This window comes from Scyliorhinus torazame, chromosome 12 (assembly GCF_047496885.1).
Source record: "Scyliorhinus torazame isolate Kashiwa2021f chromosome 12, sScyTor2.1, whole genome shotgun sequence".
Taxonomy (NCBI): Eukaryota; Metazoa; Chordata; class Chondrichthyes; order Carcharhiniformes; family Scyliorhinidae; genus Scyliorhinus; species Scyliorhinus torazame.
The window spans coordinates 172,847,984-173,091,776 of NC_092718.1; the positions used below are offsets into that span (position 1 = coordinate 172,847,984).

Here is a 243,793-nt window from a genome sequence, read left to right on the forward strand (position 1 = left end):
TTACCTTGTAGACGTTATTTGAATATGTAGCGCTCGAAGATTTCATTGGTGTCCACTTCACAGTGACTGTCAAACGTGTCCAGGATGGTCTGAAACTTTCTCTTGTCCTGGCCTTCGGTGAAGTGAAAAGAGTTGAAGAGTTCAATGGCTTGATCACCCGCTGTTGAGAGGAGAAGCACGATCTTCCTTGCAGCAGACGCACCCACGAAGTCTGAAGCTTCAATGTACAGCAGAAACTTTTGCTTGAATGTCCGCCAGTTGGCACTGAGATTGCCGGAGGTCCTGAGCTGGTGAGGAGCCTGAATCTTCTCCATGGTGCCGGGATACATTCGCTGGTCGTCACGGAACGGACTGAGGTAAACCACCTAGATTAAACAGTCTCCTGGTAGCATGTCGTGTTATGTACTTTGGGATAACACAGGCTGCAACTGGATGCAGCTTTAACCAAAAGATACTCCAGACCTTGAAGTTAGTTCAATCAGATTTATTGAACCAGTAGCACAGTTAGCACAGTTCTCTAGGAGTTCGACTATCTGCTAACCTAAGTATGGTTACTCTGTCTGACTGAACCAGACTAGCTCTTAGCCACGTGCTGGAGGTGTGATACTGTAAATACACCCTGACTCACTCTGTAGATGTTCATCAGTGGAACGAGGCGGAGTGTGAGTGCCTCGTGCCTTTTATAGTGAGATACCACCCCTGAGTGTCCTGCCTGCTCATTGGTCATGTCCTGTTCTCTGTGTTCATTAGCTGCCTGTCTGTGCCTGTCTGTATATCATTATTTGCATGTCTGAATATCATGACAAGCAGGACATCCAAGCAAGAAAGTAGTTTTACAGACAAAGCAAGGTTCCGCCTTTAACAAGGTACGGCACAAAACACTTGTAACAATTACAGAGAGGTGACAAGGTCTAGGTTAAGTACCGAGAGAGAGAGAGACAGGGCAAGGTCCAATCTTGCTCCCACAGAAGGCACAGTCAGGAGAAACAGGAGTCTTCTTCCCATTCCTAGACTAATCATCCCCACTGTTCAATGTAGAGATATCAAGGAACGTTCCCAGATGTCAGAACAACCTCCAAAGCTACAGGAAGAACCAGGTGTGACCGAGCCTAGCACTTCTCTGACAGTAATGCCAATTAGAAATGAGAGGGTTATAAAGGCCTCTAAGCCACTTGATCCATTGGAGAAAATGGGGTAGTGATAATATAGTAATGACATTGTAAGTGTGTTATCGTAATAACAACATAAGACATGAGGTAAACTATAATCACTTAACATCAATGGACAAATGTACAAGGGGGTGGGGTGAGGTATAGTAAGAATCCGTCACATATAATGTCAATGTGAATCTGAGTACAGTATTGTCCATTCAGTAATGTAAGAGAGCACATGACCTACACCCAGAGACAGTCTGGTGTTCGATATGGCATTCACCCTGTGTACCAGCAGCATGGAGACAGCTCTTAGCTTATAAATAGTTGGAAGAGTCAATGGCTAGGATTTTACCGCCCGGCCATGATGTTCCATGACAAATCTGCCAGAGGGTGACCTACCTGTGCTGCAATATTTTCTGAATTGGTTGTAGACAAACGTCTGTTCAGCATGGAACAAAACAGAACATATTCATGCCTGAGTTACACATGCCTACTCTCCCACCCACATTACTTGCGAGACAAAAAACTGAAGTATATTCAATCAAAAATACTAAATGGAATAATCCTTCTCTCACTCCCGAAGGTGGATGCGCTGTCAATTACCACAAAGACGTGAGTAGTGGAATAATCAAAGCTTTATTGAGCAAAGATGTTGTGCCTCCTGTAGCTGGAACCAGAATGGCTGCAGCACCGGCGAGCACACACATTTATACACCGCCCACTGGGCGGAGCCAGCAGGCAGGAATTTACCTATGTACCTCTACTACACGGGCAGTGCCGTAATATATGAAATATACTACTAGTGGTGACTATCACATTCACCCCTGTTTAAAAAAAAGAGTCCGGCGGGGGTGGCGGAAAACATTACAAGTTAAGTCTGTCGGGGGCCTTGACCCTTCTCTGCGATCGCCTCAGTCCTGGTGGGTATATGGGCGCCGGCTTGGTCACCTGTGACTCCGGGAGCATGTTGTGCTCATCTTCGTCACCCCTGAGTGGAATAAGTGGGAGGACAGATCCTACTGGGGTGGGGGCTGCGGTGAGGTTTGCTGGAGGGAGGGTGAGTGGCACAGGGGTGAATGAGGCATCCGGGGGGGAGGGGTGTCATGTCGGGGGCCGTGGGTGGGGATCCAGCAGGCGCCAGGTCCTGGAGGGGGACTGTGTCCTGGCGCCCGTCGGGGTGTGCCACGTAGGCGTACTGCGGGATCGCATGTAGGAGGTGGACTTTTTCGACCAAGGGGTCCGACTTATGGGTCCGCGCATGCTTCCGAAGGAGGACGGGGCCAGGATCTGTCAGCCATGTTGGGAGCGAGACCCCGGAGCTGGACTTCCTGGGGAAGGTAAACACGTTCATGAGGGGTCTCGTTAGTCGCGGTGCAGAGGAGCGACCGGATGGAGTGGAGCGCGTCAGGGAGGGCCTCCTGCCAGCGGGAGACTGGGAGATTTTTAGACCTCAGGGCCATCAGGACGGCCTTCCAGACCGTCCCGTTCTCCCTCTCCACCTGCCCGTTCCCCCGGGGGTTGTAGCTGGTCATCCTGCTCGAGGCAATGCCCTTGCTGAGCAGGAACTGACGCAGCTCATCGCTCATAAAAGAGGATCCCCGATCACTGTGGATGTAGGTGGGGAAACTGAACAGAGTGAAGATGCTGTGGGGGGCTTTACCGTGGCAGAAGTCATATCGGGGCAGGGGAAAGGGAACCGGGAGTACTCATCAATCACGTTCAGAAGTACGTGTTGTGGTCGGTGAAGGAGAGGGGCCCTATGAAGTCCATGCTGAGGTGCTCAAAGGGGCGGGAGGCCTTCCCCAGGTGCGCTCGATCTGGCCGGTAGAAGTGCGGTTTGCACTCTGCGCAGACCTGGCAGTCTCTGGTGACGGTCCTGACCTCCTCAATGGAGTAGGGCAGGTCGTGGGCCTTGATGAAATGGAAGAACTGGGTGGCCCCCCGGTGACAGAGGTCATAGTGGAGAGCCCGGAGTCGGTCCACTTGTGCGCTGGCACATGTACCGCGGGATAGGGCATCAGGGGGCTCGTTGAGCTCCTCCCGGCGATACAAGATCTCATTATTATAGGTGGAGAGCTCGATCCTCCACCTCAAGATCTTGTCATTTTTGATGTTGCCCCGTTGCGTATTATTAAACATAAAGGTGACCGGCCATTAGTCAGTGAGGAGAGTGAATCTCCTGCCGGCTAGTTAATGCCTCCAATGTCGCACAACTTCCACTATGGCTTGGGCCTCCTTTTCGACAGAGGAGTGCCAAATTTCGGAGGCATGGAGGGTGCGGGAAAAGGCCATGGACCTGCCCGCCTGGTTGAGGGTGTCGGCCAGAACTACGTCCGATGCATCACTCTCCACCTGGAAGGGGAGGGACTCGTCGACCGCGTGCATCGCGGCCTTGGTGATGTCTGCCTTGCTATGGTGAAGGCCTGGCGGGCCTCAGCCGTCAGGGGAAAAACTGTGGACTGAATGAGTGGGCGGGCCTTGTCCGCATAATTAGGGACCCACTGGGCATAGTAAGAGAAAAACCTCAGGCATCGTTTGAGGGCCTTGGGGCAGTGGGAGTTCCATGAGGGGGCGCATGTGGTCGGGGTCAGGCCCTAGGACTCCATTTTCCATGACATAGCCAAGGATGGCTAAGCGGTTGGTGCAGAACACGCATTTCTCCTTATTGTATGTGAGATTAAGGAGTTTGGAGATCTGGAGGAATTTTGAGGTTCGCGTAGTGGTCCTGTTGATCATGGCCGCAGATGGTGACGTTATCTAGGTACGGGAAGGTGGCCCGCAGTCCGTACCGGTCAACCATTCGGTCCATCTCTCGCTGGAAGACCGAGACCCCATTAGTGACGCCGAAGGGAACCCTAAGGAAATGATAGAGGCGGCCATCTGCTTTGAACGCAATGTATTGGCAGTCCTCCAGGCGGATGGGGTGCTGGTGGTAGGCGGGCTTCAGGTCCACTGTGGAAAAGACTCGATACTGCGCAATCTGATTGACCATGTCAGATATGTGCGGGAGGGGGTACGCGTCGAGCTGCAGGTACCGATTGATGGTATGACTGTAGTCAATGACCATCCTGTGCTTCTCCCCAGTCTTTACTACTACCACTTTCCAGGGGCTGTTGCTGGCCTCAATGACCCCTTCCCGCAGAAGCCGTTGGACCTCCGACCTGATGAAGGTCCTGTCCTGGGCACTGTACCGTTTGCTCCTAGAGGCGACGGGTTTGCAGTCCGGGGTGAGGTTTGCAAATAGGGAAGGTGGATCGACCTTAAGGGTCGTGAGGCCGCATAAGGTGAGCGGGGGTAGGGGTCCGCCGAATTTTAAGGTTTGGCTTTGGAGATGGCACTGAAAGTCCAGGCCGAGTAACAGGGCAGCGCAGAGGTGGGGGAGGACGTAGAGCTGGAAGTTGCTGAACTCTACGCCTTGGACGGTGAGAGTTGTGATGCAGTACCCCCGGATTTCCACGGAATGGGAACCGGAGGGCAGGGAGATTTTCTGGGTGATGGGGTGTCCGGGAGGGAGCAGCGCCTTACCGTAGTGGGGTGGATGAAGCTCTCTGTGCTCCCGGAGTCAAAAAGGCAGGCCGTCTCGTGCTCATCGATCTTCACCGTCGTTGTCGCAGTCGCGAGGCCGAGACTGATCCAGGGTGATAGAGGCGAGCTGCGGCAGATGCTGGGAGGTCCCGGGCTGGTCAGCGGTGGTGGAGGTAGCGGCAGGCGATGAACGGCCAGGCGAGCAGGGGTCCGGAGACGCCGTCCAAAATGGCGCCGAAGATTGCGGATGCCCACGGGGTGCACATGGCAGGTGACATCAAAGATGGCGGCACCCACGGGCCGCACGTGGCTTGTGGTGAAGAAGATGGCGGCGCCCATGAGCCGCATGTGGTTTGCGAAGGGGAAAACGACAGCGTCCCTGGGGAGTGTAGGAACGCCGGGCCTGGAAACAGCGGCGACCGACCAGGCATGGCAAACAGAAACAAAGTGTCCCTTCTTCCCACAGCCGTTGCAGGTCGCGCTCCGCGCCGGGCAGCGCTGCCTAGGGTGTTTGTTTTGCCCGCAAAAATAGCACTTTGGCCCCCCAGAGTTGGCTGGCTGCCGCGCGGCGCAGGCTTGCAGTGAGCTGGAGTCAGCAGCTGGTGGGGCCCACGATGGTGCCGCGCGGTTGGGGGCGTAGGACAGGACATTACAGGAGGCCACTTCTAATGAATTAGCGAGCTGCCTAGTTCCCGCAAGCTCAAGCGTGGCCCCTTCCAGTAGCCGCTGGCGGACGTACGCAGACTTCATGCCCGTAACGTAAGCATCTCGAATTAAAAGTTTGGTGTGCTGGACTGCCGAAACTGCCTGGCAGTCACTGTACCTACCTAGGATGTGCAGGGCACGCCAGAAATCGTCCAGAGACTCCCTGGGGAGTTGCTGCCTCATGGCCTATGAGGTGCCTGGCTTATACTTGATTGACTGGTCGAACGTAGTGTCCCTTCAGGAGCTTCATAGCTTCGGAGTAAGTGAGCGCATCCCGGATGAGAGGAAAAATGCCAGGGCTTACCAATAGAGGACTTGGAGCTTCTGCGAGTCCGAGGGTTCCTCAGCGGATGTTCGGAGGTAGCTTTCGAAGCAGGCTAGCCAGTGGTCAAAGACGGACGTAGCGTTGGCTGCTTGAGGGCTCAGCTGCAGGTGATCAGGCTTGATGCGGAGATCCATCGTTTAAAAAAAAATCTTTGCTCAATAAATTGATGCACTATCAATTACCACAAAGACGAGAAGAGTGGAATAATCAACACTTTATTGAGCAAAGGTGTTGTGCCTCCTGTAGCTGGAACCAGAATGGCTGCAGCACCGGCGAGCACACACATTTATACGCCGCCTACTGGGCGGAGCCAGCAGGCAGGGATTTACCCATGTACCTCTACTATACGGGCAGCGTCATAATACATGTAATAAACTACTAGTGGTGAATACCACAAAGGTCTCCATCACAGATGCCGATATCCAGCACAGCCCCAAGTGTTACGAAAAATTGAATCCACCGGACAGAGAGGGCCGTGGGCCCCTACAATATTGCGCTGTAGTACTCCAGCACTGTGGATCAGAACCATCCTCCTAGTCAAGCTACAATAGTGCAGCCAATTGTTTAGAATTTACATAAATCAGGAGAATTAGGGCAACTGGTCAATGCCATTTTACATATGCTTTGCATAAGGTACCTCCCACCTTTTCATTTTTTATATTCTTTCAGGGAAGTGAGCATTGCTGGCAAGAGCAGCATACCGCTGAAGAAGGTGGAGCGGCACCTCTTGGTGTAGGCACACCCAGAGTGCTGCTGGGAAGGGAGTGGCATGATTTTGACCCAGGGGCAGTGAAGGAACAGCGATATAGTTCCAAGTCAGGACATTGTCATAGAATTTACAATGCAGAAGGAGGCCATTTGGGCCAATGAGTCTACACCAGCCCTTGAAACAGCACCACACCTCCACCTTATCCCCGTAACCCAGCAACCCCACCTAACTACGGGGCAATTTAGCGTGACAAATCCACCTAACCTGCACATCTTTGGACTGTGGGAGGAAACTGGAGCACCCGGAGGAAACCGGTTTGGATGTGTTGCTTTCTTTGGTTGTTTCTAAATATGGCGGTCAATATGGTCGCCTTCCTTAATTCTAATTACGTTTGCTTTAGAGTCGCCAGGTATCTTTTGATACCGCCACAAGGTTCAAACCCAAATACCGATCAAAGAGGCTTAAAACTGTGAGCTTCACTTGCTCCTTTTCATCCAGGCCGTACATGGTCGCCTGCTGATTTACTCCAGCAAAGAACTGGTGGGGGTCCGATGTGGGTAGGAACGGTGTAATTTTATCACACGCGCCTCTTAATTGGGTGATGGTTAACGGGGTAGTGTATAGGAAATCTGAGTTTCCTTCTGCTGCGGCCCTGCGATGTGTGGTTACAGGGTTCATAGGGGTGTCTTCTGCTTGTGCAGTCGGGGGTTGGGGTGCTTTTCGTTTCTGGGGTTTTTCCTGTGCACATGTCCCATGTACATATCTATGGGCTGTCTCATTTAACTCCTGCCAATTGGGGCCGTTTTCCTGGTCTAACTGAGGTCCAAACGTACTCTGAAACCCATCCTGAACAGAAAGCAGAGATTGCAATTCTGCAATTTGCTTCCGGCACTTTGCGTGATCTACCGAGCTCTGCCTTTGTTCCGTTGTGGAAGTGTGGAGTGTTCGTAGGGCTGCTTTTAAATCGCTGCACTGTTGCTGCAACTGCTCAATCTGTTCGGTTTCCTGTCTTACCAACACCGCGTTGCGTGTCCTGGCAGGCTTTGTCATATTGGGACTGAAAGCTGCTCAAATGGGCGAGACAAGACTGGTGTGCCTGCTTGGCATCCTCCACCTCCTTGTCCCTCGCCGTTAACTGCTCTCTCAGTTCCTTGTTCTCTCTCTCATATCCGTTCACATCTCCTTCACTACTCTGGTCTCTCTCCTCAATCTCTCTACAGAGCGTCCTCACGACCTCCTCTGTGCCTCGCAATTGTGCCAAGCAGGACACGATTGCCATCGGCTTGCGAGCTTTCCCTAAGCTCTTCTTATGGATCTCTGTCAGGTTCTCCCACCAAGTATACCCTATACTCCCGGGACCTGTTTCATCATTGGCGCAGAATTCACTCCAAAGGGGCCATCCTTTCCCTTTTGAGATATTTTCTGATCTCTTCTTCCCATACAGGACACTGTCCTACTCTACTGGTCGCTGCGACCTCGAATTCTTGGGGGTTCATAAGGCGTTCCATTGCCTTCATTGCCATTTTTCTCTATCTCTGTGGTCTCTACCGAATTTGGAACAGGGGGTGATAAAGTGGTGATGTAAACACGGGTACGGCTTACGCTAATTTCCGGCCTACAAAACTCCCGACAGTTTTAAGCAACAAAATCTCTCAGGTTTACCTTATATCCCTGTTAGTACGCATGCATTAACACACTTGCGAATCTTGGAGATTTGATCAGTATCGTTCTTACACTTGTGGATTTTCTGTTTCCAATTGGATTCAAATTCAAATTTGGGTTCTTTTGGAGTGACTAGGCCACTTCTAGGTCGAGTCCCGTCAGAGGTCACCAGTAAATGTTGCTCTCATTGGTTGTTTCTAAATATGGCGGTCAATATGGTCGCCTTCCTTAATTCTAATTACTTTTGCTTTAGAGTCGCCAGGTATCCCTCGATACCGCCACAAGGTTCAAACCCGAATACTGATCAAAGAGCCGGTACACCAGTTAGTTAGTTCAAAGTCAATACTATTTATTTACACACACGGCAATAGCTACTCATGCACGAAATACTACAGACTAAACTATCACTACTGCTAAAGCCCATACTTAGCTTTGTACGCCCACTCAGTCAGAGGAACAATGGCCGTTGTTCGGTTCTGAGGCTGCTGGGGTCGAAGTGGTAGAGGGGAAACAGCTAAGGTCGTCCACCTGGTAGCGAGCGTTGACCTTGGTCTTACTTGCTTCTGGTGTAGCTGGTGAAAGGGTCTCTCCGCTGTGAGAGCCAAGTCCAAGAGAGCGATTCTCTCTTGGGGCTTTGCTTGCTTTTGGGCGGGCTTGAACTTCCAATCAATTGGGCCATTTCTTGATCATTCGCATTGATCCTGACCAACAAAAGGGTGGGTGCCCTGACGGCTGGGTGTGTCCGTTGACCTGCTTTGTTTTCTGCTTTCGGTTTGGGGAACTGGCGCCGCGAGGTCTGGGGCCAGATCGGTTACTTAAGTATCTTCCTTTGTTCCCGGAGATGGGCCATCCATATGCTAATGGGCCTACAGTTTCGGTCTCGTCTCGGAGCTGTTTCTCCAATATGCAGACAGGCTCTGTGCCTGCCTGCTTGCTTAGCATTGTCCATATTTCCCTGCAATCTTTGCAAATGTCCATTGTGTATTCTGGAAGTGGCCATCCCAGATGGCTACAGATGGGAACTTACAAGAGTTGCTCCCATGCATCTGATGCCCTTGTCCTTCATGTTTCAAAAGTGCAGTCGAAGGAGGTTGGCAAGTTGTTACGTTACCACCACTGAGAGCCAGGGGTAGAGAGAGGGAATGTTCAAGTTGGTGGATGCATTGCTAACCAAGTGAGGTACTTAAAAAATATATATTTTTATTAGTAGTTCCAGTTTTTACAGAGTAACAGCTCAAGTGTATCTGATATTTAAAAACAAGTTTGTGTCTTATTTGACATGGTTTTTACATAAGGTCCCCCCTCCATTCCAACGCCCCCTCCCCTCCCCCGTTGGTAGTTTAGTTCCCCTCGTAGTTTTGCTGTCTGTCCTGGGTGCCACGTATAGAGTTCTGCTTCTTTCTACTGGGGCTTTTATTTTTTATTGATTAGTGTTGGAGGGGGCGGAGGAGGGGGAGCTGAGTGGCCCTTCCCCTCCTCCTCTTCCCTCTGTGCTTCGTTTTGTCCTTCCTTCCCTCCTCTCCCCCCCTCCCTCTTGTGCGTGCCTTCCATTGTCTTCCCCCCCCCCCCCCCCCCCTCCCCCCCTCCCTAGTTACTGTTGACCTCGAACAAGTCTTGGAACAGGCTGATGAATGGCCCCCATGCTTTGTGGAAGCCCTCGTCCGACCCCCAGATGATGTACTCGAGGTGGAGAAATTCCGATAGCTCAGCCAGCCAGTCTGCAGCTGTGGGTAGTGCTGCTAATCGTCAGCCGAGCAGGATTCTCCAGCGTGCAATTAGGGTTGCAAAAGCCAGGGCATCAGCCCTCTTCCCCATATGAAGATCTGGCTGGTCTGATATCCTAAAGACTGCCACTCTCGGGCACGGCTCCTCACCCCTCCACAACCTTGGACATCACCTTGAAGAAGGTCGTCCAGAACCCGACAAGTCTAGGGCAGGACCAGAACATGTGGGCGTGGTTGGCAGGGCCTCCCTGGCACCGTTCACATTTATCCTCCAATTCCAGGAAGAACCTGCTCATTCGGGTTCTAGTCAGGTGGGCTCTGTGCACCACTTCAAACTGCATGAGGCTTAGCCTAGCGCAGGAGGAAGTGGAGCTGGCCCTGCTCAGTGCTTCGCGCCAGAGTTCCCATCCCATTTCCGTCCTCCCATTTCTGTCTAGATTCATCCAGTGGTAGTCTTGCCCTGTCCAGCAACTGTCCATATATGTTCCCACAGTTCCCTCCCTCCTTACTGTCTGTTTTGATTAGTTCCTCTAGTAGAGTGTCTCTTGGGACATTTTGCAGAAGGGGTCATTATTACATTCAGCCGCCTGATGTTCGCAGTTAGCTGCCTACCCTTGACAAAGCCCGTTTGGTGCACTGCGACCACCTCCGGTCAGCAGGATTCCAGTCTCTTGGCCAGGTCTTATGCAAGTATCTTCGTGTCTACATTAAGCTGTGAAATGGGTCGATATGATCCGCATTCCATCGGGTCCTTGTCTTTTTTTGGGTATCAGCAATATCGTGGCCTGTGTTAGCCTAGGAGGCAGGGTACCCCTCGCCAATGAGTCTTCGAACATGTCCCGTAAGTGTGGGGCCAGGGTTGGTGAAAATGTTTCATAGAAGTCCGCCGGGAACCTGTTGGGTCCCGGTGCCTAGGATCTCTCCCAGTCCTACTGGTGCTTCCAGGTCCCCCCTGCTATCGTCGCCCACGACTGGCATGTCCAATCCATCGAGGAACCGTTTAATTTCCGCATGCCCGTCGGGGGTTTTGGAGGTGTATAGCCCTAAGTAGAAGATCTCAAACGCTTAGTTGACCTCTTTTTGCTCGATTACCAGTCTGCCTCTGCTATCCTTCATGTGCACTATCTCCCTCGTTGCTGCCTGCTTTCTCAGCTGGTGAGCCAGTAGGTGGCCAGCCTTTCCCCATGTTCGTAAAAGGTCCCCCGTGTCTGGCAGAGTTGGTGCACTGCCTTCCCCGTGAATAGCAGGTTAAAGTACACCTGTAGCTTTTTCCTCTCTGCCAGAGGTTGGGGCCTTGGAGTATTTTCTGTCGACCTCCAGAATGGAGCCTGTGGTGATATGCCTGTAAACAATATCATAGATAGATGGTGTGCGACCTCCAACCAGCAGGTGGTGGTGAAGAGACACCATGCGGTCTCAAGACCCTGGTCATGTGACCAGGGACTCCCATATAAAGGGAGACACACCCGGCCATCACCGGATGGATGTAGGAGATGGTAGTAAGAAATACAGGTGAACAGTCGTGCTAGGTGTAGTTCCAGAGGAGTACAAAACAACTCCATGATGACATCACTATCTTACCACGTGTGTTTCAATAAAGATCCTGGTTTGGACAAATCTAGGTGTTTGGTGGATTTCTTTGCAATGTTTAGACGACCAAACACAACAGAGTCGATCAGTTGTTGCCTGGCCACCCTCTCTTCCCTATCTCTTCGTGCCTTGTCGGCTATAATCTCTCCCTTAATCACTGCCTTCAGTGCCTCCCAGAACTTTGTCCTCTTACTAATCAATATGACTACTCCCCTAGCCCTGGTCCTGTAGCATGAACGGTACGTCTGTCCCACACAGCCCTTTCTTAACCGCAGTCGGTCCTGCTCTCTCAGGTGTGTTTCCTGCAGGAAGACTATGTTGGCTTTCAGGCTTCTGAGATGGGCGAAGACTCTGGATCTTTTCACTGGGCCGTTAAGTCCCCTGACATTCCAGGTGATAATCCTGGTGGGGGATTTTTGTCCCTCCGTTCCTGCAGGATCAACCATACTTACCTGGTGGACGCGCCCCTGCACTCCGGGGTTCCCTTTGTTAGGGGGGCTGCCCAAAATGGCCACGGTCGCCGTTCTTACCATGAGGTCGGGCCCCTGCGCTCCGGGGTTTCCCTTTGTCCAGGGGGCACCCAACATGGCCACCAACTGTGTGTGTGCCAAGTAGGTGGGCCCCTGCACTCCAGCGTTTCCCTTTGTTTAGGGACCCTCCAAAGTGGCAGCATGCGGTGGCATCTTGTTTCTTTAACCTGTTCCTCCCTTGCCGAAGCCCGGGGAGGAGGGCCACCACTAGAGGGCCACAAGACCCAGCTCATTTTTCCTGCTCTGTTCCTTTTGTGTTGCTTCCCCCCACCACCTCCCCTTCCCTGCGTCGCCCTTCACCCGTCGCAGCCTATGCACCCCACCCCTGGGAGGCGCGCTGCAGCCCTCCTTGCTTTCTGTCTTCCCGTGCTAGCTATTTCTGCTAGTGGTGGCCCTCCTCCCCGGGCTGGTCTACCTTATGCCCGCTGACTGCCCGTTTCCCCTGTTTAAACCCTCACCTGCCTTCTGCTGTCCTCGCTTCTTTCTAACGCCCAATCTTCCCTTTATGATCGGCACGAGGCAGCACAGGCCCACCTAAGCATGCTCACTGTCAAATGAGTCCTTTGCTCTTTCAGTCTTTCCCTGCACAACTCTCACCGTTGTCGTGTCTGTCCCTCGTCCAGGCCGTTGGTTCTGACGAACTCACTTGCTTCCTCCGGGGAGTTAAAGTAATGTTCCTTTTTTTGATATGTGACCCAGAGCCTAGCTGGGAACAGCATGCCGAAATCTACCCCATAACTTGGCCCTGCGCTTTGCTGGATCTACCCCAATGCCCTGGTAGATTCTGATTTTGTGTCCTTCCCAAGTGCTCGCTTTTGTTTGGCGTGCCCACTGCAGGATCCTCTCACGGTCCTGATATCGATGGAGCTTTGCGATAATCGCCCTCGGCTGCTCCCTGGCTTTAGGTTTCGGTCTGAGTGACCTGTGCGCTCTGTCGAGTTCTAGGGGTTTGGGGAAGCTGTCTCTCCCGACTAAGTTGCCCAGTATTTGGACAATGTAGTCTGTCGGGCTTTTGGCCTCGATAACTTCTGGCAGGCCCACAATCCTGATATTTTGTTGTCGGGACTGTTCTCCTGGTCCTCGACTTTCTCCCTTCAGTTCCCCTGGACCGAAGTTGTTCAGGTGCGGAACAGGGCACGGAAGTTGGTGGTGGCTCCGGATCTGATTAACAAGGTCTTTGAAAGGGCAACACGGTGGCCGAGTGGTTAGCACAGCAGCCTCACGGCGCTGAGGTCCCAGGTTCGATCTCGGCTCTGGGTCACTGTCCGTGTGGAGTTTGCACATTCTCCCCGTGTCTGCGTGGGTTTTGCCCCCACAACCCAAAAATGTGCAGAGTAGGTGGATTGGCCACACTAAATTGCCCCTTAATTGGAAAAAATAATTGGGTAATCTAAAAAACAAGGTCTTTGAGGAACTCTATGAGAGGCTGTACAGGTCAGAGCCACCTGGGGAGGCTGGGAGATGCAGGAATTTCTAGATGGACTGGAGTACCTGAGGTTAGGGGCGGGGACAGGGCTACGTTAGAAGGAGCGATAGTGGAGCAGGAGATAAAAGATGCAATTGGGAGGATGCAGTCGGGGATGGCAGGGCCGGATGCGTTTCTGGTGGAATATTATAAAAAATGTCAGTGTAAGCCGGGGCCCTGATGATGGGGATGTTTGAAGAAGCGATAGGGAAGGGGGTGCTACCACAAACTTTGGGGCAGGCGTCGGATTTCCCTGTTGCTTTAAAAAGATAAGGATCCGACGGATTGTGGGTCGTATAGGCCCATATCACTTTTAAATGTGGATGCAAAAGAATTGGCGAAGGTACTGGCAGGTAGGCTGGAGGAGTGCCTCCCGAAGGTGGTAGGTGAAGATCAGATGGGGTTTGTGAGAGGGAGGCAGCTCTTTTTGAATATTAAGGGGTATTGAACATGGTTATGGCACCGGCGGAGGGGAAGGAAACAGAGGTGGTTGTGGCATTGGATGCCGAGAAAGCGTTTGACCGGGTAGAATGGGTGTACTTGATGGCGTTCTGGAGCGGTTTGGGATTTGACCAAGATATGTGGACTGGGTAAAGCTACTACATAAGGAGCCGAGGGAGAGTATCCGCACAAAAAACATCAGCTCGAGATACTTTCCTCTCCACTGTGGAACTAGGCAGGGATGTTCTCTGTTCCCCCGGCTGTTTGCTCTCACGATTGAGCCATTGGCCATCACGTTAAGAAGTTCGGGGTATGGAAAGGGATAATGCGGGGGATAGAGCAAAGGTTGTTCTTATATGCCGATGACTTGTTGCTATACATGTCGGAACAGAGTGTGTCAATAGGGAGAATATTGGAGCTGCTTCGGGTGTTTGGGTCTTTCTCGGGGTACAAATTAAATCTAGACAAGAGTGAGTATTTTGTGGTGTCTCGGCCGGGTGTGAGGGCAGAGGTGGGAGTGCTGCCATTCCGTACGGCAGGGACTCACTTTAAGTACCTGGGGGTGCAGGTTGCCCGGGAGTTGGGGGGGGCGGAGTGCTCTGCAGGTACAACATTTCCAGTTTGCTGGGGAGAACGAAAGCTGATCTGGCAAGGTGGGATGATCTCCCTCTGTCACTGGCGGGTCTGGTACAGGCGGTTAAAATAAACGTGTTGCCGCGATTTCTGTTTATTTTCCAATGCCTGCCGATTTTCCTGCCAAAGGCATTTATTAGAGTGATTAAAGGAATGAGGGAGGGAAAGTGGCCAGAGTTAGAAAGGTGCTGCTACAAAGGGGAAGGCATGCAATGTGTTTGGGTCTTCCGAACCTGATGTATTATTACTGGGTGGCGAATGTGGAGAAGGTGCGGAGTTGGGTCAGAGGGGTTGGTTCCCAGTGGGTCAGAATGGAGGAGAGTTTGGGTAGGGGGTCGGGATTGAAGGCGTTAGCAACAGCGTCGCTCCCGATAGCCCCGGGGAAATATTCAGGGAGTCCAGTAATAATAGCTTCATTGAAAATTTGGAGGCAGTTTCGTCAACACTTCGGGTTGGGGGCAGGGTCAAGGGAAATGCCGATTCGGGGGAACCAGATTTGAGCCAGGGAAGTGAGACGGAAATTTTTGGAAATGGGAGGAGAAGGGGATGAAGACGCTAAAAGATTTGTTTCTTGGAGGTCGGTTTGCAGGATTGAAGGAGCTGGGAGCGAAGTATGGGCTGGAGCAGGGGGAATGTTTAGATACATGCAGGTTTGAGATTTTGCCAGGAAGGAATACAGAGCTTCCCAGAGGAACCGGCCTCCACATTGCTGGAGGAGGTGCTGATGACAGGGGGCCTGGAGAAGGGTAGTGGTAATGTTGGTGTTTTACAGAGCTATTTTGGAAGAGGAGAAGGCACCACTGGAAGGGATCAAAGCAAAGTAGGAGGAAGCGTTGGGAGAGGATATGGAGGAGGGGTTCTGGTGCGAGGTGCTCTGGAGAGTGAACGCCTCCACCTCGTGCGCGAGGTTGTGGATGATACAGCTGAAGGTGGTATATAGGGCACACCTCAGAAGGGCGAGGATGAGCCGGCTCTTTGAGGGGGTAGAAGATGTGTGAGAACATTGCCGCGGGGGGGGGGGGGGCAAAATCACTGTCATATGTTTTGGTCCTGTCCAAAGCTGGAGGATTACTGGAAGGAGGTTTTTAGGGTAATCTCTAAAGTGGTGCACGTGAAACTGGATCCGGGCCCTCGGGAGGCCATATTCTGGGTGTCGACCAGCCGGGGTTGGAAATGGATGCGGAGGCAGATGTTGTAGCCTTTGCCTCGTTGATCACCCGAAGGCGGATCCTGTTGGGATGGAGAGCAACCGCTCCACCCTGTGCCCTGGTGCGGTGGGGGGACCTGTTGGAATTCTTGACTCTTGAGAAGGTTAAGTATGAACTGAGGGAAGGATGGAGGGGTTCTGCAATTCACAGGCATTATTCATTATGCACTTTCAAGAATTGGATAACATCGAACATTAGTGGGAGGGTTGGGGTCTGTATGGGTTAATGGTGACTATGGGTGATTCCTGATTCCTTTTTGTTATTTGTTTGTGTTAACATGCGGGCAGTTGTTTGGGGGTTGGTGGGAGGATGGGATTGTTGTTGATGATTGACATTATATTCGTTTATTGTTTATAGGTGCAAAGTTGGGAGAAAATGTGAAAAAGGAGAATAAAAATATATATTTTTTTAAGTTCCCCTGGACCATCACCAACCTTTATACTTCGGCCTCCAGGGCGACGATTCTATCACTCTGGTCCGTCGAGGCCTTCTCCAGGTTGAGGATTGTTCTCTCCTGAGCTGCCACTTTCTTCCCAGCCCATCGATTGCCTTCTGCATGGTGGCCATCGCTTCTGTCACCGCCACCTTGACCGCCACCTGGATTTCTATCCTGATCGCCTCCTTCACGGCTGTCAGCTCCTTCATCCATCTCCAGGTGGTGGTTGGGGGAGGTTGATGCTCAAGTCGCTGAACGTCGTCTCTCCTGGGTGGCCGGGGCCCCTTTGCCTCGTGGTCTGCCGACTCATCTGCCTGGCGATCGTGGCTCTTTCCACTGCTTCTGCTGTCTCTTTGGCCCCTCGAGCTCCCGTTCGCTGGCATCTTTTCTTGGTTGACCTCCTTCATATGGGGCTGGTTTAGCACAGTGGGCTAAACAGCTGGCTTGCAATGCAAAACAAGGCCAGCAGCGTGGGTTCAATTCCCATATCGGCCTCCCTGAACAGGTGCCGGAATGTGGCGACTAGGGACTTTTCACATTAACTTAATTGAAGCCTACTTGTGACAATAAGTGATTATTATTATTTTGCTGTTGAGGCATTTTTTCCCTTTGAAGTTGGTACAAAATTCAACCAAAAGTGCCCTTTTTTGTCCTGGTTTGTAGGAAAGTCATCTGATGTGCCCAGCACATCACCGTCACATGCAAGTCCCAAGTGAGGTACTTTGGCCTGGATGGTTTCAAGTTTCTCGAGTGTAGTTGTACCCCTGCACATCCAGACAAGTGGTGAGTATTCCATTACATGCCTGACATTTTGTCGATGGTGGACAGGATTTTGAGAGTCAGGAGATGAGTTAATTGCAACAGAATTCCCAGCTTTTCTTTTTTTCCCATAAATTTAGAGTATCCAAATAATTTTTTCCAATTAAGGGGCAATTTAGTGTGATCAATCCACCTAGCCTGCACATCTTTGGGTTGTGGGGGCGAAACCCACGCAAACACGGGGAGAATGTGCAAACTCCACACGGACAGTGACCCAGAGCTGGGATCGAACCTGGGACCTCGGCACCGTGAGGCTGCAGGGCTAACCCACTGCACCACCATGCTGCCCTTTAATTCCAGTTATAATTAAGTGCATTTAAATTCCTTCAGATGCAGTGGTGAGATCTGAACTCATGTCTCCATAGCATTACCTTGGCCTCTGGATATTTTTCCAGTAATTGTACGACTACACCACTATCCCCAAATCAAACCCTATCAGCATATCCTTCTATTTCTTTCGCCCTCATGTACGTATCAAGCATCTATGCCATTAGTGTCTAAAGTGGCATTCAACCACAATCTGTAACCTCAAAGCTTTGTCCTTCACTTTGTCATTACCATTAAGCCAAAAACCCAGCCCTGGTTCAATGAGGAGTGAAGGAGAACATGCTCGGAGCAGCACCAGATATCCAGAAAACAGAAATGCCAGCCTGGTGAAGTTACAACACAGGAGTACAAGCATGCTAGAAAGCCAAAGCAGCATGTTAAACACAGCTTAGTGATCCCACATCCAATGGAACGTAATTAAATGGAGAAGGCAGCTTAAAAACATCCCCATCCTCAATGATGGCACAGCCACCATCTTCAGCATCTTGGCCTCCTCCCGAAGTCCCTACTGTCAGACAATTCAGTTCACTCCATGTGACATTAAGAAACAGGTGAAGTCACTGGATACAGCTAAGGTTATGTTGCCTGTGACGTTCTTTGCTTTCTGAATGAGGATGGCTTTGAAGTGTTGTGTCTCACAAAGAACATCAAGCTATGTTTTGAAGAAAGCTAATTTATTTACACTACAACTAGATTTGACTTGCTTGCTAAGATATGAAAGATTACAGATTGATTAAACTATGATTTTAACTACAGGACTCCTGATAACACGACTATTCTCTACCTCACCTAACAACCTTCTCCCTGAATCAAGATTATCATGTGATCCATATGTATGCGCTTGATCGCCATCTGGTGGTTGGATGCAGTTACAATAATTTTTACTCCTTCATTATTCTTACAATATACATATTGTCATACTGCCTTGACAACATCCCTGCTGCTCCACATCGTGCTGCACCTTCCAAACCCATAACTTTCATCACCGACAGGAAAACGGGCAGTGGGTGTATTTACATGCCAATACCTCCAAGTCACATACCATCCTGAATTGGAACTTTATCGTCAATCCTTCATTGTTACTGGCTCAAAATCCTGGGAACACCTGGAATTTGTTTCCCTGGATCCCTTTGTGCCTTTACCCCAGTAAGACTACTTAGTGACATGAAGAATTGCTCCGTTGCGTCCAATCCATCCCTTATTTTTTAATGTCATGTTCTTAAAATAAATAAATTTGTTATCAGACTTTAATACTGAGTTCCAATTACTATGCAGTATCTATGGTTATATGCTACTTCGTGGGATCATGTTGTTTAAGCCCGTAGATCTCAAAGTCAGTCCTGTTCTTGAATATTAGCTCAGAAATCTTGCATTCCAACTACAATCATGGTATACAAAATAGTTCAACAACCGCTGTAATTGAAAATAATTTATTTGAGCATAATCTGAATAGGGCCAGACCATCAGGTTAGTGACAGCACTGATCATTTATAAGGCACTTTACGTTACACACCCTGGCAGAGGATAAATATATTAGTAAATAAATATATTAAGAACATATTACCATAATGAAATGTCTTTCTATACAAATATAATACAACACTTTAAAAAGTTTTTCTCTTAATTCAGAGTACCCAAAATATACTGAGGAGCCCTGGTAAATACAAGGTCCTGTAAGGCTACATTTATTTTTAAGTGCTTCTACTATCTGACAGTCAGGGTCTGGTCACAAGTGCTGGAAATCTGCTGTACCTTGGGCTATTCTGGAAGACAAAGACAACCTGGAATAGACCCTTCAAAAAGCCCTTCAATAATCCAAATTAATGGAAGGCTACGTTTTCCCCCCCCATGTCTCTGGTGAAGTAGATAGTTGGCAATGAATAACAAGCACCAATGCACGAAGAGCTGCTTCTGAAGATTCATGCTCCTGGATTGAGTATTTCAAACTTTGAAATAATTTGTTCTTTGCCTTGTTGCTACAACCTCCTTTAAACCTCATTCTGCCATCCAAACCTCTTCACACTTCCCGCTCATCCTATCAGCTGCATGGTTGCTTCACACATGCCCCCTTATCCCACCGGCTTCACGGCTTCCTCACACCAATGTCCATGTAGCTTCATGGTTTCTTCACTCCCGTGTGCCCGTCATCCTGCCAGCTATACAGTTTCTTCAGATTTGCTTTCTTTGTCCAGTTAGCTACACGACTTCTTCACATATCTCTGCCACGTTTGATTCCGAGCCTGGTTGGGCAGAAAAACATTTTCAGGCATTTTGAAAAACCTTTCGCATATTACAGGAATGATTCTGTTCAGCTGAGTCGAGGCCCTGGGTAACATGGTGGATACTGTATGACCTGAGTTCAGGAGTCACTGACTACAATCACAGAGGAGAACGTACAGAATAAACACAGACCCACCTATTAAAACACAGTTGAGGGTGTATTCCGCACATAGACACCTTACTTGACATGGAGTGTAATTGCCAAGCTAAAACAAAAATGTTTAAATTACATTTTATGACTAAAAGATTAAAATGAAGTATATAAGATCTAGGGAATGGATAACCCTCCATTTCTATTGTACAATGTTATCACCAAGTGCTCCAGGTAAGGTATAGCATATTTAGCATTTCGTTCCTTGTAGCACATTAGGTACACCCACACCAAATGGGCTACAATGGATAAGAAAGTAGTTCATTGCCACCACCTTCTTGAGGGAAATTAGGATGGGCAATAAATGTTGGCCTTGCCAGTGACACAATCAACCCATGAAAAGAATAAAAATATAGTTAGATATAAAGTAAAGATCCCCAGTGAAAGAGCACTCTGCCTACAACAGTTGTCATGTTTCCATTTTCTACACTAGCCACATTCTTGTAAGTGAGGGCATTTTGTGCTGTGGGCTCGTATACACCAGGAATTGGACTGAGACTGCCAAAGCTCCCTTCGTGCAGGGTTCTAATAACCAGTGGACTGAAAACAGTTGCTCATCCCGTCTCACAAGCTCTGGAATTCCCTCCCTAAAAATCATCCCTCATGCTCCCTCTCCTCCTTTAAAACCTGCCTCCGACCATGCTTTTGATCATCTGCTCTAACTCCTTACATGGTTTGATGTTGCATTTTGTCAATGCAAGTTCTTGTCAATTTGAACTCAGGCTCCAGAGACGCAGCGCAAATGCCCGAGGGGGTTTGAGATGTTATTTTTGACTGGCAGTTCAGTAAGACAATCTTTGACAGAATTAGGAGAAGGACAACACTTTTCACTTGCTCTCTCTTGCTGAGTTAAGTTTGAACCATTTGCAGCCGCTTTGAATGGGAAATAAATCAGCCAGAGGGTTAGAGTGCTCATCAGTCTGCCTTGTGGGAGATGAGATAAACCAAGCAGAGATTTTGTACAACAATGCTCTTTCACACCTGCGTCATATAACTAGATGTTGAGACGGTGGAAGTATATTCCTTATCCATGTTGGTGCAGTGTGGGCTTATTGAAGCAGTGAACAGTGATTAATATCCAGTACAGATCTAAAATTTGAAACACAGACATATTCCTCAATGGTGCTGGGACGCGAGGTGCTTACTGATTTTTAAAGAAGCACTACCTTTAGGAAAGGTGGAATTTAATTTTCTGGAAGCTGCATGGCAGCATGGATCACTCACTGCACACTCCAACAGGGTGTCAGTGCTCCTACTGTTAAAGCACCTGCTCTACATGCCGAGGTGGGACACCACAATCATCTGAGATTAATAAACAGACAAATTAATCATTTGCAACAAGGCAATATTTACATGGCAGTGATAATTTCACTGGTCCCAACTCATACCCTCAAAGCCAGGAGCCAAAACCTTGCTCCCTGCTGCATCCCCTCCCCAAGGCAATGACTAACAGGAGTACAGTCCCAGGTGACAGAAACTCTTCAGTACTTCCCCAAGTGGACTTTAAATCAGGTGTGATTCCAGACAGTGAGTGTCAATTGCCCATTTCAACATGTGGGGTACCAGGAGGTGTAATGAAAGCAGGAGCAGTTTCCCTACCTCCATCAGTTCTCTGAGGCAAACTGTAGCACTGAAATAGGCCAGAAGGCAGAAGTTATCCCCGCAATGATCAAGAAGCAAATCGGTAACTTTCTGGTCTGCATGGCTATGTTAAACTCTGACCCGATTTCATGGGATCTCCAATCATGGCAGCCACGCCAGCAAACATACCCACGCGCCCACCAATGTGCTTTACAGAATTGAAATACTTTTTAAAAAAAATCTCTTTATTGGCATTTACCATATTTATAAACAGTTGTATATATGCACATCATATTTTTCTCACCCATGCTAATTTTCCTTACTATACAGAGAGGTTTAGTTTGTCCTTCGTTTAACTGACCCTACGTGCATTTCATTGCCCTCTGGATCGGTCTATGGTTCCTCCCCCTTCCCCGTTGTCCCCCCCCCATAGTTTCGGCTGTGCTTTTCTTTTCTTTTCCTGACAGAATGGAATCATCTCTCGTGGTTTCCCTGCCTTCCTTCCGCCTCTTCCCCCCCTCTCCCCCACACCCCACCCCGGGCTGCGCAGTCTTTTGGTACCTCATCTATCTTGGTGTTCTTTAAAAAAAATCTTATTAGGTTATTCCTTGTTGCTGGCCTCGAACAGGTTTTGGAGCAGACCGACAAACTGACCCCAAGTTTCCAGGAAGCCTCCTCTGACCCTCGGGTGGCGTACTTAATCTTCTCCAGGTGGAGAAATTCCGAAAGGTCTGCGAGCCAGTCTGCAGCTGTGGGTGGTGCTGCCGATCGTCAGCCGAGCAGGATTCTCCGGCGTGCGATTAGGGAAGCGAAAGCGAGGGCGTTGGCCCCCTTCCCCTTGTGTAACTCTGGCTGCTCCGATACCCCGAAGATTGCCACTATTGGGCATGGCTTCACCCTCACCCCCACAACCTTGGACATTGCCTCGGAGAAGGCTGTCCAGAACCCAGCAAGCTTGGGGCAAGCCCAAAACATGTGGATGTTGGTTGGCCGGCTCCCTCTGGCACCGCTCACATTTGTCCTCCACCTCCGGGAAGAACCTGCTCATTCGGGTTCTAGTCAGGTGCGCTCTGTGCACCACTTTGAGCTGCATTAGGCTTAGCCTTGCGCAGGAGGAGGTGGAGTTCACCCTGCTCAGTACTTCGCTCCAGAGTCCCATCCTACCTCTGTCCCCAGTTCGTCCTCCCATTTTTGTCTGGTCTCGTCCAGTGGAGTCCGGGCTCTGTCCAGTAGCTGTCCGTATATTTTCCCACATAGCCCCCTCTTCTCGTTGCTTGTGCCTATCAGGTCCTCTAGTAGTGTGGTTTCTGGAGCCCCGGGGTACCCCACTGTCTCTTTGCGGAGGAAGTGTTTTATTTGGAGGTGTCTCATTTCCTGTCCATTTGCTAGCCTCCACTTCCTCATCAGTTCGTCTAGTGTCGCCAGTCTGTGCCCTACGTAGAAGTCCCCGACCGTCAATGTGCCCCCGTCCCGCCTCCATCTTTTGAAGGTGGTATCCAGCATGGCTGGGGGGAATCTGTAATTGCCGCAGATGGGGGCCATAAGGGACATTTTGGTTATCCCGAAGTGCTGTCTCAACTGGGTCCACGTTCTCAGCGTGGCCGCTACCACTGGGCTCGTTGTGTATCTTGTTGAGGAGGATGTGAGTGCTGCTGTGGCCAGGGCCCGGAGGGTCGTTCCTTTACAGGATGCCGCCTCAATTTGTATTCAATCTGTGTCAGGTTCTTGTACCCATCCCCTCACTCTTTCTGCCGTTGCTGCCCAGTGGTAGTATTGTAGGTTTGGTAAGGCCAAGCCCCCTTTGATTTTCCTTCTTTGCAGTGTCTGTTTGGGAATTCTCGGGTTCCTACCCGCCCCACACAAACGCCATAATTGGACTGTCTACCTTTTGGAAAAAGGCTTTGGGGATGAAGATCGGAATGGATCTAAACAGGAAGAGGAACCTTGGTAGTACGTTCATCTTGATCGTCTGCACTCTCCCCGCCAGAGAGAGTGGGAGTGAGCCCCACCTTTGAAGGTCTCTTCTTACTTCCTCCGCCAGGCTGGTCAGGTTCCACTTGTGGATCTGTGTCCAGTCTCTGGCTATCTGGATCCCCAGGTAACGGAATCTGTTCTGGGCTGTTTTGAACGGGAGCCCCTCCAGCTCTCTCCCTCTCCCGTTTGGGTTCACTGGGAATGCCTTGCTTTTGCCCAGGTTAAGTTTGTAGCCTGAGAAGGTTCCAAACTCTTTCAGTATTTGTAGTATTGCCTCCAGTCCCTCCTGTGGCTTCAAGACATAGAGGAGCAGGTCATCTGCATAGAGTGAGACTCTGTGCTCTCTGTCTCCTCTCCGGATTCCCTTCCAGATTTTCACGTCCCGCAGGGCTATCGCCAGGGGTTCGATCGCTAGCACGAACAAGAGTGGGGGCAGGGGGCAGCCCTGTCTTGTTCCTCTCTGTAGCTGGAAGTATTTAGAGCTGGTGGTGTTAGTTCGGACGCTCGCTTTGGGAGCGTTGTACAGGAGCCTCACCCAGGCGGTGAATCCCGCTCCTAGCCCAAACCGTTCCAGTACATCGAGGAAGTATTTCCATTCGACTCTGTCGAAGGTCTTTTCTGCGTCCAGAGAGACGATCACCTCTGGTGTTCTCTCCCCCTGAGGGGGTCATTATTAGTTCAGCAGCCGCCTGCTGTTCGCTGTGAGCTGCCTACCCTTGAAAAAGCCCGTTTGATCCTCTGCGACCACCTCTGGTACACAGCCCTCCAACCTTTTGGCCAGGACCTTTGCGAGTATTTTCGCATCCATGTTCAGCAGTGAAATGGGCCTGTATGATCCGCATTCCGTCAGCGTGGGGGGCAGGGTGTCCCTTGCCAGTGAGTCCGCGAACATGTCCATTAAGTGTGGGACCAGGACTGGTGCAAATATTTTGTGGAAGTCCGCCGGGAACCCGTCGGGTCCCGGTGCCTTCCCCGCCTTCATGGAGCTGATGCTCTCCATGATTTCTCCCAGGTCTATTGGTGCTTCCAGCTTCCCTCCGTCTGTCTTCCCCCACAACTGGTAGTTCCAGTCCGTCAAGGAACTGTTTCATCCCCGCGCCCCCGTTGTGGGGCTCAGATGTGTACAGTCCCCGGTAGAAGGTCTCAAATGCCCGATTGACCTCCTTTGGTTCTGTTACCAGTCTGCCTCTGCTATCCTTAACCTGCGCTATTTCCCTCGTAGCTGCCTGCTTTCTCAGCTGGTGAGCCAACAGGTGGCCAGCCTTGTCTCCGTGTTCGTAGAAGTTCCCCCGTGTCTGGCGGAGTTGGTATACTGCTTTCCTAGTGGATAGCAGGTTAAAGTCCATTTTCAGCTTTTTCCTCTCCGCCAGCAGCTCTAAGGTCGGGGCCTCGGAATATTTTCTTCTGACTTCCAGGATGGAGTCCACCAGTTATTGCCCGGCCACCCTCTTTTCCCTATCTCTGCTTGCCTTGTAGGCTATGATCTCTCCTCTAATCATGGCCTTCAGTGCCTCCCAGAACGTGGAGGGTGAGACCTCCCCGTTTTGGTTGTTACTCACGTAGTCGCCTATGGCCTGCGGTGTTTTCTGACAGAAGGCCTTGTCGGCCAGGAGGTCCGTGTCCAGTCTCCATGTGGGGCGCTGGGCACGGCCTGTCTCCAACCACACATCCATATAGTGTGGAGCGTGGTCAGAGATAACAATCGCGGAGTACTCTGTTCCCGTGATCCCTGGAAGCACCGATTTCCCCACTGCAAAGAAGTCGATACGGGTGTATACCTTGTGTACTTGTGAGAAGTATGAAAATACCTCTCGGGTGCAGGAACCTCCATGGGTCCACCGCCCCATCTGCTCCATAAATGCTCCTAGTTCCCTAGCCATGCCAGTCTTTTTCCCTGCTCTGTGGTTTGATCGGTCGGTCAGTGGGTCCTGTACACAGTTGAAGTCGCCCCCCATGATCAGTCGGTGTGTGTCAAGGTCGGCGATTTCTGCCATTGTCTTCTTTATGAATTCTGTGTCGTCCCAGTTGGGAGCATACACATTTACCAGTACGACCGGTGCCCCTTCCAGGATATCGCTGACCATGACGTACCGTCCCCCTGGGTCCGTAACTGTCTTGGTTTCCGTAAACCTCGTCCTCTTGCTAATTAATATTGCTACCCCGCTAGCCCTCGTCCTGTAGCATGAGTGGTATGTCTGTCCCAAACAGCCCTTCCTTAACAGCAGTCGGTCCTTCTCCCTCAGGTGCGTCTCTTGTAGGTAGATTATGTCTGCTTTTAGGCTTCTTAGGTGGGTGAAGACTCTGGATCTTTTGACCGGGCCGTTGAGTCCCCTTACGATCCAGGTAACAATCCTGGTGAAGTTTTTTTGACGCCCCCGGTCCTGAGGGGCCACCTATACTTACCTGGTGGACACGCCCCTGGACTCCGGGGTTTCCCTTCGTTAGGGGGCCGTCCAAAATGGACGCGGTCGCCGCTCTTGCCATGAGGTCGGACCCCAGGGTTTCCTTTTGTCCAGGGGCTACCCAACATGGCCGCCAGCTGTGTGTACGCCACGTGGCTGCGCCCCTACACTCCAGGGTCTCCCTTTGCCCTTCTGAGTGGCTGTTTGTGGCACCATCTTGGTTCCTCGCCCTGCTCCATCCTGCCGAGGCCTGTATTTGTGCTGCTTATTTACCTCACCCTTCTCTTTGTTTCTCTTTTGTTCTGCGCTCTCCCCCGACTCTTCTTCCCCCACCCCCCCCCAGTCCCGGTTCCTCTGTCCAGTAGTTTTGAACAGTCGTCACTGCTATAGTGTAGGAAAATGTATCGCAAGAGAGAGTGCAATTAATTATTTTTGTCACGTGCTTTGTGTGAATTTTCTGGTCATTATGGTGAGGGGCTCTAGTGCTGGGAAGTTAAACACTTTGCATTTCAAAGATGCAGTGTCAGCATAAATAAGGTGCTCCCAGGTCAGCTGCAGCACAAGGTAAATACAGAGGAAAGCTCCCTAACCATCCCAGAAGATACTTTGAGATCAGCCGCTGCATAAACAGATTAAAACTCCATCTGTATTCACTTGCCAAGCACTCCCGGAGTTGGTTCAGCATTCCCGCAGTGTTCCCGCCGGCAGCGACCAGCAGTGGACGGCACCGGTGGGAACCTGTCGTGTCATCGCGGCCACTCGGCCCATCCGGGCCAGAGAATCGTTGCTCGCCGTTTGCGGCAATTCCCCGAGTGGCCCGGCACGATTCGCGTGGCACTGGTTTCGGGGGGGTGGGAGAATCGCGTGCGGGGGTTGGGGCGGCGTGGCGCGATTTGCGCGCCGCCCCGCCGATTTTCCCACCCGGTGTTGGGGGGGGGGGGAAGAGAGAGAATCGCGCCCCAAATATTTCGATTTCCCATATTGGTAGCGGTGTAGGATCAATTTATATCAAATGCTACAGAAGATGCCCATTTTTCTGCCCCCTGGGCCTGTGCACACCAGTTGCCTGCAGCTGCCAAGGTACAAGACTCTGGAATTCCCTCCTTATACCTCCTTTAAGGTAGTTTTTAAAACCTACCTCTTATACCAAGCTTTAGGTCACCTGACCTGACGTGTGTGGCTCAGTGCCCTGTGAAGCACTTTGTGAGCTGTATGAGTTATTGGAAATGATGAAATCCAGTTACAAAAGGCTGCATTTCCCTGGTCAATATTGAATGCACAGCCAATCACTGACAAGCACGTAGGATGCTTCCCAGGTAACCGGAAATCTCCCAGAGCCATTTAATGCAATAACCAGCGAAACTCCCAACTGCATTTTCCTTAACGCCTCACACCACATGGAAACTGTCACAGCCTCTCAATTGAGAAATAACCTGCATCACCGGATTTCATTACCCTTTCCATGCTTTTGGCACAAGTAAAAAAAATACAAGTTAAAAATTCAGCACAGGCAAAAAAACAAACATTTTGGGCACATCTAAAGGGTGTGTGCACTCCTACCCACCTGGACTTTTGGGGATTTCCTGGCAGTAGAAGGATTCATCTTGTACTGGACCTCCATCACAGTATCCTTCAGTACAGCTATCTTGAAATGGATGGCCTGGATCCATGTTGTTTCTGTGCTGCTCTCCAGCCAACTGCGGCTCAGAACCAACCTGATACCGTTGTTGCTGGCAGAGGGGGTCAGGGCACTCACAGAATGGGAAACCCCATTCATTAGAGGCTCCATTGTTGAGGATTAAAGGGATTGGCACTGACGGCTGAATATGTGGAAGGTGGCACTGCCTCCCACTGTTTCCATAGTGAATATGCACTCCACAGTCCTCCAGGGTATCACAGTCCTGATGGAAGTAAACCACTGGTTGATCCATCTGGAAACTCCTTTTCCTTCTCTTCCTCCTCCTCCTGTTGCTGGTCCGATTGGGTTTATTTTCTGAAGGCACTTGGTCCGGTTTGGCACAGACGTCCCTGCTCTCACCCCTTTCTACGTCCACATTTTGCAGTGAGGTTTCAGGAAGGCAGAGTCCAGAGGGAAGCAACAAGTGCCGCTCCAAGCAGTGACATTGGACAGGGTGAGGGGTGTACTGGGATTGACAGCTGAACTCTACCTGCTGCTGGCAGTGTTTAATGTCACTCAGAAGTTCCTCTAACTGCTCATTTTCCTGCTTTTGCGATGGGCTCCTGCCAGGACTCATACAGTGTTCTTCAGGACTTGGGTGAGCATCACTGTAGTGATGGTGCCGATGATGGTGGTAGTGGGTGTGGCTAAGCACCTGTTCTTCCTGAGGACCACTAACCGAGTCCAGTGACTTGGGTCTCTGTTCTTCAAAGGACGAACATTGTATACTCTCTCCACCTGCCCCACAGTATACAAGGGGATCATATTCACTGCTCAGAGAGCTACGGAATGTGGATTGGCTCCCATAAGTACAATGATTACTGATGTCCGTACAATCCAGTGTTGAATCACTGGAGGAGCAGTGGCAGGGACCTGAACTGGAGTCACTACCTGGGCTGTCAGCCAGGTATCCACTGCGCACTGAACAATTGATACCAAAACTGTCCCCTGAGCAGCTATGGTTGTCATGGTTGCTGGTGATCTGTGAATGAGCAGGAGCACAGTTGGGCTTTAAATTATGTGAAGATAGTGGTGCACTACATGCAGAAAGTTGCTGCGGCCTGCAGGGAGGTTTATGTAGACATGGTCGATGAAGAGCTTGGTCTGGCCAAGGTGGACCTTTTCGAATAGTAAAGGGTCTATGGTGTCTGTAGAAAACTCCTTGGCCATCAGCATGCTGATAGTTGCACCTGTGCAAGGCTGAAGATTGTTGTGGCCTTGTGGCCACATATCTCATTGTGTTAAACCCCACGCGGTAGACTTCTGGAGTAACAAAGTAATGGCCAGGGGGTGCAATTTGCATTCCTGGAGTTCTGGGATTGTTCAAATGCGGAGCCCTGGAAGGAATGGCAGTGTTCGGTCTGTGAAGGTGCGCATGTCCAGGGTATCGTCTGAGCAAATGGATACGCTGGTTTAGTTGAGCAGCTGGATTGGCTTGGTCATGGACTTCATGTTGTGCAACTGATGAATTACCTTCTGAAAATAAGATAGAACAATGAACCATTAGTGATCACCAACGCCAAATGTTTCCGTTGATCTTTAATTACATCCCCAAGACTCATGGGCCATCACAGCTTTACAGAGACCAGCACACAGCTGAATATGATCAGTCTTCAAAGCAATGTGTAGAATGTAGGCCTTCGATTCAAACTCTAATTGACACTCGCTTCCCGTTACAGCTAGACAAGACATTCTAGACTTGTTTGTGCTCACAGATGACTTGGCTTGGCTCCTCGGAGATGGGATTGTGCAGCTTGCAACCAACCAGAGCTGTAAACCTGGGCTTGTTTGACGCTTATTCATTTGTACTTTTAATCACAATCCCCCAGCAGGAAGAACGGGGTTTTCAATGTTGCTGCTTTTGTTCTGTATTCACTCAAGTTTCATTCGAGAGTGGGGTGAATTTGAACACTGATCTCAGCATTAGGGAGTGTAGTTAAAGATTAGAAAGAAAGGTAAATTTTAATCAATTCAGATGTTTGAAAAATCATCATGATTTCAGATCTGTGCTGGTGTCATGGATAGGTCCCTGAGAATCACATTCACTGCCTGAGTGCAGCCAGAATGAAATAACATCTTTAGCGGGAACATATATTTACATTTACCGGCACAAGTGCTTTTCCAAATGAACCCCCTCTGTAGATGGTGGTCATGCCTTCAGAGGCATAGAGTCATAGAATGCCTACAGTGCAGAAGGAAGCCATTCAGCCCATCAAGTCTGCACCGACCCCCTGAAAGAGCACTCTACCAAGGCCCACTCTCCCACCCTATCCCGACCCCGGTTACCCCAGCCATTCCTGGCCTCACCATTTAATAAACCACAGCATTAAATCCAAATCCGGATTTACTTCCTTCAAAGATTCCTACATGTGAACTCCAAACTTTCACCTACCGATGATGTTGTACATGCAGAGGGGGCAGGTGCGATGCTGGAGAAGCCAGGGATCCACACATTCCTTGTGGAATTCATGGAAACAAGAAATTATCCGTACATCCTACAAAGACAAATCAGCCATAGGATAAGCAATACATTCTAGCGAGTGCGCAGCACTAAACGCAAGTCAGTCACTTAAAAGAACAGCACAAACATATTTAATAATGAGGGAGAATCTTTTACCAAAATGCCAGGATCAGCTTCAGGATGGCTTGGCATCAAGTAACAGGTGAAACCAGAATTCAGGAAATGGAATGACCCAAGGGATTATTGAGTCTTTCACCCAAGGCCCAGGCAGATGACATCAAGATCTCCTCACTCTCTGTTGGGCAAACTAGCTCTCAATACTAGAACACTGTCCTTTAACCGGAGTGACTAACCCAGAAAACTGTCCCTTTCAAAAGGATGGAAGTTTGCACAGGCTCAACTCATAACTGAATATGTTTGGACGGATTGAATAAAAAAAGACAACATAAATAAGAATCAAAAACCAATTGGGAGAAAAACTATTCATTGAAGGACATCAGGATGAGGGATCAAGTCCATTTATTCTTGTGGCAATGAAGAGTCCTAGGTCATCTACCCTGTCTGACTAAAGGAAGAATAAAGAAATTCACAAGAGCGCGACTTCTTAAAAAACAAAATTCAGTCTGCTACCAATTCTTCTCACCTGTCCTTCAGCAAACTCCTCCAGACAGATAGCACACACTGGCTCCGATATGCTGCTACTCTGAGAATCTAGGCTGCTTTGACGCTCATGAGTTTGAGACCGGCATCGGGATTGGTAACGTCGTGTAGCTAGCCGGCTGATTGCATTGATAGTCTGCTGCTGCAAGGAATTCTGAGAAAAAAGGAGGACATTAAGAGTCAGTGTGCAAAGTTCATTAAGAATTTAATTGATTCTGCCAGGCTGCAAGAAGCAGAACAACAAATTGCATTTAACATCGAAAAATGAGTCATTGATCCCGGCAATAATAATTGGTTCTGGTATAGGGGAGAAGGCCTAGTGACACTTGATGTAGTCTAACTCGATCTAGTGAGGGGTGGCTAAGCCAACAGGCAGCAGTTATGCTCAAGTCTGTACCCTTTGGATATGAGGGCATAAAAATGGGTGCCATTTGGTGGCAGAATCATAGATTTCATAGAACTTACAGTGCAGGAGGCCATTTGGCCCATCAAGTCTGCACCGGCCCTTGGAAAGGGCACCCTACCCAAGCCCACACCTCTACCCAGAATCCAGTAACCCACCTAACCTTTTTGGGACACTAAGGGCAATTTAGCATGGTCAATCCACCGAACCTGCACATCTTTGGCCAGTGGGAGGAAACCGCAGTTTGGCCCATTTCCTTCAATATCTTTGCTAAACAAAAATCTATCTATCTCAGATTTAAAATTCACAACTGTTCTAGCTCAAACTGTTGTTTGTGGGAGAGTTCCAAACCTCTACCACCCTTTGAGTGAAGATGTGTTTCCGAACATCTCTCCTGAATGGTCTAACCGTAATTTTTAGACTATGCCCCCTGGTTTTAGAATCTTCAACCAGTGAAAATAGTTTGTTTATCTACCCTGTCTTTTCCTGTTAATATCTGGGAAGACTTCGATCAGATCACCCCCATAACCTTCTAAATTCTCTCCTGATAACCTAACCCCTGTAGTCAAGGTACCGTTTTTGTAAACCTACGTTGCACTCTTCATTAGGTGTGGTGCCCAAAACTGCTCACAGTACTCCAAGTGGGAGACCCTAGATGCGTATGAGCACCACTCATACCCCTGAGATTTTAAGACGTTTGCAATCATGCGGTGTCTCCATGGTAACTCTCAGCCCTAAATCCAAGCAAATTTTAAATTCTGCAACGCAACCAGTAATTAAGTCCAAAGCCTTTGTAGCCAGGATGCAGACAGTTACCAGCTGATTTTAGATTGGTAGATTTATCTCAAAAGAGACATGTATAGTGCAATTATAACAGAATACACCAGTGTTAATTAAACATAATTCAAAACCAAGCTGACACTGCCACTAGCAACATAGAAAAGCTGGGCTGTTATAGGTGCAGGAACGCAAGCACTCATTGATGAAAATCATAGTACGATTACATTATTGGGCAAAAGTTTAACAGAAATCTAATAGCCAAGACAGTTACATATTGGGAGGCCGCACTGCTCTTACCCGAGTCCGATTCTGCTTGCACTTGATTCTCACCGCCAGGATCATGACAACAACTGAGAAAGCAACAATCAGAGTCATTAGGATCCCCACGTCGTAGGCTGGCTGGAGAGAGAGAGAGAAAAAAATATTATTACCGATTAAATGTGGTTGACTCTTAACTGTCCTCTGAAATGGCCTAGCAAGCCACTCAAATCAAGGGCAATTATGGATGGGCAACAAATTGTTGGCCTTGCCAGCGATGCCCACATCTCACAAAATAATTAATAAAAAGACATACTGGTGCTTTTCCATCAAACATCAAAACACTGGCTGAGCAACAATAACACACACCCCAGACAGCTAGTAGCTTCACTCGAAATCATCTTTGAATCTCACTCTCAGAACACTGTCAAACCACCTCTTGCAGAAATCACACTCACGACATCCAATTAAGTGAACACAATATTAAGGGTGGTGTTAAACCTCAAGAACAAAGCCTTTGATTTAAGTAATGCAATCAGGAGTGACAGGTTGGAAGAGGTGGGGGTGAACTCAGTATTGCGTACCACAGGAATGTGAAGTAAAGCTGGTGTGTAAAGCTAGTGCTGAGGAAACTCTTGTAGGATCCACAGCGCCTTGTAATTTTCTCCCACTGGATGAGCTGCCTGTTTTTTGGGTAGGTGAGTGGATGGCAAATATTGGAGGAAAAATTCAGAAAGCTGTGATAGCAAATCGTCACTGTTACATTACATGTGCAGGCAGCCACATAGTCAGGGCTCCATTTTCAGGAACACTGTGCAGACTGGATATGCCATACGAATATCAAAGATAATTCCCAGCAGTTACTAGCTGTCTGTGACTCATTCCCTCACCTGTACATCTGCATTTTGTTGAAGGATTTGCCTTGTAAGAGAAACAAAACAAAGGAATAGTTGTGTTTCAATCCCTGTTGAGACTTGCAGAACCTATTGCATATAATAGAAGGCAGTGCACAGTAACCAACCTTACACTGCACTGCCTGAAGGCTGATCACACAGGAGAGAGAGAGGATAGCTATTCAAGTTTGCTGCAGTTAAAGCCTAGCATCTGTACAGGTTTATTGCAATGTGACCCTCAACTTACTACAATATAGTTTTCAATGGTCAGAATTTGGACACATGTTTCTGTGCTCCAGCCTTTAATTCCCGACCAGAGCCCCATTTGGCAAACACACTAAACTAGAAGGAGATTGTTGCCTTTAAGAGGGAAAATAGGGTCAACATAAATGATTCTGGATATCTTAAGTTACAAGGGAAGGTTATAGAAGTTGTGCTGGTTTTCTTTGGGGAAAGGTACTTTCCAGACAACCTAATTGCAGTGTGGTGAATGGTTTAGATACCAGGCGGCCCAGATTGAAAATAATGAGCATTTATACGGTGCTTCACAATAGGTAAGAAGGAAGGGAACAACCGTGATGCACGATTTAGGGGAAGTGATTGAAGATAATCACTTCAGGGCGGCACTGTGGCTAGCACTGCTGCCTCACAGCACCTGGGACCCAGGTTCAATTTTGGCCTTAGGTGACTGTGTGTGTGGAGTTTGCACATTCTGCCTACGTCTGCGTGGGTTTCCTCCGGGTGCTCCGGTTTTCTCCCACAGTCCAAAAATGTGCAGGTTAGGTGGGGTTACGTGGACAGGGCGGGAGAGTGAGCCTAGGTGGGGAGCTCTTTCGGAGGGTCTGTGCAGACTCGATGGGACAAATGGCGTCCTTCTGCATTGTAGGAATTCTATGTCTCGCAATTCTTTTGATGGTGGTGGGAAAAAGATGGCAGAACGGGAAGGGTTTTCAGAAAAGAACTTCAGAGTGCAGGTCCAAGGATGCTGAAGGAGGAACTTAAGGACCCAGAGAACAATTGGGGAACAAGTTGGTAAGAAAAAGGGCATTCGAGCATGAAATGGTTAGACAGACAATGAGATACATTGCTGGATAGAGAAGGAACTGAGGGGCATAGAGAGGTGTTTGCTGAGATTGATCTTTGAAAAAGTGGCATGCTTTATTTCTGAAAATCTCTACAGATTATCAGTCAGTCCAGGATTACTCTTTACCATGACTGACTGGAGTACCATGGGAAGTTATAGATTTTTAGATGTCCCACATATGTTTCAGACGCCTTGTGAGAATGTGTTGTGCGGTGTCCCACAGCTGTGGCTTTTAGTCACTGATCCTGGAGGCTACAAATGTAGCAATGCACAATGCAGCACTGCTCCCACTTTCCCAAAACCAGGCCATACTGGAAAGCGTTATCAGATGCTTAAATGCCAGGGAAGTGGGATGGAAATTTTCGGAGATGGGAGGAGGAAGGAATTACAACACTAAAAGATTTATTTCTTGGGGGTCGTTTTGCGGGATTGAAGTAGCTGGGAGCGAAGTATGGGCTGGAGCAGGGGGAAATATTTAGATACATACAGGTTTGAGGCTTTGCCAGAAAGGAGATACAGAGCTTCCCAGTAGCGCCGGCTTCCACGTTGCTGGAGGAGGTGCTGACGACAGGGGGACTGGAGATGGGGGTAGTATCGACGGTTTATGGAGCTATTTTGGAGGAGGAGGAGAAGGCGCCATTAGAAGGGATCAAAGCAAAGTGGGAGGAAGAGTTTGGAGATGGTATGGAGGAGGGGTTCTGGTGTGAGGTGCTCCGGAGGGTGAATGCCTCCACCTCGTGTGCGAGGTTGGGGCTGATACAGCTGAAGGTGGTGTACAGAGTGCACCTTACAAGAGCGAGGATGAGCCGGCTCTTTGAGGGGGTAGAAGATGTGTGTGAACGTTGCGGGGGAGGCCCCGCAAACCACGTTCATATGTTTTGGTCCTGTCCAAAGCTGGAGGATTATTGGAAGGAGGTGTTTAGGGTAATCTCTAAAGTGGTGCACGTGAAACTGGACCCGGGCCCTCGGGAGGCCATATTCGGGGTGTTGGACCAGCCGGGGTTGGAAACGGGCGCGGAGGCAGATGTCGAAGCCTTCGCCTCGTTGATTGCCCGAAGGCGGATCCTGTTAGGGTGGAGATCAACCTCTTCACCCTGTGCCCTGGCGTGGCTGGGGGACCAGCTGGAATTCTTAATGCCTGAAAAGGTCAAATTTGAACGGAGGGGAAGGATGGAGGGGTTCTACAATTCATGGGCGTTATTCATTATGTACTTTCGGGAATTGGATCACATCGAACATTAGGGGGGTTGGGGGCTGGGAGGGTTGTGGAGAGGGGGGCTGTGTGTGTTAATGGTGACTATGGGTGATTCCTGATTCCTTTTTGTCATTTTTTATGTTAACATGCCGGCTAATGTCTGGGGTTTGGTGGGAGGATGGGATCGCTGTTATTGATATGGGGATTGACATTACATTCGTTATTGATTACTGTTGGATGTAAATTTGGGAGAAAATGTGAAAAAGGAGAATTTTAAAAAAATAACACGCTTAAATAAAAATTGTAAAGGTTTGACAAACAGTGGATGGATTAACGGAATATGTTATCAAATCACACCACCACAGTTCTGTCAGCACTTTCCCCACCTACTTAACATGCTACCCAACCTGTACAACATAATGAGGATAGTTGGGATCTGAATTTGCTCGAATAATCCTAAATTTGGGATATTTTAACCTGACAAAGCTCTGACAGGGTGAGAGTGGAATTGTAGGCTCAGTATTATTTTCCTCATTAAGTGGATAAGGCTTCAGGAAATGCTCTTAGCTGAATGAATAGAGAAGGCTTTTTGTTTACCTTAAAACTGCTTTCAGCCTGTCACCACATTTCCTACCTCAGACTCACTCACAGATTTATTTAGAAGGTTTTAAACTTTCTATTGAAAAATGTAATTAACGGGAATTATTTTGAGGCCGTGTGTACAGACAGACCCCAGGAAATGTCCATCCACAAGTCGGCTGCCCTATAATTAACTCCGCAAGGCCACAACTCTCTCAGACTCTTCCAAAACCAAGACTTTCACAAAAGGTCAATAAACAACTTAGATAGAGAGCCTGACTCCCACCTGCTCACTTTGTCAGCCAATCTTTAAAAATTTTTATGAAAATAGCTGGAAATTAATTGTAAGTTACCTAGAGATGTTTTACATACAGCTTTGAAACAACTACGGTGTTACTTGATTACTGAAAAGGCAAATGTAGACAGCTAGGCCATTTGATGAGGAACCTATTCTCGGTTCGACAATGCACCAAAAATAGCTAAATAGCAAGAGGCCGAATGGGAACCAAATCTTTAGACAACTCTGTGCTAGTTTAAGGTTGCATGTGAATGACCTGCACAAATCCATAGTTGATCAGAATCCCACTCCCTCATTCTGCTAAACACGCCCTTCAAGTGTTTAGCTGAGATTTAGGTTCTGGTATAAGACTTACCCGACCCAGTGTGTCGCTCTTGACGTGAATCTTGACAATTGCTTCACCATTAATGTTGATGACCTTCATCAGCAGGGCAGCATCCTGGCCTTGGATCAGGATAACTGGACGAAGCAAAGGATCGTCTTGATTCTGCTTTAGCTACAGGCAGGAGAAGAAGCACCGTAAAGGAGTGACTCGTTGGAAAGGCGTTTAATTCTCTTGTGCCCAACAACAATTGTAAGTATGTAACTTATCGTTTAAAAACCTTTTCAAACAAGAATTAACAGCTGATCTCTACAAATTAGGGCTTGGCAGTTATTGAAGTGTTCACCACACAGGACACAAAATAAAAGAAACGTCGAGTTTACAAATTGTGAAGGGTTTCAACACTCAGGGCTAAATGGTATAAAAACAGAGATGGATTACAAATTGGCATAGACTCACTTTCACAGTATTGGAGGCAGAATTTACCTGCCTACCTTAACTGCAAACACAAGACAATAGAGGTTACAAGGTTTCTACTTAGTGGACACTCTGGATAAACTCTGCCTCTGAACCCATGAACTGACACACAACCTGTGAAGACAGCAAAAGAGAAATTGGGCACCGCAGTCCATATGTAACACTGGTTACAGGTCATCAGATGCTCCACAATTAACCACATCACACACTTTCCTCATTACCAGTGCGACACTATAGTTCTTCATTCATCTCACATTTCCTTTTGAATAGTAAGATTAGATGAAGAGCCATCCTCTTAAATAGCTCCTGTTTGTATAAAACTCCGATCAGCTCTGCCCAGTTGGTCATTCTCTCACTTGTTTCACTGACGTTTGCATGATGCTTTGTAGCTGCTCTGATTCTTCAAGGGATGGATGGGTTTCCCTCACCTGCATAATTAACTTCAGCACCAGTGTGACTAGCTTTGAAGGTTGCCCAGCGAAAGAAGAACAGTCATAATTTCCTGACCCACTCCCTTGTAACTAATTTACTCAACAGAAGCATCCACGGGGACTTGAATGTCCATCTGCTACTTACAATCTCTCGTTTCCCCCTCACTATCAATTTCCTTGCTTCCCTTTCACATTCTCACTCACTTTAAATATCTGCAAGGAGATTTCTGGCGGCGGCAATGGTGTGAGCGGTCACACACAGGGCAGCTCCTGCTTGAAGCCGTAGAAAACAGCTTTTTTTTTTTTACCCCAAATTGGGTGCAACTTCGACGGAAAAGTGTAACTAAAGGTTGGAGGAGGAGTTCCCCCTGGAGTGGTATGTCTGCTGGTTACTAAAACCGGCAGAAGGTGACAGACCTGGCCAAGGGATTGGAAGAGACCTGTGGCGCAGCAGCCAGTGGAAGGATGGCGGAGGGGGAAGGGTCAGTGCAAGTAGCTAAGCCCCAGATGGAGCAGCTGATGGCCTTAATCAAGGAAGAGTTCCGCCAGCAGAGGAAGTAGATGCAGGAGGATCGCTCAAAGGCCATCGCAGGGGCTGTGGCACCCCTGAAGGGCTCAATGGAGAGGATGGAGAAATGCTTGGAGGCACAGGGGTCGTAGATCCGAGAGATTGAGAAGGCTCACCACAGCGATCGGGTGGTGGCATTGGAGGCGGAGGTGGGGCTCTGAGGAGTACTTTGCAAGACGTTGACAGCAACGTTAGACGAGAAGGAAAATAGATCGAGAAAGCAGAATCTGCAGATAGTGGGCCTGCCTGAAGGAATGGAAGTTGTGAGTGCCACAAGGTACGTTTCGAGGATGCTGGCAGGGTTGGTGACGGAGGAGGTGCTGGATAAGGCCCCTGAGGTGGACAGAGCGCATAGGTCTTTGTGGCAGAAGCCTTGAGCGGGAGAGCCACCGCGGGCGGTGATCGTGAGGCTCCACAAGTTTGTGGAGAAGGATAAGACTCTGCAGTGGGCCAGGGGAAAGCGCAGCTATGACTGGGAGGGTAACAAGGTCCGGTTATACCAGGATATTTGAGCTGAAGTGGCAAAACAGTGTGAGGGTTCAACAGAGACAAGGCAGTGCTATATCGGCGGCAGATCAGGTTGGGGTGCTCTACCCGGCGAAACTACGAAGGCTGGGAATACTATTTTGTGAAGCGGGCAATGACTTTATCAGGAAACATAAACTGGGGGGAACAGAACTGAACAATTTTGGGAGACTGAGGTGCTGGCACTTTGAAGTAATTGGGAATATGGGTAGAATGGGGGTTGGAAGGGGGGGGGTTCTTTTCTTCCAATGTTGAGGTTTTTCTTCTTCTTTCTACTGTTGGGCGACAAAGGGGTAGCAGGGTTGAAAAGTTTGTAAGGGGACGGCTGTCCCCATCCCCCCTCCTGCTGCCTGGGTCTGTGTGTTTTCTTTTTGTTTGTTCTTGGGGAAGGTGACCTGTGGTGCGAGATGAGTCTTTGTTTGGGTGCGGGAGGGGGAGGGCAGTGGGGAGCCTTCTTCACAGAACAGAGAGGTGAGGGCGGGGCAGGGGTGGGGTACAAGTATGAGGAACCGTTGAGCAGGAGTTGCCATGCTGGCAGGTAATGCTGGTGAACGAAAATGAGGTGGGGAGAAGGCCGAGAGAGGTGGCTGTAGGGGAAAGGGAGGGTGATGCGACGAGGCGAGGTTGGAGAAGAAACATGGTCATGGGCAGAGACAGAGGCCATCTTGGATGGGCCAGGTATTGGGTGAAATTAACAGGGGTAGAGCCAAAAGGGGAGGGTCGCAGATGGTGGAGGGGAATGGAGGCGTAAGCCCCTGTTAGGATAACGCGGAATGTGCGAGGGCTCAATGGGCTGGTCAAAAGATCTTGGGTCCTTGCGCACCTTAAAAGCTTGAAAGTGGAGATGGTCTTTCTGCAGGAGATGCACCTCCACGTGAAGGACCAGGTTAGGCTAAGGGAGGGGTGGGTGGGTCAGGTTTTCCACTCGGGGTTTGATTCAAAGTCGCGGGGGGTGGCAATTTTGATGAGTAAGAAAACAAGGTTTGTGAGCGAGAAGGAAGTGAAGAACCCGGTTAGGAGATTTGTGATTGTGAGTGGGGTATTGGAAGGGGCATTGGTGGTGTTGGTGAATGTATATGCACTGAATTGGGATGATGTAGGTTTTATGAGGGGGTTGCTGGCAGCAATCCCGGACTTGGCCATGCACCAGTTGATTATGGGAGATGATTTTAATTGTGTCCTAGAGCTGAGGGTAGATAGATTGAGCCCCAGGTCAATGGGCAGGATATGTATGGCAAAGGAGCTGGGTGGATTTATGGAAATGGTGGGTATAGTGGACCCATGACGCTTCAAGAACCCATGGGGAAGGGGGTATTCTTTTTTTTTGCATGTGTACAGGGTGTATTCTAGAATTGCCATTTTTGTGGTGAGCCGAGGGGTTTTGGTCGGGGTTGTAGCCACTTAAAATGGCCAACCCCCGATTCAAAATGGCGAACGGCAAAGGCTGATGGGAAAGTCAGCCAACAAGACAAAAACGAGCAGCTGCAGGTTGGCTGTGTATTTACCTCTGGAAAGGCCAGACACTATCGATACCAGCAACCATCAGCATAACAAAACACCAGCCATCTGCATTCTAATGAGCAATCCCCGGGAACAATAAGCAACATTCAGACACATAAAGCAAAATCAGACTCTTCGGCGCCAGCAGAAGCCTACACAAAAGGAGGTGAACGAGCACCTCAAGACCGCCCATCGATCAGGGAACCGCTCCAGCATTGGAGAAAATCGAACCAAGCGATTGGGACAAAGTCCAATCACTTGGGACCAGGTACAGGGTCCGCCCCGAAAGGCGGGAAGCCCCTGAGGACTATAAGAATTGAGCCCCAAGTTCAAATCGCTCTCTTCTCTTCCTCTCCACCTCTTCAGCAGCTCTTCTTCCTGCCCGGGTCACCCAGCAACAACGAACCAACATTGACCGTGACCGGAGCAGTGAAGATCGAACCTGTAAGTCTTAATTCAACGCTCGCTACAAGATAGGCGCTCCTAGCTACCAATCTGTACCAACTTCGAATCCCGCAGGCTCAGAACCCGAACGAAAGGCCATTTGTTTCCCTGACCTGGTGGGCCAGTTCCAAGTTAAGTATAGGCCTGTTAGTTGTAGAAGTAGCTTAAACGTAGAATTTGTGCATGAGTAATGATTGCTGTGTATAATAAATGTGCTTTGATTTAAACCTTACTAATCGGTGTATTGGATTATTGATCATTACTCGGACTTGAACCACGTGGCGACTCGAGAGCAAAGGTAATAAAACAGAGGAATTGAACTAAGGCAAAGTTAGCAACAGGGTGGAGGGGGCAGAGTACGCGGTAATAGTAATCTCGGATCATAACCCCATTGGCTGGAGATTCAGCTTAGATCGGGGCAGGATCAGAGGTCCGGTGGAGGCTTGATTCTGTTGTTGGCAGATAGAGGGTTTTGTGACAAAGTGTGGGCTGTGATGAAAGATTATGTAGAATTGAACCAAAATGGGGAGGTGTCGGTGGCCACTTTTTGGTGGATGAAGGGAGACCCGTTCAAGGCACATGCAGATAGGGAAAGGTGGGAGGAATATGCAAGGCTAATGAGTGAGATAGTGGAGGTAGATAGGGAGTAATCGAGGGTGCCCACAACGGAGGGATTGGAGAGGAGGAAAAAATTGCAGGGGCAATTTGACAGACTGACGAGGAGGAGGTAGGACAGCTGCGTAGGGCAAGTGGGGCGCAGTACGAATACGGGGAGAAGGAGAGTTAAGTGTTAGCACATCAACTACGCAGGCAGGCCGCGTCCAGGGAAATACTGAAGATACGGACTGGGGCAGGGGATATGGTGTCGGAGCCGGGGAAGATAAACGAGGGGTTTAGAAATTATTATTGGGAGCAGTACGGGCGGACCCAGGGGGTGAGGAGGGGGACCTGGGAGGGTTCTTAGACAAACTGGAGATTTCACAGTTGGAGGAAAAGAGGCAGGCACTAGAAGAGCCCCTGGGCTGAGCAAAACATTGGACAGTATAAGGGGTATAAAGTCAGGGTAGGACCCTGGGTCCGATGGTTACCCGGCAAAATTTTATAAGGAGTTTGTGACGGACCTGGCATCACATCTGTTGGGGGCGTTGGAGAAGGGGGAGCTGCCGGGGACAACGGTCACATTATTACCAAAAATTGAGAAGGACCCATTGGAATGTGGGTCGTATAGGCCCATATCGTTGTTAAAAACAGACGTGAAAGTGCTGGCTAAGTTGGTGGCGGGAAGGTTGTGTCCCGGGGGTAGTTGCGGAGGACCAAACAGGCTTCATAAAGGGCAGGCAGCTTGCTAGAAATATAAGGCGGCTGTTAAGCATGATTATGACCCTGTCGAGAGCTCAGGTCCATTTTTAATATATTTTTTAATATCTGCAACCAATTTACAAAGGATTCTCAGCTCTGTTTTGCAATCTTTTATGATCTCTTCAGTCACTTTGGTCTCACTCTCCACATTTTTCTGTTTCCTTTCCCATCACAAAAAAATTGAATTTTTCCACTGTCAATAATAACTTCATCCTCCATAGCATCCCCCTGCCCTTAGCTTCAACAATCACTCTGCTAAACCTAATATACTATCAGTGACTAACTCCAGTCCCATTCTCTTTGTGGTATCTTTACAATCCTCGACACTAGTCTGATCCCAGTTGATTATTCAGTCCAACTGTTGTTGTTGTTCACTCGTTGTCAAAATCTTAGAGAACATTGACCCAAGCATTCCTAGTGGGGAGGAGGAGTTAGAAAGACCATTAATGTTGAACTTCTGCTGCAATGAAATGCTTGCTTTAAGTTTGTGATTAAGCACAGGTGTCCCCAATTGGGGAAGATTTAGGTGATCACTGTAAGAGTGTAGAAACCAGTTAATTCAAGAGTGCCTGGATGGAACTGGGAAAGTGTGTGACTTTACCTTGCTGTCTTGGGAATAAACCTGTTTTCAGGATGGGATGGGGGAATTTGAAACACAAACAGATCAACCATGATCTTACTGATGACGGAGTAGGCTCGAGGAGCAGAATGGCCTACTTTGGTTTCTATTTTGCACGTTCTCAAGGTACTGGCTAACTTCAGACTCAATCTTCCTCAAAATACAATTATTGGAATTAACAAGATATAGAAATTCTTCTATTCTTTTGTGTTGTCTTACCATTTATACTATTACATTACTGGGTGCTGCTGCCTGAAGTCTTGAAGTCAGATTAATTTTAACCTTTCATCTGAAAGGCAAACTCTCAGACGTTTGAACCAAACCTACCAGCAACTGCCTCAGCTGCAGAATTTAGCACATGGGCTCTCAGCCCAGGCCAATAAGTTAGTTCTTCCAAATAGAAAATTATTTGTCTAAAGTTTTTTTGTGAAATTTAAATTATGTATGAAGTATGTCTCTTTGTTTTAAATTCTTGGCACAACACAAGCTAATGAATAGTGCCAACATTTAATCTAAAATTCTAATCCTGTTCACCTCCCATGTCTGGGTATATAATGTGCCTTACTTTGACTGAATCACATTTCCTTGTACACTCAAACAAACCCTCATGATTCTAAAGCCACAGAACGAAGAAACTTGTCCAGGTATCTTTATTCATACAACTAATCCTCTTCATTATTCCCCACATGCCATCCCATTACCTGGCCTATTTCCAGAATTACCTTCTTCAGAATAGAATCCAACCTTGAGCATTGAGATTCTCTAATAATCCCCACGCCATCGTAAAAACCGCAGTCAACGACTCCCGCGTCAATGGCCCCCGAAAGTGAGCAATCTCCTTTCTATCGGGCTAGGTTGGCGCTGGAGTGGTCCCCGCAGCTCCAGCCAGCGCGGAACGGCCTGTGCGAGTTCGCGCATGCCCGGAACGGCCGGCGTATTTCCGTCCATGCGCGGGGGTTCCCTTCTCCGCGGCGGCCCTCGGGCAATATGGCGGAGTCCTGTAGGGGCCCCTGTGCGGAATAAAGTAGGCCCCCAAGAACCAGCCCTCCCGCCGATCGGTAGGCCCCGACCACGGGCCAGGCCACCGTGGCCACCACCCCCCCCCCCCCCCCCCCCCCCCCCCCCAACCCCCTCCATGACGGCCCTCGCACACTCACCTTCCAGGTTCCGCCTTGTGGGACCCGAGTAATCCACGCCGGCGGGACCGGGTCAAACTCGGCGGCCACTCGGCCCACCGGGTTGGACAATCCCGGCCCTTACTATTCTTATTTCTTATCTCTGGAGAGTGGTGGACAAGTTGTCAGTATTATTGAATTACTGGTAGTAAACGCCTCTGTCATTAATGTCAATGATGCTGTGCTTCATGGAGAGTTTCAGAGCGTCTCAGAGCTTGAGGAAGTGTTACTGCTTTGTCAAAGGTATTGTTGTTCAGATATTTTAATTTATTTATTCACGGGATATGGACGATACTGGCTAGGTCAGCATTTATTTCCCATTCCTAATTGCCCCTGAGAAGGTGGTGAGCTACTTTACGAACACCTGCATCCCAAGAGTGAAGTTATTCCCACAGTGCTGTTGGGTACAAATTTCCAGGATTTTGACCCAATTACAATGAAGGAACAGCAAACAATTTGCCAGTCAGGGCAGTGTGGGACTTGGTTTGGAGCTCGCAGGTGTGTCCGCTGCCCATGTCCTACTACTTGTAGAGACAAGATTTGGAAGGTGCTGCTTAAGAAACCTTGGTGAGTTTTGCAGTGCATCTTGTACATGGTACACACTGCAGCCAAGGTGCCTTGGCAATGGATGGAGTAACCATTTAAGGTGGTGGGCAGGTTGCAGATCAAGCAGGCAAGCTTTGTCCTGGATGGTGTCAAGTTTCTTGAGTGTTGTTGGAGCTGCATTCATCCAGGCAAGTGGAGTGTATTCCATCACACTCATTGTAAACAGTGGAGAAGCTTTGGAGAGTCAGATGATGAGTCACTTGTGGAATACTCAGCCTCTGACCATAGTAGATGTACATCTCACTGCTGTTGGTGGGATATTTACACTTTGAAAAATGACAATTGTGCTTGCTTATTAACAAATACAAAGTAATTAATTGTCCTCGGCAATTTGATCAGGCACTGTATAAATACAAACCTTTATTTTTGACACGTGATGAATTCCCACCAAAAGCAGTTGATGTGGGATTTAACTCCTTTGAAAATAAGTGGGATAAATATCTGGTTAAGAACATGACTAAAGATTGTAACGGTAAATATATTTGAAGAGATGATGAAATCATCCATACTGTGGCACCATGAAAAGTCGTTCATGTAAATGCATTTAGGCAGGGTATATGATGATTGATAAATCAGCAGTTTGGTTGGTTTTGCTTTGGGGTGTTAATGGATTGTTTTTGTCTTGGGATTGCTATGATTATTCACATTCCTCAGTAGACTCTGTAGGATCCATAATGCACTGAGACTCTGCCTTCCCTATTCTGGCGGTTCAGAGGGACCCTTTAGAACCTGGCACAATATCTGCAGAATAGCTGAGAGGTTTGCACCTGGATTAGAAAACTTTCTCCCCCCCCAGTCAATACAACAGATTAACACGTAATTTATTTCGCCTGCTGTAAATTTTAGGATCTTGCTGTTATAAGCTAGCTGCTGCTGATCTCCACCCCCACCGAAGACATTAAATGCTCTCCGGGAGGATGAATGGGGTTTGAATAAAACCTCCTGAAGAATCCAAGATTGCCTCTGTACAAGGATGGGAACTTCCTACTGATGACAATTTGGAGAACTATGAATTATGTCCGGTAAGGTGTGCATTTGCAGCAGGGTGCTGGGGGGAGGTGACGATATGTTGCTTTAGGTGAGCTGCAGGAAAATGGGCTTTAATGAAAGATCATCTCTGTGCTGAACTGTTCCTGAATTGTGCAGACTGATGGTTACTGTTAATGATGGAGACATTGAGTGCTCGTCTTACCTGACCCACAGCACTTGCATCGTCTGTTACATCAAAGATCACTGCCGAGGCACCTCTCTGAATGGCAAACTTGGCCTGGTAGGGAGAAAAGGCAAAAGTTATGAAAGGATGAATAGCACATTCCAAGTACATCGACTCTACAAAATCATATCAAATCAAATCACTAATCAAAAGTTTCCATATTTATGATTGTGAGATGACGTTAGAAAGCTCCAGATTTCTCTCTGGATAAAGATGGGAATGTGAAGAGATATAACTGGACCGCTCTGCCATGCTCTCTTCAGAAGTGAAAGAGTACAGTGCAGAAAGCTATCTGTGTTAGAGAATAGGTGCTACAATAATAGAGGCACGAAAATCCAATCAGATTGGATTTCTCTGCAGAAACAAGAGAGACAGCAGAATGTAGGGCATTTGGGCAATGTGGTTTTGCAGAAAATTAGGTCACCAAGGGGATCAAACCATCAATGTTAATGTCAGCAGTTTCTATAACGGAGTTCCAAATAAAAATAAAAACTTCTAAATTTCCACTCAAGTATATTTTGTCTGAGGTTTGAACTTTGTTAGGCTCATGTGATTCTGATCTTAATTTATTTTACACAGCTTCCACTCGAAGTCTGTTAAATGTTCAAGGTACCATACCATGTTAAGTATACGAACAGATAGCGCTTGCAGGTGTTTTTACTAAGATCCTTCTGACCAAAAGTTTCTAAAGTTAACACACGCCACACCATTGCTGAAATCCACACCGAGACCTGCAGATGACAGAGCACCTGTCAAACTGCAGGGGGCGCCGAATATCCATCCAATCTTTATCAGTACTATGAGTGAGATTCTGCAATCCTGTCATGTCTAGTTATACCCAGCACTCCACAATCCAACACGGAGACACAGTTACACACAGCACTCCACAATCCAACACGGAGACAGTTACACACAGCACTCCACAATCCAACACAGAGACAGTTACACCCAGCACTCCACAATCCAACACAGAGACACAGTTACACACAGCACTCCACAATCCAACACAGAGACAGTTACACACAGCACTCCACAATCCAACATGGAGACAGTTACACACAGCACTCCACAATCCAACATGGAGACAGTTACACACAGCACTCCACAATCCAACACGGAGACAGTTGCACCCAGCACTCCACAATCCAACACGGAGGCAAATTACACACAGCACTCCACAATCCAACACGGAGACACAGTTACACACAGCACTCCACAATCCAACACTGAGGCAGAGTTACACACAGCACTCCACAATCCAACACGGAGACACAGTTACACACAGCACTCCACAATCCAACACGGAGACACAGTTACACACAGCACTCCACAATCCAACACGGAGACACAGTTACACACAGCACTCCACAATCCAACACGGAGACACAGTTACACACAGCACTCCACAATCCAACACGGAGACAGTTACACACAGCACTCCACAATCCAACACGGAGACAGTTACACACAGCACTCCACAATCCAACACGGAGACAGTTACACACAGCACTCCACAATCCAACACAGAGACAGTTACACACAGCACTCCACAATCCAACACAGAGACAGTTACACACAGCATTTCACAATCCAACACGGAGACAGTTACACACAGCACTCCACAATCCAACATGGAGACACAGTTACACACAGCACTCCACAATCCAACACAGAGACAGTTACACACAGCACTCCACAATCCAACACGGAGGCAGAGTTACACACAGCATTCCACAATCCAACACAGAGACAGTTACACACAGCACTCCACAATCCAACACGGAGACAGTTACACACAGCATTTCACAATCCAACACGGAGACAGTTACACACAGCACTCCACAATCCAACACGGAGACACAGTCACACACAGCACTCCACAATCCAACACGGAGACACAGTCACACACACCACTCCACAATCCAACACGGAGACAGTCACACACAGCACTCCACAATCCAACACGGAGACACAGTTACACACAGCACTCCACAATCCAACATGGAGACACAGTTACACACAGCACTCCACAATCCAACACAGAGACAGTTACACACAGCACTCCACAATCCAACACGGAGACAGTCACACACACAGCACTCCACAATCCAACACGGAGACAGTTACACACAGCACTCCACAATCCAACACGGAGACACAGTTACACACAGCACTCCACAATCCAACACAGAGACAGTTACACACAGCACTCCACAATCCAACACGGAGACAGTTACACACAGCACTCCACAATCCAACACGGAGACAGTTACACACAGCACTCCACAATCCAACACGGAGACACAGTTACACACAGCACTCCACAATCCAACACGGAGACAGTTACACACAGCACTCCACAATCCAACACGGAGACACAGTTACACACAGCACTCCACAATCCAACACGGAGACAGTTACACACAGCACTCCACAATCCAACACGGAGACACAGTTACACACAGCACTCCACAATCCAACACGGAGACAGTTACACACAGCACTCCACAATCCAACACAGAGACAGTTACACACAGCACTCCACAATCCAACACGGAGACACAGTCACACACACCACTCCACAATCCAACACGGAGACAGTTACACACAGCACTCCACAATCCAACACGGAGACAGTTACACACAGCACTCCACAATCCAACACGGAGACAGTTACACACAGCACTCCACAATCCAACACGGAGACAGTTACACACAGCACTCCACAATCCAACACGGAGACAGTTACACACAGCACTCCACAATCCAACACGGAGACACAGTTACACACAGCACTCCACAATCCAACACGGAGACAGTTACACACAGCACTCCACAATCCAACACGGAGACAGTTACACACAGCACTCCACAATCCAACACGGAGACAGTTACACACAGCACTCCACAATCCAACACGGAGACAGTTACACACAGCACTCCACAATCCAACACGGAGACAGTTACACACAGCACTCCACAATCCAACACGGAGACAGTTACACACAGCACTCCACAATCCAACACGGAGACACAGTTACACACAGCACTCCACAATCCAACACAGAGACAGTTACACACAGCACTCCACAATCCAACACGGAGGCAGAGTTACACACAGCACTCCACAATCCAACACGGAGACACAGTTACACACAGCACTCCACAATCCAACACGGAGACAGTTACACACAGCACTCCACAATCCAACATGGAGACACAGTTACACACAGCACTCCACAATCCAACACGGAGACACAGTTACACACAGCACTCCACAATCCAACACAGAGACAGTTACACACAGCACTCCACAATCCAACATGGAGACACAGTTACACACAGCACTCCACAATCCAACACGGAGACAGTTACACACAGCACTCCACAATCCAACACGGAGACAGTTACACCCAGCACTCCACAATCCAACACGGAGACACAGTTACACACAGCACTCCACAATCCAACACGGAGACACAGTTACACACAGCACTCCACAATCCAACACGGAGACACAGTTACACACAGCACTCCACAATCCAACACAGAGACAGTTACACACAGCACTCCACAATCCAACACGGAGACAGTTACACACAGCACTCCACAATCCAACACGGAGACAGTTACACACAGCACTCCACAATCCAACACGGAGACAGTTACACACAGCACTCCACAATCCAACACGGAGACAGTTACACACAGCACTCCACAATCCAACACGGAGGCAGAGTTACACACAGCACTCCACAATCCAACACAGAGACAGTTACACACAGCACTCCACAATCCAACACGGAGACAGTTACACACAGCACTCCACAATCCAACACGGAGACACAGTTACACACAGCACTCCACAATCCAACACGGAGACAGTTACACCCAGCACTCCACAATCCAACACGGAGGCAGAGTTACACACAGCACTCCACAATCCAACACAGAGACAGTTACACACAGCACTCCACAATCCAACACGGAGACAGTTACACACAGCACTCCACAATCCAACACAGAGACAGTTACACACAGCACTCCACAATCCAACACAGAGACAGTTACACACAGCACTCCACAATCCAACACGGAGACAGTTACACACAGCATTCCACAATCCAACACAGAGACAGTTACACACAGCACTCCACAATCCAACACAGAGACAGTTACACACAGCACTCCACAATCCAACACGGAGACAGTTACACACAGCACTCCACAATCCAACACAGAGACAGTTACACACAGCACTCCACAATCCAACACGGAGACACAGTTACGCACAGCACTCCACAATCCAACACGGAGGCAGAGTTACACACAGCACTCCACAATCCAACACAGAGACAGTTACACACACCACTCCACAATCCAACACGGAGACAGTTACACACAGCACTCCACAATCCAACACGGAGACAGTTACACACAGCACTCCACAATCCAACACGGAGACACAGTCACACACACCACTTCACAATCCAACACGGAGACAGTTACACACAGCACTCCACAATCCAACACGGAGACAGTTACACACAGCACTCCACAATCCAACACGGAGACACAGTCACACACACCACTTCACAATCCAACACGGAGACAGTTACACACACCACTCCACAATCCAACACAGAGACAGTTACACACAGCACTCCACAATCCAACATGGAGACAGTTACACACAGCACTCCACAATCCAACATGGAGACAGTTACACACAGCACTCCACAATCCAACACGGAGACAGTTACACACAGCACTCCACAATCCAACACGGAGGCAGAGTTACACACAGCACTCCACAATCCAACACGGAGACAGTTGCACACAGCACTCCACAATCCAACACAGAGACAGTTACACACAGCACTCCACAATCCAACACAGAGACAGTTACACACAGCACTCCACAATCCAACACGGAGACACAGTTACACACAGCACTCCACAATCCAACACGGAGACACAGTTACACACAGCACTCCACAATCCAACACGGAGACAGTTACACACAGCACTCCACAATCCAACACGGAGACAGTTACACCCAGCACTCCACAATCCAACACAGAGACAGTTACACACAGCACTCCACAATCCAACATGGAGACAGTTACACACAGCACTCCACAATCCAACACGGAGACAGTTACACCCAGCACTCCACAATCCAACACAGAGACAGTTACACACAGCACTCCACAATCCAACACGGAGACAGTTACACACAGCACTCCACAATCCAACACGGAGACAGTTACACACAGCACTCCACAATCCAACATGGAGACAGTTACACACAGCACTCCACAATCCAACACAGAGACAGTTACACCCAGCACTCCACAATCCAACACAGAGACAGTTACACACAGCACTCCACAATCCAACATGGAGACAGTTACACACAGCACTCCACAATCCAACACGGAGACAGTTACACCCAGCACTCCACAATCCAACACAGAGACAGTTACACACAGCACTCCACAATCCAACACGGAGACAGTTACACACAGCACTCCACAATCCAACACGGAGACAGTTACACACAGCACTCCACAATCCAACATGGAGACAGTTACACACAGCACTCCACAATCCAACACAGAGACAGTTACACACAGCACTCCACAATCCAACACAGAGACAGTTACACACAGCACTCCACAATCCAACATGGAGACAGTTACACACAGCACTCCACAATCCAACACGGAGACACAGTCACACACACCACTCCACAATCCAACACGGAGACAGTTACACACACCACTCCACAATCCAACACGGAGGCAGAGTTACACACAGCACTCCACAATCCAACATGGAGACACAGTTACACACAGCACTCCACAATCCAACACGGAGGCAGAGTTACACACAGCACTGCACAATCCAACACGGAGACAGTTACACACAGCACTCCACACTCCAACATGGAGGCAAATTATACACAGCACTCCACAATCCAACACGGAGACAGTTACACACAGAATTCCACAATCCAACATGGGAGGCAAATTATACACAGCACTCCACAATTCAACACGGAGACACAGTTACACACAGCACTCCACAATCCAACACGGAGACACAGTTACACACAGCACTCCACAATCCAAATCGGAGACAGTTGCACACTGCACTCCACAATCCAACACGGAGACACAGTTACACACAGCACTCCACAATCCAACACGGAGGCAGAGTTACACACAGCACTCCACAATCCAACATGGAGACAGTTACACACAGCACTCCACAATCCAACACGGAGGCAGAGTTACACACAGCACTCCACAATCCAACACGGAGACAGTTACACACAGCATTTCACAATCCAACACGGAGGCAGAGTTACACACAGCACTCCACAATCCAACACGGAGACACAGTCACACACACCACTCCACAATCCAACACGGAGACAGTCACACACACCACTCCACAATCCAACACGGAGACAGTTACACACAGCATTTCACAATCCAACACGGAGACAGTTACGCACAGCACTCCACAATCCAACACGGAGACACAGTTGCACACTGCACTCCACAATCCAACATGGAGGCAAATTATACACAGCACTCCACAATCCAACACGGAGACACAGTTACACACAGCACTCCACAATCCAACACGGAGACACAGTCACACACACCACTCCACAATCCAACACAGAGACAGTCACACACACCACTCCACAATCCAACACGGAGACAGTTACACACAGCACTCCACAATCCAACACGGAGACACAGTCACACACACCACTCCACAATCCAACACAGAGACAGTCACACACACCACTCCACAATCCAACACGGAGACAGTTACACACAGCACTCCACAATCCAACACGGAGACACAGTTACACACTGCACTCCACAATCCAACATGGAGGCAAATTATACACAGCACTCCACAATCCAACACGGAGACACACAGTTAGACACAGCACTCCATAACCCAACATTGAGACATAGTTACACACAAGCATTATTATTATTACAATCCAACATTGAGACACAGTTACACACAGAACTCCACAATCCATCACTGAGACACGCAGTTACACACAGCACACCGCAATCCAATACTGACACACACTTATGATGTGGAGATGCCGGCGTTGGACTGGGGTGAGCACAGTAAGAAGTCTTACAACACCAGGTTAAAGTCCAACAGGTTTGTTTCAATGTCACTAGCTTTCGGAGCGCTGAGGAAGGAGCAGCGCTCCGAAAGCTAGTGATATCGAAACAAACCAGTTGGACTTTAACCTGGTGTTGTAAGACTTCTTACTGTGACACACACTTACACACAGCACTCCGCAATCCAATACTGAGACACAGCACTCCACAATCCAACATTGAGACACTGGGCGGGATTTTCCCGCAATTGTCGGGATGGCCCGACGCCAGTGCCAAGAACGGCGCGGACCACTCCGGCGTCGGGCCGACTGGAAGCTGGGGAATCCTCCGGCGCCAGAGTGGTGGCGTCGCGCCAACCGCCGTCGAAGGGCGGGCGTGGTCCCGCGCATGCGCAGAACCGGCGGCATGGTCCCACGCACGCACAGGCCGGTCGGCGTGTTCTTGCGCGTGCGCAGAGGGGTGTCTTCTCCACGCCGGCCATGGTGGAGCCCTACAGAGGCCGGCGCAGAAGGAAGGAGTGCCCTCACGGCACAGGCCCGCCCGCATGTCGGTGGGCCCCGATCGCAGGCCAGGCCACCATGGGGGCAGCCCCCGGGGCCGGATCCCCCGGTGCCCCCGCCCCCCTCCCCTCTCCCAAGGACCACACCAGCCGGCCTACCAGCCACGTCCCGCCATATGGGACCATGACCAATCAACGTCTGTAGGACTGGCCAGTAACCAATGGCCGCACCGCCCATCGGGGCCCGGAGAATTGCCAGGGGGGCCACTGCAAAATGCCCCGAAACGGCAGGGCGTGATCCCCGCCCCCGCCCGAAAACTGCCGCCGGAGAATACGGCAGCCGGCGGCGGAGCGGGATTCACGCCACCCCCCGGGGATTCTCCGACCCGGCGGGGTGATCGGAGAATCCCGCCCACAGTTACACACAGCACTCCACAATCCAACACTGAGACACAAGTTACACACAGCACTCCACAATCCAACGCGGAGACACAGTTACACACAGCACTCCACAATCCAACACGGAGATAGTTACACACAGCACTCCACAATCCAACATTGAGACACAATTACACACAGCATTCCACAATCCAACACGGAGATAGTTACACACAGCACTCCACAATCCAACATTGAGACAGAATTACACACAGCACTCCACAATCCAACAGTGAGACACAGTTACGCACAGCACTCCACAATCCAACAGTGAGACCAAATTACACACAGCACTCCACAATCCAACAGTGAGACCAAATTACACACAGCACTCCACAATCCAACAGTGAGACACAGTTACGCACAGCACTCCATAATCCAACATTGAGACACAATTACACACGGCACTCCACAATCCAACACTGAGACACACAATTACACACAGTAGCCCACAATTCAACAGAAACACATAGTTACGCACAGCACTCCACAATCCAACATTGAGACACAGTTACATACAGCACTCCACAATCCAACACGGAGATACAGTTACACACAGCACTCCACAATCCAACATTGAGACACAATTACACACAGCACTCCACAATCCAACAGTGAGACACAATTACGCACAGCACTCCACAATCCAACATTGAGACACAATTACACACAGCACTCCACAATCGAACAGTGAGACACACAATTACACACAGTAGCCCACAATTCAACAGAAACACACAGTTACACACAGTACTCCATAATCCAACATTGAGACACTCAATAACCCACAAACCAACAGAAACACACAGCACTGCACAATCCAACATTGAGACAGTTACACACAGCACTCCACAATCCAACACGGAGACACAGTTACACACAGCACTCCACAATCCAACACGGAGACACAGTTACACACAGTACCCCATAATCCAACACGGAGACACAGTAACACACAGCACTCCACAATCCAACACGGAGACACAGTTACACACAGCACCCCATAATCCAACACGGAGACACAGTAACACACAGCACACCACAATCCAACACGGAAATACAGTTACACAGAGCACTCAACAAAACAACATTGAGACACAATTACACGCAGCACTCCACAATCAAACACTGAGACACGCAGTTACACACAGCACTCCACAATCCAATATTGAGACACAGTTACACACAACACTCCACAATCCAACACGGAGACACACAGTTACACACAACACTCCACAATCCAACACTGCGACACACAGTTTCACATAGCACTCTGCAATCCATCATGGAGACAGAGTTACACACAACACTCCACAATCCAACACGGAGACACACAGTGACACATAGCACTCCACAATCCAACACGGAGTCTCCACAATCCAACACGGAGACACACAGTTACACACAACCCAACATGTAGACACACAGTTACACACAACACTCCACAATCCAACACGGAGACACACTGTTACACACAGCACTCCACAATCCAACACGGTGACACACAGTTACACACAACACTCCACAATCCAACACGGAGACACACTGTTACACACAGCACTCCACAATCCAACACGGTGACACACAGTTACACATGGCACTCCACAATCCAACACGGAGACTCACAGTTACACACAACACTCCACAATCCAACATGGAGACACACTTACACACAACACTCCAAAATCCAACACGGTGACACACAGTTACACATGGCACTCCACAATCCAACACGGAGATACAGAGTTACACACAACACTCAACAATCCAACACGGTGACACACAGTTACACATGGCACTCCACAATCCAACACGGTGACACACAGTTACACATGGCACTCCACAATCCAACACGGAGACTCACAGTTACACACAACACTCCACAATCCAACACGGTGACACACAGTTACACATGGCACTCCACAATCCAACACGGTGACACACAGCACTCCACAATCCAGCACTGCAACGCAATTACTGACAGGTAAACATAGCGGTCACTTGGCATACATGTTCAGTTACCCAGGAATTAGCTTTTTTTTGTATTTTTAGGCATACCTTTTAATTTGTTTATTGCTTTTTCTAACCAAATGCAATCTTTCAGTGCGGAGGCTCAGTAGATTGAGGACAGAACTTCAGAAAATCTCCAATTCTATTGTAGGTTCAATTGTATTACAGTACGAAGTCTTACAACACCAGGTTAAAGTCCAACAGGTTTGTTTCGATGTCACTAGCTTTCGGAGCGCTGCTCCTTCCTCAGGTGAATTGTATTACAGTTGTATTCAATTATAGGTTCTCATCTTCACAGAACACCTCTTTGCGGCAGCAAAATAATTCCTCTGAAGTGGGATGGTTTTGAACTATTCCAAGTATTAGAGGATGATCCTTATTGCTAGTTAGTTGAGAAATGTAAACAAGTTTAATAATTTTTTCGCCAATATTAGAATGAATCGAGTAAAGTCTTTTCAGTTTTTCTAATTCTTCTGGCGGGTGGTTCATTTGGAGAGCTTGGGGTTAGCTGCCCCCAAGAGGAATTCCTGGGATAGTTTCCATGTCTTGATGCCATTTTAAGAGACATTCCACAGCCTTTCAACTACCTAAGTTTCCCCGAGGAAGATTGTTAATGTACATCCTGAGGAACGAGATACTCTAAACAGCGGAAATCAATCCCGCTCCAATGGTGCATAAAGGTTTCAAAGGCTGCACAGTACGTGCCCAGCATAATGCTGCTCTCACAGGGCTGGAATGGTACCAGCAGCAGCCATTTGCAATTTCACCTAGCGTGTTCAAGGTAGCACATCCTCACCTGCAGCAAAGCCTGGAATTGTGTTCTCCTGCTTCAAGAACCTGACTTTGTTGGAGTCCTTCCCCTGGAAGGTCATTGGTTGGAGCTATCAAAGGCAGTTCAAGGCCTTTCAAACAGAATTTGACAGACAGCAAAGACAGTGAACGGAGAAAGGCAGGAACTAGTAGTGTGCATGTGATAACTAACAACAGGTTCAGCCAAGTGTACCCTCCAAACTGATGCTGTCAGCCATTACATTAAGTGCGCACTGTTCAGGACGTACTGAGGTCAAAACTCCAGAGGCAGCTTCTCTATCAGAAGGCCTTAAAGGCTTACCTGAGTAATTGATGTTCCCACATTGTAGATGACCAGTGCCATTCACATGTACCATCAGAGCACCAGCCAAAACTGAAAGCAATGATCCAACCAATGATCAAACAGCAATGTCGGATATAGAATTCGATAGTTATCAACTCTTAGGTGAATCCTTCCATGGTGGCGGACTTCATTTCAGGGGCAGAGGAAGGAGGTTATTCTCACTGTAGGATTTCATGAAGTTAAATTTGAGCTCCTTGTGATCCGAGAGCTTCAGCTGAGACCAATGCTTAGAGACCACAGTGACCTGTACTAGTACTTCTGGCTCATGCATGTCAGAAGAGGTATTCTTTTTTTAAAAAAAACTTACGGAGAACTTGCTCAGAACCATGAATATTAGTAAGAGCAACTGTAAGTCTCAAGACGAATAGACACAGTTCTCGATAAAGAGTTTTCACAAACAATTTTGTCAGAGGAGTTTGATTGACAACATTGGTTGAGACACAGATTAAATTCAGTTCTCCTTTGTGGGGCATCCCAGAAGCATTTTAGAATTTTTACTCTACTAGTAATCCCCCCCCCCCCCCCCCCCATCACTTCTGTCCACCCACCACCCCACCTCCAATCCTTCAAAGTTGACCCCACTGAACTTGGAAATGTGCAAATTGTGCAGTAATGGCTAATGACTCAACACCTGTCAAATAAATACTGATCGGTTTGGCCGGTTTGTGTGAGAGTCCTTTGGCCGCGGCGGATGAAAGGGGTGTTAACTGGAACCACCTCACCCAGCCAAGTGCTCATTCACAGCGAGTAAAAGGGGTTGCTTCAGGCACAAACCATGATGGTTGGAAAGGTAATATTTAAAAAAGAAAATTGCATTGCAAGGCATTAATCATCCAAAAGAAAAAAAATAAAGCATTAATATTTCAGGTGGTGGCCACTTCTTATGAACTTAGTGAATTCTGGTGAAGGGCTTCCATGAAATTGTATCATACCCTTTGTCTTTTGGGTGTTGATGACCTATGTTATGTCCTTATCTTTTATTTTTAAACCCACGTCCTCTGCATCTTGACCTTTGTTGCTGGGGCAGTCACACACGTTTTGCTTAAAGGTCACGATCTTTCCATTAGCTGAAAGCCATGCATCTCAAGGGAGGTGATCACCTGAAGCACTGCTCCGCTGCAAACAAGCTATAGCGCATCTCATCCTTTCATCCCACAGCTTAATCTTCTCCTTTCACATTAAACATTTATTTACATTGAACACCTGACCCTTGGGGCCTTTCTCAAATTATTGTGTTTGCTGGCTTCCTTTGGAAAGCAGTTCAGCTAGAAATCAGTGGAAATGCTTCACAGAAATCAGTCTGCTGAAAGGGGTCACAGCTCACAAGCAGAGGGTATCAGGAACAGATTAAAGTCAATCCCTGGACACCGGTGTCCATTGCCGAGTGAGAATTACCATAGCAATGGAGGCTTTTATTTTGTGTGAATTTGTGATCCAGATGTGAGGGTTGAGTGTGCAAGGATCAGAAGAACACTTTACATTTCAGACACCCAGTGTCGTCCTCAAGCACTCCAACTCGGATACAACAGTTTCAGGTCCAAACTCGAGCGCAAGGATATACATCGTCATGTTCTGGTGCTCGAATCCCATGCAAATTCGTCCCATTTGTTTTTTGTTTCTCCTTTTTTGCTATTGTATTTTGTGGATCTTCTCAAGTTTGGAAAATTTGTTTTTGGCTGCTACCTTATTGGATTGGATTGGATTTGTTTATTGTCACGTGTACCGAGGTACAGTGAAAAGTATTTTTCTGCGAGCAGCTCAACAGATCATTAAGTACATGAGAAGAAAAGGGAATAAAAGAAAATACATAATAGGGCAACACAACATATACAATGTAACTACAAAAGCACTGGCATCGGATGAAGCATACAGGGTGTAGTGTTAATGAAATCAGTCCATAAGAGGGTCATTTAGGAGTCTGGTGACAGTGGGGAAGAAGCTGTTTTTGAGTCTGTTCATGCGTGTTCTCAGATTTCTGTATCTCCTGCCCGATGGAAGAAGTTGGAAGAGTGAGTAAGTCGGGTGGGAAGGGTCTTTGATTATACTGCCCGCTTTCCCCAGGCAGCGGGAGGTGTAGATGGAGTCAATGGATGGGAGACAGGTTCGTGTGATGGACTGGGCGGTGTTCACGACTCTCTGAAGTTTCTTGCGGTCCTGGGCCGAGCAGTTGCCATACCAGGTTGTGATGCAGCCTGATAGGATGCTTTCTATGGTGCATCTGTAAAAGTTGGTAAGAGTCAATGTGGACATGCCGAATTTCCTTAGTTTCCTGAGGAAGTATAGGCGCTGTTGTGCTTTCTTGGTGGTAGCGTCGACGTGGGTGGACCAGGACAGATTTTTGGAGATGTGCACCCCTAGGAATTTGAAACTGCTAACCATCTCCACCTCGGCCCCGTTGATGTTGACAGGGGTGTGTACAGTACTTTGCTTCCTGAAGTCAATTACCAGCTCTTTAGTTTTGCTGGCATTGAGGGAGAAATTGTTGTTGCTACACCACTCCACTAGGTCCTCTATCTGCCTCCTGTATTCGGACACGTCGTTATTCGAGATCAGGCTCACTATGGTCGTATCGTCAGCAAACTTGTAGATGGAGTTGGAACCAAGTTTTGCCACGCAGTCGTGTGTGTACAGGGAGTAGAGTAGGGGGCTAAGTACGCAGCCTTCCGGGGCGCTGGTGTTGAGGACTATTGTGGAGGAGGTGTTGTTCATTCTTACTGATTGTGGTCTGTTGATCAGAAAATCGAGGATCCAGTTATTAGCCAATAAACTCGATGTAGTTACAAATTCATGTGAATGTGGATTTAAATGCTATATGTTACCCTCATGACTCCATGAAATGCACCTGAAAATATCATCTTGAACATCCTGCGCTGTTCCATCAATGTGACTTCCCAGTTTCCCCACAATGGTCATCCTGTGGCCTCAGTGAGCTTTCCGGTTGATATCATGTTCGATCCAGTTTTATGCTTCAGGTCCATTCCCAGTGTGTTGAATTAGACTGCCCAAACTCATCGCATCAAAAAAAAAAAACAGACTTTCATCCCATCAGTCAAGGCTGGAACTGAACATGGGTCCCAAAGGGGAAACACACAGCACCATTTAGTTTCTCTCTACTCCCATGACAAAAGTAGTCTCGGTCCAGCTCGACAACAAAGGCACGAGAATGGTGGACAACAATTAACTTGCCTTTTCCTTCAGCTAGTGGCCAGGTGCTAACAGGCCATGGGAGCAAATATCTCATTGAGAAATGCAGAAGTTGTAGAAGGTTAGGCACAGTTGGTGAGGAGCCTCCGACCAGCTGAGCCACTGAAGCAGTGGAAATGCTTGTGTAGCTGGAAGCCAGTTGATAATGTATCTGAGGATAAGGAATCCAATTCGGATGAAGCCGTATGGTGACAATCCTGATAAGGTGGATCAGTGGAAGTGAATTTTATTATAGCCACCACTCCCAGCCCGCCCCGAAAAATATTTAACTTTTGCCCTTTGCTTGTAATGATCCAGCTTAGATTACTTTGGTTTATGTTTAATTCACGATGACAAGAAAGGATCATAGTCTCTGTTGACCTCGCGTTATTGCTTGTTATGGATTACCCGTGACTGCAGATTGTAATTAACATTTACATGGCTGAGGCCACAGGCAACCCCAGCTAACTAGCAACACAAGCGAGTGGTGTAGGGAGACCCAACTGCAAGAAAAGACTTCTACCATTGTTAAAACTATTTTTTATTAAGTGGGAAAGAGTCATGAAGTGAAACATGCTTCGAGGGTAGCATGGATGCTTGGTTTTAAAATAGGGATGGGGCCTATCTACAGTATTTAAAGTAGCTGGAACGTAGCCAGTGCCGATCCTCTTGGCTTCTCATCAAAGGTTTCTTGCAGCTCTGCTACAAGTTGAACTATGTTCGCTCAGTGCAGCCAACTCTCAGTTGCCTCGTGGTGAAGCAAAGGGATTAGGAGGGAGTGAAATGCAGTTAATGAGAGTGGTAGCGGGGGAGTAGAAAATAGTGGTGTAGAGAATTTTGGGCAGTAGTGGCAGCCAGTGACCGACAGTGTGCAGTGACTGATTTGAGCAGCATGCAGAAGAAGACAATGGGAAGTTAACCAAAGGAGCAGGTAGAGGCCATTCAGTGCTTCGAGCCTATTCAGCCAGTCAATTAAATCACCTTGCTTCTATAGCTCTTACCACCCTTGCTAACAATAATTGAGCAAATCCAGTTTTGAATTTTTAAAATTCATTTATCTCCGATAGATTTCCCCGAAATTTGGGGAAATTATCCAAATTTCCACTGTCTTGTGTGTGCAGAAGTGCTTCCTGAAATCACCCCTGAACAGTCCAGCTCTGATTAAAGTTATGAAGAGGAACAACAAAGAAGGACTTTCAATGAAACACATGGGGCCCCGGGCAATGGGGCTGGCCCCATACAGAGAAGTGACTGCTGTGGTGGGAACACCATGGGAACACCAATCAGAGACCTCGTAGCTCTAAATTTGCTGAAAAGCAGAACAACATTGGGCTCTGATTGTTGGATCTTTCTTTAAGTGGGAAAATAGTTGGCCAGACATTGAGAGGTGGTGGAGACATAGAGCAGTGCAGACATGGATCTCCTGAATTGGTGTGAAGTTTCTGAACTTTCATTAATTAAAGGTACGAAGCAGCAGTCAGATTTTTGGGAGGGAGAAGGAGATGGGCCAGATAGCCAGTAGAAGCAGCCAGCCAGGAGCACGCATGCTGGTCGAGGCTCTCGGCCCGGCACCTGAGTGACAGCTGAGAGGTGAGCAGAGCAGCAGCTGGGAGGGACGAAGAAGGCCAGGCAAGCGCCTGCGTCATGTCTTGGGGAATCGGGGAACAGCAGCTAGTGGGAGTGGATGACTCGACCAGGGCCAGAAGTCACCAAGGCAGGACTGTGCGGTAGGCATCAACAACATCTGCTTTCTTCTTGTTGATTTTCCATGTTAAATTTACTGCCATTTTTGGTGTCAGTCATTTCTCTCTCTCTCTGGTTCATTGCGGTATCTTCTATGATACTCGTGTTGCCTAGCCTTATAGGAAGACTCAATGTCATTGGGGCGGGGCTCAACGTCATTGGGGGCGGGCTTTGCGTGTGGGAAAGTGGGGTTCCATTTCAAGGGGCACTGGCATCAAGAGCAGGAGAGAACTGTACCATTGGGACGGACTCCACTTGAACCAATCGGGGACCAGGATAAGTAGGGTGGTCACATGGACTTTAAACTAGCAAATGGGGAGGGGGGAAACCTCAGGGGAAATCAATACAGTTCCAATAACAAGTAGCAGGGTAGGGAGTAAAGGAATAGTCAGGAACTGCAGCTAATGGCAAAACTACAAGTAGTATACTGGTTAAACCAAAAGAGAAAAATAATAAACAAGTGAATAAAGCATCAGTGTTGAGGGACAGGTTAGGGGTATAACCCAATGAAGAGTTCTATATACTAAAGCATGGAGTGTAAGGAATAAACTAGATAAGCTGCAGACGCAAATGCAAAATGAAGATTATGCTGTAGTAGCTATTACAGAGACATGGCTGCAGGATGGTGGGACTGGGAACTAAATGAACCTGGTTATAATGTTTACAGCAGGGGCAGGGAAGATGGCATAGGGGTGGAGTAGCCTTACTGATTAGAAATACTACCACCTTAATGGTGAGGTGGGATATAATGAGGGGAAAACTTCCAGTGGAGACCATATGGGTGGAACTGAGGAACAAAAAAGGATCTAAAACTGTAATGGGTGTTGTGTAGCGACCCCCTGATAGCGGTTCTGAGGTGTTAGATGTATAACTGCAGAAATTAGGCAAGTGTGCAACAAAGGCAGAGTGGTATTAATGGGAGATTTTAACTTACACATAGATTGGGAGGCAGACAAGCACCTGTCAGAAAGGTAGTGAATTTCTGGAATGTGTCCAGGATAGTTTCCTGCAGCAATATGTGCTAGGTGCAAGAAGTGGACAGGCAATATGTGCTAGATGCAACAAGGGGACAGGCAATATTAGATTTAGTTATGAGTAATGAGCCAAATTTATTAAGTCGTCTAACTGTGCGCAAACATTTATCAAATAATGCTCACAACATTATTGAATTCAGTGTAGCGTTTGAAAGTGAAAAGCACGATTTAGATACTATAATTTTAGGCTTGGGTCAGGCTGACTTCAACGGATGAGATAGAGACTGTCCACGATAAACTGGGAAGATCTGTTAATGGGTCAAACAACCCACTAAAGAAACATTTAATGAGACACAGAGGGTGTATATACCCAAGAGGAAAAGACTCCACTTCACACAAAATCAGGAACTGGATAACTGAACACTTCGACAATTTTCGGTCTATCAGGGAGAGTCAGCATGGATTCATGAAGGGAAGGTCATGCCTGAATAATCTTATTGAATTTTTTGAAGAGGTGACTAAGGTAGAGGACAGGGGAATATCTATGGATGGTATTTATATGGTCTTCCAGAAGGCATTTGATAAAGTCCCACATAAGAGACTGTTAACGAAGGTTGAAGTCCATGGAGTTGAGGGCAAATTATTGACATGGTTAGGAAATCGGTTGAGTGGCAGGCGACAAAGAGTGGGATAATGGGTAATTACTCTAATTGGCAGGATGTGACTCGTGGTGGACCAGACAGGAATCTGTGTTGGAGCCTTAATTATTCACATTAATCAGTAATGACTTGGATATTGGCATAGAAAGTCGTATATCCAAATTTGCTGATGATACAAAGTTAGGTGGCACTGTAAAGAGCCTAGATGATGGCATAAAATTGTAAGGAGATATTGACAGACTAGGTGAATGGGCAAAATTGTGACAGATAGAATTCAATGTCGACAAGTGTGAGATTATCCATTTTGGAGCAAAAAAGATTAGAGCAGAGTACTTTCGAAATAGAAAGAGGTTAGGTACAGTGGATGTCCAAAGACACTTGGAGGTTCATGTGCATAGATCCTTAAAATGCCACAAACATGTGCAGAAAATAATCGAAAATATGGAATGCTAGCCTTTATATCTAAAGGATTGGAGTATAAAGACACAGAAGTTATGCAGCAGTTCTATAAAACTCTGGTTAGACCCCACTTGGAGTACTGTGAGCTGTTCAGAACACTACGCCTTAGGAAGGATATTTTGGCTTTGGAGGGAGTGCAACGTAGGTTTACAAAAATGTGCCTGAACTACAAGGTGGGATTAGACAAATTCGGCCTGTTTTCACTAGAATTTAGAAGGTTAAGGGGTGATCTGATCGAAGTCTTCCAGATAGTGGGCACAATTTACCAGCTGTTCAGGCTAGAGGGATATTCCGGTCCCACCAATGGCGCATGGGGTTTCCAGCCAGCGGCACACCCGTCAGTAGACTATGCCAATTTTGGGACACTTTCCGTACCCCTCCTCTCTGCCTCAGCATCCATGATGCAGGTTTCACAATTTTTAAAAGCACAAGTGAACGGGGCCGTTGGAAACTCGGCCCATCAGAGGCGGAGCATCACGGAGGACCCGGAAAAAATCAGGTCGGGCCAGCGAATGACATGTAAACGGTGTTTATTGTACGTGCATTCCGGACTGCATTGGCGTTGCTGTCGAGCTAACGGAGAATTGCGATTTTGCACAAAATCGGCGCCTGCCCAATCGCTTTCCGCGATTTCATGTCAGCCATGGTCGAAACCCGTCCATTGCCTCTAACCACCAAGAGCCTTTATCTTGTGTGCGCCTTATTGAATGTCCTTTGGAAATCTAAGTATACTACATCTACTGGCTTCCTTTTAATGATGGTATAAAGTTATATATGCAGAAAAACAAAATGCTAATAAATCTGTCAAACATGGCTTCCCTTTCATAAATCAATACCTGCATATCTTTGGGTGGTGGTGGTGAGATCATTTGGACTTCAGTGCCATGAGGCAGCAGTGCTAACCACTGTGCCACCCTTAATCAAGTTGGCCCTGCAACACAACCCTGAGGAACTCCTTCAGTGATATTCTGGGGTTGAGATGACTGCAATGGTCTTTGTACTAAGTATGACTGCAGCCAGTGGAGAGTTTTCCAACTGATTTCCATGGTCTTCAATTTTACTATGGATGCTTAGATAGAGGCATAGATGTTTACAGCATGGAAACAGGCCCTTTGGCCCAGCTTGTCCATGCCGCCCAGTTTCTATCACTAAGCTAGTCCCACTTGCCCGCATTTGGCCCATATCCCTCTATACCCACCCTGCCCATGTAACTGTCTATTTTTTTTTAAAAGGAAAAAATTGTACCCGCCTCTACCACTGCCTCTGGCAGCTCATTCCAGATGCTCACTACCCTCTGTGTGAAGAAATCTTTCCCTCTGGTCTCTTTTATATCTCTCCCCTCTCACCTTAAACCTATCGTCTCTAGTTCTAGACTCCTCTACATTTGGGAAAATATGTTGACTATCTACCTCATCTATGCCCCTCATTATTTGATAGACCTCGATAAGATCATCCTTAAACCTCCTAAGCTCCAGGGAAAAAAGTCCCAGCCTATCCAGCCTCTCCTTATAGCTCAGACCAATCAAGTTCTGGTAGCATCCTCGTAAATCTCTTCTGCACTCTTACTAGTTTAACAATATCTTTCCTACAATAGGGTGACCAGAACTGAACACAGATGCTTGATGGCACACTTGAGAAAATGTTTCCTTGATGTCAAGGATAGCTCTGGAATTCAGCTCTTTCATCCATATTTGGACCAAAGCTGTGATGCGGTCTGGAAAAAAGTGGCCCTGGTGGAAGCTAAACTGAGCATCGGGGAGCAGGTTATTATTAAGTGCCGCTGGTTTGCACTGTTGATGTTTCTTTCCATCACTTTGCCAGTGATGATGTAGGCAATAATTGAGCATTTTGGAATTGTCAAGCTTTTTGAGGACAGGGTATCGCTGGGCCAATTTCCACATTGTAGATGCCAGTGTTTTAACAGCTAGAGGAATAGCAGGAGGTGCGGCTAGTTCCAAAGTGAAAGTCTTCAGCATTGCAATTGAACTGTTGTTGTGAACCATAGCCTTTGTTGTATTTACCACAGTCAGTCTTATCTTGATTTTATACACAGTGGATTGTTTTGCATGAACAGTGGTATATGTGATCATAAGAACCTTAGGAGGGGGAGATTGATCATCACTTCGGGCTGAAGATGGTTGTAAACAGTTCAGCAACCGTGACTTTTTGCATTGCTTCTCCCCTGTTAAACTGTTTAATTGTCCACCACCATTCACAAGTGGACATGGAAGAACTGCACAGCCTTGCTCTGGATCTGTTGGTAATGGATCGTTTAATTCGGAATATAGCATACTGACTCTGCTGTTTAACATGTAGGCAGTCCTATGTTGCAGCTTCGCTCATTGGTACCTCATTTTTAGGATGCCTGGTGCTGCTCCTGACGTGCTCTACTACATTCCTCTTTGAACCAGGATTGCTCCTTCTTTCTCAATGACAACAGTGAAGCGAGGAATATGCCGGTCCGTGAGGTTACAGATTGTGCTAGTTTACAATTATGCTGGTGCTGATGGCCCACTGCATCTTATGGATGCCCAGTTTTGAGCTGATAGATCTGTTCTGAATCTATCCCCTTGAGTGTGGTCATAATGCACACAATGTCCTCAGTACGAAACAATACGCCATCTCAACATGGATCATGCAGTGGTTCCAACATAACTATTAATCTGACATTGTGAAAAAGTGTTAATGTGTCGATCATCCCACTAAAGTACCACCCCACCCAGCTACAGAGTAGATATACCATCAATGACTAATATAGATTAAAAAACAAATTATTGTGGATGCTGGAATCTGAAACAGAAAATGCTGGACAATCTCAGCAGGTCTGACAGCATCTGTGGAAAGAGAAGGGAGCTAACATTTTGAACCTGGATGACTCTTTGTCAAAGCACTACAAGCACCAGTTCACCCATCTCAACCCATCACCCCAGAACAGAGACCACACCCTCACCAGGCTTACTGTTTGTAAGCAATTATGTACATTGTCCCGGACTGCACCCTTTTTTTGCTTTACCAGAACATCAACGAGGTGCAAGCCGAATATTTTTCCCTAATACATTTCCCTTTGCCATTAGTAGCAGGTCAGTGTGCCTGCTATAGCTGTGGAATGCAGCAAACATAGGCTGTAGCAGTTGGAAAAAGAGGTGGAGGAGCTGCAATTATTATATTTTACATACTACTTGGCTGCAGTTTGTTTGATCTCAGCCTCTCCCTCGGGCTCGAATGGAGTGTTAACAAATTTCTACAGACGAATGGGTCCTTTGTTTCTGATGATACTCCAATGTGACAGAATATAGTTTAACCGAATCAGGTTCCTGCTGATTGTAGCAAACCTTACCAAGGTCTAGAGGCTAACGGAGATTTGAAGTAAATCCAATTAGCTTTCGGTGAGCTAAAATGGCACAGTGAATTCCGGCAGACCATTCCCTTCTTCCTTCCAATTTTTCTGCTCTTGTCCTGAAGGGGTTGACTCATTGCTGGGATATAATTGTGAGGGACATCCAAAACCTCATTCTTTATCTGCGAGTCTAGTCACTGAGTGTTAGCAGGCCTTTCAACTGTATAATGGGAAAGGACTGCCAGCTGGTTTGTGATGCAGAGCGAGGCCAGAAGCGCCAGTTCAATTCCTGTACTGACGGAGGTTACTCATCCTTCTCAACCTTGGGGGGGCACGGTGGTTAGCACTGCTGCTTCATAACTCCAGGGACCTGGGTTCAATTCCGGCCTTGGGTGACTGTCTGTGTGGAGTTTGCATGGGTGGGTTCCCCAGATGATTATAGGCTGCTTCCCCCTTTGAGGGGGGAGAGCTGACTGATGGTGGGTTTCCTCCAGGTGCTCCGGTTTCCTCCCACAGTCCAAAGATGTGCAGGTTAGGTGGATTGGTTGCTAAGTTGCTGCTTAATGTCCAAAAGGTTAGGTGGGGTTACTGGGTTTGTGGATAGGGTGGAAGCATGGTCCTAAGTAGGGTGATCTTTCCAAGGGCCAGTGCAGACTCGATGGGCCAAATGGCCTCCCTCCGCACTGTAAATTCTATGATTCTATTCGATGATTCTTGCCCTTCGCCTGAAGGTGTGGTGATCCTCAGGTTAAACCACCAACAGTCAGCTCTGCCCCCTCAAAGGGGAAGCAACCTATTGTCATCTGGGACTATGGGGACTTTAACTATAACTCTGCCTTCAACACCATAATCCCAGCCAAGCTCATATCATTGCTCCAAAACATAGGACTTGGCTCCTCACTCTGCAACTGGATCCTCGACTTTCTGACCCTCAGACCGCAATCAGTAATAATAAACAACAACACCTCCTCCACAATAGTCAATACCAGGGCCTCACAAGGCTGGGTACTTAGCCCCCTACTATACTCCCTGTACACACACGACTGTGGCAAAATTTGGTTCCAACTCCATCTGCAAGGTTGCTGACGATACGACCATATTGGGCCGGATCTCGAATAACGATGAATCAGAATACAGGAGGGAGATGGAGAACCTAGTGGAGTGGTACAGCGACAACAATCTATCCCTCAATGCCAGCAAAACTAAAGAGCTGGTCATTGACTTCAGGAAGCAAAGTACTGTACACCACCCTGTCAGCATCAATGGGGCCGAGGTGGAGATGATTAGCAGTTTCAAATTCCTAGGGGTTCACAACTCCAAAAATCTGTCCTGGTCCACTCACGCCGATGCTACCACCAAGAAAGCACAACAGCGCGTTTACTTCCTCAGGAAACTAAGAAAATCCGGCATGTCCACATTAACTCTTACCAACTTTTACAGATGCAGGTTGCATCACAGCCTGGTATGGCAACTGCTCAGCCCAAGACAGCAAGAAACTTCAGAGAGTCGTGAACACAGCCCAGTCCATCACACAAACGCGCCTCCCATCCATTGACTCTATCTGCACCTCCCGCTGCCTTGGGAAAGTGGGCAACATAATCAAAAACCCCCTCCCATCCGGCTTACTCACTCTTCCAACTTCTTCCATCGGGCAGGACATACAAAAGTCTGAGAACACGCACGAACAGACTCAAAAACAGCTTCTTTCCCGCTGGTACCAGACTCCTAAACGGCCCTCTTATGGACTGACCTAGATTAACCTGCATGCTTCACCCGGTGTTGGTGTTTATGTAGTTACACGGTGTACCTCATGTTGCCCTATTTTGTATTTTCATGTATTTAATGATCTGTTCAGCTTCGCAGAAAAATACTTTTCACTGTACCTCGGTACATGTGACAATAAACAAAATCCAATCCAATCCTTGCTTTGAGTAAACGTGCCGCCAGCACACAAATAGATTACCCTGCCAATTCTGTGTGAGCCATCTCAGCTGCAAACAAGCCAGCTCCACCTAATGGAATGCAAGCTGAGTGCAGGTTTTCTCCTATTGGGACTCTTCATTACGGAGCCTGTGTGATTTGTGACACTTGATTGTAAGTAACTGAGGCTCAAGACAAAACAGCAGCTGTGCATTGTTCTTCTCACACTTTCCCAAGTGGCTGAAAAGAATGGCAGTGATTGCCTGGCACGATTGACCCTGACCTGAGGAGGCTGCAGCTGACATGCTCAAGACCTGAATCACAGCTCGATGGAATTGCGGTAATTGTATTAAAATATCAAACGTTTCCTGCATGCCGGAACTATGGAAACTACCTGTTCAGCAGAAAGAGGAGAACCTTCAATGTTATTATTTATTGTGTCCTTTTCTCCACCTGCCAATACAGTACCATCTCAAAGGAACAGTTACAGCACCAATTGCTTTTAATAACTTCACAGTGTTATGAGCCAGGGTATAGAGAACCCCAAAGTGTATCATGGAGTCCACCTGACCCACAACTTTTAATAGATTGTGGTATGGAGAGCACACGGCCCAATCTACAGGTGTGATACAGCAGAAATGGAAAAGTATTCTTTAAAGCAAAACAATGTTTATTCTATGAACTCAAGTTAACCTTTTTAAAACATACAGTGGACATCTTAGCAACCATCAATTCAAATACAACCCCCAAAGAATACAATACTAAATAATCCTTAATAACTTCCCTTTTATCATCCATAAGACTTAAAACGCCTTTTACCAGAAGCACATCAGGTTTACATTCACTACTGAAAACATTTATAATTCTGAATTCACCAAATGATCAAGAGATAGTCTTTTTATGGCAGAGAGATCAACAGTACACCTGCTGTGTCTGGTTTCAGCTCCAACACTGAAAACGAAACTAAAACACACCCTGCAGCAAACAGCCTAAAATGAAAGTAAAAAACTGACAGACAGCCCAGCTCCACCCACACTCTGACATCACTGATAAACACCCATTTCTTAAAGGCACTCTCACATGACAACAGTTTGCACTTGAGCTTAGAAAGGAACAGGAGAAGGCCATTCAGTCCCTCAAGGCCTGTTCCACCAGTCAGCTGGACCATGGCTGATCTGAACATCAAAATGTTTCTTTCTGGTATCGCACCGAGCAGCCTAGCTCCATTTAAAGGTTATGTTCCATTGTTCTGTATCTCACATCCCTCCCCCCACTATCCAGTGAGAATAGTTTATTTCTATCAAATCCTTTAATCATCTTAAACACCTCAATTATATCTCCCCTTAATCTGCTATACTCAAGTGAATACAGGACTGGTCTATGCAACCAGAACTCAGAATTTAACCCTTTTAGTGTCAGAGCTTTTTGCTTTCCCTATGGTTCCTAGCTGGAGGAGAGGGAGGCATTTAAACCAAACTCCTTTCAAAATCACTAATGCTAGCTGTTTGCAAAGGAAGACCAGAGGCCAATTATCTGTTAAAACACTGCACTGTTTTGTGAGGCATGTGCAAAGTTCAGTCTGACAGTGACTCTGGTCAACAACAACTTGCACTTTAATTTAAAACATCATCTGTGGAGATATATGGCTGACCAGGACAGGCTGCATGCGCTGTGGTCCGTGCAAAGGTAACTCCATACATGGGCAGAGGCTATACTTTCAGGAGCAGCAGACTGCTCCAACAACTAGAATTAAACAAACATTACAAATTAATCAGCAGCCTGGAAATTAAAGTAGAACGGAAAAGCTATTCCCCCTGCGCCAACCCCACCACAGTTCATCCCTGGCTTCACGTTCCTTCCATCTGTACCTAGGGTATCTTACCCTGCTTCTTGCACACAGGAGCAGGGTGCCTAGTCCGCCTAATCCTGTCCCATATGCACAGGGAGTGTGCGTCTGGCCTACCTAATACTCCTCTTTATGCACAAGACAGTGGCTGGTCTTTTGAATCCCACTCCTTACACATAGGAACAGGGATCTCGTCACATTTTAAAAAACGTATTTTAAACTTGTCCTGCCACCTTCAAAGTTTTGTGTGCATACACCCTCAGGTCTCTGAGTTTCTCCCCAACATTTAAGATTGAATAATTTAGTTTGTATTACCCCCCCCCCCCCTCCTCATTCTTCGCATCAAAATGTATCATTTCACACTCCTCTGCATTAAATTTAACATTCAATTTGTCAGTCCATTTCAGTCCTCCTAGTTATTATATTTCCCAATGCCATCCGTCAACTTTGAAAGTATTCTGTGTAGCTAAGCATAGATTAATGTATATCAAACATCGCATTGGTCCCAATACCAATCAACCCAAGGGAACACAACTACACTCTTCTCTCCAGTCTTAAACAACTGTTTACCATCACTCTATGCTTTTAGTCCCTTAGCCAATTTCATACCCAGGCTACCACTGTCCCTGTTGTACAAATCAGCTTCAACTTTGCTGACATGTCTATTTTGTGGTACTTGACCATGGCCTTTTTAAAGTTCATGTACACAACCAACACAATACTCCCATCAAACTTCACTGTTACCTCAAAAGACTCAATCAAATTAATTGAACACAATTTTAATTTAACATTTTGGGCGGGTTTCTCCGTCCTGCCGTGTAGATTACTGGTGCGGCAGGCCCCTGGGATTCTCTGTTTCGCCGGCTGGTCAATGGGGTTTCCCATTGTGGGGCAGCCCCACGCCGCCGGGAAACCCCCGGGCTGCCAGCAAAACGGAGCATCCCGACGGCGGAGAATTCAGCCCACTGTCTTTCATTTATTAACCCACATCTCTCCAAAAATGCCAATTTATTTTGTTCCTGATTGTCTCAACGGTTCCCCCCACCACTGATGAAAAGGGGAAGGATTGGAAGATTGTGGCCAAAACTTCTGTAATTTCCACTCATGCTTCGCTCAGTAACCTAGAGAACATCTCATCCAGACCAAGTGAATATCCCGCTTTCAACACTGCCAACTTTTTAACTACTACCTCTTTATCCTATTCAATTCGCAAAGATAGATCCAAAGCACTAACTTCATTCATCCCTTGTAGCTCCGTGAGATATAATTTTTCGTCCCCAATTTGCCCCATCCTTCCTCTGACCATTTATTGTCAGTACAATGTCAACAAGTTATTGTTGTGATGTATACCTGAAGAAAAATATCAAGCTAGAAATGTAGATGGACAATTTTAGGTGGAAGGGCAATTAATGTGTTTAAAGACAATTGGCAAATCAGCTAGATCCTAAAGGAAAGTATGTGTATGAAATGAAGCAAGAGAGTGGCTACAGAAATAAAATTTTAAGGGATATGGTGAAATGGCAGATCTGGTGGGATTGAGATCTGTCTGAAGCAGAAGAGCCCTTTTGGGTGGAATAGCGGTAGCTATTAACTCAAATGCTGCACATGAATGTGAGACCAGACAGCATGCTATGAATTACTCCCGTTACGGAAGAATTTTGCCGAATCTCAAGTGTCCTTGGGCTGTATGAAATGCTGCACAAATAATTTGAGTGCACTATGCAGGATTCCCATTTAATAGTGACATATGTCTCAAGTTGGGCAAATACACTTCCTCACCCCAGAGTTCTTACGTTGTACTGTCTGAACACCAGTTTGAAAGCATCTAGACTGTGCCTGCATCACCTCAGACAATACTGAGCAAATCCATCATGAGAGTGGGAGGATTATGGAGCATGCCTGCACTTTCCTCTCCGTGCCAGTTCTCAGTTGTAAGTCGCTTGCAGGGAGCTCACCTCAGTTCTTCCCTGTATGTTCTTCCCAGGGATGACACTCTAAATACAGCTTGATAACGGATCTTGGCTGCAGTATGGAATCTTTTGGAGACAAGGTAAAAGGAAGGTAAATACTTCAAACAAAACCTTTTTCACAATTGCACACTACGCCCTTCAGAAGTGAACTGGAGATTCTACATCACGTGATGTGCCAATGGATAAGCACTGAAGGGGACCAGGCTGCATGTTACCCCAAAGCAGATATGTTAAAAGAACAGCTTTGGAATAAATTCCTGAATTGTTACAGAAATAAGAAAAGGACAGGATCAGGCAAGTCAGGGAGTGGAAAAAAAACACATACAAAAGAATTCTTTGTAAGGATTTCAAAAGTGATGTGATTTAACGGTACTGATTGAAGCTGAATGAAAGGACATACAGCCTTAAAAAACTGCATAAAAACCATGTTCACAGGGGCTGCTAGGAAAACCAGAAGAATTTGGTTTAATACTATAAAACTTTATTCTAATAAAGAAAGATATTTTAAATCTGTAAGAACTAATTAGCAAAATAGTCTGCAATAATTTCTACTAAGCATGTAATCAAAAGTTTCCATTCTTCTTCCATCTCTCTTCTTCATTATACTGAATCTCTTTGAAAAAGGAGATGAGACATTTAACTGTCCTGTGCCTGACCACATTGACTTATATCTCAGTGACTTGTGTACACATGGTCTGGTGCCTTCTAAAAATGGTCTGGGAAACAGTAATGGTGCATACAGGACCCATTAACCCAACTTTTTTTTTTAAAAACATGGCTTCCTGCTAGATTCAATTGGGTTTTCAGTAAGCGCAAGCTTCACTCAACACATTAACTGCAGCAGTGTTTCCTGTGGTGAAGTTTAAAGCATTGTGACATAATACAGGGTTTCCCACTAGGTATCTGCTGCCGCCCCATGGCCTCTCCCAACACCATCAATCCAGCCCTGGGATTTTCTTGGTTCTTACTAACGGCTGGTTTGGCAGACATTACAGTGAGCATCAAACCAGTCATGTGACCCATCTGATCTTGCATGAGTCCATTAATTTACAACGGTTAACAATAAACTGACAATAAATCTTCAATATATTTTTCACTGCTTAGGCCCAATAATAAAATGTTAACCCATGACTGCGTAATGTTTGCTTTATGATCATTCTCTCCCAATGCCTCTCGATTGTGCAAGATGACTATTCTGTTTGAATTATCGGTGCAAAAGGAAACCACGAAACACACCCAGGGCTTGAAGTCAAATTAAACTTTCAGATGGGAACTTTTTCAGCACCTAGCCCGAGGTCGCAGAAATCCCCACAGGGAGGAAAGCAGGTGGTGGGAAGAGCCTGCAGAATCAATCCCTCACAAGAGAAAAATCTGTCAAAAGAAGGACCCCAAAACAGTTAGAAAAGTAAAGATGGCTGGAGACTATGGGCCCTGTTAATTGTGCGTGTCAAGCCTACTTGCGACTGAAGTTGCTTTAAATTGACAGAAAGATGTAGAGGGGAAATGGCAGGAAGACTCTGCAGAATCAATCTTTGAGAAAAGCACTGATCATTTCCTTAAACATAGAAAGGGAGGAAAGTGAAACAAGGGAAGGAAAATGGTGGCTCGTTGTTCCAAACCAATTGTGCTGGGGAAAGGTTAGGAATATCGGTGGAGCCCCAGAGGTGGGAGGCTGTTTGAATAGTGCTGCTGGAAACACAAGTATGGAGATCTGAAGTTTATGGTATTCTAACTGGTGATATGTAACTTCATAATGCCTCATCGGGTGGTGAAAATAGATTCAATCATAGGTTGCAAAATAGAATCAGATGAATACTTCAAGCAGAAAATGTTGCAGGAATGAGGGAAGAACTGAGGAGGGGGATTTAATGGAATACTTTTGCAAGAGTTGCAAACTCAATGGTGTCAGAACCTGTTTCATTCCAGAAAGCCAGATGGTAAAGGATAAAACTGGAGCCAATCTTTACACATTTTAACTTTTATTAACAAAGATATACACTACACACATACACCTCCTAAATCTAACCAGCATAGTTTTAGCATGTTCCTATTGATAGCCAGATGGTGAAGGATAGAACTGGAGTCAATCTTTATAATGTTTAATGGGAGGCAGTGGCGTAGTGGTATTGTCACTGGACTAGTAAACCAGGCACCCAGAATAGTGCTCTGGGGACCCAGGTTCAAATCCCGCCTCTGTAGATGGTGAAATTTGAATTCATTAAAAATCTGGGGCTGGATTCTCCGCACCCCGCCGTTGAATTTGCAGCCGGCGCCGGAGCAGAGAATCCATTTTCCCGCATGGATTTGGGACCGGCGCTGGTTCCCCGATTCTCCGGACCCTGAAATATCCTCTACTTGTGGCCACTGCTGGAGGCCCACCCCACCATTCTCTGCCCCCGACTGGCCGAAGTCCCAACGGCGTGGACCACTCATGTTGCTGCTGGTCGGGATACTAGTGTGGTGGCTGCGGACTCAGTCCGCGGCTGCCAGGGTTGGGGGCAAGCCGATCGGAGGGCAGGGCGCGGGGTATTTTTGAGCGGGCGGTCAGAGTCGGACGCACGGCCGATCGGGGGCACTATGTTTAAGATCCAGCTCCGTGGTCTGAGTCCGCCATGGATCACGGCGAGACAGCTGGAGGCTGCCGCCGTGCGCATGCGCGGCCTCGGACCCAGAATTGCGGGGACCTGTATCTGCAGCAAAAGCTGCTAGTTTTATGATGCTTCCCTGCTAGGCCCCTGAAGGGCTATAAATATGTGGCTCTTTCACGCCAGTTTTTCTGGCGTGGGGACGTAGTCCCCAAAAACAGAGAATCCAGCCCTTGGAATTAAAAGTCAAATGATGACCATGAAACCATTATTGATTGTCCTAAAACCCATTTGGTTCACTAATGTCCGTTAGGGAAGGAAATCTGCCATCCTTACCTGGTCTGCCTACATGTGACTCCAGACCCACAGAATGTGGTTGACTGTCAAATGCCACCTCAAGGCTGCGATGCCCACGTCCCATGAACGAATAACATTTTTTTTTTAACACAAAGATATACATTGCAAAGATGCACCTCACAACCCAAACACCATGATTTCAGTCTGTTCCTGTTAATAGCAACAGAACTAAACCCACCGTAACACTTGCACCTGCTTACAATTAAATATTATCAACATAGCTTCCTTTTGTGCTGGACTGTTCGATTGTTTGATTTAACTGGAGGAGGTGAGAGTTCTGGGTACTGGAGGGGGTGAGGGTTCCAATCACTGGAGGAGGTGAGGGTTCCGTTTGTGATTTCACTAATGAATACAGCACTGATTCTTCTGTAGCTCTGAAAGCATTTGCCCCATGTAAGTCAACCTACTTATGTGAAGCTGGATGTTCAGCATACATCAATGAAAGTGAAGTTCCCAAGCCAGGATGAACAACCACTCCAACATGAATATATGCTTGTTGAAGATGCCTCCATGCCTTGACAGAACTGTTGCTCAACACTAGCAGCAGGTTTCACAATAACCACCTGCAGAGAAGCGCTCAATGCTCCCAACAACCCTTACCATATAGAAATTTCTTCTAATCTCTCTCCTCAACTCACTGACTGATCATTTTAAATTGATGAACTCTCATCACCGACTCCTCAACCAGAGAAAATTACCATTTCCCAATCACTTTCAAAACTTAACCTTAATAACTGTGATCAGTTCTCCACTTGAGACTTTTTTCTTGATACAGTGTTTCAGGTCTCAGGCCTAACTTTACTCATCTATTCCTGGCATTATTTTGGTGAATTCATGCTGTACGTTCTCTGGTTTTGTTTCATGTTCAGAACTGTTCACAGTATTCTAACTTTGGGGTTTGCACAAATTTAGCATTAATTCTTTTCTCTGTTCCCATGAATAAAATCCTAAATGCTGTCGGCATTTTATGATTTTATCTACTGCATTGTTACTTCCAGGAAATTATGCATTTGAACCCCTAGATCTCGGTTCATCCACACCCTTCAGCGTCTTTCCATCGAGTTCATAATCCCAAAGGTATTACCTCATACATATACACAATGAATGAGTTGCATCATTCACCTGTTTGCTCATTATCCTATGCCTTTCTGAAGTTTTCTACAACCCTATCTGCTGTTTATCAAACATTATACTTTGATATCGTCAGCAAATGCTGAGATTTTGTTCACACTCAATTAAAATCACCTGCAGCTATTGAAAACAAAAGCAGAGCCAGCCCTGGAGCATCCCACTCCCAGCCCTTCTCCAATCTGGGCAACAACCAGTTGACTTGTTTTTTCACATTGCTATGTTTACTCTTACCACATACACATTTTTTAAAAGGTGTTTTTAGAGATAAACTATTGGTGGAATTCAATCAAAGATTTCGAAGTTCATTTGTGGCGGGATTTTCAGAGACTTTCCCATCGGCTCTGCCGGCAAGTTCCCCACTGCTATTCAGTGACACTTAGTCACATTTTTGGACTCTGGGGAGTTTGTCACCAGTTTAATCCACACTTAGATTTTTTTCAACATTGGGGAGCTGAATTCCGAGATTGGACTGCCATTTTGAAAGTGAGCTTGTGGGTCCCCCACACCCATGGGAAGTGTCACCACCCACACACACATGGGCACCACACCACATCCCCCAAGTGAGAACATCCTGTTATGGGGTGCCGGGGGTCCCCTAATTTCAGCCCCCCCCCCTCCCCAAGCCCCCTTACAGCACCCCGTCCCTTCTAGGACCCCACCCATCACATATCCCCAACCTCCCGGAGGCCCCTACTTACCTGCCCTGCACTCCCCCACCCTTCAACCCCCCCCCTCCCCACCCCCAATCTCCTTTCATGGGCATTGCCACTTGGGGTTGGCCCTTGGCAGTGCCATCTTGGCACCCTTGCACAGCCACCCAGATAGTGCTCCAGCCAACTTGGCAGTGCCAGGGTGGCAATGTCAAAGCGCCAGCTCGGCAGTGCCAAGGTGCTCTGGGTCCTGGGAGAGGGCCAGGAGGCCACCCGGCACTATCCCTGAACACACAGGGATGCCTGATAACCCGGGGGAGCCCCCAGGTGCCGATTCCACCTGGTCCACGTTCTTGTGGATCAGTACTGATCGGTGCCCGGCTGTAATCTCCCTGGGGAGGTCGTTGGATCGAGGAAGGCCGGTAGACCCTGGTAGGTAGGCCTTAAGTAGGTTTAAGACCGACTTTGGCGAGCGCCATTTGGCCCCGCCCCTTTTGGGATTTCCGATTCTGACGCCTCGCGGGATTGGGTGCATCCCGCAAGATGCTGAAGCTGCCGGGAGGCCCACGGGAAGCCTCTCCTGGGATTTACTGCCCACATTGTGCTCTCGCCCGAGTGCAACATGGCCACTGGATCGTGCCCCACATCTATTCGATTGGTCACTTCTACAAAAACTCTGGTAAATTTGCTAAACAGTTTTATTTTAACAAATCTGTCCTTTATTAATCCATATGTTTCTAATTGCTTGTTCATATTATTTCAAATTACGGATTTCCAATGTTTGCCTACAAGTGCTATTTGTAGTTTTCTGACTGATTCTTCTCTCTTCTAATTTGTCACCTAACTACTCACCAGATCCACAAATTGTACTGTAGATTTAATGAGGATTGTAAAATTGTGGCCAGAGACATTGCTTCTTTCTCTTCTTTTGATTTCTTTCAAAAGCCAAGACCGCATGTCATCAAGAGTCTGGTGGCTTTACCATCCTGAGGATCTGCTAATTGTTTCTGAATCAAGCCCTTTTCCACAGCTTCCCTCCATTAAATGTTCACATCCTCTTCGAATGCATCAACATTCTGATTTCTACCACTATTTTTAAACAAATGCAAATTACTCCTCTCAATCAGATTCCCTGTCAAGTGAGCTCTTATTTTAGTTTATAATGCTTGTACAAGTCTTACCATCTTGTTTTATTTTTAATCTTCCCTTAACCTTTCTAAGATTTCCTTTCATCTCCCTATTATAATTTCTATATTCCTCATGATAATCTTAATATTGTTAGTGATACTTCTATCATATGCATCTCTTTTAAGTTTCACTTTAACTGCAATTTATTTATCCCATAACCCCATAATTTGATGCAGGCCTTTTTTTGCTTTAATGGGATGAATTTATATTTTATGCTCCTCAAATTTGAAGAATTTTTACTGCTAATCTATCAACTTTGCTAATTTTTCAATCCAGTTCATTCAGGCCAGTTCCCGGTCACCTCATTGCGCTTTGACATTTTCCCAGTTCAGCATCCTTATTGTTGGTTGTTGCTGTCTTTTTCTATTTTTTTGTTGAACCTGTCACAATGCAGATACTATTTCCTAATTGTTCTCCTAAACTCACATCAATTATTTGACTCAGCATTTTCCTGAAGGAAATAGAGGATGGTTTCCTTCCTTGTTGAACCAGAAGTAGGAAGCGGTCTTGAATGCATTCTGTGGAGCATTTCCTCGTTAAGACTGAAGCAAAAGTAGTTTGTGATATCAATTGTGGGATGGTTAATATCCAGCAATATTCCTTCCCAGATCTTACATCGACCTCTGAACTATCCACAGATCACCCTTCCCCCATCTTAAGTATTTGATGGCCTGTAATGCTCACCAAGAATTGTATCAATTCTCCATTATGCTTCTTAACATTTTCTACATATGTTCAGTCTTAATTCAATTGCCTGGAACCTCCATTATTGTTAGAGTCCTCTACTGCCACACAGCCATCTCTCCTGGAAATATTACAATCAGGAATATGACCATTCATATCCTTTCTAATATAAACCACATCTCCATTAAGATCCCACCATAATTATTAAAGTTTCTACCGTTTCAATTAAGCTTTGAAAGCTCTTTGTAGTATATACATACACCACTCAATCGTGAAAAAACATGACCTTTATTCTTTTTCCTGATGTACAAATCCTTGGTGATGGCTAGCAAAATTTGGCCCCAGCTTCTGAACACAGCATCTGGGGCAGCACATAGCAGTCTTGTAAATAACCAACCTCTTTCTTCACGGGCAGTAACACCATTGTCCATGTGCAGGAACCTGAATGTCATTATTTTGGGGCGGCACGGTAGCACAGTGGTTAGCACTGCTGCTTCACAGTATTAGGGACCCGGGTTCAATTCCCGGCTTGGGTCACTGTCTGCGCAGTCTACACGTTCTCCCCGTGTCCGCATGGGTTTCCTCTGGGGTCTCCAGTTTCCTCCCACAGTCCCGGAAGACGAGCGTCAGATGAATTGGACATTCTGAATTCTCCCTCAGTGTACCCGAACAGGCGCCGGAGTGTGGCATCCAGGGGATTTTCACAGTAACTTCATTGCAGTGTCAATGTAAGCCTATTTGTGACACTATTAAAGATTATATTTGTACAGAAGATGAATAATGAGGAGGGATGTTTTGAGATTTCAATTTATAATAGTTTAGTAATTTAGTAATATCACTCACTGTATCAGTTAAACAAATTTACCAATGTTAAGTACTATTCTTCTTGTGGTAGAATTAATTCATCCTTCAAGCTGGTCCAACTATCCATGGGATTGATCCATTCCCAATAGCATTTTAATGGCAACAAAGATGATCACCACTTGTACACTGCTTCAATGAGTTCTCCCTGCACCTCCCCTTCCTCCAGCACCATGTGCTACTTTCCTGGATTATGCAGTGCAAGGAGTGTGGATGGCACAGTGGTTAGCATTGCTGCCCCACAGCGCCAGGGACCTAGGTTAATTCTGGCCTCGGGTAACTATCTGTGTGGAGTTTGCACATTCTCCCCATGTCTGCATGGGTTTCCTCCCACGGTCCAAAGATGTGCAGGTTAGGTGGATTGACCATGCTAAATTGCCCCTTAGTGTCTAGGGCTGTGTCGGTTAGGTACTAGGATAGGGCGGGGAAGCGGGCTTGGGTGGTACTCTTTCAGAGGCTCGGTGCAGGCTCGATGGGCTAAATGGTCTCCTTCTGCACTGTAGGGATTCTATGAGAAGGACATTGCATCCTGCTGGAAGCTGCCCAGTTACTACAAGCTGCTGTTCTCACTCTCCTACCTGTTGGTCCACGAGACAGATCTGACACACTGTATGTCTTTGGATTCTTCACTAACACTGCTTTAAATCAACAGCAATTTGTAGGGATTTTCATTAAAGTGGTTCAATTTCTGAGTCTCTAGCCGCCACCATCAAAAACTAACATCGGCTGCTTTTGTCTCCCTCGGAAACACATTGCCTGCAATCTGTACTTCAAATCTCCTTTGTTTAAATCATTGGGCCTTCTCCCCGGCATCTTGATCCACCTGAGACATGTAAACTTTCCTAAGTAGAATTAAAGTCTCATTCCTAGGTGTGCAAGGAAGGATGGAAAAGGAGAACTTTCATGGCAAGTAATAAACTAAATAGCATATTCCAAATCAAAGAGGACCACTCTCGAAAAGAGAGCTTACATGGGAGAGACACAAATTACATTTGTATAGTGCTTTTAACACAGTAAAACTTTCAAAAGTACTCAAGACAATGAGAGGAGAGAAAGACAAACAAATGGGGGTGGGGATGGAAATGGAAATAAAATGAGGTAGCTTTACATGTGGCCTAGAGAATACAGGAACTCTTGGGTACAGGTGTGGTACGTAACCATAGAGACCGGAAAAGTGCGCACGGGGACTCCTAATTTGTGTTGAATTAATGGATCACATCTGGGGGAATAGATGAGGCACTCAGTGAAAATAAATCAGTTAGGTTTCTTGCTCCTGCTCTCCCATTTAATGCAGTACACAGGGAGTGTCGCACTGTCAGAGGTGCTGTCTTTCAGATAAGATGTTAAATCAAAGTCCCTGTCTGCCCTTTCATGTGGACGTAAAAGATCCCATGGCAATTTGCAGATATGAGCATTTGAGTTCTTCAGGTGCCCTAGCTAGTGTCTGTCACTCTATTCGCACCTAGAACAAATGATCTGGTCATTGTCACATTGCTGTTTATGATAGCTTGCTGTGCATAAATAGGTTCCTCATTACAACAGCGCCTACACTTCAAAAGTATAATTGGCTGGAGAGTGCTCTGGGATATGCCGAGGTTGTGAAAGACACAAAATAAGTGCAAGAATTTATTTATTTTGGTGATTTAAGAGGATGCCATAGCTTCCAGTGCGAGATGCCATCCAAAGTGGTTAGCACTGCTGCCTCACAGTGCCAGGGACCTAGGTTCAATTCCGGCCTCGGTGACTGTGTGGAGATTATACATTCTCCCCGTGTCTGCTTGGGTTTCCTCCGGATGCTCCGATTTTCTCCCACCAAAGGGTTAGGCGAATTGGCCATATTAAAATTGCCCCTTACTGTCCAGGGATGTGCAGGTTAGGTTATGTGATTTAGGGGATAGGTAGGGGTGGAGACTTGTAAATGGGCAGAATGCTCATTCGAAGGTTAGTGCTCATTCGAAGGGTCAGTACAGACCCAACGGGCCGAATGGCCTCCTTCTGCACTGTAGGGATTCTATGGTTATTCTATGAAGGAGGGATAGGAAAAGCTCAATTTAAAATAGATCTAAAACTTTGATTTAGGTTAAAGGAAATTTGAATCACAAACCAACATAGTGCTGAGGCTGCATTTGCTGTTGTCTGTCACGTGCATCCAGGCAACAGAAAATGAACTAAGCAAAATCCTGCCAGTCACTGTAGCACACCTACATGGGACAGTGCTACTATGGAAACAAAGCAAAGCTGGCTACAAATGACAAGGAGGTAGAATCCATAGAAACTCCTCCATGCAACTCACCGTCAGCCTTAACTTTCACTAGCTGGCTGCTGAACTACACTGGGACTCATGAAGAGGAATGCAGCACGCTGAAAGCTGAAATACTTTCCCTCGCAAATAACAAATCTCACACAGTTTAGAACATGTCCCATTCGGCTCTTGAAAGCACTCAGATGCAGCTGTTGCTGCCTATTCTTGAACTATGTGAGAAATTTTGTGTAATATAGACTATTGTATGGCCCCGAGTCTGGGTGGGGCCTGCTGAGGTTTCTTTAATCTTCACCACTGTGACACATTTGCAGTCAGAGTTGTGCTTCACAGTCAGCGCCAGGGCTGCAAGTGTGGGGGGGGGGGGGGGTTTGAGTGTCACTGTGACAGCTGCTGAGTTTTCTAGCTTCTTTAAATGGAGACCTATGGCCTTCCTGTACCCCTACGTGACCTGCCTAGTAAACAGAGGGACTGTTTTCTTTGGCAGCACATCAGTCACTGCTTTCCCGCTCACTTGCTCGCTCTGCAGGCTTCCCTGGCACTGTTTAGATAGTCGCTGAAGCGACCTGCTGCTTTCTTGTGCTAGCTAATCTAATGGACTATAGGCCCTCTGAAGATGGGTGGGGTGGTAGATGTGCCTGCTGTAAATACTCTCCGGAATGTTCTGTATTTAGAAATCCCCCCCCCCCCCCCCCCCCCCCCCCCCCATATCCCTCCCCGGCACCTGTTTAGGGAAATAGATTGCAATGTAATGACTTGGAATTCCTGAGGAAACTTTATTGCTTGGACCCGGTTTTTTTGGGGGGGGGGGGTGGGGGGGTGGATTGTTGGGAGTCAGGTGGAGAAAAAAGGTGCAAGGTTTATTTTGCCCACACATGACTGTGTGCAGTGACCTTGCAGCTGACAGACGCTACATTTGGTGAACAAATAACAAAATAGAAAAATTAATTGTAAAATGACTGATCTGACTCCAGCATGTGATGGACAAACTGGTTCTGGGCAAAGTTTGCTGCCTGTTCCTGTTTGCATTAGCGATGGGTCAGGAGCTAGATTTTCCTTCAGTGGCAAAAGTGGCCCACAATCCTCTGGAGAAACATGGCAAGCAATAAGACACAAGGTAGGTTGGATTTCTGCTGCAGGAGCAACATTAGGGCAAAGACAAATGTAATAAATGGGGGAAAACTTGCGGCCACAGACAGACAGAATATTACAACAACTGAGCAGCGATTGTGAACCCACTCCACTGCAAGCAGCTCTGTTACAGGAGTATTGGGAAGACACAATGAGAGACGAAGTGATGTCGCTAGGACTGAATCGTGAGTGTTCCATGGCCCCAAAAACAGCTCTGGCCCCAGAGCAATTCAGGCCACTTTAATGGGCTGGCACCAGCGCCACGTGGAGCTACTGCAATTCCACTGCATGCCAGCGTGTGATACGGCAGGGTCGGGATCGTCACTAGGGGGCACCCATACGATCAATGACTCTAAAAGGTTCACAGTGGTCAGCCAGTGGCATGCACAGCTGCATGGCTGTGGCAATGGTGGTCCGTGCCCGGCCACACCAACGCCATGGCTCACCTCCTCGCCACTCCTCTGCTACTCCCCCCGACCCTGGCAGATGCCCTCCAGCCAACAGCACAACTGGCAGCCCACTATAAAGATGTTGGACACTTTTCGTACCCCCTCTCTCTCCCTTAGCAACCACAGCGCCTGGTTCCCGATTTTCAATGCACAAGTGAACCTCGTCATCAGTAATTCTGTCTGGCGGAGGTGGAGCATTGCGGGAGGCCTGGAGAATGCTTGGTTGGGCCTGTTAATGATATGCCAACAGCCTTTACTGTACAACATGCCTGCCCACACCAGCATGGAATGCATTCACACCGCTGTTGCGCCACCGGAGCATGGCATTCCGTTGGGCAGCCGGCGACGGCCTTCATTTTCGGCCGACAAGCGATCCCCCACCAGATTGCTTTTCACGATTCCAGCATCGCTGGGCGCCGAATCCCACCCATAGTACCTTTTATTGCAGAAACTGGATGTTAGTGACCTCACTCACTCAGAATGCTACTCATGAGCTGCCATCAAAAGAAAAACTAGTAGGAATAAGAGCAGTGGCTCCCAAGTTTGTACCCCATCAAAATGTTCTCCTGTACATTCACATCCCCAAAATGATGACATTTATCATAACTGAGGATGATACTAGCAAAGAATGCCAACTGTTTGAATGTATTTTTGCTCACTGGGCAATAGTTTGAAATGGTCAGGAAATTCCACCTAACAGCAAATGACTTGTTACAGATGTTGGGAAAGGTGAATCAGGCAAATCAACGAACCTGACCTTTCATGACTCAAACCATTTTATGGAGAACAGGGATGGAGGGGGGAAAAGAATTTGTTTTAAAACACAATTTTCCCATTGCCATCAATACCATATTTTCCCTGCTTCTTTCTGTCCTCTTCATTCCCACTCCTTAATGTCTCAACAAGTACATCCCATCTCCAATCTCACCACCTCCTCCATTATTATGCTCCTTCTTTATTGAGTGACGGTCCGATTTGTTTATATGACACATCCAACTGCATCTATAAACTGTGCTCATCATCTACACACCTCCATACAAATGCAGCCCAAACACCTGGGGCGGGATTCTCCGAAATGGAGGCAGAGTGTTTGCGCCGTCGTGAACGCCGTCGAGTTTCACGACGGTGCGAAACCGCCCCTATCCCGGCCGATTCAGGGCCCGATAATGGGCTAGGCTAGGAGCGTCACCGCGTCATTTACACGCGCCAGGCCATGGCGCCGCCGCATACATGCCAGCCGCATAACTGGCGTCACCCGCGCATGCGTGGTTGCCGTCCTCTCCGAGTCCGCCCCGCAAGAAGATGTCAGACGGATCTTGCGGGGCTGCGGAAGAAAGGAGGTCCTCCTTCAGAGAGGACGGCCCGACGATTGGTGAGCACCGATCGCGGGCCACACCTCATTTGAGGCCCCCCCCGGTGCAGGATCTCCCCCCGCAAGCCCCCCCCCCCCCCCAGCGTTCCCGCGCTGTTCCCGCCGGCAGCGACCAGGTGTGGACGGCGCCGGGGGGAACCCGCCGTTTTGGGCTGGCCGCTCAGCCCATCCGGGCCTGAGAATAGCAGGGGTGCCGGAGAATCGCCATTTTGGGTGTCTCGGGCAATTCTCCGGCCTGCGCCGCGCGGAACTGAACGGGGCCGTTCTCGCCGCTTGGGAGAATCGCGGGAGGGCGTCGGACCGGCGTCGCGGGAAAATTTGGCGACCCAGGCGATTCTCCCAACCGGCACGGGAGCGGAGAATCGCGCCCATGATATATCATCCACAACTAGAAAACTGCCTAAAAAACAGGTTCTTAATTGCACTGATCTGGGGTGCTCACCTTCCCGAACTGAACAGACCTCCTGTCCCATCCCTGTTTCAAATCTAGCGGATTAAAAGGAGTCAATAAGTAATGAGGAGAACTTGAAACAAAGATTGCTTTGTATTGGTTCAATGTCGGCACAAGCTGCTATTTGGCTTCTCTAGTTAACGGAGCCTTGTCCTGTGGAATAGCCCTAGGACAAAGATTGCAAATCCTATATCGCTGTTAATCTGATCTGAATCACGTTGAAACGCGCCTCCAGGAGCAGCAATTCTGAAAGGTTGTGTAACTTGTATCGAGTAAAGTTTGGCTGAAAGGTTGACAACATCTGCTCTCAATGATGTCTCATTAACTCAATTGAGGTGCAATACATAAGCCATTCCAAAAATGCTGTTCAACACCAGGAAGGAGCCACATGTCCATTACTGAAGTGAACAGCCAGCGGAAAGAATGGGTAGAAAAGAAAAGAGATGGAGAAGGAAGAGAACCAAGGAAGTGAAGGAAAGGAGTTGCAGCAGGAAGGGATAGTTGGAAAGGATAAGGGCAGGATGGAGTTGGTGGAAAAGGGTTAGAAGCAGGAGAGGGGCATTGTTGCTCTGTTTTGAGAACTTCCAGCCATAAAGCAAATCAATTGCTGCTGGTCACTCCCTGGAGATCACTCCAGGGGAAAAACTGAACAGAATAGGACGAAGGAAACAGATCAAAACACTTTCAACACAGCCTAACATAGGAAACACGGCCTGCCTCAGAGCCCATGTTGAACAAAGATGAGTTAGGAATCACTGTTCAGATATTCTTTAAATAACCACCGCATGCACCTCAAAGCAAACAGACTATGGTAGCTAGGAAGGACCTAATCGTATGCACAAAGTTTTAATCTCTACCGTAAATCGATGCTAGTATGCCAAGACTCTGTGCTCCAGTAGAGCTGCAATCTTTCAGCAATGTTTTCCCAGTTCTAATTAGACTAACAGGAGTGCAAAAGGAAAGATCCCTTGAGTTTCCCTCCTCTATCTTGATAGTGCAGTCTGTAGCAGGCATTTGCTACTCTCGTTGGGCCAATCAAGAGTATAAATAGAAAAACACCTTTAAAAGATCACATCGCTGGGGCTCATTCTTCACTGACTTTGGGTAAATTCAATCAAAGCTGCAAGGTAACTGAAAGAGCAGCAATTATTCTGCTCAATTGTTTCCTAAGCTGACAGCTTCTCAGTAGGAGGATCCCGGTTAGGTAGCTCTGGCACAAACTCTCAATGCTGTGCGTGGGAGGCAGGTGTTCCTAATGCTTATGGCACCAGACTATCCTCTGTAGAACTTGGCAGTTAATTGCTTTGCCTGGAAGCACTAGCTCTTAAAAAAAGGATCTTGAGTATGAAAATATCAACCAAGAAACAATCATTTTGTCACAACTCAGTTGAAGTAAATGACAGGTTTTTGTTTTTGACATTTCATTCCTCTCTAATTTACTGCTCCAAAGAGTCGAGTACGAATTAAGGCAAGTGACCCAAGTGCAGGCAGATCTTCATCTATCAGCTATACAGCTGGCATACTTGTATCCTTTCAGTTGTTTGTGGGACTGAATTTTACAACTGGAATACCACCAACCTTCTAGCGTTCCATAAGGTCCTTCCTCGACTGAATTTCTAACACCTGTAATTATTACCCTTGGCTCTGAAAGTGAAATTAGGAGCCAAGTTCTCCCAGACAAGCAATTAATGGCTGAGATCAAGTTGGATTCAAACACTTGCTTCTGAAAATTTGGGCAGGAATATTTGCTGGAACAGCCCACTGGGATCCTCCTGCATGGAATGTCCGTCCCTAACCTGCCAGTGGTGTGCATCTGTAAGAAGACTGAAGTTCTCTGTTGGCTGGTCATCAGTCTGGTTTCTACATTCCCATGTTTTCAGTGGGCCACCTTGTAATTTTGATAAATGTGAAGTGGACAGCTGGTGTCCATATTCAATGGCAGCCTTTTCCGAATGTTGCCCGTGTGCAGAAGTGGACCATTTCCTCCTCTGGGAAATGTTCCATTCCCATCCAGTTTCGGTCTGGGCAAGAAATGAACATCTCACCTTTAATCTGATTTCACCAAACCTGCTTCTATCCACAACAGCACATCCAGTCAGAATTTAAACAGATTTAACTCTGTATTAAGATTCCAGGTAATGCACTATGAGGAGGATAAAAGCTAGAAGTACTGGAATCCTAAATTAAAAACAGAAGTGTGAGCAAGTGAAAGAGATCAGATCCTGACCGAAACACTAAACCTGTCAGGCTCCGACCTATTTCACTTGGATTCCAACTGAAGTGTCATCCTTCATGTTTCGATCGCACCCAGGATTACAGGTGACAAACAAAATGCATTAGACTGCTGTCTCTGCCACATCCTGAGATCCACACCCAGAGCAGTGTGCCGCCACACATACACACTCGACCTCTCTCTCTCTCTCTCTCTCTCTCGAGCAGCACCGATTATTTCAAAGCTGTCCTCCTGGTCCAGTTTCATTTTATCCTTTATCTGATCTGACGATTTCGCAAAAATCCTGTTCTCTACCGTTCAGGTGTTAAGGAGTGTAAGCACTAACAACTCATACAAGTCCCCTCCAGGTCTTTGTTCATTTTCATTTTTCTCGGAGTTCATCCCGACTTCTAATTTCACTTCTTGCCATGTGTTCACAACGCTCTCCAACCTTTCCTTCTGACACAGAACGATCTGTCCTGAGTGAAGGATTCAGTTTTATTCCTTTATGCCCCCCACCTCAAATGTATTTCAAGCACCACTTGACGTTGAGTTCTTCTTCCATTGCCTTCACACTCACTTCTTTCGTCGGCAGTTCCGCTCCCAAACAGCGGACCCCTTCACCCATCTCCAGCATTCGCCCTTACCTCTGGTCTCTTATTTTCTCTTAATCTTTTCACTGAGAATTCTCAGCATGACATCAGCTATGTCAATTTCTCTGTTCCTCTCACTGACTTTAACCTGCCTCCCTCTGAATTTGCTGCACTCTGCTGGGATCACACGGAGCAAACATTGTTGTCAAACCTGCTGGCAAGGGGGGGGGGGGGTTGTTTGGTGTACTGACTTTTAACTCTGACATTTCTTCCTAACTCCCCCTGCACCATGACCCCATGACCAAACATCATTGTTTCCAAGACGGTCACTGATCTGGGAATTTTTCCTCCAAAGCCTCTCACCCTATAGTCCCCAAGACCACACAAGCTGTTTCTGCCTCCTTCCCAAATTGGACTGTCCTGGCAGACCCATTGTTTCAGCCTGTTCCTGCCCAATGAACTAATTTCTTCCTATCTTGACCCAATTTTTTCTCCCCTTATCCAGTCTCTCCCACTTATAAATAGGGATCTTCCGAAGCCAACATCATTTTAACAATTCCAGTTTCCTGGCCTGACGTGTCCCCTTCTTACTATGAAGGTCCAATCCCTCTACATCTCTAACCCCACCAGGGTAGTCGGAGATCTCTCAGCTTCTTCCTTGAACAGAGGCCTGAACAGTCCCCAACCACCATCCTCCTCCTTTGCCTGGCAGAACCTATTCTCTCATTGAACAATTTCTCCTTTAACTTCTATGAGACAAGTTACAGTGCAGAAGGAGTCCATTCGGCCCATAGAGTGTGCACCGACCCTTGGAAAGAGCACCCTACTTATTAAACCCATGCCTCCACCCTATTCCCATAATCCAGTAACGCCCCACAACCTTTTGTACAATTTGGCATGGTCAATCTACCTAACCTGCACATCTTTGGACTGTCTCACATCCTCCAAATATGGATGGCATATGGGTCCCCTAGTGATATGTAGAACATTCCCTGCTCCACCCATACTCAGGCCTCTTCCTCAAATTAATTTCCCAGCACATCGATGACTCTATCTGTGCTATTTCCCGCTCTCATTCGGAACGGGAAAACTTAATCAACTTTGCTTCCAATTTCCATCTCTGACACTTCCCTTCCTCGACATCACTGTCTCCATGTCTAGGAATGAGCTGTCTACTAATATTGAATATAAGCCCACTGACCTCTACAGCTACTTAGGCTACACTTCCCCGCACACTGCCTCCTGAAAGGACTTCATTGCATTCTCCCAGTTCCTTCATCTTATCTCCACTTCATCTTATCTGTTCATAGGATGCAACCTTCCACAACAGTGCTTCTAACTGGTCTCCCTTTTTCCTCAACCGAGGATTCCCCACCCTACTGTGGTTAACAGGGCTCTCAACCACGTCTAACCTATTTCCCACATTTCTGCTCTCATGCCTTCCCCACCCTCCCAGGTCCGCAATAGCATTCCCCTCGTCCTCAAACTTCCATCACACCTGCCTCTACAGTCAAAAGGAGCAACCTCCTTTGTTCCGCCACCTCTAAACACGTTCAGCATTCAGACAGTCAGCATTCTCCCTCTCAGAAGGGACTATTCCCTCCATGACACCCTGATTCAGTCCTCCATCACCCCAACGCCATGTTCCCTTCCCGTGGCACTGTCCTATGCTATCACAGGAGATGTAACAATCTACCCATTTAACTTCTCTCTCCCTTCATCACACAAGGCCCCAGACATACTTTCCAGATGAAGCAGCGATGCACTTGCACAGCTTCCAATTTAGTATATTGCACTCACTGCTCACAATGCCATCTCCTTTACCTTGAGAGGACTGAAAACAGATTGGGTGATTGTTTTGTGGAACACTTCCATTCAGCCTACAAGCATGGCCCCGAGCTTCCTGTCACTTGACATTTTAATTTAAAATCCTGTTCTCACACTCACATCTATGTCCTCAGCCTACTGCACAGTGCCAGTGAAGCTCAACATGAGTTTGAGGACAGCATCTCAGCTTTTGATTCGGCACTTTACAGTGAAGCAGTAGGGCTAACCCACTGTGCTGCCAGCGCTTTCTATTTTAATTTTGCACCTTGCTTTTCAATTACCAAACCTGTACTTCTCGGTCAGATACTCAGCAATTTGCTGCAGACTTCCAGATATTCTGTATTTTAAACTTCATCCTTTCTCAATTTAACAATCACTCAATTGCCTGTTGTTGGCAGGCAGCACGATGGCACAATGGTTAGCACTGCTGCCTCACGGCGCTGAGGACCAGTGTTCAATCCCCCCCCCCCCGGGTCACTGTGTGGAGCTTGCACATGCTCCCAGTGTCTGTGTGGGTCCCACCCCCACATCCCAAAAATATGTGCAGGGTAGGTGGATTGGCCACGATAAATTGCACCTTAATCGGAAAGAAAATTATTGGTTACTTTAAATTTATAAAAAATTAAAATAAATAAATTGCCTGTTGTTGGAACATAGCTCTGAGGTGGATAAAAATAGAAGAAAAGGCCTTTGACTTTTCCCAGATTTGGTACAATGAATGAGCTCATTTATTTTCCAAAGAGTATTTTTTAGAAAGAAAGATTTTACCTGCCTTCCAAAATAATACCCCAAAATTCACAGGTTAGCTTCCCTTGACACGGCACCTTGCTAATCACAGCAATATAGCAATCTTGTTCTTCAAAACATTTGCCAATCATGATCTGTACTCTTGCTGATTCACAATGCTGTATTCACCCAAAGTCAAAAATAATGATCACTCCCACTTGTAGAAATGCCTCAGTTCACCATCTACATAGGAAGACTCCGCATCCCTCAGCTACAGTTTAGGGCAACCGTTAAGCATGACATCAGTTTCCATGTGTATGTCAATTTCATATCCTCACTGTTACCCTTAGTTGCTAAAGTGGCACCATTCCATTTAACTTTGTCTGTCAGCCCTTCCTGAATCAAGAACATTTTGCAGCTCAATATTAACATGAAAGAAGCAATCTCGTGTTCAACAGAAATCTTCAAAACCCATAAACCCCACACACAATCAAGCCCACCTATATTCACCTCTCTGACACTTCCCTTTCTATCTCAATGTGGCTGAATTTCATCATCATCCCCGTTAAAGACATTCCAAGCTCCACTCTAAACACAGAATTTCTTGGATTCTATCTGGAAAGCCATCGCTCTTTTTCTCACCTACCACAATTGGCTCCCTGTCTCATTCCTGCCCATGAAACAAATTTGGATTGTTATCCCCTTCATAGCGTGCCTCACGCTCCCTCAGAACCTTATTCCAGCCTAGGTCCTGGCTTCCAGCTGCTGTTCTTCAGATTAAAGTCTATTTCAGCCCACATGCGCCCCAACTCCCCACAAATTCCTCTAAAATTCCACAGAAATGCCACCCAACATCTTTCACTCTGTAACTCTTCAACCTTAGCTTTAATTTCACAAGTTTCTGGATCCATCTTCATGCAATTTCATTCATATCATTATCAGGATCATTCTTGGGGCAGCGCAGTGAAAGATAATGGTGACAGTTACTGTTTGGATCGGCAGTGTTGATCACATCTTCTACTCAACTCTTTTGTTTCATAGATGACCTAACCCTGGATGTTTTAAAGTTCAAGCATGCAACCTTCAGTATCAGTTACTGGTCCCAGATGGGGCGTTTTAATACATTACCAAAATCTCCTACTGTGGTTAAGAATTGACGGCGAAAAGAATAAGTGAGGGCCACTTTGTGGTCAGCACAGTGAAGGTTAATGGTGATAGCTATTCTTGGGGCCAACGCAGTAAAGGTCAATTAAAATGGTCTAGGGATAAAGAGCACAGCCTAAGAAAACCAGGTACTCACTCACTCAACCAGTCGAGCATAACATTCGGCACATCCTGTACTTCTTACACTTCATTCCACTCCAATACAAAAAATTCACAAAGTGGGTTAATGAAGTCAAAACCCACCAGGACACTAACTTTGTAGCAGCCAACACTACTGCTACTGACCAAGGCTAGAGTCAGGAACCGGAATTGCCTGTAAACCACAAAACAAGATTCATATGCTATTCTTTTGCATCACTTAACTTTAGAACATACGATCAGGAGTAGCCCATATATAGCCCTGAGCCTGTTCCACCCCACTCAATGAGGCCATGGCTGATATGTGACCTAAGTCATAAACCTGCCTCTGTCCATGTCCCTTGACAATTTTCGCGAACAAAATCGATCAATTTTAGTTTGATGGAACGGGCACCTACAAGGTAATATAGAATAGCTTGCTGTGACAGAGGAATACTGGAATGTTGAAAATTTAAAGAATAAACATCTCAAAAGAATAGTGGATGTTATGCTGGAGTGATGGCCCTGAGGCTGCTCAGCTACACAGTAAAAAGGTGAGCCATAAAGGGAGCCGCATGGCGCACCCTTATTATTCAGTACAGGCCAAGTCTCTGGAGGCTGTACCTGGAGGAGTTGGAAGTTTCCATTTCCTCGAAATCTGCGGTGTTTCATTAAATGTCATTAAGACAAGCGGAAAGTAGAAACTTAGGACTGCAGATCTAGAAAATTAGCATTTGGGTAAGGGATGAAGGAGAATGCAAAATGACCCAGATTGGGTCTACCACTAATGTATTACATGTACTTACTTGTATGGATTCAGTGCTAGGAGAGGCAGAGAACTATTCAGGCAAAATAGAGGAGTCAAGGAAAATGGGACTATCGGAACCAGCCGTGCTGGTTTTAGGGGAGTGGTCACTTTACGTGATGCTGTCAATGTGTTAGTATGCTTTGTGTTGTCAAATGTTCACTCGCCTGGTGCTGCTCTCACTTCCACCATCACTGGATTTTCAAAAGTTCAGCAACAAGCACAGGAAAGCTCCAGCTCAGACCTGGACATCAAATAATTGGCCTCAGTTGTAACGCGGCACCAGGTTCAATGTCTGGCTGGTACAGACTGCTAAAGTTCATACATCAACAGCGTATTGGACAAGGAACATCTGACTTCATAGATCCATTTTCAATCTGAGACAAGACAAGGGTTTAAAAGGTTTCTGGTCCCCTGAAACTATACGTAGCCTGAGTCAGTGTGAGACTGGAAGAATTTTGCATTAGTGGAACCAGACCCAGCCTGGCAACGTCTTCAGAACAGAAAATTGGAAACATTGAAGCTGCCTGAAATTCACTGATGTATAAAGACACTTATCTTTGAACTTAAACCTTTCTGAGACTTGGATCAGTTTTATATACATGTTTTTAAAAAAAAATCAAACTTGTGTGTCACTTGTCAGGTATCATCTTCAAGTGATCAAACACTAAAATGTATATGCGTGTGTGTGTGTAAGTTCCCTACCTTGTTGAAGAGGGAGAGACAGGGATGTGGGTCCCGGTCAGGACGCTCCAGTTTGACCATACTGACAAAGTCATATTCTTGTTGTTCATCTTCACTGGTGTTACACAGCCACAGAGGATGAAACTGCCAAACAAAGCAATAAAAACTTTCTATTAAACTGTGAGAATCATATACATAGAGAGAGTTCAACAAGAAAGAGGCTGCTGATTACAACTATATCATGTTCTTCTCTACTTTCTAATTCACAAAACGGCTTGCCTACAACTGAGGTTAGGAATGGGTCCACGTGTCCATATAATTGGTGAGATTTGGGGATCAGCCAGTCTTCCAGCCATCCTGCTCTGTTGTTCTCGTCTAATTTGGGATGCAGATTTACCTACATTGAAGTTCACCTTCCTGCAGAAACCTTGGGTGTTCCCAGGTACACTGGTTTGTCTTATACCCTGGAGTGGTACAGATTGATGGTTGATGCAGTTTTAAATTGCATGGTTATTGTTGGAAATCATGTCCCTTACTGGATGCAATGTTGTTATTATACACCAAAGAGTGAGATGGCTTTTGCTGCTTGTGGCTGTGCATGTGAGGAAGTCAAATGCAATGTTTGTATTCATGTCGAGAGGGCTAGAATACAAGAACAGGGATGTACTGTTGAGGCTGTATAAGGCTATGGTCAGACCCCATTTGGAATATTGTGAGCAGTTCTGGGCCCTATATCTAAGGAAGGATGTGCTGGCCTTGGAGAGGGTCCAGAGAAGGTTCACAAGAATGATCCCTGAAATGAAGGACGTGTCATATGAGGAGCAGTTGAGGACTCTGGATTAGTACTTGATGGAGTTTAGAAGGATGAGGGGAGATCTCACTGAAACTTACAGAATACTGCGAGGCCTGGATAGAGTGAACGTGAAGAGAATGTTTCCGCTAGTAGGAGAAACTAGAACCTATGGGCACAGCCTCAGACTGAAGGGTCAATCCTTTAAAACAGAAATGAGGAGGAATTTCTTCAGCCAGAGGGTGGTGAATCTGTGGAACTCATTGCCACAGAAGGCTGTGGTGGCCAAGTTACTGAGTGTATTTAAGACAGAGATAGTTAGGTTCTTGATAATAAGGAGATTAGGGGTTATGGGGAGAAGGCAGGAGAATGGGGATGAGAAACATATCAGCCATGATTGAATGGCGGAGCAGACAGGATGTCCCAAATGGCCTAATTTTGCTCCTATGTGTTATGGTCTTATGCCCCATTCCAATTTCCTAACAGTTTCCTAATTTTGCTGCTTATTCTAGAGTTAAAGATCTTTTGGTATTTCTGGTTATACAGATTAACTTGTTATACGGTTTACATCTTAAACTTGCCTCGAGCTCAGCGTTCCTGCTTTGGAATATTTGTAGCAGAGTTAGGGGTACTACAGATTCTCGATTACAGTGCAGGATAAAGGAGCACTATGGAGAATTCCACTTTGTAGTGGGTACCACACACAGCGGTATAAAATACAAAACAAATTGTGGTTAAATGGTCAGTACTGGCACCCAGCTTTGCAAATTCAGTAACTCCAGCTGGCCTCAACTTTCTTAAGAATAAGCTGCCAATTGCTGAGAAGTCCCCCCTCATCCTGGGTTCACATGGCGGTCAGCTGGGAACTACTGCGGACAGTTTTAATTTTTTCTTTTGGTTGTTTGGTTGTTAAAGCCAAAGCGCTTTTTGCATTGGTTAAGACATGGATGTGTTCACAGTATTGTAATCAGTGTTACACGTCCTCGGTACAGCCCCCAGCAGTGTGGAGGCCGGAAATTCTTTTACTTCCCTTGTTCAATATTCCTCCCCATTGGTGGACCGCATGGTACTCTAAAGCCCAGCTGCCACCCTATCCATCTCCAGTCATAGGGCAGCTTGAAGCCCTGTGGGTAAGACCCTTCTCAGGTCGTTGTGGAGCCATGAACGGCCAGGAACTTGCATTTTTAAAATCCTCCCCATTTAAATTTGAGCTGCAGCTTTTTTCGTGAGGTGTCTCACAAATAGTAAGTTGGAAATCTTTCTTTGATCTTCTTGAAGTAATATTAAGGAGAGTTGCCTGGCTGGAATAGGGATAGCAGTATCCGTCATCCAAAGAAAACTATGGATATTAATCTTGTTGCATGTCATTCAATGTGGGAGAAATGGACTCTTAGTTCATTTAAACACACATTAGTTTCATCTTTAGCTGCATCAAAGTAAGCTGATATTTTGAATTGAAAATGTAAGCTTCCGCCCAAATTAGTGACAAACGATTGGTCTAAACTGACTCAAAGTAATGGGAGGTGTTATCCGTGTGTGATCTGGCTAGAACTGCGGCATCCATTTCTTCCAAATGGTGACCGTTGCGTTTTTAAATTGCTCATGCTTGCGGCAAACATAATTCATACTAATTGGAAGAGGAGTTGGGTTGTTTGTGCCATCTGCTCCCATTTCATGCATGCATATAGGCTTTTATTTTCAGTGTCCTGCCTGGTTAAGAGCCCCAAAACTTTCTAATTGGTTCCTACTGTACTACATATTATTCATTCCAGTAACAGTAACAAGTTATAAATGTTTTTCAGGTTATTATCCGTCTGTGCTCACACACACTGCTAACAGATACCAGTGCTAAAGAGTGCAGATGATTCCCCATTGTCTTGGGGCTGGTTTAGCACACTGGGCTAAATCGCTGGCTTTTAAAGCAGACCAAGGCAGGCCAGTAGCATGGTTCAATTCCCGTACCAGCCTCCCCGAACAGGCGCCGGAATGTGGCGACTAGGGGCTTTTCACAGTAACTTCGTTTGAAGCCTACTTGTGACAATAAGCGATTTTCATTCTTGTGTCCCTGGGGCAAAGCTATTGCTAATTATTAAAAATGACGTATGGGCAATCAAATTGGAGATTCAAGTGCAATGTTGTTTATCTACTGTCCTCAACAAGGTGACAATGTCACATTTACCCAGACTACATCTTGGGAATGAATCCATTAAGTGGGATAAGGAAGGGCTGATATTCCACTTTCTGATTTCAAGACACAGTGGACTCAGAACTTGGGGTTCAAGGAGATTTTCACAGTAACTTAATTGCAGTGTTAATGTCAGCCTACATGTGAGATTATTATTATAATAAACAGCATTCTTACTCCTTCAGGAAAAGAAATGCAGAGAGAACGATCTGCAAACAGCACACATTATGCAAACAAGTTGGATAAGTAGGAAAGAAGCAATGGGGTTGCTCCAACGGTCATATTCTTAGTTTGCGCAAAGTTACAAGTGAGGATCATGAGTGAGTGATGAACTGCACATTTGCTTTATTCCTTGTCCAGTTGTCTCTTGCAGCACATTTGGAATCTCGGTTTCCGATAATGCATGAAGACTGGAATACACTGCAACCTACATGCTCGGTTTATCAATGGTTACATGAGTCAATACAATCCCAAATTAAATCACTCATCAAAATTTATGCAACCAAACAGGGAAAAGCAAATCATTATTACCGTCCAAAATGGAATCCTGTCAACAGCAACATACAGTGCACCCAGAGTAAATGAAAGGACGGTGCGACCTCTGTCAAAGTAGTCACACCTTTCAGCATGAGGCTGCACCAGCAGGAAGGGCATAGAGCAGGGCTGGTCTCCTGGAGAGTGACTCAGTGATAAATGGATGGAGATAAGATCCAAGAAAAAAAATAAGACCATAAAAATGTTTTTAATACGGAAATGGAATAAGGGAAAATGTAACTAAATGAAGGACCAATTTCGTTATTTCCTGCCCTGAGTACCAGCGCCATGATGTGGAGATGCCGGCGTTGGACTGGGGTGGGCACACTAAGAGGTCTTACAACACCATGATGAAGGAGCTGCGCTCCGAAAGTTAGTGATTCCAACAAACCTGTTGGACTTTAACCTGGTGTTGTAAGACTTCTTACTGAGTATAACAGGGTACACGCACCAAGCTGCCATTTTCACCAAATGATTCACACACAATCTCGTTCATGTGGCATCACATCTTCCATTACACATTTTATGTGATTCCCCCTTGCATATTGGATCTATTGTTTTCACAATACTTATTCATGAAGAGAGGCTTGGAGAACATGCAGCCCACTTGTCAGTCCCCTGCACATTTTTCCGGCAGGATGAACATAGCTTGGTGAGCTCCAATCAGAAAAGCACAATTTTGTCATAAAGCATTCATTACATGACTCACTTGAGGCTACACCGGTGTGTCCATTGATAACGATTCACTCCTATCATGGCCTAACACCCACCCTGATCAGGACACCAGCATTCGCCATCAAACTCTCCAATCCTTCATCCTTCTGGTGGAGCTCCCAATCTCTCTAATCGATCACACTCTCCTGCTGGAGTTACCAACCACTTTGGCAGCGGGTCCATCACGATCCTTTTGGAACGATGCCACGCTGCCTATAAGTTTCTTTTTTCACATTCAGCCAGCTGTTACTTCAGTAACGCAGGAAACGTGTTTCAGGCGATGATGAAACTTCTGAAGTTTTATTGACTGTGAAATCCAAACTCCTTTTTTGTTCCCACCAGTCTTGCACTTCATTGAATTTCATCTGCGGAGACGTGATGTTCCAGCTGGCATCTGTTTCAGTAGCAGAATTATATACAAATGGGGTATTGTACCCTGTCCTTTCCGGTCTTACCAAAAGGCAATCTTTAAACACCACAGCACCGAGAGTGCACTGCTGTAACATGAGCTTTTCTGCAAATACTGTACATGATAAGCAAGTCATACAAGCAATATGGTAACTTGATTAAAAATTAAACTGCACTTGGAATCAAATCAAAGGAAAAGTGTAATTGAAATGTAACTTGCATCTTCCTGTTTGTGCACAGGAGTCATTACTGTGGTGCGTGATTTCACTTTTCCTTTTCATCTCTGCTCATCTACTGCCAGCTGGACACAGGCCGATGCGCGAGCTCATTCTTAGCCAGTATCGTAAACATGGTTTGCAGAAACCCCGCCTGCATGGTGTACTCTGCCCATCTCCAGGGATATATCTCAACCCCCTGGGGGGTCAGAGAATGCTTCAATGAATATTTGGCAATGCACACGGTGGGTGTGCCTTTGGGCTGTGCCAGTGATACTTCAATTACAAGTAAGAGAGGTCAGTGTCTGTGTCACTCACCTTAATGAACCAATAGGAGGTGTCACTGTCTGAAGTGCTGTCCTTATACACTACCAGCAGAGTGTCATACTCTCGCTGTACTCCAATTTTGACTTTGCATGATCCTGATTTTATTGTTCCACCATAGGGAAGAATTGGGGATATATATAAGTGGCTGGGGGAGCAGGGAGGTGAGCGGGTGGTGAAGATCAAGGAGAAATGGGAAGCGGAGTTGGGAATGGAGATCAATTGGGGAGTATGGAGTGAGGCACTGTGAAGGGTAAACGGGACCTCCTCTCGAGCCTGATACGGTTTAAGGTGGTGCACAGGGTGCATATGATTCGGGCGAGAATGAGTGGGTTCTTTCAGGGGTTGGAGATGAGTGTGAGAGGTGTGGGCAGGGGCCAGTGAATCAGGCGCACATGTTTTGGGGTTGTGAAAAATTGGGAAGATTCTGGGCGGGAGCGTTCGCAGTCTTAACTAGGATAGTGGAGGAGGGAGTGGACCCGGAACCTTTGGAGGCGATATTTGGGGTTTCAGAGAAGCCGGAGCTCATGGAGAGGAGGAAGGCCGATGTACAAACTGTATAGTCGATTGTTGGGAAGAATGTTTCCCGGGGTGTTTATTTGCAGTAACCTACTTTGATACAAGTTTGAATGAAATGCGTTTATTGTTCCACCATTAGTGGCCATGCCTTCAGCTACCTCGGTACTAAATTCTTACCCAAAAACCTTGCCACCTCTCTGTCCTCTTATAGATGCTTCTTAAAATTTACCCCTTCTGCCAAGCTTATGGTCATCTGTCCCAATATCTCCTTGAGTGGCACAATGTCAAATTTTGCTTCAAATGCTTTTTAAAAATTCGTCCATGGGATGTGAGCATTAAGCCCAGCATATATTGCCCATCTCCATTGCCCTCTAGGTGGTGATGAGCTTGAACCACTGCAGTCCAGTGATGTAGCTACACCCAAAATGCTATTAGGAAGGGAGTTCCAGGATTTTGGCCTAATGACAGTGAAGGAACAGAGATATAGTTCCAAGTCAACAAGGTGTGGGCTTGGAGGGGAACGTACAGATGATGGTGTTCCCATGCGTCTGCTGTCCTTGCCTTTCTAGGTGGTAATGTCACGGGTTTGGAAGGTGAAGCACAATAAATGCAAATTTTTGTTGCACTGCACGAACGTCACTCTCTCATCATGCTATACCAAGGGAAGAATCTATTCACTACACCAGCATGATTTTTCACTGCCTGTTATTGTACCTCCCAGAGGAGTCTGTGGCCCACTCAGTTTGTACAAGAAGGGTGTCCATGTCACCCTTCATGGTACTATGCCAGAAGTTGGCAGTTTATCGTCTCTCTCATTGTGGTGTATCAGTATGTCGCATCTGTTCTGTTAATGATGCTGCCAGCACAGAGATCTTCGAAGCTACCAAACAGCTGTTTTTTTGAATTGTGTCAGTCTTGGCAGGGAGGTAACACTATCACCTCCAAGTCAGAAGATCTTGGATTAAAGTCTCACTTGAGACTCAAGAGAACGTAAACAATACGGTGCGCGATTCAGCCATCGCGTTAAACAGGTGAATCCCGCGAGAGTCGCAAATTGGGCTCTGTGCCTGGCACGATCTGGATCTCACCCTCGCTGGGCATAATCCAGAACTGCATATCATTTACCAGTGCCCGTGAGTCAACAGTCGCGCCTGCGAGACCCTGACCGGACACCGTTTAGCACTGGTTTCCACCAACATGGACCTGGCATGATGGCACCTGGGGGCCTCGAAGGGCATTAGAGACCCCTGGGTGGTCGGGGACATGGCAGGGTTGTACCCTGACACTCCCCTGGCACCTGGACACCATGGCATTGCCAACCTGACAGTCAGAGTGGCACTGTCAGTAAGCTAGGAGCACCCCCAGGGTGCCAGGCTGGCAGTGCCAAGATGCCCAGGTACAAGGTTGACACTGCCAGGGGTCAGGCCTGGGAGCCGATATAGCAAATGGGGAGGAGGGAGGTTCCAGGGGCTTCGACAAGGTTGAAGGGGGTGGAGGGTGAATGGGTCCAGAAAACATGGGGGGGGGGGGGGGAAATCACAGAGATTGGGATTGTCAGTCAAACTGGCGCCCTGATCTGTGAGGAGCTGTATATTGGACCATAGCAACAAGAGAGCCATTCTGCCTCTCGAGTCTGTCCCGCCGCCATTCAATGAGATCATGGCTGTCTGTGACCTAACTCTAATATACCTACTTGCCTTTGGCCATATCCCTTCACATCTTTGCTTAACAAAAACCTATCTATCTCAGATTTAAAATTAACAACTGATCTAGCATTAGCTGATGTGTGGGAGAGTTCCAAACCTCTACCACACTTTGAGTGAAGAAGTTCTTGAGTGAAGAAGTTCTTGAGTGAAGAACATCTCTCCTGAATGGTCTAGCCCTAATTTTTACACTATGCCCTCTAGTTTTAGAATCTCCAACCAGTGGAAATAATTCATCTTTATCTACCCTGTCTTTCCCTGTTAATATCCTAGATAGTTTGATCAGGCCACTCCTTAGCCTTCTAAATTCTAGCAAAAACAGGTCCATTTTGAGTAATCTCTCCTTTTAACTCAACCCCTGTAATCCAGGTGTCATTTTTGTAAACCTACGTTGCACTCCCTCCAAGGCTAAAATATCCTTCCTTTTGTTAAAATAACAGTACGAAGTCTTACAACACCAGGTTAAAGTCCAACAGGTTTGTTTCGATGTCACTAGCTTTCGGAGCGCTGCTCCTTCCTCACCTGAGGAAGGAGCAGCGCTCCGAAAGCTAGTGACATCGAAACAAACCTGTTGGACTTTAACCTGGTGTTGTAAGACTTCGTACTGTGCTCACCCCAGTCCAACGCCGGCATCTCCACATCACTGTTAAAATTAATTTAGAGTACCAATTCTTTTTTTCCAATTAAGGGGCAATTTAGCATGGCCAATTCACCCACCCTGCACATCTTTTTAATAAGTCCCATGCAGTCATAGGGAGAATGTGCCAACTCCACAAGGGGCCGGGATCGAACCCGGTTCCTCAGTGCCGTGAGGCAACAGTGCTAACTATTGTGCCACCATGCTGCCCGCCAAGAGGTGTGGTGCCCAGAACTGCTCACAGTACTCCAAGTGGGGTCTAACCCCTGTGTCTTTGAATTCCAAACCTGTGGATAAAAAGACGAGCCTTCCATTAGCCTTTGGTTATTTTCTGCATTTCCTGGTATTTTAAGGACCTATGCACTTGAACCTACAAATCGTGTTGGACATCCACTATACCTAACCTCTATCCATTTAGAAAGTACTCTGCTCTATCCTTCTTTTGGTCCAAAATGAATAACCTCACACTTGCTTACATTATAGTCCACCATCCACAATTTTGCCCATTCACCTAGTCTGCAATATCTCTCTGAAATGTTATGCTATTATCTCGATGCCACCTACAATGCCACCTAACTTTGCATCATCTGTTCCTGAAAATCTAACGATTGTAGTCTTGAAAAAACTCAATAACGGAGCATCTACAACCCTCTGGGGAAGAGAATGATCTAAACTGACATTTCAGTGCACCACAGAGAGAATGATGCATTGTCAGAAAGTGCCTTTTAGAGGAGAGATTATTTGCCCTCAGGTGGATACAAATGATTTGAAGAGCACATGACAGGGAGGCCTACTCATTTTCTCTCCTGCTCTGCAAGAAAGGCCTAAGCCTTTTATCTTCAATTCCAAAACTAAGCCACAAATTAGAATTCACCACTCTGAAGAGGCACGATGGTTAGCACTGCTGCCTCACAACGCCAGGCATCCGGGTTCAATTGCGGCCTTGGGTGACTGTCTGCGTGGAGTTTGCACTTTCTCCCCGTGTCTGCATGGGTTTCCTCAGGGTGCTCTGGTTTCCTCCTACAGTCCAAAGATGTGCAAGTTAGGTGGATTGGTCATCCAAAATTGACCCTTCGTGTCCAGGGATGTGCAGGTTAGGTGGAGTTATGGGAAAAGGGCGAGTGTGGGTAGGGTGCTGATTCAGAGGGTCGGTGCAGACTCAATGGGCCGAATGGCCTCCTTCTGCACTATAGGGATTCTATGAACCTGAGAGGAACGTCAACTAGCCCAATAAATAGCATGGCAGTATCCATTTTGATTTATTTCCTGCCACTTCTGCAGTCTGAGAAATCAGTTGACTTCCATGTGGGGTGGAATGTAGGTATAAGACACTGAAATCTGATGCATCAAGAAAGAGTGTCACGAATGGCCAATCGCTACTCCCAGTGAACAACATTGGAGCATAGCCGGAGCTGGAATTTAGGGTTGATGACTAGGGTTGAGTGAGTAACCGACTCCTTTTACAAAAACAGAGTGATGGGTCCAAAAGTGAGTGAGGAAATGGCTGAGGTCGGCATTCACAATGATTGGGTTTAAGTGCATGAAGAGCATCATCAGCCAACTGGGAGAAGGGTTGCATTCTGATTTGTCATAAGGAACCGAAGTTTAGTTGGCAGCATGCTGAAGCAGATGTAATACACGTCTTCACACTATTTGCATTGACACCACACAAATAAATACCTGACAGCTGCAACAGCTGACTCAAATTCACAAGAAAAATAAGACTGTGTTGTTCTGAATGCAGAATGGCCATTGTCCCAGCTCTTGCCCAGAGCTGTCCATGGATTGATTACACTCAGCTTTAAAGAATAAAGAACAAAGCAAAGTACAGTTTAGGAGCAGGTCCAGCGTCCCTCCAAGCCTGCACCAATCATGATGCCCTAACATTTAAAAAAAACTTCTGCCCTTACTCGGTCAGTATCCCTCTATTTCCACCCTATTCATGTACCCATCCAGATGCCTCTTAAATGTTGCAAATGTGCCTGCTTCCACCACATCCTCTGGCAGCGCATTTCAGGCACCCACCACTCTTGTGTGTGGAAAAACTTACCCCACACATCTCCCTTAAACTTTCCCCCTCTCACCTTGAACCTGTGCCCCATTGTAATTGACACTTCCACCCTTGGAAAAAGCCTCTGACTATCCACTCTGTCTATGCCTCTCATAATTTTGTGGACCTCCATCAGGTCTCCCTTCAGCCTCTGCCTTTCCAGTAAAAGCAATCCTAGTTTATTCAACCTTTCCTCATAGCCAACACCCTGGAGACCAGGCAACATCCTGATGAACCTTCTTTGCACTCTCTCCAAAGCTTCCACGTCCTTCTGATAATATCGTGATCAGAACTGCCTGCAATACTCCAAAGGCGGCCTAACCAAGGTTTTATATAGCTGCAACACGATTTCCTAACTCGTGTACTCAATGCCCCGACTGATGAATGCAAGCATGCCATATGCCTCAAGACTGGTCACTCCTGGTTCTCAAGTTGCAATTGTCACAGGGGTAAAATAAAAAGCAACAAACAAACACTTTTATGACACTTATCACATCCTGATTGACATTTCAAAGCAAATTAATAACTTTGGTTATACCCAGAGGGTAGTGGGAATCTGGAACTTACTGCCTGAAAGGCGGTAGAGGCGGTAAGCCTCACAAAGTTTAAGAAGCATTTATCACCATAGCATACAAAAATAGGATTAGAATAGATAGGTGTTTGATGGCTGGTGTAGACATGATGGGCCAAGGAGCTTCTTTTTATGCTGTAACATTCAAGGACTATAGTAGAATGTGATGGCCAATCTATTCTCAGGTACATCACAGAAACAGCACATGAAATGACTGACCAGCTAATTGGCATCATGCTCTGGGACTTTCTTGATCACGTTTCTCTTGGAAGGATTTGAAAACTTTTAAGCATTATGGTTATAATGCCAAGTTCAAAAAGGGACTGAGATGGCTAAATTACTAACGAGATAAGCTTTGATATTGTTTCCCCACTGATTGCAAATAATAAGAAATTTGCTAGCATGTCTCACAAATAGTTACGACATCCTCACTGTGTTGGAAAGTTTCTGATACAATGTAGCCTGCAGGAGCATTGGAAGATCTTCATTCCTGTCAGTCAACCGAGAGAGAGATAACAATAGTGGAAAACACATGGACAGGCAACTTCAGGAAAGGCTAAAAATTAGTCACATTTTTAAATGAACTAAATCACTAAAGGCAGATTATCTACTCATTATCGCATTGCTCTGATTGTGAGGCCTTGCTGTACCCAATCCGACTTCATTACATTAGCAACTACATTCCAAAAGCATTTCATTAGCTGGAAAGCACCTGGGATGTTCTGAGGTCATGAAAAGTGCTTAATGCAGTAAATGTGTTGTTCTTCAAACAAATTGTGAAGTCAAGCTTCAGCAAGACACAAGAATACAGAATTAAAGCAAATTACTGCGGATGCTGGAATCTGAAATGAAAGAGAAAATGCTGGAAAATCTCAGCAGGTCTGGCAGCATCCGTAGGGAGAAAAGAGCTAACGTTTCGAGTCCGATGACTCTTTGTCAAAGCTAACAGACAGAGAAAGTGGGAAATATTTATACTGTGGAGTGAGAATGATAGATGAGTGATAGCCACAGAAACCCAGGGAAATTGGGTGCGAGTGCTAATGGCAGTCCCCAGAGAGAACAAAAGATGTGAAAGGTCAAACAGCAGGGAAACTAACATCAGAGGGAAACTAACATCAACTAATAACAAGAATACAGAAAGGTGGTTGGGAATTATCTTAAGTCAAAAAGTATGGGGCTGGATTCTCCACCCCGCCGTGCCACATTTCTGTCTCGACCCGCCAGCAGGATTCTCTGTTACGCCAGCCGGTCAATGGGGTTTCCCATTGTGGGGCAGCCCACGCCGTCGGAAAACCCCCGGGCGCCGACAAAATGGAGAATCCCGCCCCGGTTCACTGATTTGGGGATACATCATGAATTCTTTATTTTTGTATTAGTTTGAGAAGGCAAATTACAGTTTTTGAACTAAGTGAGTCTGGTCTGAACTCTTGCTTGGTATATTTTCTGTGAAATAAAGGCGCTTATTAATTTATATTTAGGCAAGTCTCACCAGCTGTTAGTCTGCCTTTGAAAAAATGCTAACACATGATAAAGGCGGACATATGTCCAAATGGAAGATGTTCAGACTACTTATCATCATTGTATCCAAGACTCCAAATTTGTAACAATTTAGTGGTGTCTGAAGAGGGTGGAATCTTTCTCCCAGCTCATGGGTTTCTCCCAGTCAGATAACCAAAACTTTGGGCTACGAAAGGCTGGTATTCCCTTCCAATCATGGGGCCAGCAGTCTAAATCTGCAATGTCTCAAAAGATGGGCTCGGATGTTGGGATCACTTCACTGCACTCAGATCCACAGGTTAAAAGGTTACCATCGCACACCAAGTTAGAATGTTAGAAAAATAAACATGCATCTTATTTAAGAGACATTTTATACAGTTCATCACTTTTCACAAACAGTATCAATCATTATCCACTGGTCCTCCATGGCTGACTTGGGGATTAACCATTAAGTCAAACAGAGGCCGAGTGAGAATGAACACTGAAGCATTATTGATGCATTAACTCCCTGTACTCCATTGAAGTTAGTCAGAAAACTGAAATATTACACTGATGCTTCCAATATAAGGAAGTGGAGTCTGTGCTGCTACACCGCAGACAGCTCATCAATAACCTGCATTTGCATAGCACCTTTAAGTTGTAAAACATCACAAGGTGCTTCATAGCAACATTATCAAACAACATTTGATACCAAGTCACTTAAGGAGCTATTAGGACAGATGACCAAAAGCTTTGTCAAAGAGGCAGGTTTTAAGGAACGTCATGAAGGAGAGAGAGTTGTGGGGAGGTTTAGGAGGGAAATTCTAAACTTCAGGGGCTAGGCAGCTGAGGGCATAGTCACCAATTGTAGAGTGATTAAACTTGACATGCAAGGGGCCAGAAATTGAGATGAGCAGAGATCTTGGCGGGTTGAGAGTTGCAGGAACTTCCAGGAGGTGAGGACATGCAAAGAATCTGAATACAAGGACGAGAATTTTAATCGAGACACTGCTGGCCCGGGAGCCAATCTTAGTCATGAGCTGGGAGGCAACAGGTGGGACTTGATGCGTGTTAGGATCCGAGTAGCAGATGTTGGATGAGCTCAAGTTTATAGAAGGTTCAAAAAGTCTGCCAGGAGCACATTGAAACAGTTGAGTCTGCCTTCAAGGGCCTAAACCCAAAGCTCTGGAATTCCCTTCTTCAACCACTCTTTGCACCTTCAAGGACATCTTTAAATACCATCTTTTTGACGAAGCATTTGGTCCCTGTCCAAAAATATTAAGTAGTTTTGTAAGAAATATTACTCTTGTGAATCCCCTTGGGATGTTTTAATAAAGTAAGGGTACTATACATAAATGCAAGCTGTTGCTGTCTGGAAACATCAATGGCATGGATAAAGATTTCAGTAGTAATCGGGCTGAGGCAAGGACAGAGACAATTATAACGGTGGAAGTAATAATAATAATATTTATTATTGTCACGTAGGCTTACATTAACACTACAATGAAGTTCCTGTGAACATCCCCTAGTCGCCATACTCCGTCGTCTGTTCGGGTACACTGGGGGAGAATTCAGAATGTCCAAATTACCTAACAGCACATCTTTCAGGACTTGTGGGATGAAACCGGAGCACCCGGAGGAAACCCACGCAGACACAGGGAGAACGTGCGGACTCCGCACAGACAGTGACCCAAGCCGGGAATCGAACCTGGGACCCTGCCGCTGTGAAACAACAGTGCTAACCACTGTGCTACCGTGCCACCCATTGAATCAGTCAAAAATACTTCAGCCCAAATTCAAGAATAAAAAGATCAGGATGTACATTCCAGCAGAAAGGAACAGAGTTTAAAAAGTCAATCAATCTTATTTAGCATATTGTTACTAATGCCTTTCAATACTGAAGGATACTCATCATTTCAGTTACTTCACACCATCAGTAACAGAACTGCCTCCCAGTGTTATGCAGATGAAGATATTCTCTCCAGACACAATCCAAGTTAAGAAGAGCAAACTGTAGAAGAATATTACCTGGTGGACTCAGCATGAACTTTTCATTCAGCTCCTAATATACTTTACCATAGTCCCAGTGAGAACCCTCCAGTTTAACATGCATCTTTGTGCACTGAACAGAATTCTTCACGATGCTAATACAAAACATTTCATCTTTCTATCATTCTTAATAATCCTGTGTGTAGGATTGTACACATATATATAAGCACATCTCAACTGCCCAAAACTGGGCATCTGCCCAGTGAGACCAGTGAAAATGACACCCACTGTACTAGCGCAAGGATTTCCTTACTCTGCAGATATTAGGGAACCCAAGAGTCCCCTAGTGCACACACTGGCCAGTGTAACAGATATCATAGAAGTTTACAGCATGGAAACAGGCCCTTCGGTCCAACCAGTCCATGCCGCCCAGTTTTTACCATTAAGCTAGTCCCAGTTGCCCGCACTTGGCCCATAACCTTCTATACCCATCTTACCCATGTAACTATCTAAATGTTTTTTAAAAGGCACAATTGTACCCGCCTCTACTACTACCTCTGGCAGCCCATTCCAGACACTCACTACCCTCGGAGTGAAGAAATTGCCCCTCTGGGCCCTTCTGAATCTCTCCCCTCTCACCTTAAACCTATGCCCTCAAGTTTTAGACTCCCCTACCTTTGGGAAAAGATGTTGACTATCTACCTTACCTATGCCCCTCATTATTTTATAGACCTCTATAAGATCACCCCTAAGCCTCCTACCCTCCAAGGAAAAAAGTCCCAGTCTATGCAGCTAAGGACACTAAATCTTTTCTGCACTCTTTCCAGTTTAATAATATCCTTTCTATAATAGGGTGACCAGAACTGCACACAGTATTCCAAGTGTGGCCGTACCAATGTCTTGTACAACTTCAACAAGACGTCCCAACTCCTGTATTCAATGTTCTGACCAAGCATGCCGAATGAAACCAAGCATGCCGAATGCCTTCTTCACCACCCTGTCCACCTGCAACTCCACCTTCAAGGAGCTATGAACCTGTACTCCTAGATCTCTTTGTTCTATAACTCTCCCCAACGCCATACCATTAACTGAGTAGGTCCTGGCCTGATTCGATCTGCCAAAATGCATCACCTCACATTTATCTAAATTAAACTCCATCTGCCATTCGTCGGCCCACTGGCCTAATTGATCAAGATCCCGTTGCAATCCTAGATAACCTTCTTCACTATCCACTGTGCCACGAATCTTGGTGTCATCTGCAAACTTACTAACCATGCCTCCTTAATTCTCATCCAAATCATTCATATAAATCACAAATAACAGTGGACCCAGCACCGATCCCTGAGGCACACCACTGGTCACAGGCCTCCAGTTTGGAAAAACAACCCTCTACAACCACCCTCTGTCTTCTGTCGTCCAGCCAATTTTGAATCCAATTGGCAACCTCACCCTGGATCCCGTGAGCTTTAACCTTCTGCAACAACCTACCATGCGGTACCTTGTCAAAGGCTTTGCTAAAGTCCATGTAGACAACGTCTACTGCACTACCTTCTTGGTCACCCCCTCAAAAAACTCAATCAAATTTGTGAGACATGATTTTCCACGCACATCATAGTTGGCTGCCATGCTGCTTCCTACATCAGCCTCCAGGGGCAGAGTAAGTTCAATGAATATAATGATATTTGTTAGGCCTCAGAGGCAACTGAGAAAAAAATGGGGCAACTGGCTGACTCTGAGCCAACAATCCCTTTTAGCCACCATCCTGTTTACATCATTAATTTTGTCTGTATCTGTGTTGGGGATTAGGAGACAGTAAACAGGCTCTAATGGACTCTTAACAGGACATCACTTTTTCAGAGAATGTTCCAGTAATCCAAACAAATACTTGAAGTGTAGGATTACTAACTGTAGAAGAGCAGAGGTTCGGAAACTCGATCGTCCACTTATGCCTCACGTTAAACTACCTGTGTTGAAGTGTAAACACACGTTGCTTTCCCTGTGACAGAGATGAGCAGATATGAAAGTGTATCAGCACAAACACATCCGGCTCTTCGAGGACGCGTTTCTTTTCTGGAAGATCCTGCCTGGACAAGTTACTTTGTTCCAAAATGCACTTTAAAACTACAGCTACCCAAGTGTACCCGAATGTGGCCCAGAATGAGCACTCGCCAGCCCTAGTTAGAGAGAAGCCAGGAAGGCTGTGGTTCAGTCTTTGGCAGCCATGGTTCAGTGCGCAACAATCTCACCTGAATCAGAAGGTTGCCGGTTCAAGACCCGTTCAAGAAACTTAAGCTCAAAAGTCTAGGCTGAATATCCAGTGCATTACTAAGGGAGTGCTTTCAGTATTAGAAGTAATAAACATAGGGAGAGAGGAAGTACTGCAGGGATTGGCACCCTCGAAAGTGGATAAATCACCAGACTGCATGAAATGTACCCCGAGCAGTTAAAAGAAGCCAGGGAGGAAATTGTGGAGAGTTTGACCATCATTTTCCAATCCTCACTGGATACAGGTGAGGTGCAAGAGGATTGGAGGCCTGCTAATGTTGTACCTTTGTTTAAAAAGTGAGTAAGGGATAGACTGAATAATTACAGGTCAGTCAGTTTGATTTCAGTAGTGGGCAAATTAGTGGAATCAATTCTGATGGACAAGATACGTGTTTCCTCTCACCAACACTTAAAGATCTGATACAGCAGCCAGGGAGAGCTCTAGGCCTGCTGAAGGTGCTAGTTTCCTGGCCTGCTGCTGGGTTCCCGCCTCAAGGGAGTTAAACTGCACCCCTGTTTGTTCAGGAACATTCCCGTCTGTTTTCTATAAGTGGGTTTAACAAGGCTCAACAGGCGCCACTGGCTGCCCACATTATGGAAGCATGCAGCCCTGTTGGCCTGGAACATGACTTGGCTAACAACGCTCACCAGTATTTGAGTAATCGGAAAGCAAGTTCCAGCAATTTTTCTGAAAAATTCATTTATGGGATGTGGGTGTCGCTGGCTGGGCCAGCATCATTGCTCATCCCGGAGAGCATTTAAGAGTCAAGCACATTGCTGTGGAACTGGAGTCACATGTAGGCCAGATCAGGTAAGGATGACAGATTTCCTTCCCTAAAGGGCATTAGTGAACCAGATGGGTATTTAAGACAATTGATAATGGGTTCATGGTTAATTCCAGATTTTTTACTGAATTCAAATTTCACTGTCGAGATTCGAACCCAGATCCTCAAAGAGCACGACTGTGGGCCTCTGGATTACTAGTCCAGCGACAATACCATTACGCCACTGCCTTCCCAATGCACATGCAAAGTGGAAATTCAGAGGTTGCTGTCAGAGATGCCCGTCCCCTTCAGAAACTGTGCGAAAACAACATTGTGTCATCTGACTTACCACTTAAAATAGGCTGAATGGCCAAAAGATCCTATTACTTACTTCTTAGATATAGACTAAGCGCACTAGAGAGAGGGTCAGGGCTTCTAATTTCCAATATACCTGTTTAAACCTGTGGTAAGCCTTAATTATTCCAATGATGCTCCACCCATTTTAATATTGATCCTGAAAGTTTAATTCAATTGCAGTGGTTCATGTGTCGAGTTGACAGTGTGTGGTTGCCCAGGGCACTGAACAGAGATGGTTACGTTGATGGTATGCAGAAAATTATTCCAATAGTTGATGCTGTTTATCAGTGACTCCTTGTGTGCAGATTAAGGAGAGGTAATGTCTTCTTCATCATTGCTTTAAGCTGTTCTACTTAGGCAAATCTCCATTACCTGACAAAGGTACATTGGCAACCAACTCAAATCGAGTCTGACTCATTTTGAAACACATTCAATCACCAAATCGTATAAATCAGAAGTATCCAGGCATTCTGTACTTGTGAGCTGCTTGGTTGGGTATCATGGGGCCAAATTTTACAGCAAAGAAATGGCACCAGACATTTGTTAGGTTTGCAACTCCCCTTGGATTTTCTATGGGATTCAGCATAGCTAGTTCCGGTCAGCCAGCCAACCAGTCAAAATGTACATGCCCTCCACTGAGCATCTGGGATCTATCTGAACAGAGCATGCAACTGTGTATTCTCTTAAAATATTAGATTGAAGAATCATTACTTCCTCCCTCCCTATGTTTAAGAACTCTGGCGCTAAAAAATAAAATTTAACATGAATTGTTCTTTCAGCTTTTAATTGTTTGATTTTTTTTTTTTTTAATTATCTTTTTTTATTTTTTATTTGTCTTTTATCCCTTTAAATGCAGTGTTTCTTTCTCTTTACTTCACTTTGTCTGCCTGATTTGACATTGAATTCACTATTCTAAATGCTACTTTCTGGTTCAGACTCTATGCTGCTCAGCAATGATTCTTCAATCTCATTTTAAAACAAGGTAAAATCCAAGCTCATAATATAGAATACCTGGATATTGTAAGATTTTGTATTTGAATTGTTATGGGCCAGGGCTCAGAAACACCAAAGTGTATTATGAAGTTCACCTGGCCTACAACCTTTATGTTGAATTTAATATATATTACACAGCAAGACTTTTTATCAATTACAAACATAAAGACACCACACAGCTACAGTAATCTATGTACAACACTTGATGAATTCCCCCTTAGATGTTCCAATTCAAAAACAAAATCCAATTAAATCAAAATCCCTTTTTAAGGCGTGGCCCAGCTGTATTCGCACTTGAATGGGACTGTCCTTTTCCTGAAATTCTGATCCAGTTCCAAACAGCAGATTCAAACTCAAACTCCTTCCCAAAAACAAGTATATCTTTAAAGTTACCAAGGCAGTTAGCACAACCAATGTGCTTTTTACTGGAGCAGCTTTTTAAAATGAAAACAGAGAAAGACACTTCTTTCCCCTTCTGCAGTCCAAAGCAGTCAAGCTGAAATTAAACCCCCTCTCACCTCACAGCCATAGCCCAATGTGCTACAAGTCACATGATGAGACCAAACCTTTCTTAAAGGGACAGAATGTATTTCAATAATGAGTCAGACTCACTTTGTGATGGTTACCAACTCACCGTTGCCAGTTAATAGTGATAAAACAGTTGATAAAGATGATGAAAACACTACCTTTCCCTGATCTGCACATGGGTGGTGGGGGGGGGGTCACTGACAAATAGCATTAATTACTGGAATAAACTTCGTCAAACCAGTAACACAGCCACCTCTGTTTGACCTTCTGCTCCACCAGTGGCAATGGATACTCACGAACAATTCATCCACTAGAGTTGGATTAAGGTTTCAGATGCCAAAGCTAAAACTATGTTAAGCATCACCTTCCTAAAATTTGCTGTTGTGGCAAGTTGGCCAGCTCCAAAACATCGATCTTTCCAATTTTTTCTCCTCTATTACTGAAAGTGCTGATCCTCAACTAAGCTGCAGTTCCAGAGACACATGCAGCCCTTCAGATGCTCGTCTAACTGGGCAGTCTTCACACGTAGTATTGCACAAGCATGTAATTCAGGGCAGATGGCGAACTGGCATCACAACTGAGTCTAACACACATTTATACCCATATTCACACTTCTCAGTAAGGGATGCAATGAAGAACAGATTAATTTATGATGGTTAATTTACCCCTCACTAACCCAGGGATATGGAAACCCAACTGAAGCATCCCTACAGCTGCCCAGCTAAGAGCTGGAAATAGAGTTGTCTGGGGATCAAGCCCAGTTGGACTGTATGGATCCAATCCCGGACGAGCGGCTTCCGGGAACACTTGAATCCATTCTTCCCCTTTTGCTGTATTTGCTTGTGTCGAATTGATTGTTGGAATATGATTGGTCCGATATGTTGACCACACACTGGACCAATCAGCAGTGATGATATGTGGTCTATTGCTGATGTTAGCATGCAAAATGTTTTAGGTCACTGCACAAGAGGAATACTGGATGATGTTAATGTCAACCTGGCAGATTATCAGCCCGCTCAACATCTCCATAAGTAAAATGACAAGAATTGAACTGGCTCACCACCCATTCAGACTCTGATTGTAGAAGCTTTGGACAAAGTTTCCTTCTGCATAAAAACAAGCAACAGTAACATAAACCTCAACACCAAGATGAAACAGCAGTGTGTGTCATGAGGATGATGACTAGAAGAGCAGCTTCTTAATACTCCATTACCCCCCCAACCCTTCTCAAAAGGAGCTGACAATTGAAGTCTCTATTCTGGGGAAATGTTTATAACCGAACTAGCAGCTATCCAGCAGCATAAAATCTCAGATCAAAGAGTTTTGAGAAGATCAAAGGGCTTCTGGACACAGTGCCAAAAGTAGCCCAAAGACTTCTGTGCAAATGTTGATTTCTGTATCGCTGCTTTCAGCTGAATAGAGCATGAAATATAGTCACACTAAAATGCAAGGCTGCCCAATGCTCTTCATCTCCAGTGCACCCATTGCACTTTTGGAGTTGGCTAGTTCTATATATTCACATTGGAGCAATCCAGGTCCGCAGAAGAATATATATACCTGTCTTACACAGTAAGCCTAGTGTATGCAAACACAGTGTGGTATGATACTGAGCAAACAGGCCACACCTTTGATTCTTTGCTTGTGCTGACTTAGTTGGGACAGAAATGCGATTGATGAAAACAGGCATTTCCACCCTCAGACATATTTGGGCATAAAAACCTCACAAACAAATGCGTTTATAAGGATAAAAACACATGCATACATATACATGCAAACATACACACTTGGAGACTCATACACCCTTGTTCACAGTACACACAGCCAAACTATACATTTTCGGATGCACTGCACAATATCTGATTTTCAAATTCTGACCAGTATCTCATGGCAATAGAATAGTAGCCCCTATACACAGTAAAATTGGGGTTAGAAACGCTATCCAGCCTCAGCATAATGTGCAGGATTAATATTGTCAGTCCCCTTCACTCAGATTCTAACAGATAAAGAAAACACACACGTTAATCCATCGCTACTTTAATTGTCCCAAGTTTCTCGTGCCTTTTCCTGTTGTCATCCATTTTATTGCATCACTCACTCAAATGTCTAGCACCCTTCCCCTCTGATCACACCCTGAAGTGCAGCACCACAGTCCAGATTTCAAACCTGCCTCCTTAAATTATATACACACACAAGGAAAAAATACCAAGAATCGGGCAGCACTGTGGTTAGCACTGCTGCCTCACAGCACCAAGGACCCAGGTTCGATCCCGGCCCCAGGTCATTGTCTGTGTGGAGTTTGCACATTCTCCCCGTGTCTGCATGCGTCTCAGCCCCACAACCCAAAGATGTGCAGGATAGGTGGACTGGCCATGCTAAATTGCACCTTAATTTGAATTTTTATTTTTAAAATACCAAAAATCAGCACCGACACTTCATTTTGAACTCCCTACAATACAGCAGGCTTAATATGAAGCCATCATGCACGGACAGTAAAATCCAATTGATGCACTGCACTAATATTACAGTGAGAAACACAAATATTACAGTGCCCAGTTCGGATTCCATCGCGTTCACAGCAGCAGCCACCAGGGATGCATTAGGAATGAAAAGGGGTATTTACAGAGGTAAGGAAAACTATGTACACGGGTCGAAGAAGGCTCACACTGGGGCCGGGCTTTTATAGTCTGGTTACGCTTCCCGCTGATGAGGGGGCTCTGCCCCTGAGCGGGGGAGCTCGTACTCAACAATGCTCACGGAGAACCTGATCGTCTTGTGTAGGTCATAACATTCCTTCCCCACCCAAAGTTTGAAAATGTGTCCCACAAAGGAGGAGCAGCTCCGTGTCGAACCCTGGCCACCACACGTAACTTTGTGTCATCTTAAGACATGGCGGGGTGTCCATTATGGAGATCCGCCAAGTTGGGGCTTTGTCCCTTGAGGGACCACCACGATCATCCCCAAAGGAGCATAACATCCTCCACGCTGAACTCAGAAATCTTCGAGGTAAAAGCTTTCAGTTTATTGATTTCCCTCCCGCTGATGAGGGACTTTGTCCCCTAGCGGGGAGCTGGTACTCCACGAGACTCACGGCGAACCTAATCGACCTGGCCTAGTGGGTCCCGTGAAGGGATCAACAGATTCCACCAAGGAACTCAGTCCCTAACCTCATTAAAACCTTAGCCCAAATATGGACGAAAGAGCTGAATTCACCAGGTGAGATATGAGAAAGCTCTGGCTGGAAAATCCCAAGATATTCTAGAAGTATATCAATGGGAAGAGGATCACCAGGGAAAGGTTAGGGCCCATTAACGACCATGGTGGAAATCTGTGGGTGGAGCCAGAGGACATTTGTCGGGTGTTCAACGAATATTTCACATCTGTCGTCACCTAAGCGAATGAGAAGGTAGTTATAGTCAGGGAGAGAAATTGCGTGGTTCTTGAGCAAATTATCATCGGGAGTGACAAGGTATTGGAGCATTGGCGGACTTAAAAATGGACAAATCTCCAGGTCCAGGTGAATTGTGTCCCAAGCTGCTGTGGAGGCGAGGGAGGAGATTGCTGGGGCTCTGACCCAAATTTTTAATTCCTCTCTAGCCACGGGGCAGGTGCCAGAGGACTAGAGAACAGCTAATGTGGCCCCACTATTTAAGAAAGTTCTTAGAGACAAGCCATGGAACTACAGACCAGTGAGTCACACGTCAGTGTTTGGGAAAGTACTGGAGAAGATTCTGAAGGAAAGAATCTATCTCCACTTGGAGAGGCAAGGTTTGATCAGGGATAGTCAGCATGACTTTGTCAGAGGGAGGTCATGCCTAACAAATTTGATTGAATTTTTTGAGCATGTAACCAAGTCTATAGATGAGGGTAGTGCAGTTGATGTAGTTTACATGGATTTCAGCAAAGCCTTTGACAAGGTCCCACATGGGAGTCTTATTAAGAAGGCAAATGCACATGGGTAATTTGATAAGATGGATTCATAATTGGCTTAGCGGTAGGCGAAAGAAGGTGAAGATAGATGGCTGCTTTAGTGTCTGTAAGCCAGTGACTAGTGACGTACACAGGGATCCGTTTTGGCCCCCTATTGTTTGTCATTTATATAAATGACATAGATGACTATGTAGGGGGGGGGGTATGATCAGTAAGTTTGCTGATGACACAAATATTTTCCGGGTGTTAACAGTGGGGTTGAGTGTCTTGGGTTACAGGAAGATATCGACGGGATGGTCAAATGGGCGGATAAGAGGCATATGAAACTTAACCCTGAAAAGTGTGAGGTATTACACTTTGGAAGGAGTCATTTAACAAGGAAGTATACTATGAAAAGTCTGAAACTGGGAAGTTCTGAAGAGCAAAGGGACCGTGTCATGTTTGTTTATAGATCCCTGAAGGCAGAAGGGCAGGTTAATAGGTTGGTGACAAAGGCATTTGGGGCACTCGCTTTTATCAATCAGGGCATAGATTACAAAAGCAAGGAGGTCATGATGGAGCTGTATAGACATTTGGTGAGGCCACAGCTGGAGTATTGTGTGCAATTCTGGTCTCCACATTATAGGAAGGATGTAATTGCACTGGAAGGGGTGCAGAGAAGATTCACCAGAATGTTGCCTAGGATGGAACATTTAAGTTCTAAAGAGAGGTTGGATAGGCTTGGGTTGTTTTCTCTGGAGCAGAGAAGACTGAGGGGCGACCTGATTGAGATGTACAGGATTATGAAGGGCATCGACAGGGTGAATAGGGAGCAGCTGTTCCTCTTAGTTGAAGGGTCAGTTACAAGAGTACATTGTGAGGAGTGGGAGGTTTGGGGGAGATTGAGGAAATTCTTTTTTACCCAGAGAGTGGCGACGGTCTGGAATGCACTGCCTGGGAGGGTGTAGAAGCGGGATGCCTCTCATCCTTTAAAAAGCACACCATAACATGCGAGTACTGGCACGTGGAATTAGGTCAGGGCCTTTCAAGTGTCAGTGTAGACTCGATAGAACATAGAACATTACAGCGCCGTACAGGCCCTTCGGCCCTCAATGTTGCGCCGACCTGTGAAACCACTCTAAAGCCCATCTACACTATTACCTTATCGTCCATATGTCTATCCAATGACCATTTGAATGCCCTTAGTGTTGGCGAGTCCACTACTGTTGCAGGCAGGGCATTCCACGCCCTTACTACTCTTCGAGTAAAGAACCTACATCTGACATCTGTCTTATATCTATCTCCCCTCAACTTAAAGCAATGTCCCCTCGTGCTAGACATCACCATCCGAGGAAGAAGGCTCTCACTGTCCACCCTATCCAATCCTCTGATCATCTTGTATGCCTCAATAAGTCACCTCTTAACCTTCTTATCTCTAACGAAAACAGCCTCAAGTCCCTCAGCCTTTCCTCATAAGATCTTCCCTCCATACCAGGCAACATTCTGGTAAATCTCTTCTGCACCCTTTCCAATGCTTCCACATCCTTCCTATAATGCGGCAACTAGAATTGCACGCAATACTCCAAATGCGGCCGCACCAGAGTTTTGTACAGCTGCAACATGATCTCATGGCTCCGAAACTCAATCCCTCTACCAATAAAAGCTAACACACTGTACGCCTTCTTAACAACCCTCTCAACCTGGGTGGCAACTTTCAGGGATCTATGTACATGGACACCGAGATCTCTCTGCTCATCCACACTGCCAAGAATCTTACCATTAGCTCAGTACTCTGTCTTCCTGTTACTCCTTCCAAAATGAATCACCTCACACTTTTCTGCATTAAACTCCATTTGCCACCTCTCAGCCCAGCGCTGCAGCTTATCTATGTCCCTCTGCAACTTGTAACATCCTTCCGCACTGTCCATAACTTTAGTGTCATCTGCAAATTTACTCACCCATCCTTCTACGGGTCTCTTCTGCACTGTATATTCTGATTCTGTAAGATGTGAGTCACTGCCCTTGACATCAATGTAGCATTCGACTGGATGTGGCATCAAGGAGCCCTAGAAAAACTGGTGCCAATGGAAACTCCTCGCAAAAAAAATTGTCATCTTTGTTGATGATGTCTCAGAACATCACTGCAGGAGTTCCTCAGGGTGGCGTCCTCAGCCCAGCTACCTTCAGCCACTTCACCTTCCCTCTTTCATAAGGTCAGAAGTGGGGAAGTTCGCTGATGATTGCACAATGTTCAGCACCATTCATGGCTCCTTAGATACTGAAGCAGTCTGTGTCCATATGTAGCAAGACGTGGACAATATTCAGGCTTGGGCTGAAAAATGACAAGTGACATTTGAGCCACACAGGTGCCAGGTGTGATGAGAAGTGTATCTTTTTATGTTAATGTATATATGCTGTGTAGGTAAGGGTGAAATTATGTCAATGTGTGCCCAGGGTTAATCAAAGGAAAGATTGTTGGCGTCAGGTTGTCTGTGGAATCTAACGGAAGCAAAATGAAAGGTATTATCATCTTCCATTTTATAATGAGGCCTTATGGTGGGTCCAGCTTACAAGTTAAAAGAAATTTGCATTTGGGGATAAGTGTTGAAATTAATGTGCAGTTGTTACATTTCAAAGGAGTCTCAAAGGTGACAAAGAACATTTATATTTTACATGAGATTTGTGAGTAAGCAGGGGTGGGCGTTAAAAAATGTTACTGACCCAAAACAGAGATAAATAGGAACGTGAAAGCTTTTAATGTTTGGGAATCTGAGTTTTCAAAGGGACATTTGAAGATAATAGAAAGCCAAGATGAAAGGGGTGGAAAGTTCCACATCCTGTGCTTTGGAGTGTGTTTGAAAGGCTATGAAAGCATTTTAAATGAAGAAAAGCAACTCTATTTTGGACCAGGAAAATAATTGTCCTGAGAAACTATATTGGATGTCTCTGGAAAAGCGACATCAGCATAGATTCATTCTGGGAAGTTATGGATTGTACTTCTGTTTAAAGTGAAATCAATTTCTCAGTTTGGGAAATACTTCCTGGATTTTAGGGTCATGCATATATAAGGGTTATTGCAAAAATATCATTTTATTGTACCTTTAATAAATCATTGTTGGATTATTTCATTAGATTCATTTCTAATGGTGCAACCTTTATCTTGTGCATTGAAAGTTTATATTTATCCCCTTTTGAATAAACATTTTATTCTTCAAGTTTTAAGTTTTCCCTTATCTACGATAGAAAAAAAATTACAATCAGATAAGATGGATTTCAATCTAAGGCCTGGCTTGTTCAGCATGAACATCAGCTGGGGGTATAGCACAGGTAATGACCATCTCCAACAAGAGAGAATTCAACCATCTCCCCTTGACATTCAATGCATCACCATTGCTGAATCCCCTATTATCATCATCCTGGGAGTTACCACTGACCAATAAATGAACTGGACCAGTGATATAAATAGTGTGGCTACAAGAGCAGGTCAGAGGTTGGTCTCCTGACTTGCCAAAGTTTGTCCACCATCTTCAAGCAACATGTCAGGGGTTTGATGGAATACTCTCCATTTGCCTGGATAAGTGTTGGTCCAACTACACTCAAGAAGCTTGACACCATCCAGGACAAAGTAGCCTGCTAGATTGGCACCCCATCCACCACCTTCAACATCCATTCCCTCCACCATCATTGCATAGTGGAAGCAGTGTGTACCATCTGCAAGGTGCACTGAAGCAAAGGTCTTCAACAGCGCCTTCCAAACCCGTGACCTCTACCACCTAGAAGGACAAGGACACAGATGTATGGATGACCACCACCTTCAAGCCCCTCTCCAAGCCACACACCATCCTCAACTGGAACAGTATCACCATTCCTTCACTGTTGCTGGGTCAAAATCTTGTAACTCCCTCACTATCAGCACTCTGGGTGTACCTACGCCATATTGACTACAGCGGTTCAAGACGGCAGCTCACTACGATCTGAAGGGCAATTAGGGATAGATAATAAATGCTGACCTTGCCAGTGATGCCTACATCCTATGAGAGATATATATTTTTAAATTCTCCATCTTGTATTCTGTACCCTACCATGTACCACTTTTCTGTAAACAGCTCATTTCTGCACCCGGGGTGGGCAGTTCACTTTCTTCCCTTGCCAGTGAGTCTCCTAGTGACAGTGTCTTGTCAAGAATCACAGACCCAATTGTTGGGCCAAACTGAGTGATGGAACATTGATCTGTGTCTCCCAATTGCCAAGTGAAGGCTCTGACACTGACCAAAGGAAAGACGGTTAAAAAAAAAAGTCACAAGATGAATTGTTCTAATAAATAGTTGGATTTCAATGGGACCTCTTGCTTGTGTTTGGGAACTGGGATAGCCCTGCCTCCTCGTAATACTCCTTCCAACTTTACTGATAAGCAACCAAACCCCCAAAAACCTGAATTCCAACTTAGTCAGCATCCTACAGGCTGGGCAGAAAATGGCAGGAAAGCCCAGAGGTTTATAAAGCAGAGAGCTTGCTGGGGCCAGAGTGAATTTGTACCAATGCATTGGCCTACAAAATTACAAGAGCCAGGTTATTGACTGCTAGGAGCCCATTCAATTTACTAGAAACTACCACACTATTGCCTTTAATCACAGGTTCCAATCTACACCCTAAACCTGCCCTCCTTCTGAATAGGATACACCGTGATGCTTATTGTTCCACAGGGAGCTGCTGTCTCCCATTACCTCTCCAAGCAGTCAGCATTTCCATGTGGATTTCAATGGTGAGTGACCTTGTCGCGAATCGCAGGAGGATGCACCATAGGGATTTTCCACAAGGGTTCAATGAACAACGATCAGGAGCGGCTAAATATTCCTCTCCCTTACATAAGGACACCAAGGTTATTTTGAGTTGTTTAATAAGACTTGCACTTCTATAGCTCATCCTGCTGATGTATGTTGGGTAGCCACCTTTATGGCAAGGAGCGGTTGCTGGATTCTAAGATCCGAAAGTATAATCGCTCCATGTGAAGACGTTTTCTTTCAGTCAGACCATATAAAATAACCTTTGGTGAATGAAGCAATGTTGTACTCCCCGTGTCACAGGTCTAATTTTCCAAGAGGATAGAGGAGCATATGGAGGTGATGGTGTCATAAACAGGTCACACAGTGCCTGACTGCAGAAATAATTCGGGATGGAATGCAGAGTGTATCTTGTTTTTCAAATATAATGGAAATGTTGCAGTTCTCTTACATTTCTATTATACAAATCTTGCAAATTTGTTTCAGATAAGATAGATTTCTTTAGACAAACTTTGTTATACAGGCACCAGCAGTCACTCAAACACATGCCAGGACTGTATCCAAGATACTTGTTTCTATTTCATAGAATCCCCAGTGCAGAAGGAGGCCATTTGGCCCACCGCGTCTGTCTCAACCCTCCGAAAGAGCACCCTACCTAGGCCCACTCTTCCGCCCTATCCCCATAACCCCACCTAACCGTTTGACATTAAGGGGAAATTTAGCATGACCAATCCACATCTTTAGACAGTGGGAGGAAGCCCCACACATAAACACGTCCTCAACTCTTTAGGGTATTGTGATTGAGGTATCCTCAGTTACAGCTCCAGTGCCCATCCAGTACAGTTTATGTTGAAGATCAGTGCATTCTTACTGGATCTTTCAGTTTAATCAGAATAAGTCATGCCATCAGCCGTGGCACCGTGTACAATTCCGGGGGCCGGCTTAGCTCAGCTGACTGTACAGCTGGTTCGTGATGCAGAGTGAGTCCAACTGTGCAAGTTTAATTCCCGTACTGGCCGAAGTTATTCATGAAGGCCCTGCCTTCTCAACCTTGCCCGCTCACCTGTGGTGTGGTAATCCTCAGGTTAAAGCACCAATCAGCTCTCCACTTCAAAGGGGAAAATAGCCTATGGTCATCTGGGACTATGACGACTTTACACTTACACTTACCTTACAATTAGGGTGTATAGTTACTGCACCCAATCTGGGTCAGTGTGTATTCTCTCTCCACCTCCCTCACCAGCTCATAGCATTCCTCACAGTTCACTTGAATCATGTACATTGTTGGATGAAGCTCAACTCAAAGCTGTTTTACTTTTTTGTTTGGTCACAGGTCTCCTATTGCTGGTGGCCACATCACGGTGAGCCTGCACTTTCTTCTGTTAAACGGACAGTGAGGCAAAGATGAGTAGGAAAGTAGCTGATAGAAGACATACAAAGTTTGCAAAGGGTTAAGCGAGTAGGCAAAAATTTGGCAGGCGGTGTATAATGAGGTAAAATGTGAACTTGTCCACTTTGGCAGAATGAACAGAAAAGCAGAAGATTGTTTCAATGTTGAGAGGTTGCAGAGCCCTGTGGTGCCCTGGCACATGAATCATAAAAGTTGGCACGTAGATACAGCAAGGAATTGGGAATAGAGTGTAAATGTAGAGATGTTTTATTACAATTGTACAAGCAAATCACATCTAGAGTACCATATATATTTTGGTCTCCTTATTCAAGAAAGGATATAACTATATTGGAATCCGGTTCAGCCAAATGATTCCTGCGATGAAGGGGTTATCTTATGAGGAAAGGGTGGGCTTGTTTCCATTGAGGTTTAGAAGAATGAGAACGGCCTTACTAAAACATTGTCAAGAGGATGTTTCCCCTTATGGGAAAGTCTAGAACTAGAGGACACACTATAAAGATAAAGGGTTTCTAATTTAAGATGGAGATGAGGAGAATTATTTTCTCTAAGAGGGACATTAGTATGTGGAACTATGTTCCCCAGAGTGTGGTGGAAGAAGGGTCATGGAATATTTTTAAGGCTGAGTTAGATAGATTCTTGATTGACAAGGGAGACAAAGATAATAATAATAATAATAATCTTTATTATTGACACAGGTAGGCTTGCATTAACACTGCAATGAAGTTACTGTGAAAAGTCCCGAGTCGCCACACTCCGGCGCCTGTTTGGGTGCACTGAGGGAGAATTCAGGATGTCCAATTCACCTAACAAGCACGTCTTTTGGGACTTGTGGGAGGAAGCTGGAGCACCCGGAGGAAACCCACGCAGACAAGGCATGCAGACTCAGCACAGACAGTAACCCAAGCAGGAATCGAACCTGGGACCCTGGCGCTGTGAAGCAACAGTGCCGACCGCTGAGCTGCCAGTAAAGGGGGTAGAGTTGAGGCAACAATCAGATCAGCCATGATCTTATCAAACGACACAGCAGGCTCCCAATTCCTATGTTGGTATTTTCTTTCAAACTATAGCCTGGCTTAATGAGGGCTAGTGGTTCTGGTGATGTTACTTTGCTGCATCATGGCATTATATCGCACAAAATGTTCCTCTATTAATTCATAATGGTGTAATATAGTGTCGTTCCTCCAAGCCAGAGTGCTGGCTAAATGTCACGGCTAGCCTAAGAACGCACACAATCACAGCACCCAGTGTTCCCGTTACCAGACTGCAAGTGTTGAGTATATAAATCTAGGCTGACACTCCAGTGGAGTACTCAGGGTGTGCTGCACAGTCAGAGATGCGGTCTTCTGGTTGGGACATTAAACACAAAGTCCTCTCTGTCATGATATCCATATTAACATATCATGGTGCAATCACACACACACACCGATGGACAGGTCGACGGACCAATCAACACACACGCAACATCACAGCCAATCACCAGTGAGAGCACACACACTACAAAACAGGGAACGCCACAGTACCCGCTCATTCCACCAGGAGATAGCTCAGAGCACAGAGCTCACAGCGTGCCATTCAGATATACACCATGTGCTGAGTGCCCCTCCAAGATAGTGCTAGGGCTGGGTCCACAGGTTAACTGGTGAAGTACGAACCACAGCCAGAAGTTATCAATTGTTATTATACAGAATGATAAAACAGAGTTGTACCATCTACAACCGTGTTGGTTCGTTTGTATATCGGAACACCCAACATGACATTATACCAGGATTGGAAACTCGCAAGCAACTGTGAGACCTACCTGCACATCTTCAGAGATCTTCAGAATGTCCCAACCAGAAGACCGCATCTCTGACTGTGCAGCTCTCCCTCAGTACTCCACTGGAGTGTCAACCTAGATTTATATACTCAACACTTGCAGTCTGGTAACTGGGAACACTGGGTGCTGTGATTGTGTGCATTCTTAGGCTGGCCGTGACATTTAACCATCCTGCGCCATGGACACCATCAGCCCGCAGCAGCCGCTCCAAATCGCTGGAAATCTCTGTGTCAACTGGAAGCTGTTTAAACAGCGCTTCCAGCTCTTCCTAGAAGCCACAGACAGGGAGAATGCATCCGACACCAGGAAGATCGCCCTCCTCCTCTCCACAGCGGGGCAGCACGCCATCCACATCTACAACTCCCTGGCATTCGCAGAAGGCGAGGACAAGACGAAGTACAAGACGGTCCTTCTAAAACTTGAGCGACACTTTGGGCAGCACGGTAGCATTGTGAATAGCACAATTGCTTCACAGCTCCAGGGTCCCAGGTTCGATTCCGGCTTGGGTCACTGTCTGTGCGGAGTCTGCACATCCTCCCCGTGTGTGCGTGGGTTTCCTCCGGGTGCTCCGGTTTCCTCCCACAGTCCAAAGATGTGCGGGTTAGGTGGATTGGTCATGATAAATTGCCCTTAGTGTCCAAAATTGCCCTTAGTGTTGGGTGGGGTTACTGGGTTATGGGGATAGGGTGGAGGTGCTGAACTTGGGTAGGGTGCTCTTTCCAAGAGCCGGTGCAGACTCGATGGGCCGAATGGCCTCCTTCGGCACTGTAGATTCTATGAAATGTCAGACTTCAGCGTCGAAGTGAATGAGAGCTTCGAGAGGTACCTCTTCCAGCAGCGCCTGCAGGGTAAGGATGAGCCTTTTCAATCCTTTTTGACACACCTCCGTATCCTCGCGCAGTCCTGCGGCTATGAGGCCACCTCCGATTCCATGATACGGGACCAGATAGTTTTTGGGGTCACCTCGGACACCCTACGCCAGCAGCTCCTCAAAATCAAGAGCCTCACCCTGTGTCCTCCACGAACACGCAACCAGCCGGTACTCCCAATTCCAGGCGGCCGAATCGGCTTGGCAGGGGTCCTATGAGGCCGAGCGGGTCCAGTCGATCGACTTCCTCCCGGTTTGCGGCCTGGACGAGGGTGGCCATTTCGCGCGCATTCCGAGGCCTCCCGCGCTTGTGCGTGCCAAAAGAGGGGACGTCAGCGCAGAGGGACGTGACGCGCATGCGCGCTCTACGCAGGACCGAACTGCGCATGCGCGGTGGCGCAACGAATGCCATGACGTCACGACGTGCGGCAACTGTGGATCCGCACACTTAAAGCAGCAATGTCCAGCCAAAACTCGACAATGCTTCCGCTGTGGCAAGATGGGCCACTACGCTGCCTGCTGTCGAGCAGCTCAACCTGCCAACGCTCCGCAATTCCGCCAGCCTCGCAGGGTCGTGCGGGTCATTCAGCCTCCATACACCGAGTCATACCCTGACGACGTACAGACCGGTGATACCGACGACCGGGAAGCCTTCCGCGTTGTGGTAATAGACAGAAATCAGATGTCCCAAGTAGGACCCACCAGCCGATGCCAGTGCACAGCGTTAATCCGGGCAACGAATGGTGTGCCACCCTAACGGTCAACCGATCACCAATCACATTCCGTTTAGACACTGGTGCCTCCGCCAATCTCACTGCATGGTCAGCCTTCTACACCTTGAAGGTCAAACCACCGATTCAGCCATCCTGCTGTCAGTTGGTCGATTACAACGGTAATGTTATCCCGGCCATGGGGCCTTGCCAGCTCGAGGTTGCACACACATACTCAGCTGCACTCCGTACACACCAATATTTATTACCATGTAGGCACATATTCTTGTGAAAAGGGGGGATGTCATGATTATGTCAATAATAAAACAGAGTTGTACCATCTACAACCGTGTTGGTTCGTTTGTATATCGGAACACCCAACACGACACTCTCTATCCTCTCAGTTGGATACAACAAATCCCGGTGCACTAATTTCGAAGGAGGAGAATTCTCCTCTTCCCCTACCCTATAGTAATCCCTCAACAAACTTCACTAAACAGTTCTGGGATTTTGCTGTGTACAAAATTGGTTGTTGCCTTCCTACATTACAATAGTACAACCTCAAAAGTACTCTAATGGCTGTAAAGCACTTTGGGGTGTCCTGGGGTCATGAAAGGGGCTGAATGGCCTACTCCTGTTCCTATTAAAAGGCACTATATAAATTCACATTTTTCAATAATAAAGTAAGCCTGGGAGAAGAGAGCAGAGCTCTCCTGAGTCCATGGTCGCAGTGCAAGAGCAGCTTGAATTTCTGGTTTCAATTACTTAAAAGATCAAAGCAGCTCATTTCCCTGATTTAATCAACTCACTGTCCCTTTGATGTGAAAGATCAGTTTAGCTCTATTGTTTGGACATTATAATTGACAGACATGTGCGAGTGTTGTTATCGTCAGGGTATTCAATATTGTATCCTGTTCACCAGCATCAAGATGTGTAATAGGCATTACTATGGGAAAGAACAGTTATAAGAAAGATACAAGTCTTGTTCCTTGTCTGTATTTCTGATGCCACTGCTCAATATTAGCCTCTTGCTCACCGTGCGTCTGGTTTCACTATATGTGCGGTCAGTGAGAATGGCTCTTTATCTTCATCTAAAAGCAGGAACGAAACAGAGCTGCGGTCTGGCAATGAAGTGTCATTCTGGTCAGCAAATATCTCGCTATTAGGAACCACATTTGATGCCTCAACCATTGGGTGCAGCTAGACTAAAGTGTATGCAAAAAGCATTACTGAAAGTGCCAAGAGATCAGAATTAACTGGTTTTGATAGATTAGAAGCCAATGGAATAGCATCACGCTGCAGCGCAATGTGGCTGGTGAAAGCCGGGAGACCCTGCTCCCAGGATCCACCTGGCTCGCAACGCCTCGCGAGATTCAACGCAATCTCAGGAGACGTTGCCCTTTTTGGCAAATCTGCATATTAGAGCGAGGCAGTAAGCCTTACTCTAATGTGTAGATTTCCAAGGTCCCTTCACTTCGGGGACCTCGGGCGAACGCCGTTTAGCACTTAGTCTGCCCGAAACTTGCTGATCTTCCAGTGCAAAGAGCTATCCTCGACCGAGTGTTGCAGACTGGCACATTCCAAGGTCCAGGACTACGTGCTGAGGGACGCACTCAAGCTTGGGGCAGCTGCCGCCAAGGCGCAATGGGGAAAGACCACTGTGTAAGGTCTTACCAGCAAATGTACACTGAGGGGCGGGTAGCAGTGTAAACCCCCCTCGGTCTGGGTCATTAACACTCCAATGTATAAAAGAAACATGACAATGTAAATATTTAAGAAAGAATTGTAACGTAAAGAGGGATATGTGGGTAATGTCATCCCAATTGAATGGAAGAAAGTCAAGGGAATGTGTAACTTTGATGGAAATGTACAGTCAAGACAATTCAAAATGTTCCGTATGGTTTATTATAGATTTTATGAATAAAGTATACTTTTAGTTAAAAAAAACTAGTCCATACAAACTAGGACCAGATGGAATGGCACTCGTGGGGTCTCCAAGGGGATTATAGGCCCCCTACTGCATGCCCTTTGGGCAGGGTGGTGCCCTGACACTGCTGATGCCACCTGGGTAACCTGGCAGTGGAACCTGGGTGCCATCCTGGCACTGCCAGCTGATGGGGCACTGCCAGGTTGATGGTGCCAAAATGGCATTTTTATGCACGCGCGATCGGGCCGGGGTTGTCCACCGTGGGTGTGGGTGGACCCTCCCATATTGTGTTCCGACTGGGGGGAGGTTGCGGTTTTTTTTGTGGGCCTTGGAGATCTCTCGCTACAACAGCCCGTTGTACAGTTCCAGCCCGTTGTATAATGATGAATTTACAATGATCCCCGTTGTAAAAAGTGGGGCCATGTGTGGCCTCAGCCGCGTGTTTCCCCTTTAGGCCCCTTATTCAACACAAGTAACATTGAATAGCCACGTGTTTCTCGGCACTGCGAGTGCCGGGAACCAGGCGGCTAATCGCGCTCGTAAGGGAACTTTGTTCCTTTTTCGGGAGATCGCACCCAGAGTTTAAAATAAAACAAATGCTCAATTTTTCTTCGGTACAACAGGCGAGATGAAACTTTTTGAATTTATTCAAAGTCCGGCATTCCATTTAGAGATTCATATTTAATTCAAAGGTTAGGGTAATTAAACCATTAAGGACCGTCTCACCATTTTTTTTTACAGCATATACCAATTTCTGTGATTTATATTATTCTTCAATTCTAAATAAATATAACGTTTGTTTTAATTTATGAATTTCTATAGTTGTCGCAAAACATTTTACAGATAAGTAAATTATGCAAAATTGACAAATCAATTTTTCAAATAACTAACTAATGACTGATCTCAAGCTGCGCTGGAAGGGTAGGGAGAGTTTTAATAGCTCAAAGAGGAGCTGCCTGGTGATAAAATTAGGTCAATGTTCTGTGACAGACTTGTTAATCTGATACCTGAACCAGTCAGGTCCACAGTACTCAGAACATTGTTGATGATTGACCAGCCACTCTTGTTCACTAAGGAACCTGGAAGGATTTGACCTGTCATTGGAGACTGCAACTCTCACAGGTCAAAGTCCCAAGATGTAGTATGCTTCAGGTTGAACAAGAAATAGGAAGCCAAGCAATGCTCCGTGCCAGTAAGCTGCATAGGTTCAGCTGGTTAAACACCAGCAGTATCCTGTTCACACGGTGGGGTCGCTAAGCCTTACATCTACCAACCTGTACTTCTGCTCTCTGCATGTGGATGTGTCCTATTGTCCCTGTGAGGAAAGTTCATGCAATTCCATCAGGGGAACAAATTTTGCATGCAGATTTCTCACTAGCTTGGCCCAGAGGCTTTAATATGTTGACGGACCTTTGTATATGTCAGACCAAGAAACAACCAAGTAAATGGATTGCCATAATCTGGCTAATTGTTAGTGCCTTGGGTAAAGAAAATATGTCTACAAAATAACAGTTAACGGTGATTTGTGTTTATAAAGAAACAAAATTGGAGCAGCTTTTCTGAAATACAAGCAACAAGAGTTCTGTGAAGGAAAGGTTTCTTCATGTTTACGCAAAATGAGATATGCGAAGCAAACTAGAATACAGAAGAGACACTTCATATATCAGAGATGCTGATCGGCGGCACAACAGCTAACACCAAGTAGGCCCTTGCACAGCATGCCACCAATAACAATAGCAAGGGGAAACTAGGTGAGGGTCACCTGGTGGAAGTTTCACTCAGGACACTTGAAGGGGGGGGGGGTTCACGTGGGTTGGAGTCAATTGGTGAAAGACACATGCGTCTGATTTCATGGTCATGTAACAAAAATCAAAGCTTAATATTGTAAATACAAAAATAAAGTCAAGATACAATCTTAGCTTCAGAAGAAAACCACAGAACACTGTTGTGCATGGCTAATAGGCAAAAAAAAAAATTCAGGAACACAGTCTGCTTTGAACAAATAACAATCTTCTTCAAAGACTTCAAATGATTTTGGGACTTTGCTCTTTTATTTTCAAAGTATTGGTCAATATTTTTTAAAAGATAAATGCCTTGCATTTTCAGCTGTATGTTTTAAACATTTGCGGTTTTTTTCTTTACATCTCAACGTTCCGGTACACTAAAAATGTATTGCTACTTTGTCCAGTAATTCTACTTTCAGAACATATTTCTAGGTTGCTCAGTATAGTTGCTGGTTACGGAGTGTAAGGCAATGATAACTAAACAGAAGGAAATCATTTTCAAAGTTAAATGTCAGCTTGGCTTACTTAGTATCAGCTAAGGTCAGAGGCACAAGTCCCAGTCTACGACTTGAACACATTATCTAGATTGATACTCCAGTCCAATAGCAAGGGGCACTTTAAACTGTGGTCCTACTGGCCAGTTCAACTGGACATGAAAAAATATCGGGCGGGATTCTCCCCGAACCGGCGGGGCAGGCCGTACTGGCGCCGAGGAGTGGTGTGAACCACTCTGGCATCGATCTGCTGGAAGGTGCGGAATCCTCCGCACCTTCAGGGGCTAGGCCGGCGACGTTGGCACCGTGCCAACCGCCGCCGGAGGGCCTCCGTTGTCCAGCACGAGTTGCCGCATGCGCGGGAGCGCCAGAGTGTGCTGGCGTCATCCCAGTGCATGCGGAGGGGAGTTCTTCTCTGCGCTGGCCATGGCGGACCGTTACACCGGCCGGCGCGGAGGGAAAGACCACTGTGTAAGGTCTGACCAGCAAATGTACACCGAGGGGCGGGTAACAGTGTAAACCCCCCTCGGTCTGGGTCATTAACACTCCAATGTATAAAAGAAACATGACAATGTAAATGTTTAAGAATTGTAACGTAACGAGGGATATGTGGGTAATGTCATCCCAATTGAATGGAAGAAAGTCAAGGGAATGTGTAACTTTGATGGAAATGTACAGTCAAGACAATTCGAAATGTTCCGTATGGTTTATTATAGATTTTATGAATAAAGTATACTTTTAGTTAAAAAAAACTAGTCCATACAAACTGGGACCAGATGGAATGGCACTCGTGGGGTCTCCAAGGGGATTGTAGGCCCCCTACTGCATGCCCTTTGGGCAGGGTGGTGCCCTGGTACTGCTGGTGCCACCTGAGTAACCTGGCAGTGGAACCTGGGTGCCATCCTGGCACTGCCAGCTGATGGGGCACTGCCAGGTTGGTGGTGCCAAAATGGCATTTTTGTGCACGCGCAATTGGGCCGGGGTTGTCCACCGTGGGTGTGGGCGGACCCTCCCATATTGTGTTCCGACTGGGGGGAGGTTGCGGTTTTTTTTGTGGGCCTTGGAGATCTCTCGCTACAACGGGCAGTTCCAGCCCGTTGTACAATGATGAATTAGCCCACCTTCAGGGGCTAGGCCGGCGACGTTGGCACCGTGCCAACCGCCGCCGGAGGGCCTCCGTTGTCCAGCACGAGTTGCCGCATGCGCGGGAGCGCCAGAGTGTGCTGGCGTCATCCCAGTGCATGCGGAGGGGAGTTCTTCTCTGCGCTGGCCATGGCGGACCGTTACACCGGCCGGCGCGGAGGGAAAGAGTGCCCCCACGGCACAGGCCTGCCCGTGGATCGGTGGGCCCCGATTGCGGGCCAGGCTACTGTGGGGGACCCCCCCACCCCCACCCCCACCGCCCCCCCACCCGCACCCCCACCCCCACCCCCCCCCACCACCCCCCCCCCCCACCAGGTCCAGAACCCCTCCCAGAGGACTCCGCAGACCGCCCGCAGAGCCACGTCCCGCCGGGACGGACCGGGTGTAATATATGCCAGCCGGACGCGCCAAAAACGGGCGGCCACTCGGCCCGTCGCGGGCCGGAGATTCGCCGGGGGGGTCCGCTGCCAACGGCCCCTGAACGGCGCGGCACGATTCCCACCCCCGCTGAAAAACCGGAGAATCCGGCAGCCATCGTCGTGGTGGGATTTACACCGCCCCCTGGCAATTCTCCGACCTGGCAGGAGGGCGGAGAATCCCACCCATCACCTTCCAAACCATTCCCTTAATGTACTGACCAATATTCCTGCCTCAAACATCACTATCAAAAACAAATTTTCTGGTTATTCATCTTATTTGCTCATTCTGGGATCTTCTGGTACACAAAATAAATAGTAACTACTCAAAGATAATTTATTATGTCCAAAGTCTTTTAAGATGTGGCGACGAGGTGCCACAGTGGTTAGCACTGCTACCTCACAGCACCAGGGACCCAGTTTTGATTCCTAACTTGAGAGGAATTTGCATTTTCTCTCCCAGTGTCTTGCTTGGGTTTCCTCCCGGTGCTCCAGTTTCCTCCCACAGTACAAGGATGTGCAGGTTAGGTGGATTGGCCATGCTAAATTGCCCCAGTAGGTTAAGTTGGGTTACGGGGATAGGGTGGAGGTAGGGTGCTCTTTCAGAGGGTCGGTGCAGACTCGAAGGGCCAAATAGCCTCCTTCTGCACAACAGGGGTTCTATGATTCTATTCTATGTCCTGAGAAATATAAGGCACTATATAAATGTAAGCTTTTATGCCCAAATGGCCAAATTACATGATTATGAGAAAATTCCAAATGGGTGTTCAAATAAAGCAGTATTTTCCAATAATGGTTGTTTTTCACAAGTGTTAAAAGAGAAAATGCATCACTTTAGTTTTACTGACACTAAAGAACTCATGGCCGTAAGTTAGTTATCGCGGAAAAAGATTACTTTACCAGTCACTCCAAAAACACCAAAATATATTAATCTGGGGGTCACGTGGTATATGCACGGGAGCTGCTGCGTTTTTGCGAGCTCTTACACTACTCGCCTTTTAATTTTTTAAATCCTGATGCACAGCCCATAATTATTTGTTTCTGATGTGTATAATCTGTGATATGGTCCTGGAAGATCCTGGTTAGATTTTGGCGATGGGGAGCCGAGTTAAGTCAAGAAGATCCTTGTTTGATTGAGCTGGTTTTAGCTGACCAGGTGGGGTCCAGCTCACAGTGGCGGTTTTGCTGGGAGTGGGCCTACACTTTGGTGATGCAATTGGCGTTTAGATGATGGCTGCCATTGTGAGTGAACGTATGCACCATGGTCTTGGCACAACATGGCGGAGGTGCAAGGGCTTCAGTGAAACTCTGGATGGATCTTGGGTTGTTGCTCAATGATCCTGGCATGGCTTTGCCTTTCCAAGCTCCATGGATGGTTGTATAATCCTGCAGTCCATCACTAATTCTGAACTTTGTTCCCTTATAATTATACTTCTGATTTTGTGTCATTACCTTTTACCCTGACACAGGTGTATGATATACAAGCACAGAGGCTTTGCCGCTTGTTATCCTGTTATACTGTGACAATCATGCTGAAATGATTGTATGACATGAGGGATGTGCAGTATTTAACTGTTTTTTTAATGTGCTGTAATCCTTGCTTTTACACTGAGGTCGTACATTTTTGATACCCTTCACTTTACTTATAGAGGAGTAGCGCCACAGCAGGTTAACGGGTAGGTGATTTGGTATGGAGGTGATTGGTATGGCCTTATAAGTCCTCATTATGGGTTAGGAAGACCCCGGTTAGAATTATTGGTGCTGTGTTTTTCTTTTGTACTTCTGCTATTTTGGGATTAAGGAATCCTTGCTCGTCTCCTGTGAAGGTACAGACAGATCATGTATCCTGAAAAAGACTGGGTTCCTTTTTTGTTTCTGGCACTGGCGCCTCCGATGTGGTAGGAGCTGGGGAAAATATGTACTGGTGCAAGCCCGTGCTTGGTTGGTTAATCCTTGGATATCTAGCCTTTGTTGGGTCGGTCTTTTACATTTACTTGGCTGCGCGGGTAGTGACAGTGATTACTTGACTCATGGAATGCACGGTAGGCATATCATCCTGCTTAGTGTTGCTGTGATGAGGGGAAACGGGTGGAATCCCGTTGATGGCGGGCCTATGTTGCGCTCCTGGGGTGCCTAGAGATAGGGGGGTAGTTTTCTTTATTCAATGTACAAGAGTATGATAAAGTAAACCATCAGGGATATCGGCACAGAACAGGGATCAATGCCTTTACCAAGTAAACCACCAGGGAATCAAATGGATGATGGGTACTTCTATTCACACAACCCACAGAAGGAGACTCACAAATGAACATGGGTCGTGTTTTGTGCAGTGCTTTAGTGGTTGGTGAACTTGTTGATGTCATGAAAAGAATTCCACCTGTACTCCGCCAATTGACTAAACTGATGCTGTAATATTTTCTTGTAACATTAACATTGTAAACAGGTACCGAGAATAACAAGCGTTCTCCAAGGCGGCCTTCAGGACGCGCAACAACGCAAAATCGCCGAGCAGAAACTTATAGCCAAGTTTCACACACATGAGTACGGCCTTAACCGGGACCTTGGATTCATGTCGCATTAATTCATCCCCCACCATCTGGCCTGGGCTTGCGAAATCCTACCAACTGTCCTGGCTTGAGACAATTCACACCTCTTTAACCTGGGGTTACCCCTATGTCTGGATCTGTAAAGATTTAATTACCTGCAAATGCTCGCATTCAAAGTATTGTCTGGCATCTTTGACTTTGTCTATATATATATATATATATATATATGTTTCTGGAACATACCTCTTCATTCACCCGAGGAAGGAGCAGCGCTCCAAAAGCTAGTGATTTGAAACAAACCTGTTGGACTTTTAACCTGGTGTTGTAAGACTTCTCACTGTGCTCACCCCAGTCCAACGCCGGCATCTCCACACCATAAGAAACGGAAGGCATAGCCACCATGGTGGAGTAATTGGGAATGCACAAGAGGCTAGAATTAGAGCAGCGCACATATCTCAGAGGGAGGTGGAGTTAGAAACGGTGACAGAGATAGGGGTGGGCAAGGCCACGGGGTGGTTTAAAAACAAATTGGAATTTTGATATCAAAACATTGAACGGGAGCTAATAGAACCATAGAACAGTAACGGTGCAGAAAGAGGCCATTCAGCCCATTGTCATCTGTGCTGGCCAAAAAAAGAGGAAAAATGAAACTAGCCGTTCATTTTAACCCCACTTTCCAGCACCTGGTCCGCAGCCTTGCAGGTTACAGTACTGCAGGTGAGATCTAAGTCCCTTTTAAATGGGTTGAGCATTTCAGACTTATCCATCAATTCAGGCAGTGAATTGCAGACACTACCACCCTCTGTGTGTATGTCAGCGAGCACAGGGATGATAAGGAACCAGGACTTGGGGCAGCATGGTGGCACAGTGGTTAGCCTTGCTGCCCGACGGCACTGAGGATCCAGGTTCGGGTCCCGGCCCTGGGTCGCTGTTCGTGTAGAGTTTGCACATTCTCCCCGTGATTGCGTGGGTTTCACCCCCACAACCCAAAGATGGGCAGCACGGTAGCATTGTGGATAGCACAATTGCTTCACAGCTTCAGGGTCCCAAGTTCGATTCCGGCTTGGGTCACTGTCTGTGTGGAGTTTGCACGTTCTCCCCGTGTGTGCGTGGGTTTCCTCCGGGTGCTCCGGTTTCCTCCCACAATCCAAAGATGTGCAGGTTAGGTGGATTGGCCATGCTAAATTGCCCTTAGTGTCCAAAATTGCCTTTAGTGTTGGGTGGGGTTACTGGGTTATGGGAATCGGGTGGAGGTGTTGACCTTGGGTCGGCTGCTATTTCCAAGAGCCGGTGCGGTCTCGATGGGCCGAATGGCCTCCTTCTGCACTGTAAATTCTATGTTAACCTATGTGCAGGATAGGTGGATTGGCCATGCTAAATTGCCCCTTAATTGGAAAAAATAATTGGGTACTCTAAATTTATTTTAAAATAAGGAAACGGGACTTGCCGTGAGTTATGACACAGGCAGCAGAGTTTTGGATGACCTAAGTTTACAGAGGGTAAAATGTGCAAGACCAAGCCAGGGGTTCATTGGAATAGTCAACTCAGAGGTAACAATGGCATGGATGAGGGTTTCAGCACCAGATGAGCTGGGACAAAGGACAAAGTCAGGCAGTGGTAAGGTGGCAGAAATAGGCAGTCTTTGAATGGCACAATTAAAAGGTCAGAGCTTCTCTTGGGGTCATATCTGAGACCAAAGGTTCGAAACAAGCTGCCTGACCATTGCCAGGCAGAGGGGTGGAGTCAGCAGTTAGGGAATGGAGCTTGGAACAGGGACATCAGTCAACAGCTTTGGTCTTCCTCCATTTAATTGGAAGAAACTTCTGCTAACCTAGTACTCGATATTTGATAAACAGTCTTATAGTTTAGCAACAGAGAATGAGTCAAGAGAGATGGCAGCAACATTGAGCAGAGAAATGGGCCTCAAGTTCCACAGCCTGCTGAAAGGCTTCATAAAAGCAGATTAAACAATGGAAGGAGGTTTCCAATGTTCTTGTACAGAGATTAACAAAATATTTTCAATGTCTGACACCCAATAGCTCAAGGATGCAGATAACAGATTAACTGTGCATCTCTCTTCAAACATCCCAGCTTCATTCACACACTTTAACACGTGAACTTGTACTGTGTAGTTTTGTGTACTTTGCACATTAGCAACTGGGTTACCAAAATTCCTTTTACTAAATTATAGCAATAAAGAAACTTGGTTCCACACATTGTGTTATCGAACAAACCTCAACGGTAGAGTCTAAACAGCGGTGAAACGTGACAACGTCAACATTAGATTGGCGAACATTTTGAAAAAAATCAATCCCACCCACCTCAATCTCTCCAGATATGAAACTGCTACGTGGCAAAATACTCTTAAATCAAAGGGACCTGGAATGTAATTCCAGTTAAATCACTTGAGCCAGACCAGAATCTGGTCAAGCCAAAGGCAGAAAACTGTCCACAACTCGAAAGAGGTTCTCATTTAAGATCCAATGATGGCTGGTGTTAAGATTGAAAATATCACATTGGTTTAGTGGGTACGCAATGAGGCTGAGAAAGGCATTTCTCAAGTGCTATATCTGACCTGCATGTGCACAATACCAACAGAAGGATTAACAAAACAACTGATCTGGTCTCCTCCACCATACAAGTGTGGATGAAAAAAATATATATATACATTTTAAAAACAGAGCAGCAAGATATACAGCACACCTTCCTGTCTTGGCTCATCTTTTGTTGTTCCTGTTACACTGCGCGCTTGTCCCTGCTTGCCAAGTTCTTTCATGTTCCAGTATAAACATGCCTGGTGACAGACTTCAGTTTTAAACAGTGGGATCCCAGTGAGATTGTTGACACGGCAGCTACATCAGGGGCCAGCTGAATTCACAGCCATAAAAGCAACAGTACAATTTTACCTGCAGTTGTGATCTCAAGTTGGGAGATTTCCCAGTGTCTTAGTCAACAGTCCTCCTTCGACAAATTAAAAAAGCCAGGTTTAACTTCGTTGTTCATTCCATTTTTCTTTGCAGTGAACTGCTGCCACAGAATGGCTACCAGGTTTGTTTACATTATCGCCTGTGTTTCAAAGGGAATTCTTTACATGAATTATTGAGATGGTTCAATGTCCTATATAAAGGCAAGTATCCATGCAATCATTAATGCTGCCTATTTGCACATGCATCACATGACCAGACCATGTTGCTGTCAAAGAGCAACTGTTGCTGAAACCCTCGCTCATGTCTTTGTTACCTCAACACTTGACTATCCCAAGGCACTGCTAGCTGCTCTCTCCATGTTCTACCCTCCACAAACTTCAGTTAAAAAAATCTGCCGCCCTAGTCCTTGCACCAAGACTTGTTCACCTGTCACACTTGGCCTCGCTAATCACCGCGGACTCTCCACATCCACATCTGGATTTTAAAATTCTCATCCAAGCTTTCCTATCTCTGTAATTTCCTCGAAGCCTCAGAAATATCCACCCTCATTGAATTCTGATATCTTTGGGGGGAATTCCTGATTTTAACTGCCCCATCATTGGTCGCTGTTCCTTCAACTACCTTGGCCCCAGGTTTTGGGGTTCCCACTGTAAACCTCTCAAGTCTCGCCATCTTACATGCTTCCTTTAAGATATTCCTCAAAACCTACATCTCTGACTGAACTTTTGGCCACCTGTCCTAGTATTACCTTTCGTGGCTCAGTTTCACATTTTGCCAAATGACACTCGATTTATTATGTTACAGGCTCCAGATAATTCAATTTGCTGTTATTGTTGAAATATTCAATTAAACGTGGTTTGACAAATTTCACATCCTGGTGAGCACAAGCTGTTTTTCATTCTTTATTCTTTTCCTCACCATTATGCGTTGCTGAATTATGTATTTTTGCAATCCAATTTACATCTGGAAAAGTCTGAAAGCTGTAAGTTTCCATCAGCATGCAAGTGCACTTTGCATAAATGTGGGATGCATTTGTGACGGCGATGGGGAAAAATTAATGGTTCACATCACAGATATTTACTTATTTAGAATTTTATATTCTGACTCTGAACGGCAATATAAACATCCTTCTCACAGATTATGTGCTGGCTGTCGGATTGGGACAAATTCAAATTCAGTCAGCCCGAAGCTACTCAATAGTTCTTGCGATGCAGAAAGCGTTATGCACTGGAGCTTCCGCTTTGTGTGCAATTGCCAAGTCCAATGCAAGTTGTGCCCAAAACTGCACAGGCTTTGAAAAGTAGCCCCACACTCCACTCTGAATTTCCACCCAAACCACTCATGACTCAGCGGTCAGGCTGTGTTTCAAAGGCAATTTCTGGCAGAAAATTGTTTTTAAAAATGTCTTTGATATACTGGAGAGTGGTAATTTGGTGCCGCTCAAGTAATACAGCAGAAAAACTGTTTAACAAATAAGTATTTTTAATTACATTGTCAATCCACCATGTGAGTAACCCAATTTTAAATTAATGGAAATGGAATGGCTTTTTAAAAAATATATTAAACTATTTTCTAATTACATTGGAGTACAGGTAGTCCGCTTCTTAAAACTGAAAAGAAATGAAAACCAAACTACATGAATGAACTTACGCCCAATAATTCCGCTAACTTTTTGGAGTTGCCACAAAGGCCTGCGAACCAGCATGTCCAGAGGTCCTGTACTGTACTAAAACTGTCTGACCAATGACAGCATTTCAAATCCACGGGTTTAGCTTTACCAGAAGTGCGACAATAGAATCATAGAATTGAACAGAAATAAGAAACAGGCTGGCTGGCTCAGCCAGTCTGTGTTTGTATTAATTTTTTTACATGAATAGTCAAATGCAAAACCTAATACAAATATGCCCGCCCTGTTTCTATATTCCTTTATTCCCCTTTTGTTCCGCCAACTCCTAACCAGTTCTTGAACGTTGACATGGTCTCGGTGTTAGTCACTAATGTTAGTACTGCATGCCACAAACTTGTCCCCTACTTCATAAAAAAGTTTCTCCCACTCTCTGCTCCAAACATCTTGGGCGAGATTCTCCGACCCCCCCGCCGGGTCGGAGAATCGTGGGGGGCTGGCGTGAATCCCGCCCCCGCCGGTTGCCGAATTCTCCGGCAGCGGAGATTCGGCGGGGGCGGGAATCGCGCCGCGCCGGTTGGCGCCCCCCCCCCCCGGCGATTCTCCGGCCCAGACGGGCCGAAGTCCCGCTGCTTGGATGCCTGTCCCACTGGCGTGGATTAAACCACCTCTCTTACCAGCGGGCGGTGGCGCGGGCGGGCTCCGGGGTCCTGGGGGGGGGGGGGGGGGCGTGGGGCGATCTGGCCCCGGGGGGTGCCCCCACGGTGGCCTGGCCCGAGATCGGGGCCCACCGATTCGCGGGCGGGCCTGTGCCGTGGGGGCACTCTTTTACTTCCGCCTTCGCCACGGTCTCCACCATGGCGGAGGCGGAAGAGACGCCCTCCACTGCGCATGCGCGGGAATGCCGTGAGCGGCCGCTAATGCTCCCGCGCATGCGCCACCCGGAGATGTCATTTCTGCGCCAGCTGGCGGGGCACCAAAGGCCTTTTCCACCAGCTGGCGGGGCAGAAATTAGTCCGGTGCGGGCCTAGCCCCTCAAGGTTGGGGCTGGGCCCCCCCAAGATGCTGAGGATTCCGCACCTTTGGGGCGGTGCGACGCCCGACTGATTTGCGCCGTTTTTGGCGCCGGTCGTCGGACATCACGCCGATACCGGAGAATTTCGCCCCCTATGTTCAATCTGTGTCCCCATGTTCCACACCCCTTAGTCATTAGAATGGTTTCATGCCATCTATTCTGTCCCAGCTACTACTTTTATACACTGAAACCGTAATCATATCTAACATGGACAACTTTTTATTTGCATTTTGTCATACCAGGTAGCAACCCAATTGAATCCGTGCTGTACCCTTTCTCGAACCACAATGTCCTTCCTACAGGCTGCAGTACCCGCACAATTTGACAACCAGAGATTAAAGAGTCACCACTGCATGTTGATTTTTCTACTCTAGACTTAAGAAATGCTGTGTTGCGTTCTCCTTTTAATGGTCTTCAGCACGTTCTTTGTAACGTCTTACATTGAACTTTCAAATACCTCTGCATTTCCACATAGCCCAGCCTGCCTCAAACAATAATAATAACGGGAAGGTTTTTAAAACAAAAATCAAAATGTACTATTGCATGTTTACTGACACTCAATCACAAGTCACTTCTCCTGCTCATTTCACCAGTCATCTTATTAATTTGTCTTTGGTCCTCAAGATTACTTACAAAGCCTTGTATTTTAGTCCAGTCTGTAATCAATGTTAGGAGCAGGAGCAGGCCATTCTGCCCATCGAGTTTGCTCCACCATTCATTGAGGTCATGGCTGATCTGATCGTGGCCTTAACTCCACTTTCCTGCTTGCCTGTTTACCCAGAATTTAATACTTAATATTAGTGTGGCTACTTGTCACAATCCAGCTAAGGTTATTTTAATTTTATTTGTATTTGGGATATGGACAAGGTCGGGGAGGCTGCATTTATTGCCCATCTTTACTTGCACTGAATGGGTGGTTGGTGGGATGTATTGAAACACTAGTTTTTTGTGTGATGATGTTCCCACAATGGTCTTAGAAGAGAATTCCAGACAACTGGTCTTTTAAGTCAAAATCAGGATGGTGTGACTTGGAGATGACGATAGCCCCAAAAAACAATGCTGCTCTTGTCCCGCTTGGAGATTATTGGAGAAGTGAGTGTCTTTCAAATAATCTGAGTGTTACAGTGCATTCTGTAGAACATACATATTAGGTGGATTAGGTGAATTGGCTCTGCTAAATTGCCCCCAGGTGGGATTGTGGGGATAGAGCAGGAGTGTGGGTCTGTGTAGGGTGCTCTTTCAGAGGGCCGGTGCAGACTTGATGGGCCGAATGGCTTCCTTCTGCACTGTCGTGTTTCTGTTACACTGCAATGATTATAGTCCTTTTCGGCTTCTAGCCAACCATGAACTTCCAGAATATTAAAGGTTGGGCAATGGTAATGGTGATAATATTGAATGTCATGGGGAAATGGCTGGGCTTTCTCTTGCTCAAGTTTGTTATTACTCCGAACTTAACGCGACTCAACTGTTACCTGTCATTTGTCAGCCGAAATCTAACTGCTATCCAAATATAGGCTAGTGTGACTTACTTTATCATAAAAAGACATGTGAATGAAGTTGGACAGTGTGAAATGGTCAAAGGACAGTTTTACTCTTAACCCAATGACAAAGAAGGAGGTTACTCTGGAGCAACTGAAGATGAAAGGGGCAAGGCCACTTCGCTTCTCATAGAATCCCTACAGTGCAGAAAAAGGCCATTCGGCCCATCGAGTCTGCACTGACCATTCAAAAGAGCACTCTACCTAGGCCCTCTCCCCCCCCCTATCTCCGTAACCACGTAACCCCACCTAACCGTTGGACACTAAGATGCAATTTAGCACGGCCAATCCACCTAACCTGCACATCATTGTGCTGCCGGCTGGGAAATCCTTTTTTTTTCCTTTTTAAATTTGAGAATACCCAATTCATTTTTACCAATTAAGAGGCACTTTAGTGTGGCCAATTCACCTACTCTGTACATCTTTGGGTTGTGGGGGCGAAACCCACGCAAACATGGGGAGAATGTGCAAACTCCACACGGACAGTGACCCAGAGCTGGGATCGAACCTGGGACCTCGGCGCCGTGAGGCAGCAGTGCTAATCACCGTGCCACCGTGCTGCCCTCCGACTGGGAAATCCTGAATATGTCTCCAGCAGAAACCTGGAAGCAAAAGGTTGAGGCAAGCAGTCACTCTGCAAGCTACTGGTAACACCAAGTCCAGCAAACAACAGATCCTCTTCATCAGTTCCCATTGCTCGTTCACATTGTTACATAGATAATGAGTCTTGCGAGCAATCAATCAGAATCATCTTATAATAATAGTATTGAACGATGAATTTATGAGTTACACAGAATGCTCAACATTTATCCATTTGTGGCTTTCTCCGTGGCTGGCTAATGTTTGAGAACTGTGACAAGCTACTTTCAGAGTGGGAGCTAGGAAAATTGCCCGAAAATGCTATGGAGATGCCTCCGGGCAATGAAGTAGTGGATCGTTACTTTCTCATTCTCAGCAAATGTTCTGAAACTGTTCACCAACCGTATTATAGCATTTGAGGCCAATTCATTTAGCGTCCTCTCAATGTGTGGAGTTAATGAATGACATGAATAGGGTCTGGAGCAAAGAATTTGGGACAGGTTTCTTGGGTTTACGATGAATGGCAGACTGAAGCAATTAACACCAGATCATAGAACCACAACAGTGTAGGAGGAGGCCATTGGCCCATTATGTTTTCACCAACCCTCTAAAAGAACACCCTGAGTAGGCTCCCACCCTATCCCTGCAACCCCACCTAACCCTTACATCCCTGGACACTAAAGGCAATTCAGCTTGGCCAATCCACCTAACCTGAACATCTTTGGACTGTGGGCGGAACTGGAGCACCCGGAGGAAATCCACGCAGACATGGGGAGAATGTGCAGACTCCGCACAGACAATACCCAAAGCCGTGTGGGAGGAAACGAGAGAGACTTTTAACTTACTCCAAAAGAGCCAAGTACTTGAGGGGCAGGTATGAATTGTCTGGAAAGAGCCTTCACAATAAGGTTGCCAACCCTCCAGGATTGACCTGGAGTCTCCAGGAATTGAAGATCAATCTCCAGGACACTGCTGTGTGCAACCCTGGAGAAAGACTATTGTGACATTAAAAAGTTTTTTTTTGTCATTTTCCTTGAACTATTCTTTTTACCAGATACAAAAGTACTGAAAATGGAGAGGGGTGATGGTGTGGGAAGGTGGTTCGGCTGATAGTCAGGCACCATCTGATTGCGAATGATTTTGTTTGCTTTCCAATTGATGTCGGAAGGCAGTGTGTCAGAAGGATGGATGTGATGGCTGACTAAAGACTGGCCTGAAGGTGTTGACTTTTACTGAAGCAATGATCCAGGGAAGCCAGGCACTTCTCTGGTACTTTGTCTGAGAAACCATTGTTCATGTACCAACCTAGACAACCTGACCTCATCTGACATTCAAACTGGAACTTTTTTGTGCAGCTTTGACTCGTGACTAGCACAGGAAGTTTCTTTTCCATTATATTTCAGAATGATGAGTCAGTTGTAGTGTCTGTTGCCATCACCCTGGGTACCTTCAAAAAAGTCCGTTGTGCACTGAATCATATTATTCCAGGTCCACTGATGCAGAATAAAGGATGATTAAAGGTAGAAAGAACTTGAATTTATACTGATGTACTAATGTTTGGCAGATGATGAAATACACTTTGAAGTGTTGTCAATATTGTAATGTAGGCGCACGGGGGCAATTTAGCTTGGCCAATTGACCTATCCTGCACATTCTTTTGGGTTTGTGGGGGTGAGACCCACGCAGACACAGGGAGAATGTGCAGACTCCACCCGGACAGTGACCTGGCGCCGGGATCAAACCCGGGTCCTCGGCGCTGTGAGACAGCAGTGCTAACCACTGCGCCACCCTGGCTTTGAGATGTCTGGATGTCATGAAATCGTGCTGTGGATTTCTTGCATCATCTGAGAGGACAAACAAATGGAAGAGTTGTGTTCCAGAACACGTGATATTATGATAAACACTGAGGTATTTGATCCTAGTCCCAAGAGTGTTAAAACCATCACACCCAGCTTGTTATCTAGAATGACAATCTTGTCCCTTCCATTCAAGTTTTTCAGTTACAACAGGAGGTTTGATTTCTGTGTACAGACATCCACTGCCATCCAGATTTGGCATGCGATTGCTTTCTCCCAAACCTGTGGGTCTTGAGTTGATCCTGCTGATGGCTGAATGTAGAATATTGAATCCATGCTCCTGTATAGATTAAATATGCAAACGAATAGGGTATCTGGTGATCAGATTTTTTTTTTAAAGAGGGGAATTCTGACTTTAATTTTAACTAGTATCCATTTATGGCGAGCTGAAAAAGTTAAATGGATGGTCTGGCACGATCATATTCTAGGCCATCCACAGGGAGAGGACCGAAGCGGCAGATCATCACATCAATCACTGAGGACAAGAAAATCAAATCCAAAATCAAACCCAATCAATCCCGAATTGACGTAACATCTGTGACAAACTTTCTAGTATGTGGGGCAGGATCACTAGATGACAATCGGGACAGGATTACAGTTTGATTTATTTTGCTTTCATATTTCTAGACAAGATGCCCCAACTGCAGTGATGAGGGTGGTAGAAGGCAAACAGGTCTAAACATTTTTTGTGACAAGGAGTGTTGTCAACGTATCACAGTTCATTTGTGTGGAGAAAAATGCCAAATGCTTCTAGGTCACTTCAAATGAGAGGAATTATTAGACTTCAAGTGGGTGGAAACATCAGTCTTCGCTTTGTTTTCCTTCTATTACAGTCAAGACCGTGACCAATTCACTTGTATCAAATCAAAGTGACCTCAGCTTTTCAGCATTCAATGCAGTCTGTGTATGTGATAAGAGGATAAGGTCCATACAAGAACAGTAAATGACTTTGCAGGATTATGTATATGCAAAGCAAGGGATTATGGTAGTTCTTTCCAACCTATTTTCCAATGTGACCCCATTTTAACTCTCAACGATCTGCTCAAGGGTGAACAGGGCAGGGCAACAAATGCCAATGATGCCATATTCCACAAACATTCGGGCCCTCAAACCTGTTCGGTCATTCAATAAATGGACGGTCTGTGTGTGTTTCAAATTCCCATCTACCCCGTTAACCTTTGATTCCCTTGCCTAACAAGAATCTATCTACCTCTCTCTGTGACATATTCAATGACCCCACTTTCACCTCCTTCTGAGGCACACCATTCTGAGAGAGAAAAATTCTCTTCACCTCTGTCCTAAGCAGGTGACCCCTAATTTTAAAACAACGTCCCCTAGTTCTGGATTCATCCACAAGGTGAAACATTCTTTCCACGCCTACCTTGTCAAGACCATTCAGGATCTCATATGCTTCAATCAAGACCCCCCTACTCTTCTAAACTCCAGTGTAAACAAGCCCAGTTTGTCAAACATTTCCTCATAAGACAACATGCTAATTCCAGGTATCAATCTAGTAAAACCTCCTGTGAACCACCTCTTGATGCGTTTACATCCTTCCTTAAATAAGTAAACCAAAACTGCACAGTATTTAAGATATGGTTTTAGCAAAGCCCTGTACTTTTATGTTCAATTTCTCGTGTAATAAAGGGTAGCATTCTATTAACCTTCTTAATTACTTGCTGAACCTGTACACTCACCTTTTGTGACTCATGCACGAGAAGATCTAGATCCTTCTGCACCTCGGAATTCTGCAGCTGCTCTCCGTTTAAACAATACTGTTTTTTTTTAATTCTTCCTGCCAAAGTGAACTTTACATTTTCCTAGATATCACTTCATCTGCCAGGTTTTTGCCCAAACACTCAACCTATTTATATCCATCTGAAACCTCCTTTTGTCCTCTTCACAACATACTTTCCTACCTACCTTTGCGTCATCTACAAATTTAGCTACCATGTCTACATTCCCCTCATCTAAATCTTTGACATAAATTGTAAAATGTTGAGGTCCCAGCAGGACTCCACTCATCACATCTTGCCAATCAGCAAAAGACAGATTTATGCCTATTCTCTGATTTTTGCCAGCCAGCCAATCTTTTATCCAGTCTAATATGTTATCCCCTACATTGTGAACCAACTGGCCCATTTTTCTGCCTCTCTCCCTTCTTGAATAGAGAGGTTATATTTTCTACTTTGCAGAATCTAGCAAATGTTGGAAAATTAACACCAACACATCTACTACCTCATTAGCCATCTCTTTTAAACCCCTAGGCTGAAGTCCATCTGGTCCTGGAGAGTTGTCGGCCCGCAGCTCCATCAGTTTGCTCAGTACAACTTCTCCCTAGTGATTGTAAATTTCACCAAGTTCCCCTCTCCGTTCCAACTCTTGATTTACAGCTATTACTGGAATGTTTTTGTATCCTCTACAGTGAAAACAGAAGCAAAATATTTGTTCATTTCATCCACCATTTCTTTATTATCTATTAGCTCTTCATTGTCACTCTCTAGAGGACCAACACTCACTTTACTGACTTGTTTCCTTTTTAAACACCATAGAAACTCTTGCTATCCATTTTTACATTTCTTGCTAGCTTCCTCTCATACTGTTAATTTATTTCACCTGATTAATTTTGTTGCAGAGTTATATGCATTTTTCTCATGTATGATGCTTTCCTTAACTTCTTTAGTTAATCACAGACTGTGCGGCCTCCCCTTAGAATTTTTCTTTATAGTAGGAATATACTTATTCTGAAATATACCCGTAAATGTCGGCCACTGCTTCTCCATTGAACTAGCTCCTAGCCTAGTATCCCAGTTTACTTCAGCTAGCTCAGCTTTCAATCTCACATAGTTGACCTTATTTAAGTCTTAGACCAATTCTTCCTTTTCAAACTGGATGTGAAATTCAACCATATTGTGGTTGCTGCTAACAGGGGTGCCTTTAGTCTGAAGTAATTAATTAACCCTGTCACATTATAAAGTAGCAAGTTGAATATAACCTACTCTTTAGTTGATTCCAGAAAGTGCTGCTCTAAGAAACTTTCTTAAAGCATTCCATGAACTCCTCATTCAGGCTACTACTGCCAATCTGATTTTTCCAGTTTATATATAGATTATAATCATCCACGATTATTGCCATCACTATCACAAGCACCCAGTATTACGCCTTGCATACTTTGGCCTACATTGTGGTTGTTAGGGGGCCTGTAGACCACCCTTGCTAGTGCTTTTTTTCCCCTACTGTTACTCATTTCCACCCAAACGGATTCTGCATTCTGATCTCCTGAACTAAGTTCACCTCTAACTTTTGCACTAATGTCATCCTTGATTAACTACTAGCTTCAACTAGTTTCCTATTCTTCTTGAGTGTCACAGGCCCCTCAATATTCAGGACCCAATCCTTGTCGTCTTGCAGTCACATCTCCATAATGGCCATTAGATCATATTTATCTACTTCAATGTGCGCTATGTTAGGAATGCTAGGTTTTTGTTATCTTCGTAACATCTAGTCTTTACTTTTGGTGTATTCTTTGGTTTAATTTCTCTGGCCGTTCCTGCTATTCTAAGACCCTCATTTCCCATATTATTATTCTGGTCTTCTGCCTTGAATCTATTCCTTAATTTGTCACATCGACCCAAGTTTGATCTCTCACTCCCCCCACCACCAACCCCTCCCCGCTTCCCCTGTTTAATTTACAGCCATCTCTAGAATATAGAATTTACAGTGCAGAAGGTGGTCATTCGGCCCATCGAGTCTGCACCGGCCCTTGGAAAGAGCACCCCACCTAAGCCCACATCTCCACCCTATCCCCGTAACCCCACTACTTCCCTAGTTATGCGATTTGCAAAAACATTTGTTCCAAAATGGTTCAGGTGTAGACCATCCCAATGGTGCATCCTCCACTTTCCCCAGTACTAGTGCGAGTGACCCAAGAACTGGAGCCCACTTCTCCCATGAGGCAGTTTCCCCAAGCCTGCTTTCTGCCTTGCTATTGGCAGAAATTTTCTTGGCTTTCTGAGACTCGCTCTTCCTGGCTTTGGCTCCACTCGAGCAAATTGAACTGGGAAAAAAAATTAGGAGGAATGAATTCCATTATTCAAAAATCCGAATTCTGCCAAATGGAGGCAATTTCTCATCTCTGAAACTGAGATCAGTCAGCTTGATACAGACCACTGATAAACTCATCGTTCTCTCTTGGTACAGTTCAGCTAAATGGTGCCTTTAATGAAAGAATCATTGAGGTCAGTTCAGGGTTCACTTTTTAAAAATAAATTTAGAAAATTTAGAGTACCCATTTCTTTTTGTTCCAATTAAGGAGCAATTTAGCATGGCCAATTCACTTATCCTGCACGTCTTTTTGGTTTGTGAGGGTGAGACCCTGGCACACGTGGGGGCAATGTGCAAACTCCACAGGACAGTGACCCGGAGCCGGGAGCGAACCCGGGTCCTCGCTGCCGTGAGGCAGCAGTGCTAACCACTCCGCCACCATGCTACCCCCAATTGTGCATACTTCTAACAGTTGCCTGGGGTTCAGTGATGGACAGAAAATGATAGGAACAGCAGGAGGACATTTAACCCCTTGAACCTGTTCCACCATTCTCTTACACAATGTTGTTTTGCTTTAGAATGTATTATTTACTCAAAAGAATGATTCCTACATTATTTCTGGAATTGCATATAATTAAGCTGTCCGCCTCGATCCTGTGTTAAAAGCTCTCCCCTCAGAGACAGTAGGTTATGGGTTATAAAGTCCCACTCCACAGACTGGAGCACAATATCTAGGCTGACATTCCAGTGCAATAAATGAGGGAATGATACAACCGTCACAGGCTTCCGAATAAGACATTAATCTGCCCTTGCAGAAAATGTAAGTGATTCAATGGTATTAATTAAAGAAGAGTATGAGGGTTTTCCTGTGGAGTCATGTTCAATATCCATCCTACAACTAAAATTGCTACATCAAATTAACTGGACACTATAATATTGCAGTTTGTGGGAGCTCGTTGCGCACAAATTAGCTGCCCCATTTCTTCTGTTCCAATGGTGCTTATACTTCAAAGGGGCACTTCATTGGTTGGGTGGAGCTTTCAAAGGCCCCGAGTTGGCGAAAGGTGCTACAGAAATCTTTTCATTAATTCAGGCTAGTGGGGTAGTCATCCAGAGACTGGCTTACAGAAGCTGGAAAAGAATCAAAAATAAACCAGTAATGGCTTGGCTGGATATTCTTTAGCAGAATAATTTGACAGTGTACGAGCTTTAGCAGTTTTCAAACCAGGAGGAGCGTACTCATAACAGGTCGTATACTTGCTCAAAAATAACCAATCTCCACAAGCAAATACAACCTGGCTGAAACTGAGACGCACAGTGTCCAGAATGTTCTCACGGGCAGGGCTCACACTGGAGGATATGTAAAAAGCTACGTTAAAACAAAAAGCAAAGCTGAAATTCTACATGGGTCGACTGGTTCTTGGGTTTGTAACTACTTTCAATTGTTTGGACAATGCTTTACCCAACTAACCATCAGCGAGGCTGTAGAGAAATTATTCCCTTTGCCATGTACTTGGTTACATCTGCTACAATTACCAGTCATCTCATCCAAGGGTTTGAATGCACTCAGTCAGTCCCTTCAGTTGCTCTGGTTACCACCACTTCATGGAAAGGCAAGTTTGGCACATCACAGGACTGTCATTCTAGTCCATTGAGAGCATGGCATCACTCGATTTAAGCCAAGGATGGCACACAAAACACTGTAGAGCTAGGACAGAGGATGCAAATTAATGAATAACACAGAAATGTTGGGCAGGATCTGTAAGCACAGCATACTGGACAAGAAAGTTGCAGAGAACGAAGCAATTAAATCTGCAGTGGGGAAGGAAGAAAGAAATGTCTGCAGGCCTTGTGAAAATTTGCAAGAAGTTTCATCCTGCACAGTGAAATATCAAGTATTAAATTATATCGTGGGTACATACAAAAATATAAAACTGTGCGTGTGTCAAGACACTAGGCACACAGGGATGGATTGCAAGCCTTTCCACCAACAATATATAGTTGCGTAGCCATAACATTTAGTTTGATAGAAGTATTTTTAAATTTGTTATTTACAGTGGCATTTTTAGTTTTGCTTCATAGCTTTGTAGCTATGAAACAGAGAGGTTTTCATTTCTTTTCCGATGATCCTTGCACTACCTGACTTGAGTTTTTGATTCAACATGAAAAGTGTGACAAGGAACCTGGGCAAGGGTTGGTCTGTAAAAAAATTTTGAGTACCCAATTCTTTTTTTCCCAATTAAAAGGCAATTTAGTGTGGCCAATCCATCTACCCTGCACATCTTTGGGCTGTGAGGGTGAGACCCACGCAGACACGGTTGGGCAAGGGTTGCTGATGGTAAATACTGATGTGCAGTAATTTTTAAAGTCAGTTAACAAGGAGTGCTATGTAAATATCTGTCTTTGTTAGAGAGGCAAATACTGTGGTCGTAAGCACCCAGTAATCAGTAACTAAGAAGGCTTTATAGTTTTTCCTTAGTTTGCAAATAAATTGCTAGAAGGTTTCAAATCTTTTGTTCTGAGGGTTGATATTGGGCGATCTTAGTGCCTGATCAACCTGAACTGCCTAATAAAGACAATGCTTTAAAACATGTAAAATGAAACTCCATCAAGCAGTCTTGCAAAATAAATTAGGAGAATGCTTTACATTCTGGTTGGAGATGCGGTTACAGAACAGCAGAACATGTTTTAATTTTTCCTGGTGGATCATGACAAGTTGACGATAGTCCAGACTGTTTTAATAAAGAATGATCTAGGAACATTGCCACCAAGTACGTCTGCCAGAATTGGTGAACACCTTCGGCCGCGAGCAAACACACAAAGGCTTCAGTCATATTTAGGATGTACACTGGGTGGTAAATCGCAGCACAAGTCCTAAGTCAAACGAAACTCAAGATGCAATTTTAGATTTTGAAGGTGATCCAACTAAATTTTATATATACAGTTGAGAGGCCCAACATAGAACAAGGATCTCACCTACTATCAGGACACTTCTTGCTTAATGAGCTTATTGACATTAAAAATAGCCATTTGAGAAAATTAATGACAACTGTGCAAAGCTGAAATTTAGTGAAAGCACAGATCTATTTTAAACTTGAAAAAAGGATGACATGCGGGAATATTAGCCCAAACTGTTGCCTTTATCATATTTCGCACCTAGCTCCACTCACATATCACCCCTAACGCACATTCGTTCCCAATCTCCAACTTGAAATTCTAATCCTGCCATCTCTTGTGGACACATCCCTCCTTACGCCTGTATTCTCCTCCACCCCTTACAACAGCACCCTCCTGAACATCATCTAAGATCTGAAATTCCCTCGGTAAATCCTTCTGGCTCTTTGCCGAGCTCTTCTCCTTCAAGATCTACCATAAAACCCATTTCTTGGTCTGAACCTTTGGCCACTGTCCTCATATTCCCTCCTTTGGCTTGTTGCCCATTTTTCTCTAATTCTGCATCTGTGTGAAGGACTACTTCTGCATTAAATACTTCCGCCGGCAGCGGGATTCTCCGTCTTGGCAGCAGGCCAATGGGATCTCCCATTGTGGGCAGCCCCACGCAGTCGGGAAATCCGTGGGCATGAGTGCACTGTCGGCGAAGTGGAGGACCCCGCTGATGGGGAATCCAGCCCTCTATGCAAGTTGCTCTCCGATTATCTTCCCAAAGCACCGAAGGAACCAAACCTTTTCTGGTTGCAGGGCGCACTCGTGATCGAGGCTTTGCAAAGTGAGCTTTACTCTGCATCTAACATGTATTGGATCACTTGGCCCTTGAGGAAAAATGACTGGATAGATAGTGAACTGACAGTTTTACTGTTTCTAACCTATGATGTGCCTGATCTGGGAGCAGCTGATGTTACCCGAATGCCTGAAATGGACAGCATCAGTTCTCCAGCACTGACCTCATCTTGGTGAACACAATATTTGTTTTTGTGAAGAAGTCACATTTTGATTAAAAAATAAGTACAAGGAATCGGAGGGCCCTTAAAATGTGCATTAAGCGTTTAAGAAGCAAAGCAATGAAATGTTAGTCAATCTATTTGGTTAAAGTCTCCCCCACACCCTTGTTCACAATTTATCCAGTCAAGAACAAAATGTACACAAGATTAAACTAAAAGCTGGCAAGCTACAAGTGCCGGAGGTCATATGAAATTGTTCTATAAATGAAGGAATATATGTGCGCTAATGGATTACAGCATAAACATTTCTAAGTTTTCACTCCTGATTGTGATCACAGAACTGTTACCAGTGCAGAAGGCGGTCTTTCGGCCCATTGTGCCTGCGCCGGCTCTCTGAATCAGCAATTCACCATTTTTATTCTTTCACAGGATGTGATCTCGCTCACCAGGCCAGCACTTTAATTGCCCCATCCCTTAATTACCCTGAGAAGGTAGTAGCGAGCCGTCCCACCCCCCTGCCCCACGTATTCTTTCATTCCAACTAACAGTCTGATTCTCCTTCTAAATGCTTCCCGCATTCAGTGAACTATATTGCTTTGACTTCTTTTGCCAATTATTTTAAATCTGTGCCCTCTCATTCTCGATCCTTTCACAAGCGGGAATAATTTCTCCCTCTGTCAAGACCCCTCATGATTTTGAATACCAAACATCAAATCTCCTCTCAGCCTAATTTTGCTCAGAGGAAAACGGTCCCAACATGCAATACATCTTCATTACTGAAGTTCCTCATCCCTTGAACCACTACCTCAGAAGAGGAAAAAGAACAAATTAAATTTAAAAAATCACAAAAAAACAAATGGAAGGGAAAAGGCACAGGGATTGGTTTTCCGCTCCTCCACCTAAGCACTTATCTGGAATCCAACAATTCCTACTGCAATAACCAAGTTTGTTCGCATGACACTGATATTTGTGTCTTATTTGGTGTTTTATACTAAGATTTAATGGTAATTTTGAAGTAATATAAGGCAGCCACTTTTGAGTACTGATGATTTCAGAAGTGTGTTACACATCAAAATATCTTTGCCACTTAAGATGTTTCATCACAGAATCATAAATTGTTAGTCAAGGAGGAGGCTATTTGGCCAATCATGTCTGCACCGGCTCGCCAAATGAGCTACTCACCCAGTGTCATTCCCTTGGTTTCTCCCCTTAACCTTGCACATCCTTCCTTTTCAGATAACAATCTAATGCCCGTTTCAATGCTTCAATGGAGTTTTGCCATCTAAATTTAGCTCCTTTAAAAAATAAATTGGAGTAGGAGTAGAATATTCAGCACTTTGAGCCTGCTCCACCATTCAATAAGATTATGGCTGATTCTCTATCTCCTGCATCATCTTCATTTCCCTTAATTCCCTGAGTACTCGAAAGTGTATCAATCTTAATTTTGAGTATACTCAACAACTGAACATCCATAGCCCTCTGGAGTAGAGAATTTCAAACAGTCACAATCCTCTGAGTGAAGAATTTCTCTGTATCACTGCCTGAAATGGTTAACCCCTTATTCTGAGACTATGGCCTGATGTTCCAGGTTCTCCGCCCAGAGGAAAGATCCTCCCATTACTAACCCTGTACAGCCTTTTGAGAATCTGGGGCGGGATTCTCCGACCCCCCCCCCCCCCCCCCCCCCCGGGTCCGAGAATCCCCGGGGAGCGGCGTGAATCCCGCCCCGCCACCGGCTGCCATATTCTCCGCCGCCGGTTGTCGGGTGGGGGTGGGGATCACGCCACGCCGGTCGGGGGCCATTGGCAGCGTCCCCTCCCGGCAATTCTCCGGGCCCCGATGGTCCGAGCGGCGGTCGATTACTGGCCAGTCTTGCCGGTGTGAATTGGATATGGTCCCACATGGCGGGACCTGGGCCCGGGGGGGGGGGCACGGTGGCCTGGCCTGCAATCGGGCCCACCGATCTGTGGGCGGGCTGGTGCCGTGGGGGCACTCCTTCCTACAACGCCGGCCTCTGTAGGGCTCCACCATGGCCGGAGTGGAAAAGACACCCCGCCCTGCGCATGCGCCAGAACACGCCAGACGGTCTGCGCATGTGCGGGACCACGCCGGCGGTTCTGCGCATGCCCTTCGGCGCCAGTTGGCGCGGCGCCAACCCGTCTTGCGCTGGCCTAGCCCCCGGAAATGCGGAGGATTCCTCAACTTCCGGTCGGCCCGACATCAGAGTGGTTTACGCCGCTTTGTACTTCGGCGTTGGGCCATTGCGGGGGTTCGGCAGAGTTCCGCTCGTGATGTTTCAATTAAAGCATCTTTCACTCTTCCGAACTCTCAACATATGAGTCGAGTTTACTCTAGCTCTCCTCACGAGGACAATTCTAATTACCCCCCCCCCCCCCCCCAACAGAGGAATCAGATAATGAACCTATGTTACACTTCCTCTAAGGATTGCATGCCCTTCAAGGTAAGCAGAACAAAACTGTACACAATACTCCAGGTGTGGTCTCGCCCTGTACATTTGCATCAACAAACTTAGATATATTACACTCCTGTGTCTACTGCTTCCACCTTCAGAAGATGCCCAATATGGTGACCTTGAACGGACTTCCAACTCCATATCCTCTCCATCACAAAGAGGCCCTATTCCACCTCCCTAACAGTGTCCTACACCCTTTCTTCAGTTCATCTACAGCTAAAAACCTCATACATGCCTTTATCATCTCTAGACACATTGGAAGTCATTGATAAAAATGTTAAAACCTATCATTATAGCATGTTCTAAAACTTGTGTAGCAGTCAACAGCTCAGGGATTCAATTTATCTATTCACTTAAGTTCTGAAGTACCTCAATATTACCAACAAGGCATAATTTTTCAAATGTGAACATTCTTAATATCCTTACATCTTTCTTCATAGATAAATAGCCCGATACTATTTATCATCTTGTTTGAAATGTTTACAATTGCTCCAGGGCCAAGATGTCCTTGCTGTGGTGCCGTGCCCAGGCCTCTACAAAATATTCAAGATGAGGTTAGTCCAGTGCTTTACGTAAACAATCTTGTCTGGATCTCGTGCTCTGTCTCTCAAGCTATAACAGCTTGCAATTCCGTCTTGTTTTTATCACTGCGCTGATGATTTACGGGCTTTTTCCACTAAAAACCCTTCTCTTGTCGTTTTTGGCAAATCACTCCCCTTTATTGTGTGGTCCCATTATCTGTTTTACTTCTTCAGAGTTGCATTTGCAATCTCACTAAAACCTACAAAATTCTAAAGGGGCTTGATGGGGTGGGCTTGATGGTGGGCTCGGAGAGATTGTTTCTGCTGGTCAAGGAGTCGATAACCCAAGGGCACAGTCTCAGGATAAGGGGACAATCGTTTAGGACTGAGATGAAGAAAAATTACTTCACCCAAAGGGTTGTGAGAATCTTTAGAATTCTCTACCCCCGAGAGTTGCGGATGCTCCATCGTTGAATACATTTAAAGCTGGTCTCTCAAGGAATTAAGGGATATGGGGAGGGGGTGGGAAATGGAGTTGAAGCTCAACATCAGTCATGACTGAACTGAAGGCAGTGCAGGCTTGACAGGCCATTTGGCCTACTTCTGCTCCTAGATCCGGTTTTATTGCAAAGTAACTCCATAATCATGGAGGCTATTTGGCCCATCGAGTCTGCACCAACCCTCTGAAAGAGCACCCAACCCATGTCCACTACCCCATCCACCCCACCCTATCCGCGTAACCCTGTAACCTAAACTTCCCATCCCTGGACACGAAGGAGCAATTTAGCATGGCCACACATCTTTGGACTCAAATAGTCCCAAAGAACTCTGGTAATCTGTCTGTCAAATTAAAACTTAAAATGGAGAAGCTTAGTTTGAATGGAACTTTGTGATGCTTTGACACTTGTTCACCAGATTAAGCTACACATGGTTGTAAATAACCACACCTTCTAAACAAGAACATTAACTTGTGTGTGTAGTAGGTGGCTAGGTGAAAAGTCAGGCAAGACAACTGGATACTGTTTAATTCAATGACAGCTTCAACTGTCAAGAATGTTTTAGAATAAATATTTTTATGTTAAGATGTCCCCCAGACATGGGAAAACTTGCAGCCTCTGAAGGAGACGATTTCAGGGGCCTCGAGTACGGCACAGCCAGCTATAAAGCAAAGTCTCTGAGAAACCTCAGAGGAACATGTTGCACTGCTCCGTCAACACTTCTGAATTCTATAAAGCCCCACTTGAGGATACAGTCAGAGTGCCAAATTAGGAGTCAGCGCTAAAGACAGTTACCCAGTAGAAATAAGATCAAGAATGACCAAACTCATTTTATACGAGGCCCTCATGAGCAAAGAGATCTTTACATCATCATCCTGCAGTAATCCACTGCACCAGCCTGTGGAATGAGGTATTCTTGAGAAGCTCCCTCATGCACCAAAATTCGCATTGCATATTCCAGCTGAACAAAGATTATGGCAGGAGACATTTAAGACAGAGATAGATAGCTTCTTGATTAATAAGGGGATCAGGGGTTATGGGGAGAAGGCAGGAGAATGGGGATGAGAAAATATCAGCCATGACTGAATGGCGGAGCAGACTCAATGGGCCGAGTGGCCTAATTCTGCTCCTATGTCTTATGGTCTTATGGAGTCGGCACATAGTCCCAGGCTCTCACATCTATAAAGAAATGTCTAATCTCTCAAACCCATACTGTTCAAAAGTAGATCTTGTAATTATATCCATTCATATCTATAATTATAGATGTTGAACTCTACAATCGAACAAGACTGTAGAAGGAAACAAAACAGAGCCTAGCCCAGGCCCGCAGAATGCAGAACTCCAACACGGCCACAAGATTTAAAGCAATAAGGAAAAATATCTAACTTCCACTATTCTTTTGCCAAGGGAGATTCGGCAATGTTGTGTTGGAGTGCAGTGGCTCTTGAAGGCTGCAGTCAATGGGTCTATTAACAACACAGAAACAAAGCCAGAAAATTAGCCTTGCATTCCATTTAGAATACTGGAGTGAAGAGATATTCAATTGGAGCTCTTTGCTCCTCCACAATATATGCGTGAAAATCTATAATCATACTTGAGAATCTCCAAAACTAGCTACAAAGAAACCCCAAAAGAGGAAGAGTTTCTGTAAACCCATGTGCTCACATGTCTATGATTCTTTGGGATATGGGAATTTGCCCAGTGTTACAAATATTAAGGAATGGTCCTGCGTATTTGCTGTCTGGCAGGTTCAGGCCTGTCCATTCACTGTCAGACTCCCTAGGTTGGAAGAAAAATTGATCATTATACATGTACACTGTGCTGCAACAGCACCCAGATCCATTGAGAACATAAAGCATCTCACAAGTTCTTTGTGGGCATTATTGCAAAAGGGCTGCATTGTATGGGCTACTCGTTATTCACCAAGCCCAATATTCCCATTGGAACTCAATATCTTGTGTGCCGAATAAGACATTTGATGAGATATCAGTAGTTTGGTTGGTAAACAGAATACGAGAGCATACTAACTCATTCAACTGAATTCCCGGTTTCAACCTTGAACTGAATGAAGTTAACAGATCTCAGCCAGGGAGCAGATGGAATGCAACAATTGGTCTTCATGCTCCAGAGTTAATGAGGGAGGAAGAAAAATCATCCAGGATTGCTGCTCCTGAACGTGGGTGTGTGCAGATGACAGGTCAGGATATGACTGGGCTCAGTAGCAGGGCTCCTTGTGGTCAAACTTCCCATCTTTGGACACTAGTTGGCTTTGTATTTGGACATTTGGACACAGTGCCACTCTACATGGACAATGTACAAGAGAGTTTCATTACTTCTTGTAAAACTGTACCAGAAGAGGAGTCAGACCTGGAGGACCAAAAGTGAGAAAAATGGAGGAGGAAGAAAGGAAGTTACAGTTCGAGAGTTCAATTCAGAGTGTTGATATTTCAAGCATGGTCAAAACAAAGTGAAACTGGATAGGTTTTACCAAGACATGCATTTGCCTTTTTTGTCTGATTAAAGAATAAGGCACAAATAGTAAGATGCCAAACTTACAGTTTATGCAGACAACACTCAATAAAGCCACAAATAATCTAGCAGAATTCCAAACCTAATTTCTCATTTATTCCCAGGAACTCAAACTCCTTCACATTCCTTTTGCTAGCGGCCATTTGGATAGAAAAGTCACCTCCCAGTAATCGCTACATATAATTCCGAATTCAGAAAAACTACCGTTCCCTGTATTTTGAGGATAGTGAATTATTTCAGTCAGATGGTAATACCTGGTCTGGTAAATCGGAGCTCTCATTGCTACGGTGCAGCACAACCCATTCGTCTCTGGTTCCAGACTGGTATAGTCAGTCTGGGAAGTAAAGTAATAGCTGTGATTATTACTGGAACTTCTTATGCACAAATAGCTAGGCCTAACCTGACAAATGCATAATGTAGTCCTGCTGTCTGCTCCACACTCTGCGGTGTAGCCCTTCGATTGCCTTTGTAGAGCACCCAAAAAGATTCATCAAATGTTATACTTTCAATTAATAACCCCAAATTTAAATATTGAATTCATGAAAATATGTAGGTTCCTAACGTATACTTCTAAAATCACCAAAATTGGATAATTAAACAAGCCACCATTGCTGATCAAAGCTTTCAGATTGCTAGACACGAAAGCTGCGCATTTACCTTGCATGAATTCAGTGATTTGTACAATTATCTTCCCAAGCCTGTGCATGCAGTTGCATAACCACAAACTGAAATTAAAGTTGAAGTGGGATTGAGAAAGATCTTCACAAAATTCCAGTATCAAACTGCCATGGATGCATGAAAAGGGATGGAATTATTGTTCTTGGGAAAGTGTCAGGCATTTTAAGATGGAGAGGTTTACACCATAGATTTTACAGTGCAGGAGGGCGTTCGGCTCAACGAGTCTGCACAGACCCTTGGAAAGAGCACCCTACTCAAGCCCATGCCCCACCCCATCCCCGTAACCCCACTTAACGTTTTTGGACACTAAAGGCAATTTAGCATGGCTAATCCACCTACCCCGCACATCTTTAGACTGTGGGAGGAAACCGGAGCACCCGAAGGAAACCCACGCAAACACGGGGAGGACATGCAGACAATACTGGGAGGACGTGCAGACTCCCCACAGTGACCCAAGCTGGGGATCGAACCTGGGACCCTGGAGCAGCGAAGCAACTGTGCTAACCACTGTGCTACCATGCTGCCCAAAGTCAGTTGGAGATTTATTTTTATAAACAATGCTTGCAACATTTGGAGCTTCAGGTGGGAAAGGCTGGGGTACGGAGTATTTCAAGAAAAGTAGCTCTCAGGAAATGTTCACACTTGCCTTTACCAAAAGAGTTGCATAACTACCACATTGCCATTGCCAAGTAGATGCCATCTGTTATGAGATCCAGACTTATCTTCTCGTGAAGCGGGGCCAGAAACTCCACGTCTGGCAGGCCTTGGGGGTTTCATACATGCACGGGCTGGAAGCAAGTGCTGCACGCTTCTTTGGGCCACGTGAAGCCCAGTGCAGCTGTGCACAAATAAAAGAAAACGCCATCCAGTGACCAGGAACAGACCATCATAACAAAAGAAGTGTCTCAGACATGGAAAAGAGAAGAGGTACCAAAGGACGTCCAGGTGAGGGGACAGAGAAAGGGGCTCCAAGCAGAAAAGGATCACAGTTAGAAGACCTTAAGTTGAGAGGGCTCAGGAGAAACCCTGGGCAATTGAAGAAGACAACAGAAGGTTGGTGATTTGTGCTGTGGATCGTTGGGGTGAAGGCAATCCTTTGGAGCATGGCACTGCCGAAGAACTGAAGTTGTGCTTGTGAGTTGGTGTTGGAGTGCAGACTCTGGAATCCAGGACAACAGAATCTCGGGAGACGAGACTGAAGCCGTCCAAGGTGGATCATTGTTATTGACATTCCAATTGGATCAACCTTTGGAGAAAATTCCAAGGCAAGAACTTGGAAGGTAATATTGAAATCCTTTGTGGGAAAGACAGAGTTGTAGCGAGATTAGTTTACTGACATTTGAGTGGGTTGTTGAGAAATCCGTGGAATCTGCCTTGGTCGCATCTGCCATTCTATACAGTGTGGTGGTGTGTTTGACCACAGTTTGTGTGTTAATTCATGCATATTCATATCACCCTGAATGTTACAGTACAAGAGAAAGTTAAACTATTGATCTTTAAAATCCTGCAGGTTCATTCTCTTAGTGTCTTGAATTTCAAACTTTGACTACTTTAACCAAAAGGTTATTGGGCCCCAATTGTATTTTACCAAAATCTTGGGAGTTTGATCAAGGATCATAACACCCCCCACTTCACTCTGCTTTTAGGATCTCATCTGGGGCTGGTTTAGCACACTGCGCCAAATAGCTGGCTTTTAAAGCAGGCCAGCAGCACAGTTCAATTCCCGTACCATCCTCCCCAAACAGGCGCCGGAATGTGGCGACTTGGGGCTTTTCACAGTAACTTCATTTGAAGCCTACTTGTGACAATAAGCGATTTTCATTCATTTTCATTTCATCCTATTACATTAAAGTCCTTCAAGTCTTGGGTGCCTCATTCGGGACCTGGTTAAGTGTCACTTTGTAAACCACGACTCCCTGCTATAGCCAATAAGATAAGATATATAAGTAATGTCTTCCACTAATGATAAACATCAATTCAAAGGTGAAGTATTGCAGGTGAAAGAGAGAATGCCAAAAACACGCAAAATGACATTCAGCTTCTATGGAGATAATGAGTCTGTCCAACACTTTTGTTTTTTTTAAATTTAACCTTCAACGCCGCAGCAACACAAAATACACAGCATTACAATTCATTTAAACACTGAAAACAATAAAATACAAATAAGCAATGAGAGAGAATTGACAGCTCAGTAAGTGCAAGTACCAGTAAACAGTCTTAACCCTTCAGCGAAAGGCAACCACGGTAATAAAATGAGTGAGATGATCTGCTGCCTCATTCTCCACATTATCATCTCAAACGCCCTTCCCATTGTTCTTTGTGGAACCCTACCTGCCTCTTTGTTTTCAGTTCGCAGGGAGGCTCTGCACCCAGAAATGACAACTGGTCTCCAGTGATGTGGAATAACCCACTCAGTTTCCAGCATTGTGTGTTTAATCTTTCAGCAACTGTTGGGTTTGCATACTGTAGTATTACAAACACACTCTGCTGTATCCAAGCTAACATGGAAGAGATTTTCAGCCTCCCTCAGTGCAGTGAAGTTGAGTTCATACAAGAAGTCCTGGCATTTTAATCTTGAATTGAACTCCTTTATTGTTAAGATAATATGCTTCTTGGGTAATTAAAGAAACAAGTCGCCTTTGACAAAGAATGAGCCGATATCGACATCAAAGCATTTACCTTGAGGCTGCTACTCTCTATCTGTTTCAGCTTGTGGAATTAAACAAAAAGCATTGAAAGGCTGCATTTATGCTGGAGAATTGATGGTACTCCAAACGTCTGCAATTCAGCTCCAAGTTCAACTTTGTAAATTCTCCCCGTATGACTCATTGTGTTTATGCAGTGAATAGCTGAGCCATATAGAACAGAAAAGGTACTTGGTTCGATGCCTGGTTTGTGCTCAAGTGAGTGATTCCCAAATGAGGAATAAGAGGGGTATTATTATCATAGAAACATAAGAAATAGGAGGCCATTCGGCCCTACGAGCCAGCGCTGTCATTCATTATGACCATGGTTGATCTCCATCAGTTCATCCCTCTCACTAAACCCTGCATTCCCCAACATTTGTGATATCTGATTTGTGAAGACAGAACTAACGGGAAGACAGAACGGGCAGCACAGTAGCATTGTGGATAGCACAATTGCTTCACAGCTCCAGGGTCCCAGGTTCTATTCCGGCTTGGGTCACTGTCTGTGCGGAGTCTGCACATCCTCCCAGTGTGTGCGTGGGTTTCCTCCGGGTGCTCCGGTTTCCTCCCACAGTCCAAAGATGTGCAGGTTAGGTAGATTGGCCGTGATAAATTGCCCTTAGTGTCCAAAATTGCCCTTAGTGTTGGGTGGGTTTCCTGGGTTATGGGGATAGGGTGGAGGTGTTGATCTTGGGTAGGGTGCTCTTTCCAAGAGCTGGTGCAGACTCAATGGGCCGAATAGCCTCCTTCTGCACTGTAAATTCTATGAAATCTATAAAGTATGCTCATCCATTTCTTTGTCCCCCATTGCACATACCCCTGTTTCTGACTGTAAGTGACCGAACACCAATCTTTTTCTCTTCACGTACCTATAGAATCTATTACAGTCAGTTTTCATGTTACCTGCAAGCTTACTCTCGTACTCTATTTTCCTCCTCTTAATCAATCTCTCGGTCCTTATTTGCTGAATTATAAACTCCTCCCAATCCTCAGACCTGTTGATTCTCTTGGTCAATTTGAATGCTTCTTCCTTGGATCGAATACCATCTCTAATTTCCCTTGTAAGTCATCGATTGGCCATGGCCTCTGTATCGACCTCTGTACTTGTGGGTTAGGGAGGAGGAGATCGGCGTGGCTGTTCAGCGACCCCCTACTCTAAATCTAGTTGTGCAAACTGAATGATGAGGATTTTTAGACTTGTGACACAACAACCCCCCTCTCCCCCTAACCCTTCCCGAACTTAATGGTTTATCAATATTCCACGCTCTAGATACACCCTGGAAAAAGGTACTGTCGAAAATTGGTGTTTGTGGAATGCCAGCCAGAAAATCAACATTTTAGAAGTGGAGGGTTTTATGGAAAACGTGGGCAGACTTCACAAGGTACAGAGATGCCAAACAATATGGGTGAAAGAGACATAAGCAAAGTGAGATGTTGGGATACAATAACACTCTTCTTTCCCCAACAGGGTTAACTGTGAAGCTTATTGGAAGATGAGAGGCATACCTCAATTCACCACAATCTTAAATATTCAGGTAGTTATAAAATAAGAGAATTTAATGGGCCTTGGATTACTGGAGTTAAGACCGAAGAAAGGGCAAATGTAAACAAAACATTCACAATTCAATAAATATGGGCTAATCCTGATGCTTACGTTCCATGTTCTGAAAAATGTTCAAAGGATGAAGCTGGGATTAACAGGTGTGGTCAACTGCAGAGGGAGTGCTGAGACAATCAAGAAAAGAAATTAGACAGTAACAATTTCAAATAGCATAACAAAAACTGGCTGAGAAAACAGATGCTGGAAAGGACCTGATGACAATATTTTGGAAGCATTCAGAAGCTTTCCTTCACTATTACATTCGGATGATAACAAAAGTGAGGTAACATTCCCCAGCCAGAAGGTTCCCATTTCTACTGCGGTTGAATGACTCACTTCAAAATGATGAAGATTGAAGTCGGAATTACTGCTTGTTTTCAGTGAACTTCGATACAAGAAGAACTGAATGAAATCCAAACTTGGCAGCCAGGCAGTTCCACTGCAGCATTACCCGGGAAGGACTGGGTTAGATTGGTGTCACTGGATACTTGACGATAAACAGTTAGCATTCAAATCCGGAGTCAGACTCCACTCACCAAGCCTGGCAAACCCGGTCTCAATCCAAATTGCTTTGGTAAGGAAAGCATGGGGGCAAACTCCCCATTGGCTCAGCAACTACTACTGAATCGAAAGAATGATTTGAATTCATATAGCACCTTTCACAACCATTGGATGTCCCACTGCTCTTTAGACGTTGTAGTATTTTGCAAGTGTAATTACTGTTGTGATGTAGGAAACAGGGCAGCCAAAAACATTCACAACAAACTCAATAATAACCAAATAGTCTGTTTTTGTGCTGCTGATTGAGAGGTAAATATTGGCCAGGATCCCAGGATTAGCTTTTCTCCTCATCTTTGAAATAGTGTCACGAGACCCTTTACATCCACCTGAGAATGCAAATGGGCCTCATTCAAAAGATAGTGGCCCTTGCAGTGTGGCAGTCCTTTCATACTGCACTGGAACGCCAGTCTAAATATTTGAGCTCAAACCTTTGGAGTGGGACTTGGAACCCACAAACTTCTGACTGAAGAGGCAAGTGTCACCAACTGAGCCATGGCTGCTGACACCCACAAGCTTGAGATATTTGTCAACTTGACTGTCAAAGGGAAGAAAGAGCGAGAGAGAGACTACAAGGATAGTCAGGCCTTCACAAAGTAAACCCGATCCACAGTGACCATGGACCAGATTTACCCTTCTGATTCCACATTGTGCAGGGAATGCTGTTTCACGTGTCTCTTTCTAATTTGGCAGCTCCCTCCCTGGCGCAGCTCTGTGTGCTGAGTTGCACTCAAGCTAGCTGAAGTGTAACTGAGAGTAAACAAAGTCCCTGGCCTGACCAAGGTCACCCCAGTGCATCATGAAAGTGCTGCTGCAGCCCGAAGTCTTTCAACATAACAAAGTCAAAGCTGGGATCATTTAAGCGCACTTCACAGCAAACTGAACAGAAAGTCAGTACGAGTATGAAATGAAAATCGCTTATTGTCACAAGTAGGCTTCAATGAAGTTACTGTGCAAAGCCCCTAGTCGCCACATTCCGGCGCCTGTTTGGGGAGGCTGGTACGGGAATTGAACTGTGCTGCTGGCCTGCCTTGGTCTGCTTAAAAAGCCAGCTGTTTAGCCCAGTGTGCTAAACCAACCCCCTGGTATCACAAAACAAGTTTAACTCTTATCACATTCTGCTATGGCTCGGAGCTAGGGATGTCCTGAAATATTTCTTTGTAGCACAAAAAGTTGGTCAAATTAATCCTGGAGTCACTTTCCATTCCCATGCCAGCCGTCTGAATTCTCCCCAGGCTTCACCGAATAGCGGAGTCATTCAGCAATCAGGGGCGAAATTCTCCGGTATCGGCGCGATGTCCGCCGACCGGCGCCAAAAACGGCGCAAATCAGTCCGGCATCGCGCCGCCCCAAAGGTGCGGAATCCTCCGCATCTTGAGCGGCCGAGCCCCAACTTTGAGGGACTAGGCCCCCGCCGGACTGATTTCCGCCCCGCCAGCTGGCGGGAAAGGCCTTTGGTGCCCCGCCAGCTGGCGCCGAAATGACATTGTCAGGCGGCGCATGTGCGGGAGCGTCAGCGGCCGCTCACGGCATCCCCGCGCATGCGCAGTGGAGGGTGTCTCTTCCGCCTCCGCCATGGTGGAGACCATGGCGAAGGCGGAAGGAAAAGAGTGCCCCCACGGCACAGGCCCGCCCGCGGATCGGTGGGCCCCGATCGCGGGCCAGGCCACCCCCCAGGGCCAGATCGCCCCGCGCCCCCCCCAGGACCCCGGAGCCCGCCCGCGCCGCCGTGTCCCGCCAGTAAGAGAGGTGGTTTAATCCATGCCGGCGGGACAGGCATTCTAGCAGCGGGACTTCGGCCCATACGGGCCGGAGAATCGCCAGGGGGGGCCCGCCAACCGGCGCGGCGCGATTCCCGCCCCCGCCGAATCTCCGGTGCCGGAGAATTGGGCAACCGGCGGGGGTGGGATTCACGCCAGCCCCCGGCGATTCTCCGACCCGGCGGCGGGTCGGAGAACCTTGCCCCGGGTGTGGGAATGGGCCTAGGTACGGGCTCTTTCAGAAGATCGATGCAGACTAGATGGGCAGAATAGCCTCCTTCTGCACAGTAGGGATTCTATGATTTCTATTCCCTTGTGTCAGTTGTGGTCAGATCGCCGATTCAAGTGCCATGCCCGGGCTTGAGCACAAAAGATCAAGCCTCACGCAGGAGTGAAGGAGTGCTGCATTGTTTGAGGTGTTGTCCTCAGATAAGACATTAAACTGAGGCTCCATCTGGCTGATCAGTTGGATGTAAAAGATCCCATGGTACCATGTTAAAGAAGAGCAAGGTAAGTTATCCCCAATGTCCAGACCAACCCTTAAGCGACACCATGAAAAATAGATTATCTGGTCATTATCACATTGCTGTTTGGGCGAGTTTGCTGTGCTCAAAGTGGCTGCCACATTTCCCAATGACAACTGTGCACTTTATAAAATACTCTATTGACACTTTGAGATATTCAGCGATCGTGAAGAGTGTTCTCCTCATCACTGAATCCCCAATCACAAGAAACAATGGGCGCGATTCTCCGATGCTGCGCCGTTTGGGAGAATCGCCTGGGGCTCCATTTTTTCACGCAACGCCGGTCCGACGCCCTCCCGCGATGCACCCAAGCTGCGACATCGGCACTATCTAGTTCTGCGCGGCACAGTCCGGTGAATGCCCCGGAGCACCCAAAATGGCGATTCTCCGCCACCCCCGCTATTCTCAAGCCCGGATGGGCCGAGCGGCCTGCCCAAAACGACGGTTTCCCGTCGGCGCCTTCCACACCTGGTCGCTGCCGGCGGGAACAGCGCGGGAACGCCGTAGGACTCAAAAGGGGTCTGGCCCGCGATCGGTGCCCACCGATCGGCAGGCCGGCCTCTCTGAAGGAGGACCTCCTTTCCTCCGCTCCCCACAAGATCCGACGTCTTCTTGCGGGGCAGCCTCGGAGAGGTCGGCAACCACGCATGCGCGGGTGACACCAGTTAGGCGGTGGATGACGCGGCGCCGCTTTTATGTGGCGCCAATGCCCGCCGCGCGCTGCCGACGCTGCTTTAGCGTCACGCCCCCCAGAGTTTCTCGCGGCCCCGATCCTAGCCCATTGTCGGGCCCTGGATTGGTCGAGACCGGGGCAGTTTCACGCCGTTGTGAATCTCGACGGCATTCACGACGGCGTGGGCACTTAGTCGCGGGAGCGGAGAATCGCGCCCAATATTTCCCTCCGATTACCCTAAGTGTACATGAAAGAATAGGGACAAGAGTGAAGAACGAGAGTGTACGGAGAACAAAAATGCAATGGTTGGCTGGCGGGTGGACAGAAGATGACAGAACTGCAAAGAGATTGGGAGAACTGCAGATTTATGAAGGGAAGAAATTTTACAGGCTTTAGAATGAAGTGAAAAGCGTAATGGGCTTGATAAAGCCAGATAAATGATTTCGAACTGGACAATTTCCACCTGTATGAATTAAAGGAAATAGATGAAGAAACAAGAATACGTTTGTTCCAAACCTCCGTGGATTTCGAAGCAGTAATGGAGGACTGCAATGTCTCGCCTTAAAAAAGAAAGACAAACCAAGTAAATGCAGGTTAGTGAGTTAAGTGCCTCACGCCGCCGAGGACCCGGCTTCGATCCCGGCCCCGGGTCACTGTCCGTGTGGAGTTTACACATTCTCCTCGTGTCTGCGTGGGTCTCACCGCCACAAACCCAAAGATGTGCAGGGTAGGTGGATCGGCCACACTAAATTGCCCCTCGATTGGAAAAAAATGAATTGGGTACTCAAAATTTATTTTAAAGAAAGGTTAGTGAGTTAAGCAGAATTATCTGGAAATTGCCACGATCCCATCATTACTGACAAGAGCATTGAGAAAAGTATAACCTGTTCGGACGTGTCAGCACAGTTTAGTGAAAGATAGTTCAGATCTAACTGCCCCAATATATTTTTGGCAGAATCTCCGAGTTGAGACATTGAGGAGAATGAATGGAAGTGATATAGGTGAATTTTCATAAAGTATTTGAGAAGTTTCAACAAAAGGTATTACCGGCAAAATTGAGGAGCATGGAACTGGAGATCAGCTTTACAGCATGAATAGGAAGCTGGTGCGAGCTGGTTGTACTCCCAAATGATAAATTTACGAGTCTGATGGGATTGAGCTGTGTAAAATAACGAAAGCCATCAAAAGGGAATTCCAAAAACAACTTTGCTGAAGGTACTCACACCTGAAAGCCAGAAGCAGCAAGTTGCAGACAACTGGGAAAACTAAGGGGAAAAAGATCACAAATCCCAAGTGTTATTTCTTCAGTGTGGTACAAAGATCACAATCTACACACGGTTTACAGGGTTCTTGGATTCTGTATAGTGTACAGCAGTCTCAGATAATCACACTCCCACACAGGTGCTCTCTGTAATTATACTTGTAATTACACCATCTTGTTTCATTTCAGCAGCAATCTTTCAGTTCTCAATTTATTAACACTTGACTGGATCTTTATTCCATTTCCAAGTAAGTTACACTGACATTATACTGCAACCAGAGAAGTTTTGTTCAATCAGTAACTGATAGTACCAAGTATCTTTCGGAAACGCCCTTGTCTCCTTTCTTGAAATTCAATCTTCGGTGATATTATTTTTGATTTCAGTGACAGACAACAAAATACATTCCTATCTAGCGCCTCACTGTCAGAAACAAGCACTCCCATGTCATTCACAGGTTCATAGAATCCCTGTTAGATACAGAGCAAGGCTGAAATAAGAACAGAGAATGCTGGTTGGGCAGCGTCTGCGAAGAGAGAAACAGAGTTAACGTTTCAGGTCTGTGACATGGGAAAAGTTAGAGATGAAATAGGTTTTGAGCAAGGGGTGAGTGGAACAGGGACTAAACGCAGGAACAAATGGAGTGGCGATGGGGCAAGAAGAGAAACAAAGCAACAAATGATGTGCCGATAGCAAGGTGTGCTGCTGAATGAAAGCAAAAATGAGAGAAAACCAAAACATGCAAAGGAACCAAATTGGGGTAGAGATTATGGTCTGAAATAGTTGAATTCAATGTTGAGTCTGGAAGGCTATAAAGTGCATATTTGAAAGATGAGGTGCTGCTCCTCAAGCTTCCACTGGGCTTCACTGGAACAGTGCAACTAGCCAAGGACAGAGATGTCAGCATGAAAGCAAGGTGGAGAACTAAAATTACTTACAACTGGAAGCTCGGGGTCTTGCTTGCAGTCTGAATGGAGGTGTTCTGCAAAATGGTCACCCAATCTGTGTTTGGACCCCCCCCCCCCCCCCCGTACCGCAAATGTAGAGAAGGCCACACTGTGAGCAGCGAATACAGTGGACTAAGTTGAAAGAAGCACCTGTAAATTGCCGCACAACTTAAAAGGAGTGTTTGGGACCTTGGACGGTGAGGAAAGAGGTGGTAAAAGGACAGGTGTTATAACTCGTGTTTGCATGGAAAGATGTTGGGGTGTTGGGTGATTGAGCAGTCAGTGAAATAAAACAGTTAATCAAGCAACGTGAAATATAAATGTCAAGTGTTGACCCTCGAAGCCTCAAAAAATCCTCCAAAAACAAGATTGACTTTTACGCCACTTACAAAAATGAACCATAGGTGTGGGTGGTCCCCCTTTTGAACTGTCTTAGGTATCTGACACAAAAGTGGCCATGTCGTAACTCCTATGCATCTTCACGGCACAATCTGTATCAGCTGCACAGTCCTTAGACCCAGTTATCCGGTACCAGTAAGTAAAACATGCAGTTGTGGGGTGAAAGCTTGAGGCTGACTACTAATGCACGTATAGAATGTTGTAACTGAAAAGATGAGGGGTCAACTTCGAGTTCCCGCAGGTGGACTTTCACGTCAGAAGAATCGGCGCCACACCTGCACAGATTCTGCTACCAGTGAGGGGCTAGCATCGGCGCCGCGTGGAACACTATTGAAACCCATGAAAAACGGTGCAGGAATCGCCGGGTCCGTGATGGACACTCGCAGGGCTGACAATTTGCGGCCGCGCTTAAACAATGCATTCCCCACACATGCACTGCTCGGGGCCGAAAAGATGGGACAGGTTGTGCTGGAGCGCCCATACAGCTAATGGGTCGGCTGGGGCCAGAGGGCACCCAGGGGGTCATTTAAATGACCCAGGGCACCAGGTTTAAAGCCGGCGGTCAGCGACATGCGCAGCTGCATGGTTGCCTTGCTGGCTGCGGTAATGGTGTTGCCCAGTTTCTGGCCAAATCTTACTACTACCCTCAGCCGTGGCAGAAGCCCCCCGGCCAGCAGCCCGGCTGTCGGTGAAGTATGGTGGTGCTCGACACTGTGGTGCATTGGCTCTCTCTCAACAGCCACCACGCCAGGTTCACAATTTGTGAGAGCACACGTGAACCCCACCTGCGGGAACTCGACCCATCGGAGAATCACGGGTGGACCTGCTAATGAGATGCGAACTGTGTTGCGACTACGCGCAGCATGCGTCGCATTGACGTTGTTTGAGGAAGCGGGACATCGCGATTCAGCTTCAAATAGGCCCCTGCCGCGATTTCAGCGCCGGGAGCTGTTCTCCACCCTATCACATGCCCGATTTCGCTGTTGACTAACGGAGAATCCCATCCATGATTTTTGGGGCCAGAAAATTGGGGTCATCTTATGTATTGGGTCGACTGGCAGAACCCGATATACGGTAATTTTAACTTACACTTGTATATTTTTCTAATGGAGACAAGGATCAAAGACAAAATAGTTGGAAAGATGAGGATTAATAAATGACAGCCCAGCACAAATTTCTTTTTAAAAGAAAAATGCAGCTACATGTGAATTCTTTAATGACGGTAGTGTGGTTGCTTTTGTTTATATTGACTTCCAAGCGATGTTTGATAAAGTACATATTAGACTTATGTGCAAGATTGAAACCTGTGAGATTAAAGGGCAGTGTGAATTTGAAACTGGCTAAGGGACAGATAGCAGAGAGTGATGGTGAATCGGTGTTTATCCAGCTGGAAGCAAGTATACAGTGGTGTTTATCAGGGAGTAGTACTTGACTTGGAATTGGGTATGAAGGACGTATTTCAAAGTTTGTAAATGAAACAGAACTACTTCAGGAGGACATACAAAACTTAATGCAGCAAGCATGAAGTGATGCGTTTTGTTAGGAAGAATAAGGGGCAACATGAACTAAATGGTACAATTTTATAGGAGTTGAAGAAACAGAGAACCCCAAGGACCATGAGTACGCAAGTGTTTGAAGGTGATGGGGTAGGTTGAGTAGATTGCTTTAAAAAAAGCATGAGATCCTTGGCTTTATAAACAGAGGCATAGAGTGCAAATGCAAGGGAGTCATGTTAAATCTTTACCAATCACCGATGAGGCTTCAGATTATATCCACTCACGAGATTGGAGGTACAAAAGAACTAGAGGCGAGGTAAGGCAAAATTGCAGCATATTGTTATAATCTGGAATGCACAGCCCAAAAGGGTGGTGGAAATCCATTCAGTAGTAACTTGCAAAAAGGAACGGGACAAATATTTGAAGTGGAAAAATTTGCATGGCTACAGGAAAGGATAGCGCAGTCAGACTAATTGCATAATTCTTTTGAAGAGGAAAACTGAATAGTGAGCAGGAAGGAAACAAAACCTTTTTATTTGAGCTGAAAACAAGGCTGGAATGGTGGTGGCAAGGCACAGGAGTTTGGGGTGGGAATTTCAAGAGGGAAGGACATAAGCAACTGGAGGAACAGGTCACCATTTTGCAGGCATTGGCATTAGAGTATCATGGCTGGAAGAGGGGAGAAATCAGGAAAGGCTTTTGTGACGAGTTGTTCCTTGCCCCATGTCAAGTGTGAACACCACAGGGTTTGGCTACGATACCCTCTCTCTGACATAGAAACATAGAAAATAGGCGCAGGAGAAGGCCATTCGGCCCTTCGAGCCTGCTCCACCATTCATTATGATCATGGGTGATCATCCAACTCAATAGCCTGATCCCGCCTTCCACCCATATTCTTTGATCCCCTTCGCTTCTTGCAAACATATAATGTTTTTAATTTAAAGTACCCAATTAATTTTTTTCCCAATTAACGAGCAATTTAAGCATGGTGGCTTATTGGTTAGCACTGCTGCCTCACAGCACCGAGAACCCGGGGTCGATCCCGACCCAATGTCAGTGTGGAGTTTGCACATTCTCCCCGTGCGCGCGTGGGTCTCACCCCCACAACCCAAAGATGTGCAGGGTAGGTGAATTGGCCACGCTAAATTGCCCTTAATTAGGGGTGGGGGAAATTGTGTACTCCAAACTAAATTTTAAAAAGGGGCAATTTACATACAATGTAAATTGTATGTAGTTGGGGCCAAAACATACAACGTTTTGGTGCCAACTACTTCCTGTGATAACGAATTCCACAGGCCGACCATCTCTGGGTGAAGGAATTTCTCCTCATCACGGTCCTAAATAGTCTGCCCTGTGTCCTCAACCAAACAGCTTTCTGACACCCAGTGTTCAAGTCACTTGGGTAGCTAAGCTATTGGAGACTGTTTGGAAGATCTGCATCTGCACACCAGCAGGTTTCAGCACTTTCAATGGAGATGGGGAGCACAGAAGAGGAAGAAAAAGGGATACATTGGAAAATGATTGGTAAATTCAGTTACCCAAAATCAACAGTCAAGGAAGGAGTTAAAAGCCCATGTTCTACAATCCAACCTTGAGTTCCAATTGAGCCTTATCTGTGTGCTGTATGTTATACTTTAATCAGCTCCCTGCTACCCAATGTCAAAGAACAAGGCTCTATTGTCAGCTCACTTTCATTAATGACTAGGCAGCATTTTACACCCTCCCTTCATGATAAGGTAGAAACATGTCTATGATTAATACAATTCCAGCCAGGGAGTCACTCCTCAGAGCCCTTTGATATTTCCTGCCGCGCAGTGCCAGTTTTTAGTCAGATCACACCTGGTTAGCAGAGTTCTGAGAGATGAAGACTGGACCTTCTGAAGTAGTACACCAACTTAGATATGTACGTGTGTCTAAATCATACACATACACATCCACTATTCTATTCCACAAGTCCTTATCGAGGTGAATCAAGATTCGGTGCAGATGGCAGCAAATGGCTCCATGTCTCCAAGCTTCAAGCTTCAATTTCACACGCCACTTCTCATTTTAATGGGGCAGAGCTGATTCCCTGAATTTATGAGTGGGGAGAAAAGGTAGTAGATTGTGAATCCTAATTGGGAATGGAGTACATCCTAAAGTAAGTCAACTGCCCCAGAGGGGGGAAATGGATCTTGAACTTTGCAACTCTTCCCCCTCTTTGGCTCCATTGATATGTTGAAGTGGTCTCAGGAGCGTTGAACAATATTTAATCATCTCAACTGGGTGAAAGGGAAACCAAGGGATTTCAATTAAGTGCTGCAGGGCTTGTCATGGAGTGCACTGTCCTGTCTGAGCATTATTTCTGACAAGGGACACAATAATGTCACAAGACTGGTAACTCAAATAACCCAGTAACATAAATAAACTGACGCCACTGGAATTAAGAGGCACCGGAACCCTTTTCAAAGACTCTCTGAAGCAAACCATAATTTAGAGACGGGTTTAAAACAAAGCCATATAGCCAAATCTGAGATTGATGATGTCTCTGCCTATAAAGACCCATTTGTACTACTGAATCTGCAGAAAACCTTTGAAGTTGAAGAGCTTTATTTTCTAAATAGCACAACGAAAATTTGATTGCAGTTATCAATTATTTCATTTGATCTTTCCCTCAAGTCAATTCCCTAGAATTTAATGAAGTTCATAAAGTAGGGGTGATAGGTAAACTCACCCAAACAGTTACCGAGGATTTAAATCCCCAAAACATCTTCCATGTAGACAGTTATACAAAGAACTGGAGTGGAAAAATGAATGGTATGGCAGTAGGTTAAACCAAACACATCAGGAAGTTCTCAAGAGCTGCAAGTTTAACTGAATAGCCCATCATCAGGAATTCTGGTTCCCTGATTTGTGCCCCCTCATTGAATGTTTGCTGAGACACCCGGTCATGTGCAATGATCCAGTGTTAACATTCATTTCACAGTAAAGGTAGGGTAAATCTACCATAGGCATAGAATCATAGGCCGATGAGGCCATTCATTCCATCATCCCCATGTGAAAAGGGCAACACAATTGTGTGATATTACATAATGTGACTCCAGGGCTGAGGATCCCATGTGATGCGCATAATGTGCTGCCAGAAATAACTGCAATGAAAATACCTATTTCTTAAGATCGCTCATCTCTGAACACAGCCACTGACTACACAGATGCATTTTACATAGAAAAGAGGAAACCAGGACAAAAGGCACAACTGATAGAGAAATAACTGAAATCAACATATATACATAACTATACGGGTGGGGAAAAGATACAAGAGAGAGTTGAGCAGTGCAGAATGGAAATCTCCACACATACACAGCAAAACTCACAGCCCGTTGTCAGATATTCGGTATTGGTAGTGCACGAGGCTCATCAGAATGAATCTGACTTTGGGCTGAGGTATACTGAAGGCACAAAGGGGCTCAAACACTTAAAATATTAATAAGCAAGAAAGATAACCATTTGAACTCAGATCACAGCTTCCAGAAGCTCAGATTAATGAGCATGGAGCTGCCTGTGAAATCCACAGTAGGATTTTGAGGCAACAACTGAGCTTTGCCTCTCAGTTCCACCGCTGCTTTTCTTTCGCAATGGCAAAATTGGAGGCATGAGGCTCGGCCGGTGGTAGTTTATTTTCTGGTCCCACTGTTCACTAATGTCCCTTCGGGAGGAAATCTCCCCTCTTTGGCCTACATATGATTCTTAGCTGCCTTCTAAAATGGCCCAGCAAGCTACTCGGTTATACTGAAACGTTGCAGGGAAAAAAATATAAAACCAACCAGACCACTCAGCACCAACCTAAGTTCTGGAAAATACGACAGGACAGCCAGCCCAGTGGTGCTTCAGTGGCAGCCTTCCATCTCGTAAAACAATGGTTTCCACCGTGGTGGTCAACTCTGCATTAAGCGTCACCTGGTGGGGTCAGGAGCCCTATTCTTGCATGGCAGTCTCTGTTGCTCTTGTTGCAGAGAAAGAGAGTGGGCATGATTCACTGGCCTCTTGTTTTCTCTAAACCCTCTTCTTGGCCAGCTGAGCTTTTTGTTACTTCTCGCCTCTTCCAAAACCATTCCAAACAAGTCAGCCTCCAGAGGTCAGCAACTGTCTCCCAGTTGTCAGTATCAATGTCCGTCATCTTCATATCTCACTTACAAGTATCCTTGTAGTGGAGGTATGGGCATCCTGGAGGACAACGACCCACCCAGCTCAGTTGACACTGCAAAGTCCTCCTTACGAACATTTGCAGAGTTGTGCCAAAACTGGGCGAGCTGATACAGACTCGTCAAACAATAGCCTTACATAGGGATACACATCAAATCATACCATACAGCCAATGATGTTCAGACATGTCCATCATCATCTCTACAAACGCCCTGTCCCACCAGCTTTACTGAACCATCAGAGGTGGCAGCACAGGGTATACAGTTAGGAAGATGCTTCTGAGGGAGTCCTAAACTTTGACGATGGACCCCATAATGTCTCATGCATTAGGTCAAACAAGGGCAAAGAAATCCCTGCTCATTACCATCTCCCTTAATAGATGTATCATTTCCACTTATGACTCATCAAAGTCCACATGCAGCAAGACCTGGACAATATTCAAGCTTCTGTTGATAAGTGGCAAGTAACATTCACGTTACACACATGCCAGACAATGACAATCTCCAACGTAAGAGAATCTAACCATCTCCCCATGTCATTCACTCTTAATTCGGCCAGTCATACTAATACAGTGGTGACAAGAACAGGTCAGAAATTGTGAATTCTGCAGTGACTAACTCACCTCCTGACTACCAAAGCCTAGCCAACATCAACAAGGCACAAGACGGTAGTGTGATGGAATACTCTCCACTTGTCTGCATGTGTTTAGCGTGAATGTTACTTGCCACTTATCAACCGATGCTTGAATACTGTCCAGGTCTTGCTGCATGTGGACTTTGATGAGTCATGAGTGGAAATGATACATCCATTAAGGGAGGTGGTAACGAGCAGGGATTTCCTTGTCCTTGTTTGGCCTATTGCATGAGACATTATGGGGTCCGGAGTCAAATTTTAGGGTTCCCTCAGAAACTTCCTCCTAACCGTACACCCTGTGCTGCCACCTCCGATGGTTCTGTCCTACTTTCCAACAACTGAAGCTTAACACCATCCAGGCCAACCACCCTCTTAAACATTCACTCTCTCGGCCACCAATGCACAATGGCAGCACTGCAATGTACTGATGCAACTCACCAAGCCACTTTCAATGGCACTTTCCAAACCCACAACTCTACCACCTAGAATGATAAGGGCAGCAGCACATGGGAAACCACCACCTACAAGGTGCTCTCTAAAACAGACCATCCTGACATGGAACTATAAATTATATCACCATTCCTTTACTGTCGATGGGTAAAAGTCCTGGTACTCCCTTCCTAACAGCTTTTTGGGTGCACCTACACCACATGGCGGCATGGTAGCACAGCGGTTAGCACTGTTGCTTCATAGCACCAGGGTCCCATGTTCGATTCCCACTTGGGTCACTGTCTGTGCGGAGTCTGCACATTCTCCCCGTGTCTGCGTGGGTTTCCTCCGGGTGCTGCAGTTTCCTCCCAGAAGTCCCGAAAGGCATGCTGTTTGATGAATCGGATATTCTGCATTCTCCTGTGTAACCGAACAGGTGCCGGAATGTGGCGACTAAGGGATTTTCACAGTAACTTAATTGTCATGTTAATGTAAGCCTACTTGTGACAATAATAAATTATTATTACTATGAACTGCAGCTCACCACCTTCACAAGCGGAACTAAAGATGGACAACAAATGCTGGTCTTGCCAGTGACATTCACAACTGACAAAAAAAAGTTAAGACATTTCCAAATGGTCTCAGGCATCCAGATTAAATTAAAAGCAAATCCAAGGCAAATTCAGAATACTACAAAGCCCCAAAATGTCATTCCCAACTGCAGAAATTCTTCGTTAAACATGTCACATCTTTCAAAAGCTAAAAAAACTCACCTTGCCCATTCCACCATCTTCACCTCACATTCTAAATGAGCCCCAGTTCACTGCAAGCTGGAAATTCTGCATGGCTACACACCTGGCTCTTATCGACATACATTGTTGGCTACTCCAGACTTGCTGAGCAGATCACATCAAAGGTCAAAATATACACGGGGGTTTCTGGTCAGAAACCAGCTTCTGCAATAACTTTATTCAGAGAATGGAGCAGATGTTCAAGGTCAACATCTCCACCCTTTCATCTTCAAGATTCAAATAAAGCATGAACTATGATGTCTCTCAGATATCAGAAGAATTCAGATCTTGGACTGCTGAGTTTGGCTCGGTGGTGGCAGAAAGTGGGTGTTGGAGAAAGAATAGAAATGCATCAAATTTCTTGAACCTTCGAGCTGTCACAGGGAGGAGGGGGAAAACTAACAGCGAAGATATACTCGTGCAGGGAAAAATGCAAAAAATAGAGGTTGTTTGATTTTGCCATCTCTGGTTTCACTTTCAACGTCCAAGGTTTTATTCTTGCTTTTCAGCTTCACGTTACCCATTGAGCACTTTTAAGAAAAACACTTGGCCATGTTACTGAAACTTGGACATATCATTCATTCATCCCCACAGATGAGGCACTGTCACAATGCACAGAGAGGTAGTATGCAGTAATACAACTGATTCTTGCTGTTATCTTCTCATTTAGCTGCCAAAAAGCCAATGGATTGCTCCTGCAAATGCAACTAGTAATATGAGCAAAATGAAAAGTTGAATGCTTGAAATCTAAAAAAAATAGATAGAACACCCTGGAAATACACAGCTGGTCTGTTGTCATTTTAACCAGATAGGAAGATCAATTTACCAGCAGAGAGAGACTTCCTAACCAAATAATTATTTTTTAAACTTCTTCCAATTAAGGGGTAATTTAGCGTGGCCAATCCGCCTACCCTGCACATCTTTGGGTTGTGGGGGTGAGACCCAGGCAGACACGGGAAGAAGGTGCAAACTCCACAAGGACAGTGACCCGGAGCCGGGATCGAACTCGGGTCCTCGGCGCCATGAGGCAGCAGTGCTAGCCAAATACTTTGTTGAGCTGCAACCTAATGCTGATGTACAGGTTACTCAAAGTGAAAAGAAAAGGTTCACAGCCTTTTACAGCAAGACCTGAAAGTGCTCCTCATTCAACAGCTCCCAATGACCCCTGGACGCAACCTGGAGTGACTGGTCTAAGAAGACTGACAGCAACTAAAGGTGACAACCCTGGTGGGCATGGCCCATCATGGCCAGGTGAACAAAGAGTCTGGAATGAAGCTGATAAATGGATTTAATCTCAAATAGCACCAAGTGCTTTCTGATGGGCAAGTTGGTGATGCTGATTGCGTTATTGGTTATACATAGACCAATGAACAGCTAACCCAAGCATTAACTGAGCCACATATAACTGAAACTATCTAGGAGGTTAATACGATTGTCTGACATAATAATTAAAATGTTAAGATTGTTTATGATCTACAGCCAAATTTTCAAGCAAAGGCGAACGGTCCCTGCCACTAACCCTGAAATCAGCAGCATCATTTGTCAATACAAAATGAATTCCCACCAATTTATATTAGCTTCACAAGACTTAATAATTGTACTTGGATGATTTGAAGGATTATTTTGCCGGGATCTCTGTTGAACTGTAAATGTATCATTTATCACCACGGTGTCCATTAGAAGACACAGCTTGACAAAAGATAAACCTTTTGTGTAATATATATAATATATAATATATATATATTTTTTTTAAAGGAAACCTTTCCCTTTATGAAAGGTTACATCTTTTATCAAACAGGAGAATTCCTCTCTGGGAAAAGTGCATGCTGTGGTTTACAAGGAGCTGTCCAGCACAGCACTGAGGAAAGTACGATCGCCATAGCACGTGTTCGAATAGAGTTTTGGGCATCTCATCAAGTTAAACCCTGTGAGCAAGCTCCGCTGTTATAGAAATATTGCTAGTATCACAGGCCAGGGTTGACACACTGCCCCAGTTGGAGCTGGCTGTATTCCACACTGAAGAAATTCTCATATTTCAATGGGAATTTGCATTGGCAACTGGTTCAGTCACTTATAGTGACATAACTGAATGGATATTTTGCTGTGTTTAGGATGCTACAGAAATGAAAGCTATTGTGGTTGAATTACATCTTGTGAATGCGACCAGTCCCCAGCCATGTTACCTTACCTGCGATGCATCATAGAGAGTATGGGCTCCAAGGGTGGCAAAAAATGATAAATGCAGTTTATTCACAGCCCAGCATAATTGAGGGCTGTTTTTACATGAGCTACTGAAATGTGTTTACCAGCAGGTCGTGAAGGCTTTGAGAGAATTAACGATGTGGCAAAGAAGAACGTGTGAAGCAGTCAAATCCAGCTCCACGCTCTTGTTCACAGTGGAAGCAAAATTGTTTAACTAAATCCTGGCCACCTTTTGCAGAAACACAGCAGGGAAACTAAAGACTCTAAACACAATGCATAGTGGAGAAATCTCAGTTTCCCACTGGCACAGTTCAGTTAGACGCCATTGTTCCTACCCTCACTTTATGATATTTAAGCCTCAGTAGAAAGTAGAGGTAACAGATTAGGTTACACATTTAGTTCCTTTGATTTTGAAGGAATGCCAGATTCCCATCTATCTGAAAGTTGACAGAAAGATACCTGTATCAACCCTGACTGCAGTAGAGCAGTAGTGAGCCCGCCCAATCTTAAATTCAATCACAGGGAGATCAGTCAATGTATCACAGCTCCACCCTTTTCAATCCTTCCAATAGCTGCAGTGGAACAGGAGGTAGCCAGTTCTGACACACACATGCAGAGAAGTTGGAGACAGTTTATGTCAAGGTCATCAAGACTATGTATTCACAATGTTTGCACACACTTAGCATGGCAGCTAGTCCACCCATCCCAGGTACATGACAGTATTTGAAAGAGCAGTGTAGCTCTCTCTAAACTGGACCACAGCGTTAAATACAACAACAAAGGGCGATGCAGAGAGATTAACTGGTATCTCCCTGGTTACACTGTTAGTAGCCGGCAAGTTGGGATAGAATTTCCTCTTGAGCATTCATGTACAAAGATGATGTGCCTTGAAATAAATCATCAGTATGAGAGGATTAAAACATTTCACTCCTGCACAGGAAGAAGGGTTGGCTGAAAGCCAGACAAAACCTTTGGAGGGTGTCCCAATTCAATAGGATACAGTTCATCGCTAACATAGGGAACACAGCTCGAGGTACTACTCCAGAAACCTTGCTACTTTATTCCTCCCAGGTACAGTGAGGTCACGATCGAATTGCAAACACTTATTGACACTGGTCCCTCCACCAAAGGTAAAATGTAAATGTCACCACACAGTCCCAGAGGATCATAGGCTGCTCTCCCCTTAGAGAGCTGACTGGTGGTGAATTAACCCGAGGGTCACCACCTCTCAGGCGAGGGGCAGGGTTGAAAAGGTGGGACCTTCATGAATAATCTCAGCCGGTAAGGGAATTGAACCCGCACTATTGCCATCGCTCCGCATCATGAACCAGCGTCCAGCTGACTGAGCTAACACACTCTCCAGTAGATAGTGCCACAGCATTGCAATCTAGAGTAGAAATGAGACAACTTTATTTACCAAGTATGATAATGTGGTGAAATATTGCAAGGTGCTCCACGGGAGCGTTATAACATGAATTTTGACACTGAGCCAGATAAAGCAATGTTAGGGCACATGGCCAAAGTTTGGTCAAACAGGTAGGTTCTAAAGGAACATCTGAAAAGAGGTAGAGAGTTGGAGTGATTTAAGGAGTGAATTCCTGCATGTAGGGCTTAGGCAGCTGAAGGCATGGCTACCAAAGATGAAACAATTTAGGTGGATTGGTCATGCTAAGTTTCTCCTCAGTGTAAAAGTATGTGCAGGTTAGGTGGGATTACAGGGTTAGAGTTGAGAAAGTGGGTGTGAGTGTGGTGCTCCTTTAGAGGGTCAGCAGACCCAAAGGGTCGAATGGGCTCCTTCTGCACTGTAGGGATTGTATGGTTGTTCGTCTGGAGAAGATTAGAGAGATGAGGAGGGGTGTTCATGGAGGGATTTGAAAACAAGGATGAAAATTTTAAAATCAAGGTGAGTTTGACCAGGAGCCAACATAGGTCAGCAAACATAATAAATAATAATAATAATTCTTTATAGTGTCACAAGTAGGCTTACATTAACACTGCAATGAAGTTACTGTGAAAATCCCCTCATCGCCACACTCCGGCGCCTGTTTAGGTGCTCGGAGGGAGAATTCAGAATGCCCCATTCACCTAACAAGCACATCTTTCGGGACTTGAGAGGAACCTGAGCACCCGGAGGAAGCCCAGGCAGACATGGGGAGAACATGCATACTCCGCACAGACAGTGGTCCAAGTGGGAATCGAATCCAGAACCCTGGCGCTGTGAAGCAACAGTGATAACCACTGTGCTACCGTGCGCCCAAATTCCGGAACTTTGTTTTTATTCAAGCAGAACTACCTTTTGTAGGTTAAAAAAAATATCAACAGGGGTTGATAAGTTCATAAGACATAGGAGCAGAATTAGGACATTTGGCCCATCGAGTCTGCTCCACCATTCGATCTTGGCTGATCTCACCCTGGCCTTAACTCCACCGTCTTGACTGTTCTCCATAACCCTTCAACCCATTAACAATTAAAAATATGTCTAACCCCTCCTTAAATTTACTCACTGTCCCAGCATCCACCACATTCTGAGGTAGCAAATTCCAAACCTAGGACTTGGCTCCTCATTCTGCAACTTGATCCTCAACTTTCTGACCCATAGACCACAATCAGTAAGAATAAACAACAACACTTCCTCCATGATAGTCCTCAATAGCAAGGCTGCGTATTTTTTTAAAAATTACTTTCTCAAGAGTTACAAAGCCAAAGCTCACAGTGTGGACAGGGGCAAACCCCTAATCCAGCTCCTTGCCTGCTCCAAAAAAACAAATTCAAATTGAATCCAATTCGTGGTCCCCACAAGAGAGACATACCAGATCGAGGCATTACACCTGACCTCACGCTCATCTTAGCCAAAAGGCCGAGAAGCGACAAGGCTGAGTGCTTAGTTCCCTACTATACTCCCTATATACACACACACACACACACGACTGTGGCAAAATTTGGCTCCAACTCCAACTGCAAGTTTGCTGACGACACGACCGTAGTGGATCGGATCTCGAACAACAATGAACAACGTCAGAATACAGGAGGGAGATAGAGAACCTAGTGGAATGGTGTAACAATAACAATCTCTCCCTCAAGGTCAGCAAAACTAAAGTGCTGGTCATTCACTTCAGGAAGGAAGGTATTGTACACACCCTTGTCTGCATCAATGGTGCCGAGGTTGACAACTTCAAATACCTATGTGTACACGTCACCAAAAATCTGTCCTTGTCCACCCACATCGACGCTACGATCAAGAAAGCACAACAGCGCCTATACTTCCTCAGGAAACAAAGGAAATTTGGCATGCCCACATTGACTCTCACTAACATTTACAGGTGCACCGTAGAAAGCATCCTATCTGGCTGCATCGCAGCCTGGTATGGCAACTGCTTGGCCCAAGACCGCAAGAAACTTCAGAGAGTCGTGAACACCGACCAGTCCACAAACAACAATGAACAACGTCAGAATACAGGAGGGAGATAGAGAACCCATTCCCATCCACTGACTCTACACCTCCCGCTGCCTTGGGGAAGTGGACAGCATAATCAAAGACCCCTCCCACCCAACTTCAGAGAGTCGTGAACACCGCCCAGTCCATCACACGAACCTGCCTCCCATCCATTGACTCCGTCTACACCTCCCGCTGCCTGGGGAAAGCGGGCAGCATAATCAAAGATCCTTCCCACCCGGCTTATTCACTCTTCCAACTTCTTCCATCGGGCAGGAGATACAGAAGTCTGAGAACACGCACGAACAGACTCAAAAACAGCTTCTTCCCCACTGTCAGCAGACTCCTAAATGACCCTCTTATGGACTGACCTCATTAACACTACACCCTGTATGCTTCATCCGATGCCAGTGCTTATGTAGTTACATTGTATATGTTGTGTTGCCCTATTATGTATTTTCTTTTATTCCCTTTTCTTCTCATGTACTTAATGATCTGTTGAGCTGCTCGTAGAAAAATACTTTTCACTGTACCTCGGTACATGTGACAATAAACAAATCCAATCCAATCCAATCCAATCTTCCATGGGGCAGGAGATACAAAAGTCTGAGATCACACACTAACAGATTCAGAAACAGCTCCTTTCCTGTTGTTACCGTACTCCTAAACTACCCTCTTATGGACTGATCTGTTCCCTACCGAGTAGTACTACATTTCTGTTTGCTTCACCCGATGTTGGTGTGTATGTATTTACATTGTGTATTTTATGTTTGCCCCATTATGTATTTTCTTTTCATGTACGGAATGATCTGTCTGAGCCACACGCAGAACAATACTTTTTACTGGACCTCGGTACACAATAATCAAATCCAATCCAATCCACAGATTCACAACCCTTTGGAAGAAGTAGTTTCTCCTCAACTCCGTTTTAAATTTGGTACCTCTTAACCCAAGACTATGACCTCTCGTTCTAGAATGCCCCACAAGGGGAAGCAACTGCTCCACGTCTACTTAATCCATACCTTTTATCATTTTGTCTACCTCAATTTGATCTCCCTCATTCTCCTAAAGTGTAGAGAGTATAGGCCAAAACTGTTCAGTCTCTCTTCATACGGCAAACTCCTCAGGCGGGATTCTCCGACCCCCCCTCCCCCCCCCACCGGCCGGGTCGGAGAATCCCCGGGGGGAGCGGCGCGAATCCCGCCCCGACGCCGGCTGCCGTATTCTACGGCGCCGGTTTTCGGGCGGGGCGGGGTTCACCCCACGCTAGTCAGGGGCCGTTGGCAGCAGCCCCCCGGCAATTCTCCAGGCCCCGATGGGCCGAGCGGCCGTCAGTTTCTGGCCAGTCCCGCCATACAGTGGACCTGGCAGGTAAGTTAGCTGGGGCGGTCCTCGGGGGGGCGCGGGGGGATCCGACCCCGAGGGGGGCCCCCGCGGTGGCCTGGCCCGCGATCGGGGCCCACCGAGGCGGGCCTGTGCCGTGGGGTCACGTCTTCCTTCCACGCCGGCCCCTGTAGGGCTCGCCATGGCCGGCACGGAGAAGACACCCCCCTGCGCATGTGCCAGAATACGCCAGCGGTTCTGCGCATGCGTGGAATCACACCGGCCCTTTGGCGCATGCACGGACGCACGCAGTCCTTTCGGCGCTGGCTGGCGCTGCGCCAACCCCTCCGGCGTCCACCTAGCCCCCGGAAGTGCGGAGAATTCCGTGACTTCCAGTCGGCCCAACACCGGAGTGGTTCGCGCCGTTTCTGGTGCTGGCGTCGGGCCATCGCACCGTATTGCGGAGAATCTCGCTTCTCATCTCTGGAATCAACCTAGTGAACCTCCTCTGAACTGTCTCAAATGCCACAATATCTTTCCTCAAATAAGGAGACCAAAACTGTGCACAATACTCAGGTGTGGTCTCACCAGTGCCTTGTATAGTTGCAGCAACACTTCCTTATCTTTATGCACTATTCCTTTAGCTATAGATGCCAACATTCCATTCGCTTTCTTTATTACCTGCATCCTAGTTTTCAGTGATAGGTAAATTGGACATCCTGCGAATCAAAGACACATAAGCAACAGATATCAGGTTTATAAAGGGTAGAATGTGGGATGCCAGCCAGGAGAGGTCAGGAATAGTCAGGTCTAGAGGCACAAAAGGCATAAGTTGAGAGCGTCTGCAGCAGATATAGTCTTAGCGTCATTGCAGAATGCTGTTCGCTCTATTGAGTCCATGCCAGCTTTCTGTACAGAAATCCAGTCAGTCCCGTCCCCCATTCTATCCCTGCAAGTTTATTTCTAGGACCTACTAATTTCCTTTGCAAATCAATGATAACCGCCACTTCCACCACATTCGTGGGCAGCGAGTTCCAGGTCATTACCACTCGCTGCATTAAAACGTCTTCCTCACAACCCCCCCCCCCCCCCCCCCCCCCCGCCGCATCTCTTTCCCAAAACCTTGCATCAGCATCTCCTGGTCCTTGCACAGTCAATAAATGAGAATGTTTATTTGTCTACCTTATCTAAACTTGTCATAATCTTGTACACCTTTATTAAATCTCCCCTCAACCTTCTTTTCACCAAGGAGAATAAGCCCAGCTTCTCCAATCTAACCTTGTAACTAAAGTCTCTCAACCCTGGAACCATTCTGGTAAATCTCCTCTGCAATTCCTCAAGGAACTTCAAATTCTTCCTCAAGTATAGTTTTGTTTTATAAAACTTCACCCACCATCCATGTTAAACTGACCAGCTTGTGGTGACTAGGAATGTCCTTTTGCCATTTCTTGTAAAAGAGCGTCAACATTTGCTACACTCCAATTCACTGGTACCTCTTCGATATGTAGGAAAGATTATGGCAAGCCCTTCCACAACTCACTCCCACCTTCTTTAGCATTCTGGGATGCAAACCATCCAGACCTGGTGACTTATCTACTCTAAGCATAGCCAACCTGTACAGCACATCCTTACCATCAATTTGCATTCCATCCATTAGCTCCACCAATATTTTTTCAGCAGTCTCTTCCTTAGTATTCTAGCCTTGCCCTGCACCTCTAAGCGTATAGCACCCTCATTTGTTCCTCATAGGATCCACCCCTCCTACTCACTTACTATTCACATGCCGGTAGAAGATTTTTGGGTTCCCTTTTATGTTAATTGACATTCTATTCTTATATCCCCTCTTTGCCAGCCTTATTTTCCGCTTCACCTCCTCCTTCAACTTATTGCATTTGACCTGGTTCTTGTTTGAAAAATTCACCTGACATGCATTATTCACCCTCTTTTTTTAAGTCTCATTACATTTTCTATATCCCTAAATGACAAAGGAGCCCTGGCTTTGATTCCTGGCCTTTCCATCTTGTTGGAATATACCTAGTCTCTACCTAAAACATCTATCCCTTAAAAAAATCACCCAATTGTCCTGTCACAGTTTTTCCTCTCGGTCTTTGGTCCCACTTCACACTGGCTAGATCCCTCCCTGTTCATCCCACTGAATCCCTTTTCCAATTTAGATGTTCAGTTAGATTATCCCTTTTTCTTCTCCATTACTAATCCAAACCTTATGATATAATGATCTTACTGTTCTCCCATGGATCCCTGGTGCGGGATTCTCTATCAGCTGACATTGGAATCGGGAAAGGTGATTGGGCGGAGAATAGGTTCCAGTGCCGAAATCGTGGTGGGCAGCGATTTCACCCCAAATCGCAATTCACCGCTACCTCGACAGTGGCGTCAATGCGTTCTAGAATGCACGCACCGTAGACATCGTTTGCATATCATTAGCAGGCCTGACCAGGTATTCTCCGGGGCCTCCGCGATGCTCCGCCTCCAATGGGCCGAGGTCCCGACGGCGCGGTTAATTTTGCTTTTAAAAATTAGGAAACCAGCGTCAGGGCTGCTGAGGGAGAGAGAGGGGATATAGAAAGTGTCCAACATCGCCATAGTTTCTGACTGTTGCGCTGCTGGCCAGGGGCATCTGCCAGGGTCTGGGGCGGGGTCGGACATGGAACACCATTGCTGCAACCAGCAGGGCAGCCATGCAGCTGCGCACGCAGCTGACAGCCCACTGTGAACATAGGGCCACGGGTCGTATAGATGTCCCCCCAGGCCACCCCCCTAGGTGTCCTCTGGCCCAAGCCGATCCATCAGCTGTATGGGCTCACTCCAGCACAATCAGTGCCGTCTTGTTGGCTGGAATGAGTGCGTGTGGGGATCGTAATGTTTTTATGCGGTTGCAGCTTGTCAGCCTCCTGAGTGTCAATCACGGACCTGGTGAATCCTGCATCGTTTTTCATTGGAATTTATGGTGTTCCACGTGGTGCTGGTGCTGGTCCCTCCACAGTTGCTGAACTGATCCAGATTCGGCGCTGGTTTTGCTGTCGTGAAAGTCCATGAATTCTGCATCGGCGTCAACACTTGGGGTGGGATTCTCCGGCTGCCTTCCCCCGGCAACCGGAGAATCCCACCCGAGGCCAATGGATTTTTCCATTCTACGCGGCTCGTCTGTGGCATTCTTGCGGTGGGCGGGGCGGTAGAGTCCAACCCTTGGTATCCGAACTGGAGAATCCTGCCCCAGGTCTGCTTGGCCCACCTCAATATTCCCCAGCACCAGATCCAGCAATGGTACCTTCCTATTTGGACTGTGAATATACTAGTCAAGGAAGCTCCCTTGAACACATTTCAGAAATTTCTCCTCCCTCCTTTCCTTTTAATATTATCCCAAAATATTTGGGAAATTGAAGTCAGCCAGTATCACATCTGTGTTTTCCCTGCAGATTTGTTCTTCTATCTCTCTCAAGATTTGGATGCCGAGAGGATTCCTTCAGTCGCATGATCATACCTTTTTTTTTCTCAATTCTAGCCAAGTGGATCAGCGGAAGCAGGATGGAGTTGGGCAATGTTATTGAGGTAAAAATAAACGATGGTTGGTGACGATGTAGATATGCAGCTCCAGGACTAAATGTGACACCAAGCTTGCAAAAAAATGTCTGCTTCAGCTTAAGATAGTTGCCTGGGATAGCAATTTTTTTTAAAAGACTCATAATCATCTAGCACTATTCACGACTACCGGACGCCTCAATGTACTTTAGAGTGGCGGTTTCGTTGGAGAAATGCTGGATGTCGGACAAGCAACCTGATAATTTAGGAACAGTGGGGGACTGGACAGGGATAGTGATGAGGTAGAGAAAAACTAATGTGTTTTTGGACGGTGTCACTGCGGGTCAGCATGTCAGTAAGAAATAGAAAGGGACCAAGAATAGATCTTTGAGGACACAAGGTAACGGGAAGAGAAGCCATTGCAGGTGATACTCTGGCTAAGATTGGCGAGATAACAGTGAAATTAGGCGAATGTAGTTCCACCCAGCGGAGTGATTTTGGATGGGGAGGTTTTGGAGGGGGATGGGGTGGTCAAATGTGTCCAAGGTTGCAGGCATGTCGCAAAGGAAGAAAAGCAACAATTTACCTTTCTCGCAGTCAGACGGGATGGCATTTCTGACTGACACACAGCTTTGGTACTGTGGCAGGGCTAGAAATCTGATTGGAGGTATTCAAGCAGGGAATTCTAGGACATAGGCATAGATTTGGGGTACGCAGGTTACTTCTCCCCTCTCACTCTATCAAATCTAATTGAAATGCACCGTATACTGTCACACTGGACACCACGAACAGAGTCTGGTCGAATCCGGACTAGCAGCACCACACCCTGGCTTTACTAATCGAATGGTGAAAGGAGCTTGCGATTAGCTACTTTATAATGAGATATTAACTGCTTAAGCAGATTCTCCTCCTCACCAGCTTACTCTCTTCTTTGTGTCACTCTTCACACTTCGTAGCACACAAAAGAGGTGGGTGAGACAGGATTAAAAGTCTGTACATGGGGACTTCCGGTGCGACATGTCGGAGGAAGGTCACGCTTTTGGGAGCTCTGTCGGGACCCGGTTTTCTTTAGAATTTTCGCGCGGTTTTTCAGAGTTTACTCACCAGGGAATTGCAGAGACCGACATAATAGGTTCCCTTCATGCTGATCTCATGCCCAAACGGAAAGGAAGAGAGACCAAGAAGCCTGAAATTGATCTGCTCTTGACGGACTCGGGAGCCACATGGAGCACCTCGGCACCCAAGATGGCGGCCGCAGAGCTGCAGTCAGCAGCAGAAGCCCCAATCACACTAGTCACGCTTTCCGACACACTGGCCAAAGAATTCAGTAAAAGTCTGTACATAAGGGAAATGACCAGTTGATTGGCGAAATCGTCTGAAGTTTAACGAAAGCTCAAACGTCACATCACTGCAGATTCAAGACTTTAAGTAAGTCACCAGGGTTGAACTGTAACATCATTTTAGCTAAAACATATTGGTCCTTGAACCTCGCCCAAGATAACCAGTTGTTGCCACAATCAGAAATTTCACAAGCTGTCCTAAGAGAGTACAAGGCTCTGCCCCAGTTTTCTGTATTTACTCAGCACCAAAGAGCACAACGGCTTGTTTGGGACATGCAGTTAATATCTGCAGTCTAATGTTGGGACAGTGTTTGCCTTTCACTAGTCACTGGAGCTAGAAACATGTGGGCCGCATCTAAACTACAACATCAATGTCTTACTGATCCCAGCTGAAGCATGCAGTCTCTCTCAGCTCTGTTTCAACTCCACGCTCGGCAGACTCGTAACTTTTATCCCTTTCAATATATCTGATAAGTGCTTTGTTGCTGCAGCACAAACATAAACAAGTAGAGATATCTGATTCCCTAACCCCGACTGCAATTGTTCATATTGCTGATTAACCACAGAAACGGCTAACCAGTTCCCTGCCACAGGGTGCAGAGATATTGTTCAGCAAGATCTACACCACTTCCAGTGACATTTATTTTGACTCCCTGAAGTTATCCATGAAATGTATATTCAAGCATAAAATAAAGAAATGTGCACAGACATTGTCTGTCATTCTCCTACGAGGTTAAAGGCTCATTCCAGCCTCTGAAAGAATGAAAGAAAGTCGTCAGTTCTATTCACATCCAAGGAATGATCATAATCAGCCAGGCTGTTCAGGCTAAAAGGACTGGCTCACGTGCTGAGAGCGCACACACACATGCACAAACCACAGTTCATACAACGACCCCAAAGTCAGTGCTCCTCCTCAATCCTAGCACATCCTGATCCATGTGCACGCCCCAATCCCAGGCATGCTGCATTCGACCACATTCTGTAAAGACTCCCACACGCCCTCACCCCCCCCGTCCCATCCAATGTACAGTATGCACCCTAATCTGACTCGTGCACACCTATGCGCCTGATCATGCGCGCACACAGCCACACCTGGTGTGGAGGGGGGCGTGGAAGGAGGACGACCTCCTCATGGGCTTGCTCCTGGGACTAGCCAAGCTGACCATTAATAGGTCCTGTAAACAGGAAGACAAAGGAGTAGCCCGTCCCGAATATCTGCCGTTCTTCAGCAGCTTCCCTTTTGGGCGTCTCCGAAAAGGGAGCATGGGGTGTCTGCTGGTGCCAATGAGGCCTTCCATGCTTGGTGGGCACCACGGGGACTGGGGTCCCTTTAATGACATTTAGTTTTGATGTTAAGTTTTCTTTTGAGGTTCGGTTTACTTTGATGCAGTATCCCTTTAAGGAAATACATTTTTAATTTATCCCAAGTTTGTTGATTTAGCTTATTTGGTTAAGAAAATCCTCAGCCACCAGTTCCACCCCCAGTCCCAACTCTGACATGTGCATATGTACATCAATCCAACCCATGACATCTCTGGATGCTATTTTTTCTGACATTGGCACCGGACTATGGCACTCCTCTCACAAAAGGGTTATCAGGAGCACAAAGGAGACAAACTCTGGACCTCCAACAGTGCGCAGACTAATTATTTGTGGGTCCAACATGGGGTCCAGCATGACAGAAAACGCTGGCCTTCAGCCTAATAGACTGCCAACTGGTTCCCTTAGGATCAGCGGCATACCATAAGCAAACAGGGAGAGCTGTACTCCATTTCAGCAGGGGACAATTAAACAAATCTTGTCATGGACCTTGCATCCACAACAGATAAGATTCAGAACTGCACAATGCTTGGGTGCCCTGCACCCCACATTCCTTTACAACTGAGCATTTTCCTTTAGAACCAATCCTAAAACCTCTGACTTGTCAACTGAAGCTACCCTCGTCCCCAAACACCATTGAGAGTTTTATTCACCACCATCTTCAGGGCTACTCAAAACAAAACGATCATCCTGTGTTACAGAACAGAGACTATCTGAAGACCATAGTTGCAGGACTCCAAAGATGAGATGTTTATGTTACAGGAGTATTGTAGCTGTCAGCTGGCAAGCATCGAGTATCAATGGTAATTTTGTCACAATCGCTGATCCCCTTGGGTCAGTGACACAGAGTAGATGGACAACAGATGTCAATACAGACAGCTGCTGAAACAAGCCCAAAAAACCCCTCCAGGTAAAACCAACACCAATGAAAGAGACAGCAGTAATTCAATAGGCAAGCTCAGGTGATCACTGCTTGTTGCTCAAACTTTGCTCCGTGACCCAGGCTCTGATTAGTTTGTTGTCTGGTAATCATTCCTTACTATCCATTTTCCTTTTTTTCCATCCTCTCCCGATTACGGGACTCTTACTGGATTATAATTCCCTGGATGCTGGCTACACTCTCATAACTTGTCCAAGTGAGTCCAGAAAGCGAATGTAGAATCATAGAATCATAGAAGTTTAAAGCATGAAACAGGCCCTTCGGCCCAACCAGTCCATGCCGCCCAGTTTTTACCATTAAGCTAGGCCCAGTTGCCCGCACTTGGCCCATAACCCTCTATACCCATCTTACCCATGTAACTATCTAAATGTTTTTTAAAAGACACAATTGTACCCGCCTCTACTACTACCTCTGGCAGCCCATTCCAGACACTCACTACCCTGAGTGAAGAAATTGCCCCTCTGGGCCCTTCTGAATCTCTCCCCTCTCACCTTAAACCTATGCCCTCTAGTTTTAGACTCCCCTACCTTTGGGAAAAGATGTTGACTATCTACCTTACCTATGCCCCTCATTATGTTATAGACCTCTATAAGATCACCCCTAAGCCTCCTACGCTCCAAGGAAAAAAGTCCCAGTCTATGCAGCCTCTCCTTATAACTCAAACCATCAAGTCCCGGCAACATCCTAGTAAATCTTTTCTGCACTCTTTCTAGTTTCATAATATCCTTTCTATAATAGGGTGACCAGAACTGCACACAGTATTCCAAGTGTGGCCGTACCAATGTCTTGTACAACTTCAACAAGACGTCCCAATTCCTGTATTCAATGTTCTGACCAATGAAACCAAGCATGCCGAATGCCTTCTTCACCACCCTGTCCACCTGCGACTCCACCTTCAAGGAGCTATGAACCTGTACTCCTAGATCTCTTTGTTCTATAACTCTCCCCAACGCCATACCATTAACTGAGTAGGTCCTGGCCTGATTCGATCTGCCAAAATGCATCACCTCACATTTACCTAAATTAAACTCCATCTGCCATTCGTCGGCCCACTGGCCTAATTGATCAAGATCCCACTGCAATCCTAGATAACCTTCTTCACTATCCACTGTGCCACCAATCTTGGTGTCATCTGCAAAATTACTAACCATGCCTCCTAAATTCTCATCCAAATCATTAATATAAATCACAAATAACAGTGGACCCAGCACCGATCCCTGAGGCACACCACTGGTCACAGGCCTCCAGTTTGAAAAACAACCCTCTACAACCACCCTCTGTCTTGTGTCGTCCAGCCAATTTTGAATCCAATTGGCAACCTCACCCTGGATCCCGTGAGCTTTAACCTTCTGCAACAACCTACCATGCGGTACCTTGTCAAAGGCTTTGCTAAAGTCCATGTAGACAACGTCTACTGCACTGCCCTCATCTACCTTCTTGGTCACCCCCTCAAAAAACTCAATCAAATTTGTGAGACATGATTTTCCACGCACAAAGCCATGCTGACTGCCCCGAATCAGTCCTTGCCTCTCTAAATGCTTGCAGATCCTGTCTCTCAGAATACCTTCTAGCAACTTACCTACTACAGACGTTAGGCTCACCGGTCTGTAGTTCCCAGGCTTTTCTCTGCTGCCCTTCTTAAACAAGGACACAACATTCGCCACTCTCCAATCTTCAGGCACCTCTCCTGTGGCTGTCGATGATTCAAATATCTCTGTTAGGGGACCCGCAATTTCCTCCCTAGCCTCCCACAACATCCTGGGATACATTTCATCAGGTCCCGGGGATTTATCTACCTTGATGCGCTTTAAGACTTCCAGCACCTCCTCCTCTGTAATATGCACACTTCTCAAGACATCACTATTTATTTCCCTTAGTTTCCTAACATCCATGCCTTTCTCCACCGTGAATACCGATGAGAAATATTCATTCAGGATCTCACCCAACTCTTGTGGCTCTGCACATAGATGCCCTTGTTGATCCTTAAGAGGCCCTACTCTGTCACTAGTTACTCTTTTCCCCTTTATGTATTTGTAGAATCTCTTTGGATTCTCCCTTGCATTATTTGCCAAAGCAATTTCATGTCCCCTTTTTGCCCTCCTGATTTCCCTCTTAACTCTATTGTACTAGATTATTCCACGGCCCGGATCAAAGTAATTTGAGATGGCTCTTGCGTTCACTCGGAGATACATATTTACCTCACATGTGTGCTTCCAGCAAGACTATGAACTCCAATCACACTGGAAAATAAAATGCTGGATAGTGATCTGGAACAGTAACCTTGATTGATGTGTTGTTTTCTTCTTCCTGGAACAGGGATCACCGTGGCCATTTTTAACATCCTGCCTGAGGTCAGATAATTCAACTTGGGAACCAGGGACTGAATTTGTGACTTTCTGTTCCATGTGGCTCAGACAGACACCTGAGTTTTATCATTTTGAAAATTGAACACTTGGCACTGATCATTCTTACGTTCTGGAACTTTTCCCACTGCTTCTTTACGATCTCTGTCCTCTTTATCCACAATCTAGCAATTATGAAATGGAGAGTGCTCAGCCCCCCCCTCTTCTGCTGCTGGCCTGCAATGAAAGATCAGCAGCTCTGGCAGTCACTAGTTGCCTAGTAGCCAAGGTGACTGTAAACCTGCAGAGGATAACATTTACCAACAACCTCCCATCTATTAAGTCTCACAAGCCCCCCCCCGCCCCCCATCCCATGCCAAATTGATCTTTAAAGAGCCACTCAATAAACCCTTCGTCAGGGAACCCTTTCGCGACATGGGTAAAAATGATGCAGGATTCCTAACGAATTTAAATCCGCCAGTAAATTTAAACAGAGCAATCCAAATTAAAATTACACCTAGATATATTTTTAAGAAAAGCTTGGATACCTGTGCACAAGACATATTTTCACATCACTTCCTGTTGGGAATATGTCAAATCACTTTCTTTTATTCGCTTTTGTTCCTTTGTAAGACTAGTTCAAACCTAAAAGCTGTTTCAATAAGAATGGCAAGCCTTTAGCTTCAGCCTGACCACCTGTGGAGCACATCCACAGTCTGAGCAGGGTGCAGTCGTCTGCAGAACTGCGGAGTGAGTCTGCCCCAAACACTTTCTGACTACAAAAGGGAAAGGACACCATCTGTCCACCCTTGACAGTGCAGTGGAAGCTGGGGCATAGCTGCTGGGTATAAAGGCTTCAGAACTCAAATCCACCAATTTAACAATCAATCAGTCTGATACTGACTGAGCAGAGAGATGAGACATTGTGGTAGTCCTGCTGTGAGATGGTTCTGACTTGCATCAAGTCCCATCACCCTCCTTAAGATACAAGATAGCCAAAGGGGTTAAATAAGACCAGACAGGGCATGATCCTGAGCACCTGCAAAGTATACATGGCTGGGCCAGTCCAGACACAGTTAAGAAAGCAGTGTGCCTCAGTTAAAAGTATCACATCAAGTCCGTTTTACTGATTTGGTCTTTGCTGAATTCAGTCAGTACCACTCATTTCTAATCAACTAAACTCAGCCATTGTCAGTATGCACATAGTGCAGAATCACAGAATTGGTACAGTGCAGGTGGTAGCCATTTGCCCCATCGTGTCTGCTCTGGCCCACCAAATGAGTATTTTATGAATATAATTTTCCTGCATTCCTCCCCTTAACACAGCACATTCTTCCTTTTCAAATAATAGTTTAATTCCCCTTTGAATGCTTCGACTGAACCTGCCTCCACTGCACTCTCAGGCAGTCTATTCCAGACTCTAGCTACTCAGTGTGTGAAAGTTTTTTTTCTCATATCGGTTTTGCTTCTTTTGCCAATTATTTTAAGTCTGTGTCCTCTCGTTCATGATCCCTTTCACAGTGGGAACAGTTTCCCTATCTACTCTTCCCAGAGCCTTTGCGATACAGCGTGCAACCTGTAATTTTAATTGTCATTGTAACCTACACTTAAACTTTGATTTATAAATTTTCTGATGAGTATATCCTACTGCAGATAATTGCTGAGTGAATTGCAAACAAAGATACAGCATCACACAACGCTGTACCCCTTCTGCCACCAAAAAAAGAATTTTCATTTTAAGAGGAAAGTATGATATCCGGTGAAGGAAACTATACTGGCTAGTTTCCGCTTTTAGAGTCATCAACTTCCGTGCAGAGGCTAAACATGCGACATTACTCTGAGTAATCTTTCCTCAACAAGTACATGGAGTTATAGGTGATATTCTTCCCCAGGGAGTTGCCCTGGTTAGGTAGTCATTGTAATTCAAGAAATCTTAAGTATAGCTCTTTCGAAGTAGACTTGATGTAAATTGAAGGGAAATCTCGATTTTTAACTAACAGATTTACGTTTTCTGTAAAACTTCATTCATGAGGCAAACCCAGAAGCGTAAAGCCACTCACCAGAGCAGACAGTCATAGTCTGCAGCAACTGCATTGAATACAACTAATTACATTTTGCATGAATAGGCAGAATTTATCATCTTTATACAACTTAAAACTTAGACCTATTAATTAATGGTCAACAGTACAAGCGCCTAAGCCCTGTTTATGTTTAGACCTGAGAGAGCAGTCCTGAGGCTGTTTAGCACAGGGCTAAATCGCTGGCTTGGAAAGCAGACTAAGGCAGGCCAGCAGCATGGTTCAATTCCCGTAACAGCCTCCCCGAACAGGCGCCAGAATGTGGCGACTAGGGGATTTTCACAGTAACTTCATTTGAAGCCTACTTGTGACAATAACCAATTTTCATTTCATTTCATTTGGCTAGAGGAAAATAATAACGCCGGCGTTTTAAGATCTGACTGCTGATGAATGGTGTTATGGGCCAGGGTTTTGAGAACCCCAAAGTGTATCATGGAGTTAACCTGACCCACAACTTTTAATAGATTGTGGTACGGGGAGCACACGGCTCACTCTACAGGTGTGGTACAGCAGAAATGGAAAAGTATTTTTTAAAGGAAAACAATGTTTATTCTATGAACTCAAGTTAACCTTTTTAAAAACAAACAGTGAAGATCTTAGCAACCATAAATTCAAATACAACCCCCAAAGACTACAACACTAAGTAATCCTTTAAGCTTTCCTTTTAACATCCAGAAGACTTACAAAAAACATAACCTTTAACAGAAGCACATCAGGTTAAAGTCACTACTGAAAACATTTATAATTCTGAATTCACCAAATGATCAAGAGATAGTCTTTTCATGGCAGTGAGATCAACAGTAAACCTGCTCTGTCTGGCTTTAGCTCCAACACTGAAAACGAAACTAAAACACACCCTGCAGCAAACAGCCTAAAATGAAAGTAAAAAGCTGACAGACAGCCCAGCTCCACCCACTGACATTACTGCAGCAGTAAACACCCATTTCTTAAAGATACTCTCACTACACATATTTGTAAACACACCCATTTATAAACACCCATTTCTTAAAGGTACTTTAACATGGCACCTCCCCCCAAGAAAAAAAACCCCATCAACTTCAAGATGGTTTCATTTTTCACCTTATCACTATCCTTGAAGAAATGCAGACAGTAAATATACTTTTTGTTTAAAAAAACAACAACACACGCAATCAGGTACAATAATATAGTCCATTTTTGTTCTTCTTCCTCCAACTGACATCCTTCTCGATCGACAGTTTCTTTGAACAAAAAGGTCTCTGCACGATCCATCCATTTCCCAATGCCTCGGCATTTCTCTTTAAAGCCAGGTTCTTTAGTTCAATCTGATCACAGAGTCCCTTGTAATTCTCTAACACGAGCATTGGTTATCACAGCTTTCAAGCAGTCAAATGCTTGTTGAAACTCCACTGTCCATTGAAATTTTTGACGTTTCTTCAGTCCATCAGTGGAGCAATCACGCTACAAAACTTGTTCACAAATGTTCGATCAAATCCACTCATGCCAAGAAATCTCATTATTTCCCTTCGTCTTGAGGGTATGGGAAACTCCTCAATAACTGTTGGTTTCACATCCCGTGTGACCATTCGACCCTGTCCGATTGTATGGCCAAGGAAAGTGACTTGGGCTTTTCCAAATTCACTTTTGTCTAGGTTTATCACCAAACCCGCCTCCTGAAGTCGATCGAATAACTCCATCTGATGTTTCAAATGTTCTGTCCATGTCTGGCTGAAAATTACCAGATCGTCGATGTATACCGCACAATTGGATAATCCTGAAACAGCTTAGTCAGTTATCCGTTGATATGTGGCTGGGGCGTTTTTCATGCCAAATGGCATAACTTTGAATTGGTATATACCATCTGGAGTCACAAAATCTGAAATCTCCTTCGCCTTTTCGGATAAAGATACCTGCCAGTAACCTTTAAGTAAATCCAGTTTGGAAATAAAAGCGGATTGTCCCACTTTCTCAATGCAATCCTCCAAACGTGGGATAGGATAAGAGTCCGTTCTTCTAACTGCATTAACCTTTCTATTGTCCACACACAACCGTTGGGTACCGTCTGGTTTAGGTACCATCACTATGGGTGAGCTCCATTGGCTGCAACCCACTTCAATTATGCCATTTTAAAGCATACTCTCAATCTATTTGTTAACCTGTGCCAATTTTAAAGGGTTAAGTCTGTATGGATGTTGTTTGATCGGAACAGCCTTTCCCACATCTACATTATGTATAGCCATTTTCGTACTTCCCAATTTATCTCCACAAACTTGACCACATGATATCAATAACTCTTTCAGGTCAGTTTGTTTTTCCTCTGGAAGGTAACTCAACAATTTATCCCAATTTTTAAGAACATCCTCATTTTCCAATTTAATTTGAGGTATGTCAAATTCACAGTCATCTGGATTTGGTTCGTCACTTTGAGTTAGAATCATTAAAACTTCCTCCTTTTTCTCTCCTTCCATTTCAAAGTACCTTTTAAGCATATTCACATGACACACTCGGTGAGATTTCCTTCTATCCTGTGTTTTTACCACATAATTCACCTCACTTAATTTCCTTTCAATCTGATAAGGTCCACAAAACGTAGCTTTTAAAGATTCACCTCCCACTGGTAACAACACTAAATCTTTATCCCCACTGGCAAAACTACGAACTTCGGATTTCTTGTCCGCTACCCGTTTTGTGCAACTTTTAAATGTTGTCTCGCCAATTCACCTGCTCTATTTAATCGTTCCCTGAAATTTGACACGTAATCCAATAATGTAATTTCTGATTTCTCACTCACCAATTTTTCCTTAATAAATTTAAGTGGTCCTCTTACTTCAAGACCAAAAATTAGTTCAAAAGGACTAAATTTGGTTGATTCATTAGGTGAATCCCTAATTGCAAACAGTATGAATGGAATTCCTTTATCCCAATCCTCTGGATAATCTTGACAATAAGCCCTCAACATTGTCTTTAATGTCTGATGCCACCTTTCTAACGCTCCCTGCGATTCTGGATGGTATGCAGTTGATTTAAATTGTTTTATTCCTAAGCTATTCATAACTTCTTTGAATAACCTTGAGGTAAAATTCGATCCTTGATCCGATTGTATTTCTGTGGGTTGACCATATCTAGTAAAGAATTTAAGTAACTCCTCCACAATCTTTTTAGCTGTCATATTATGTACTGGAATGGCCTCTGGAAACCTAGTAGACACATCCATTAAAGTCAAAAGATATTGATTCCCACTTTTCGTTTTAGGAAGCGGTCCTGTGCAATCAATTAGGACCCTTGTAAAAGGTTCCTTAAATGCTGGAATGGGTATTAAGGGCACTGGTTTTATCACCGCTTGAGGTTTCCCTATCACTTGACATGTGTGACATGATTGACAAAATTTAACTACATCTTTATCTAGTCCAGTTCAATAAAAAAATTTCTGTATTTTAGCTTGAGTTTTCCTTATTCCCAAATGACCTCCAACTGGTACCTCATGTGCAACTCGCAACACCTCCTTTCTATACCCTACCGGCAATACTACTTGATGAACTTCTGCCCACTTTTCATCTGTCTGCATATGTAAAGGTCTCCATTTTCCCATCAAGATATCACTTTTACGGTAATATCACTCTGGTATCCACTCAGATCCCTCTTCCGTGTATGCTTTCTGATACATCCGTTTTATTTCTACATCTTTCTGTTGTAACTCCGTCAATTTCCCTGAACTAAAAATATCCGCCTCATCCTCCACCTGTTCTTGTTCTTTTTCAACCATCTGATCAAAAATTGTTTCTGATAATTGCACTTCAACTTCACTCTTTGATTTATCCTCTTGTCTTAACCTGTGACTTTGCGACCTTGTTACTAAACAATCCGGAAAATCCCAGAATATTCGTCCTTCAACACTTCAGTTGTCTGATTTTCCACTGGCTCATCAACCACAGTAGGCATCACTCCCACCTGCGATCCAGCTATATCATTACCCACGATAAACTGTATTCCTGGACAAGATAGTTTCTCTATTACTCCTACTACCACTTCACCACTCTTCACTGGACTTTCCAACCTTACCTTATATAATGGAACACTACTCCTCTCACCCTGAATTCCACATATTACCACCTTTTCTGGCAACATTCTTCCCAAACTACATAACTCCTCATCTCTTACCATTAAAGATTGACTAGCTCCTGTATCTCTTAAAATTGTGACTTCTTTACCTGCTCCTCCTGATACACGAGTAAACCTTACCCACACAAGTAAATTCTGTAAAAAGATCTGGCACCTTCTTATCAATCACCTCTTGATCAGCCTATACAATCTTTTGTACCTCCTTCGCTTCACTTGGGCTTTTTTTGACCATTTTCACAAACCCCACTGTCTTATCCTGTTTTACCACATCAGCCTTCCCAGTGCTTTTCTTCAAACACCAACACTGTGACTTTACATGGCCTCGTTTATTACAGTGAAAACATTTGAAACTTTTCATGTCTCTTCCACCCTCCTGGATTTATTTTTTAATCTGAGGTACACTATCCTTATTATCTCCCATCAGATCACCTTTGTCTCTACCACTTGAGTATTTCTCATGTCCCCAGTTTCTATCCCTCATAGGCTGAAATTGATGTCGGAAACCAAGCTTTGATTTATGAACTGATTCATAATCATCTGCCATTTCTGCTGCTAATATCACAGTTTTAACCCTCTGCTCTTCCACATGAGTTTGCACCACATCAGGAATTGAATTTTTAAACGCCTCCAAAAGTATGATTTCTCTGAGAGCTTCATACATTTGGTCTATTTTCAAAGCCCTTATCCACCTATCAAAATTACTCTGTTTGAGCCTTTCAAACTCCATGTATGTTTGACCAAATTCTTTCTTTAAATTTCTAAACCTTTGGCTGTAAGCTTCAGGCACTAGTTCATATGCGCCTAAGATGGATTTTTTTCACCTCCTCATACGTCCCAGATACCTCCTCCGGTAGTGATGCAAATACTTCACTAGCTCTACCTACCAGCTTTGTTTGAATCAGTAATACCCACATGTCCTGTGGCCATTTCATTTGTTTAGCTACCTTCTCAAATGAAATGAAAAAGGCTTCTACCTCCTTCCCGTCAAACCTTGGCAAGACTTGAATAGATTCCCACCAAGCCTTCGACTTTGACGCTCTTTCTCACTATCATCCAACTGTACGTTTCCCTTTCCGTCTGCCAATTTTAACTGACTGTAGGACAACATGGTGGCGCAGTGGGTTAGCCCTGTTGCCTCACGGCGCTGAGGTCCCAGGTTCGATCCCGGCTCTGGGTCACTGACCGTGTGGAATTTGCACATTCTCCCCGTGTTTGCGTGGGGTTCGCCCCCACAACCCATAGGTGTGCAGGTTAGGTGGATTGGCCACGCTAAATTGCCCCTTAATTGGAAAAAATGAATTGGGTACTCTAAATTTTTAATTTTTTTTTTAATAAAATTTTTACTGTCATGTTTCATGGCCATTTTCTGAAGTTCAAACTCTCTCTCTTTATTTTTTTCCCTGATCTGTATCTCCCTTTCTCTTTCTTTTTGTTCTGCTGGGGCTATTCTTTCTTTTCTCCTTTCTTCTCTCTCCTTTTATTTTTCCTCTCTCTCCCTTTCTTTTTCCTCTCTATCTCTTTCATATTCAAGCTGCGTTAATTCTATCTCATGTCCCATTTGTTTAATTTGTAACTGAATTTTTGCCATTTCCAATGAGTCAAACTGTATCTCAGGCAACTTTAAATGCTTAGCCACCGCCATAATTACCTCATCTTTTTGCATTTTGTCAGGTAGTGTACACTGCAATGTTTCTGCCAAATCTAACAGCCTGCTTTTAGTCTCCGTCCCGAAGGTACTGCGTGAGACCGTCTCCACCCACAAAAATTCAGAGCCTCTGAAAGAGCCATTGTCCACAACACACTCCCTACTTAAACTAAAATACCACACCTGAGAAGCAACCACAATATGCTCACCCTTCACTGTCTTTAAGTTCACTAAGCCAATCCAATAGATAGACTTTTATCCCGGACGAGCCCCCAATTTGTTATGGGCCAGGGTTTAGAGAACCCCAAAGTGTATCATGGAGTTCACCTGACCCACAACATTTAATAGATTGTGGTATGGGGAGCACATGGCCCACTCTACAGGTGTGGTGCAGCAGAAATGGAAAAGTATTTTTTAAAGGAAAACAATGTTTATTCTATGAACTCAAGTTAACCTTTTTAAAAACAAATAGTGAAGATCTTAGCAACCATAAATTCAAATACAACCCCCAAAGACTACAACACTAAGTAATCCTTTAAGCTTTCCTTTTAACATCCAGAAGACTTACAAAAAACATAACCTTTAACAGAAACACATCAGGTTAAAGTCACTACTGAAAACATTTATAATTCTGAATTCACCAAATGATCAAGAGATCGTCTTTTCATGGCAGTGAGATCAACAGTACACCTGCTCTGTCTGGCTTCAGCTCCAACACTGAAAACAAAACTAAAACACACCCTGCAGCAAACAGCCTAAAATGAAAGTAAAAAGCTGACAGGCAGCCCAGCTCCACCCACTCTCTGACATCACTGCAGTAGTAAACACCCATTTCTTAAAGGTACTCTCATTACAGATATTTATATACACACCCATTTCTAAACACCCATTTCTTAAAGGTACTCTCACATGACAATGGAAACACACACACATGTAGTAAACACACTATTGCCCTTCAAAAAGCATTTACAATATATGTAGCCATGTTAGTAAAGTACAAGGCAAGGCTAGAAAGGTTTGAAGCTGAGGCACCAGTAACCTTGCAATGAAAAAGTGAGTCATTTTATATTGTTTAATTATTTCTGTAATATATCTGGGAGCTCTCATTCTTGCTGCAATTGTACAGGGCCTTGGTGAGACCACGTCTGGAATTGTGTGCGCAGTTTTGGTCTCCTTATCTGAGGAAGGATGTTCTTTCCAGAGAGGAGTGCAGCGAAGGTTTACCAGACTGATTCCTAAGATGGTGGCATTAACTTATGAGAAGAGATTGGAATGACGGTGCTTACCTATGAGGAGAGATTGAGTCAGTTTGAGTTAGAGTATGGGGCTAAACTGCTCAATTTCTCTTCATAAGACAAACCCGTCATCTATGGAATCAATCTCATGAACCTCCTCTAATACAAGTACATCCCTCTTCAAATAAGGGGGCCAAAACTGTACACCATACTCCATGTGTGGTCTCACCACTGCCTTGTACAGTTGCAGGAACACTTCCCTACTTTTATACTCTATTCCTTCAGCTATAAAGATCAAAATTTAATTTACCTTCCTTATTACCTGCTAGTTTTCTAGATTCATGCATGAGGACAACCAGATTCCTCTGCACTGAAGCACTCTCCATTTAGATAATAAGCTGGCTTTCCATTTTTCCAACCAAAATGGATAACCTCACACTTATCCACGTTAAACTCCACCTGCCAAATTTTGGCCCATTCACCTCAATTATCTATAACAATTTGTAAATTTCTTATTTCCTCATTGCAACATACTGTCCCACCTATTTTTGTGTCATCTGAAAATTTGACTACAATACCTTCTATCCCTACATCCAAGTCATTAATACATATTGTAAATAGTTGTGGCATGAGGACCGAACCCCACTAGTTGCATCTTGCCAATAGAAAAAGACCCATTTATCTCCATACAAGCTAATACATACCTCTAATCACATGTGATGTAACCTTTTGCGCGGCACCTTATCAAATGCCTTCTGGAAGTCCATCCTCGAGAGGATGCCCATTATCCACTTGTCTTGTTACATCTTTAAAGGAACTCTAGCAAATTATTCACACATGATTTATCCTTCATAAAACCTTGCCAACTCTGGTGGATTGCGTTTTGACTAAATGTCCTGATATTGCTTCCTCAATAATGGATTCTGACTATTTCCCAACGACAGATGTTAAACTACCTAGTCTATAGTTTCCTACTATCTGCCTCCCTCCCTTAAAGGTGTTACATTAGCAATTTCCCAATCCACTGGAACCTTTCCCGCATCCAGGGAATTTTGGATTATAACCAATGGATCCACATCTCCGCTGCCATTTCCTTTAAGACCCTAGGATGTAGGACATCAGGCCCTGGGCACTTGTCCCGATGTTCCCGATGGCAGGAACCCTGGGTCATAGTCTAAGGATCCGGGGTAAAACATTCAGGACTGAGGTGAGGAGCAGTTTCTTCACCCAGAGAGTGGTACGCCTGTGGAATTCGCTACCACAGAAAGCAGTTGAGGTCAAAACATTGTATGTTTTCAAGAAGGAGTTAGATATAACCCTTGGGGCTAAAGGATATAGGGGGACAGTGGAAACAGGTTACTGACTTGGATGATCAGCCATGATCTTAATGAATGGTGGAGCAGGCTCAAAGGACTGAGTGGTTTCCTCCTGCTCCTATTTTCTATCTTTCTATTACACTTGTACAAATGTGATTTAATATAACAGAGATTTGACATGAGTGGAAAAAATGCATTTTTAAGTGCAAAACCACACTGGTAGCTGTGATTTTGGTGGCCTATAAAAACCAGAAGTGGCACAAACAAAATTTGCTGCACAGGTGAGATGTCAGGGTCAATGAGGTGCAATGGTTGCCCCTGGCTACATGTGGTAAGACTGTTTCCTGAAATGGTACCTACAACATCCAATAGCATTGATGTTGTGTTGCTTACTTTGCAAGGCTACCACCCCTACACATTCCCTTCCCATGGCATGGTTATTTTCAGAGAAAATCATTCAGTCAATGGTCAGGAACTAATGCTGCTCCACTGTACTCTGTGTGTGAGGACAGTGTTATCTCTGGTCTCAACACTCCAATTCTAGAATAAGAAACTAAAAGAACCCCCTTGATTAATTTGTTTTCTATTGTCCCTAAAATTCAAGACATAATTTCGCAATTAAAAAGAAAGACAAAATAGACAACATACATGTGACACCCCCTTCAATCACCTGACTCGCGTCCCCATTAGGACTAACACACTTTGGCACATGGTTAGTGTACAACATTCGCCATTCCAAATGCAGAAAATCACATTAAGAAGGTTCACCTGTAATTCAAGGCACAGAGCACTAAAAGATTAGGGAGGTCATAGGTTGGATTCTGTGTGGGTAGGCACGGTGGCACAGTGGTTAGCACTGCTGCCTCACGGCACTGAGGACCCAGGTTCGATCCCGGCCCTGGGTCACTGTCCGTATGGAGTTTGCACATTCTCCCCGTGTCTGGGTGGGTCTCACTTCCACAAACCTAAATGTGCAGGGTAGGTGGATTGGTCACGCTAAATTGCCCCTTAATTTACAAAGAAAAAGGTTTGATTCTGGGTCAATGGCAATGTAGTGGATCTCAGCTGCGGCAACACTACAATTTACCAGGAAATTCCTGAGCCTGGGATCAGGGACATCAGGCTGTGTGCACTCACTGATATTAGGTGGGCAGAGAATCAGCCCTACACCTGATCAACAGAACTGTTAGGTTCACGTGTGAAGAACAGTCAATTAGTCAAGTTGGATGGGGGCACTGGCACCAACCAACTCCACCAAGAGTCAGAGAGGTTAGAAAATCCAAATAGCCTTTCTCTTATTACCTACTGCTCTGCTAAAGCAGCTGCTGCTAAGAATCTGGTGGAGCTCTTGGTTCTGAGGCACAGAGTCTGATGTTGCTTCATGGTGTTCCCACCCCCCACCCCCACAGCCTTTTAACAAATATAATCATGATAAAAGATCAAAATAACTAAAACAATACGAGGGAACACACAAGAATTTATTCCAAGCAGCAATATGTTTTTCTTCTGAGTAGATCGAATTCGGAAGGTTTCTCCTGTTTACACACTAACTTTCGCAAAGTTCTGGATTGGAATCCTGGCTTTCTGAAGGAAGGGGGGAGGGTGGAATTTTTTTTAAAAAACAGGCTCAAGACTGAAACCACATCTTATGAAAAAACAGAAAGTCAGCAGTATGCTGAACTGTTCACTGCCTCAGGCCAGGACAGTAACATAGCTGTTCAAAACATCAGTTATGTCTGATGCACGTTTGATCTATCTGACAAATATGCAGCCATCTTACACATTCCAGCCAATTTCATAATTAACTGCCTTCTGCAGCACAGCCCTGGTTTATGACATGGCCTTGGGCTCCAAGACTTGCTCCAAGCACCACATCTGAGCACCCGCTTATTAAAATAGCTTGAGAATTCAGAATGATCCTCAACATACATAAAAGGAAACACTATTCATTTCAAAGTCTACAAGGTCATTGTTCAATGCCAGCACTGATAAGAATCACAACTCTGATTAAAATCTTTTCATCTAAAGTGTTGTACAAGTGAGAACAAGAAGAATTAGGCCAATGCGAAAGCGCAAAACAAAACCCCAGTCCAGCTACCTCCAAATCCATTTGAAATGACTGAACCAACTTAGTGCGCACAGAATTTGTGCAGTCACTTTCACAGTCAGCCGATTAAACAGAAGGGTGCCAGTGCTTCCTGGACTCTAGTTTGGGGGTCGAGTGTGATAGACAGACGGTCAGACTCCCCCTTGCCAGAATTCCTGCTTTATCTGCAGACTAAATACTTTCCAGACTGCCAGAGTGAGAAAGCACTTATATCAAGGCCAGCAACAAAGAACAGGCCAGAATAACCAACAGGTTCTTTGGAATACCTCCTCCGCGCATCTCTCCCCACATCCCCACAACATCCCAAACAGTAACAAAAAAAATCACAATTTAACTCTTTGGGGTTTGTGTGCCGTATGACAACCCAAACTCCAATGAGCCCTCAACTCACTGACACATTCATTCTGAACATATCAATTCACCTAGTTTGGAAACTGGGCAGCTGGTCACCACAGCGGTGGTAAAATGTACTGCTATGATCAAAGCTGAGGCAGCTCAATGGGGCAGAGTAAACCCACCTTTATACAAACTGGGAGTATATGATGAACATACCATAGCCCCAGTTAGAAACAGGTGGGGGATTGTGGTGCGAGGTGGTCAGGGCAAGAGGGAAGTTCCCATGACAGAGTTTCCAAGTAGGACAACAAATTCAAGCCCAAAGATTTGCAACATACAAGTACAGGATGAGATAGGGACCACACTTAAAGGTTGTGTGATAGTCTTAAACTTAGCATCCCTTGTGACAAGCTGCACTACCAGTATTATACAGTTCAAAATGCTTTTCCATAGATTAGAAGAAAATGCTGTGCATCTTGCACTATTGGGAAGAATGCAAATAAAATATTTCTCCAAATTCCTAACAATAAACCCTAGAGCTCAGCCATGTAAAACTTTCACACTCGTCACTACATTTAGCTGAAGACTTAGTGACAACGCTAAATCATGTAACTCACCTATTCATATTTTACATCACACTCATCTGCACCTTTAATGCCCCAATACCCAATTAAACAACTGCTCTGCTATCCTGGCCGCTCTCTGGTATGGTGCTCACCTCTGCTTCCTTAAATCTAAGGGGTGCATACTTGAATGGATAGAAGTGGCTGAGCCATTTACCACCTGATCTGGCTGAACCGAAGGACGAAGGAGCAATTCATCATGGCCAACTCACCTAACACGCACATCTTTGGACTGTGGGTGGAAACCGGAGCACCCAGAGGAAACCCACGCAGACACAGAGAGAACGTGCAAACTCCACACAGGCAGTCACCCAAGGCTGGAATCAAACCCAGGTCGCTGGCGCTGTGAGGCAGCAGTGCTACCCACTGTGCCACCATGCTACCTTAAGGCACTCCTTAAAACCTACCTCTCTGATCAATATTTTGGCCATTTAGCCTAGTATCTCCTTATGTGGCACAGTAGCTAATCCTGCTATGTAATGCCCCTGTTAAGCACCTTGGGTTATTCTATAAATTCAGGTTGTTTTACAGAGAACTTCCTTGGCCAGCTATCTCAGTGCCTGCAGTCTTAAAACATGGTAGCAGGCAAGTTAATTCGAGTTAGAAATTAGCAGTCTCTGTTTACACTGTCCACGGGTCAGAAAACCACTTTTGGCTGCTGAATTGCTGCAGACTCAAAGTTCAATTTAAAGGCCAGATACACAGATTCATATCAAACCAAACTGAGTTACAAGTGGGCCTGTCTTCCTGAAAAACCCAATGACATTCTTTGTCTTAAACAGAATGATGTAACCCTGGTGCACTTGGCCAAAATAGAGAGACATGGATTCCCATTTTGCCCTGGCACGTTTCTGCCTGTTCCAGAGAGGTTAGCAGCAGTCATTAATTCAATCTCTTCACAATACAAAACAAATCTGCTTTAATACTGCCAAAGCGACCAATCCCAGTTCTGGTCTACAAAGGGTGAATATAACTTTTTTTTTTAAAAACCACCCCCCTCCCCGAAAACAGATACAGGCCAAATGTTCCTGGCTCACAGCCTGTACCCTGTATTATGTCACTGCAATTAACCTGGGGCAGAAATTGGTATACTAAGCGGCCAGAAGTCTTTTATAAAAAAAGAGGCTGGGATTCCTGCTTGGGATTGTTTTCCAGTGATCCTTGCAGGTAAGAACAGAATCATACTCAGTTGGAAATCCCACCCGTAGTCAAATAGCTGATCAACATTTGCTGCTTAAGTTCAAAAATGAAATCCGACTACAGCTATCCTTCTTTTAAAATTCCTAACGTGTTCCCAACAAACTGCATGCTAAACGAAAATCACTTTCCCATGAAGAAACACCATGTAGAAATGGTGGGTTGAGTTCTACACTTGTAATTTTTACATTAAAAAACAATTGGCTGTCTTGAAAACTGGTCCTGAAATCCTCTTTCAACTTGCTACACTTACAAACTTAAAGAACTTGCCTCTCACTCAGCATTTCTCACCATCTCCTCACTGCTTCCCTCTCCTGACCCCCTCACTCCTTTCTCTCTACCTCTTTCTCGCCGCTTCACTCCCTCCCAGTCGCCACTTTGCCCACTCCCTCCTCCTCACCGCCCCTCACTCACAGTGAGGTGGTGAGTGGAAGGGAAAGGGAGAGAAAGCAGTGAGCAAGGAAAAATCAGAGGGCTGGGTGACAGGAAGAAGTGCATGGGCCAGGAGAGGGAAGCAGCAATGTGACTGAGCACATAAGAGTAAAAGTAGCGCTGGACGCATGTGCAACAATCGCGTTAAAACAAAAATAGAGGCAGCGTTATGCCGGCAAATTCCGCAACTTGCAAACCATGCCAAAACAAAAATGTGCTTCAAACAGGAGATATCTGCAATGGAAAGTGCTGCTGCTACCCATGGAGCAGAACTCCAGCAAGAGTCACTGCTGCTGCGAAAGAAGGGGAAAAATCAGGCAAACTAGACTACACAGTGTTGACTCTCCGAACCGATTTATAATTCGACACAAGTATAGATGTTCCTTTGCAGGCTACATTATCCACAATAATAACAAAGGTATTCTGGCAACAACTTATCTGGCAAATCGTTTTGACGATGTCAGCTATGGGCTTTAGTTGCATAGCAGCTAAACAATATGTTGGTATATCATGTCATTTAATGGGAATGACACACATCAGTCAAAGCTAGCTTGGTGAGTTGATACACAGGAACATAAAGCCGCCGATTCAGTAATGGAGCTGGAGGTTATTAGCGGAATGAAGCAGAGAGTGATTTATACCAGAATGACTGGGACTGCACGCTGTATTGTGCTAGGGGATTATTGGAAGACTGAGAATCCAGGTACAGAGCATGCCATGTCCCTATTGGTGTTTGCTCAAACCCGCAGTCATCCTTCCAGGAAAGCTGTTGACTCAGAAGTTGTGCTGACAGTTTTTAATAGAATGTTTAGGTTTATAGTTCTGTGAAACTGCCCTGTACTAATGGACTGTGTGTCTATACTACTCACAACAGTAAGCTCCAGTTCACTTCAATGCAAGGTTTAACAGTATAATCGTCACTTCAAGCACACTGCACAGAAACATCACCTATAAATATAACCAGGGGCGGCGCAGTGGTCAGCACTGCTGCCTCATGGCATACAGGACCCGGGTTCGATCCTGGCCCCGGGGCACTGTCCGTGTCGAGTTTGCACATTCTCCCCGTGTCTGCGTGGGTCACAACCCAAAGGTGTGCACGGTAGGTGGATTGGCCACTCTAAATTGCCCCTTAATTGGAAAAAAAGAATTGAGTACTCTAAATTTTTAAAAAACATAGGACAACATTCAGTGGGTGGCACAGTGGTTAGCACCGCAGCCTCACTGACCCAGGTACCCGGGTTCAATTCGGCCTTGGTGACTGTATGAAGTTTGCATGGTCTCTCCATGTCTGCATGGGTTTCCCAGTGCTCTGGTTTCCTCCCATAGTCCAAAAGTGTGCAAGTTAGGTGGAATGGCCATATGAAAAATTGTCCCTTTGTGTCTAAAGGTGTGAAGGTCAGGTGGGGTTACGGGGATAGGATTGGAGAGTGGACCTAGGTAGGGTGCTCTTCCAGAGTGTTAGTATAGACTCAATGGGGCGAATGGTCCCTTTCGGCACTGTAGGGATTCTATAATATGAGGGAATATATCCACAATACTGCTCTCTGGAATAGTTGGGGAGTTGCTTTTTCTCCAGTTTCCATTATTCCTTTTTAAAACACACTACTGGGTATTGAGTACTTGTTACAGTGGCAGGTGAAGCTCCTTCGACCATAGTAAAGCAGCTATATGTCAGAAGTTTGTGAGGGTGGGAAACCCATAAAATTACAGGAGGGACAAAATCCAGCACAACTTTTCAAAGAGTATGATCTTCACATAAAAGCTTTTAAGTGGGACACAAGTCACAACAAGCATAATTGAGCACCAATTCCACCCTAGGATAAATATTGAATATTGATGTTACTTTGAACAGCGCATCTTCAGTAGGGGTCAAGTTCTGGGGAACCTGGGGGTGGGGCACAGTGAAGAGTTAAAGCTTAACTTTTCATGGCTGACACCACAGTGTGAATTCAAGCCAGATTATTGTGATGGTTGTACCCTCAACCTTGAGCCAGAAACTGAAGGTTTAAATCTCTACCCTAGAACCTGAGCATCAAATTTTAATTTACACTTTGGTGCAACACAGAGAGCGCTGCAGTCAGAGGTGCAATCTTTCTGCCTGTCCAGTAATTAAACTGATCCCTTCGCAATATTTCACAAACAATAGCGAGTTCATCCAACATCCTGACCAGCATTCCTTCCCAACCAACACTGCTCCGAAACAAATTAGCATGATTTTTTTTGTTCCTTGATTTATAGGCCTTGTAGTCCTCAGAACAGTGACAAATTTCATTAGCAATTAATTGTGAAACATTGTGAAATGTACTCAGGGTGTAGTTGTATAAATGAAAGTTCTCCCATTCTTCTCTGCTGGTTGCAAGGGTCTTATGCCACAAGAGTTGAATTCAATCCAAAGTAGTTCCAAGTGGACCCCATATGGGCACATGGTGCAAAATTGCTCTTGATTTAACACAAAAGCAGCAACCTTGCTCTGAGACCTCACCATGACAATCATGGTAAATGGAAATTCTACCCAAGCAATTCCCACCCAAACTCCAGCAAGAAGCAGCCATAGCAGATTCTCAAATTTATCTGAAATGTACTAAATTGGCTTTGAGATCTATCTGACTGAATCGAACAAGGAATTAAGGCACTTTGTTTTTATCATTGGCTATCAACTCCCCACTCCGACCCTCCAAATCTGCAAGTTATTAATTTCCAATCTCCCTCCCAAAGCATGAATGGAATAAAGATCAGTATTGTACGATAGAGCTGTCGATAGCACACACAGGCATACATGTTGCTAATTCAAATTTTTCATGCCAACGCAACTGAAAGATACAAGCTTATGTTTACAACGAGCAGTACAGCTTACAACACATGGAAACTGCTGCAGATGCTGCAAATCTGAAATAAAAACAGAAAATGCTGGAAATACTCAAAACGTAAGGCAGGATCTGTGGAGAGAGAAAACTCAATTTATAATAATAAGAAGAACCTTTATTAGTGTCACAAGTAGGCTTAATTAATACTGCACTGAAGTTACTGTGAAAATCCCCCAGTTGCCACTCCGGCGCCTGTTCAGGTACACCGAGGGATAATTCAGAATGTCCAAATTACCTAACAAGCACATCTTTCGGGGGCACGGTGATGCAGTGGTTAGCACTGCTGCCTCATAGCTCCGAGGTCCCAGGTTCAATCCATGACCTGGGTCACTGTACGTGTCGCGTTTGCACATTCTCCCCGTGTTTCGTGGGTTTTACCCCCACAACCCAAAGATGTGCAGGGTAGGTGGATTGGCCACACTAAATTGTCCCTTAATTGGAAAAAAAAATTGGGTACTCTAAATTTAAGGGGGGAAAAAAACACGTCTTTCTGGACTTGTGGGAGGAAACCAGACGCCGGAGGAAACCCACGCAGACACGGGGAGAACGTGCAGACAGAGACCCAAGCTGGGAATCGAACCCGGGTCCCTGGCACTGTGAAGCAACGGTGCTAACCACTGTGCTACTGTCCACCCAAATTCTGACACTTTGTTTTTATTCAAGCAGAACTACCTTTTGTAGGTTAAAGAAAAAAATAATTTGATAAATCTTACAAGAATGCACAATCTTGCATCTCAAAAACGCCTACTTAGCAAGCAGGTGTCTCGTCCTAACCTCAGTTTCAACAGCTTGGGAGTATATATCCCTATCTTATTCAATTTATGAAGCACCTTAGGATGTTCCCCATATTAAAGACACTGTATAATTGTCCCATCACATCTCAATTCCCGCAAGCTGCAACTCCAAGAGTTTTGGGGAGATCTTGTCTTGGTTGCCTACATGGAGGCTCTCTTGTACCAATTAACCTTCTGCTGTACAAACAGTATATTTGAAATAAGCCTATAAATTCCAGTTTTCCTCCGACTTTCCAAGGGCAGGCTGAACCAAAGTCAATTATTGCATCAAGATAGCATTTCTCAGAGTGGGTGCCAAGGAGTCTTACTAAAACTGAGGCCAATGAGATCGTGGGAAAAGCCTCAAGTAGCTGAAGTCCTACTTCGCAAAACATAAGAAAGTTGCTGTCATTGGAAGCATTCCTCATGTCCTTGAGCACTGTTGCATAAGTTCCTCAGGGTTGTGTCCCAGGCTAAACATCTTCAGTTACTTTCTCAATAACCTTCCCTCCATCATAGGATCAGATGTAGGCTTACTTTTGAGTGCAGTAAGGCATGCAGTCCGTGACCGCATGTGGTGTGGCAAGGCTAGAGACAACCAACCTCGAGTAGACCAGTCACAAGTAACATGTCAGGAACCTGCAATCTAAATAAGAGAGAATCTAACCACCTCCTTTTTACATTCAATGGCATTATAATTCCCAAGTCAGCCACCATCCACATCCTACACCACCACTGACTGGAAATTCAACTGGACCAGCTACATAAATGCTTATCAGAGCAAGTCAGCGATTGAATATTCTGCAACGGGTAGCTTATCTTTCAACCCCAATCACTACCTGCCATGCGCAAGTCAGCAGTTGTCTAGATGAATGCAGCTGCAATACTGCTCATGAATGAAGCTCAAATGCCAGCCACAACAAAATAGTCTACTTGATCAATGTCATCCAGGAACCTAAATGTCCACCTTGACAACCAATGGCACACTATGGCTATAGTGTGTACCATGTACAGGATGCACTACTGCAACTCACCAAGGTTTCTCAAACACCACCCAAACCCATGTCCTCCATCAGGAGGAGGAGGCCAGCTGGTGCATGGGAATAGTATCATCTACAAGTTAATTTTCGATCATGCCTTTGATATACAACATTGTGTCTTCATCATCACCATGTCAAAACCATAGAATTTCTCACTTACTGGTGCTGTGAAGGCACCTTTAAGACAGGGTCTTCAGTGGCTCACTATCACTCTTTCCAGGGCTCAAGTCGGCAATAAATGCCACCCGTGGCAGTATCATCCATATTCCAAAAATGTCAAATATTCTTTTTTAATTCAAGGAGCCGAGCCAGAGTTACTCCATGTATGTTGGGCAAGGAAACTAAGGCAGAGTAGCAGCATGTGATTTGGGCGTTTGTGCTTTAGACAATCCACAATAATAGAAGCAGACATGATATGCCTGAAAGGGTTTAAGGCAGTCTCAAGTCAAGAGATTCTCACTCAAAGTGATGTTGGAAATTGGCTAAGCACTGGAATTATGATAGATGTTAATTGAGCCAGGAGAAGTGAGAAGTATTTTCCAACCTCTACACTTCCAACAACTGGTAGGAGTGACAAAATAGACACCTTACTAAATCCAAAATAGATTGAAACTAACCTTCTGGAATGAAGGAACAACTCCATAAACCGACACTAAATCAAATCATGGAGCTGGATTTTCTAAGTGAGTAACTTTTCTGCTTTTGCAGCAGAAATATAGACCCCCAAAACCACACAAATTAGCCTTGCATTGAATGTACATGACAGCATGCACGTGAACTGGTGAGTGGTGTTCCAATGCTTTAAGTAATGAAAACAACGAGACTGCAGAGTGTAAAACTGCAGCTGATTCATATTCACTCCAATCCTTGCAAGTTTAGGATTTTCAACAGGTCACTGACAAATCGCAAACCTCAAGACTATCTAAATAGGTAGCTAAAACAGTAAGTCAATGGCACTTACTCTCTCAACCACCTCTTAGCATTGATGCTGCCAATTTTGAGCATTGCACCATATCAACAGAGTAAACAGCAACTATGTTTGATCTGGCATGCAAGAAATTATCTACAGTCTGATCCTTGAGACATGATTTGTGCATGTGTGTGTGTGTGTGTTTGGGGGGGGGGGGGGAGGAGAAGAAGAGAGAGAGAGAGAGAAAAAGACTGAAAAGATAAGATTCTGTCACGCTTTTAGGAGGTGGGCTACAGGTTTGAATTCTTTCATGTTGAGCAACTCAGAATTCTGTCATGGCTGACATTCCCATAGTGTTGGGAATTGGGAACCAGGGGCACAGGATTCTTTTGTACTTTCTGGATAGAGGCGGTGTTGCACAGTCTGAGCCCTGAGCCGATTCTCTTCACTCCACATTACAGGGGATGAGATGAGAAAGCGGGGGTTTAAAGGACTAGGCCTCTTCCCCTCTCCACGTTATTGACAACATCACATTTTTGACCAGTCTAGAGGCAGCTCACCGCCTGTAATCCCAGTATTTAACCTCCTTACTCCTCTTCTCCCCAACATTTAACTATGGCCAAATGCCGGGGTCCTGTCTGTCCGGAAGCCCTTTTAAAGCGCCCCTCTCTCTTCTCCCCCACCCGTGCTCGTTGGGAGAGGTTGTATGTTTAAAAAGTTGCTGCTTGTTGTTGTTGAAGCGTCAGTCAAGAGGATCGAAGAGGTTGGTGCTACTGCTGGCCCTTTCTCTCTCTCACACTCCCCCTCTCTCCTGTTTTGGACGAGGGAAAGAAACTGCCACAAAAACAGGGTCCCTCATTGGTTGCCAGGCCTGGGAGAAACCAGAGACACAGACTGTAACAACTGGGAGAAACATGGACTGTTTAACTAACCTTCTCTCATCTATAAAAGCATCTCTCTGTAAATGTGTGCGCATGTACAGCTAACCTGCATCTCCTCCTCACCCCCCAACCCCCAGCCAATGACAGATACAACACACACAGCTTATGAGGAGGTGAAGATTTGGGGCCAAAGCAGGTGATCTTTTGGACAAGGGCTTTCGTACAGGTAAACAAAATCGCAAAAGTCGTGGACTGTGGGACTTTACTGTAGCTCAGCATGCGTTCCCTGTTGCTTGCTATACCAGCAGCTCTAAATGACACTGCAAAGTTAATAAGTAACCACAGATCCCAGGAACAATCAAAACCCACAGCACTACCCCAATATTGACAGAACTAGGCCACAGAGTTCTCTACCAGAAACAAGGGAGTATAATCTGGATCTGTGAAAGATAGACAAGTATCCAAATCAGTGGAGGTACAGTGTACCCACCAGGCACACTCCTGGGATTGGAGGCACATTGTAGCCCTCTCCTGCCTTCTGCCCCCTCGGCTTTCTTAGCTGAAAACATGGTTTGAATTTCGAACATTAAGGGCTGATTGGCTCGTTTACGCATTCCTTTTAACAACTGAAACGTGAAGGATGGGTCCTGGGGGAAGAGGCAGAGTGTAGAATTGGACACCATGGCATTAAAAGGATTAGATGGATTCAAATTAAACCATGTCAATGACAGTGTCCCTGCACAGAATTCAGTTTCTGTAGAAATTAAAGGCAATTGCGTAAATATTGGAATGATACAACTTTGATCAAATTATTTGTGTTAAAAAAAAATGCACCAGGTCACCTAATGGTTAAAAATATAATTAATTAAATTGAACATTCAAGTCACATTTAACAATGCTGGCGGAATAAACTCAATTACTTCAGTCCCAATCACTGGGTTTCTGACACATTTGGTTGTAAACCCCTCCTCAAATACTACTGCACCGCAATACAAGCTAACTTTTTGTCTCTTCAGGTCTTGAACATGGCATTGCCACCTGTCCATCTATCCAAACGCCCCGTTCAAAACCCTCCACGAAGCACTGGTGTACCCTCACCAATATCAGCACGGTAGCACATGGGGTAGCACTGTTGCTTCACAGCTCCAGGTTCGATTCCCGGCTTGGGTCACTGTCTGTGTGGAGTCTGCACATTCTCCCTGTGTCTGCGTGGGTTTCCTCCTGGTGTTCCGGTTTCCACCCACAAGTCCAGAAAGACATGCTGTTAGGTAATTTGGACATTCTGAATTCTCCCTCAGTGTACCCAACCAGGTGCCGGAATGTGGCGACTAGGGGCTTTTCACATTAACTTCATTGCAGTGTTAATGTAAGCCTACTTGTGGCAATAAGGATTATGATATCACAACATCTTCTGAGTTTTGAGGGCCTTCATCCCTCCAGTTTCCCCTCAGCCACTATGCAACATTTGAACAGCTGATCGTATCATCCTTCTACAATGCTGCTCCTCTGTTTTCCAACTCCATGTTTCATGCCTCAACCTATCCGAAAGTAGACAATGGCTTCTCTTCCCAGCCGTGTACTGCCACCGCTGGAATTCCCCAAGGGCTCAACCTCATTTCAATTCTTCTGTCACTATGACCCCCATATATGCTTTATCTTTAGAATCAATTATTCCAACTGCGTGCCTCCTGGCTTCACAAATTTAAACTTCTCCAAAGGACAGGTAATGGTAACATGTCCCACACACCAAACAACTCGATCCTTGCTAGCCTAAATGATGTTAAATTTAATTCTCGAGGGGAAAGGCAAGTTCGTCCACCCCACCTTAAATCTGACCATGACCTTGCGCCACCCTACCGCTGCCATGTCCTGCAGCTTCACATTCCCTCTGATCTTTAGTGCATCCTTCACCTCTGAGGGACCGTCTGATCCATTCTCGATAACACTCTCACTAAATCTCTCTACCTCTCCATTGCTCACTTTCGTCAGCCAAGTTTTCACTCTCTCCCTACACTTAATGGTTCCCACTTATTTATTTCCTTTGTGATGCAACTCTGGACCGTTTTTTTAATAAACTGTTAAAATTGCTACAGAAATGAAAATTGGTGTTGCTGGATTCAGGTGGGAAACGAACCCCTTTCCGTACAAGCATTTCAGTCCTTTCCCCAGAGCACCAGCTACCTGTAGAATAAGCACTGTACAATAACATCCCAATTTCTCCTTGAGAAGGTACAAACCACCAAATGCTGATCGGAGACTGCCTTACTGCCAGGATTGACTGCATGCACTAAATGAAAGAAATCAACTCCTGTTGAAAGATTTTGAGACAATAGAAAGGAAGTATATTTATTTGGCAGGAAAATAGGATTCGAGGAAATAGCTCCAGTTGGAGACCAGCAGAACAAACTTGATAGGTGGAATTCCTTCCTTCTGCAGTATACTTTCAGTAATAAGGGAGCCAAGCTTAGCAACATAGATGCAGTCATTATTTGCTAAGACAAATTGCAAATGTGCCAATTATCTGTACAATATACATATACAATCGGCCACGGCAAACTTCCAAATGTTTCATTTAGCAACTTTACAACTAGAGAATGAGGAAGATGCTCAATCCATCTGAACAGACAACATCCAAGTAGATCAGATTTCCCAGACATTGGGAACAGCCAATTCAGTACATGACTGGACGATGCAGTCTATTTATTTGGAGTCCAGTGATTGAATTTTTTCAATGGGGAGTGCATCTAAATGGACTACTTTTAAAAAAAATTGTTTTTCGTTTCTTCCGATTAAGGGACAATTTAGCATGGCCAATCCACCTACCCTGCACATCTTTGGGTTGTGGGGTGAGGCCCACGCAGATACGGGGAGAATGGACAAACTGCACACGGACAGTGACCCGGAGCCGGGATTGAACCCAGGTCCTCAGCGCCCTGAGGCTGCAGTGCTAACCACTGCGCCACCGTGCCGCCCGATAAGTGGGCTACTTTTAACCTTGTTACAAATAATGTGGTTGGCGAGCAGGTGGTGGCGTGGTGAGGATTCTGATCTGTCAAAGTCCACATCTCAGAAAATCGCACTGACGGTGAGCCAGGGAAGATCTAGTTACTGCAGGCATACGTCCTTAAGCACAAGAGGGAGAGAAGAATAAATGTTAATAAAGTATAGAACTGAACTGTGTAAAAAAAAGACTGAAATAATAAGATTCAGACAAAAGTAAATCGAGACTTGGCCTGCTCTTTAAATTGATGTCCCAAGCCAGTAAGCTTGAAGTCAAGTGCAATTCACAGAAAAACTGGCAGCAAATTAATTAAAACAAGGCAGGAATATTCCAGCCTCACAGTGCCTGCTGCTTTCCACTTTGAAACCAAGCATTGCCCACTTCTAAACCAAACATCACAATGTACACTCTCCACTTGCGACAGCTCCAAGGCAGACAGCAGCACATTCGATATCTGCTATTACTTGTGTGGGTAACAGGACAGAAATTGTGGAGAATCCCATTTCCCAAAAGTTGACAACCCGACAACCCACCAATACACAGATCAGTGAGCTTTAAATAAAAGTTGCATCCAAATTTGAAAAAAGATTTTATTTGGATCATCTGGATGTGAATTAAGCTGGTATTTTAAGTGTAAACAGGTTTTTCAGTGATGGCAGGAAACCAAGACTGGGGATTTCAGGAACAGGAAGAGATAATCCAAACACACTCATTATTAGCCAGATACACGGGGTTTGTGAGCAACTACAAACAGCTCTCCACCCCAGCCACAACTCAAACCATGCTGAAGGGGAAAAGCATCACCAGAACTTAACAGCACTGCGACCCTCACAGGGAACGATCATCACAAAAGGTAGTGGTCAGAGTCAAGGAGAACAAGCTTAAAATAAACTCCTCACTTGCTTTCTTGAGGAGGTTATATTTTGAGGAATGAGGGGTGCTCAAAAGATGGGGGGAGGCAGTGTCAAGGAAAGAGATAGGGTTTATCCCCACATGTATTTGTAGCAAAAGAAAACTTTACAGTCAAAGTACACGTCAGAGGGGCAGCACGGTGGCGTAGTGGTTAGAACTGCTGCCTCACGGCGCCAAGGTCCCAGGTTCGATCCCGGCCCTGGGTCACTGTCCGTGTGGAGTTTGCACATTCTCCCCGTATTTGCGCGGGTTTCGCCCCCACAACCCAAAGATGTGCATGGTAGGTGGATTGGCCACACTAAATTGCCCCTTAATTGGAAAAAATGAATTGGGTACTCCAAATGTATTTCAGAATATACACATCAGAGCATGAAAGCCATGTACAAAATAAGGAAAAAGCTGAAACATCAATGACATTGAAAAGCACAATCCACAACTCTAAATTCCAGCCAGCAACAGCAGTGAAAATCAAATCAGAACTAAAGTTACTCAGACCGCGCATGACATCAAGAAAGTAGAGTCCAACGATACTGAAAGGAGCCTTAGACAGTTACATGTGAAAATCTAGCAATGCTCAAGTGTCACTACGTTGATAAGGACATTTCACACAAATCAGACTTTATGCTTCATCCCAGGGCAGCGCCCCATCTTCAAAAGGACACTGCTTCATTGAGGGAGTTCATAAAGACTGACAAGGATGTTTTGGATTCAGTGATGCAGGGAGACTCATGGGATCGTTTTTTATTGTCATTTCTGAAATGTCTGCAAGGAAACCTCGAGGAATAATGTGCTGCGTGGATCCACAATGGCGAAGATTCTGCATGATCAACGGGAAAGACAGGCTCGATGGATTGAATGGCACTGCATCACTTTGCAATTCATTCTTTTGGACATTTTGCATACATCAGAAGTACAGTGAACCGCTTGATCTGGATCGAATACCTGCTTTGAAAAGTGATTTGCCAAAAATCCAAATCTTTTTTGATGTTCAATCCTAAACTATCGCACCACAAAGTTTGCTGAAAGCAAGAGTCTCATGGAAGTTATCCAGCCATGCTCTACAACAGCTAATGTACTAGCCGCAGCATTGGTCGAATGATGTCTGATGTGACTGCAAGGTTTCCCCCCTCTCCCCCCCCACCCCGCTTAAACAATGTAGGTTTCAAATCATCAGTGAGATCGGCTTTGCTATTGGCACTCTGAAAGACAAAACTTATCATCGAAAATGTCCCAACACACTTGCAAGTTGAAAGGAAAATGAAAACCAAGCCAAAAAGAAGATTGGGGGACATGACATGGTGTGCGGAACAAGTGAGTTTTAAGCAAGGTCTTAAAGTGAGTAGGTAGGTAGGTAGAAAGAGGGGTCAGAGTGGGATCTGCATGGCTGAAAGCATAGCTGCCAATGGAGGGGAGAAAGGGGTAATGCACGTGAGGCCAATGTTACAGAAACAAGGGCAGCATGATGGCGCAGTGGTTAGCATTGCCGCCTTACGGCGCCGAGGTCCCAGGTTCGATCCCGGCTCTGGGTCACTGTCCGTGTTGAGTTTACACAGTCTCTTCGTGTTTGCGTGGGTTTAACCCCCACAACCCAAAAGATGTGCAGGCTAGATGGATTGGCCATGCTAAATTGGCACTTAATTGGAAAAAATGAATTGGGTACACTAAATTCTTTTTTTAATGTTATAGGAACAGAGAGTAGGAAATAGGGCAGGAATAGGAGGACTGGAGGAACAGAGACAGGGTAGGGAGAGGGGAAAGAATTAAGGTATCAGAATACAAGGATGAACATTTTAACTTTGAGTCATGAATGCAAAAATGAAACTATTCTCTGAATGGCTATAAATTAGGAGAGGGGAATGTGCAACGAGACCTGGGTGTCCTCGTACACCAGTCACTAAAGGTAATCATGCAGGTACAGCAGGCGATAAAGAAGGCAAATAGTATATTGGCTTTCATAGCGAGAGGATGAGAGTACAGGAGCAGGGATGTCTTGCTGCAATTATACAGGACCTTGGTGAGGCCTATTGTGTGCAGGTTTTTGTCTCCTTATCTGAGGAAGGATGTTTTTGCTCTGGAGGGAGTGCAGCGAAGATTGATTCCTGGGATGGCAGGACTGATGTATGAGGAGAGATTTAATCGGTTAGGATTGTATTCGCTGGATTTCAGAAGAACAAGGGGGATCTCATAGAAACCTGTAAAATTCTAACAGGACTAGACAGGGTAGATGCAGGAAGGCTGTTCCCGATGGAAGACGTGCCCAGAACTAGGGGTCACAGTCTGAGGATAAGGAGTACACCAAGAAGCAGTTAGTTATAGCACTTAAGGTGAAGGGGATCAAAGGATATGGGGGAAAGCGGGATCAGGATATTGAGTTGGATGATCTGCCATGATAATCACGAATGGTGGAGCGGGCCCGAAGGGCCGAATGGCCTCCTCCTGCTCCTATTTTCTATGTTTCCATGAGCTGACCAGGAATAAGTGCAGATCTAGAGGGTGAGTGAGATGGGAAAGAGTTATGGAATAAGAACAGCAAAGTTTTGGTTGAGCTAATGCTATGATAAACATGAGGCCATCCAGGAAGATGACAAACGGCACAAGTGAGAGTTTCAGCATGAGGCGGTGGCTGGGAAGGGCAACACAATCAGTAGCGACAGTACAGAGCTTGTGGCAGGGACAAAAGACAATGGCTTCTCTCTTCCCGATGCTTAACCACAGGGAGAGACTGCTCATCCAGGACAGGCAGTCTCATAGCAGTGGGGGTGAAGAAGACAAAAGAGGTGCGGCAAATCAGTCGCATTCACATGGGACCTGACCCCAACTGCAGACCACCATAGTTATGAAATAATTCAAGATGATTGCAATTGCACAATACAGAACTTTGGAACTGATCCAAGCAGTAGTGGTCAAGTTTACTCTCCTTTAGATAGTAAAGGGGTTTGGGGGAGCCACTTGTTTATTGCAACAGACATGGGCATCTTCATTCGTTCCTTTCCCCTTTAAACAAGCAACTGAAGGTTCTCTGGTAAGAAATGTCAAACCCACTCTTCCAGCTATGGTACCTGACCTCTTCTGGTGCTGGGAGCAGTCAGCTTGAAGTTCTGGATGTCCAAGAAACACAGTGCCCAGTCTATAATGCACAGACATTCTGGAGAACTTTCTCTAACATGTAAACATATTCCAGAGGGAGTACTTCCTCCGCTCCTGCACAATCAGTTTCCTACTGACCTTGGGTGAGTTTTTAGTGGTTGTTTTTTAGTGGGGGGGGGGGGGGGGGGTGCTGGTTTGCTTATTTATGTTGAGATGAGCTGGATAGTTTGTTATTGTATCACGTAAAATCTCTCAAAGATTGTTTTGAAGTGAAACATTTTGAGAAAAAGATCATACACTAAGAACATCAAAAGAAACCAGCATCATACAGCACTAAACATGTCCACACTAAGAACATGAAGTACAATTTTCATGAGAGGAGACTCTCTCGCCCCCGCCCCCCCCCCCCCCCACTGTTCCGCCAATCCCCAGGCTAATTCCGTAACCTCATCCCAATGACTAATGTCTAAAGAAGGTCCATTCTCCAGTACATTCGCTTTCCCTCTGAATATGGAAGTGGTCTGCAATACTTGATAATACACAACCATGACTTCTGGTGGCGGCTATGAAGGAATAAGTCGCACATTTAGTGGCTCCCGCTCTGGTCGGACTTTTGGACCTTTCCCCCGTTTTCTACCGGACTTGAATTGTAAAACGGATGTTAGTGGCAATTGTATACTGAATTCCCACTTCAGTGCATGAAGAGAAGGACTAGACGTGTGTTTGTAAGGGCAGAAAGAAAAAGATAGAGAAGGTTTGGGCTGTAGCTGCAACAGAAGACAGCATGGCGGAGGTTCGGACCTCTGGCTTGTCGACCCAGCAGTGTATGGAGCAGCCGATGCAAGTCATTCAGGAAGGCTTTGCTACGCAGAAACGGGACTGCCTGGACCCCATCAAACAGTCGATTGAGCAGCTGGAGGATAGATTGGACGCCCAGAATCGGGCGGTCCAGAAGGTGGAGAAGGCGCTGGCTGAGCAGGAGGAACATCAGACTGTGGTGGAGCTGGAGGTGGGGATGCTGAGAGACCAGCAGAAGAAGCTCCTGGAGAAGGTGGAGGACCTAGAAAATAGGCAGAACCTAAGAATCGTCGGGCTCCCGGAGGGGTCCGAAGAAACGGACGCTGGGGCATACATCGCAGACATGTTTGTGAAGCTGCTGGGGGATGGGGAGTTCTCCCGGCACTTGGAGGTGGATAGGGCTCACAGAGCACTCGCGAGGAAGCCGCGAATGGGAGACCAACGCCCCCCCCCCCCGAGGGCAATGGTGGTGAGATTCCACAGGTTCTCGGATAAGGAGCGCATTCTGCAGTGGGCCAAGCAGACACAGAGCTGTAAATGGGACAATAGCATCCTGCGGGTTTACCAGGACTTGAGTGTAGAGATGGCCAGCAGGAGAGCAGGCTTCAACCAGATAAGGTCGATCCTTTTTAAGAAAAAGGTGAAGTTTGGACTGTTATACCCAGCCCGTTTCTGGGTCACGCATGAGGATCAGCACTTCTACTTCGAGTCGCCTGAGGACGCATTGGACTTTGCGAAAAAGAAAGGGCTGGTGATGGATTGAGAACTTTTGAACTTGGCTGCAACGTTCATGTTTTTTCTTTTTGTTTCTCTGTTTTTGTCAAAGGTTTCCGCTTTTGCATTTCATGGAAGATGTTTGTGATGTTGGTTGCATTGATTTGGAACCAGCGGTAGAGCTGAGTGAGTTACGGTTTTCATTTGCACTGTTGGGGGATGGAGGGGTGTTTTTCTGTTGGGCAATTGTGTGGGGATTGTTTGATGTTGGAGTTTGTTTGTATGAGCGGGGGGACGAGGACGACAATAGGTGGGAGACTATCTGGCGCCGGGGATGGGGGCCACCAAGCTAGCTGGGTGAGCTAGCTCTTGGAAACGCAGTGGGGGGGGGGGGGGGGGGTGCATATGTTTGGTTTAGTAAAGGTGTTGGGTTACAGGGCGTTGTTACTGGGGGGGGGGGGGAGGGAATGTTCGGCTGACAAGGGAGGGACTTGGGCTGAGGGACAGAGAGAAAGTTGGAACGGGGGCTGCCTGGGGATGAACCGGTGGAGGTGCGGAGCACGGGCCAGATGCGGGCCTAAAAAAGGGGATGTCTGATCGGCAGAGGAGGAGGGCAATGAGTCCCCGAACTAGGCTGATCACCTGGAATGTTCGAGGGTTAAATGGGCCGGTCAAAAGGGCACGTGTGTTCGCGCTTCTTAGGGGGCTGAAGGCGGACGTGGTAATGTCGCAGGAGACGCACCTTAGAGTAACTGACCAGATTAGATTGAGGAAAGGCTGGGTCAGTCAGGTCTTTCACTCGGGACTAGATTCAAAGATTAGAGGGATCACGATTCTAATCAATAAGCGGGTGGTGTTTGAGGCGAGTAGAATAGTCTCGGACGTGGGAGGTCGGTACATTATGGTCAGTGGGAAGCTAGAGGGGGTGCAGGTGGTATTAGTAAATGTGTATGCGCCAAATTGGGATGATGTGGAGTTTATAAAGAGGATGCGGGGGAAGATACCGGACCTGGACTCGCACAGGTTGGTCATGGGAGGGGACTTCAACACAGTTATTGACCCTGGCTTGGACCGGTCAAGCTCGAAAACGGGCAGGGTGCCAGCAATGGCAAAGGAACTAAGAGGGTTCATGGAGCTGATGGGGGGGGTGGATCCATGGAGATTTGGGCAGCCGAGGGTGAAGGAGTTCTCCTTCTACTCACACGTGCATAAAGTGTATTCCCGGATTGATTTCTTTATTTTCAGCAGGGCCTTCCTGGCTGGGGTGGTGGGCACGGGGTACTCGGCGATTACAATCTCAGACCATGCTCCGCACTGGGTTGACCAGCAGGTTAGTAAAGACAGTAACCAGCTCCCGCACTGGAGGTTGGATGTGAGACTTTTGGCGGATGAAGGGGTGTGTGAGCGGCTGAGGAAATGTATTCAGAGCTACCTGCAGGTCATTCGACACGGGGGAAATTTCAACAGCGGTGGTGTGGGAAGCACTGAATGCGGTGGTCAGGGGGGAGCTGATCTCGATCCGGGCCCATAGGGGGAAGGTGGACAGGACGGAGACGGACCGACTGGTAAAGGAGTTACTACAGATTGATAGGAGGTATGCGGAGACCCCAGAGGCAGGGCTTTTAAGGGAACAGCACAGGTTACAGGGGGAGTTTAGCTTGCTGACCACAGGGAGGGCGGTGGAGCAGCTGAGAAAGGTGAGGGGGGGTGATCTATGAACATGGAGAGAAGGCCAGCAAAATGCTTGCACAGCAGCTTCGGAAGAGGGAGGCAGCTAGGTAGATAGGGAAAGTAAAGGACGGAGATGGGAACCTGGTTGGTGATTCAGCACGGGTGAATAAGGCGTTTAGGGATTTCTACAGCAGGCTGTACAGATCGGAACCCCCTACGCAGCCGGAGGGGATGAGGCACTTCTTGGAGGGGCTAAATTTCCCAAAGGTGGACGGGGAGCGGGTAGAAGGGCTGGGGGCCCCAATCGGGCTGGAGGAGATAGTGGAGGGCTTGAAGGCCATGCAGGCAGGTAAGACCCCGGGTCCGGACGGGTACCCCGTGGAGTTTTATAAAAAGTTCTTGGGATATTGGGGCCGGTGTTGTTGAGGATGTTCAATGAGGCAAGGGAAAGAGGGTTGTTGCCCCCGACGATGTCACGGGCAACAATTTCGCTGATTCTTAAGCGGGACAAGAACCCGGAGCTGTGTGGGTCCTACAGACCAATTTCCCTGTTGAATGTAGATGTCAAGTTGCTGGCCAAAATCTTGTCCTCCAAGATAGAGGATTGTGTTCCAGGCGTTATTGGGGAGGACCACAACCCTGTTAAGGGTAGGCAGTTGGTGGCCAATGCAAGAAGGCTGTTAAATGTGATCATGCTTCCCAAAAGTAGGGAGGTGGAGGTAGTGATCGTGGTGGGTCCAGAAAAGGCTTTTGATTGGGTAGAATGGGACTATCTATGGGAGATACTGGGACGGTTCGGATTCGGGCGGGGCTTTATTGACTGGGCCAGGTTACTGTATCAGGCTCCTGTGGCAGTGTACGGACGAATAGGACAACATCGGACTATTTTAGACTGCACCGGGGGGACGAGACAGGGATGCCCCCTCTCAATGTTTGGGGGCATTGGTAACTGCGCCTCTGCCGCGGTACTCCACCAGTCCAGTGGTGGTGGTGGCCCTGAGAGTTTAGGGCCAGTGGAGGCGGCATGTGGGAGCATCGGTCTGGGCCCCAATCTGTGATAATCACCGGTTTGCCCCGGGGAGTATGGACAGGGGGTTCCGGTTCGGGCGGAGTGCGGGGATTGACAGGATGGGGGATTTGTTCATCGAGGCGAGCTTTCCGAGTATGAGGGCGTTGGAGGAAAAGTTTGGGTTGGCGAGGGGAAACAAATTCAGGTATCTGCAGGTGCGGGACTTCCTTCGTAAACAGGTGTCAACCTTCCCGCTCCTACCGCTAAGGGGGATTCAGGACATGGTAGTTTCCAGAGGGTGGGTAGGAGAAGGAAGCATCTCGGGTATTTATAAGGAGCTTATGGGGTCGGAGGAGATGCAGACCGAGGAGCTGAAGCGCAAGTGGGAGGGGAGATAGAGGATGGTCTATGGGCGGACGCGTTGAGTAGAGTGAACACATCTACAACATGTGCCAGGCTCAGCCTGATACAATTTAAGGTTGTTTACCAGGCTCACATGACAGTGGCCCGGATGAGCAAATTCTTTGGGGTGGAGGACAGATGCGCAAAATGTGCGGGAGGACCGGCGAACCATGTCCACATGTTCTGGGCATGTCTGAAACTTAGGGGATTTTGGCAGGGTTTTGCGGACGTCATGTCCACGGTGTTGAAAACAATGGTGGCGCTGAGTCCAGAGGTGGTGATTTTTGGGGTGTCGGAAGATCCGGGAATCCAGGAGGAGAAAGAGGCAGATGTTCTGGCCTTTGCTTCCCTGGTAGCCCGGAGACGGATACTATTAGCATGGAGGGACTCAAAGCCCACGAAGGCGGAGACCTGGCTATTGGACATTGCTAGCTTCCTCTATTTGGAGAAAATCAAGTTCGCCTTGAGAGGGTCACTGTTAGGGTTCACCTGGAGGTGGCAACCGTTTGTCGACTTCTTTGCGGGAAATTAATCGGCAGTAGACCGGCGGGGTGGGGGGGGGGGGGGGGGGGGGTAGTTTAGATTAGAATAGGGGGTCAATAAGGGTGAGACTTGTACGAGAGGTAAATGGCTTTTGCACTATGTTTATGGTTTCATGTATATTGTTTATTTTGTTGGTGTTACTATACCAAAAATACCTCAATTAAATGTTTATTAAAAAAAAAGCAATACACAACCATTTGAGTATTATCTGCATACATAACATTTCCTTTCCCACAGGATGTGCAACAAGGATAGGGACCCTGCATTTTCAGAATGCCAAAAAAGCTGCTCCCCGAATCATCTGTCTCAACCACACAGTTTCGCAATAATCTCCTCAGAATCAATCTGGGACATTCCTATAATAAAAGCTACCTCCCCTACGTCATTCGATCATAATAACAGGACAAGATGGAGGCCATTCTTGTGGTATGTCATGATAAGATTTTAAGTCGGCACTCACCCAAAATTGGAACAGCAGCAGAGGATGCAGAACAGATAACCTAACACAAGAAACCTGGAACAGAACAACTTTCTCATAAGCAGTATTTGTAAAGTCACCAATAGTCATTAGTACATTTTGAATGTTGAGTGTTGGACAATAAAGTGTTTTCGAATCATTATTCAAGTGTGCCAGTGGGCAGAACGCAATCTAAACTTAACATAAAAAAGGACAATACCGTAGGGCTTTTATCTGCGGCCCTTCCCATTTCCCTGGGCACCAGTCCAGCTTGGCTCACCTCTATATGACCTGGCTCCTCTTCCTTGCTTCTTATTTTTCACTCTGTACCTTTACCTTGGGGTTAGTGGAGCTTGCTGTGTGACTGCTGTACAGGTAAAGACCACTGGTCAACCTAGATTATTGTTCCAAACCACCCATCATGTTCCTCAGCATGACTTTGAACTCGTAGCACTGTATTCCATTCCCTGACAGGAATTTTCTCTTTGAACTCTCCTGGTTTTCCATTCTGTCGCTTACTGGGAATCTGCTCCACACTCGTGCCACCCTTTTTTACTGAAAGCAAAAAGTCGCCTTCATTTCTTTCAACAACTGCAATTTTAAACCGCCTCCTCAAATCTTTCACCGCATACAGATTCCCTGCACCCATGAAAATATTGAAAGATCTTCATCGAATTCCTCCCCCTCCACAGATATCAAATTCTATTAAAAGGTAAATAATCTTTTCTCAAATCTCAAACCTCGATGTTCTGGAATCAGCCTTTCTCTGAATTTCTTCCTTTAATTGTGCAGAAACCTGTAAAACAGGGACAACACAGAACACAACACTCCAGATGAAACTCCAGCAAGTGCAAAATGCTTGTTTGCTATTCTTTGTGACTGTATGATCTAAAATCCTTAACAACTCTTGCTGGTGTGCTCAATACCCAGCTAGCATTTTCAGTGATTCTGTCTCGAATGATTGGCCCGTGAGGCTGCTAATCACCTAGTTTGTACTTGAGAACACCCACTGCGCACAAAAGGAAAAGGTAGGTCATCAATTGAGTAAATGAAGGCATTTGGGATTCAGAAGGCTGTGTCCAAAATCTAGAATCCACCGCTCAATATCAGCAAACATGCTACCCTCGGCAAGGGTTCCAGACCTGTCTGCGCCTGCAATAAGGCTACAAACCAGCAACAGTTGTAAACGAACAGCCTCCCTTTCACAAAATTCAGCTTGTCTTCATGAATCAAACAGGATAAGGTCCCTTTGAGGCAAGTAGCAGCATTTAACTATCTTGTAGTTGCAGCTGATAACAGAACTTATCCTATCATTTCACTTAGAAGTGGATCTTTGCTCATTTTAAAGAGCTCTCTGATTTACGCCGATCTTAATGTCTCAGGAAGTTCATTCAACTTAAGTGCCTGGTTAAACATTTCCATCAGTAGTGAAGTGATTCTGTATTTTTTTTTTAAATCAAAGTGGAACTTGTGAAAGTATTTACTCCCAGTGGCTTGAAGATAGGCAGGTTGTGGAAACGTGTCTTGGACTAATTATTGATTAAATCTTTTCCTGAATGTCTGTTTTGGTGGAATTGTCTGCTCATTATTGGTGTTTTGAGAAAAAAAATAGCTTAGAAGACTTTCATCCTACCCGCAGGCCCCAGATCTGGCGGATGACATTTTAGTTATTGGTTACATCAGATGAAACTGATAAAATATGAAAAACTGTCGGAGAAAATAAACCCAAACTTGAAGTCTTGCCTGTATTAGATAAATAATTGTCGGACAGATTTTATTTGGTTATTCTGCTGTCCTTGTGTGTATTTGGAAATAGTTTCCCAAGGGGCCTCAGCTCTGCAGCACCTCATCCTGGGGGCATTCTTCAGGTTAATCAACCTTAGGGAGTAGAATCTGATCTTGTCTCAACATCCACAGAAGAAGAATTCCCAGCAGCTGTTACTAGATAGCAATCTGAGTTTGGGAGGCAGGGGACAAGAGACAAACTGGTATAAACTCTCTCCCACCACGCTCTGTCCCTGGGTGCTGAGGCATCCTGCTGTCCTCACTAACACTCGCAGAAAAATACTTTTCACTGTACCTCGGTACACGTGACAATAAACAAATCCAGTCCAATCCACTGCTCTCCTAGTTGAAATCAGCTGGCACAGCAGTAATAATTGAACCTGGGATCTGATGCAAGTGGTTCGGTTAAACACTGCTTTCACATCATTGAATCATAGAATCCCTGCAGTGCAGAAGGAGGCCATTCAACCCATTGAGTCTGCACCGACCCTTTGAAAGAGCACCCTACCTAGGTCCACTCACCCGTCCACACTGCCCTATCCCCATAATCTAACCTCTGCATTCCTGGACACTAAGGAGCAATTTATCATGGCCAATCCACCTAACCTGCACATCTTTGGACTGTGGGAGGAAACCAGAGCACCCAGAGGAAACCCACGTAGACACGGAAAGAACATACAAACTCCACACAAACTTCCACCCAAGGACGGAATTGAACACGGGTCACTGGGGCTTTGAGGCAGCAGTGTGCCACCGCAAGATTATGCACTTCAAGTAAGTTTAACTTCAATCTGTATTTGCCAGTTCACAGCCCTGGTCTCAACCACACGATACCCACTGGACAATTTTAATCAATGTTGCTGTTTTTGAAATCTCATGTGCGAATGTGCACTTGCATTGCTGAATAGAACAAGGCAAAGGAGGATCAAACATTAAGTTTTAATATTGGGGGGAAAATGTTTTTTTTACACTACTGAGATAGAACAGCAGGATGAGAATCATGACCTCAGAACTTGTCCTGGTTCGCTCAGCGAGAATGTGCACTGTCCAGTGTAACACTGAGCACACAGACTAAGGGCCTCTCACCTTTCACAAGTGCCGAGTTAGCAGATCTCAACAGTGGCATTAATCTGGTTTCAGTGTCCTTGGACTTGGAAACTCAAAACTTCAGCCAGGGCTCCTGTCCCTGATCAACATCCAATGACCTCTCCTGACCCCTATGTGGATGCCAGGTAAAGGCAGGATCAGAAATAGATGCGATGCCCCAGCCTGGTTGAATAGCTTGTTATGGTTTTCCACTTTACGGCATTTTTACTTTGCTGCCACCTAATATTTGGTTACACACAAAGGATAGCACTAGGTGGGTGCATGGGAAACCAAAACATGTAAGTTTATGCTGTCAAAAAGGGATGGGGGGGAATAAATGAGTTCTGCTCCATTTTGAGGTGCTCCTGGAGGAATAATAATTATAATAATTGCTTATTGTCACAAGTATGCTTCAATGAAGTTACTGTGAAAAGCCCCTAGTCGCCACATTCCGGCACCTGTTCAGGGAGGCCGGTACGGGAATTGGACCCGCGCTGCTGGCGTTGTTCTGCATTATAAGCCAGGTGTTTAGTCCACTGTGCTAAACCAGCCCCTGTATTATGATCTGCTCACCTGGAACTAAGGTGACTCAGTCAGGATCAAACAGCCTCCACAAGCAGATAGAGTGACCAACACACAGCTAAAACTGAACACGATACACGCAGGTGGGCTCCCTTAGTTTCTCTTTTTAGTCACTTTTAATGAGTTTCTAGCTGTTGTCCAAACCAGGCTCCATACTGTATACAAGGCTCCAAAGATGTGGATCAGAGATAAAGAGTTCTTTATATTCATCTTTATTAGAGTCAGTGTGACTTTAGGACTGGTTATCAGGTGATCTGAGGGAAAACTGCTTTGAAGTGCTCAGATAAACAAATCTCTCATGTTTGCTTTTGGCTTGTTTTAGCTGTACTTCGGGCTGGGCTTCAATTCTCTACTCAATAAACACCTCCTCAGTCAGAACCCAGCCTTTCATCTACTTAATGTATTCATTTCGTCAGCCATGAAGATTAAAAAGAATTAAAAATACAACAGATCCCTATCAGTTTCATAGCTCTCATTCTGCCCAATACATTCTTCTGAAGTAACAGATTTCTAGTGTTCAGAGAGAAATGTTCTTTTTACAAACAGCCTGGGTTAACCCATCGCACCGGAATTGAATTACAGATATTCATCCAGGAGGGTTTTGATCCTGATCTGTTTGAACAGCCATTGAAAGTAAAGCCCGACTACGACCCATTGACTAAGTAAAAATGCAGCAAACTGGAGCACCAACTCCTTGTGTTTTAGCAACACTGCCAGGGATACATTCAGCATCAACTAACACAAAGACAAATGCTGTCGTCGTAGCTGAAAGAAAGAGGTCGCCAGCAATCAAAGTGATAATGTCATCAACAGGGATTTCTCCGTAACCAAGTCTGGGTGGGGAGGAGCAACAAAAGCATTGCTTCTCGATTGAGATCAAACACTGCATAAAAAGCATTCACTAATCCAATGGTGGCAGGACTTTGGAAACTTGTAATAAACAGGACAGTACACTGAACACTGATTGCACTGCTACAAAGAGAAATTTACTGTACCATTAAATACAATTTATGGAGGCATTTAAAAATCGTAAATCCAGAAGCATTTCACTCTTAAACGATTCTCTCTGCCGGACCAGCTGTGATCACTGTTTATTCATAAACTTGGTCCACAAGAGGGATAAAGATAGGCATTTAAAGATATACGAGTCTATGGGAACACCGTTATTAAGGTCCTCCTTCTTTTCCCTCCCTCCCTCACAGGGCATTTGATATCAGTATAAATCGCATGAACACCAGACCCCAAAAACTAAAGTGCCATCACCTCTCCTTGACAGTACCATCTTCACCAAACTCCAACAGGCCAGATATAACCCTCAATAATTTTTAACTTTACCACGAGACAACCTTCACCAAGCTTCCACTCGGCCAATGTTCAACCTTCATCAGCATCCCACTGACTTAACAACTTCCTATTTATTGGCAAGTCAAATCCCTCGTCAAACTCCCACTGAGCCAATTCCAAATCCCCAAAACGCAACCCAAACCAAACCCATCTGGATATATAAGCTGCATCAACCTCCACCCAGCCAGATACACACGCTATAACAACCTCCAACCAGCTGATATACAAGTGGCACCAACCTCCATTCAACCAAATATACAAGCTGCATCAACCTCCATTCAGACAAGTATACAAGCCGCACCAACCTCTATCCAGCTAAATATACAAGCCGCACCAACCTCTATCCAGCCGAATATACAAGTCGCACCAACTGGATATACAAGCTGCACCAACCTCCAGCCAGCTGGATATACATCTGCCCCAACTGGATATACAAACCAAATCAACCAAATATACAAGCCGCACCAACCGGATATACAACTGCACCAACCTCCATCCAGCCAGATATACAAGTTGCACCAATCTCCACCCAGCCGGATATACAAGCAGCACCAACCTCCCAACAGCCAGATGTACAAGTCACAACCAATCTCCACCCAGCCGGATATACAAGCCGCACCAACCTCCCAACAGCCAGATATACAAGTAGCACCAACCTCCATCCAGCCAGATATACAAATCGCATCAATATCCACCCAGCCAGATATACAAGATGCACCAACCTCCATCCAGCCAGATATACAAGATGCACCAACCTCCATCCAGCCAGATATACAAGCCGCACCAACGTCCCAACACCCAAATGTACAAGTCGCACCAACCTCCGTCCAGCCAGGTGCCCAAGTCGCACTAATCTCCACCAAGTCAGATATACAAGCCGCGCCAACCTCCCAACAGCCAGATGTACAAGTTGCACCAACCTGCACCCAGCCAGATATCCAAGCCACACCAACCTCTCCACCCAGCCGGATACACAAGTCACACCAACCTCTCCACCCAGCCAGAAATACAAGCCACACCACCCTCCCAGCAGTCAGATATACAAGCTGCACTAACCTTCACCCAGCCGGATGTCCAAACTGCATCAACCTCCCAGCAGTCAGGTCTACAATTGGCACCAACATTGCAACAACCGTACCAAGTTCCTACTGGCCTAATACACAACCCCCTCCAACCCATCCTCTCAAATGGCACTCACCAACCCTTTGACCTGCTGATGTGACTCACTGCCACTGATCTCATCGCCTTATATTATTAACTACCTCATATTACTTGCTGCCTCCACCACCAAATGTACCTTCACTGCCTTTCCTCATCCTGGAGAAAATCACCACGAAAGCAACTGAAGAAATTTACCAGCAGCATTTAATAAATGTATCTATGTAATTAGGGTTTAAAAATACCATAACATGGGCATTTGCTGTTCATTGAAAGTGCCTTTTATAATACACACCAAGACAGATTATTAATCCAGCTCATCGGGAAGGAAAATTGAGGAGGGTAAGGAATTTTTGCATCTTTTTTTGGAATCATTTTGTCAGTAAATTTGATTTTTAAGCTTTGATCATGCATGCTATTTGTATCAACAATCACTGAAAACGTTGACATAGTAATTCCATCATTAATATACCAGAGACAGGAAGAAATTAAGGAAACTAAGTGTCAGGCTGCTGGCAGAGAGGACCATGCCCATGTGGAGTGCATGTTGTGCTGGCACAATACCCAAACACATCAATGTCCACATGCCAGCACAAAAATCTTAAAAGAACTGCAGTTATAAATCTAGATGACCTTTTTTCCCTCGATTCCCCGAGATATAAGCCAAACACAATGAGTACAGGAGTTGTGGCTCCTGTTTTACTGAATTTTGATGCAAAGGAAGATGTTGAAAGAATCCTGCACTCGGGACAGTAAGCCGAAAATCAACATTCCCCTAGGCAATACAAGATTTCATACTGCAACTGTAAAGCGCATTCTGTGGAGGTAGCAACAATAATACAGGAGAGAAGATCTACCATCATGCGCAGGCTTGTGCAAGAACCCAACATCAATTTATCACGCTGCTTCAACAAGTTACAATTTTAGTAGCTTCATCTGTATGCATGGTGCCAAGCATTCAATTCTCGTCATCTGAACAGTACAAGCCCTTTGGCATTAATTGGTCCACACTGCCTACTTTAGCAATATTTCACATGTGCAGCTTCCCAGTGTGTGAAACAAATCCAGGACAAGTACAACTAATTTATCAGAGTGAAGAACTCTAACCACTTTAGGGATTTAGCATCCGCATCAGTCACACCCAGATCAAGTACAGAACAATCAGATCCAATGTGAAAGTACCATAACAAGATAATATCCCTACCTCCCCGACAACCTCTATTTCCCACACCAGCTATCCTTCAACCTCTCAGTGAGCTGGGCAATCAAGTGCTGAATTGGGGTCAGTTTTGCACAGCAGCAACTAGATTGAAACTGCTTGAACTCGGTTAATAAAGGACTTCACGTTGAGCAGATTTATATCAGTTCAGGCTGGATTTGAACTTGAGTGCCAGTGTCCGACCCAAGGATAAGATACAATACTCAGGTTATACATGGGAGAACTAAGCACAGCAGCAGTCAGTCTAAAAGTGATGGCAGAAAACAGTCTTTTAGGTTTTTAAGAACCTTCATATGTGTTTTAGGAACCTCCTCAGGATATCTCAAGATGCTTTCACGTCCAACTAATTACTTGTGAAGTAGGTAAGCAAACTTGGCATGTCAAGGTCTCGTAAATGGGAAATGAATTGAAATGACCAGTTAATACATTTGGTAGTGTTAGCCAAGGGAAGAAAGTTGGGAGATCAATCAAAACTATTTTCTCATATTTAAATGGTGCCATGTGGTACATTCCACTCACAATGTGAGTGACACATTGAAAGACAGTACACCTCCAATAATACATTTTTAAAATAAATTTAGAGTACCCAATTCATTTTTTTCCAATTAAGGGACAATTTAGCATGGCCAATCCACCTACCCTGCACATCTTTGGGTTGTGGGGGCGAAACCCATGCAAACATGGAGAGAATGTGAAACTTCCACATGGACAGTGACCCAGAGCCGGATCAAACCTGGGACATCGGGGCGTGAGGCAACAGTGCTAACCACTGCACCACCGTGCTGCCAGCAATAATATGGTATTGACAGCTTGTCTAGGAAGTGTACAGATGCCCTGGAGTGAAGAACTTGCGATCACTCCGCGTGCTACATACTGAGCCAAGTTGACATTGGCAACCGCTGTCTCAGTAGATCAGAGTAACTACACAACCTTCAAACTTTGACGTGTCTCAAGCAGCTCCGTGATATGATACAATACTGTTAACTTAGCCATATCTTTCCCCAAACATACGTTGCTTTTCATCTTTCACAATCCCCAGTACCCCCGAATAGCTCCTGTGGATTGGAAGGTAGAAAATGTAAATCTGCTGTTCCAAGAGAGAGAGTAAAAAGGGGCAAGAAGCAGCCTGAAATCAGGGCAGCAGGGAAAATGCTGGATCCTGTTAGTGGGGACATGGTAACAGAGCATTCTGAAAATGACAATGTGATTGGGCAAAATCAACACTGATTTATAAAAAGGGACTTGTGTTTGACAAATCAGTTATGTGTTTTATGACGTTGTAAGCAATAAGACAGAGAAAGAGAAACTAATGGACGTAGCGTTTTAGAATTTTCAAAAGGCATTCGATAATATGTCTTGCAACAAGTTATTACAGAAAATTAGGATACATGGGATTGGAGGTAGTGAATCTGCATTGATTAACAGACAGGAAATTTAAAGTAGGAATAAGCAGGTCATTTGCGGGCTTTAGCAAGTGCGGAACTGCAAGAATCAATGCTGGACCTTCCCACCTTACAATTTACATCAATGACTTAGATGAAGAAATCAAGTGTAACAGATCTAGGTTTACTGATGATACAAAGCTAAATGGGAAAGTAAGCTATGAGGTGGATGCAAAGCGGCTGCAAAAGGATCTAGGCAGGTTAGGTGAGTGGGTAAAGATGTGACAGATGCAGGGAAATGTGCAGTTATCCACTTTGGCATAAAAAAAGCAGAGATTTATTTAATGATGAGAGATTGGGAAATGGCGATATTCAGAGGGACTTAAATGTCCTTGTATGTGAATTACAGAAGGTTAACAAGTAGGTACAAGAAGCAATTAGGGAAAAGAATTGATATTTTACCTTTATTACAAAGAGATTGGAGCAAAAGAGTATTGTCGTTTTACTGTAATCATGTTGAGCCTTAGGTTCTGTTGACAGTTTTGGTCTTCTAAACTCAGGGAGGATATACTTGCACTCAAGGGAGTGCAACATAGGTTTACTAACCTAATTACTGGAATGATTAGATGGTTCTATTGGCAGCGATTGCGTAGACTAGGTCTATATTCCCGAGAGATTAGAAAGAAAAGGCATTTTATTGAAAGATATGACATTCAGGAGGATGGATGGCATGGTGGCGCAGTGGTTAGCACTGCTGCCTCACGGCACTGAGGACACAGGTTCGGTCCCAGCCTTGGGTCACTATCCGTGTGGAGTTTGCACATTCTCCCCATGTCTGCGTGGATCTCACCCCCACAACCCAAAAAGATGTGCAGAGTAGGTGAATTGGCCACGCTAAATCACCCCTTAATTGGAAAAAAAAATAATTGGACACTCTAAATGTATTTTAAAATAAATAAAATTCGGGAACATACTGGGAGGATATTCAGCCTAGCTAAGGAGTTGAGAAGTCACAGTATCAGAATAAGGAGTTGACCATTTACAACCTACACGTGGCAAAAATTCTTCCCTCAAAGAATTGTAAACTTTTGGAATTCTCCATACCAGAAAGCTGTGGAAAAGCTCAGTTGTTGAGTAAATGCAAGTAATGGATCAATAGATCTTTGACAAGAAGGTAATCAAGGGATATGGGAATGGTGCAGAAACTGCAGGTAGAAAATCAACCATGATGTTACTGAATGGTAGAGTCGGCTCAAGAGGATTAATAGCCTACACCCGCTCTTTTTTACATTCTTGTCATAGAATCCCTACAGTGCAGAATCCCTACAGTGCAGAAGGAGGCCATAACAGCCCATTGAGTCTGCCCTGACCCTCCGAAAGAGCTCACTGTCCTACTCACCTATCCCCGTAACCTAACCTGCACATCCCTGGATACTAAGGGGCAATTTAGCATGGCCAATCCATCTAACCCTTTGGACGGTGGGAGGAAACTGGAGCACCCGGAGGAAACACACTCAGACACAAGGAAAACATGCAAACTCCACACAGTCACCCAAGACTGGAATCAAACCCAGGTCCCTGGCATAATGAGGCAGCAGTGCTAAACCCTGTGCCATCGTAGTCTCCACTGTACATCAAGCTGAAATCTTGTGTTTGATGCTCTGACACATTCCTAGTTAGTAACAAATCGGAGGTTGTGGAGTATAACAATTTGCTTGATATCTCTACTGCAGGTGGTGCAGCCCATCTCAAAGCGCCCTATCCACAGACTGTCAGTTTACTTCTGACAACACACACCATGATTCTAAGCACACAATGCACCAGTGCTTAATAAGGAGCATTTTACATCACAGTATGCAAATTAACTTAGCTCCTCACTTTCCAACCAAAAAAGGTATGTTCTGACAACAATTACACTTCCATAATTTCTAACCCAAAACTTTGTATATAACTAAACGATCTGACGCTATTCAATTATAATAACGGCCAACTAGCCTTGTTGGTTTATGCAGGATTCGGCATGGTAACTCAACTGCACAAAGTATTCAGACTTATTCCTTGTTCTGTGCTGAGTAAGATGATCCCAATTGGGGTAGTGATGGCGTAATAGATCAAAGGATCAAAGGTTGGGGGGGGGGGGGGGGGAATCAAGCAGGGTTCCTGCTGTTGATTGTTATCTAGTGACTCCTACTGGATAGTGCACTAGTGCTAAGTAAAAGATAGCGTGTGCTTATGTTATTCTTCACGCTCACTAGGGTGAGAAGGCTATTTACCTATAGCGAGTCATTGTTCACATATTAAGAACTCTCTGGAGTGGCTGCCATCACCTGCATGCCCAACACCAGGAAAAGATAGAATAAAAAAGAACCTGGTGACTCCATGATAAAGTTAGATCATATTAATCAATGTAATATCCACATCATATTAATCAAGTTTAGTTAGAACAGGATTACCAACAGCATCACCAATCAAACGTCCTGGACTCAAAAAGCAACATTTATCTTCAAGCACATCATAGAAATAATCACCAGGCAAACAAAATACTTCCATGGAGCAAATGTGCAGAATTTAGTGAACTGTAGGGACCCTGTTTAAAGTCGTTTCACCTCATTCCACACAGCAATGTCAATGTTCAACAAAATCAGGCATAGCTGGTCCAAATTAGATCAAGAGTCTAGAAAATGACACAATGCCAGCTCACCACAGTTGGCCGTTATGTAAACTTAAAGACTATGACAAGTTTACAAACCATTTACTTCATCAACAGTAGACACATTTCCAAAGAAATTGATTGATTAATCATCCTTTCGAGTCTTAGATCCTCAGCCAGGAAAAAACATCCTCTCAGTATCTACCTAAATTTCATATGCTTCAATGAGATCACCTCTTTTTTCCAAACTCCAGGATTATAGACTCAGACAACTCAATCTGTCCCAAATTGGCCATCACCTCATTCCAGAAATCAGCTTAGAATTTTTGTTGCTCCCACTCTTCTTCATGAGGTTCAGAGACCAAAACTCTACACAGTACGCAAGCCCAGGGGGTACTGTTCTCAATTCTATACAGTGATTATATTTTTAAAAAGACAAATTTCACCCCTCTGCCCCCAAAGGCACGGTGTTCTTTTTGGGTACAGTTTCATCATGCCAGCAATCTCCAGTCCCGGGCATGATTCGGGCAAGAGGAAGCAGTGTGTTGACAAGCTACTGACCCACAGAACACCAGTCAAGCAGAATCTTGTCCTCATCATTGGTCACGCATACATTTTCATGCTGGCTGAAATTAGCTAACTAGAATGTCATTCTAGTGGAGATCAAAATTGTCTTCGTCTGTGAGGCTGAGTGGGCAGAAGTAGAGCCCTGCAGATCTTCACTTCTATTGTTTCAGATTTCAGTATTTGTTTTAGGGTACTCCAGATGTAGGCAATGAAAATCCTTTAAACTGAAAGTCGTAAATCAGTTACTTCAGGTAGATTTACCTATCAGCCAATGGTAATGCAAGATTTCCCAGATTTTTGGACAGTACAACCCAAGCAAAGAATACCACTCTGTACATGGTAGTTTCCACCCCCTCCCCCATCGGAGTATTTAATAAACTTATTAAACTGTTTTCTACTGATTGTTGGTTATAAAATGATAACTTTCCCTTGTCTGTCTTACAATATTGCAATTGTCCAAATGTGCAATCTCTGCAGTAATACCAAGCATTTAGAGTGTTATCTCAAAACCAGCAGCTCCCTGGGTGCAGTCTGACGGGTTTAGTAATATAATAATAATCGCTTATTGTGGGTTTATGCTGACCAGCACGTTGACTATAAAAAGCTTGGCATTAAAAGTGTACATCAACACAATCTCAACAGATCAGTGCTTTACTATTCCGAGGTACTACTCCGAAGGACTTCAAATTCCCCTTTTAACACATCATATGGTTTCTGTAAGTGGAAACACTCGGTAGATATTTCTCAAACAGCAGAGGTCTCAGCAGAGATAAATAGATCTGAAGCATTTGCTCAGCACTGATTTATTTTATCTCAGGTACTCTGTCTTTGCACATAAGTGAGTGCCATCTGACTTATTTTCTCATGAGATCGCCCTGCCCTTCATTCACTCTACTGAAGACCCAGCTTCCCTGAACTGCACCACTTTCCCAGTCCCCACAAAGTGCCGCCTCCCGCTTACCTGCAGCAGTTTGCCCTCAGCTGCCACTCTCATGCCCGCTCCGGCGAAGTGCCCGTGAAGGCGGAGGGTGCTGTTGTTGGTCACCACACCGTTCTGACTGGGCCGATACTGAACCACCTCGATCTCCGCCAAAGTCTCCGCCGCCGCGGCTGCCGACTCGATCTCGGGTCTCGCCGCCGCCGCCAGCGCCGCGCTCCACAGCCATTGCAGAGCCAGCAGCAGCGCTGCGCTCCTCATGATGCGAGCTGGGCTGGGGGGCCCGCCGCGGGCATGCTGCACCCCGACCTGGGGAGGGGGGTGGGGACCGCACTCTCACCGACACCGGCTCACCTGGCAGCAGGGCCCGCTCACCCGCCCCCGATCCGATCCCCCGGCAGCAACCGGGCTCCCCCGCTGGGCCGAGCCGGCTCACGCAAAAAAGCTTCAATCGCGCGAAACCGTCTCCCACCAACGGGGCTCAACACTGATCATCCACCGGGACTGACTGACTCTCCCTCCCCCTAGGTCCGACGGTGCAGAGGGGCGGGGCGGCGGCCATGATTGACAAATAGAGGGGCGGGACATGGTGATTGACAGCCCGGGGGGCGGGGGCAGGGTGATTGACAGCTCGTGGGGCCGAGCGGGGTGACACGATTGCTCACTGGAGGGGCGGGGCGAAGACGATTGGCAGCCCGAGGGGCGGGGCCACGGCTGATTTTCGGAGCCCCAGCGGGTAGCGGTGATCGATGGGTTCATGGGCAGAGCGAAGACAAATGATTGGCACCTCGGTGGGCGGGGGTAGAGGGTGGCGCTCACGCCTTCGGAGCAGCGGATTGGTAGGCCCGGAGGGTGTGCGATGATCGACAGGTGAGTGGGCGGGGCCGCCAGGATGCTCCCTGAGTGCGGTGTCCAGTGCCAATTCCAGGCGCTCAACACTGCTGCTTCCCGCCTTGAGTAAAACTGGTTAGAACAACCTAGTGGCTATTCCACGGGAGGGAGTTGGACTAACTGCCTGGCAGAAATCGAATACTTTTAATCTTTTGAATTTTCACTACTGACAAATCTACAGTCATGCATTCTGATGAGGTTAAATTCCAGGAAAAATCCTCATCCTGAAATGATCTGTATACATTTCCACGATTTCAATATGAAGGAGCAAAAAACTCACAATCCACCAACAGGCCCTGTGCTGGTGATTCTGGGAAAACAATGACCACATTTGCCTTTATATCATTCCTTTAATGTCCTCGGGCCATTTCAAAGTGTTTCAAAGCCAATCATTTACTTTTGAAGTAGAGTCGCTGCCGTTTTGTATCAACAAGCCAACATGTTCACAGCTAGGTCCGCAAAGAGATAAATGATTAGTTAATTGTGTAGTGTAGACAGGGCTCTTTGGACATCACCTCCAACCACCTACAAGGTGAGGGCAGCAGACACAGAACACCAAAAGACCCCCTCTGTTACACACCATCCTAACTTGGAAATGTGTCACCAATCCTTCACTGCCACTGGGTCAAAATTCTGGAACTCCCTAATGGCAGAAGGGGTGCACCCACACCACAGGAATACAGCAGTTCAAGAAGGCAGCTCACCACAATCTTCTCTCGCGCAACTAGGGATGGGCAATAATGTAGCACTTGCCAGTGATGCCATTGCCCAATGAATGATTAAATGTGACTGTTGACTGGTCACCTGATGATGCCTGCCAACTGCAGATTTAGATTTACGAATTACACAGATGATTTATCAGAGCAGCTTTGGAACTTAGTGATAAGCACCTGACCAGTTCAAACGTTTCCAAATTTGACATTAAGTTGGTCGAAAGAGGATGTAACTATATCAGATTGATACACTGGATGTTCTGAAGTAAGCAATTCTTTAATTTTGGTATCTAAACTGCCCACGAAGCTGAAGAGGGGATCAAAGAGTTGGCATCACAAAAATAATCTTTAGAAGTAGGGCAATAATGGTCCATGTTTACTTCCAACTAATCTGGAGGAGGAGTAGCTGGTGTTGGGAGGTCATTAAGAACCACACAAAGGTCACTAAACGCTGAGAATGAGGTAGGGAAAACCCCAGGGAAAAGACTCAACTGAGGTGGAATTCGTCGCACAAAGTATGATGTTCCTGAACTGCTGGAAGAACCAATACCTCAGTTTTGTTCAAGGAGATAGGATTTCAAAATATTAAACTTTATACATACATATAATTTGAAAGGCCATTCAACCCTTCAGGTCTGTTGTGTCAATAGAACATGTTAAACCTGCCCTATTTGACCCGTGCTCTCCTGTTGAACTTTTCTGCCACATTCTTTTTTGCCTTTCTAAGGTAAATCAAATACATTTATGGATGCCTATATCTATCAAACTTTACATCACACAAGGGCAGCACGGTGGCGCAGTGGTTAGCACTGCTGCCTCACGGCACCGGGTCCCAGGTTTGACCCCGGCCCTGGGTCACTGTCCGTGTGGAGTTTGCACATTCTCCCCATGTTTGTGTGGGTTTCGCCCCCAAAACCCAAAAGATAGGGTAGGTGGATTGGCCATGCTAAGATGCCCCTTAATTGGAAAAAATGAATTGAGTACTCTAAATTTATTTTTAAAAAACTTTTCATCACACAATATTAAATCTTCACTGTGTCCCTTGTCATGAAATTTGCATTGCCCCAGCAGGACAGGAAAAACATTTTTATTATTAAGTCATCACTATCTCCAATTTAAATATTTCAATTGTATTCCTTTTACAACTTTCCGTTCTGCTGCACACTAGAAACCTGCATTAGTTACATTGCAAACTCACCAAATTTCATTTTGGAGCTCCAAATTCACAAGGATGAATTGTAACATTGAATGGCTCTCAATCAGTCATTAATCAGTGATCCTAGAATAGATCATTATTCTTCATAGTATTCAAAATATTTTAAAAACCTTGAGTTTATAAAGCACCTGTTATACTTTTGGCTCACCTCAAGCAATTCACAGCCAAAAATGTATTTTTGAAATCGAATTTTTATTGAAATGTAGGAAAATTAAGCAGTTGATTTGCCCACAGCAAAGTTTTACTAACAGCAATAGATGAAAGACCAATTAATCTGTTGAGGGAGGGAAATTGGTTGGAATATTATGAGAACACCCCCTACTCTTTTCCATTTCTGTTATATATATGTATATATCAATGTAGCATTTTTTGATAACACAAGGTCATATGAGTGCAGTTCACAGCTTCATGCATCTTAGAGAAGCCTGTGACCCTTAAAAATCTCTCTGTCCTTTGAAGTTGTAAAGTTGCGCCCATGGGGGTTGAAATAAACTAGTCAGTTGTAATGAAAAAGGCATCAGTCACCGGTCCAATGCAATGTTGTACCCCTGATGGCAGAATATTGCAGAGATTCCCTGCATCAAGTGTCACGTGAGTGTCCCTTTAAGAAAGGTTTTTGGCTTATCACATGGCTTCAGTGATGTCATTTTGGGGGTGGAGCTGAGCTGTGGATGAGAGTTTTACTTTCGCTTTCACATTTGGCTGCTGTGGACTCAGTCAGAGAACAGAGGTGTTTTGGCCTGCCTCTCTATTTTCATTTTAAAGAGTTGTTCCAAGAAAATAAAACCATTGATTATAGCTATCTGCTGTTTTGGTAACTCAAAAGATATAGTTTGCTTTCCAGAAGGGTTTAAACCTGCTGGTGAGACGGGGTCAGAATCTCAGGAAAAACCAGTCTTAATGAAGTGAGAATGCA

At 45.7% G+C, this 243,793-nt stretch overlaps 1 protein-coding gene across 2 annotated transcripts; it reads right to left on the reverse strand.

Annotated features, from left to right (window-relative positions):
* Nucleotides 1-18,669: 18,669 nt before the first annotated feature.
* rnf43 (ring finger protein 43) lies at nucleotides 18,670-240,556 on the reverse strand. 2 transcript variants are annotated; one of them, XM_072469399.1, is made up of 9 exons: nucleotides 240,082-240,556; nucleotides 93,798-93,920; nucleotides 45,149-45,223; nucleotides 36,286-36,426; nucleotides 31,921-32,022; nucleotides 30,424-30,594; nucleotides 29,712-29,814; nucleotides 27,206-28,795; nucleotides 18,670-19,493 (listed from the first exon to the last, which is right to left on the reverse strand). In XM_072469399.1, exons 1-9 carry the CDS (start codon nucleotides 240,316-240,318, stop codon nucleotides 19,450-19,452), a joined length of 2,586 nt encoding a protein of 861 aa, XP_072325500.1. In that variant the 5' UTR covers nucleotides 240,319-240,556; the 3' UTR covers nucleotides 18,670-19,449. The 2 variants fall into 2 exon arrangements, with proteins under 2 accessions (XP_072325500.1, XP_072325501.1); XM_072469400.1 differs by lacking the exon at nucleotides 93,798-93,920.
* Nucleotides 240,557-243,793: the final 3,237 nt, after the last annotated feature.

What these genes read in the sequence shown, in the direction of transcription:
- rnf43 (XM_072469399.1), bottom strand. Translation starts at nt 240,318, where the DNA reads ATGAGGAGCGCAGCGCTGCTGCTGGCTCTGCAATGGCTGTGGAGCGCG. An exon ending in CTGAGGGCAAACTGCTGCAG is followed by an intron (nt 93,921 to 240,081) that starts GTAAGCGGGAGG and finishes TTTGTTTGGCAG; the next exon opens with TTTCATCCTCTGTGGCTGTG. An exon ending in GTCTCTCCCTCTTCAACAAG is followed by an intron (nt 45,224 to 93,797) that starts GTAGGGAACTTA and finishes TCTCCCTACCAG; the next exon opens with GCCAAGTTTGCCATTCAGAG.